Source organism: Astyanax mexicanus, chromosome 21 (genome assembly GCF_023375975.1).
Source record: "Astyanax mexicanus isolate ESR-SI-001 chromosome 21, AstMex3_surface, whole genome shotgun sequence".
NCBI lineage: Eukaryota > Metazoa > Chordata > Actinopteri > Characiformes > Acestrorhamphidae > Astyanax > Astyanax mexicanus.
The window spans coordinates 39,511,410-39,799,767 of NC_064428.1; the positions used below are offsets into that span (position 1 = coordinate 39,511,410).

Consider the following 288,358-nt stretch of genomic DNA (forward strand, 5'->3'; position numbering starts at 1 on the left):
AGGTGTGGCCTGCTTTGCTGCCTCAGGTTCTGGACGGATTGCCGTCATCAACGGAAAAATGAATTCCCAAGTTAACAAAGACATTTTGCAGGAAAACTTAAAACCATCTTTCCTCCAACTGAAGCTCAACAGAGGATGGATGATGCAACAGAACGACCCAAAACATAGAAGCAAATCAACAACCGAACGACTTCAACAGAAAAAAATAAATAAATACTCCTTCTGGAGAGTCCTGATCTCCTGAACCCAACTGTGACCTCAAGAGAGAGATTCACACCAGATATCCCATAATATTATAGCTGAACTAAAACAGTTTAGTGAAGAGGAATGATCCAGAATTCCTCCTGACCGTTCTGCAGGTCTGATCTGCAGCTACAGGAAACGATTGGTTGAGGTTTTTGCTGCTAAAGGAGGATCAACCGGTTATTAAATCCAAAGATTCACATATTTCTTTTCCCCTCGCTGTGAATGTTAACATGTTGTGTTCAATAAAAAACATGGGCACCGAGTGGTCCAGCGGTCTAATGCGCTGCCACTATGAGCAGGAGGTCTCAGGTTCGAACCCCTCCGAGTGGGTAGATGGCACTCTCTTCCCATCACGCTTAAAAAGGTGGCACTGGGCGGCACGAGGCTTCTGTGAGCGGATGAATCGGAACCTAGCCGCTGTTTCCTCCTAGCTCGCTAGCTGCTCAGGCAATGATGCGTCAGCAGCAACTTGAAAAAAGTGCTGATTGACTTCACACTTATCGGAGGAGGCATGTGCTCATCTGCATCCTCCAAGGGTCGCAGGTGCCACCGGTGATGGGGACGCACAAAGGGGTGGGACAATTGGAAAACCAAATAGAGAGAAATCAGAAATAAAAAAAATAATATAAAAAAAACATGCAAACATATCATTTGTTTGTGTGGTTTTAGTTTAAGCAGATTGTGTTTGTCTATTGTTGTGACTTAGATGAAGATCTGAACACATTTAATGATTAATTTATGCAGAAATCCAAGTAATCCCAAAGGCTTCACATACTTTTTCTTGCAACTGTAAATATAAATATGAATGTAGAACTAGATTAAACCGGCTGCACTTTAGCAGCTTTAACCTCAGTTCTGTTTCTTCTGCCTTTACTTGCTGTTCTACCGCTGCAGACGACACTAGAACTAGAATAGAGAAGTTCGGCAAACTTTAAAAAATTTACATTCTCAACAAATTGCAAAAACAAATTACATTAAAGAAATGTATGTGCTATTATATTTCTATTTCCTTTTTAAAACTAATTGAGATGGACTTGGTAATGCTTAAACGATTACTATAATTTTATGTACTGTATATATAGATATTGTGATGTATACACATCACCGTGACCCAGTAGTCAGGAAGCACAGAGATACACAGACACAGGGAGTGAATGAAATCAAAACAAACCTTTATTTTGGCAAAACACCCAAACTCATAAAACCATAACAGTCCAGTGCGGCTCTAATCGCTCAACTTTCAGTATTTCTAGGTCTGTGTCGCCTCAGCTTTCTTCTCAGCATTAGTGTTTCTCTCGAGTTAAGGCTGGGTCTTTATACTAAGACTTCATACTAGTCCCAGCTGGCACAACTCCCTCGCCTCCGCACGTCACAATATACAGTGCTCAATACTCAATTTCTTCCAGAAAATGATTGCAATCACAAATGCTTTGGTATTAATATCTTAATTTATTTTGCTTGCAATTAAAAAACAAAAGAGAATCAAAAAAAGTCAAATCAATTATCATTTTACACAAAACTCCCCCTCAGCCTAATACTTGGTAGCACAACCTTTAGACAAAATAACTGCGGACAACCGCTTCCGGTAACCATCAATGAGTTTCTTTCAATGCTCTGCTGCAATTTTAGACCATTCTTCTTTGGCAAACTGCTCCAGGTCCTTGAGATTTCAAGAGTGCCTTCTCCAAACTGCCATTTTGAGATCTCTCTACAGGTGTCCTATGGGATTCAGGTCTGGACTCATTGCTGGCGGCTTTAGAAGTCTCCAGTGCTTTCTCTCAAACCATTTTCTAGTGCTTTTTGAAGTGTGTTTTGGGTCATTGTCCTGCTGGAAGACCCATGACCTCTGAGGGAGACCCAGCTTTCTCACACTGGGCCCTACATTGTGCTGCAAAATTTGTTGGTAGACTTCATAATACCATGCACATGGTCAAGCAGTCCAGTGCCAGAGGCAGCAAGGCAACCCCAAAATATCAGGGAACCTCCGCCATGTTTGACTGTAGGGACCGTGTTCTTTTCTTTGAAGGCCTCGTTTTTATTCCTGTAAACTCTATGTTGATGCCTTTTCCCAAAAAGCTCTACTTTTGTCTCATCTGACCAGAGAACATTCTTCCAAAACGTTTTTGGCTTTCTCAGGTAAGTTTTGGCTCCAGTCTGGCTTTTTTATGTCTCTGGGTCAGAAGTGGGGTCTTCCTGGGTATCCTTCCATAGAGTCCCTTTTTATTTAGACGCAGACGGATAGTACGGGTTGACACCGTTGTACCTTCGGACTGCAGGGCAGCTTGAACTTGTTTGGATGTTAGTCGAGGTTCTTTATCCACCATCCGCACAATCTTTCGTTGAAATCTCTCTTCAATTTTTCTTTTCCGTCCACATCTAGGGAGGTTAGCCACAGCGCCATGGGCTTTAAACTTCTTAAAGATACTGCACACGGTAGACACAGGAACATTCAGGTCTTTGGAGATGGACTTGTAGCTTTGAGATTGCCCATGCTTCCTCACAATTTTGCTTCACAATTCCTCAGACAGTTCTTTGGTCTCTTAATTTTCTCCATGCTCAATGTGGTACACACAAGGACACAGAAAAGAGGTTGAGTCAACTTTAATCCATTTTAACTGGCTGCAAGCGTCATTTAGTTATTTGCTTCACCTGTTATGTGCCACAGGTAAGTAACAGGTGCTGTTAATTACACAAATTAGAGAAGCATCATATGATTTTTCAAAGGGTGCCAATACGTTTGTCCACCCCCTTTTTATGTTTGGTATGGAATTATATCCAATTTGGCTTTTTGTGGTTTTCCATTAAAGACAAATTAAATTAACATTTTAATAGCAAAGCATTTGTAATTGCAATCATTTTCTGGGAGAAATGGAGCATTATCTGACAGAATTGCAGGGGTGCCAAAACTCTTGGCCAGCACTGTATATACAGTGGTGTGTCTGTATTGTTTTATTTTTTCCCCGCATGTGTAACTAAGTACAGAAACAACAATTATGTATTAAAATGTGAGTAAAATTCTATATTAAGTTATTTATGGATTCTGGATTAATTTAGTGGGCTTATAAAGATATTCTGAAACAGTCTGCTTGTTTGATGTTGTGCAGGCTGGTGATGTCACTCAGCATGGCTCCTCCTCCTCCTCTTCTTCTGGTGTTTTTGCTGGTGGTTGTTGGTGAGTCATAAGATCCTACTGTAACTCCATCACTGAACTTTAACCTGAACTAAATCAAGGTTTAGATCAGGTGATGATATATTTGCAGTTATTTCTCGTCATCAGGAGCTGCAAATCATTCTAATCTAAATAGTAATAGTTGTCCTAGGTCTTAGTTTTTTTCCTTAATAGAAAATTACATTTTTATCTCATATTATTTATATCTCACTATTTATATCTCAAGTTTTTGCACCCACCACTTCCCTCCACCCATCCACTATGTTAATCATATTACTTTATTTTCATAGAGCTGTAATCTACAGAAATCTCCAGCCTCTTTAATCAGATCTTTACTGCATCATTTATTTCAGGAGCTTATGGACCAGCCTGGATTGTGACGTACAATCAGCGGGAAATATGTGCTTTAAAAGGATCTACAGTGTTTATTAAAGGCACTTTTACACTCCCAGAAGATTTAGGCCAACTCGAACTACAAAAAGCATTTTGTATGAAACACCCAGGTCCCGGGGTGGAGCCGACTGATCTGAGATTAGATCCAGATTACTCAGGCAGGGTTGAGTGTTTAACTGATAAGAAAACGTACTACTCTCTCAAACTGAGTAACGTGATGAAGAAGGATGAACAAGAGTACAACTTCAGAATCAAAGCAGATGAGGGGGAAAACAAATGGAGAGGAAAAGATAATTTCATTCTCAAAGTTACTGGTGAGTTACGAAGTAATATGTTTTACTGATTAAATATGTATTAAAGATATACATGTTTCTAGACTTTAAAGATTTCAGTAAAGAGAAAAATAATTTAATGACTTTTAAATTCTCTCCTTGTCTCAGAGCTCCATGTAGAATCTCCTGGAGAAGTAACAGAAGGAGAATCAGCAGTTCTGACGTGTAAAACCACCTGCAGTCTGACTGATCCAACATTCATCTGGTACAAAGATGGACGTCCTTTAACCACAGAGATGATCCAGAAGAATCAGCAGCTCCACCTGCAGACAGTCAGCAGTGAGGATGCAGGCAGTTATAGCTGTGCTGTAAGAGGATCTGAACATCTCCCCTCTACTGCTCAAACTCTCAGAGTCAGACGTGAGTAAAGTTCTCATTCTTCTCTAAACTCTGGGAATGGTTGAACCACACAGTGATATTAGAGATTAGCAAGAAACGCTACAGTCAGATCTGTCTCTAGATCCTCCAAAGAGCGTCTCAGTGTCCATCAGTCCCTCTGGTGGAATAGTGGAGGGAAGTTCAGTGACTCTGACCTGCAGCAGTGATGGATACCCACCTGTGGAGAACTACACCTGGTTTAAAGGATCATCATCAGTAGGAACAGGAGGAACCTACAGCCTTCCCAACATCAGCTCTGAGGACAGTGGAGAATACACATGCCAGAGTCGTAATGAACTCGGAGAGAGAAGATCCACTGCTGTCTCTTTAAATGTTCTGTGTACGTTGATGATGTTTTTAATATATTCTAGTAAATTATTTTCCTCCAAACTCAATTTTCCTCTTACCTGTTTTCTGCAGATCCTCCAAAGAGCGTCTCAGTGTCCTTCAGTTCCTCTGGTGAAATGGTGAATCTGACCTGTAGCGGTGATGCTAACCCACCTGTGGAGATCTACACCTGGTTTAAAGGTGGTGGAGACTCACCTGTAGGATCTGGACACAGTTATGTTCCTCTACAGAGTGGATTCTACTACTGCCAGGCTCAGAACCAACATGGAGCTCAGAGATCAGCTGCTGTACTGGTTAATATCAATGGTGAGAGACTTGATTATATAGATTGACCCTCTTATTTCTGTAATATATTTGTGTGTAATATCTCAGCAGGTCTCTGGGTGGCGCTGTATGCAGTTGGTGGAGTGGTTGGAGTTGGTGGGCTTGCAGCTTTTCTTACTGGACTTTTCTGCATGAGGTGAGAAAATGAATAAGAATGTAAAGATTGGGTTGTTTTTCTATCGGAGATATTCGTCTCCTGTTTTAATATTTATTTTTGTTTTCTACAAGGAGACGGAAGAAGCAGGATGTGAATACGGATGAGGACATCTACCAGGTGAGTTCTCACAAAGTTCTTATATCAGTAGATCAGTCCATCAATGTTCCTCAAGGGATTTGGTTTCTACGTCTTTGCTTTGCTCCCTGATCCTCTGAGAACCCAGAGCTCTTCTCACTGAGACTCTAATTATCTTTTCTCGGTTCTGCAGAATGTTGGAGATACCTCTTGTCCTCCTGATGAAGATTCCTCCAGTACTCCTGTTTATGGGAATGTAGAGGTGAGTTTTCATTACTGGGTTTTTATAGTACAGTTTTAGAGCATCTGCTGATGTTCTCTTTCTCTCGGTTCTGCAGAATGTTGGAGATAAAGCTCATCCTCCTGATGATGATGATGATGATGATGATGACTACTCCAGTATTGCTGATTACGAGAATGTGGATGGCACTGTTTAAAAAGTGGTAATGTAACAAACTTACGTCAAGTTGTAGCTCACATTGAAGCAGCTGAAATTGTTTTATTCAATTTTTTAACATTTATTTGGGTTCTGTATAGGACCATATATATCTGGAAGATCTTTTGAGGGATGTTTTGATAGTTTGCCTGAAAGTTAAAAGTACTCATTGGAGGCAGTTACTCATGCCAGTAAACTGTGTATTTATTTATGATGTAAATATTAACAAAATGTAGATATTTTCATGGAAACATTCCCATGTTTTGATAAAAAAAATAGCAAGGTCCTTAGATTTATTTTCCTTGTAAGACTAGAAACCAGTTCACATATCAGAAAACTTGTTGCAAACCAGACCAAGCCGACCCATCACAAAAAAAAAAAAAACGATTGATGTAAAAGACCCTGTTTTAAATAATTAATCCATGACACTCACAATATGCAGGGCAGTAAATAATATAAAAATCAATCAATAATCACCCCCCCCCCCCCAATGCTCAATCATCTTTTTCTTCCTGTCCTGCCCCTAAACCCATACATCATCCAATGCCCCTCCCATTTTTTTGGCTTTTTCAAATTTGAGGGTGGAGTCAGCAAAAATCATGGCCTAACCTTAACCTAAACATGTTTTATTTTACAAAAGAAAAATAACTCTGAGCGGTACCACTGTTTCCCACTGGCGGAGGCATAGCCCACAAGTTGAAAGGCTTCAGTGTAGGCTCCATGATAGAGAACCTTAACATTAACTTCTCTTTAAATCTTTGAACCCTTAAAAAGGAAGCTTCTAACAAAGAAACATGTTGGGAAGTTGATTTTGTTGTTGCTGAACATGTAAAAGCTTATATCTAAAATACCCTCTTGTTGAATGTTCCCATAGAACGAGAGCAATCAACCCTGACGCCATCGTCACCATCATCATTACCATCACTATCATCATCATCATCATCATCATCATCACCAGAATCGTCAACCAGTAAACTAGAGGAGGAGCAGGATGGTATGAGTGCTTCTCATCTCAGTAAATGAAAGCGTTTTTGTGCAAGCTTTAGATTTTCCTACTAATTTTACATTTACAAAAGTCTGTATGCATTTTTAACCCAAAGATAATTGTACCTGTAGAAGTCTTTGTTGTAAGTTGGGTTGTGTTTATCGCTGTGCTGTTTGTGCCATAGAAAAATAAACAAAGACCAAAAAGTGTATAAAGCTTTTTTTAAGAGGAATTGATGTAATGTATATATGCAATGCTGATCACTTGAATTTTGCATATGTTACAAATAATGTGGAAGATGTTCATAATGTAAAATGTGGAATCCTGTACAATGTTACCCAATTTAGAAATTTTGGCTGAATTTTGAATTTTTTACTGTGAGAAACCCAATATTTATATAGGATATGACGGGCAGTAGATACGATTGAAACCAGAAGTTTACTTAGTTTACTGTATAAAAAGGCACATATGCATGTTTTTTTCTCACTGTTTGAGTGTAATGTAACTGGACCATGTTTGTAGGTCACCTTTCTCGTATCTGCCTTTTCAGCTTTACAAAAATGTTCAATAGGATTAAGATCATGGCTCAAAAAAAGTGTTAAAATGCCATAAAAGTAAACTGCTTGCACTAGTTTACCCCTCACATTGCAGATGGAGGCTGTTAACCAGCTGTAGTGCAGAGTGTTGGCACTCAAAAAAGCAGAAGTACAGTTGCATTATGATGAACTCAATGCAGAAAGGGTTCTAGAAAGAAAAGAAATGACTACTGTTTAAGAAACATGCCTTTCTTTTTTATGCAGTATGTGTTCTTAAAAGTTTTTGTATTATTTCAATAAAAACGTATGCCTTTTTGTGCATTGAAAAGCAATGTATTATATTGTATTGTTTTACATTGCTAGTGTTGAAGTGCATTTGGTTCATGCAGTTTTGCATTTAGGATATTTTTCCAGCATGCTTCAGGCAGAGCTGCCAAACCAAATGCTCATATACACAAGATATGGTCTATATACAACCAAAAAAGCAATTGTCCTTCATTTGCCACATAATTAATTCAAATTCTTACAGCGTTTTTACTGGAAACAAACATTATGAATAATATTACAAGTTTCTTCAGTGGTGCCATTTGATAATCCTTTGATTTTCTCCTTTTATAGGCATCTTAATTCTGTCTATATACAACCAAATATAATATTTTCTAGATTTTAAACCCCATTACTCCAAATTCCTACAGTAATATAATTTGAAATTAAACATGATTAATACTATGGAAAGTGTTTTTCAACACAACAGTGTTTTCATTTGACTGCACTTACTATGATGATTTTTCATGAGCCTGTTTTTTTAAAGACTTAATTTGAATATTCTATCATGTTCTATAGTGGGCCTTATAACTAAATGAAAACTAAAACACTAGTAAACAAGTTTTAAAATAGTGCATAGCTGCAAGAAGTGAGAGGCAGTGCTGTAGTGTTAAAGTGAATGTGGTTAACACAATAAACTGACACTCTTTCTGCAGCGGCATCTTGCAGAAAACCCTCATCTTAAAGTAATGATGTTTCTCTAAAAGAATACACGTTATTTTTAAACTACAGCAGGAGATTTTAACTTTATCTTTTACACATAGAACCTCCACACACACACAAATAATAAAATAATAATGTTAAACTATTATAATCTAAACTCATAATTTAATACATAATTAAATATTAATAATGATTGCTTTATGAACATCTCCACCAATCCTGATGATCATTAAAAGGTCTTATTCCTTCGTTTTTTCCTTTTTTTAATGTCTAGTTGAGGTCTCTAGTATGAATGAATGCCATCTAACAGCACTGCAAGGCAGTGAGACGGGCAACAGTTTAACATGTGTAATAATGTCTTGCTAAATGCAGTTCAGCCAGAGTGTGGGTCAGAGTTGAGTTTTGTGTCCCTACAATAAGAGTCTAAGTTTAGTCTTGTGTCCCTGGAATGTGAGTCTGAGTTGAGTCTCAAGTCTCTAGAATGTGAGTCTGAGTTGAGTCTCAAGTCTCTGGAATGCAAGTTTGAGTTGAGTCTCAGGTCTCTGGGATGTGAGTCTGAGTTGAGTCTCAAGTCTCTGGAATCCGAGTCGGAGTTGAGTCTCAAGTGTCTAGAATGTGAGTCTGAGTTGTGTCTCAAGTCCCTGGGATGCAAGTCTTAGTTGAGTCTCAAGTCTCTGGAATGTGAGTCTGAGTTGAGTCTCAGGTCTCTGGAATGTGAGTCTGAGTTGAGTCTCAGGTCTCTGGAATGTGAGTCTGAGTTGAGTCTCAGGTCTCTGGAATGTGAGTCTGAGTTGAGTTTCAAGTCACTGGTATAAGAGTCTGAGTTAAGTCTCAGGTCGCTGGTACAAAAGTCTGATTTGAGTCTCAAGTCGCTGGTATAAGAGCCTGAATTAAGTCTCAGGTCGCTGGTACAAAAGTCTGAGTTGAGTCTTAAGTTGCTGGTACAAAAGTCTGAGTTGAGTCTCAAGTCGCTGGTACAAAAGTCTGAGTTGAGTCTCAAGTCTCTAAAATGTGAGTCTGAGTTAAGCCTCAAGTCTCTGGTATAAGAGTCTGAGTCGAGTCTCAAGTCGCTGGTATAAGAGTCTGAATTGAGTCTCAAGTCTCTAAAATGTGAGTCTGAGTTGAGTCTCAAGGCGCTGGTATAAGAGTATGAATTGAGTTTCAAGTCACTGGTATAAGAGTATGAATTGAGTCTGAAGTCTCTTGGATGCCAATCTGAATTAAGTCTCAAGTCGCTGGTATAAGAGTGAGTTGAGTTTCAAGTCTCTAAAATGTGAGTTTGAGTTGAGTCTCAAGTCACTGGTATAAGAGTATGAATTGAGTCTCAAGTCGCTGGTATAAGGGATGTAAGTCTGAGTTGAGTCTCAAAACTGTAGAATGTGACTGACTTGAGTCTCAAGTTGCTGGTATAAGAGTCTGAATTGAGTCTCAAGTCGCTGGTATAAGAGTCTGAGTTGAGTCTCAAGTCTCTAAAATGCGAGTCTGAGTTGACTCTCAAGTCTCTAAAATGTGAGTCTGAGTTGAGTCTCAGGTCTCTGGTATGAGTCTGAGTTGAGTCTCAAGTCGCTGGTATAAGAGCCTGAATTGAGTCTCAAGTCGCTGGTATAAGAGTCTGAGTTGAGTCTCAAGTCTCTAAAATGTGAGTCTGAGTTGACTCTCAAGTCTCTAAAATGTGAGTCTGAGTTGAGTCTCAAGTCTCTGGTATGAGTCTGAGTTGAGTCTCAAGTCTCTTAAATGTAAGTCTGAGTTGAGTCTCAAGTCTCTGGTATAAGTCTGAGTTGAGTCTCAAGTCTCTAAAATGTGAGTCTAAGTTGACTCTCAAGTCTCTAAAATGTGAGTCTGAGTTGAGTCTCAAGTCTCTGGTATGGGTGAGTTGAGTCTCAAGTCTCTTAAATGTAAGTCTGAGTTTAGTCTCAAGTTGCTGGTATAAGAGTCTGAATTAAGTCTCAAGTCACTGGTACAAAAGTCTGAGTTGAGTCTCAAGTCTCTAAAATGTGAGTCTGAGTTGAGTCTCAAGTCTCTAAAATGTGAGTCTGAGTTGAGTCTCAAGTCTCTGGTATAAGAGTATGAATTGAGTCTCAAGTTGCTGGTATAAGGGATGTAAGCCTGAGTTGAGTCTCAAAACTGTAGAATGTGAGTCTGAGTTGAGTCTCAAGTGTTTAGAATGTGAGTCTGATTTAACTCTTTAGTTACTAGGGTAAGTCTAAGTTAAATCAAGTATTTAGAGTGCAATTCTGAGTTGAATTTTAGGGCTTTAGATGTCAGTCTGAGTTGAGTCTTGATCAAGTCTTAAGTTTCTTTGTGGGAGTCTGAGTCTTAAATCCACAATCAAATCCATGCTGTTGTTAGCAGTGTTCAGCAACTACTCATAGCAGGGCTGACTGGTTTCCATCACTTTATTTGAAGTCTGGAAGAAGAACAAAAATATTTAAGAGTTTATTTTTTGGGGGGAAAACCCAATGAATTAACATATAGCATATTATTTTACATCAGTTACTACATGTAAATTCAATATAGCAACAAGCTCTGTGTACCTTTCCAGAACTAATGTAGATCATTATTTTTGTAGTGTTATGGATTGGATGGCTTGTACTCACATTTTCAACATTCTCATAGTCAGAAGACTCAGGTTTGTCAGAGTTAACAGAAGAACCAGGATGAACCAGCTGTGTGAAGAAAAAATAAGTCTATAAACTACAGACAACATTTCTCCCCCAAAAAAATTCTCATTTAGAGCATTTATTTACAAAAAATGAGAAATGTCTGAAATAACAAAAAAAGATGCAGAGCTTTCAGACCTCAAATAATGCAAAGAAAACAAATTAACATATTCATAAAGTTTTAATAAACCTGGTTTTTAATCCCAGTTTTTTTCATGCATCTTGGCATCATGTTCTCTTCCACCAGGCTTACACACTGCTTTTGGATAACTTTATGCTGCTTTACTCCTGGTGTAAAAATTCAGCAGTTCAGTTTGGTGGTTTGATGGTTTGTGATCATCCATCTTCCTCTTAATTATATTCCAGAGATTTAAATTTGGTAAAATCAAAGAAATTCATATATCACAACCAATAATTTTTTCACATAATTAAATACTAACCTCAAGGGTCTGGTACAAATCATCATTAGTCTTGGCTCCAAGGTCAAGAGTTGTATAGGTGTCATCTTCAACGTAAGGGTTGGTATTCTACCAAGAGATGGTTCAGAATTAGAGATTTTTAGTAGATTTATAGAAGTTTTTAGTTTACAGTTTTAAATTAAGTCTATATTAAGGGATATTTATGGGTAAATGAAACAAATTATCCTTAGAAAAACATTCACATGCTTAAATAGTGTTTTGCTGGATTAAAACATTCTCCAGAATGTTAAAAATATATTTTGTGGACCTTTTAAAAATGTTTTAATGTGTGTTTTGTTCCTCCATTAAAATAAGCCAAAAACATTATTAATAATAAGTATTACATAGAACCTGTTTGTCTAATTCTAACCATAGTCCAACACTGCCCTCTACAGGTAAGAGCGTGTAAATGCCTTTGCACTGTTGATCAAAGCACACTTTCCTTGCTGTCTGAGCAGTCATGGATGTTATAATGTTACTAGGTGGTTGCTATCGTGTTGCTGTGTGGATGCTAAATAGGTACTATAGTGTTAAAGGTGTGTGCAAAGATGCTGCTTGGTAATTGCTATCGAGTTGCATTGTACTTGCTAAGTTGACGCTTTGTTGTTGTTAGATAAGTGCCAGGATATCTTAGGTGGGGTTGCTTTTGGGTTACTAGGTGGTTGCTGAGGTGTTACTATGTTGTTTGGTTTAGACTGTTATATTTATGCAATCTACAGGAAATATATTGCCATTGACTTTGCACTCTTAATTAAAGCATCATTCAGTCAATAGGTTGTTAAGATTGCTAAACTGTGAGCAGGTGGTTGCTATGGTGTTGCATGGAGGTTTGCCTTAGAATTTAGCTTGTAGACTTGTCCACTATGTTTATTTCTCTTTTACCCTGCACTGCCCTCTTTTGGATTGTTCACTTATGCATGGCTATGTTTGAGGGCTGATCTTTAAAGTGTTGCTATATGGTTACTGTGGTATACCAGGTATTTTATTTAGTGCTTTTAAGGGGTATCTACATGGGAGCTGTAGTGTTGATATGGTAACCCATGTGGCTCTTAGTATTGGTATACCTATACTGCCTTTTATTGACAGGGGGTTGTATTACCCTATGCACTTCTATTATACTTAGTGTTTGCTTGGTTTTTGCTCAGTGGTTGCTACCTAGGGGGTTGCTATGGTGTTCCTTAATGGTTGCTATGGCGTTGCTTAGTGTTTGCTAGGGTGTTGCTTAGTAAATTAAACAACCTGTTTAATTTTACATTATAATAAGATTTCAGAAAATCATTAATTTTCAGATATAATGTTGCTACATTCTTGCTACAACATCCCAGGTGGTTGCTATGGTGTTGCACTCTTAAAGCACCCTTTCCTCGCTGACTGATCTCTGAAGTTCTGAAACATCTCACCTGAAAGTCACGTTTCTCAGGATTGCTGTTCTGCTTCTTACTCCTGCTTTCAGAAATAAAAATCAATGTTTAAGAATAAGGACATGTAGAACACATATCTGTAAACATGCAGTAAAATATACTATATAACCAAAGGTTTGTGAAAGTCTGCTTATTATGGGTTGCTTCTGAAATTAGTATTAAACCATTATTAAAAACAGTATTAAAAATACCTTAAAAGGCTTTTACAAAACAGACTTAGGAACAGTGCTGAGAGGATTTGATTGTCTCCAACCACAAAAACATTAGTGTGGTCAGATGATCAATCTAGTCCAAGTGTTTTGAATGGAGATCTTACACTCCCAACCCAACGTCCCAATTTTGAAGCCCATACTCAACGCTGGACACATCCCAACCATCCCATTCATTTGATAGGGGGTTTTCTATAAAAGTACTACAACCCAAGAGTGTACATTTCACTGTAGTAACTATATTTCAATGCAACTAATATTAATAGGTTTCCATTAACTTATGGACAGGTATTCCATGTAACAGTTTCTGTAACAGACTGTAATAAAAAGCTATACAATACTATAATAAATAAATCATACCTCAAGCAGAAAACTACAGTCCCAAGAACTGCAACTGCAACTGCAGCACAACATCCGACTGCAGGAGCTACATACAGAATCATGGGACGATCTGCTGAGATACGGTAAATACAGACACTCACACAGTGTAAACATTATTACTGTAAATATTGATTATTTTATGATGTAGAAACATTTTCATAGCAAGCAAACACATTGTGGCAATCTGTTATTAATGTATTATGTACATAATGTTCTATAGTCAAAGTCAGTAAATATAAAAGTAATAAAAATCAACCTGTTTAATTAATTAATTTCAGTTTAATAAGAGCTATAATGTTGCTACATGATTGCTACAGCATCCCAGAAGGTTGCTATGTTGTTGCTAAGTAACTTGGAGATATTTGCTGTATTGTTGCTAAGTGGTTGCTAGGGTGCTGTTTAGTGTTTGATAGGGTTTTGATTAGTGGGTGCTACCTAGGTGGTTGCTATGTTGTGACTAAATATCTTTGAGATACTGGCTATAGTGTTGCTTAGTAGTTGCTAGGATTTTGCACGGCATTTGCTACATGGGTGGTTGCTATGGAGTTGCTTAGTGTTTGCTTAATCGTTGCTACCCAGTTGCTAAGTAGCTTTGAGAAATCTGTTTAATAGGTTTTGCTAAGAGGTTGCCATTTAGTTGCTTAGTGTTTGCTTGGGCGTTACTCAATGGTTGCTATGAAGTTACGTATTGGCTGCGCTAAGTAGCTTTGAGATACTTGCTATAATGTTGCTGAGAGGTTGTTATGGACTTGTTTAATGTTTGCTAGGGTGTTACTCAGTGGTTGCTATGGAGTTACATATTGACTACTAAGCAGCTTGCTATAGTGTTGCTATAAGATTAATGTTGTTGCTTAGTGTTTGCTAGGGTGTTGCATAGTGGTTGCTATTTAGGTGGTTGCTGTGATGTTGTTAATTAGGTGCAAATATCTTACCCATTAATACAACAGGCATCAAAGCTGATCTCAGAGATCCGTGGCCGTTCTGGACCTCACAGAAGTACCGTCCACTGGTTGTGTCATTTACGATGAAGCTGAAGTCGGATTCGAACCCTACAGGTGAGGTTTCACCTTCTTTAAACCAGGTGTAGATCTGCACAGGTGGGTTAGCATCACTGCTGCAGGTCAAATTTACCGAACTTCCCTCCACTATTCCACCAGAGGGACTGATAGACACTGAGACGCTCTTTGGAGGAGCTGTTTTATATAATAAAGTATATAATTAAATTTACAGAGAATCATTATTATAGACGACTGTTATTTGAGTTAAATTAAAACCTAGACTTACATTTGACAGTGATATTCACAGCTGAGGAACTAAAGCCTTCATGGCCACTTATAGAGCAGGAGTAGATGCCTTCATCCTCCAGTCTGACGTCAGGTAGGTCCAGCTGGTTGTCTCCCAGTATCTCACTGTGCAGATCTCCATCTTTATGCCAGACGTAATTCGGTACAGTGACGGAAGGGATGCAAGTCCCACAGATCAGCATCACCCACTGTCCTACTGTGACCACGTCCGACTCTGACTCGACGTCCACCTTTAGGTCTGAATCCCAGATTTAAATAATATTAACATTAATAATAATGATAAAATGTGTATCTCTTGAATAAAATTTGGGATGGTTGCACAGCTAAGATACAAGGTTTTAAATTCGGGCAGTTGCTAGGCAGCTCTCCGGCTGCAGAATATAACATGGCAATTGGTCCGAATCACATTGCATAACCCAATTCATAATATCTGGGATGCAACAGGGTTGCAAAGTATTTGCAAGCAGTTACCAGATACTACGTTGTTCTACATGGTTGTTCAGTGGTTGCTAGGAAGTTGCTAGAATATGCCTTGTGGTCTGTAACAGAATTGCTATACATCATGAATGTCTGTAAGTGGTGGCAAAGGTTGCTTTGGTGTAGCTAGGTGGTTGCTGTGGAGTTACTTAGTCATTTCTATGTGGTTGCAAGTAAGTTGATAATCTATCACATAGATTAGGTGTTTTAGAAGGTAGCAAGCAATTTATTATTTAAAGGGTATTAGCTATGGTATACCAGGTGCTTGCCATGATATTGTTGGGTGTCTAGCTATTAGTTATAACATGGTGTTACAGGTGGTTGCTTTGGTGTTGTAAGAAAAATGTTGCTATGGAGTTGCTTAGGCATTGTTAGATGTTGGTAGGTGGTTGACTATATAATATATACTATATAATAAGGAGCACTGTCAAGGGACACTGTGGTTAGCGCTAGTAAATGCTGCCCAACAGCGCTACACTAAGGAACACTAAGTGTTCTGGTAATCCAGGGTACTATCAGCTAGCAGTTCAGCCCACGTAGTTTGTTTTAACACGATAAACATGCAGACTACAGGCTGATAATACTCATCTCTGATTGGCTAAAGATGTAGTGCTGTAGTTAGCAGCTAATGCTAATACTGCTCCAGCCTTGGTGCTGGAGAAACTTCACTGAAACTCCTGTATAGCACTGCACCTTAATACCTGACTGGTAGAATACATACATAAGGCGTACTGATGATTTTAGGGAAAATTAAAGGATTTTAGGTGCGAAAAATATGGTGGTTCTCAGATGTTTATTTATGGTGTTTTAGCAATTTGTCAAGCGGTTGCTGTGGTGTCACATGTGGTGAAAACTGTTCAAACATACAGTAAACATGCACACTAGTCCTCACCAGTGATCTGCAGTGTAACGCCGTGCTGATTGGTCAGGTCCTGGGTGGAGTTGTTGCTGATGCTGAACTTGTAGATTCCAGCGCTGTCCTGAGTCACGTTCTTCAGAGTGAGAGAACAGTCCAGAATCTCCAGTTTATCTGAAGCTCCTGTTAAACGTTCTGCTGAAAATCGCTTTACAGAAACGACCGTAGCCTCGGCTCCTTCCTGATTCTGATGGTACCAGACGTAGGTGCTGATCTCCTGAGATCTGGAGTAGGAGAGTTTACAGGGCAGGACCACTGAGGAGTGCTGAACAGCACAGATCCTGCTGGGAGTGTACGACACGCTCCAGGCTAAAGTCTGGGATCCTGAAACGTGAAGAGGGTTTGGGTTTAATTTACCAGGGAAAAATAACTTAATTTCCACAAGTACATGTACAAGCACATCTTGTAGAAATATTAATGTAATATGTGCCTAATGTTCACACCCAATAAATTAAATCAAACAGAAGAAAAACTTTTTTACATTTTTAAGGCCTTGTAAAACAATGTAATTCCAGTAATTTTGGACTTGAGCTGCACAATACTACAAAACAAATACATTGCAATATTTGGATGTTCTCACCAGAATCAACATTCTAGATTGTCATGATAGTATTAATGCAATGTGTCTCAGTACTGTATTTTTCATATTATAAATTGCAATGGGTTATAAGGTGCACAAACAATAAATGTCTATTTTCTGGTCTATTCTCATACAGAAGGTGCAATAGATTATAAGGCACATTATGCGGCACTAATTAGTAACAGGGGTGTCGCCATGTTTTCCTACTAATTCAGCAGCCCAGCTGCTGGGTGGCAAAACCAGTAAAGCTAAGCTAAGTAAAAAAAAAAAATAATAAAAAAAAACAGAAACTAGAAACTCAAACGAGTGCTGAAAACTGTTTATTTGGCTTCTGCGCTTCCGTTTATTTACAGAAAGCTTAGATTTCCAGATTTACACCAAGGCTGCGTGCAGCAGCATTAGCATTAGCAGCTAACCACTAGCACTAGTTGTGGTTAGCCGCTAATGCTGCTTTACACTGAGGAGCTACACTGATGAACCCTGAGTGTTCTGGTAAGCCAGGGCGATATCAGCTAGCAAGTCATCCCACGTAGCTTGTTTTAATACGTTAAACACACAGACTACAGTCCAATATACTCTGCTCTGAACAGCGACAGAGCTAACACAGTTAATGCTAATGCTAATACTGCTCCAGCAATGCTAGCCAAGGTTAGCTTTACTGCTCTTTGATACCGGACTATTAGAATTCATTTATAAGGAGCAGCGGAATATAAGGAGCTCTGACCATTTTGAAAAAATTAAAGGATTTTAAGTGCATCATATAGTGTGAAAAAATATGGTAATTGAAATACAATTAATGTTTTTTTGTGTCGAGTTACACTGTATTCAGGCAGATATTAATATATCCTATACAGTAGATATTTGCTATAGTGTTGATAGGTGTTGCTGTGGAGTTGCTTAGTGGCTGCTGTATGGTTGCTATGGTGTTCTTAAATGAATGCAAGTGTGATAGGACATTCTAGGAGACCACTCATAACTCGAATAACTCAATTTAACGCTCTTTAGTTTTACTCTAATAAGAACTAATTTGGACGGGTTTAAATTTAAAGTTCAGTTCAGTTCAGACCCAAAAACCAACTGCCCTCCTTAAACAACATCAGTACTGTTTGTTCAAACTACGTTTCCATTTTTTAACAAACATTTAAAGCAGATTTACCCAACAGAACTACTAAATATAATGCTAAATTCATAAACATACTTCTGTAACACAGAACTTCTGCTTAAGGTCAAGGTTAAGGTCAAAAAGAGGAAGTTGCACAATTGAGACAGCTAATGGTATCACAAAGAAGACATCTCCTAGCAGACCAGTGTGGGAAAGTTCAAGTTAAGACTTAAAACCCTTTTTTTTTAAAAAAAAAGTCATTTTTGATCATCTAATCAAAACCCACCTGTTTTTAAAAGAAGGATCATCAAAACTAGGCCTGCATTCACCAACATCTTCATCAGCACTGAAGAAGAGCAGATCTGAAATATATTAGAACTTGTTAAATTATCTATAGAGCATCTAGACATCACTGCAATGTCTAGAAAGCTTAGTTTTAAAGATAAAAGTAGTTTCTAAGAGTGATACCTTACCATGCTTCTGTAGGTTGTAGATGGAAGATCTTGACGATTGAAGACGAAGTGTTTATGCAGCAGTCAGCTCTCAAGTTTACTGGAAACTAAACTTCCCCAACTATAAACACGAACAGCTCTAACCACAGCGTTAATGACACGACATATAAAACCATTCACTATCATCTGATTGGCTGTTCTCTGTGCTAATTTATGCACAGTAGATTGTTTAAGGCAAAGCAAATATTTTGCTAAAATGATGAACAAAATAAATTTGTATATTAAAAATAATTATTGTATAATGTTCAGACCCTGCATCTCCTATATTACAATGAACATCATGCATTTTATACATTTTATTAATTTAAAATGTTTTGTTGCACATAAAACACTATTTGAGAACTGTTGACCATCAGAACAGATCATGAACCAGCCAATGAACAAAGTTTCTAAACCAGTGAAACCATAACTTGTCCCCACGCATTGCATAAACACTGAAAAAACAGTAGTACTAGAGCCACTGAGGCAAAATAACAGCTAATTTTGACTAATTTAATGTGATTTAGTATACTTTTTAATCATGCTGGTTAACTGTTTAAAATGATGTATGAAAGAAAATCAATATGAAATATAAAATATATTTATTTACACACAGGCTTTCAATGCAATAGAAATAATAATTAAAAGATGGTTAAATATTTTTGTTCATTGGATTTATTTTCTATATAGGTTTTATAGTAGAATATTAGAGTCTTCTCTTCAGATTATTCCTAGCACATGGCTTAGTGGTTGCTAGCAGGTTGCTGGGCAGTTCCTATTGTAGCTCATGTGGTTGCTATAGTGGTTAAGATGGTTGCTGGCATGTTGCCAAGTGGTTGATGTGGTACGCCTATGTGGTCCATTCTGTGTAGCAAATGATAAATGGGATACAAATGTTCGTATACCATTTCTTTTGTCACCATGATACAAATGAGTTAACAGTAGTAACAACCAACCAACCATGTGGGGTACAATGACAGGAAACACTTGCAGCGATACTAGAGCAACCACACGGGACACCACAGCAGCCACTTACTGTAGCAATCCCAATGCAGCTGCAAAGAAATGCCATATCACCTATCTTGCAAGTCACCTTATAGAAAATACCTAGCTATACCATTGCAACCACCCAGAGAACCTTAGGGACTATCAACATACTTTCAGAATATAGGAATCAGCCCTTGAGATAAAGCTGTTTGAGTCAGGGATGAGGAATAGTATGAATACAAAAACAAAACAAAAAAATAATAATAATTATTACAAAAATAAGAATACCTTATAAAATTGCATCCAGTGTCCAACTACAGCGTTCATTAATTATTGTCAGTAAAATCTGAATATTTAAGTTTCAAATGTAAAAAAAACCTCAAACATATAAATAAAAGATTGATTTTGTCCCAATCCTGGAGGTGGTTTTAAATTTGCTTTATTAGTTTGTTTGGAAAGAGGATTATTGTTTTACTACATGGTTTTATTGACACTGGTGACAAATGATCACTCTTTTCATAGTCTTGAAGCAACTTTCACCATATATTCTTATTTTAAGGTGCATTAGAACATCTAGTTTAGTGCAAGTCAACACTAGATGGCATACTAGACTGGTGTAAAGATCCAGGCCTTGCATTATTAAACACCATGACATTGTAAACTCACAGTCATGATACCTATATTCCAAAATCAGCATTTTTTTCCTTTATAATAATCTATGTAATGTAATTATTGCAAAGACCTAATACTGTTCTATTCAGTGCAAATAAAAATTGCATATTTATGCTTTGTAGTTCTCTTTTTCGAGTCTGTAATATTTTCTGCTGCGACGCACCCCACTACTTGCGCAATGCTTATTTCTGCACAGTTTCAGTTCAGCAGTTCCTCTTTCCTCAGCGAGAGTTCTTGTTAAGAAGATGTTGAGAAATTGACTGGAAAATAATATATAATTGGAGGTGTGAGCACAAGTGGAGAGTGCTGACTCATGAAGACTGATGACAGTGTTTCTCTAATCAGTCATCTTTACTGTTTGTAGTACTTAATACCAGTAAGTGTTTACACAACTCAAAACAGATGTTTAGGTAGAAAAAAATGTTAAATAAGTCGTATTTCTATCCACTACAGCTGTGTGACAAAAATGTAAATGATGTAGGCTACCATAATTAGGTCCCACAAAAGCCTTTTTACTTTTATCAAAATCATTGTTTCAGATATGTTATAGTATAAGTGTTTTAATGACTTTTTAAAGTTCAGAGATGCTGGACAGGATACGCAGTGCTTGGTTCTTGGAGGGTCACACATGCAAGAACCTAAAAACCATTGTAAAACTTTACTCTGATATCAACAGGCTCTGCTCTCCATCAGTTCCTGAATCAAAGCAACGTTTTTGTCAATACACAGTTTGCAGAGTATACTGTGGAAATCAGCTTTTGCCACTTTTGTCAACTTCCAAGTTGTTCAGTATAATGTGGAAATTGGCCCAAATTCCAAAGTAAATTATGTGAATCTGCCAGTGCCGTTTTTGTCAACACCCCATTTGCAGACTATAATGTGGAAATTGGCCTGTATTGTTTCTGTCAACTCTCAAGTTGGCCAACACCCATTTTTACAACACCCTGTTTGCCGAGTATACTGTAAGAATCGGCCCAGGCCTCTTTTGTCAATTCCTAACTTGTCAATTATAATGTGGGAATCGGCTAGCACCATTTTTAAACAACACAGCGGTTGCCAGAGCCATTTTTGTCAACACCTCATTTACAGAGTATAATGTGGAAATTGACCTGTATCGTTTCTGTCAACTCCCAAGTTGGCCAGGACCATTTTTCTCAACACCCCGGTTGCTGAGTATAATGTGGGAATCGGTCTTTGCCACTTTTGTCAGCTTCCAAGTTCTTAAGTATAATGTGGGAATTGGCTCATGCCAATTTTTCAATTCCCAAATTGTTGAGTATAATGTGGGAATCAACTTCTCAAGTTGGCCAACACCCCTTTTGTTAACACCCCGGTTGCTGAGTATAATGTAGGAAGCGGCCCACAACACTTTTGTCAAATCCAAAGTGGTTAAGAATACTGTGGGAATTAGCCAGCGCTGTTTTTTTCCCAACACCCTGGTTGCAGAGTATTATGTGGAAATCGGCCCATGCCACATTTGTCAACACCCAGTTTGCCGAGTATACTGTAAGAATCGGCCCAGGCCCCTTTTGTCAATTCTCAAGTTGTCAAGTATAATGTGGGAATTGGCTAGCACCGTTTATAACAACACAGCGGTTGCCAGAGCCATTTTTGTCAACACAACATTTGCAGAGTATTATGTGGAAATTGACCTGCATCGTTTCTGTCAACTCCCAAGTTGGCCAGTGCCATTTTTGTCAACACTCGGTTGCCAAGTATAATGTGGGAACCGACCCGTTCCAGGTTTGTTCCCAAATTGCCGGGTATAATGTGGGAATCGGCCTATGTCACTTTTGTCAGCACCCCGGTTGCTGAGTATAATGTGGGGAACTGGCCAGCACTGTTTTTAAACAACACAGCGGTTGGCGAGTATACTGTGGGAATTGGCCAGAGCCATTTTTGTCAACACCCCGGTTGCTGAGTATAATGTGGAAATTGACCTCTATTGTTTCTGTCAACTCTCAAGTTGGCCAACGCCCCTTTTGTCAGCACACCATTTGTTGAGTATACCGTAGGAATCGGCCCATGCCATTTTTGACAACACCGCGTTTGCAGAGCATAATGTGCAAATTGACCAGTGTCGTTTCTGTCAACTCTCAAGTTTCCAAATATAATGTGGGAATCATCCCGTGTCATTTAACTACAAGTCTTTAATTTGAAGATAATCATCATTACAGTTATTTGCAGTCTCTCTGTGCCAACATGATGATGTCCTGGGAGCAGAGACACACCAGACAGTTCTGGGAAAGCAATGAAGAGACATATTTTTAAGATGAGTTTTGGATTCAGAATGTCTAAGGCAACATTATGTCAAAAGTGACATAATTAGGACCATCCATAGAGTCAGTTGTTCATAGTCAAGGCCTGATAAGAGTATCAACATTAATACAAGCAGAAAATTTGTGAGAAATGCAAGGTAGTGCGGAAACAATTGGCGTAATCTTAACAATAGTCCCATTAGTTGTTCAATATGTCAAAACTTTACACAGAGCTTGTAAATCGTCTCCAAACTCCTTGAAAAATCCATGAATCAAATGACGAATAACATATTAAACCAACACAATCAAGTGGAATGATCTAGGAACTTGAAAATTCTTTACACAACCTTCCATAAAGGAATATATATATAAAGGATTATATCCAAGACTGAAGTCTTGCATCGTGCTGCATCTGCCGTGGAGCATTTAGATCATCCAGATGATGAGTTGAAGATTTGAGGTTTAAGTGGTGGGTCATGGTCATTTGACAGTGCTGTAGATGACTGAATCATTCTTCACTGTTTCAGCAGGTCTGCGGAGGAACAAAAAGTCACAAATTGACTTTGTTAATGTTTATGTTTAAAGAGGCATGTGTAGAATTAAGAGTACTGGTGGACTCAGGGGAGGGCAGGGGGGACAACTACCCCTCTGGTGCCCTCATGGTTGAAAAAGCATTGATAAAGTGATGTGATTTTTGCTTATTCAGTAGAAAAGACTGATAATATGAAGTGCTACCCATGCCGCCCTATGTGCTAAAGGATGCTCTTTCCAGTACTGACCGAAAACACTACTGAATTTTACAACATACTGGTTCCCTACCTATTTGACTGGTTGAAAGTGACACAGGCATACTGAATGTCCTCCTCTTGGGTATTCTTCACAGGTTCATCACCACAGTGCTGGACCATGGAATACTGGGCCTCCTCATCATATCTGGAAGAAGAAGCTTCCACTGGAGAGTCCATAGCACTCTGGTGTTCAATGATGGCATACTGGCAATCATCTTGATCATGTGAACTAGTCTTAGACTGAGGAGCATTTCTGGCAGGTGTTTGGACAGATACGTTGCTGTAAATGTTGTCCTAAAATAGGAAAAAAAGCCTTTTAAATGAGAACTGCATGCAGCTTTGACTTAAAAAAATATATAAAAAATGAAATAATTGAAATTAAAACTGACTTGCCTGCTTTAAAGTTTGGTCCTCAGACCAGCAGAACTTTTTCTTCCACCTGTATTTAAAGAAGAAATTGATGTATTGCACTTTTCAATACCTAAATATTCAGTATTTGTATCAGGTGGCATGCGTTTAAATGGTCCAACAAACCCTTGTTATAAATAATATTATTATAATATTAATATTATAATGTTATAAATTTAGGGCCCTTTTACATCTGTTACATCTGTATGGTTTCCTCATGGTCATGATAACACTGCTTCGTGACTGCTGATGATTTCATATTTTGCCAGCTGCAGGAGTGACAGTTTTGGCTCTTGCACATGAATATTCATATATGCAAACATATTGCCTCTGATTGGCTAACAGCTCTCGAGACAGACCAACAACCGTTAGAAACGTTTTTAAAATAAAGATATTTCTACACTAACAACAGTCTTTGCAATGTCATGTTACTTTACAACATGTGTAATAATGTCCTGCTAAGTGCAGTTCAGCAACTGATCTAGTCTTAGAGTCTCTGTAAAACACCAAATCCACCGGAGATCCTATTTAACCCTATAGTTACTTACACACAGAAGTGTGTAGAGTCCAGGTGCCTCATGTACTAAGACTTGCGTGGACTTCCTACTAAAATGTTCCGTACGCTCAGATCGGAAAAGTTCCGTACGCACAAAAAAATCCGGATTTATCAAACCGTGCGTAGGCAGAATTCCACGTACTTTCTCTTAGTACATCACAATCAACTTGAAATCAAGCGCAAATGCACGAAAGCATCACACTTGCCACGACTCCTCCCTCAATTACGCAGAGTATAATGTTATATTATTATTATTATTATTATTATTATTATTATCATTATTATTAATAATAATGATAATAATAATAATAATAATAATAATATTATATATGCATAGCGTATAATTACCCATGTTTTAAGTTGTATTATTCTAAGATAAATGCTTTCATTTAAATGCTTTAAATGAGTTGCCTACCAAAAAGACACGTCACGCACTCAGCTTGTTTTCTTATGCTCTTGGAAATCTAAAACTGCTTATAAGCCAGTCATCATCATGGGCCAAAAAACATAATGGTCACGGAAAATGCGCGCTCAATGAATTCGGCCATTAGCAGTATTTTCCTGTAATGCCAACGCTGCATCTCCAACAACTCCAGCGCAAACCTGATCTAGGCTAAGTGGAAACACGTTAAACGATTATTTCTGTAAGACAATGAAACTGTCTGATTAATTTACTTTATTTTACCCAATAATGCTTACTTCAATGTGTGCATAAAGGATATCTTAATAGTTGTAATTTCAATGCATCGCCTCTAAGTGTCGCCAAAGGACAAAAACACAATACATACGCACAAAAAAAAGGCGTACGCCCAAAACAAAACTTCCGTGGGGGAACGCACTTTCACACGTTCAAGTCAAATTTAGTACATCAGACCGTGAGCGTGAAATATGGCGTACGCAATGTTTTTGTGCGTACGCACCTTTAGTACATGAGGCCCCAGGTCCAGAAAGTAAAATCCACCCCGAGGCACAGCAGAGCAACACAGGCAGTTGGAACAAAACCCTGGTGTGGATTTGTACTTTTATCTAGTGTAAACAGAACTGTTTTAAACATCTAAACACCTACCTATCTCAATTGTACTTGGCTGGTGGTGTTTTTCCTCCATAGACTAATTCTAACCATTTGTTTGTTAGCTCTGAATTACTGGCTAAAGTATATCAACTCTGATGTGTTATTCGCACAAATAACACAGGAATGAACTGCATGCTGTTCCTAGCACTGTTAGTTATCTCCTATTTGACGAGACGGCATCGCCACCCGGCTTCAGCTCCGCCTGTGGGTGGTCCCGAGCCGAGGTGGGCGGAGCCATGAATACTAATTCACGGGTTGATGTAGACACGTGCTTTTCCTGAACGACTCGTTTTTCTGAATATTTTCTTTTACAAGCTGCTGCAGACAATGAGGAAAAGGTTGAGGAAGAGTTTCATCATGTGCAGCATCATAAACAACTCAGAGACCCACTGTATTTCACAAACAACAAGAAAAAAGAGAATTTTAGCGGAACTTTTAGACTTACCATAGAAGGACCAAAACAACAGCAAAAGATAAGAATGCAGAGAAGATAAGAACTCCAATAACAGCTTGGTGGCATTTGCTCAGCCCATCTGTGTGAGAATGTATAGGAAATTAACCTCCCACATTATGCTTAATTAGAAGAATATGAATATATCAAATACGTTTCTCCTTACCCACGACTTTCAGAGTCACAACAGCAGAATACCGAACACCTTCTGCATTGATGCACTTGCACTTGTACTCCCCACTGTCCTCAGGGCTGATCTTGGAGATGGTGAAGGTTGAACCTTGTCCAACCATTGCTTTTACCTTAAACCAGGTGTAGTTCTGTACAGGTGGGTAAGCATCACCTCTGCAGGTCAGAGTCACTGAACTTCCCTCCACTATTCCACCAGAGGGACTGATGGACACTGAGACGTTCTTTGGAGGATCTGTGGATTGATGATGGTGGTGATTATAATTATTATTGAAATATTGTAATTTTTTTATTTCTAAATTTGGTTCCTAAAGTGTTGTTTGGCTTTAGCTAGGTGCTGCTATGGTTTTCATGTTGGTTTCCAACGTGTTGCTACTAGAAGGAATGGTTACTAGGTGTTCATGAAAATGACTGGGAGTGAGTTAGAATTGTGAGTTGAATAAGGAATGAAAAAACAGCAAACGGATGAGTGCAGGACAGTATAACGGTATGTTTAGAGCTCTATTACCAGCCTTGAAGAAATACAGAAAGTACATACAGACTCAAAATGAACCCTGTACGAATAGAGCTATAGTCACATATATGTATGGTTAAGAAAAAATAAGGACAGGATTTTCCTAACATTTTTTGTATGTCTTTGTCTTTTCCAAATATATATATTTTGTTATTACAACGATTGGTTGGCTTGAATCGGTGTCCAATTTTCTCCACAGGGCTTCTTTAAATACATTTAATCATGTACTCACATCTGACATTGAGAAAAACCTCTGGAGAACAACAATGTTCATATTGTTTCACAGCACAGCAGTAGCGTGCAGCATCATCAATTCTGGTCGACTGGATGTAGAGGGTGTTCAGGTTTTGGTTATTCGTTTGTAAAAGCTGTCCGTTTTTAAACCAGGTAAACGTTGCTTTTTCCGTCAGATTGCAGGTGGTTGCACACGTTAGCAGTGTTGCATTTCCCTCAGAAACCCGCTCAGGAACCACCACCCTGAGTTCTGAGGAAAGAAGAAGACATTCTGGAGTAGTCAGATAACACAAAACTACAAGGAAAAAAAACTAAGAGAGTCGTCAGATTTTCTCTATTTTCGGCAATTTTAGTCAAAATTGTGGAAATCTAAGCTTACTGTAAATAAACGGAAGACTTTTACTCACCCAAATAAATGTTTTTTAGGAGATAAATCTGTATAGATTAAAGTCCAACACGCATTTGACTTTTGACTAAAAAAATGCTTTTTTTATTTTTAAGAATTAAAGTTGTTTGTTTGCTTCGGCGCCCCCCAGCGGCAAGACCTGTGGAATTACAACGGTACCCTAGTTTCGACCACCTTACGTTCAGCTTAAAATGCCCTATATTAACTGGAAAATATATACACTCAAGCTCTTATTTCAATAATAACAAGTCTTAACCTGATACTGGTGGCTGATAATGTGTGTATTAATGCTTTTTTTTTATTTTTGAATCACTGGGCTTATTTATATTTGTGTGGACTGCGTCTGTATTTTGTTTAGAAAAGTGGTGTATGATGGCATTGCATTTGTCCTGTGTGGGCATCCATACATGGCGACACCCTTGCTCACTTAATATTAGGCTCCCTAAGTAGAGCACAACATAAAAAATAGAGAAAAATAGCCGCTGCACTACAAAAAATGAGATGCACACTCCACAGTTTTTTGCACGCACAGACTAACAACTTTATTAGTGATATTAAAAAAATATTTTACGACGAGATTTTTTGTAAGAATAAAAAAATCTTTGTCAGGTCAGGTTGCTAAGGTGTTCCTAGGTGGTTGCTCAGTTGTTGCTAATGTGTAGGCTCGATTGGCAGACAGGAAAAGGAAACTGCGCAATAGGCGGAACTGGTTGAAAATAGGGAATCACGCATTAACTGACCTGTAACCCTAAGCATCACTCCAGGATATCCCAGATATCTTTCAGCTTTTTCATTTGTAGTGATTCTGACGCAGTACATGTGCTCATCACTCTTATTCACAGTCTGCAGGTGGAGGTAGAAGGTTTGATTTTCGTTGTCAGAATATTGAACCCGATCTGTATAACCTGGAACTGTAGTCAGGTCAGTCGGTTCTACACCATTAGATGGATTTTTGGCCCAAAACTTCTTTACACCTGTGAGACCAGAGGGATGAGTGTAGTTGCTGTGTATAAACACAGAGGAACCTTTTAAAGCACATATATTACTGTGCTTATATTTCACACTCCAGCCTCGCTCTCCAAAAACCCCTGAAACAAAAAACACAGAAAGTCATTGGCTGTTTAGATCAGTAATTTAAGATAAATATATCATATATCAGATGAACACAGTGATATTTGAGAAGTGAAATGAAGTTTATAGGATTTACAGAAAGTGTGCAATAATTTTTTAAACTAAATTATTGCACCCTTCTTGTTTTATTGATTTTAATCCCTTCAGCACTGATTATCGTAATATCGAAATGTAGCCTGCTGCTAACCCCAGCTAGCACTGCTGGAGCAGTATTAGCATTATCCTCTAACCACACTAAGCGCTAGCTCTTATGCCGTTCAGAGGTAAGTACTGTATATCAGCTTGTAGCCGTGCACATTTGCAGTATTAAAAAAAGCTACGTGGAACAAACCACTAGATAATATCGCCCTGGCTTACCAACATTTACATGCTAATTAGTGAAAATCTGGAAATCTAAGTTTACTGATAAGAAACGGAAGCGCTTTACTAACCCAAATAAACAGTTTCCTAGATTTATATAATATATATATATATATATATATATATATATATATATATATATATATATATATATATATATATATATATATATGTTCTATAAACTACAGACAACATTTCTCCCAAATAAAAATATTTTAGTCATTTAGAGAATTTATTTACAGAAAATGAGAAATGGCTGAAATAACAAAAAAAAAGATGCAGAACTTTCAGACCTCAAATAATGCAAAGAAAACAAGTTCATATTCATAAAGTTTTAAGAGTTTAGAAATCAATATTTGGTGGAATAAACATGGTTGTTTTTTTTATGCATCTTGGCATCATGTTGTCCTCCACCAGTCTTACACACTGCTTTTGGATAACTATATGCTGCTTTACTCCTGGTGCAAAAAATTCAAGCAGTTCAGTTTGGTGGTTTGATGGCTTGTGATCATCCATCTTCCTCTTAATTATATTCTAGAGATTTTCAATTTGGTAAAATCAAAGAAACTCATCATTTTTAAGTGCTCTCTTGTTTTTAAATATATATGGATACAGTTTATAGACTCGTGACGTCTATAGACAGTGTACGTATGTATATAAGCATGACTCACCAAGAACAGTCAGTTGAAGAAACAGCAAATGTCTTACATTGACAACAAGCAGCATCTTCAAATTAAACTGCAAATATAATAAAAACAATGCTGAGATGTTTCCATATATCATCAACATACATCATTCAATCTGTTACTAACGTTACTGTGAAAAACACAAACACTGAAAGGTCAGTTTTTACGTTGCTGTTAAGTTACTTCATTAGCAATGACAAAAAATGTCAAAACAAGTGATAAAACAAGGACTACAACTTTTGTGTTAAATTTAAAACTATTATTATAGTTGATTATTTGATCTGATAAATTTGTCCACACTGGAGATCTAAACACAAATTTAATTCTGATCTTTGATTAATTTACTAAAAAAATGGATTGTATTAGTTTAGATCAACCAGGCCATCAGGCTGTAAATAAGAAATAAAAGTCTTAAGTTAACTTTTAAATGAATCAAAACTCTTTGAAACATTTTGACACATTAAAAACATTTCTAATGTAATATAATGTGGTATAAATAATATCTTACCGTTGCACAGCCGGCTCAATGACTCTTAATGAAAAATGTCCATGTACTCAGAAAGTCGCAGCAAGAAAAAAATAAACTTTTGCCCCATAAAAACTCCAGAAACCCGAGCAGCAGTTTCCTCTTCCTCTTTTTCGTCTCTTTATATTTTTGCATTTATTACTGATCAGCTCTTCCTATATAACCTGCTCCAGGATGAGTGCGGAGGTTTACCTGCTCAGGTAGCGCTAAAGCTAAAGCATAGCTGTAGGAGTCGAGTGTGTTAATATTAAAAAGAGAAGTCTGTTTGGTTCACTGGGTTTACGGTAACGCAGCTGATGCATAAATCAGTCAAGCATTTCAACATTTCCTCCCTTTTCTGCCCCTTTTCTTATGACAGACTCATTAAGCAACGCAACTTCCACTTTTTTCATAACAGAAAAAGTACCAAGTCTCTCGTTCCCCAGGTTCATCAGATAAAACACATTAAAAATACATTTTTTAATTTAACACATAAACATAAACTATCACAGAACCTTCAGGCATCTAGTCACACGACTAACTGACAACAGTAAAAGACAATCCTGTAAAAATACAGTAAAAAAAAACTGAAATTACAGAAAGAAAGTAAAGTTTTTGGTAGCTAAAGTTTTGCTAGGCGGTTTCTCAGTTGCTACTAATGTATGTGCTGGTGGCCATGGTGTTGCTAGGTGGTTGCTAATTGTTGCTAATGTATATTTGTTAATTGCTATATGCCAATGTATAGGTGTTAGTTGCTATGGTGTTACTAAATTGTTGCCCAGTTGTTTCTAATGTATATGTGTTGGTTGGTAAGTTTTGCAAAGTGGTTGCTAATGTTTGTGTGATGTGTTGGTTGCTACACTTTGCTAGGTGGTTGCTCAGCTGTTGCTAATACATATGTGTGAGTTGGTAAGGTTTTTCTAGGTGGTTGCTCAGCTGTTGCCAATATATAGGTGTTGGTTGTTAAGGTTTTTCTAGGTGGTTGCTCAGTTGTTGCTAATGCATATGTGTGAGTTGGTAAGTTTTTCTAGGTGGCTGTTTAGTTGTTGCTAATGTATGGATGTTGGTTGCTACGGTTTTGCTAGGTGGTTGCTTAGTTGTTGATAATATATAGGTGTTGGTTGTTAAGGTTTTGCCAGGTGGTTGCTTAGTTGTTGCTAATGCATATGTGTTAGTTAGTAAGGTTTTTATAAGTGGTTGTTCAGTTGTTGCTAACGTATGGGTTTTGTTTGCTGCGGTTTTACTATGTGGTTGCTCAGTTGTTGCTAATGCAGCTGTGTTGGTAAGGTTTTTCTAGGTGGTTGCTCAGTTGTTGCTAATGTATATGTGCTGTGTTGTTTGCTAAGGTTTTATTAAGTGGTTGCTCAGTTGTTGCCAATGTATGGGTTTTGTTTGCTGCGGTTTACTATGTGGTTGCTCAGTTGTTGCTAATGCATATGTGTTGGTTGCTAAGGTTTTGCCAGGTGGTTGTTTAGTTGTTGCTAATATATAGGTGTTGGTTGTTAAGGTTTTGCCAGGTGGTTGCTCAGTTATTGATAATGCATATGTGTTAGTTGGTAAGGTTTTTCTAGGTGGTTGCTCAGTTATTGATAATGCATATGTGTAAGTTGGTAAGGTTTTTCTAGGTGGTTGCTCAGTTATTGATAATGCATATGTGTAAGTTTGTAAGGTTTTTCTAGGTGGCTGTTCACAGTTGTTGCTAATGTATGGGTGTTGGTTGCTAAGGTTTTGCCAGGTAGTTGCTTAGTTGTTACTAATGTATGGGTGTTGGTTGCTACGGTTTTGCTAGGATGTTTGCTTAGTTGTTACTAATGTATAGGTGTTGGTTGCTAAGGCTTTGCTACATTAAATGATTGTTATGACACTAAGGTGCCAATGATCATGCTCCTTTACCATCAGCAGCCGGAGTCTGAGACAGCACAATGTGATGTTGGCCTTTATGGGCATTTGTTAGCTATTGTATCAGAGATGGAGACGTTGCTAGGTGTTTGCTAAAGTGGTACTATACTTACTAATTGTACTACTTGGCTGCCAAGATGTTGCTTTGGAATAGGTGCTGATAGGAAAGGTTTTTGCTGCACTTAATGCTAGTTTCACGATTTTAGTCAGTTTTTTAATCGCAGATTTTTCGTTGATTGCCGGCAAAAAATCAGCTCGGAGGCAAATCAGGGATCACTTGGAGCTTTATCAGTCCTTTAGTGTGAGCTACTGAAAGACGCTGAATGATCTTCAATTAGTCGGAGATATTTGACATGCTAATATGCAAATATTTGACATGCTAAATATCTGACCCAGTCGGCGACTGGGAGCGGCGGGTACCCACAGCCAATGGGATCACATAGAAAGAGAGCGAGAGCCACAGTTCCTGCTGGTCGCATGCCTTTTTCCATCTTCTCATCCATATACTTTCCTTTTTCTGCTGTCTTTTGTCAGTACAAATCAGTGCATTAACTCGTATTGATGTGTTTTTGATGTCTATTTTGTAAATAACATAGCACCTGCATGGAATCGCTAGTTTTTGTGTGTTTGGTCCTCCCATGCGATGGAGATCAGCCAGGTGAGTCGCTTTTTCCTACAGTACCATTTGTGATCATATGTCGACAACTGAAGGACTCACGATTACAGCACAACCAGTCGTACAGTGTGAACCTTGCTTTGGTTGTTAAGTTGTCGCGAGGTGGTTACTATGGTGTTGACTATTGATTGCTCAGGTTTTTGTTCGGGAATTATTTGAATCGCTTGACAGATTATGAAAACGATGTTCTGAGATGATTTGAGACATTTCTTGAGCCGGTTATCCGGCTTTTCTAAAATCTCTTGCCGTATCTTTTCTGCCTTTTCTGCCTTTACACAACAGCTGATTTGTTTGAGTTGCTATAATTGACTCTATAATTGAGCTGAGAGTGGAGTTTCACCAGATGTTCTATTTAAGATCTTCTGAAAGAGTCACTGCTATTAACATTAGCATTACAGTATGACTCATAAAAGACACCAAAGGATTAAATGTGGATAATGTGGACAGACATTGTTTAAAATTGCATTTTCATTGTTTTGCAAAAAATCATTGGATAATAATGTCAGCTGAGATTCATTGAAAGCTTAACTTGATTATCTAGATTATATTATTATATTGATCGATAGGCATGACATGTTTTAGTGTTTTCTGTGATTTTAAACAAATATACAGAAACACTAAAGAGCTTTGGACATTGTAAACTGAATATAACAACAAAGTATTGGGACACCTTATCATCCATTGTTTTCTTCTGAAATTAAGTGTATTAAAAGAGTGTATCCTGCTTTTGTTTGAGTAGCTGTTTCTACTTTCCAAAGACAAATTGCTCTGACAATTTGATTGCATTTAGCCACAAGATAAGCATTCTTGAGGTCTCATTAATCCAATAGTATTGGCTGGAGCTCCATCTTTTCTGAGAACGCAGTTCCACTGCGCCACAGATCAATGCCTTTCTTACTAACCAATTATTTTGACAGTATTTCTCTTTTACAAGGTCTAAAGAAGCTGTGTGTGAGTGTATTTGCACATGCCAGCAATTGGTGGAATTTCAAGCATCTGAAATCGCACATATACAGCTCTGCAAAAAAATAAGAAGCACTTAAAAATTATGAGTTCTTTTAAATTTTTTACCAAATTGAAAACCTCTGGAATATAATCAAGAGGAAGATGGATGATCACAAGCCATCAAACCACCAAACTGAACTGCTTGAATTTTTACACCAGGAGTAAAGCAGCATAAAGTTATCCAAAAGCAGTGTGTAAGACTGGTGGAGGAGAACATGATGACAAGATGCATGAAAAAAAAACTGTGATTAAAAACCAACCAGGGTTATTCCACCAAATTTTGATTTCTGAACTCTTAAAACTTTATGAATATGAACTTGTTTTCTCTGCATTATTTGAGGTCTGAAAGCTCTGCATCTTTTTTGTTATTTCAGCTATTTCTCATTTTCTGTAAATAAATGCTCTAAATGAGAATATTTTTATTTGGAATTTGGGAGAAATGTTGTCTGTAGTTTATAGAATAAAACAACAATGTTCATTTTACTCAAACATAAACCTATAAATAGCAAAATCAGAGAAATCTTAATTTTTATTTTTTTCCAGAGCTGTCTTTGTGTGTACAGTATAACCTGACGAGGGCAGTGTAAGCTGGTTAACACTGGGTTTATTAGAAAGTGAAAATGGGAAGCAGTACTTTAGGTTTTGCTGATGATGTTTTCAGGTCTACACAGATGTCCAGCAACGTCGTCAACATCAAGCCTGCGGAACAATGCTGGTCTACATCTGCGTCTCGATTCTCCTGCTATCAGGTATGGATCAATCTTACTTAGGCAAAATATGAGCAACAGGATTATATACTGTATAGATTGTCAATAATCAATCAATAACGTGTCGTGTTTGTGTTTTTGTTTATGTTGTTCTGGTATTTTGTGGCAGGAATGTGCTATACTGCAGAATATCAGACGATAGTTGGAGTTGATGGACAGAGGGCACAGATCTACTGTTCTTATCCTCCGGGTAAAGAAGAAAACGACAAGTACTTCTGCCGACTCCACGGCTTCACCTGTGAAGACCTCATTCGCACGAATACCCGGAACACCTGGGTCACACGCGGACGCGTCGCTCTCCTCGACAACACCAGGGCTCGAGTTTTTACCATCAACATCTCCGCCCTGAGCCTGGAGGATTCTGGGAAGTACTGGTGTGGAGTGGACGTCAGCATGCGCCCAGATGAAATCACTGATGTGCGAATCTCTGTGAAAGGCAGTGAGTACTACATTTCAGATTCTCTGATTCGAGGGCTCCTAGAATGAACTGAGCATCAGCAGCCAGAGCCCGAGAGAGTGCAGTTGGTCGTGCTCTCTCTGGGTGTGTGTCCCATCAACACCACAAACCCTAATATTTTGTCAAAATTGGTTGAATTTACATGTAAATTTAATTTACATGAACTTTTTTAAATAATTTATACTACTATACAATGGCTCAGAACTCTAACCTCCAGCAGATGTATATTTCCTGAAGAAAATGCAGTACCGGTTGTCACTCTTGTATACTAGGTGTTTCTATGGTTGTTGCTATGATATTCCAGGTGATTGCTATGGTGTTGCTAGGTGGAGGTTACAGTAATGCTGTTGTATCCCAGATTATTGCTATGGTATTTCAGGTAGCTGCCATAGTGTTGCAGGTGGTTGCTATAGTGTCGCTTATTGGTTGTTAAGATATTGCTAGGTTGTTGTACGGTATTCCAGGTGCTTGCTCTGGTGTTGATAGGTGGTTGTTATGGTATGCCAGGTGGTTGAAATGGTGTTGCTGTGGTATCCCAGGTCGTTGGTATGGTATATTTGCTCTGGTGTTGATAGGTGGTTGTTATGGTTTCCCAGGTTGTTGCTATGGTAACCCAGGTGGCTGCTATGGTGTTGATAGGTTGTTGCTATGGTATCGTTGCTATAGTGTTGCTAATTGGTTGTAAAGGTGTCCCAGGTGGTTGCTACGGCATCCTAGATGTTTGCTAGAGTGTTGCTAAGTGGTTTCTAAAAGTAATTTGGAGCTGGAATGGTGTCAACATTTATAAAACTGCGGAACGAAAAATGTGCATACTAATAATAATAATACAAAGAATATAAATGGACTAATCATATTAACAGACTGAAGACTACTAATTATTATATAAGTAAAATATTGATTCTTTTATATTAAGAACCCAGGAGGCAGATAAATGCAACAGGGTTATCTCCGGTGGTCGAAGGTAAGATCATGTTTTTCTCTGTAATACATTTTCTCACCTCTCTACAATAAAAATGTTAATAATTCAGAATTAATGATTGATTCTTTTTCTATATCACAGTGGAAAACAGTACTAGTCCTGTAACAGTGCAGAAAACAGAGGACGGCAGCGCTCCTGCTGGAGGAGAGAGACGTATGTAAACACTTATAATATGCCAATTTTTTTTCTATTTTGTAAAGTAAAAGAATCAGAAAATGTAATTTAAGATGTGAAGTTGATTAATAAGTAATAAGAAGTTCATTTTCAGTGGGTTAAAGTTGAGTTGCAGAAGTTTGGGAACCCCTGTACTTTATAAAAGTAAATGTGCTACATTTGTAAAAATGTAAATGTTTTGTTAATCGCTGGGATTTTCCAGTAGTACAGAACCGCTGGGGTCAGTGGGTGGATTACTCAGCTGTGGGTCTCGGTTCTGTTTTTCTGCAGAGTCTCACTTCAGGTTCCTGAGTGTGATTTCTATGGTGTGTGTGGGGATGCTGCTGTTCGTCTGTGTGTTCAGCCTCATTCATTTACTCAGACGCATCAACAGCTGCAGCCTGTCGGGTAAAACACCCACAAACACATCTATATACACACATACCCATCTCTACACATATATACACATCTATACACACATATACACCCAAAAAACACATCTATACTCATACATACCAATCTATACACATATATACACATATAAACCCATCTATACAAAACGCATACCCATCTGTACACATATATACCCATCTATACACACTTATACACCCAACAAACACATCTATACTCATACATACCAATCTATACACACTTATACACCCACAAACACATCTATACACACATATATACCAATCTATACACATATATACACATATATATACCAATCTATACACACTTATACACCCACAAACACATCTATACACACATATATACCAATCTATACACATATATACACATCTATACACACATATACCCATCTATACACACTCATACACCCAACAAATCCATCTATACACATATAAACCCATCTATACATACTTATACACCCAACAAACCCATCTATACACATATAAACCCATCTATACACATATAAACCCATCTATACATACTTATACACCCAACAAACCCATCTATACACACATATACCCATCTATACAAATATAAACCCATCTATACAAATATAAACCCATCTATACACATATACCCATCTATACATACTTATACACCCAACAAACCCATCTATACACATATATACCCATCTATACACATATATACCCATCTATACACATATAAACCCATCTATACACATATAAACCCATCTATACATACTTATACACCCAACAAACCCATCTATACACATATATACCCATCTATACACATATAAACCCATCTATACACATATAAACCCATCTATACATACTTATACACCCAACAAACCCATCTATACACACATATACCCATCTATACAAATATAAACCCATCTATACACATATACCCATCTATACATACTTATACACCCAACAAACCCATCTATACACATATATACCCATCTATACACATATAAACCCATCTATACATACTTATACACCCAACAAACCCATCTATACACACATATACCCATCTATACAAATATAAACCCATCTATACACATATACCCATCTATACATACTTATACACCCAACAAACCCATCTATACACATATATACCCATCTATACACATATATACCCATCTATACACGCTTATACACCCAACAGACCCATATATACACACATAAACCCATCTATACACACTTATACACCCAACAGACCCATATATACACACATAAACCCATCTATACACATATATACACATCTATACACACTTATACACCCAACAAACCCATCTATACACATATAAACCCATCTATACAAACTTATACACACCCAGAAACCCATCTATACACATATAAACCCATCTATACATACTTATACACACCCAGAAACCCATCTATACACACATAAACCCATCTATACACACGCATACACCCAACAAACCCATATATACACATATTAACCCATCTATACACACTTATACACACCACAAACACATCTATACACACATACCATCTATAAACACTTATACACCCAACAAACCAATCTATACACATATATACCAATCTATACACACCCATACACCCAACAAACCCATCTATACACACATAAACCCATCTATAAACACATATACACCCAACAAACCCATCTATACACATATAAACCCATCTATACATACTTATACACACCACAAACGCATCAATTCACATATAAACCCATCTATACACGTATAAACCCATCTATATACACCACAAACGCATCTATACACACTTTTACACACCCAGGAACCCATCTATACACATATAAACCCATCTTTACACACTTATACACCCAACAAACCCATCTATACACATCTATACCAATCTATACATACTAACACACCCACAAACCCATCTATACAAACTTTATCCCGTCTATACACAACCATCAATACACCCACAAACCCATCTATACACACATAAACCCATCTATACACATCTATAGCAATCTGTACACACATACACACACACAAATTCATCCATCAACAGATAAACTCACTTATACAATACTCTGTAACTCAAAATAAGTTTGGTCAGTGTTTATCAGTCCAGTTTTCTGACAATTTGGGCTAAATTTGCAAATAAAGAAATTAGGTGTTACACATTCCTAAAATCACTATCTCCAAATCTCCATCTCAGTTCATCAGGTTTAGATCAGGGGATTAATGTGGAGGACTAACACTTTTTTTTACTATTTACTACATAATTCCATATGTGTCCTTATTGGTTTCATGTATTTCATATTAGTCTGCAATGTAAAAAAAAATGAAATAAAAAAATACAGAAAAACAGAATGAGACCAGGTGTGTGCAAACCTTTCACAGGTACTGTTAGTAGGTTGGATGAACTAAAAACTAGAAAAAAATTACAAACCTATTTTTTTAATTGAACTGAAAATGTTAGACTGACCCAGATCTCCTAATATGAACTGATACCAAAATACAACATCTGGTTTTGATTAAACTGTTATTAAGAGCAGTTACATTATCTATAATACAGGGGGCAGCAGAGGGCAACAATTCTATTCTGTTTATTTCATTGATACCTAATTTATGTTTTGCTCTTTTACAGTTTCTGCTTCGTACCACATCAGAGAAAAGCCAAACTCAGGACTTGCAGAGGTAAGAATCTGAAAATAATCCAGATTAGAGTTTAGATCGGGCCCAAAAAAATCCAGCCCGACTCAACTCAACTTAATAAACTGTCATTATAAGTCGGAGCCTGAATTAAACCCAACATTTTTTTAGGAAGTAGAGCGTTAAAACTAAGCTTCAAAAAAACATTTTCAGGCTGTTTGAATGAGGGAAATCTGTTCAGAATTATGTTCATTAACATTGCAACACTGAAGAAGCATAGATTAATAAAAATGTTTAATAAAAATGTTTATTAAGAACAGATCTACGGAAGATTAAAAACTCAAACAATATGAACATGGAAAATGATCCACAGCCATCAGTAAATTAGGAAGAATGATGTCTGAATGACTTTCCTCCAATCTAATATAATTTAACATGGATAAAGAATACAAATTTTTATGCATAATTTTCTTGATCCCAACCCGACCCGAGTTTGGGTCAGGCATCTAATCTAAATATAAATGTATTATAAGATGATAATAACAGTAAGAATGCTGGTGGTGTTGATCATGCTAATGGATGAGATGTAATAAACACTGACAGATAAATCCCCTTTGCTACATTTAATTCCATCCTTTTGTTACTATATTTGAATTTACAGTTTCAAAAACTCATTTGGTATGCATTTTTGTTATTTTCATCCAAACAGAGATTAAAACATTTACATTAGCATGCTAGTCCTGTTCTATCTGTAGTGGTGCCTCTTTGTGATAAAATATATGAACTGTTTCACATAGAATAAGAAATCTCAGCTTAAATGACTGAAATGGGAGCGGCTACTTGATTTACGCACTGCTGGTACCTACAAAAACCCATACTGTATGTAGACTACGGTCTACAATTAGCATGACCTTTTGGCTTAAATGCTCAGAGAATAAAACTCACTTCCTTTTTTTAGGATGACTAAGTGAAAATGAGGCCTGTTGTTATTCAGGTTTCTTCATCTAAAGTTTGATTAAATCTCTTGGTTTTAAAGAACTTTTTAGTCTGAATTTTAGGCCTAGTTCACATATTTGAAGTCGGGGCTTTGCGAAGGTTGTTCTAAAAGCTTACTAACTTGATTTATCAATTGCATGATAATTTCTTAACTGGTCATGTTCGGGATTAGCTCAATTTTTGAGGACAATGGAATCCTTATTTATAAGAGCAGAGCGTTAAGCTACCACCACCATGTTTAATAGTTTGTACAGTTGAGCTGTTGGTGGTTCTGAGCCAAATCTTTTATAGTTCATGAAGATTCTTTCATATTTGAGATTTGTTCAGTTTTTGAGGACAATCAGATCTGTGAACATCCGCAGAATATGTGGCCACCACCACCATGTTTAACAGTTGGTAAAGTCTAAGTTTTTGCAATTTAATGCCTAATAAAGTAAGTACTAATTCAAGGAATGTGTCCCCTCTTTGCAGGATGACTATGTGAGGATGAAGCCTGGTGTTACACAGGTTACCTCACCTGTCGAGGAACATCCTTCAAACCTTCACCCACTCCACACAGGTGCAGCCGTGAACAACATGAACGTCCCTGAAATAGACCCGTACTACTTAGACCCCATTAGAGCAGCGAGTTCAGGTCCAGATCCAGACTACATAGATCTCAGTGCTCCCAGACTCAGCAGGGTCTATCAGAACCTCAGAGAGGAGTCTATGGAGGAGTCAGTCTATCACACTATAGATGTTTGCATCAGTTAATAATATACAGCACCAGTCACACATTTGGGCCCTATTTTCTTTATTTTAACGATTTTCTGCGTTCCACACTGAAAAAAATGACGAGTAAAATTTACTTTAAAAAAAATTCGCAACTTTCTGCATTTGCTTTTTTTAAGTAAATTTAATTTCAGATAAATTACATTATATTACATTTAGATACAACATTACTTAAATCATTTATGATACATAATATATTATAATTCCTGTAATTTAAACTTAACACATGGATGGCATGTAATACATTCTTTCTAGTATACTATAAAGAATGTATTACATGCCATCCATGTGTTAAAACAGTAAGACTTGGTCTGTTCAAAAAATAAATATTTAAAATTGTGTAAATATTAAAATGTATGTTTAAATGAAAAAGATTTAAATTTATATATTATGTATCATAAATTATTTAAGTAATATTGTATAAAGTAAGTAACTGTAGTTAGGTAATATTGTATGAAGAAAATGAAGTATGAAGTAAAGTTTACTAAAAGAAAGGATTGATTCAGTAAAAATAAATGAAGTAAAGTTTACTAAAAGAAAGGATTGATTCAGTAAAAATAAATGAAGTAAAGTTTACTAAAAGAAAGGATTGATTCAGTAAAAATAAATGAAGTAAAGTTTACTAAAAGAAAGGATTGAATCAGTAAAAATAAATGAAGTAAAGTTTACTAAAAGAAAGGATTGATTGAGTAAAAATAAATGAAGTAAAGTTTACTAAAAGAAAGGATTGATTCAGTAAAAATAAATGAAGTAAAGTTTACTAAAAGAAAGGATCGATTCAGTAAAAATAAATGAAGTAAAGTTTAATAAAAGAAAGGATTGATTCAGTAAAAATAAATGTAGTAAAATTTACTAAAAGAAAGGATTGATTCAGTAAAAATAAATGAAGTAAAGTTTAATAAAAGAAAGGATTGATTCAGTAAAAATAAATGAAGTAAAGTTTACTAAAAGAAAGGATTGATTCAGTAAAAATAAATGAAGTAAAGTTTACTAAAAGAAAGGATTGATTCAGTAAAAATAAATGAAGTAAAGTTTAATAAAAGAAAGGATTGATTCAGTAAAAATAAATGAAGTAAAGTTTACTAAAAGAAAGGATTGATTCAGTAAAGAATAAATGAAGTAAAGTTTACTAAAAGAAAGGATTGATTCAGTAAAAATAAATGAAGTAAAGTTTACTAAAAGAAAGGATTGATTCAGTAAAAATAAATGAAGTAAAGTTTACTAAAAGAAAGGATTGATTCAGTAAAAATAAATAAAGTAAAGTTTACTAAAAGAAAGGATTGATTCAGTAAAAATAAATGAAGTAAAGTTTACTAAAAGAAAGGATTGATTCAGTAAAAATAAATAAAGTAAAGTTTACTAAAAGAAAGGATTGATTCAGCAAAAATAAATGAAGTAAAGTTTACTAAAAGAAAGGATTGATTCAGCAAAAATAAATGAAGTAAAGTTTACTAAAAGAAAGGATTGATTCAGTAAAAATAAATGAAGTAAAGTTTACTAAAAGAAAGGATTGACTGAAGTTCAGTTCACTTATTTACTCTGTGTAACATTTAAGTCTTGAAACCGAGTTGAAGTTACTTAAATTTATCTGAAATTAAATTTACTTAAAAAAAGCAAATGCAGAAAGTTTGAGTAAATTATCCTCATCATTTTTCTTCATCTTTACATGATTTTCTACATTTTCTACAACACTGACCTTACTGACTTACTGAATGGTCAAACAGTTTTAAATGTAATATAGAAATTTGTTTTACTTCCTTACACATTCTTGCTCAGTTCTTGCTGGTAAAGGAAAGAGGTCTGTGATAACAATGGGACTAAATTGGTTAAATAAAGAAGAAATATGGAAAAAAGATAAAAAATGTTGCTTTTCTGACATAACACAATCATGACTTTGAGAAAAACAGACTTATACAGCACACTCTTGGCTACTGGAATGAACGTCAAGCAAGATTAAAACACATATTTAACTAAATCCTACTGCATTCAAACTCTGGAGACATCAAGGAACCAACCGGGCGGCTACTGGGTGGAGGTTTTTAGGTCAGGGCGAGAATCACATCATATTCCAGATTAAAGGAAATGATCTACGAATGACACATCTGAGGACAGTAACCGGAACGGCTCATCACCTCTCAGATCCTTCTACTACGTATATTCTCCTCATGTGATGCTTCACTTCTCTAAACGTGGGTCCTCTCCAATTCGTGTGGTTCAGAGTGAAAAAGTTCAGAGTGAAGCAACAAAACAAGGTCAAATGTTATAAACCTACTTGTGCAATCCCTACACGAGTTCCACTCACTCATTTATCTGAAATTCATTGAGTAATATTGAGAAACACATTACACTGTAAACCCTGATGGGTTAAGTAAACTCAACTGACGCCACTGAATCAGTTCAGCTTAAAGACATTGGGGACACATTTTTATTTTATTTGATTTATTTCTATTTTTTTCCCCAATTGTCACACCCATTCTGCTGCTACTCAGCTGTATATCCCCCCATCACTAGTGATGCTCCAACACCAGGAGGGTTAAGAAGACTAGCACACGCCTCCTCCGATACATTTGAAGTCAGACTCCGCCTCTTTTTGAACTGCTGCTGATGCTGTAGCATTTACGAGTATCATCACAGCGCTAACGTTTGGAGGAAAGCAGCGCAGCGACTCGGTTCTGATACATCAGCTCACAGACGCAGTCTTGTGCTGATCCACATCACCCTAGGAGTGATGAGGGGAAAGAGAAAGCGCCATCTACTGTACTGTACCCACCCAGAGAGAGCAAGAACAACTGTCCTCTCTCAGGGCTCCAGCAGCTGATGACAAGCTGCATGACTGGGATTCAATCTATAGCAATCTCCCAATCATAGTGACAGTGCTTTAGACTGCTGGACCATCACTTGGTTGTTATGTGGAGCATTTAGCAGAGTTTAAATATAAAGCTTTTTTTTTTTTTTTAAATATGATAAAACACTTGTCACAAACCACAATAATGCAAAATGCACTCTTCACACCTCTCTGAAAATGTTGTGGTCTATCAGTTTACATTACCATGGCAACATACAGTCTTGAATGCTTGCTTAGCAACAACTCACAGAAAATGTAAAGGCAATCTCAGCAACTTGCTCCTATAGCCTTAAACACTGAGGCAAAGCATCCAAATAATAATAATATAAATAACGATATACGTTACTAGTAAACACACAGATATAGGCCTCGGTTCTTTCTAATGATCAAATCAGAATAACACAATGTGCAGCTAGTGGGAAGTCTTGGTTCCTCCCTTTCACACCTGGATGTATCTATTTTATATGAATCAGTATTATTAAATTAGTGACGCGCATCACAGCCTGTCTGAAAATTCAGTCAATAACAGGAGTTCTTCAGGACCAGAGCTGGGTATGTGAACAGGATTAAGATCTACTCAGCAGACAAGAAATAGAAATTATCAATCACAGGTAAAAAATAGTTAAGAAATAAAAAAGGATTGAAAGGAGGAAACGGACAAAGAACAAAATGAGAAAAGAAAAAGGGAATGGAGTACAGAATGAAGAGGTCAAATAAAGAAAGAGAATTCAGAGAGAATGGACGAAGCAAGAAAGAGAAAAAAGGTGAAGACAAAGGAAGCACCACGGAAGGAGAGAAGGAAAAAAGAAAAGAAGAAGGGATAGAATAAATAAAGGAAGAAAGGCAGGAGGGAATAAAAGGACAAGGGAAGGATAGAGTGGACAGTTGAAATGAAGAAAGAAAAAATAATTCAATGGAACAAAGGAATGAGGGAAAATAAAAAAAAGAATAGATGAAGTGGAAGAAATTAAATTAGGGTGATCAAAAATGATCAAAGAAAGGATAGAAGGAAGGTGTGGGCAGAGGAAGAAAAGAAGGAAAGAAGAAAGGAGGGACTAGACAATGAAAGGATAGAGTGGACTGAGCAAGGAAATAAGGGAGTGTACAAAGAATGGGAGGACGGAAAGAAGAGGGGAATGCACAAAAAGGAAACGGGAGGAAGAAAAAAAGCAAGAAAATTATAGGAAAGGAAAGAATGATAAAAGAAAAGATAGAATAGAGAAAGGAATGAAAGAGGGAGGGTGGCAAAGGAAGGAATAGGATAATTTATGCAGGAGGAAGGGCTGTACATAATTGGGGGAATTGAAGGAAGTGGGAGAAAAAAAAGAAAGAAAGAAAAAAAAAATAAGTAAAAGAACACAACAGACAAAAGAAAAGAGTAAAGAGACAAATAAAGAAAGAATGTAAGAAATTAGATATTCTTTTTTTCATTTTACCTTTTACTCTTTTCCTCTGTTGTATATTCTCTCTGTAAGAACAGACTGAGGATAAATAAAAGTAAAGAAAGGACAATCAAATAATTAAACCAAGACAGAAAGAAAAAAAGAAAGAAAGAAAATTAAGAACTATTGACTTAAATGGCAGTAGGTTGTTGAAGTTGTCTGAAGTCAGTAGTTGTCCTGTAGGGGGCAGTGTTAGAATGTGCTGCTTTTATTTTACCAAATTAAAAACCTCTGGAATATAATCAAGAGGAAGATGGATGATCACAAACCATCAAACCACCAAACTGAACTGCTTGAATTTTTTGCACCAGGAGTAAAGCAGCATAAAGTTATCCAAAAGCAGTGTGTAAGACTGGTGGAGGAGAACATGATGCAGAGATATAAAACCAGGGTTATTCCACCAAATATTGATTATTTCTGAACTCTTAAAACTTTATGAATATGAACTTGTTTTCTCTGCATTATTTGAGGTCTGAAAGTTCTGCATCTTTTTTGTTATTTCAGCCATTTCTCATTTTCTGTAAATAAATGCTCTAAATGAGAATATTTTTATTTGTAATTTGGGAGAAATGTTGTCTGTAGTTTATAGAATAAAACAACAATGTTCATTTTACTCAAACATTAACCTTTAAATAGCAAAATCAGAGAAACTGATTCTGAAACTGAAGTGCGACCTTCATTTTTTTTATCTTAATGGAAGGATAGAGTTCATGGGAGGGAGCTTGAACTTGTGTGTATAAATGTCTCTGAAAGCAAAGGGGAAGTGTGTGTGCGTGTAATAAAGTGAAATGGAGAAACAGTCATGGGGAAAGACTGAAAGTTCAGTAGAGGTAAAGAAGAACATCCTGAAAGCGTCTGAGAGAGTTACGAAACACCGCAACCACTTTCAGACGGTCTCTGAAGTCGGCAGAAGCAGCGGTACGAAGAAAACTACTAGAAACATGACCAGATTTCTGCATGTCATCATCTGTTTCCTCACAGGTAAGACTGAATAAATGATTAGTTTTATAGTATTTATGTAGTTTCTCGTTTTATCTTACACAGTGTTTTTATATCGGTTTTAGGCGGAGCACTGGCAGATGTGATCAGTCTGGAGGCTCGTGTTGGAGGAGATGTTCAGATCAGGTGTTCTCACGGCTTTGCCCACAAAAACGTGAAGTACTTCTGCAACAAGACGTGTTTAAATCGGGACGTTCTCATTAAAAGTGATCGAATGCGTAATCCAAACAGGAAGGGGAGGTATACGTTATTGGATGAAGGTTCAGGAGTCTTCACCGTGACCATCTCTGGTTTGAAAAAGTCAGACTCTGGGACTTACTGGTGTGGAGTTCAAAGAATGGTTAAAGACACGTATCTCCAGGTGATTCTAACAGTACTGGAAGGTAAGACCTGCAGAGCTTAACATGAGTAGAACTGTACTGAGTGTGAACTATTGCTTGTATAAATTAATCAAAATTATGACTACAAATTTAATCAGATTAAAGTAGAACTCCAGTGTAAAATGGACTTTTGTTTGTAGTAAAACATGATAAAAGTTCTTATCTTTGATGAATAGCTCACCTCCACTCAGAGATCCAGAATTTTACAGGTTTATCCAACAAACACCCTTCAGACTGGGAGATACGGGGCATAATTTACCCTGATAAATCACTTTTTACACCGTTATCCAGCTCAAAGTAGCTCCACACCTCCTTACTAGAATCTGGAGAGCCCTGACATTTAAAACGAGGCATTAATAGGGGATCAAAAAAAAATATCTATCTATCTATCTATCTATCTATCTATCTATCTATCTATCTATCTATCTATCTATCTATCTATCTATCTAGCTATCTAGCTATCTATCTATCTAGCTATCTAGCTAGAGCTTCGTGTGCCACCATCACTGAACTTATAATAACATAGACCTATATATACATAGACTCCACATAGCGCAGCAGCCAGTGCCATATGACCGGTTATGTGGAGTCTATAAGAACCCAGATCAATAAGAACCCTCTCTGTTTTGCATGCATTTAATGAATATGCAGATGAGGGCTCTCTTTCACCCGTGATTGGGGGAAAAAGTCGCCTTTTTCACGCCTGAGTACGCATTCTTGATTCCATGAGATTTTATCTAAACTGGTGTTAATGGATGATAATGGTGGAGGGTTCAGGATTCCTACCACATGAAACTATTAGCTCGATTAAAAAAAAAAACGTAAAGTAAATCAAATTTCTGACATTCTAAGACACTTTAAATCATGGCATGTGATCTGTGTGTCATTAATTTATGAAAAAAAAAAACGTTGGAGTCAAGTTTGATTCATGCTGCAACTTCTGTTCTGTTGGTAACATCCTGTTTTGTGATGTTGTTGTAGCTCCAGCAACCACGTCATATACCCAGTACCCAACAGCCAGTCACCCAGGAAACAGCCAATCTGATGCATCAGGTGACGATTAAACATCTACATAAAGTATCAAATTACGGTTTTTAGTCCTTACAGAAGTTAAGCAGATCCTTTAACCTCAAATGCAGCATACTATATTAAAAATGGTGCAAACATAACATATAACCTTCTTGTATTACAGTTTAGTAAATCATTTCCATGTTAAAATATTTCTGGTGTATATAAACACTGAGATTATCTCTGCAGCTTCAACCTGTAAAGATGTACAATCTCCATTATCCTGTGTTGTAAATCGTATCCCGCATTTAAATAGTAATTTCATAAAAAAAATAAATAGATTAACCTTATAACCCTATTTTTTTACTAATTTAATGTGATTTAGAACACTTTTTAATGACATTTTTATGGGTCAGGGATGGTTTATGACATTAAAAGCTCACAGGCCTCCAATGCAATGAAAAAAAAAAACTTAATAGGATTTATTTGCTATATATATTTTATAGTAGAATATTACTAACATTACTTCTTTTTGATACATTACAAACAAAAAAACAGCATTCTTACATTTTTTTTTCATCACTGTAGATAATTCAGGTCTGAAAGGGTTAAGTAAACAACAGAGAAAATAAAAATAAAGTGGTAAAAAAGGGAGGGTTGCAAATAAATAACTGAAGACTAAAAGCTTAAATGTGAACACAGTGTTAATTTACCACTAAAATTGTTAATTGGCAAATTTAACTTGTGGAGGGAAAGAATTAAGGAAAGAAATGAAGGGAAAAAGTACAGAAAAAGGAAGGAAAGAAGAAAGAAAAGCAGGATAGAAAGGAAGGTAAAAAAAGAAAATCATGTATTTAAAATTCTCCAACTTTTTAATGTTGTGTTTTTCAGTAAAAAGTACTGAATCACGGACAGAGTCAGAAACATCTTCCACCATCACGGGGGACTTCTTCACAACCACAGATACAACAAACCCTGAAACACCTGAAAACAGTATGTATAAAATCTTCTGAACTGATCTGACCATGTTTTTATTTCATTTAATCTTAAATATCTCTGTAAAATAAGCAATATTCTCATAGATATGATTAGACATAAATATTCTGATTTTGTTTAAAATAGTAATAATATGGGGAGTAATCCAGCAGACTGATACGCTGACACTATGATCAGGAGATCGCCAGTTCCCTGAGAGAGCACAGTTGACCTTATACTGCTAATATTATGATAAAGATTTATATAATATTAAAGAAAAAATTTAAATGTTAATGTGTACAATAAATTATGCCACACCCCTTCTTAAAATTGTGTCATTTTTATGTTTTACAGGACAGCTTGTTTACATCGGCTCTGGTCTGGCCTGTTTGGTGCTGATTTCTGCCATCTGTCTTTTAATTCTGATAAAACAAACTAAAAAACGCAAATCTGAAAAACACAAAGCTGGGAAGGTAAGATTTATTTTTATATATGCAAGTGAGAAACTCTCTAATGTCCAAAAGTACAAATATAACATTTATTATTATTACATAATAAGAGTGCAAGAGCACATCCATATATCAAATTATTGCAATATTCGATTGATTTTCAAAAATGTTTATTGATTTTTAATTATTAGTTTAGATTAGTAAAGATTGGTGTCAGAAGTGGTTCATTTATAGTGTTGTGTTTAAGCCCCGCCTACTAGATAGCAGACTTGTATTCCTGGTTAGTCTCTAGATCATACTGTTCTGATTGGATAAAAGGTTAATTTGGTAACACACTTGGTAAACATACTTATAACACATTATAAAACATTCATTATGCATTATAAACATGGTTATACATATTTGTACCAATGCTATACACATAACAGCTTTATAATTGTTATGCAATATGAATTGTGATTATAATGCCTCCTCAGTTGTGTTTAAAGTATGCTATGATTATTTTAACAGCTTATATTAATATATATATATATATATATATATATATATATATATATATATATATATATATATATATATATATATATATATATATACGTACATTTTTCTTTTATTTAACTTTTAAAAATTATTATTGTTTTCATACTATTTACATATTTTGTAGAATTTGATGTAAACTACTGCAATATATCGTCTTACTTTACAGTTTTGCAACATATTGCAATACAATGAAATGAAATACTGAATTGTAACCCGTGTTTTTTTTATATGTATCGTATTTACTATTTTCATATTTTTATATTCTTCAGGCTCAGATCGACTGTAATAATAAACACAGCAAACCAGAGAAGGACCTTCAAATCCCCATGAAAACCAATCAGCAGAAAACCCCTGAATCCTTCTCAGCCAATCAGAGCACACCTCCCATTAAGAACCCTCACCCAGACCCCAGTTCTTCTATATACTCCAACATTACTCCACACTCTGAAGTGAACTTCGCCCGTCAGTCTGAGGACATCCATTACTCCAGCGTTATCTTCATCAGAGAGAGCGACGCCCACAATTCCCACCTCGACTCGTCTCCAGGAGAAACAGCAGGACCTTCAGTCTCGCTCTACTCTACTGTGATTCCTGCAGACAGTTCACTCTCCGCTAAAAACACTACTGCAGTTATATATTCCACTATAGGGAAAGAAAGCTAGAGCTAAAAGCTAATCCAGCTGACCCACTGTCACACCTTGCTTACAGGTGAGGGTGGTTGTGCCGCAAAAAGGTAGTGGGGTTGTTGAAAAATAACAAAAATTATGGCAAACCACAGTAGCACATCTAGTGCAAGTGATTTTATTAGGTGAAAGGTGCAACAAAAAATAAGGTAGTCAACAAAGCAAAAGAAAAAGAAAAAGAAAAAAAAGAGGGGTCCCCTTTAGGACGTAGAGCCCTCTCACAACAGCGCAAATCGTTCCGGGACAAACCAAGAAACCGGTAAAAGTTGGATCCATATGTGATTTCTCAAGAAATGTGCAGTTATATTGCAGCGGCTAATTTTTTAAGAGTTTTTGAGCATTCCCGTAATGTCAAATACACATTGAATCCTAGGTTGTGCTATAGAGCCAATGAAATACGTATATATGAAATTTAAATTTAAGATCAAAGAACAGCGTAAGTAAATAAGGCCTGTAAAATTTTGTAAGTTTTTATCCATTGTAACCTCCTCAAACACCTACCAACACCAAAACATATTCACTTCCTGTTTTAATGGGGTATCTCAAGCAATTCAACTGTCCGCCATTTCGTCCTCGTTTAAGATATTGACTATTCCTTCGCAATTTATCATCATTTATGTTAGTAGTTTATTGCTGACAAATATCTAGTGTATTCAACAAGTTCCCTAGGAGGAGTTTGACAAAGTATGCAAAAAATGTGTTTAAAATGCACATATTTCAAAATGGCCGACTTCCTGTTGGGTGGAGTCAATCATACCAATGCTGGAAATGTTCATGTTTCTATTTGGTCTAGTTTTGCGACTCCATTAAATTAAATGCCCACCATTATGCCACCATTTGGGCTCTCAACTATTCCTTTGCAATTTGTCACCGAGTATGTCTGGAGACTATCCAAACCCAATTTAGAGGAAATCTGACAAAGACTCAAGGAGGAGCTCCAATGAGTATGTCAAAAATGTGTAAACATTTCACAGTTTCCAATATGGCTGACTTCCTGTTGGGCAGAGCGAATGCATGCCATGGAAATATGTGCAGGGTCATATTGTCTGCTTCTGCCAAAAATTGAGAATATTGGAGAATTTTTTAGAGAGCTACAGCTAATTTAATGGCCTACACCAATTAGGGGGTGCTGTAGATTCCTCTAGCTACACATGAGAAAAACAACAAAATATTTCTAAATCATTTTAAGGACTTATTGAATCTGCCAATTATCACGAGGCTGGGAGCTTTCAATGAATGCGATATAAAATAGGTGGCTAAAAATAGGAGTTGATGAAACACGAATATACGAAATTCCAATTTAAGGCCAAAGTATGGCCTAAGCCAAATAGGTCTGTGAAGTTTTAGGAGTTTTCAAACATCTTACCTCTTCCGAAACCCAGCGGGAAACTTCTTATTTTGCGACTTCATGTCAAAATGGCCGACTTTCTGTTGAGCGGAGTCAAATAAAACCTAGTGAACCCTGTTCTTTATGAGATGGTCAATGAGCGTACCAAAGTTGGTGCACATTGGACAAACTTCATCCTGGCCACTGCCGATGTTTGAGGGCGCTATGGAGCTCCTGAACCACGCCCAAGCCCATGCTCTATGGAACTTTTACATTTTCGCCAAGTTTGAGGCCTGCGCCAAAATACGCGTTTCTATCGGATAAGTTTCTATCGGAAATGTCAACATTTGACTTCTAAACCTTGGCTCATACACAAATCCCACCACACCCCACCAAAAATGAAGCCTTAAATAGGCCACCACTGGTCTACCAAACCCAGCCAAAACCAGAGTACTTTCCTCTGCAGGGGAATACGCTAACAAATTAACACATAATAAATCAAATAGTCATACAATGGAAAGACAAAATATTCAAAACAGTCATTGTTCACATCATAGGCAACAACCATACAAAATAAACCTTCACAAAACAAAAGAACAGCATACTTAAAATCTTATGAACCTCAAAGAACTCCCCTCTAAATGGTATTACCCAAAATGAGGCCTACTGAGCATGCCTCAATTTGCTCAGGCACTATTTAAGAGCAGCTAAAACTGAGATTGGGCCCTTTGCCAGACCAGGAAGTGAAAATGGAGCATGGGAGAGTGCAATTATTGTACCTGCAGCTATTAAAAAGAAATGTATAGCTTAGTAGCATAATTTAACTATAAAATGTGAGAAATTTTCCAAGATAGCAAAATGTTTAACTTTTAAGGGGGGATTAATATTGACTGAGAAAATAGCTTAAAAATATTTATGCAGTAAGTAAGTAAGTAGAGCAGGGGCTGAAAACTAATTTGTTGGTTTTGTCACACCTGCATTACCCAGTTCACTCCTTCAGACACTGAGCGTTTAGATTATTATAGTATTATTATAACCTAATTTCCAGGATATAAGCCAACACTTTTTTTACACACTTTAAACACTGCGGCTTATTTAACTATGGGAATAATTTGTTCTGTTTTAAGATGTTCAAACCTTGTCACATCTCAGCAGTTCAATCTAAGCTTACTGTAAATAAACTGAAGCACTTTACTCACCCAAATAAACTGTTCAGTTTATTCTGTTTGTGAATTGATTTCTCTGAATCTGCTATTGATACATTTGTTTGAGTAAAATGAACATTGAACATTTATTTTAAGAGTTCAGAAATCAATATTTGGTGGAATAACCCTGGTTTTTAATCACAGTTTTTTTCATGCATCTTGGCATCATGTTCTCCTCCACCAGTCTTACACACTGCTTTTGGATAACTTTATGCTGCTTTACTCCTGGTGTAAAAATTCAAGCAGTTCAGTTTGGTGGTTTGATGGTTTGTGATCATCCATCTTCCTCTTGATTATATTCCAGAGGTTTTTAATTTGGTAAAATCAAATAAACTCATAACTCATACATATTTTTCATGGGGAGAGAGCCAGAAGGTAACAGACAAGGAGGAAGACTGAAACAATGGCATACACAAACCTTAGAATACACTGCATCTCCAAAAAAGTAAATTTACAGGATAAGAAAAAGCTTTTAATGGAAAATAAAATGCCAAATTCAAATTATATCAAAATTGCAAAACATACAAGGTATTTGTATTAAAATAACAATATTCTATCTGCAGTATTTGTATTGAATTAGATTGCATGGGTATAACTGAGCACATAATATGACACATTAAGTGCACTTATATTGAACGAGCTCTTCACACCAGACTAAACACTAAGGCTGTGTCTCAAACTGTGCTCTGGCTCACTTAAGAGTCTGTAAAAATAGTGCACAGCTGTTAGATGTGCCCTTGTTTTGTACTATAGTAGTGTGAAGTCCTGAAGAGTGTGTGGTTTGAGACGAGGCCGGTTTTAAGTGTGATTAAAAGGCAGTTACAAAGTCAGCCACAGGTCAGATGGTCTGAAAACCCACATCCTGCTGCCACACACACACACACAAACACACACACACACACAAACACTCTGTGTGTATATATCTGGGGGGTTTCTCGTAGGCTTTGTGGTTGGTTCAGTGTTCTAATCTAATTTTAATCTACTATTGGTTTCAACAAAACAACACCAGCTTTGGTTTGTCTTAAAATAAAAATGATAAATAAAAATAATAATACAACCATAAAAGCTTAAAAAACGTACTTTCCTCATAAAAACAGCAGAATACTGACCCCACAACCACGTGATGTTGATGATTTCATAACCACTGCTGTTTCTGAGAGTCGGTATGAACTCAAACTCCCACATACGGAAGAATCGCCTCAGCCGTCGCCATTCAGCTTAGATACTGCTTTAAAATTTCACATATTTTAAAGTGAAAACGCATATATTAGAGCTGTCACCACTTCATAAAACAGTAGATAACCAAAAAAAAAACACAACAAAACAACAATTTCCATGAAGTTTTACTGCTGAAACTACATTTAAGGAAGCTGAAGTTCTTAGAAGTGGCATTCAGGACTGCCGGATGATCGCTTTTCCCCAGGATGAAGATCTTTCTCAGCACCTTTTTTACTCTTCTAACTGGTAAGATTTTCTAAGAGTCAATCAGTTTTTGAGCATTTTGAATAACAATCTGATGTTCTAATGAAGAAAATTGAGCAGGCTTCAGTTTTTCAGTCACTCAGTTCCAGTAAAACACCCTAATGATATATAAAAACATAACATGGTGAGTACAAAGTATAACTGGTGTGAAAGGACCTTGTTTTTAATGCACCAAAGAATGAGAAACTTTTTTAAAAGCTTTTTCATTCATAAAAAGCTTGAGTTTGATGCAACAAACACCACTGAAAAAGAGCAAGTTTAGATCAATACATTCGTTATGTGGCGTCAAATAAGGAGAGGTCCCCAAATCCCCCAAAAATTACAGACTGTCGCTTACATGTACAATAACAAAATATGATGATTCCTGTGTGGAAAACAGCTCCAGTTGTGAGTAATTATAAAATCTGTAAATTGCAGTAAACAGAGAATTAAAACACTTTGTTCTCTCTTTGTTCTTGCAGTTGTAAACAGTATGGTGAATGAAGAGATTAAAGTAACAGGAATAGAGCACAACACTGCTGTGATTGTGTGTCCGTACACTAAAGGATATGAAGATTATCCCAAATACTTCTGTAAGGGAATCTATAAAGAGTGTAGATACATTATAAGGACTGATGTTAAGGAGAGGTGGAAATATGAAGGAAGATTCTCTCTGCAAGACGACACTGATAAGAAAAATATTGTGGTGACCATCACCAACCTCAGCATGAACGATGCAGGACCAAATGGATGTGGAATTGAGACAACAGGACAAGACCCATTTACTCTAGTCCATCTGACTGTGATTAAGGGTAAGTCTCTTAGCTTCTTTTTCTTTTATACCACTGACATGCCAAAAGGTCTTGTGTCCCATGACTTTTGGCATGCCCCACTGGAGGCTAAAGGATGCCGCACTGACCTGTGGGACTTCAAGTCTGGTCGAAATAAACATGCTCAACCTCGCTCAAAAGCTAGAACCTCACAACTTTGTGTAACACTTTATGAGCAACATACAAATCACACTGCTGTCCCATGACTTTTGGCATATCGGTGTATTAAGTGCTAAGTGCTGCGTTCCTGTAATGCTTAACTGTTCCATCTCTCTCCATCAGCTCCTAAACCTCCAAAACCTCAAAAACCCCATCAATCAACCTCAACTACTGCCAAAACTTCCACCCAAACTCAACCAAAAGGTAAGTGCTGCAAAAGTTACATGGATTTTATGGATGTTATTTTTATGTTATTCAAATAGAAGATTTCTATTTAGTAGCTAAAACCAGACATTAGCATTGTTGTAGGACTAGCGACTTAAACAATAAGAGCAAAAATGTAGTGATCTTTAGATGCGCAGCTTGATTTAGGGCGTGTCAGTGTGTCTTTGTTATCGTAACGGTGGGAAAAGTACACTTTATTCAGTAAAAAAAAATGCAAAATTCATGTACTACTACTTCTCCTTATTTATCATGGGTGTCTTTCTTTTGGGTGTAAAGTGAAATAAACCAATCAGAGTGTCTCTTGCTCATCGTTCTCTTTAAGAGTAGATCAGGTGAGCTCTGTCTTTGGTGTATTGCTATTTTAACGGTGCAGCTACCTGGACGTGTTCAACAAACTCTTCTCAGCAGAGGAAACTGAGCTGCTGGTTGACGCTGTGAAGGAGCTCCAGCAGCTCATTTACGGGAACAGCAATGTTATTTTATTTACTATTCTGTTTATTGTTGATGTAAAAGTTGCTAAGATAGCGATGAACGTCTCACTGTTGGCGTCTGTCTAGGTTGTATTCAGTCAGTGGAGCTCCTGTGTTTTCTGTTACCAAGATAAACAAGCAAAACTCCAGAAATGTACCTGAACACACCTCATTTCCAGAACACCACGCCCATCAGTGTAGATATATTCAGAAGATCTGCTGCTGTTTAAACCAGACAGGAGGAAGGAGGGAAAATAGACTGTTGTCAGGCTGTAAGATAGCAATGAGCATCATGACTTATCCAACCCCCCATCACGTGCATATAGTTCTTTCTGTATGTATAATTCCATATGTTATTGATTCTAATATTAAATGAACTGTGTTATTCTGTAAGATTAATCTTTATTTCAATTATTTAACGGAAAACTCATCCATCTGCTGTGTTTACAGGCTGTACTTATTCTCCAACAGGTAAGATAGACCATTTTATCACTAAAAGCTAAGCAAATGCCAAAATAATTAGGTGTGTAAATGTTTTGAAACTTTAAAAATTAAATATATGAGTCAGAGCCTGTGTGGGCACACCTATGTATACTGGTCTGGAAAAAAAAGACTTAAAAATGATAAGTTTATTTGATTTTACCAAATTAAAAACCTCACAAACCATCAAACCACCAAACTGAACTGCTTGAATTTTTGCACCAGGAGTAAAGCAGCATAAAGTTATCCAAAAGCAGTGTGTAAGACTGGTGGAGGAGAACATGATGCCAAGATGCATAAAAAAAGCTGTGATAAAAACCAGGGTTATTCCTCCAAATATTGATTATTTCTGAACTCTTAAAACTTTATGAATATGAATTTTGCATTATTTGAGGTCTGAAAGCTCTGCATCTTTTTTGTTGTTTCAGTCATTTTGCATTTTCTGTAAATAAATGCTCTAAATTACTAAATATTTTTATTATGAATTTGGGAGAAATGTTGTCTGTAGTTTATAGAATAAAACAACAATGTTCATTTTACTCAAACAGAGTCCTCCAAAGCAACAGTGACTAACAGAACAGGAAGTGAAACAGGGGTCACAGTAAGCTCCCCTTGGCTGCTGGGCTCAGGTCAGAACTCTTAAAAAAACCCACACACTTTCTCTCCTCTCTCTGTTTTCCGTTTTCTTGTTAAGGATTTCTTAATATTATGGTACAAATAACCCCATTATATCTTTTAGCTGTTCCAGAGGCTCTAAAACACTAAGTAACAACATTTGTCTTGCTTTACTTGGGCTATATCTAGTTTTTAGCTGTTCCAGATGCCCAAAACCCCTAGTTACAGCATTTGCCTTGCTTTAGTTGGGCTAAAACTAGCTTGTAGCTATTTTAAAGGTTGTGCTAATTAGCATTTAGCTGTTCAAGAGGCTCACAAGCTTGCTTTGGTTGGACTAGAGCTGTTCAAGAGGCTCACATTCAACAGCTAACAGCTTGCATTTGCTTGCTTGGTTTGGCTAGAATTAGCTTTAAGCTGTTACAGAGGCTCTTCAGTACAATTTGGCTTGCTTTGGTTAGTTTTAAGCAGGTCTAATGACTTCTACTTGCCAGATAATCACATCAGTGCATGCATTAGCCTAGCCTGACTAGCATTAGCTTACAGAATTTTTAGTCTCTCTTTTACATTCCCCTGACATTGTTGTTATACTTAGCCTTGAAAAACTTTTGATAGAGGCTTGACTTTGGGTACAATTTTGCTACTAACTGAGATTTGAATTTTCTATTTTTATTTTTTGCCCTATAAAATTATGCAGATGTATTCATCTGTGTTGTAGGAGCCATCGGTGGAGTCCTGCTGATGCTGGCAGTAATATCTGCAATGTTTTATGTCTTTAGATGCAAACCAGGGAAGAATGAAACAGGTATACAACATAAAATCATGTAAACCTATAAAATAAAGAATATGTACCACTTTAAGATATGACTACCCATAGAATTGTGTATGAATGATTAAACGATTATATCAGTCAGTCATAGACACAACACAAACCTTATAAAAGTAGTTAAAAACTAGCTTTTAGTTGTTCCAGAGGCTCTAGAACACCAAGTAACAGCACTTGTCTTGCTTTGGTTGGATAGTGGGGTTGACAGTCATACAATACATACCTTTAAAACCAGCTAAAAATAAAAATGTTTAAATTTATGCATCTATATTAAAAAAATATCACTAAGGAATGTATTTTTTTCTGTCCCTGTCTTTAGATCATGTGCACTCAGAGGTGGACAATGAGGTTTGTGCAGATTTATTTTTTAAAGTTAATTTACATTAATTAATGCTTCAAGTTACTTGATTTTGGCCCTAACATAATATCATAATAATTTAGGGTGTGTTTTTGAACGTTTGTGGGGATATGACAAAACATTGCAAATATTTTGTTTATTTAATTAATGTTACTAAACAATATAAATACAAAATAAAATATAAATACAAGATTTTGAGCAGAGACAAAAAGATCTGTTAACTTACAATCTATTTTGTAAATTAAAGTAACTTACTCTGATATTATATAAGGAAATCATGATAAAAATGTATCAATTGTCAGTATTTACTATTTAGTTTTTGAAAAAAGATTTTTATGCATTATTTGTATGAAACTTTGCAATAACTTTTGAAATTGAACATTTTTAGGATGTTCGCTTGTATGAGGAGATACAGCCCTCCAATCCTACACAGGACGCCGACACAATCTCCACCAATCAGAACCCTCGTCCAGCATGTATCACCATATACTCCTCAATAACAAATCCAACCCCTGAATTACACTCTGAATACACACTGGCTACAAATCCTAAACCAATTACAGACTCCAGCCAATCCGACCAAAGCTCAAACGACCCAAACTACAGTAAAATATATTTCATTAACAACAAAACTTTAGATTCTACAGTGAGTTGCAACGATACGACATATTCAACTGTTCAAAAAGTCTTAAAAGACTAAAACTGAAAAACGAAATCTTAGCTGAATGTAGTTCAGATTAATCCACTATTGGATTTTCACAAAATTAATTAACCCTCTATGGCATGAATTTTATATTTCTTAAGAAAAATAATAATAGCCACCACTGCATTAGCTTTATTAGAATTATTTCTCTAACAAATATGGTTTAACTGTATATTGTTGCCCAAATGAAGACAACAAATGGAAAACAACAACACATTAGCAAGTAGATTAATAGTAAATAATAAAATGATATGCCATTGAATAGCACGCATTTAATTGTTACAGGACTCATATTAATAGCATGCATCATTTTTGTTCATGCAAAAATGAAATACAAATCTGCTAATTTAGCAATTAGCTTATTAAATCCCAAGTAAAATGTAAAGTCGACTTCTACCACCTAATTTTATTGGATGATGACATTATAAGAGGTCTTCTGACATTGTACAAATAAAAAAAACACGTTAGCAAGGGAATTAGTAGTAAATAAGAAAAAAATATATATATACGCCATTAAATAGCATGCATTTAATTTATTTTGCATGCATTTTAATAGCATGCTTTATTTTTGTTTATGTAAAAATGCAATATAAATCTGCCAATTTAGCAATTGGCTGCATTATATCCCAAGCGAAATATAAAGTCAACTTCTACCCCCTATTTTATTGGATGGGGACATTATAAGAGTTCTTCTGATATTATATTTAAAAACTAACATCATGAAATTTAAAGGGAAGTTGTGGTAACCAAAAAGTGGTTTGCTGCCTGAGGGCAAGACCAGGCAATAGAAGGTTAATATAAACAAAAAACAAGATTGAGTACTGGTCAGGATGATGGCAAGGTATCATTAATATATATTATAGTATATGGAATTTAAGGAAGTTGCTCAACGGATGGGACATTCCTTCCTCTCTATTTCTGGATTTCTGCCGGTATTTAACTGTCCTTTATCTACAGTGTATACCAGGAATACACCATGAAAGCTATTAAGTACCACCCACAGTGGGCAGTGCTTGGGGTGTAATTATGGTGACCATCTATCATCTTTCTAGAACTGTCCAGGCATAAAATCCTATGTAAATATGTACATATTCCATGTTTACTATTACATATGTACTGTATATTTAAACAACACGTAATATTGTTGTCCTTTTTGTGATTTTTTAGTCAACTGAACAAAAAGATTGAATTGCACTGTAAACTAGATAGATATTTTGTATATTAGACCTTCATTTTGCCTTGCCCTTTCGCCTTGTTGTGGATATCCTGTGTAAGACCACATAGATAGATAGATAGATAGATAGATAGATAGATAGATAGATAGATAGATAGATAGATAGATAGATAGATAGGTCTCTGAGTTGTTTATGATGCTGCGCATGATTAAACTTTTCCTCAACCTCCACTGTATGTAGAAATAAATCCTCAGAAATACGAGTTGATCAGAGAGATGTTAGGTTGTCAATGTCAACCAGTGAATTCATGGCCCCGCCCACAGGTGGCGAAAAACTTGGGCTATAGCATTATGAGCTACAGCTAAGAATAAACTAACAGCTCTGTTTACAGAGCTAGTTAGCGTTAGCTATCTTGTGTAAGTCACTGCAGGTTTAAATCGGATCTCCGGTTGATTCTGTGTTTTACAAAGACCTTAAATAAACACCAGGGAAGCATGGTTTGAAAAGGCAGCAAAACTTGTCAGAACATCGGTCAAAGCGGCGCCATTCACGTCAGATTTTTTTAATATAAAGCGGACTCTGGGGCTTAAACGTGGTGAAACTGCCCAAACACTGAATCACCAAGCCTGAAGTAAGAGTTTAGTAGCGTTAGTTTAGCTAAAAAAGAAACGTTATTAAAGCTGCAGCGCTGAGATTCTGACGTTAAGTAAAGTTTAAAGGTTAACTTTACATAACTAAGGCTGTTTCTGTAAAAACATTTTGTCCTTTTTTCAGTTGTAAAGCTGTAAAGTGGACTGTGGGGTAAAGGCAGGTAGGCATTCTCTGATGCAGTGCTGTTAGCCAATTAGAGGTGATATATTTGCATGTATAAATATTCATGAGCAAGAGCCAAAACCAAAGCCTGTCTTTCTTCAGAGACCACTAATTGAGTGATCTAAAGCAGGGCTAAATAGAAACACCGGAGCACCTTTTTTTTTTTTTTTTTACAAAAAACATAAAGAAGCATGGCATTCATTCATACTAGAGACCACAACAAGACATTACAAAATTAATGAAGAAAAAAAAAAAGATGGAATGAGACCTTTAAAAGCTTTTTGAGTTTGCCTCAAAAATCAAAAACCTAGTGCAATAAGTTGGCATGATTTTTTTTTCTTATTGTTAGTGTGCAATTGCTGCATAATATAATCCTTTATTATTGTATATTATGTTATAAACAATAAAAAAGTACAAAAAAAGCAAACTAAGTCTGTTTTACTTTTTTTGTGCATGCTGTTGTGTATTTGGATTTGTGTATTGGCTGATAACAAGAATGCAACTAAAGCGGTGCGATAAGAAAAGGTCTACAAATGCTAGAAATGAAACGGAAACACAGTTCTGGCAAGGCATCAGGTAGACTTAGACCACTTGGGTGGAGGGGAAATTGTGGTCTCACAGCATCTGCTCCGACATGCATACGCACATTTTGACGAGAGGTGACAGAGACGGTTTTGGTGTCCCTGCAGGTCATTTGGTGCAGAAAAGCAGGGTTGTTATTTTTTGTCAGAGATACTCGATAAAAATTGCAAACACAGAAATTGAGGTAAAAATGTGAAAATTAAGACTTAGTCCTATCTTACACCTTGTGTTTTATGTTTTTGTAATGCTCATTGCTATCTTACACCTGATACACAGTCTATTTTCACAGAATCGTTTAAATATCAACACTGCATGTGAATACTTTGACGCTGATTAAGAACAAAAGCTTAGGCCACAGAGTCCTATAGTGCACTAACCCCTCCCCCTGCCTAAAACACATTTTACTAAAAGCTTTAATAACTATAATGTTAAAATATTAAAATGTTAATGTTGATAATATAATTTGGGATTTTGCGCTAGGCTGTTCTCTAGTGTTTAAGCTGCATATATGCCCCATTGTAAATGAATGTATTTTAGTAGAATGTAAATATATTAAAGGTAAAGTTTAGTTGGACTGGAGTTTGTCTGGAGTTCTCTTGAGTCTCTGCAGGATCATCTTCATACTAGACTACATGCATCTGCTGTGTTCTTGCTGGAGAGATTTATCTGGATAGGGGTTTTATTGAACGATAAGAAGCCGGAATGAAAACCAGCTGAAATTAAACAGGAGTAACGAGGATATTTTTAAAATGTAAGGAGCAGAAAGTTGATTTAATTGTGTGAAAATGTAAAATTATTACTCTAGTAAAGACACCTCTGGATACCTCTGTATGTATCTGCCCAAAATCTAACCGCTCCCATTTAGAGAGACTTCCACTTCCACTCTTACTCACTTCCTATCTCCTCATACAAACAACCCTCTCCTGACCCCCACCTGATCATCTTACTCTCCTCTCGTATTGTCTAGAGAAAAGAAGAACCATAAATGTGTCTGGTTGTGGTTCCATTCTGTGTAAACACATTCTGATTTTAAGCTGTGTAGCACATTTGGTTTGATATCCAGGCGCGAGTATGAACATCACGGCGGTGGCCTTCACACTTCTTGCAGGTGAGGAGGTGTTTTTACTTTCTTCTTTCAGAATTCAACTGCTTGTTGGCATCAGTTCAGCTTTGCTTCTATGTACATTAATATTTACAGGGTTTATACACTTTTTAACCAAAACATCAGTGCAGAGATGGACAACACATCCAAAAATCTACTAAAACTATAATTAAAATTGATTATAGTAGGCCTAAAATGAATCTGATAAAATGTTTACTCACAATCTTTTATATATAAATGTGTCAGATCAGTAAAATTACTGGATTAACTCTGAGCTGATGTATTTTGTTAGCTCAAAAGCACAAAGCACAAAGATTTATAGACCAAATTTCAATGACTTTTCCAAAACTTTCAGGGTATTTTTATTTTTTTAAAACTTATGCAGACCTCGAAATTGTTATTTTTATATTCCATTACCAGGTTTTTCATGACCGTATAAATCCTATATTTAGTAGAAATGTGCCGACTGCAGTTTTTTGGCCAGTTCTGATCACCTGATTTCAATTTTGTTCAAATCTGACTTTTACTATAGTACTGGGGAAATTGGTCCCACTGTATAGTAAGTGTCTCTTATAATAACTATGCCATGTAATAACAGTGTAACTACTTTGGTAAAAGTACACTTTGGTAAAGATTTATTTTAGTTGTACAGCATTTTGTAGTTTGATGTAAATTTAACACCAATTTAGTAGTTTTTACTGGAGAGGTGCAAGAAAAAACTCATTTAATTGTGTAAGGTAACTTGTTTCCTTACTTTGCATACAACACATGTAAACATTAACTTTGTACATGTCAATGTTAATTTTGAATTGTTTGTAAAATATTTTTTTACATGTAATAAAGTGTAATATTGTTTTATTAACTAATTATGAATTAGATATAAACTAAATACTATAAATGTATAAACTTCTGTTCGTCTATAAAATTAGGACTATGGAGTTTTTTTTAATTCTAAACAAAATAATTCTGATTTTATCATTTAAATTTTCTACTACCTCTGACACAAGATATTCATACGCAATTACATATCCTGTACAACTGCAATCAATCTGTAACAATGTGCCCTTCACCAGTAATTACAAACACTTTTATTACATGCATTGTTAATATATAACTACACAGTTATTACAGTAAGTTATAAATACACAGTTTTTACTTAGCAACACCATTGCAACCACCTGGGGTACCATGAAAACACCTTGCAATATACTGGCAACTAACAGTTGTACTATAGCAACCTCTTAGCAGGCACCTAGCAACACCCCAGCAACCACTTAGCAACTCTACAGCCACCACCTTGCAAAAACATAGCAACCACTTAGAAACAATATAACAATCACCTGGGTCATCACAGCAAGCACCCTAGCAACACCTTAGCAGCACCATTACAACCACTTAGCAACACCACAGCAGCCACCTTGTAAAAACAAGAAACAAAAAATTTACAAACAATATGCCGGCAACTTGTGTTTCTACAGCAACCACCTCGCAACAATTTGCAACCCATCTTGGATATGTAAGCAACTTGGCAAAGTCAAAGCAGCTGTCTAGCAACCGCTAGTCTAGCAACAACAAAGCAAACACCTAGTAGAGGCCGGTGTGAACAGCTTCAGCTGCCAAATTATCCTTCGTTTCCTTCAGTAAATGCACTTTTCTAGTTTTCCTCTGATATTTCCCTTCCCTTAGATCACAAACCAACAATAAATAATTTACAGATTGTAAAACAGAACAAGGCCCAAGCAGTAACCCCAGTATGAAGTACCTAGAATCTTTAGTTTTATCAAGATTTAGTTTGATACAAAGTCTAAAAGGTTTAAGAAAACCTTAAAAAGAATATAAAAAATATGTATATTCTAAACTTTTGGCTAATCTCTTTCGTTCCTTAGGTTTGATCTGTGTAACGTCTGCAGGAATCAGAGTGAAAGCACCTCTAGGAGGAAACGCTACTGTCGTCTGTCCGTATCAGAAAGGAAGTGAGAGGTACCCGAAATACTTCAGCAAACAGAGACCCACAGACAGAATTGAGATTGCGAGATCAAACTGGTTCAGAACCAGGTCTACTGACAGTAGACTCTCTCTGCAGGACGACCAAGAGAGATTACAGTTCACTGTGATCATCAGGAACCTCAGTGTAGAAGATGCTGGTCTGTACTGGTGTGGAGTAGACTGGTGGGTGTGGTCAGATAAGCTCACAGAGGTCAACCTGGACGTAGTGCAAGAAATTTCACATACTTCACCAACGTTCGGCCCCCAGAATGGTAAGATTTAGGGCCTTTTCACCTGTAGTTGTAGGTTCTAGTTTCTATAGTGCGGATCATTTGATAAGTTTATTTGTGTTTATTTGGAGCGTTTCTCCCTCTGTTTGGTTTGTTTTCACACCTAAACGCAGCAAAATACGCACCAATAAACCACGAAAGCACATCAGAGTCTCCTCTGATTGGTCAGAGCTGTCTGGTGTGGGAGTTAGAAAGTAGATATAGTGATAAGATTCTTCTAAACATGCTTTAGATATGCTTTTAATCACAGTGTTTTTAAACAGGAAGTGCAGCGCAGGTGTACACGTGGTAAATAGAGTTGCGTGGTTGGGAGCAGTGAACGCAGTAAACTCAGTGTGTAAACAGTATGGAGCAGCAGAGTCAGTGTTTGTTCATAGCTGTGGTAATTAGCTTTATCTGGCTAATACAGAGACTGTAAAAAAAGATGGACGCCGTGTCGCTGTTCCCATTCATTTAATGAAAATGAAGCTAAAATCTTCCTCCATGTTGGCGATCCTGAAACCCGAGTCCGCCTACTCATTTAAATAACCCCGCCCCCTGAGGGCTGACTCGAGGTCACAGGCTGCAGAGCGGAGCGGAGCTGATGGTCTGTTATTGGTCCCGCCCATAACCAGCCCTTTTACAATAACCACACCTTTTTGAATAGAGCTGAGTAACTTTTTAAAAAATGAATTATGTGGGGATATGAAAATTTAACAATATAAGCAGAGGTTACACTAGCTGCTGCATTTAAATAAAGGAGGTAGAATTACAGTATATTAGAAGAAAATGTGATTGAGAGTTGTCTGTTTTGCCTGTTTTAAAACCTATGGGGGTGGGTGGGGTTACACAGCTTTCTGCAACCGAACAGCAGGGGGCGCCCGACCTGTGGTGGCTTCACTTTTGAGAGATGATGCTCTGTCCAGCTATATACAGTCTATGGGCTAATATATCAGATTAAACTGCACATTATCAGCAGTTTAGCTCAAATGAAAGGAGTATATTTGATATCTGGGTCTGATCGAGGCCGGATCACAATATCAACTCCTCTAGCAGGCCTCGGTTCGGTTCTTCTGATTTGCACTCGCTGTGTGATCGCTGTTTTTTCACACCTGCTTAACCAAAACGCACTAATGTTACAAAATCAACCAGAGTCCGTTTTAACCAGACCAAATAGTGCTGTGTGAAAACTCCCTTAATACACACTTTATGGTCCAAGCCTTATGATATTGTTAATATCTGCTAACTCAATATTTCTACTAACATCTTTCATCACCAGTATTCACACTCAGCCCTGTGGTTTCAGACAGAGGCAGCAGCGACGGCCCATGTTTCCATTACACTATTATTTATTCACACTTTGCTACAATGGAACGCTCACTATGATGAATAGGCCTAAGTAGGCCTGACCAATCTTTCTTGAAATTATTCAAAATGAAGATTATCTGGATTCGACTCCAGATAGAAAATGTGTTCATAGTCGTTTATAATTGGATTACAATTACTACAATTATCTGACTATTCAAGTAGTTACACAAAAAGACTGAAAGGTCTAAAATTCTTATTAAGAAATCTGATATTTGATATTAAACTAATAAAATAATCAGACATTGAATTGCAGTATTCTGAGATTTGTCAGTGCATGTGACTACTGACCAAGGTTATTACCGTTAATAAAATAACAAATGAAATAACATATAAATAATAAAATTGTTAACGAAACCATAAAAACAGTGGTGTAAAGAAAAATAACTAAAACTAACTGGAAATATTGTACTCATAAAACTAATTTAAAAATAGAATATCCTTTGTTTTTGTGTTTGTCCATTTTTTAAGTGTTTTTTTCACTCAAGCAGAACTTTAATGTTCTATAGTCATTGCATTTATGAAGTGCATATAAAGGGACTGATTGTAACTTTTGAGTCACTCTTTGTCTTCAGCTTCTCCATCCGAATTAATGCAGACAGAACCACATCCCTTACTGACACAAGACAAGATACCTGTCACAGGTGAGACATCCATCTACAGAGCTTTCACTTTATTCAACTTATATATAAACAAAATCTCTATATAAATACACAACCAAAGTTATTTAGACTGTTCATGCATTATTTCTTCTAAAAATATTATGAATATTAAAAAGAGTATATTCTGCTTTTGTCCAGGGAAAATTTTAATTTTCTACCACATTGATGTTACAATGTTTTTGCATTCAATTTTAAGGGCTGCTCATCTTTACGTCTTATCAATTTACATAATTTTGAGATTTTAATACATTTTTTCTTCATAAGCCTTCACTTTTGTACCATTTGAGACTTATTTAAGCCATATGTTAACATTACTTAATTTCTGTGTAGTGCTTATTTAATGGTATGACACAAGTGATTAAACATTTTTACTTGCTTATATTTTCTCATGCTTTGTTGTTTTTGCCTTTATCTTTTTGTTAAATCACTCAATCAGATCAGTCTATGAATCTGGGGGTGTCCCTGGCTGTAGTTGTGCTGTTGTGTGGAATTATGACCGTCATTTTTATTCTGATTAAGAAGAACAATGCAAAGCGTTCAACAGGTACTTTATAACACACACACACACGTTTACAGATCTGTTGTGATTTTGTCTTATTTGAACCTAATCCAAATCTGACCTCTTCAATTCCAGACTTTTCTCAACCAAGGATTTGCACACAGTCGGACAGGGTGAGTCGAAAAAGCCTAATTTTACACAAACTTATACAGATTTTGAAAAATAAAACACTTAAAAATGATGAATTTCTTAGATTTTACCAAATAAAAAAACTTTTGAATATAATCAAGAGGAAGATGGATGATCACAAACCATCAAACCACCAAACTGAACTGCTTGAATTTTTGCACCAGGAGTAAAGCAGCATAAAGTTACCCAAAAGCAGTGTGTAAGACTGGTGGAGGAGAACATGATGCCAAGATGCATGAAAAAAACTGTGATTAAAAAACAGTTATTGCACCAAATATTGATTTCTAAACTCTTAAAACTTTATGAATATGAACTTGAACTTAATAGTACAATGTTCATTTTACTCAAACATCAAAATCAAAGAAACTGATTCGATTTTTTCCAGAGCTGTATATATACACGACTGCATCTCAAAAAATTTGAATATCATTAAAAAGTTACTTTATTTTAGTAATTAAGTTAAAAATGTGAAATTCATATAATATATAGATGTATTACATACTGAGTGATCTATTTTAAGTGTTTTTTTTTTCTTTTATTGCTGATGATTATGAAGCTTACAGTCAAAGAACACCCAAAAACATTGTTTAAAAAAGACCAATATATAAGACCAATTGGTACTTTTGGTACGCAGTGTGGGCAGTGTGCCAAGTTCTGCTGGAAAATGAAATCCACATCTTCATAAAAGTTGTCAGTAGCAGAGGGAAGCATGAAGTGCTGTAAGATTTTGTGTGAAAACTAAACTGCACTGACTTTAGACTTAGATAATAAAACACAGTGGATCAACACCAGCAGATGACAGACATGACTCTCCAAACAAACCATCACTGATCATCAGTAAAGTTTACATTTCATTTAAAGTAAATCAAGGGATCAGAGTCTGGAGGAAGAGTGGAGAGACACACAGTCCAAACTGCTCGAGGTCTAGTGTGAAGTTTCCACCAATCAGTGATGGTTTGGAGAGCGTTTGCTGATCTAAAAAAAAAAAACAATAAATCCTTAATTTTTTTCTTCAGGATAACTGTATCTATGAGGAAATCAGCCCATCAGACACCTGTTCTTCAGCAAACACCACCCGTAGACCAGGCTTAGCCCTGAGCGACAGCACAGCAACATACTCTACTCAGTCTGTCCTGAAACCTTCGGCACAGAGCCAAGTCCCGCATCCTGAGTCCGTGGTTTACTCCGTTATTACCAGACCCAAGAAGCTCAGAGATGATGCAACACCTCCCCCTTCAGCAGAACCAGCTTCCCTTTACTCAGCTGTGAACACTGTGCAGAGTTCAGTCAGAGAGAGCTCTGCCTGTGCTGGAAACTCGCGTGATGTCTATACCGTCATCCAGTTACACTGTGAATATGAAAGATCTGCTATTGGTCAGTAGATGGCATCAGTGAGCTATGATGAGACAGATCCCCATGATTCAGGGCCTCTGTGACTCACAGTTTAACCCCTAAACAGACCTTGGCCTGTATGGAGAAGCTGAATGTTGACTCTGTAATCTTAATACTCTTAATAATTTTAGATCAGTTTTAAGAAGAATCAACCCCAAATTCTGCATGATTAAAAAAAACTAGTCAATCGTAACAGAATTAAAAGTTTGGAGGACATGAAAATATTGATTTTTAAATGTTAGAAGTTCAGGGAAGTGCCAATGTTATGATTTTTATTCATTATAATTTAATTTTGGGGGAATTAGAAATAGTTGGATTTCCCCCTCCAAAAAATATCACTGAAAAAAAGCAGAAATTGTTTCAGAATAAACCCTTATTTTGCACCCCCATTTAATTTTTAGTTAAAGTTAGCTAAAACAATTTTCTCCGCCGAGAGGTGGTGCTTTTCATAGCCGGGGTGCACTACTATAATTTAGGCACTACTATAGTGCCAAGTACAGCACCCGCCAGGAAAAGCCCCCTCCCCCTGTCGGGAGAGGCTGCAGGTGACATTTCTTTTTTCTTATTTCTTATGATTCAGTGTAGCTTAGAAAAGTATCTTGGGTATTTCCAATTCCTAAGTAAAGTTAAAGCCAAGAAGACGTGGATGCGAGCTTTTGATTAGCTGTAACTTGCAATCGTCGTTCTAAGTCACTATAGGGTGGGCTTTGATTAATATTAGCAAATGTGCCCCCCCAATGTCAAACCCGCTCCTATGCTAATGTTAAGAGGGGGTTAATCAATAATCCTCAATATATCTGCTGTTCTACTTAGATTTGTTATAAACTGATTGTAGCATCTACTGCACTGTTTTACCAAAGTTATCATATACTCTTTTATATGTATCTATTCTCCTGTATTTATTCATCAAATAATGCAATAATCAAATAATTCTAAGCCAATCAAATAAAAATATTAATTTAATATTTCTTAGAATCAAAGAATCATGGCATATATAAAGGTATAGGTAAATAAAATATAAGACTTAACATTCTGATGCTGAATACCATTTAGAAACTGAATTAAAAATACTTTAAAATTTAAAGCCTGCAATTTCTGTATTTACTGTCAAATCAATATTTCAAACATGAATTAAAATAAGCAAAATTGGGTTTATCCACCCATTTTGTAATATATATTTACACTTCCCCATGCCCACATGGAGATGTTCTAATTTCTAAGGCTAAAAGCAAGTAAAAAAATGTACCTGAAAAAATAGCGCCCCCCGAGGCATAAGTAATGCTACTGGATCCACTAAGTTCAATCTGATATTTAATCAGGCATTTTTAAGGACTACAGGAGAAGCATTTAAGACATTTCAAGATAAATTAAGTGCTTTTTTGCATTCCCAATCACAGAAAATATTAGGATGGTATGAAAATGATGACTCTTGTCACTTTAAACACCAATTAAACAGCAATTTATCCACATTCTCTGGATCTTTTAATGATATTACTGGCTATAAATTATGGGGTATTCGAAGTCGCAACATTTCAATTTTATGTTGAACATTTTCTGAAAATATTCCATAATATTTACTGGCATTTTCTGTCAGACTGGTGAAGCTCTGTCCATCTCCGCACTTACTTTTTCATCTTTTTGCTGCACAAACCCAATAAAACAAAGAGTAAATGTAATTGAGCAGAAACAATATGTAAAATCTTGGGTTTATATTGTCTGCAATCGCATACAAGTTAAATTATACTTTAGAAACACTGCATTTTTCTAATTTTAATTACATACCATTCCAACTTTTTCTGATTTGGAGCTGTAGATACACAAGTTGGAACATTTTTAAGACTATTTAAGGATTCACACACCCTGAGAATACAACTGAAACTGAAATTACGATAAAACAATAAAACCGTTACTGAGTAAAAGGAAAAGAGGTTAACCAGAGGAAGAAAAAATCACTTGATGCTGCAGTACTCAGTTTCAGAGGTTATCCACATTTACCCAATGTGATACTTACTGTTTTACATGAGTCTAATCTTAATCTTTACATAAATTGATAACGCATTAACTTATAGAACTGATTTCAGCTCAGAGATGAACGGTAAACTCAGGCAGGGCTTGCAAGAAGCTGCAGTGGGCACAATGCAACAGTTTTGCACTGTTGTTACACAAACAGCAAAAAAAATATAATAATTTCTCTGATTTTACTATTTATAATACATGAAAGTGCACACCTCTGTTTTTTGTTACCAAGATAGCAATACGCCAGACATTTACCAAGGCATGAACATAGACTTAGAGGTCATAGAGGATTGTTTTCTATGCCTATAATGGAAAACGTAACCATGTTTTGGACTTTGGTAACACATCTTTGATGCCAGAGGGGCACCAATATGCTCAATATGCCAACCATGCATAAACGACAGCTGCTACTACTAAAAGAACTATAGGCCTCTACTAGGATGTGCTTTACAGAGTCAATACAGAGAATTCAGAGAATTAAAATAAGGGATAGTTAATATCCCTATATATCCCTTATATCCCTATAATTAAGTGTCAGTCCAAATGATTTAGTTTCTAAACTGAAAGCAGAAGTATTTCTGAGTGGAGAAGAACATGGATAAATTATTGTGTTTAATGGTACCAGTGTTCTGAAACCATCATCCCTGCTAAGCCTGCTAATATATTCATTCTAAAAACTGGGGTGTCGGGTCGCTTTTTGCAGGAGTTCTTCTTCTGGTCACGTCACGCATCGTCTTTACGTACTTACGTCACACGTACAGCCTCTAAAAGAGGATCCGGCTCAGTTTAACTGAACGAGAGTGGCTGGTGGAGCAATGGAGACTTCAGAAGTGGAAACTTAGAGCCAGTAGATCATTTACTCATAGTAAAACCAAAGAAACGAAGGAGTGAAGATTCTGACAGAGCTCTCTCTCTCTCTCTCTCTCTTTGACTGAACATAACCTGGATTCGGATTCATCCGCTCTGAAAGGAGACCGCATCACACCCGCCCATTTTAAAATGATTTTTCTGCATGCTCGTGCAATTACCCATTCTCACCAGAGAGGCACTAAATCCCCTAAATCACAAAACTTACGGACATCAGCTTTTTAGGGATATTTCAGAATATACTAAAGTAAATTTTACTTTGGTACATTGCATTTTGGTACATTGCTCAACTTCTACAATAACTCTCATTAAAAGCTGCAAATGCATGCTAATGATAATATCATGAAATAGTTAAAGAGATAAGATAGAGATAAGAGTGAAATAGAGGGAGATGAGAGAAAAAAAGGAAATGCTAGTGGTTTGAAACCCTCCCCACATCTTGAGCGACGACAGCAGAAAGAGGAAGTGTCCGATGGAGAGAAACGCTGCAGTATTCATCGAGTTTCGAGCTCCATTCAGCATGTGGACCTTTCTCCTCATTCTCCTCGTGTTCGACTTGTTTCCAGGTGAGTTTACATTATTTCATGAGATCAGTAAGATATTTTAATATGTTTATCATTATCAGATAATACGATTAGATAATAAGGCTGTTACAGTGCTGAGAGCAGATCAGATAGACTCGAGTGATCTGACTCTTAAAGGGGACCGCCATGATGTTGCTCAATACACTGCTTTATCTGACAAATTTCTGTGGTCATAACTAGGCTTTTTAGGCTATGATTACTGCATGAATTACAGTTAAATTTACTCTTAAGTTCTTTACTCTGTTAGCTGGAATCATCTGTAATATCTCACGTTAAGTATGACTGACATTATTTTGGTCTTCAAAGGAGAAATCTGGTGTGAAACTGACTTGAGTCGTAGTAAAACATAATAATCAGTACAAACGTTTGTCCCGCCTTTGCCCTCCTTTTAGCTGATGCTCCCAACTAACTGGCTTGCAATGCTAGTGATAGGGGCATAGAGCTTTCCATGCAAAGAAATGGCTATTTGTACACCATTAACAAACTCAAAGGGCCCTGACATTTAAAAGCTCTGGAAAAAATAAAGAAGAGAGCACTTCAGTTTCTGAATCGGTTTCTCTGATTTTGCTATTTATAGGTTTATGTTTGAGTAAAATGAACATTGTTGTTTTATTCTATAAACTACAGACAACATTTCTCCAAATTCCAAATATAAATATTTTAGTCATTTAGAGCATTTATTTAAGAAAATGAGAAATGGCTGAAATAACAAAAAACATGCAGAGCTTTCAGACCTCAAATTATGCAAAAAAAAAAAAAAAAAAAAAAAATCGAAAACTTTGATATTTGGTCTCAGTCCTAAAGCTATCAGTCTGCCTGTCCTGGACTCTATTATTCATTCTAAAGACTCTATTTCCCATGAATAGCCCCTACTTATACATTATTTATATCTCTTTGCCCGGTATTGAATCTATAACAAAAATTTTCTTGGTTACTGGTTACTGGTTATTTAATTTCATGTGGTTTCTTGCTGTCCAGACTTTAAAACATCATTGTGGACACATTTACACATGCTTAAAATCTAATTTAGTATGGCGGAATAATGAATAGAGTATTTGTTGCTTTATATGACATATTCTTGTTACATGCATGTCATTTCTATTCAGTCTAAAGCGCTGCCACTATGATTGGAAGATTGCTGGTTAGAATCCCAGTCATGCAGCTTTACATCAGCTGCCAGAGCCCTGAGAGAGCACAATTGTCCTTGCTCTCTCTGGGTGGATACAGTAGATGGCGCTCTTTCCCCTCATCACTCCTAGGGTGATGTGGATCAGCACAACGCTGCGTCTGTGAGCTGATGTATCAGAAGCACAGAGTCGCCGCGCTTTCCTCTGAGTGTTAGCGCTGTTAGTCTTCACTCTCCTGAGGCATTAAAAATTTAAATGGAATAAAAATAAGAAATAGATAAAAATGAAATAAAAAAATCACACATTCTGCTCTTTTAAAATAATTTAATGCTGATGTAGAGTTTAACTTTTTTTTTTACTTTAATTTTCATACTTTTTTATATTAAGTTTTATTGACTTGCTGATTAAAATAACACATAATAAGCGGACCTTTTCAGCTGGAGTTCAGACTCAGTGTTTATTACTCTGTAATTCTGAGTGTTTTGTTTTACAGCTGGAATCAGTGATGTACCCACTGTAATTGGATACAGAGGACGTTCAGTTGAGATCAGATGTCCCTATGATTCTGGATATGAGACCTACATGAAGTATCTCTGTAGAGGAGAATGTTCTACTTTTGGAAATAAAGACATCCCTGTTGAATCTGGATCTACAGCTAAAGATCAGAGATTCTCTCTGAAAGACGATACAGCAGCCGGAGTCTTCACCGTCACCATCACTGACCTGAGACCAGAGGATGCAGGACAATACTGGTGTGGGATAAAGAGATCTTTACCACTAACTGATGTTTACAAAGAGATTATGTTGCTGGTTAAAAATGGTTAGTCACATATAACTAAGACTAATTTTATTAGATACAGTACCAGTCAAATATTTGGACAAAGCTTTTTTTTTTTCATTTATACAGTGTGTTTTCTTACTTTTCATGATTTTTTACATTGTAAATTTAATATTGAAGACAATATTAAAGCTCTACAGGAACACGTGAAAAACAACATGTTAAACAATCCAAAATATGTTTCATACTTTAGATTCTTCTGAATAAGTATCACATTTATCTTTGAGGAAAGATCTGCAGACTCTTGGTATTTTAATCTCAGTGTCTATATGAGGTAGAGTCACCTGGAATAGTATGGTACAGAAACTGTAAAAACTATGGTTAGAACAGTCTGAACAGTTTACGATTTGTAAATGATGCTTGTGCGCTAAAGAGCAGCGCTTCACATGAAGTTTCACTTTCATCTTCTCCAGACTCTGGCAGTTAAGAGGTTTTTTTTCACTGGATTTTACGCAATTTCAGGTTCTTGTCTGGACTCAAAGTGCCTAAATAATTATAAAAACTGGTAAATTTGTCTTCTTACACTTTTGAAAAGTAGTGTACACAGGTTTTCTTAATTGTTTCAGGAGTTTCTGGAGGTGCTCCAGCTTTTTTCAATTAAATCACCTCAAATCACCATCTTAGTTCATCAGGTTTAGATCAGGGGATTAATGTGGAGGAATAACACTTTTATACTTTTTACTACTTAATTCCATATGTGTCCCTAACTGTTTTCTTGTCTTTAATCTTAATCTACTATGTAAAACATATATTAAATACAGAAACAAAGAAAAACACTTTTGACTGGTACTGTACATTTCCAAACAGAAGAACACATGGAATACACTTCCTGTGAGTCCAGTATTCTGTACAGGTTTAGAAAGTAATACATTTTACAATGTCACCTTTTTTACTATTCAGATGATCCAAAGTCTACTACTGTCACCATCACTGATTCTTCTTCATCAGCTCCATCAACAGACCAGACTACTGAATCTACAGGTATGTGCTCTCTATTAATCTGTATACTTATATGTGTATTCATCACTTCACACACTCATGAACTTCGCTTTTTCACACAGCATTAATAAATCACTAAAATATTATACAACCTTGTGCTTGGTTGCACATTCATTCTAACACAATATGTGGTTTACATTTAACTATTGACCCAACATTGCAGTTATATCCTTACTATGTGTTTAAAGTGTGTACGCATGCTTGTATATTTACTGTAAATATATCTATATTTCTATAACTGTGTTAAAGTTGTTAGCGTATCTCTTTTTTTAAAGGTCTACTCTTCACGTTTTTTAGCTGTTTTTTTGCTAATGAAGTCTGATTTCTTTATATATTGTGTAGTTTTGTTGGTAAACGCAATAGAAATTAAAGCCTTAATTTGAATCCTTAGTGTTTAATATTATATGCACTCCTAACAGTACAGTTAGTAACAAACCTATACAAAAGGCCAGTCATGCAAATTAATAAATAAATAAATAAAATACTGTGATATACTGTGAAACCGTCAGAATCTTGAAAAATTCTAAAATATAAATTTTTGGTAATACCACCCAGCACTAATGCAAAGGTGTTATTGTGCTAAGGTTTACAATCAGTTGCTGTGAGATGTTATGGTCACGGCAAGTGGTTCCTCTGGTACGTACTGTGCTTGGTTGGGTGTTATATTCTAGTAGTGTATTCTACTTGGCCATAGTCTGCTTTTAAAGACATCATAGCAATACTAGAGGCCCTATGTTATTAACTTGTATAGGCAGGCCATCAACTGTCCACAGTGTAGCTTGATTTAAGCATGTCAGTGTGTCTTTGCTATCGTAACAACGGGAAAACTACACCTTACGTGTGCCAAGATAGAAATGAACATCTGAGTGTTGAGGTCTGTCTAGGTTGTATTCAGTCAGTGACTTACCTGTGTTTGCTGTTGCCAAGATATCAATATACCAGAAATGTACCTGAACTCACCTCATTAGCTGGACTCATGTAATCTTCAGGTACCTCTATGTACACTATAGTAGCATGGTGTGATGGAAGAGTTCTATCTAGTGTGGGAACTCCACAGAGCCAAACAAAATAGGCTGGATAAATAAGATCACTTATTTTAGTCTGTCTCTGTCTTTTAATAGTTTCTTCTTCTGTTACACCTACTACGAACTCAATCCCTACCGTGATAGTTTCGACTACTGGGTCCCAAAATAACAATGCTACAGGTACTCTGTTTCCCTCTCACTCTATTTTCCCCTCACATATTTCACTGTGAGGGGAACTCTGCTTTTGGATAACTTTAAGCCTGGTGCAAAAATTCTCAAGCAGTTCAGCTTGGTTTGATGGCTTGTGATCATCCATCTTCTTCTTGATTATAAGCAAATAACAAGTATAAGTGGGTGGAGTTTAATTAAATCTCTGTGGAGTTAAGCAGTATTTATTGAGTTTATTTGGGTTGAATTATTCAACTCTGTCAAATGACTGCAACACTGAACACTCTAAAATAGAGTTTAGAGTTAAAATTACTCCTTTAAGAGTAAAAATAAACTTATATAACTTATTAATAACTTGTTTTACTCTCCAGTTTTTTGATAAATAAAAGATTATTAAGCTGGAAAATATGATTTCCGTGTACTCTGAAGGCTTATAAATATGATGAACAGTCAAACGATTGTCTTAAATTGGAGCCATTAACATAGATCTTGACTTGACCTCTGGTAAGCGTTAATGCACGTGACGTCAGCTAGATTGTAGAAGTCCGTACAAAAAAGAGAATAGCTTCACACTCGCCAAACCACGGTGCATAGCAACGTGGCTAAAGTGTTTATGAAACCATGACAACAGGGGTTTGTGGTGCATCTTACAGACACTCAGAATAGATACCAACACTACATGTACTCTTACACCCTCTCACACTTATTCACTACCCTTTTTATTAGACACAAGTACATTGGGCCTTATGCTTGCACTATATGTCCAAATGTTTGTGGACACCTCTTCTAATGATTTCTTTATTCAGCTACTTTACTGTAAGTTGCAGTCATTGCTGACACAGACAGGGAAATGCACACACACAGCTGGTCTAAACTCTTTAGAGAGGTATTGCCAATAGAATAGGACTCTTGGTACCATGCCTTACACCAGGGGTGGGCTATAGTAGTGCAACTGTATTTTCTGAAAGGTGGAGCTCCATATAATACTTAAGTAATATTATACCACATTTAGTTCTGACCCTGCAATGTGAGAGGCGTTCTACGAGTGCCGTTATCAGCTGGTAATGCACTGTAACCAAGGCTCTCCATGTATTACTTGTTGAACTTGCGAGATGTGACAAGGCTAAATGTTTTGGCAGCATGTAGCTGTTTTGCCCGTAAAAAAAAAGAAAAGAATAAATTAGCCGCATCTTTAAATAAGCTGCAGTGTTCAAAGCGTATAAAAAAAGTAATGGACTATATCCTGGAAATGAATTAGTCACTTTGCTGCTCTGAATTTAAGCTTCTTTTTGCTGATGTGGCTTCAATTTGCTCACTGTAGCTCAGATCTGATTTGTTATCCTGATTTTATCACATCTGATGCAGCAGAAATATAAACAGGCTTTGATTTAAAAAGTTATGCAATGTGAAAGTCAGCTCTAATAAACGTGTTTTTGTTTTTAAAACTTAACTTGCTTTTTATTCACCCAAATAAACAGTTTTCAGCAGAAAAATATTTGTGTAGATTAACATCCAGTGCTCACTGGATATTGTTTTTTTTAAGAATTACAGTTTTGTTTACTTAGGCGCTTCCCCCAGCTTCCCCATTAGAAGGGAAACATGGCGACTCCCTTGATCACTTCAATGTAGGCATCCTTACTAGTGTTGCTTAATGTGCCTTATAATCCAGAGCACTTTGTAGTCCAAAATATATGGATTTTTTCCCACTTATAGTGAGTTAAGTTGCATTACGTTCCAACAATCAACTTGATGCTTGGTCCTTTTTTCATTTTTTGTCAAAAGTGTACTTGTGCAGGCTCACCTCTGCATGACCTAACGAGTGTGTACTCAACATATTGACCCTTGCTTATCCTTTAAACACTCGTGAACCTAACATGTTCATGTTTGTTATTGGAGAGCTCGTTGCACTGTGGAGGAAAGTGCTGTGTTGAAGCTTTTATGACACACTGTAAAAAAGGCCACAATAGCAGCGTCTCCTTCTCTTGGACGAGGGCTTTGGGTTGAAGGCCTGGGCGGATTAGGCAGTAAACTGCGTCTCGTTTATGGAGGATAATGGTGTAAATTGGATAACGCTGCCCTTCTTAACGTCTTAAAAAGAGTAATCAACCAGATGGCGGTCTGCTGGAGTTGTGTTACACTGTCATGTGTATTTATGCTGCTTTCCGTTTACTTCGGAAGTCGGATATCAGAGCTGGGAATGAGGTCACACCCGAGTTGATGACATTCGAGTTGGATAAACATTCACATAAAACATTTCACATAAGACATTTACATTCACAACTGGTTGAACAATCATTTCCAGGTGTTTTATGGCAAATTCAACCAAAGGATTCCCCAGATTTGCATTGCAAAGTCTTTACACTCTTTACACAGAAGTACGGCCACAACAGATTATACTGGGGATTCTGCATCTACTGTAACTTTAGATTAATCTGTACGCAACAGATTATACTGGTGATACTGTATCTACTGTAACTTTAGATTAATCTGTACACAACAGATTATACTGGTGATTCTGTATCTACTGTAACTGTAGATTAATCTGTCCACAACAGATTATACTGGTGATTCTGTATCTACTGTAACTGTAGATTAATCTGTACACAACAGATTATACTGGTGATTCTGTATCTACTGTAACTGTAGATTAATCTGTCTAAAACAGATTATACTGGTGATTCTGTATCCACTGTAACTGTAGATTAATCTGTCCACAACAGATTATACTGATGATTCTGTATCCACTGTAACTGCAGATTAATCTGTCCACAACAGATTATACTGGTGATTATGTATCTACTGTAACTGTAGATTAATCTGTCCACAACAAATCATGCTGGTGATTTTGTATCCACTGTAACTGTATATTAATCTGTCCACAACAGATTATACTAGTGATTCTGTATCTACTGTAACTGTAGATTAATCTGTCCACAACAGATTATACTGGTGATTCTGTATCTACTGTAACTGTAGATTAATCTGTCCACAACAGATTATATGGGTGATTCTGTATCTACTGTAACTGTAGATTAATCTGTCCACAACAGATTATACTGGTGATTCTGTATCTACTGTAACTGTAGATTAATCTGTCCACAACAGATTATACTGGTGATTCTGTATCTACTGTAACTGTAGATTAATCTGTCCACAACAGCTTATACTGGTGATTCTGTATCTACTGTAACTGTAGATGAATCTGTACACAACAGATTATACTGGTGATTCTGTATCTGCTGTAACTGTAGATTAATCTGTCCACAACAGATTATACTGGTGATTCTGTATCTACTGTAACTATAGATTAATCTGTCCACAACAGATTATACTGGTGATTCTGTATCTACTGTAACTGTAGATTGATCTGTACACAACAGATTATACTGGTGATTCTGTATCTACTGTAACTGTAGATGAATCTGTACACAACAGATTATACTGGTGATTCTGTATCTACTGTAACTGTAGATGAATCTGTACACAACAGATTATACTGGTGATTGTAAAGCCGGTGTTGTGCCAAATTCAGCACGCCTGCCAGGAGAAGCACCCCCTCTTCTTGATAAAAGTTGAGGAAATTGCTTTAGCTTTAACTTTAATTAGAAACTCACTTCTGTGCTTTAACAATAAAAGTTTATTTTTGTATAATATGGCTAAGTTTTTCAGGTTTTACAGGTTTAATAATTCTATAATTTAAAGCTAGGCTCTATCATTGTACGGGAAACATAGCCCTGATTTAAGATTTCATGTGGTTTATTGCTGTCCAGACTTTAAAACATCATTGTGGACACATTTACACATGCTTAAAATCTAATTTAGTATGGCGGAATAATGAATAGAGTATTTGTTGCTTTATATGACATATTCTTGTTACATGCATGTCATTTCTATTCGGTCTAAAGCGCTGCCACTATGATTGGAAGAATGCTGGTTAGAATCCCAGTCATGCAGCTTTACATCAGCTGCCAGAGCCCTGAGAGAGCACAATTGTCCTTGCTCTCTCTGGGTGGATACAGTAGATGGCGCTCTTTCCCCTCATCACTCCTAGGGTGATGTGGATCAGCACAACGCTGCGTCTGTGAGCTGATGTATCAGAAGCACAGAGTCGCCGCGCTTTCCTCCTAGTGTTAGCGCTGTTAGTCTTCACTCTCCTGAGGCATGGAATAAAAAAAATTTAAATGGAATAAAAATAAGAAATAGATAAAAATGAAATAAAAAATCACACATTCTGCTCTTTTAAAATAATTTAATGCTGATGTAGAGTTTAACTTTTTTTTTTTCCTTTAATTTTCATATTCTTTTTAATTAAGTTTTATTGACTTGCTGATTAAAATAACACATAATAAGCAGAGCTTTTCAGCTGGAGTTCAGACTCAGTGTTTATTACTCTGTAATTCTGAGTGTTTTGTTTTACAGCTGGAATCAGTGCTTCAACCACTGTTACTGGATACAGAGGAAGTTCAGTTGAGATCAGATGCACCTATGAATCTGGATATGAGACCTACATGAAGTATCTCTGCAGAGGAAAATGTTCTATTCTATTTTGGGAAACTAAAGACATCCCTGTTAAATCTGGATCTACAGCTAAAGATCAGAGATTCTCTCTGAAAGACGATACAGCAGCCAGAGTCTTCACCTTCACCATCACTGACCTGAGACCAGAGGATGCAGGACAATACTGGTGTGGGATAAAGAGATCTTTACCACAACGTGATGTTTACACAGAGATTCTGTTGCTGGTTAAGTTAGGTGAGTAACATACAGCTAAAATTAATTTAATAGCTACAGTACCAGTCAAAAGTTTGGACGCACCTCTTCTCTCTCATTCAATGAGTTTCCTTCTTTTTATGATTTTTACATTTCTAAATTAATTAAATTGTAAATTTAATATTGAAGACTATATTACAGCTCTACAGGAACACATGTGGAAACAAAACATGTTAAACAATCCAAAATATGTTTCATACTTTAGATTCTTCTGAATAAGTATCACATTTATCTTTGAGGAAAGATCTGCAGACTCTTGGTATTTTAATCTCAGTGTCTATATGAGGTAGAGTCACCTGGAATAGTATGGTACAGAAACTGTAAAAACTATGGTTAGAACAGTCTAAACAGTTTACGATTTGTAAATGATGCTTGTGCGCTAAAGAGCAGCGCTTCACATGAAGTTTCACTTTCATCTTCTCCAGACTCTGGCAGTTAAGAGGTTTTTTTCACTGGATTTTACGCAATTTCAGGTTCTTGTCTGGACTCAAAGTGCCTAAATAATTATAAAAACTGGTAAATTTGTCTTCTTACACCTTTGAAAAGTAGTGTACACAGGTTTTCTTAATTGTTCCAGGAGTTTCTGGAGGTGCTCCAGCTTTTTTCAATTAAATCACCTCAAATCACCATCTTAGTTCGTCAGGTTTAGATCAGGGGATTAATGTAGAGGAATAACACTTTTATACTTGTTACTACTTAATTCCATATGTGTCCCTAACTGTTTTCTTGTCTTTAATCTTAATCTACTATGTAAAACATATATTAAATACAGAAACAAAGAAAAACACTTTTGACTGGTACTGTACATTTCCAAACAGAAGAACACATGGAATACACTTCCTGTGAGTCCAGTATTCTGTACAGGTTTAGAAAGTAATACATTTTACAATGTCACCTTTTTTACTATTCAGATGATCCAAAGTCTACTACTGTCACCATCACTGATTCTTCTTCATCAGCTCCATCAACAGACCAGACTACTGAATCTACAGGTATGTGCTCTCTATTAATCTTTATACCTATATGTGTATTCATCACTTCACACACTCATGAACTTCGCTTTTTCACACAGCATTAATAAATCACTAAAATATTATACAACCTTGTGCTTTGTTGCACATTCATTCTAACACAATATGTGGTTTACATTTAACTATTGACCCAACATTGCAGTTATATCCTTACTATGTGTTTAAAGTGTGTACGCATGCTTGTACATTTACTGTAAATATATCTATATTTCTATAACTTTGTTAAACTTGTTGGCATATCTCTTTTTTTAAGGTCTATTCTTCACATTTTTTAGCTGTTTTTATGCTAATGAAGTCTGATTTCTTCATATATTGTGTAGTTTTGTTGGTAAACGCAATAGAAATTAAAGCCTTAATTTGAATCCTTAGTGTTTGATATTATATGTACTCCTAACAGTACAGTTAGTAACAAACCTATACAAAAGCCCAGTCATGCAAATTAATAAATAAATAAATAAAATACTGTGATATACTGTGAAACCGTCAGAATCTTGAAAAATTCTAAAATATAAATTTTTGGTAATACCACCCAGCACTAATGCAAAGGTGTTATTGTGCTAAGGTTTACAATCAGTTGCTGTGAGATGTTATGGTCACGGCAAGTGGTTCCTCTGGTACGTACTGTGCTTGGTTGGGTGTTATATTCTAGTAGTGTATTCTACTTGGCCATAGTCTGCTTTTAAAGACATCATAGCAATACTAGAGGCCCTATGTTATTAACTTGTATAGGCAGGCCATCAACTGTCCACAGTGTAGCTTGATTTAAGCATGTCAGTGTGTCTTTGCTATCGTAACAACGGGAAAACTACACCTTACGTGTGCCGAGATAGAAATGAACATCTGAGTGTTGAGGTCTGTCTAGGTTGTATTCAGTCAGTGACTTACCTGTGTTTGCTGTTGCCAAGATAGCAATATACCAGAAATGTACCTGAACTCACCTCATTAGCTGGACTCATGTAATCTTCAGGTACCTCTATGTACACTATAGTAGCATGGTGTGATGGAAGAGTTCTATCTAGTGTGGGAACTCCACAGAGCCAAACAAAATAGGCTGGATAAATAAGATCACTTATTTTAGTCTGTCTCTGTCTTTTAATAGTTTCTTCTTCTGTTACACCTACTACGAACTCAATCCCTACCGTGACAGTTTCGACTACAGGTACTCTGTTTCCCTCTCACTCTATTTTCCCCTCACATATTTGTAAGGTTAACTATTACAGAGCAAACTACTACCAACAAGCCAATCTAAGCTCAGTCCATTTACATGGTATAATCCCAATAAATGTGTTTCCACGCATTAAAAAAAAAAATCTAATTACTACAGGAAGATCTTTGCTGCATCTGATTTTGTGAACAAATAAAAAGCAAGTTAACTTTAAAAACAAACACACAATTATTAGAGCTGACTTTCACGTTGCATAACTTTTTTAATCAAAGCCTGTTTATATTTCTGCTGCATCAGATGCGATAAAATCAGGATAACAAATCAGATCTGAGCTACAGTGAGCAAATTGAAGCCACATCAGCAAAAAGAAGCTTAAAATTTTATCAGCACAGTGACTACCTAATTTCCAGGCTATAGTCCATTACTTTTTTTATATGCTTTGAACACTGCAGCTTATTTAAAGATGCGGCTAATTTGTTTATATTTTTACGGGCTAACCAGCTATATGCTGCCAAAACATTTAGCCTTGTCACATCTCGCAAGTTCAACAACATTGCAGGGTCAGAACTAACTGTGGTATAATATTACTTAAGTAATATGTGGAGTAATATATACACAGTTGCACTACTATAGCCCACCCCTGGTGTAAGGCATGGTACCAAGAGTCCTATTCTATTGGCAATACCTCTCTACAGAGTTTAGACCAGCTGTGTGTGTGCATTTGCCTGTCTGTGTCAGCAATGTCTGCAACTTACAGTAAAGTAGCTGAATAAAGAAATCATTAGAAGAGGTGTCCACAAACATTTGGACATACTGTGCAAGCATAAGGCCCAATGTACTTGTGTCTAATAAAAAGGGTAGTGAATAAGTGTGAGAGGGTGTAAGAGTACATGTAGTGTTGGTATCTATTCTGAGTGTCTGTAAGATGCACCACAAACCCCTGTTGTCATGGTTTCATAAACACTTCAGCCACGTTGCTATGCACCGTGGTTTGGCGAGTGTGAAGCTATTCCCTTTTTTGTACGGACTTCTACAATCTAGCTGATGTCACGTGCATTAACGCTTACCAGAGGTCAAGTCAAGGTCTATGTTAATGGCTCCAATTTAAGACATTCATTTGACTGTTTATCATATTTATAAGCCTTCAGAGTACACGGAAATCATATTTTCACTTTTAATTTATCAAAAACTGAGTTAAAACAAGTTATTAATAAGTTAAATAAGTTGATTTTCACTCTCAAAAGAGTACTTTTAACTCTAAACTCAAACCTAAGTGTTCAGAGTTGCAGTCATTTGACAGAGTTAAACATTTCAACCCAAATAAACCCAATAAATACTGCTTAACTCCACAGGGATTTAAATGAAACTCCACCCAGTTAAACTTGTTATGTGCTTAATGGGTGTGACCCCCCCCATCCTAACTTACCATCAGTGTGTTGTCTTGCACACCATTGAGTATTCCATTATTTTGGATGTAATGGTTGTTTGCCTAGCCGTTGTGTTGTAGGCTATAAGGGCAAGTTACCACCTTCTGTAGTGTAAATTGTGACAAAGGTTTAGTAATGCTCTGAGGACTAAAGTTCCCATGCAATGGAAAAAAGAAATACACTGGCAGGACGTAAGCAGGGATGTTTTGTCATGTATTAGGAACCAAAAACGTTAAAAACGTCAAAAGTTAACCTCTCCTGAATAATAATTCTATAATAAATAGTTAAATCAATTGACATATTCTTTTAATTCATTTGTAACTCTTGAGTGTTAGCATAACAATTTAAATACAAATTTGAGTTAAAAGGTGTTCAATGTTTAACTAAAAAAAGTGTGGTTTGACAGTGGTTGGTTTAACCGTGTCCATGTGGAAAATGTTGCACTATAGTGGAATATATAAAAATATTTCACGCTTCTACTCAGTGATAAAACTCCTGCATCCGGACTGCAATTGAAAAAACAGGAGGATCAGTGAGTTTTTAGGCTTTCTCAGTCATGACATCACGTTCAGTAGCTCCTCCCTTTCCACTCACTGTTGTGTTTATGTGGATCTCCATAGAAGAGCTCACACAAAGTGTAATTACGGTGCGCGGCAGTGGACAAATAGCTATTTTATTAAAGCCGAGGAGACGAAACTCAGAGATGTGTGTCCGAACGGGACTAAAATTACCGCAGTTCAGAGAAAAACAGTAGATAATTCAGCCTGTAATTTTCTCAGAGGACATCTGAGAAAAACACCTACATGATCGTTCCGGACGGGAATAAAATCACAGAGGAAAAAAAAAACATAACAGAGAAATTACCCCCTGAGAAACTAATCCCGTGCGGATAGGGCTTAATAGAACTAATTAAATCTTGAAAGTTACAGAGTTTTCTAGTACCCAAAGAGCATGCTGGCGATTTTAAGCTGGTTGACATCATTGATTCTGATCCTTTTTTTTATTAAGTTTAAGTTTAAACAGAACCAAGACTTACAAATTTTGCTTTTTTTTTTCTTAGCCTCTTTCATTTACATCGCTGGAGGACTGTTCGTCATGGTAATAGTTCTTCTGTTGGCTTTGACAGTGCTGTACAAGCTCAAAAGGAAGCCCAAGACATTAAAAGGTAGCAAAAAAAATAAACACAGACATGCAGAAAATGGTCTATTAGTGTATTTAATCTGTTTTACTGTAATTTAATATTTATATGGATTATTATTTTTGCAGTAGCAGTTGAGATGACCCCTTTAAATACAGTGCCATCCAGCCCTGAAGAGGTATGAGCCTTATGATAAGTACTACTTCATCTCCCTGTAGTGGACTGCTGTACTGGAAACTTAATACTGTAATCTATGTTTTTTTAATCTATTTTTGCAGAACAAGACCAATGAAGTCCTGACTACAGTGAGTATATATATGATTTACAAATGTATATAATACTCACAGCAGTTAGAAGTTAAAAGCAAATGTCAGAGAAAAGCTTCTATTTCTCACAAATCCCATGAATTGTGATCTATTTTCTCTAAGTAAATATAATGGGAGCAATGTGGAGATCTGAGAAAGCGCAGTAGCCTGTAGAATGCACGTTTTGTGCATTAATGAGTCAAAAGCTACACTATTTCTGAGGTTTTTGACATATTTTATTAGTGATTTTAAATATGTTAAAATAATAATTAGGCCTTTGTTTTTGAGCATTTTGGTCTCTTCCCATTTAATATTGAAAGGAGGTCGGTCTTGCAAGACTGTAAATACCTGCCCCATCAGCACTGCAAAAATCACCGCCATGTGAAAGGACCTGCCTACAAGGCCAGCTTTACTGGTTCTACTCAACTTTAAGCAAATAAGCACTGATGCCTGGTAGGGACAACCAATCAGATATTAGGTTTCCACATTCCCTCAATACACTTGCATTATTTAGGGTGCTTTCACACCAAGGTTCATGTGTTTGCTACATTGTATATATTTGGTCCGCTTATTTTTAAGGATCAGGATAAAATGAATAAACAGATTCATTTCATCTCCATAGTAGAGCTGCTGCTATTGTGTTTTTATATACCAGCATCAGCAGCAGCTTCAGGTACAGAACTCTAGATTAGTTCATATTCGCCAAATGAACGAGCTCGTCCTGAAGCAGCTGTATCCACGCCTCATTTTTACTGCTTTTCCGGTTATTTTGAGAGGGTACTGACTGCAGCCTGCAGGAAGGGAGAGTTGGACGTCCAGTGTGTCTAGTCCCACCCACTTTGTTAGCGTCATGTCTTTGCTCCGCCTCTGAACGGAAGTAAATAATGTACAGGGCAGTTAGCGGACTTTAAAGGGGACATGAAACACTTCAAGTATTTAGTATAATTCACAAGATGTATTTTCACTCTAACAAATTTTATAAGTTTAAAAGTTGTCAGTGAAGCGGAATTAAAATAATGAGCAATCTAAATGTCATTTTTTTAAGTAAGGGCAGCGCCATCTTGTCCCAGCGCTGAAAGTGACGTCACGAGTTTGTTTCCCGAACGCCTCACTACTATAATCTATGAGAATACCGCAATTTAGATCCTCAATAGATAATAAAATCCAAACCAAAACTCAATGCGGAGCGGGGGGGGGGTGCACTTTTGTATTGTCCCTGTGTGTAGTAATACTGGGAGTAGTGAATTTTAATAGGGTGAGGAATGAGAAATATTTACTTTCACTTTCATACCTTCAGCGGGGCTCGCAGCGCTGAAGCGTGAGAATCCTCCGGTTAGCTGCAATGCTAGGGGTTAGTGGCGAGCACTTTCTAGACCAGGACTATGTGGAGGAGAGGGGTTTGAGTCAGGAGCATTAGCGCCGGATAAATAAGCTGCAGTCCGAGGCTTTTTTCCTCCGTTTTTTATTTTTCCTCTGATCAGCTGGGATGTACAGACCGCCCGAATGGGTAACGTTACTATGAGAGCAGCAGCTGTGAGCCGAACGGAACGAGAACACCGCGCTCACCCAGCAGAGCAGCGAGAGGTACCGTTACCGAAAATCTAGATAAAATTACAATTTAAAGAGAACATAGCTAGCGTTAGCTACTTAGCTAGCTATCTTACTATAGCTAGCCAACGCTAGCTAACTAGCTAACACTAACTAGATTAAGCTAAGTACCCAGTAAGCCTTCTAACTTCTAAACTGAACGGTTTATCAACCAAACAGCGCCTTGGTGTTTCAATATCCACTTAAATCATGTTTGTTTTATTCAGTCTTAATGAACTCTGGACTTTACATGTTAAATAGCTAAATGTATATAAAATAGCTGGTTAACTGGATGGTAGTACCTGCTGTGGACGCGCTGCAGGGTTCTGCACGGCTCCACGTAGAGAGAGAATAAACACTCCTAAAACATCTCTCTCTCAGAAAAGCATCTGAAAAGTCCTGCTCAGGTTTATACAGGAAAGATCTCTGAGTAAATGCTCCATGTTAGCCAAGTTCAGCTTCGTCTTCATCCATAATCTCCACAAACAATAAGCGCTTTTCCTCTAGCTATATGCCTGGGATCTTAAACCAACCAACCTCGTGACGTCACCAGCGCTGCACGGGCAACATGGCGGCGCCCTAGCTCAAAGGTAACAAACATAAATATATTATAATTTAGTGTGTAAACATTTTATATAAAAAATCCCCCCCCAAATAAATTCCATTATATTTAATCCATTAGAAAACTTGTACAAACTGAAATGTTTCATGTCCCCTTTAAATATAACGTGCCGCGTCGTCCGGATGAAATACTGTGTTACACTAAAAGCTTGCGAGACTGACGAGGCGTGGAACTCCTCTTTCCCGCAGGCTGCAGTCAGTAGTAGTTGGTTATTTTTCTTCTTCTGCTGGCGTTGTTGAGGAACAGCTGCTCAGCTTCCTGTAATTGGTCTGAAAGTTGAAACCATCCAGAAAAGCGCTTTCACGCTGCAGGAGAACCGGATCATTTTTCAGAAGATCCGGACTGAGACCACCTCTCTTGGTCGGACCAAAATCTGGTCCTTTGGTCCGGACCGTGGTTCGCGGCCCCTTTCACACCTGCTACTTTAGTTCTGACCAAACTGAAAAGTCAGAAAGTCCGGATCAAATGAGGCCCTTACTTTGGTTCCTACCGACGATTTGTACTGTCGCTAACAGTGTTCATCTTTTTCTGTTTAACATGATGCAGCATATTTACTTGAATTTAGAGGAAAATTAAGCATGAATGAAAGTAGTGCATGGTTTGATAGGTAGTTTGCTAGATTAGCATCTGTGCTAACTAGCCATGCCAAGAGTGGCATGTTGTATTAATCTCATGTTGTCTCAATTTCAGGATGACGGCATCTACCAGGAGATTGACGAGCAACAACCGGAGCCTGCTAAAAACTCTGTAGTCAACACCATCTACTCTACAGCTGAGGGACCCACTGATTCACCAATCTACTCCACTATTGATGAACCAACCAACTTAACCGTATACTCCACCGTCACCCTGCCTCAGCAAAATCCAACCAACTCACCTTCTCCACAGGATGAATACTCCACAGTGACCCTGCCTCAGTAGAGCTGAAACCACCAACCAGCCTCAACCAGTATATTATCTGTATTATCAGCAGTGCAGCACATTTTTATTTTTTTATTTGCTACATAGCTTATTCAAGAATTGCACTGTGTAACATCAGTATCTGTCATCAGATATGTTTGGACACATACCCCCATAACTTCTATAACAAAGCTCAGTAACTAGCTAAATTAGATAAAATAGAGAACTTTTTACAACGTTTTCACTTCACCTACAGGCCAGGTCTAGTATCGCAATTGTATCTATTCATACTTTAATACTAATCTTATCTTACATTGCTACCTGCCTCATCCAATACTGAAACTGCAAAAATAAAAAATAAATAGTACAGCAGCTACCTTTCCCCATCCAGCTTTACAACTACGACTTAGCATGCCTACAAGAAACCCAGGAGATTGCTGGTTCGAATCCTATTCATGCAACTTGCCATCAGCTACCGGAGCCCCGAGAGAGCACAATTGGTCTTGCTCTCTCTGGGTTGATACAGTAGATGGCACTCTCCCCCCTCATCACTTCTAGGGTGATGTGGATCAGCACAAGGCTGCATCTGTGAGCTGATGTATCAGAACCGAGCCGCTGCGCTTTCCTCCGAGTGTTAGTGCTGTGATGCTGCTCAAAAAGAGGCGGAGTCTGACTTCACATGTATCGGACTACATATGTATGTTGGGGTATTACTAGTGATAGGGGGAGTCCTACTGAGTGGGTTGGGTAATTGGCCTTGTAAATTGGGGAGAAAATGATGGAAAAAATAGCACATAGCTATGGTGAGCAAGAAGATACTGTCTGAAGCTCTGCTAACACTAGAAAATATAATCATTAATGGACATTTAACCATGTTGAGAAAAACAGGTGGGAATTGATAGCCTACAATTTGACTTATTTATTTGCAAGCTGTTCTACTTTCGTTAGCTTTAAAAAGTCAGTTTTTAGAGTATCTATTTTATTTTATTTTTTTTACTTTATTTATTTTGAAAAATCTCAATGATGTGTAAATACTAAAAAACTCAAATGACCATAAGGCCTGATTGTGTGTAAAGTACTAGTTCCTGTCCCATGACTTTTGGCATATCAGTGTATATATGCCTTTGAGATAAGGTAAATGCAGAACAATGGCTGAGGTTGTGGAGGGAACTGATCAATATCCTTCAATATATTATAACACAAGGAGAAACCAACTGCATTATGGTATAATATTTAGAGCATTACTAAGTTGCTTCAGTTAGGTTAGAGTAAGAGTTAGGTTGTCAACTGAGTTTCTATCAAAATAACATGTATTTTGTTGCTGCAGCATAGTTTAGTGTTTAAATTTAATAAAACACTGTGTAACAACAAATGTATCTCTAAATTAGAACATTATTTAATGTTAAGCTTCACTTTAAATAAATTTTACCACGTCTTTTACTGTTTAAACTATTTAGCCATTGTAATAAAAATTTAAAGCTACTTGAATGTGTCCTCTCTGTCATTTTTGGGATAACCCTGCCCCTTTAAGAAGGTAACCTCTGACATCATTAGTGACATCACAACCTTCACATTGTTTTATTTTCATTCAAGGGACTATAAACACCTCTTTTTTTTGCTAAATTCACTTTATATTTCTTATATAGTCTCCATACTGAGCTTAAAGAGGCGAAGCTTGAACTTTACACCATCCTGTTGAGGTAAAATATCACAGTAATAAAAAATAATTTTAGAAATTTAAAATCTTCAAAATAGCACAAGAACAAGGTCACCATGAACAACACGTTTCCATCAAATGGCATTTTTTACTAACATTGTCCACCTTGTCCTTTTTGGTAACTTCTGACATCATCAGTGAGATAACAACCTGAAGATGCTTTTTTTTTGCTTAAATCACTTTATATTTGTTATCTAGTCTCCATACTAAGCTTAAAGAGGTGAAGTTTGAGCTTTAGTCCATTTAGATACTAGTGGAGCAGCTTGCCGTAAGCAATAAAAAGTACAAATAAAAAGTGATTAAGCTGGAAATGATGATTTCTGTTTATTCTGAAGTCTTTAAAATATATTAGTAAAAAGGGAAAAAAAAAGTAGTTTTTTGAAGGTTATGAGACACCGAATGTTTTCACACACCCTAAATCAAGCTGCACGATCGACGGCTCACCTGAAGATCGCTAAAATATGGCCGATAGTAACCACTGAGGAACACTGAAAGCTCTTTTCCACCAAAAGAACTGTGTTGGTTTTCAGTGAAACAGCTCACGTTTCCACCAGTTTTAATGGAACCATCAAATTGTCACATCATACGTCACCAACAGAGGGCGCTGCACAGCTAACAAGCTAAAGCTAAATCCACCTCCAGTTCACCATTCAGTTTCTCCTTCCTAGCACCTGCTTTAAGTTTCTCCTGAAACTCCAGAGAACACCAAATGGATAATAATTGCTGCGTTTCCTCAGCAGAACACTTTGCACTTTTTCGGGGTCGCCATTTTGCACTAGACACACCCACAGATGTTGTCACGTTTTGCACTGAAGAATCTAGAATTCTTCAGTTCCCACTACAAAAGAACATTCCTGGTTCCAGATCCTACTTTTGTTGGTAGAAACGTAGCGAACTGGTTTAATATTAGGTTCACAAACCAGAACGTCAGTGGAAAAGAGCTCTGATTTGATAAAACATGGAATGAATGAGGAAACAGTTTCTAATAAAATGGCCACTGAACTGTGCATGTAGTGATACTACCCCAGCAGTATAAACTTAAGTCAAGTGCAAATACACAGTGGAGAGAAAAAAACAGCGAACTACACAAGTCTGCATAAAATATGTTTATCAAGCATATGCACAAACATAGACTATTAATAACTCAACTGCTAAAGAACATAAGCCATCACCACCCATGTTCTCATGGTCTGGTAACTGTTTGTCTGGTTGCTATGCAGCTCTGTGGTTTGGTTTCAGTAAAGAACTTCCCTTTTTTTAAGTCCGGAGACACACTCTCAGATGACCTTACAGGAGCGGTGGACTCTCTCATCATTTAAGTGATATGTAAATTGAACTGTTACCATGAACTGTTACTTTAGGAGACTCAGGCTCTGGAACGTCTGCACCTTTATAAGCTGTGAGGTGTTATCTTGTGAGTGAGCTTGAACACTGGTCTTTGCTGAGTAGATCAGAGTGCTGAGCAAGCAGACTGACAGCATCAGGACTCTAGATGGCAGTAGAGATGTTCTCTTCTAGACCAATACCCAAGCGATCCCACAGTACCTCTGTCTGGGTCAATATCTGACAACTTAAAAAAAAAACCTTGAAGTTCTCTATATTTATATTTTTAATCATTTATTGTTCCCATTAAATTGGTTGGGGTAGTTGGTGGGCCCAAGTGCAAAGCAGAGTGGAATATTTTATTCTAATTATATATGTTTATAATGAATATATAAATATGTATATATTAACAATTAATAAAATTAATAAAATAATTAATAAAATGTTTTACTTACTTACAGACATGTTATAATATACCTATTACTTATTTGTCACTTCTATTAAAAGTTCTAAAATAGTGATTTTTCTAAAACGTGAGCTTATCCAACTTGATAAGCTTGATTCTCCAAAAAGGGACTGGAAGATGGGTGGAAAAACATTCACCTCAGAAGAGGTGTGGAAAAAAGAGGCACGAAAAAGGAGATATAAAAAAGCCAGCATAAACAAAAGCCCTATCTGGATGGAATTAGTTTCTCAGGGGGACATCTGTAAAAAAAAAAAAAAAAACTCCTGCAGTTGAAAAAACAGGAGGACCAGTGAGGTTTTTTTTTTTGCTTTCTCGGACATTGAGCTCAATAGCTCCTCCATTTCCACTCACTGTTGTGTTTTAACATGGATCTCTGTGGAAACCATGGCGCATCCAAGTGTAATTACGGTGAGCGGCAGTGGACAAATATCTATTTTATTAAACGCGAGGAGGCGAAACTCAGATGTGCGTCCGGACGGGACTAAAATTACCAGAGGAGCACGGAGTTCAGAGAAAAACAGTAGATAATTCAGCCTGTAATTTTCTCAGAGGACGTCTGAGAAAAACACCTACATGATGGTTCTGGACGGGAATAAAATCACAGAGGATAAAAACCCCCATAAAAGAGAAAATTACCCCCAAACCCCCCTGAGAAATTAATCCTGTCCAGATAGGGCTTAAAACACAACCAAACTCAATAATAAAAGCACTGCTTATACTTTTTGTTTTGGGCTTCTGGTGTTTAATCTTCTTTTCTTTTTCTTTCTTTTCTTTACTTTTACTCTTTTACCAACTGTTACCAGTCACCGCTCTACAAAGGTGCAACAGAGAGGAGTCTGAGAGGTTTGACTGGGGTATATATTGTGTGCGGCACAGATGCAGCTGGTTGGCACTAATCAGCGCTGGGGATTCTGGGAGTTGTAGTTTTGAGATTCAACTCTACTACTGCTTCCTCTATGTCTACCAGCACCCCCTGCTGGCAGTCTGTGGTGCAGCACTGACCATTACATGCCTGAACAACATCACAACCCCACACATAGTGCTGGGTGCAACTACTTGAATATTTTTAAGATTTCTCACAATTTAAAATAGATTATCAGTGAATATTAGGTGACTCAGGACAGGAATCAATGCTTTTATTTAACAAAAGAGCATTAAAAGTAAATAAGCATACCAAACAATTCTGCACTGCTCTGTATGTAATGCTTCAACAAAGTATTTTAAAGGTTACTGCAGTTGATTGTAGTTAATGCTGCTGCTAATAGTTCACACTGAGGTGATAAGAAAAGATAACTCTCTCTCTCATTCTCTCTCTCTCTCACTTGGTGCAAAGGGGAAATAGGCGTGATAATCGTTCTGGTTAGCTGAACCACAAGCAGATGAACAGTCTAAGACTCACCACAGACCGAGAAGTAGAAGAAGAGAAATGAAGATCTAAACTGCTTACGCTCTTTTAATACCGACCCTGAGATAATATGGGTAAAACTAACCTGACTCTGAAGATCCTCCTCATCTTCACCCTCTACCTGATCTCAGGTAAGAAACTGATCCTCTAAATAATCAGAACTATCAGATATCAGTGTTTTATGAAGAGTTTACTTAGATGGATGTTTGGTCTCTTTTATCAGGTGGTGGAGCCTCCAGTGAAGTGAGGGGATATTCAGGAGGAGGAGTTCTCATCAAGTGTAAATATGATAGAAGATACACATCAAACAAAAAGTACTTCTGTAAGGGTTCACGGCCGAACTGTGCTGACCTGATAAAGACAGGTGTTAAGAATAAATGGGTAAATAAAGGAAGATTCTCACTGATTGATAAACCCAGCTCTGCAGAGTTCTGGGTGATGATCAGAGAACTCATTGTAAAAGATTTTGGAACGTACCAGTGTGCAGTTGATATAACTTTATCCACAGACATCTACACACCAGTGGAACTGAAGATACATGAAGGTGAGTAAAATATTAAAAATAATGAATTATGTTATTTTTAGCAGTGTACAAACAGATTCTATTTAGAGACTCTTTTTAAACATGCTTGTTGCCAGTTGCATAAATCCTCATTAAAATCTGCTGTGATAATGAAAGTGCATAGTGACTCATATGTGGAAATGGAGGGCTTATCAACCTGCAGGTGTCAGACCACCAGTAGGCCTTAAAGCACCATGTAGTGGTCTGTAGTGGGCTGGTAATGGCATTTAAAGTCATAAAACATCATTATAACAGAAGTTATAATGTAGTAAAAGTAGTTACAAACCAAGAAATGAATCATATTTGATCTTTAAGCATTATATAAACATTTTATAATGAGCCACATGACTGGATAACAGTATAAGGTGGGCAATATGATAATATTTTATTGAATTGAGATAAATTTTCTCATCGTATTGGCAATATGCTTTAAAAAGCATATTGAAGATATTATCTGTGCTTAAGGGACACTGACCCAACTGAAAGCTGCTTAAATTGATAGAATTCACTTTACTATGCATGCATTTTATTTTAATAACATTTCTTAAAAATCTATTGCTGAAAAATTCTGCCATAAATTATATCACATCAATGTCTTTAAATGTCACGATATAATATTTTTAACTATATCGGCCAACTTTTACAGTGCATGATTACATACACAACAGGCTGTGACTTTTATACTGCTAAAAATCTAAAAAAGCTCAATACTAACAGACACAGACATTAATGCTATTTGAAGGTGTCAATGTTTAAACTGTACTGATGTTTAGTGAGTAAATACAGCTCTGGAAAAATATTAAGAGACCAATCAGTTCTGAATCAGTTTCTCTGATTTTGCTATTTATAGGTTTTTGTTTGAGTAAAATGAACATTGTTGTTTTATTCTATAAACTACAGACAACATTTCTCCCAAAGAAAACAAGTTTATAATCTTCTCCTTTAATCACAGTTTTTTTCATGCATCTTGGCATCATGTTCTCCTCCACCAGTCTTACACACTGCTTTTGGATAACTTTATGCTGCTTTACTCCTGGTGCAAAAATTCAAGCAGTTCAGTTTGGTGGTTTGATGGCTTGTGATCATCCATGTTATCATCTTGATTATATTCCAGAGGTTTTCAATTTGGTAAAATAATAAAAACCCATTGTTTTTAAGCGATCTTTTATTTTTTTCCAGAGCTGTATGTATTCTGTTTGGTTTGGGCACTTTTGAAGACCGACTACGTTGAGTGTTGAGTCTGTATCCCTTCTCCAATCTCTCCTCAGAACAGTTATAAATGAATGTGTACTTGATACCGCAATTTGTAGTAAACTTAATTTTTACATTGACAATTATACTGACCAATAAGTGTACTATACAAGACTATTACCACATATTATATCTTATTAATTCTGTGCCTTGTATTGATTGGCCTAGGCCAGAAACCAGGGGTGTCCAGTCGTATCCACATTAGGCCGGTGTTGCTGCACGTTTTCATTCTAAATAAGCTTAATCATCTATATTGTGTATTACTGACAGATCTATACTATGAGAGGAGCATCAGTGTGAAAGGTCACGTAGGACAAACAGTGAACATCAGCTGCAATTACCCACAATCCCTCAGCAATAAACAAGTTCCTCTGTAGGAGAGAGAGCACTGCTGACTGTTATTATACAGCATCTGTTAAAGAGAGTAAAAGATGGATAAAGGAGGGAAGGAGGGAATTCTCTCCGTATCTCAGATCTGGAGAGCTGGACAGTTACTCAGTGCACGATGCAGTCGTCCAGGTGGACAGTGGTTTCCGGCTGAGTGTTTGCTGTGCACGATTGGCTGATTTTGGCTGAATGTTAATGGTTGTGTGTAAAACGTGATTGTAAAGTTATTTTGGGTTTCTAGAAAGACGGTATGTAAGTGTATCTTCATGCAAAGTTCGTAAGTTGGCCTACTGAAACACAACCGATTCAAACTCATTAGTTAATTACCAAACAAAGTAGGTGTGTTTGAGAAGGACAACTTCCAAACTTTGCTGGAAAACGTCCCTCCAGGACTGGAGTAGTAAAGATATAGAGTTAGTGAGTACAGAGCTGTAAATTAGGATTATATCAGTGAATTAGAGAAAAATCCTATAGTTATTGCACCAATAGATTGATATATTATTGGTTACACGTCACTACGATGTTTAAACTGAAAACTGAATTAGAAGATTAGTACCATTAAACTACAGTGCATCACAAAAGTGAGTACACCCCTCACATTTCTGCAGATATTTAAGTTTATCTTTTCATGAAAAACAGACAAAATGACACTTTGACACTTGAGGCGTGTACTCACTTTTGTGATGCACTGTATCTGCTAAGACTTTCTACTTGTAGTCTACAGCTGTAGGCTATTTACAGAAGTGAGAGTAATGCCTCAGCTTTTTAAAGAACATCTGCATGCAGCTCAGGAAGTGTGCAGTTAATAAGAGAGAGCATGCTTCAGAGTGCAGAGCTGTTTTAATGAGTATAATGTTTTACATGTACTATAGGCCTCGGTGACCAACACTCTCTAAACTGTTGCAACATGATCAGTAGGGTAAAACCGTATTTAAATGTTTGCTATTGTTGCTAGGTGCTTGCTATGGTGTTGCTAGGTGCTTGCTATGGCATTGCTAGGTGGTTGCTATGGCGTTGCTAGGTGGTTGCTATGGTGTTGCTAGGTGGTTGCTGTTATGCTGCCAAATGGTTTATGTCATGTTGCTAGGCTGTTGCAACATGGTCACTAAGGCAAAACTGTATTTGCTAAGTGTTTGCTACAAGTGGTACCTATGATGTTGCTAGGTGATTGCTATGGTGTTGCTAGGTGGTTGCTATGGTGTTGCTAGGTGGTTGCTGTTATGCTGCCAAATGGTTTACGTCATGTTGCTAGGCTGTTGCAACGTGGTCACTAGGGTAAAACTGTATTTGCTAAGTGTTTGCTACAAGTGGTACCTATGAGGTTGCTAGGTGGTTGCTATGGTGTTGCTAGGTGGTTGCTGTTATGCTGCCAAATGGTTTATGTCATGTTGCTAGGTTGTTGCAACGTGGTCACTAGGGTAAACTGTATTTAAGATTTTGCTACAAGTGGTACCTATGGTGTTGCTAGGTGGTTGCTATGGTGTTGCTAGGTAGTAGCTGTTTTGCTGCCAAATGGTTTATGTCATGTTGCTAGGCTGTCACAACATGGTCACTAGGGTAAAACTGTATTTGCTAAGTGTTTGCTACAACTGCTACCTATGGTGTTGCTATGTGGTTGCTATGGTGTTGCTAGGTGGTTATGGTGTTATTAGATGGTTGCTGTTATGCTGCCAAATGGTTTATGTCATGTTGTTAGGCTATTGCAAAAAGGTCACTAGGGTAAAACTGTATTTAAGTGTTTGCTACAAGTGGTACCTATGGTGTTGCTAGGTGGTTGCTATGGTGTTGCTAGGTGGTTATGGTGTTGTAAGGTGGTTGCTGTTATGCTGCTAAATGGTTTATGTCATGTTGCTAGGCTGTCACAACGTGGTCATTAGGGTAAAACTGTATTTGCTTAGTTTTTATTACAGGTGGTATCTATGGTGCTGCTAGGTGGTTGCTATGGTGTTGTTAGGTGGTTGCTGTTATGCTGCCAAATGGTTTCTGTCTTGTTCCTAGGCTGTTGCAACATGGTCACTAGGTTAAAACTTTGTTTGCTACAAGTGGTACCTACAATATTGTTAGGTGATTGCTATGGTGTTGCTAGGTGGTTGTTACAATGTTGCTATGGTGTTGCTTGGTGGTTGCTATTATGCTGCCAAGTGGTTTTGGTCATGTTGCTAGGTGGTTACCTTGGCTTTCATAGGTAGTCGCTACAGCATTTTAGGTGGATTACAGTGTTTTTTTGTGGTTTCTAGGGTTTCTAGGTGGTTGTTATGCAGCTGATGTGAATTGAGCAACTAAAATCATATGAAACTGGGTAACTCAACATATTTTTCTAATAAACTGATAGATCTCAACAGATTTAGACAGGAAAGTATCATGCTTCATCCAGCAAACAAATATAAATTATTCTTCATAATTTTTTTATTATATAAACATGAATATTTGTCATGTGCACATCTTCAGCCAATCATGGACAGTACTTTGAATCTTCGCCACTGAAATTTTAGAATCTCTCTCACCTGATTGCAATCAAGTCTGGGTATAAATACCTGTGTACTTTCCTTTTCACTTTTCAAAGTATTGCCAACCATTCAGTTGCATATTAAGCATTTATTTCCTGTGGTTTATACATAAAATCACTCAAATCATTATTAAACAAAACTCCATGAAACACAAACATCAACATCTACAACCATCATAAATACTTTAGTAATCCAAACCCAGGAGCTCAACCATGACCATTTTATTTAGTTTACTGTCCACGAAATTATAAAATATATTTCATACCATTCATACATTTTAAACAAAATTCAAACAAAAAAGTGACTTTTTGACTCTAAAGTAGAAGCTTTTATGAGTTGTCTTAATGGGTCTGCTATCACTTGATTACAAGGTATCCTCAAATCATCTATGTTAAAATGAGAATTCTGGAGCTGTAAAAGTTGTATTAAAACACACTTGCATTTTTGTTAACAATTCCCTTTAAAGACACACAACTGCTAAACTAATAACTTCTGTAAATTATACATTCATCACAGAACCAACAGTAAAACCATCAGCCTCACCGTCAACAAGCTCAAAGCCAGGGATCACAGAAGCCACCACTTCCTCAACATCTACACCTACAGTAACTTCTGCATATAACACATCACCAGGTACAGTACTCTCCAAACCATGATTACCACTCTTTACCACTCTAAAATGTAAAGTTCTACGAGTTAACCACATTTCCCACAATCCACCTTCCCCAAAGGCCTAGGTCATGTGTCTATGTGCCAATCATGGACAGTCCCTTCAGATGTTTTCACAAATTTAAGAATGAATTTTACATGATATATATTATCATACTTATAATCCGATGCTCCTTATGTACAAAAATAGACCAGAAAATAGACATTCTATGATAGTATGCCTTATAATCTGGTGCACCTTATAGCCCATATATATATATATATATATATATATATATATATATATATATATATATATATATATATATGTAATACTGTGATTTTTAATAGTATGCATAGATAATCTGCTGTTCATTTCCACTACATCCAGGTCTTTCACCAGAAAAAAACGTTTCTCAGTCGTCAACATCCACCAGTTCCCTCACCACACTCCACACTTCTAAAACCACATTGTCCTCCTCTTCTCCAACCCCAGGTGCTTATAGACACTTCTACATACCAGAAAATGTAATTTTCACTGTCAGTCTGAATGCTCAGATTCATATTTGTAACAGATACACTAAATATAATTCTGTATCTTCCTCAGGAGAATTTTCATCCTCCCCCGTGATCTCTGTCGTGGCTGTGATTCTGCTTCTGGTTCTGATTGGACTCTTATTTTTCATAGTGGCTCTTCGAAAGAAAAGGAATCCTCAAGGTACCACCACACATAATAATGTCTACAACCCTTTAAAAAACAATTAGGCAAGGGCTCAGAGTAGGTATGCTAGTCTTCACCCTCCTGGTGTTGGAGCATCACTAGCGATGGGGGGAGTCCTAATGAGTGGGTTGGGTGGATTGGCCATGTACATTGGGGAGAAAATGGAAAATGGATCTTGCTAATGCTGCTTGTGTTGCTAAATGCTATCAACTCCTTAAAGCAATGTTCTGAAATATATTTGTAAGTCTTCTCTAGACAGTAAAGACAGTTATTTAAAAAAAGCAAGATAAAACTATTTTTAATACTTTTGATTTCAGAAGGAGCAACACATCAAATAACACTTTTTACTTGATTAAGACAAATTTAGGTGAAAGTATAAGTAACTATGCTTAGAGGTTTCCCTAGACATTTACTGGTGATACAAGTTTTGTATGCATGCCCATGTGTCCACATCCATTCATTTAGGGATTATGGGCTCTATCTTACACCCAGCACAAAGGACGTCAGAATGCTTATTGTTATCTTACACCCCACCAACAGCTTATTTTAACGCCATTATTTTAACAGCAGCAGAGCTTCTGAATATATCTACACTGATGGGCGTGGTGTTCTGGAAATGAGGTGTGTTCAGGTACATTTCTGGAGTTTTGCTTGTTTATCTTGGTAACAGAAAACACAGGAGCTCCACTGACTGAATACAACCTAGACAGATGCCAACAGTCAGACGTTCATCGCTATCTCGGCAACTTTTACAACAACAATAAACAGAATAGTAAATAAAATAACATTGCTGTTCCCGTAAATGAGCTGCGGGAGCTCCTTCACAGCGTCAGCCAGCAGCTCAGTTTCCTCTGCTGAGAAGAGTTTGTTGAACACGTCCAGGTAGCTGCACCGTTACAATAGCAATCCACCAAAGTCAGAGCTCACCTGATCTACTCTTAAAGAGAATGATGAACAAGAGACACCCAAAATTAACCACACCTATGATTAATTAGGAGAATTAGTACATGACTTTTGCATGTTTCGAGCTGTGAAAGGTGAACTTTTCCCATTGTTACCATATAGATCACTAAAGTAGGGCCCTAAAGTTCACTAGGAATCACTCCTACTATATACTAACAGTGACGTACAGATGCTGCCCTCTGCTGGCTGTATTAACTATGAACACACCTCAGGATGACTTGGTTTTTAGATAAATCTGACCATTCGCTTATTTTATAATTGGTACATGTATTATTTCATATTCACACATTTGTTTCTGAACTATTTATTTTTGACTGATTTTATGTTATGTATTTCTTTCTTTTTTAATCCAGCTACATCCCCAGACCAGACTCTCAGTGACTCTTCTAACAACCGCCGGGTGAGTTATGACTGCATTTAAAAGCCCACACAAGAGCCCATCAGTGGAATATTTAATGATTAATAATCAATAATCAATTGCACCAGTATGTTACTTTTTTAACCACTTTTTAAAACATTTTGACAGCATTGTAATGAATATTCCATTCAATAGCTAAATGGCACAGCCCCGGTTCTAGACAGCTTTGCTTGGGGAGGCAGTTTAACTTAATGGGTGGGCATGTTAATAGTCATATATTTTAACACCAGAGCTAATACTGATTAATGTTACTGGCTAAATTTGATGAATAAAGTAAAGAAATAAAACTGTTGCATGTTTTCCAGCAGAAATTGATGCATTACAAGGTTTCCTACAGTGTATATTTACTAAATGAAACATTCATTAAATACATGCAGAGGGGTATCAGGTTAAATCTGTGTTAGAAGAGATAAGCTGCTATGAACTAAAGTTAGTAGCTTGCTTAAACGCTAGCTGCTAAAACTACAAGTGCTTTTATATGATTCAAAGAGCCAAGCAGAAATTAGCAAGGAAATATCTTCACATTGCACAGCAAAATAGGTTTTCTTGATTGGTTCAGAGATTTTTTTCAGAGATAATTTAAACCATAGTCGTTGCTCGCATTGCGCTCGTTGGGGCAAAAACAAAACTTGCTTGTTCACTCTCTACTCCACTTAATAATTCCAGATCAGTCACAGAAATCAACCCAAATTCTGCAGGTTTTAAAATAGACGTAAAAACTAGACAAACTTAACAAAACTAAAGGTTTGGAGACATTAACTGTTTGATTTGTGTTCAGGAAAATAATGATTTTAAAACGAAGTTCAGGGAAGAGCCAATTTTATGATTTTATTCATTATAGTTTGACAGTTGCAGATTTACTTGACTATATTTCTATACTTTCTTTCACAATTACAATTACGATTTTCAGTAATGTTCCTTATCAAACATTAAAGCTTTTTAAAAAAAAAATGTAATTTATTTAACTTTATAAATTAAAAAAAAGTCAAGTGTTTATTCATTGTTTGTTTTAAATATTGCTTCTTGTCGAAGATATTAGGTAATGTGTATTCATATATTGGGTGAGATAATACACTTGGCAATATAATTTTACACTTTAAATAGCAGAGAATTGATGATTAAATAATGTTTTGTGAACTGTTAAATTGAGCTACTATGTATGTTGCATTTAAACTTTTTTTTTTACTTAAAATAATGCAGTCGGTAAGGCATAATTTGGTGATTGGTGTGTTGAAGTGGATAACACCACTAGCTGCCAGTGAGCTACCACATCATGTGGGGGACTGGGGTTAATTCCCAATCTGGGTGACTGGTTGCTGTGCTACACCAATAGGAGTCCTTGGGCAAGACTCCTAACACTACATTGGCCCGACTCTGTAATATAAATAACCTTGTAATTCGCTGTGGATAAGAGCATCAGATAAAAGCCAAACAAATGTAAATGTAAATGTTGTCAGTGAGCTCTATTCTATATTTAATTATACTGATTTTTAAACATCCGCTTTAAGGTTTCCCATACAGTCTACGACTACGAAGATATTAAAGCCACGGGACGCCATCCTACACCAGATACTGGAGCTTCAACAGTCTACTCTACTGCCCAGCTACCCACAAACCCCTCAGATCCTTCTCACACTCTCTACCATAATGTTCAATTACGCACCTGCCTGGGAGATTTTTCAAATCCTATTTATTCTACGGCTCAGGACCCTCAACTTCCCACAAGCCCCTCTGATTCCTCAGTAAGTGACCTTCAGCGTAAATCTGTACAACCCGCTGAAGATCCAGCTTACGCCACTGTGAAATTCACCAAAAATGATGCTGTTACCATAGCAACCGTCAACAAGGAAGAGGAAGACTCATGTGACTACGCCACTGTCAAGTAACATGATAGCGGAAGTGCTAGTTTAGCATGTAGCATTATATGCTAATCCAATTCCATCAAAATTTAATTTTTCTATTTTTTTTTTTTTAGTTACGGAAGAGTGTAATATTGGTGATGTAGTTAAAAAATGTACTGTCCATACAATTTAGTTGATGAGCACCTTATATCTCCATTTCTTGTTTTTTTTTTTGTTTTTTAATATTCACCTACTGTAAACTCGGCAGGTGTTTTTCACATTATATCAGTATGTCATGTTTAATAGACCAATAGAAATGCCCTAAAAATACTTGTCCAATTACTTGTATGTGTCAGACAAACGCTATGTTATTTTACACTCTGTGCACCTGTGTAGCCAAGATAGCGATGAACGTCTGACTGTTGGCGTCTGTCTAGGTTGTATTCAGTCAGTGGAGCTCCTGTGTTTTCTGTTACCAAGATAATCAAGCAAAACTCCAGAAATGTACCTGAACACACCTCATTTCCAGAACACCACGCCTATAAATGTGCTTTTTTTTTCTTATGTACAACTTTAAATAAAATGTTTTGTCTTAATAACTATGTGACATGTAAAAGCTTACCAAAACAAATTTATTTGTTACATTTTTTCCACTTATCTTTTAAATGTAATACATTATATATGTGTGATGCTATTTGAAGAAAAGGTAATACACAAAATAAAATTATGAAAATACATTTTTAAAAATTGGATGACACCATTTTCTTTAGTTTCTGTATATTTCTATATCAATTATAGATGTGTGTGCAGTATTTTACTTTTTGATATATATTGGGAATATTTCTAATTAAAACTTTATTGCATTAAAAAAAAGATCTTTGCAGAGTATACTGTAAGTCACTTTATCAGTTAAAAGCAGTTAATAGCAGCTCCCCCTCTGTATTCACTCTGTAAATGCAGCCTACATCACCCTCGTACAGGCCTTTAGATCTTCAGACCAGAACAGCTTTAAAACTATAGAGTAATTACAGAGTATATAAATTGAGATAGTATCTGTTAGGTTTATAGTTTTTTCTATTTCATTTTAATGTAAAGCTAATAAGCTGCTTCATCACATTCCACTTTCCACATCTTTGATTAGGTAATACAAAACCCATACAATATGTCACAATATGCGACAATGAGTTATTGTAAAATTTATTATTTTTTTATTATGTACTTAAAAGTATATGTTTATAAACAGTGTTTGCAGACATTAGACATTTTGTAATGATGACATAAGAGATTATATTTTATTCCATAAAGGCAGAGTCCCTTTCTTAACTGTAACAGAATTAATTTTCCTGTAAATCACATTAAGTTGATGGGAAGGATTAAAATACCATCAACTTAAGCATTTTGAGTATTAGATAATATTTTAGTCAGAAATTAGATCATCATATTTAGAATGCATTACAATAACCACTACACTACATTATTTTATTTTGTAAAATAACATATTTTATTACATAATGTTTTTTATTATTATTATTTCATATATTTTCCTATAGAGAGAACTTAGATGTTAAATATGTAAAACAGCCCCCCCTCTGTTTCCACTCTGTAAATGCAGCCTGCATTACCCCACATTACCCTCCCTTAAAGCCTTAAAACCTTCAGATTAATACATCTTTAACAACACAAACATAAATCCAGCACTATATGTGATATGTATTTATGTGAAATTCTGAAAGTATTTGGAGTGTTTGATGTTTACAGCAATAATATTTAATGTGTTATTAATAAGATAAAAGACTGCACTAATGTACAGAAATTAAAAAAAGTTAAGTGAAGAATTTTATGTAAAGATAGTTATAGCTATTAAAAACAGCACAGAAAAACTGCTGTTTACTTCAAGTGATCTTTAAGAAGCTTTTCACACATCATATTAAAGAGGCCTGCAGCTCTGACTTCCTGAGGGCCAAACAGGAAGTGGGCATGACCTCAGTTTATGAGTTAGAAGCAGCAGAAGACACACTGAAGAACACAGTCAGAGAACGAGTGTTTAAGAGCCTCTAATATCAGTCTGAAGTGGACTAGATCTGGTGCAGATCTGTAAAACTGAACTCAGGATGAAGATCCTCCTCATCTTCACCCTCTACCTGATCTCAGGTAAGAAACTGATCTTATAAATAATCAGTACTATCAGATATCAGTGTCTAATGAAGAGTTTAATTAGAGGGACATTTGGTCTCTTTTATCAGGTAGTAGATCCTCCAGTGAAGTGAGGGGATATTCAGGAGGAGGAGTTCTCATCAAGTGTAAATATGATAAGGAATACACTTCAAACAACAAGTACTTCTGTAAGGATTCAAGGCCATTCTGTGTTAAACTAATCATTACACGAGTTAAAGATAAATGGACAAAGAGAAGAAGATTCTCACTGATTGATAAACCCAGCTCTGCAGAGTTTTTGGTGATGATCAGGGAACTCACTGTAGAAGATTCTGGAACGTACCAGTGTGGAGTTGAAACATTCAGGCAAAAAGACATTTTCACACCAGTGAAACTGAAGATAAATGAAGGTGAGTATTAAAACAACTAAAAAGTGTGAATTGTGTTTTTCACCGCACTGCAGGAGGTTGTGCTTAGTCTTATTGCATAAATCCTGATGTAAGCCAAATTAAAATTGACTGTGGGGGGAAGGGCATGTAGGCGTTCTCTGCTGCAGTGCTGTTGGCCACTCAGAGGCGATGTCTTTCTTCAGAGACTACTAATCCAGTGATCTAAATTAGGGCTAAATAGAAACACCTGAGGCTCTTTTTTAAACAAAAAACAGTGCATGACATTCATTCATACATACTAGAGACTAGTGCTGAACGATATGGCGTAAATTTATATCACAATATATTTCTTAATTTCAGTCGATACGATGTATCGATTTTGATATCGATATCAATACACTGAATAGAGCTTAGATTGTCTGCCCGAACCCGACCTGACCCGAGGCGTTCGGGCCGAGATTTCTCACCTCATTACTCGGGCCGGGTCGGGTCGGGCTCCAGAAAATAGTCTGAGATGTAAGCATCTGTTTTTTATTTATATTTTTATTTTTACATAAAGCTCTGGTGTGATAATCACAACGTTGCTAAGTAACCAATTATTATTGTTAACGAAAACAAACCAAAAAACGAAAACTGAAAGTGAAAAAAATAATTTATTTATAATCGCTGCTTATTTGTGCCGATTCTGTCCGCGAAGCAGGAGTCGGATTCAGCAGGGAGTCGGATTTGGCACATCAGCGGCAGCGCGGCGGCACCTCGCGGTCCGCGGTGTTATTTGTTAGTTGTAAGCGCTCGCGCTAGCTGCAAAATACGACAGAAAACACTGAGGAAGCTGCAGAATTCTGTATGGGACTAGAATATGAGCACGAGGAGATAAAAAAGAAACAGGAGATACAGTATGTGAGAACCTTTACCTGTGAGTAGCTCATACACCAGAACACCAAATCTCTCTCTCTCTGTGTCTCTCTTTCCCTTTTTCTCTTTCTCTCTCTGTCTCTCTCTCTCTCTCTCTCTCTCTCACATGTGAACTCCTCTGCGTTTGACTTGCAGCACTGTGTGTAGCTGTTCTTAAAAATAATTTTAATTTAATAATAGTTCTATGCTTCTATGTTAGTGTTAATTAACATAATTCTCATCCAAACAGCCCGAAAACAGCCAGTTTATTGGGCGGGTCGGGTCGGGCTCGGGCAGAACGTGCACGGGCTAGGGCTGGGTCGGATTTTTTGGGCCCAATCTAACCTCTAACACTGAAGGCCTTCGAAAAACTGCTAAGAACCCCTGCAATGGAAATCTATTACTACCACTATCTGAAAATTTTATTTAAGTCTTTGGAGCCTCCTCTCACAAAAACTATATAATTCTTCAAATATACAGTATTGTGCAAATGTTTAGGTACCTGTATGAATTCCAGTAAAGAAAAAGCTACTTATCTATGAATTAAGTGTTTATTAGCTCAGTAAAACACTAACTTAGCATTACAATAAATACAAACAGCATTTTATTCCATTTTAATCAACACCTGTTTTGGTAAATTACTGGTAAATGTGGTAAATCAGGTTTGCTTCTGACGGAACTGAACATAATATACACATGCTGACTGAGGAGCATCCAGGAGAAATCTGGAATCTCTACACTTTGTTCTCCAGCTCGGCTCACAGGATAAATCATACTTGTAGTTAAAAATGAGAATTACTTGTTACGTTTTACTGTATCTATGTTTATTTGCATCTGTTCAAATCATATGTGGTGCTTTTTTTAGTGAAAGTACTTTTTTGTACCCATGTTTTTTTGTGCCAGTAAAGATTATAAAGACTATAAACATTATTATCAACTGAATATGTGTCAAGAACTTGATGATCCCAAATTGTCTGGCTTTTAAATAAAAATGTGCAAATAAAATATATACTCTTTATTAGTGTTTCATACACTTCCGGCGCTGATGCTAGCGGCGCCATCTTCACCCACCCAAGATGGTGACGCTTTAACACGTAGCGGACGCTCCGAGTCCGTTAAATGGTGCTTTTGTGCTACTATTTGTCGTTTTTTCCGTTTATTTCCTGCAAATATGTGCATCGGAACACCCATGCACATGTTCTACCACCGCCAGACCCTGCTACAGTGGAGAAATCAGCCAGAAAACACGCTACCGGACGAGGTTCTGCAGACGCTACTTGAGCTTAGCCTGCTAAGAGACCGAGGCCGCCAGCCCGCGGTGTTTCCTGACGCCGGAGCCCAGCGGAAGTGCCATCGCAAGCGGTGCGAGCGTAAGCGGAAGCACGGAAAGAGAGCCGGGATCCGCGCGAGGCTAAAGGCTAGTCCTAGCCGGCCGGCTATACCATCGCTCTTTCTGGCAAACGTCTGTTCCCTTGACAATAAACTGGACTACATCCGACTCCAGCGAACTACCCAGCGTGAGTTCAGAGACTGCTGTGTTTTGGTTTTTGTGGAATCGTGGCTGAACGACAACAGGCGTGTGGAGGCGTGTGTGTTTACATCAACACGGAATGGTGTAACAACGCTGTGACTGTCGCCAAACACTGCTCTCCGCTGGTGGAGTTCCTGATAGTCAAGTGCAGACCTTTTTATTTAGTACGGGAGTTCTCTGCCGTGCTAATAGCTGCTGTCTACATCCCACCCAGCGCTAGCATTGGTGCTAATGCTAAAGAGGCTCTGTGTGAACTCTATCGGACTATCAGCGATTTGCAGAACAAACACCCAGATGGACTGTTTATCGCCGGAGATTTCAACCACGCAAATCTCAAGTCAGTGCTCCCTAAATTCCATCAACATGTGGACTTTGCAACGAGAGGAGCGAGTGCGCTGGATCTTGTTTACACAAACATCCCCAGCGCGTACCGGGCGGAGCCCCGCCCCCACCTCGCTTTCTCGGATTACATGTGTGTTTGGCTGACTCCAATATACACACCACTTATCAGACGCTCCAGACCAGTTCAGAAGCAGGTGAAAACCTGGCCGGCAGGGTCCATCTCTGCCCTTCATGACTGTTTTGAGTGCACTGCATGGGACATGTTTAGGGAGGCTGCTACTGAAGGCGATTCTGTTGATTTGGAGGAGTATGCAGCATCAGTCACTGGCTACATCAGCGAGTGTATTGATGATGTCACTGTCTCCAAGACCATCACCACACGCCCAAACCAGAAGCCTTGGATGACTGCTGAGGTACGTGCGCTGCTGAGGACCCGCGACTCCGCCTTCAGAGCGGGTGACAAGGTGGCCCTGAGGAAAGCAAGAGCCGACCTGTCACGAGCCATCAGAGAGGCAAAGCGCGCACACGCCCAGAGAATCCACAGCCACTTCAAGGACACGTCCTGAGTCCTCTGCTGTTCACCCTGCTGACTCATGACTGTGCTGCAAAACACAGTTCCAACAGCTTTATCAAGTTCGCCGATGATACAACCGTGCTGGGTCTCATCACCAAAGGCGACGAGTCAGCATACAGAGAGGAGGTGCAGCGGCTGACAGACTGGTGTACAGTCAACAACCTTCACCTGAATGTGGACAAGACAAAGGAAATGGTTGTTGACTTCAGGAGAGCACAACACACCCACTCTCCACTCAACATCGACGGGTCCTCTGTGGAAAGGCCCGTCTCCCTCCACCCATCCTCACACTCTTCTATAGAGGGACCATTGAGAGCATCCTGAGCAGCTGCATCACTGCCTGGTTTGGGACCTGCACCGTCTCTGACCGCAAGACCCTCCAGCGTATTGTGAGGACAGCTGAGAGGATCATCGGCGTCTCTCTCCCCTCCATCACGGACATTTACACCACCCGCAGCATCCGCAAAGCAACCAGCATTGTGAATGACCCCACCCATCCCTCACACGAACTGTTCTCCCTCCTGCCTTCGGGAAGAAGGTACCGCAGCATCCGGTCCAGCACGACCAGATTCTGCAACAGCTTCTACCCCCAAGCCATCAGACTCCTCAACTGCAGAGACTGAACTGATGGTTTTTCTGTACATGCACACACACTCTTACCCCACTTACCCCAGAAAACTAAAAACCCTACTACCTCACTGGACTCTATTGCACACTGTGAAATAGAGGTAATTACTACCTCACTGGTCTTTTTTGCACACTGCATAATTTGCACACTGTCTTGTTATTTATTATTCTTTGTCTGTATGGTGTTGTATTGTCTGTCTGCACTTTTGTACTGTTGCACTTATTGTTCTGTCTACACTGTGTTTATGTGCACCATGGTCCCTGGAGGAACGTTGTTTCGTTTCACTGTGTACTCTGTATATAGCTGAAATGACAATAAAAACCACTTTGACTTTGACTTTGGCTGCCTGTTTCAGTAGCTCCGTCTCCTTTGTGGTTTTTTTTTTAGTTTTTTACGTTTATTTATTGTCTCTGTGCTACTACACACGTCTAGTGTGCATCTTATTTATAACCTACGGAATATCGGCGAGGAATATCGTGTTTATTCCCGTGAAGAACTGCTGGCCCTTCGACCCGCGGGACGTGGGGGCATTGTCCACACGATACTGGGGGAACTGAGGAGGAAATACCGAGGCTGCAGGGCCGGAGCTAAGCTAAAGGCTAAGCTAAATGCTAAGAAGTCGGAGAAGCGGTGGAGGTACAAACCCTCAGTTCCGTTGGTGGTTATGGGGAATGTCAACTCACTGACCAACAAAACCAACGAGCTAGACTGTCTGGTAAAGAATCAGAGGGAGTATAGTGTGCTGTGTTTCACCGAGGCCTGGCTCACCCCCGAAACGCCGGATGCTAACGTGGAGCTACCTGGCTTCTCTACAGTGAGGGCGGACAGGGACCCGGCGGGATCGCGCTTTTCATTAACAAGAGATGGTGCAACCCTGGACATGTAAACGTGAAGGAGGTGATCTGCTGTCGGGATATTGAACTGTTAGCGGTGAGTCTCTGACCTTATTACATGCCGCGGGAGCTTTCTCACGCGATCCTCGTCTGTGTTTACATTCAGCCGAGAGCGGACGTGCAGGCGGCATGTGACGTCATCCACTCCACTGTTGCAGCGCTGCAGACACAGCACCCTGACGCCTTCTATGTGATTACTGGTGATTTTAATCACGTAACGCTGGACTCTACACTGCCTGCCTTTTTCCAGTTTGTGGACTGTCCCACCAGGAAGAACAGAACCATAGACTTGCTGTATGCTAATGTGAGGGATGCATACAGGGCTATTCCACTACCACCGCTGGGGAGATCAGATCACAACCTGGTCTTCCTACAGCCTCAGTACAAACCACTGGTACTGAGGCAGCCCACTACCACACGCTCATTCAGAGTCTGGTCTCCTGAAGCAGAGGAAGCCCTAAGGGACTGCTATGACACCACTGACTGGAGCGTGCTGCTGCACCCACATGGCGAGGACATTGAGGGGGTGACTCACTGTGTTACAGACTACTTGAATTTCTGTATGGATGTTGCTGTTCCCACAAAGACTGTACGCTGCTTTCCAAACAACAAACCTTGGATTACCATCACCGTCAAGGACCTCCTCAACCAAAAGAAGAGGGCGTTCAAAGATGGAAACCTGGTAGAGCTGAAGCGCATACAGGGGGAACTCAAGGTACGTCTTAAAGAGGCCAAGGAGTCTTACAGGAAAAAGGTGGAAAGAAATAACTTTTACAGCAGGTTTGACTGTCCTGCTCCTGCTGCCCCCTCCTCCTACAGCTTCACCATCTCCATCCCCTTCAACTCCAACTCCACCATCTTCATCATCACCACCATTACCCTCACCTCCATCTTCATCACCACCACCACCATCTCCTCCATCATCATCACCCTCACCTCCACCATCTTCATCACCACCACCATCACCCTCACCCCCACCATCTTCATCATCATCATCATCATCACCACCATCAACACTATCAGCTGGCAGACAAATCAGCTCCTCCAGTCCACCAACCTTTACTGCAGAGCGTACAGCACTATTTTTATAGTTCTACCATATTTGAATTTGAATTTGAATTTATTGAAAGGATAGCCCCTTGAGATGTGACATCTCATTTTCAAGGGGGTCCTATAAATACATACACAAAACAAACAAGCAAAAAAAACAACAAAAAACATTTACACACTAAACATACATTGCACATACATATACAGCTCACTTTCCCCCAGAACTCAACTTATCAAATTATATCACTCTATACTTATAATATTCCAATACAGATAACTGAAAACAATTAAGAAACAGAGTTGTTTTAAGATGAAAAAAATATATAACATTGCATATATAACAAATATAACATCAATCGGTACTTTTATTTTAATACCAATACAAACAACAGAAAAATATATATAAATAAATAAATTAAAAACATAAACACGTAGTTTTAAGATAAGAAAATAAACATTTCCTGAAGCAGTGAAGTGAAGTTAATTTTTTTAAAGAAAAAGGAAGATTATTCCAGTCAGAAGGAGCTTTGTAATTAAAAGACCTTCGCCCTACTTCTTTAGAGATTCTAGGAACAAAGAAAAAAGGATATTGCATATGCCGAAGAGAATAAGAAGATTTAAATAGAACAAAAAACTGTTTTAAGTAGGGTGGACAATCCAAATAAATACATTTAAAAATAAACTGTACCCAGTGATATTGTCTTCTAGATTTAGGTTGCAACCAATTAATTGATTCGAACATAAAACAGTGATGAGTTCTATATGGACATCTCAAAACAAACCTACACAAAGAGTTAAACACAACATTAAGAGGTCTTAAGTGAATTTCAGAGGTGTTCATATAAACTATATCAGCATAATCAATAATAGGTAAAATTAATTGAGAAACCAATCTTTTTCTAATATGAAACGTAAAACAATTAATTGCTCGATAAAGTGAACTCAAACAACCATATGTTTTTTTAATAATATAGTCAACATGGGGTTTAAAGGAAAATTCAGAGTCAACCCAAAGACCAAGATATTTAAATGAATCAACTTTTTCAAGAGGTGATCCATCATCAAAATAAATATGTAGATCCCTTAAATTAGGAGAAACATGCTGCATACCAAACAACATGCAACAAGACTTCTTCTTATTCAATATAAGTTTATTATCATAGAGCCAATTTTGGACCAAATTAAACTCAGACTGTAATGAATTCTGAATTTGTAACAAATCCGAATTAGAAACATAAATAACAGTATCATCCGCATATAAGTGAACAAAACATTGTGAGCAAATCTGAGGCAAGTCATTAATAAAAATAGAAAAAAGCAGGGGTCCCAAAATGGAACCTTGAGGAACACCTTTATCAACTATTAAATAGTCAGATTGACTTCCCTGAAAAACCACACACTGACGTCTATTATGAAGATAAGCACTAAACCATAGTAAAGCATTTTGACTTAGACCAATAGAATAAAGCTTATCCAAAAGAAGATAATGATCAACCATATCAAAGGCTTTAGATAGATCGATAAAGATTGCACCTGTATATTGACTTTTATCAAAAGATGAGAACACATCGTTAGAAACTTTTATGAGAGCTGTAATAGTGGAATAATTAGATCTAAAACCAGACTGAGATAAAGATAAAATATTAAACTTATTAATATACTCAGATAATTGATTAAAGATGAGTTTCTCAAAAATTTTAGCTATAACACAAATAATAGAAATTGGCCGATAATTATTTAAGTCAGATTGATCTCCGCTTTTAAAAAGAGGAGTAACTCTAGCGCATTTCCAGATTTGAGGAACTGAACATGATAACAGGGACAAGTTAAATAAGTCAGCAAGGGGATACATTATTATGTGAGCAACTATTTTAATGAACTTGGTTTCCAATCCATCAGGACCAGCACAACAACCTACTTTCAGCTCAGATATCGCTTGAAATACATCAGTGGGCAAAATATTAGTAAACGAAAATGAACTATTTAGAGTATCAGATTTTAAAACATTTGCCAGACAATAAGATTTTGGATATTGGGGACCACAAATAGAAGAAAAGTACTGATTAAAAGCCTGAGCAATTTGTAAAGGATCAGAAATAGTTTTATCATTAAATCTTATCTCGTTTATGAAGCTTTTATCAGTTTTATTTAAAACCTGATTCAACTGTCTCCAAAACTGCTTAGGATGATTAAAATCCTGAGAAAGGCTCTCTTTATAATAGTTAGATTTGGCATTCCTTGTTTTTGTCTTACACAAATTCCTCAAACATCTATACGTTTCCCAATCAGCACAATCTTTAGACAAGCGATATTTGGCCCAGGCTTATCCCTTTGTTTAAAAAGACTAATAAGATGTGAACTAATCCATGGTAGATGTCTACCTTTAACTCTGATTGTTTTCAAAGGAGCATGTTTATCAATCACATTAACAACTTCAGAGTAAAAGAAATCCCATGCTTCATCTACAAAAGGAATTAACTGGAATCGATTCCAATTAACATTAATTATATCTTGAATAAAATTATCAACATTCATATTCTTATTCTGTCTCAATCTAATATACCTAGGAGGAGAGCGTGGAGTTTTAATTTTCCATACACAGAATATGATCGAATGATCACTCAAACAATCTGACATAACACCAGATTTAATTATTCTTTCTGGGTTAGTCACCAGTATCCAGTCAATTAAAGAAGAAGACTGGTTGACCACCCTAGTGGGTTGATTAATTAACTGCGTCAGATTTACACTACCAAATAAATGTCTATCTTTAGAAGATGAACGGTCCAGCCAGTTTCTATTAAAGTCTCCCAAAATGATCATTTCACTGTGCCTCTCAAGAGAATTAATAGTTGACAAAATACACTTAGTAGAGTCAATTGGAGCATGAGGAGGTCTATAGATATTACCAATAATTAAGTGTTTCTTATCATGAAAATTAATATGAATAAACAAACATTCAAAGTGCGCTGGCTCTACTTTAGGAGCAACACGCACAGAAATCAATCTTGAAGAAACATAAGTAGCAACTCCACCTCCTCTAGATGCCCTATCAGCTCTATATAAAACAAAATGATCTATTTTTATATCATTATCAGAAATATTGCTATGCAACCATGTTTCAGAAATAGTGACAATATCTGGTTTATAGAAGTTTATCCAGGCTCTAAGAAGATCAATTTTTGAAACAAGGCTCCTAATATTTAAATGAATAACCTTCAATCCTTTGACTAATTCAATTGTACCTACTTAAATTGCAAAAAATATAAAGTTGAGTTTGAAAGGAAGATGATGGAGGAAAGAAGAGCAGCACACAGACACACACACACAGACACACGCAAACAGACACACGCACACAAACACACACACACAGACACACGCACACAGACACACATGCCTATGAAGTAAAATAATAAGAAAAAAAAAAGAGTGAGCAACAGCAGGTTTAGTCTGCACATAAATAAAAAGAAAAAAGAGAAGGGCCTTTTCATTCATATTATAAATAAATAGATAGAAAAATCAACAAACATATGAATAATATATTAAACATTTAAATGCACTTAAACAAAGCCAGGTAACAATGCAATGTCCATTCATAGGTGACAGACTTTTGTCCAGACAAACAAAATCAAAAGACAAGCAATTTGCCTAATGATTTACTCACTAGATCAGAGGAGATGACGGTAAAGTTTTGACAAAAAGGTCAGCTTCTTCAGGGCAACGGAATAGTTTTGGCTTTCCATCCACTGTGACTCTCAGTGTACAGGGGTACAGCAAAGAGTATTTAATATCAGCAGCACGGAGGATCTTCTTGACAGCATCAAACTCTCGACGTTTCTTGACCAAACCAGCACTGAAATCAGGGTAAATATGAATGCGGGTGCCGCTGTAGGTTAGCACCCCTTTTGCCCTTGCCAGACGTAGGATCTTTACTTTGTCCTGGAAATGCAAGAACTTAACCAAGATGGGTCTAGGAGCAGATTGAGCATTGGTGCCAAAAATAGGAGTGCGGTGAGCCCTTTCAATAACCGGCATAGTGGAAAAGTTTTCACATCCCAGAAGCAATGGAATCATCTTGTTCATGAACACAATCATATCTCTTCCTTCACTTTTCTCTGGAACACCAATAAAGCGAAGGTTGGATGACCGGTTTCTATTCTCTGCATCTTCCACTTTGTCTTTCAAGTAGGCATTTTCTTTTTCAAGAGTTTGTACACGTTTAGTCAAATCATCAACATTGTCTTCATTCGAACTCACCCTTTGTTCAAGCTCAGAAATTTGCTCACACAATGAATTCAAAGATCCTTGAATATTTTGAAGTCCTGTTTGAATGGTCTCAGTCTTTGAGTCAAAGTGAGCAGTCATTTCAGTTTTAAACTGCTTAATTGCATCCAATATTGTTTGGAGGGAAGCCTCAGCCACATGATCCATTGTGTGAACCAAACAATTGTCTGCACAAGGCAAAACAAAGCTTCCACAACAGCAAATATCCAGCAAACGTCAAATATTAAGTTAATAAACTAAAAAATAAACATAAACAGATCAAAAGAACCAATTAATACTGGCCCAAATGGGAAAAGCAGACTAAACCCAGCAGCAAACACTCAAGGTAATCCAGCCATGGCGGCCATTTTGCACTAGTAGTTCTTTCACTAGTTAATTCATCTACTGTTTACGTAGCTTTTGCACTGCTAAATTTAAATAATTATATAACTGTGTATTCTGTTGTGTTTTGGTCCCGGTCTCTGCCCTAGCCATCAGTGTTCTCACCTTGTGTCTTGTTTGTAACCCCGCCCCCTCATTATCCTGGCCCAGGTGTTCCTCACTCTCCTGGTCTATTTAAGCCCCTTTGTTTCAGTGGTCCTTGTGGAGTCTTTTGTGTGCTACCTTGCTGTGTATATGGCAGGTTGGGTTTTGATTCTAATGTTACTGTTTTCTTAGTTTTGATTATTTGTTCATCTCATCTTTATTATTTGAGTTATTTCAGTCTTGTATTCTTGTTTTGTTTTTCCCCGTGTTTGCTTTTTGTTTTATTTGCTGTAGTTTTCTGTTTGATATTAAAGTTATATCTGCATTTACATCCATCCTCTCCACCCTTATTCGTGACACATGCTACTTGCTTCTACATGCAATTCTTAACAAAGCAGAGCTAAACAGTTTTATGAAGTGTTTCCTCCAGAGAACTGGCTTCTTGTTGATGTGTACAAACGTTTGAGTGATCTTTGAATAATGTAAACTTAATCATCTGTACTGTTTATGATTGACAGATACACACTATGAGAAGAGTATCAGTGTGAATGGTCACGTAGGACAAACAGTGAAAATCAGCTGCAATTACCCACAATCCCTCATCAGTAAACCCAAGTTTCTCTGTAGGAGAGCAAGCACTTCTTACTGTGGTTCTACAAAATATGTTAAAGAGAGTAAAAGATGGATAAAGAAGGGAAAATTCTCTCTGTATGACGACAGAAAAACAGAGATCTTCACTGTGAGAATCAGAAATGTAACTGAGGGAGATTCTGGTGAATACTGGTGTGGAGCTGAATCAGACTGGAAATCTGATCACGGATACAAGATATATTTCACACAGGTCAAACTCACAGTTACTGGTGAGTAGATATTTGATTATTTGTATTTTGTCATTATGTACACACAAAACAAACCCCTCATTAAATTGTCCATTTCTCAAGTTAATTCATGTTCTTTAAAAAAGAAAAAAAACGGCAGTCAGATTTTGCTTATAAAACGGATATCCACAGAACACTGAACATAAACTGGAATGAGAGAAATTACATAAACCAATTTAAGTTCACTTTGAGTTGGAATGTATACATACATCCATACATACATGTATACAACCAAATACATATATACTTTATTAATAAAACATCAATTTAAATCTTCATTTTCAGAACCAGAAGTAGAGGCAATGACTCCATCTTCTCCACCATCTTCTTCACCATCCTCTACCCCATCCTCTACACCATCCTTTACACCATCTCCCCCAACATTAAGCTCTACTCCACAGAACACAGAGGAAACCACAACTTCACCTCACGCAACACCTAAACCCACTGGAACATCCTCAACTGAGACAAATAAACAAACAGGTACACCATATACACTCTGATAAAAAATGTTTAATTATAATAAAAATGTCAGATTTAAACTTTTTCTTTGTTTCTTTACCTCTAGATACTACACTCCACATATATAATTACCAATTATATCTAACCCTCAAATATAACTAAATAAAACAACAAATTCCGAATTGCATATATTGATGTACTAATTTATTAATACACTTAATTCTTATCCTCAGCACTAGTGTTTCCTGTTGTGATTCCTGTAGTATCTGTGGTTCTGGTGCTGTTTCTGAGTGCACTCTTATTCTTCATTCTCAGAAAGAGAAGACAAACTTCAGGTACAACTGCCACACCCACACATTCAATACCTACATAGTTTTCATGGCTTAGATGCATCGTCCATATATGTGTGTGTGTGCGAGTGTGTTCACGGCAGCTCGTGCTCTTGCTGTTCATCATTACTGACCTATGGCCAGTTAGCATGGACGCTAATCCTGCTTACTACCTGTTAAGCCATCTGCTACTTTCATTCACGCTTCATTTAAAATTCATCAAAATTAGACTAAGATGTTAAAATACACTTAAAATACATTAAGCTCTATTAATACTTTGCATAACACTTTATAAATACACAGATTAAACACAGTTAAGCTCTGTATAAACATTGCATCACACTGGTGAGCCATAACTTTAGAATCACCTTCTTGTTTCTGCTGGTTTCTTTGTAGCTGGTTTTAATATTGTGGCGGAAGCTTGTGTCATCATTACTCTAACATTAACGTTAATCCTAGAGTTCTGTGTTAGTCATTTAATTAATTGAAATAACTAAATCCAAATAGTAAATAGATTTAGTGTCAAATATTGAATAGTGGGTTTTATTATGGATCATTACAGAAACTTTACTATAATAGTACCAAGTATTCATACAATGAGGAAAAGTAAATCCTGCGTAGAAGAAAAAGATTAATAAGGTTGCTTGATTGATAATCATTTTGTAATAAACGCATCACAGATCATTGAATTATAACTGAATACGATCATAACATGCCGAGATTCCCACGTCTACTACCTTATAATTTATCTTTCTCTGTAAACAAGAGCTCAGGGTTTAAACTAATAGTCAGGTGCTGCCCTCTACTGTTAATGAGTGGATATGCATAAAATAACTAAATCAAGTTTGATGATACACTTTATTGTATTAATATCACCTTTGATACCATATCATCAAATGTTGTTTCTGTTTGTATTTGGGTTACACGGTGAACTGCAGTTACCTCAGATGCTTTACATGCATGTAGAGATACACAAATATAAACTACAAATACATACTAACACCAAAAGAAATGTTCATTTCTCTACAGGGTTAGAAACAGTCACACAATCTTCCAGAAATGTGAGTAAAATATATATAAAAAAGTAAAAAACAATTTGTTGCTTCAATTACTGTTTCACATGTGAGAGTTTTAATGAAGACATTCAATAAACTTTATGAATGCTGCTTCTGTCGTTTCAGGATGATGGGAATTATGACAATGATGTAGATTTGTTCCATCTTCAGACAAGTGCCAACCAATCAGATTCAATCTACCAGAGCCTAAACCCCAACACCAACCAATCAGATTCAGTCTACCGGAGTCTGAAACCGAACACCAACCAATCAGATTCAATCTACCAGAGCCTAAACCCCAACACCAACCAATCAGATTCAGTCTACCAGAGTCTGAAACCCAACACCAACAAATCAGATTCAGTCTGCAAGAGTCTGATGCCCAACACCAACCAATCAGATTCAGTCTGCTAGAGTCTGATGCCCAACACCAACCAATCAGATTCAATTCACTTTTATCTAATCTGAAGTTTTAATGCTATACATTTGGAAATTACTTTTATTGCTACAAGAAGTATATATTGCAAAGTACTTTTATAGTATTAAATGTTAAAATGTGTGTATTGTTGTTCTGTTATGTACATAACTGCTCTTTCCTTGCCATAGTGTACTAAAATTTACAATAATTACTTACTGCTCAGAAACAATACAATAATGCATTGTAAGAAACAATAATGAAATGTACTTTAAATACATAAAGTTACTTATAGTTGTATCAAGAAGCTGATAATTTGTGTTCATTATACGTCTCATAATTAAATTAAAATATATGTTTATAAACAGTGTTTGCTGACTCTAGTTTTTGTACTGATGATATAAGAGATTATAGAGTCCTTTTATTAACTGTAACAGATTTATTTTTCCTGTAATTAACATGAGGTCAGTAGGTGACAGCTGTAACAACAGCGCCCCCTCTGTTTCCACTCTGTAAATGCAGCCTGTATTACCCCCCCTTCAAGCCTTAAAACCTTCAGATTAATACAGCTTTAACAACACAAACACAAATCCAGCACTATTTGAGTGATATACTGTGTTTATATGTATGTATGTGAAATTCTGAAAGTATTTGGAGTGTTTGATGTTTACAGAAATAATATTTAATGTGTTACTAGCAGAATAAAGGAAAGCATTAATGTACAGAAATAAAAAAGTTAAATAAATTAGAATTGTATGTAAAGATAAAATAACAGATATTAAAAACTGCTTTAAAAACAGCACAGAAACACTGCTTTTTACTTCAGGTGATCTTGAAGAAGCTTTTCACACATCATATAAAAAAATGCCTGCAGCTCTGACTTCCTGAGGGCCACACAGGAAGTGGTCATAACCAGTCAGTTTATAAGTAAGAAGCAGCAGAAGACACACTGAAGAAAACAGAGAGCCTCTAATATCAGTCTGAAGAGAACTAGTGTTGGTAAAGGTCTATAAAACTGAACTCAGGATGAAGATCCTCCTCTATCTATTTTATTAAAGGCGAGGAGACGAAAGTCAGAGATGTGCGTCCGGACGGGACTAAAATTACCGGAGGAGCACGGAGTTCAGAGAAAAACAGTAGATAATTCAGCCTGTAATTTTCTCAGAGGACGTCTGAGAAAAACACCTACATGATCGTTCTGGATGGGAATAAAATCACAGAGGATAAAAAAAAAAACATAAGACAAAATTACCCCAGAACCCCCTGAGAAACTAATCCTGTCCAGATAGGGCTTAAAACATAACCAAACTCAATAATAAAAGCACTGCTTATACTTTTTGTTTTGGGCTTCTGGTGTTTAATCTTCTTTTCTTTTTCTTTCTTTTCTTTACTTTTACTCTTTAACCAACTTTTACCAGTCACCGCTCTACAAAGGTGCAACAGAGAGGAGTCTGAGAGGTTTGACTGGGGTATATATTGTGTGCGGCACAGATGCAGCTGGTTGGCACTAATCAGCGCTGGGGATTCTGGGAGTTGTAGTTTTGAGATTCAACTCTCCTACTGCTTCCTCTACATCTACCAGCCCCCCCCCCCTGCTGGCAGTCTGTGGTGCAGCACTGACCATTACATGCCTGAACAACATCACAACCCCACACATAGTGCTGGGTGCAACTACTTGAATATTTTTAAGTTTTCTCACAATTTAAAATAGATTATCAGTGAATATTAGGTGACTCAGGTCGGGTATCATTGCTTTTCTTTAACAAAAGTACATAAAAAGTAAATAAGCATACCATACAATTCTGAACTGCTCTGTATGTATTGCTTCAACAAAGTATTTTAAAGGTTACTGCAGTTGACTGTAGTTAATGTTGCTGCTAATAGTTCACACTGGGGTCATAAGAAAAGAGAACTCTCTCTCTCTCTCGTTCTCTCTCTCTCTCACTTGGTGCAAAGGGGAAATAGGCGTGATAATCGTTCTGGTTAGCTGAACCACAAGCAGATGAACAGTCTAAGACTCACCACAGACCCAGAAGTAGAAGAAGATAAATGAAAATCTAAACTGCTTACGCTCTTTTAACACTGACCCTGAGATAATATGGGTAAAACTAACCTGACTCTGAAGATCCTCCTCATCTTCACCCTCTACCTGATCTCAGGTAAGAAACTGATCTTCTAATTAATCAGAAATATCAGATATCAGTGTCTAATGAAGAGTTTAATTAGAGGGACATTTGGTCTCTTTTAATAGGTGGTGGAGCCTCCAGTGAAGTGAGGGGATATTCAGGAGGAGGAGTTCTCATCAAGTGTAAATATGATAGAAGATACACATCAAACAAAAAGTACTTCTGTAAGGTTTCTAGGATGAAATGTAGTGACCTGATCAAGACAGGAGAAAAGAATAAATGGGTAAATACAGGAAGATTCTCACTGGTTGATAACACCAGCTCTGCAGAGTTCTGGGTGATGATCAGAGAACTCACTGTAGAAGATTCTGGAACGTACCAGTGTGCAGTTGATATATCGTCAAGAAAAGACATCTACACACCAGTGGAACTGAAGATACATGAAGGTGAGTAAAATATTAAAAATAATGAATTATGTTATTTTTAGCAGTGTACGAACAGATTCTCTTTAGAGACTTTCAGAGATGCTTGTCCCCAATGGTGTAAATCCTCATTATAATCTGCTGTGATAATGAAAGTGCATAGTGACTCATATGTGGAAATGGAGGGTTTATAAACCTGCAGGTGTCGGGCCACCAGTAGGCCGTAAAGCACCATGTAGTGTCTGTAGTGGGCTGGTAATGGCACTTAAAGTCATAAAACATCATTATAACAGCAGTTATAATGTAGTAAAAGTAGTTACAAACCAAGAAATGAATCATATTTGATCTTTAAGCATTATATAAACATTTTATAATGAGCCACATAACTGCATAACAGTGTAAGGTGGGCAATATGATAATATTTTATTGAATTGAGATACATTTTCTCATCGTATTGGTAATATGCTTTAAAAAGCATATTGAAGATATTATCTGTGCTTAAAGAACACTGACCCAACTGAAAGCTGATTAAATTGATAGAATTCACTGTACTATGCATGTATTTTATTTTAATAACATTTCTTAAAAATCTATTGCTGAAAAATAGTGCCTTACATCACATCAATGTCTTTAAATGTCATGATATAATATTTTTAACTATATCGGCCAACTTTTACAGTGCATGATTACATACACAACAGGCTGTGACTTTTATACTGCTCATATTCATATGTTTTCTAAAAATCTAAAAAAGCTCAATACTAACAGACACAGACATTAATGCTATTTGAAGGTGCCAGTGTTTAAACTGTATTGATGTTTAGTGAGTAAATACAGCTCTGGAAAAATATTAAGAGACCGATCAGTTTCTGAATCAGTTTCTCTGATTTTGCTATTTATAGGTTTATGTTTGAGTAAAATGAACATTGTTGTTTTATTCTATAAACTACAGACAACATTTATCCCAAATTCCAAATAAAAATATTCTCATTTAGAGCAGTTATTTACAGAAAATAACAAAAGATGCAGAGCTTTTAGCCCTCAAATAATACAAAGAAACCAAGTTTATAATCTTCTTCTTTAATCACAGTTTTCATGCATCTTCTTGGCATGTTCTCCTCCACCAGTCTTACACACTGCTTTTGGATAACTTTATGCTGCTTTACTCCTGGCTCAGAAATCCAAGCAGTTTAGTTTGGTGGTTTGATGGCTTGTGATCATCCATGTGATCATCTTGATTATATTCCAGAGGTTTTCAATTTGGTAAAATAATAAAAACCCATTGTTTTTAGGCGATCTTTTATTATTTTTTTTCCAGAGCTGTATGTATTCTGTTGTGTTTGGGTACTTTTGGAGACAGAGTAAGTTGAGTGTTGAGTCTGTATCCGTTATCCAATCTCTCCTCAGCACAGTTATAAATGAATGTGTATTTGATACCGCAATTTGTAGTAAACTACATTTTTACAATCATCATTGACAATTATATTGACCAGTAAGTGTACTATACAAGACTATTACCACATATTATATCTTATTAATTCTGTGCCTTGTATTGATTGGCCTAGGCCAGAAACCAGGGGTGTCAATCGTATCCACATTAGGCCGGTGTTGCTGCAGGTTTTCATTCTAAACAAGCAGCAGCTAAACCTTATTTCATCTTATTTTACCAGACGTTTGCAAATAAACTTGACTTGTTTAAAAAATGTATTGGTTGTAGAAACTATGAATATGGGCTTCCCAACCTGTTACATATGTTACCTGCTTCTACACGCTTTTTTTTAATGAAGTATGTTTCCTTCAGAGAAGTGACTTTTTGTAGACATGTATAAACCTTTAAATTAACTGTGTGGTGTACTGTAAACTTAATCATTTATATTGTGTTTTACTGACAGATCTACACTTTGAGAAGAGCATCAGTGTGAATGTTCATGTAGGACAAACAGTGAACATCAGCTGCAAATACCCAAAATCCCTCAGCAGTAAACCCAAGTTCCTCTGTAGGAGAAGGAGCACTGTGGACTGTTATTATACAGCATCTGTTAAACAGAGTAAAAGACGGAAAAAGGAGGGAAAAGTCTCTCTGTATGACAACAGAGCAAAGAGGACTTTCACAGTGAGCATCAGCAGTGTGACTGAGGGAGATTCTGGTGAATACTGGTGTGGAGCTGATTCAGACTGGGAATCTGATCGTGGATACAAGATTTACTTCACACAGATCAACCTCAGAGTTACTGGTGAGTAGATACTAACCCTCTACATTAGGGGTAGACAATTCTTAGTTCTGTAGAGCTGGACAGTTACTCAGTGCACGATGCAGTCCTCCAGGTGGAAAGAGGTCTCCGGTTGAGTGTACGCTGTGCACGATTGGCTGATTTTGGCTGAATGTAAATGGTTGTGTGTAAAACGTGATTGTAAAGTTATTTTGTTTTTCTAGAAAGACGGTATATAAGTGTACCTTCATGCAAAGTTCGTAAGTTGGCCAACTCAAACACAACCGATTTAAACTCATTAGTTAATTACCAAACAAAGTAGGTGTGTTTGAGAAGGACAAGTTCCAAACTTTGCTGGAAAACATCCCTCCAGGACTGGAGTAGTAAAGATATAGACTTAATGTGCACAGAGCTGTAAATTAGGATTATATCAGTGAATTAGAGAAAAATCCTATAGTTATTGCAGCAATAGATTGATATATTATTGGTTACACATCACTACGATGTTTAAACTAAAAACTGAATTAGAAGGTTAGTACCATTACCAACTACAGTGCATCATAAAAGTGAGTACACCCCTCACATTTCTGCAGATATTTAAGTTCATCTTGTCATGGGAAAACACTGACAACATGACACTTTGACACTTGAGGCGTGTACTCACTTTTGTGATGCACTGTATCTGCTAAGACTTTCTACTTGTAGTCTACAGCTGAAGGCTATTTACAGAAGTGAGAGTAATGCCTCGGCTTTTTAAAGAACATCTGCATGCAGCTCAGGAAGTGTGCAGTTAATAAGAGAGAGCATGCTTCAGAGTGCAGAGCTGTTTTAATGAGTATGTTTTTACATGTACTATAGGCCTCGGTGACCAACACTCTCTAAACTGTTGCAACATGATCAGTAGGGTAAACCGTATTTAAATGTTTGCTATTGTTGCTAGGTGCTTGCTATGGTGTTGCTAGGTGCTTGCTATGGCGTTGCTAGGTGCTTGCTATGGTGTTATTGGGCTGTTGCTGTTATGCTGTCAAATGGTTTATGTCATGTTGTTAGGCTGTCGCAACATGGTCACTAGGGTAAAACTGTATTTACTAAGTGTTTGCTACAAGTGGTACCTATGGTGTTGCTAGGTGGTTGCTGTGGTGTTGCTAGGTGGTTATGGTGTTGTAAGGTGGTTGCTGTTTTGCTGCCAAATGGTTTATGTCATGTTGCTAGGCTGTTGCAACATGGTCACTAGGGTAAAACTGTATTTACTAAGTGTTTGCTACAAGTGGTACCTATGGTGTTGCTAGGTGGTTGCTGTGGTGTTGCTAGGTGGTTATGGTGTTGTAAGGTGGTTGCTGTTTTGCTGCCAAATGGTTTATGTCATGTTGCTAGGCTGTCGCAACATGGTCAATAGGGTAAAACTGTATTTAAGTGTTTGCTACAAGTGGTACCTATGGTGTTGCTAGGTGGTTGCTATGGTGTTATTAGGTGGTTGCTGTTATGCTGCCAAATGGTTTGTCATGTTGCTAGGCTGTTGCAACATGGTCACTAGGGTAAAACTGTATTTACTAAGTGTTTGCTACAAGTGGTACCTATGGTGTTGCTAGGTGGTTGCTATGGTATTGCTAGGTGGTTATGGTGTTAGGTGGTTGCTGTTTTGCTGCCAAATGGTTTATGTCATGCTGCTAGGCTGTCACAACATGGTCACTAGGGTAAAACTGTATTTGCTAAGTTTTTGTTACAGGTGGTATCTATGGTGCTGCTAGGTGGTTGCTATGGTGTTGTTAGGTGGTTGCTGTTATGCTGCCAAATGGTTTCTGTCTTGTTCCTAGGCTGTTGCAACATGGTCACTAGGTTAAAACTTTGTTTGCTACAAGTGGTACCTACAATATTGTTAGGTGATTGCTATGGTGTTGCTGGGTGGTTGTTACGATGTTGCTATGGTGTTGCTTGGTGGTTGCTATTATGCTGCCAAGTGGTTTTGGTCATGTTGCTAGGTGGTTACCTTGGCTTTCATAGGTAGTCGCTACAGCATTTTAGGTGGATTACAGTGTTTTTAGTGGTTTCTAGGGTTGCTAGGTGGTTGTTATGCAGTTGATGTGAATTGAGCAACTAAAATCATATGAAACTCGGTAACTCAACATATTTTTCTAATAAACTGATAGATCTCAACAGAATCAGACAGGAAAGTATCATGCTTCATCCAGCCAACAAATATAAATTATTCTTCATAATTCTTTTATTATATACACATGAATATTTGTCATGTGCACATCTTCAGCCAATCATGGACAGTCCTTTGAATTTTTGCCACTGAAATTTTAGAATCTCTCTCACCTGATTGCACTCAAGTCTGGGTATAAATACCTGTGTACTTTCCTTCTCACTTTTCAAAGTATTGCCAACCATTCAGTTGCATATTAAGCATTATTTTTCACTCAAATCATTATTAAACAAAACACCATGAAACACAAACATCAACATCTACAACCATCATAAATACTTTAGTAATCCTGTCCACAAAATCAAATATCTCATATATCTTGTTCCTTTTTCGTCATTTTAAACAGAATTCAAACAAAAAGTGACTTTTTGACTCTAAAGTAGGAGCTTTTATGAGCTGTTCCAACTAAACTCAGTCATTACAGTTGTCTTCATGGGTCTGCTATCACTTGATTACAAGGTATCCTCAAATCATCTATGTTAAAATGAGAATTCTAGAGCAGTAAAAGTTGTATTAAAACACACTTGCATTTTTGTTAACAATTCCCTTTAAAGACACACAACTGCTAAGCTAATAACTTCTGTAAATTATACATTCATTACAGAACCAACAGTAAAACCATCAGCCTCACCATCAACAAGCTCAAAGCCAGGGACCACAGAAGCCACCACTTCCTCAACATCTACACCTACAGTAACTTCTGCATATAACACATCACCAGGTACAGTACTCTCCAAACCATGATTACCACTCTTTACCACTCTAAAATGTAAAGTTCTACGAGTTAACCACATTTCCCACAATCCACCTTCCCCAAAGGCCTAGGTCATGTGTCTATGTGCCAATCATGGACAGTTCCTTCAGATGTTTTCACAAATTTAAGAATGAATTTTACATGATATATATTATCATACATATAATCCGATGCTCCTTATGTACAAAAATAGACTAGAAAATAGACATTCTATGATAGTATGCCTTATAATCTGGTGCACCTTATAGCCCATAAATATATATATATATATATACAGTGAGTCCAAGAAGTATTTGATCCCTTGCTGATTTTCTTTGTTTGCCCACTAATAAAGAGACTATCCTTCTGCACTTTTAATGGTACATATATTCTAACATGGAGAGACAGAATATCAAGACAAAAATCCAGAATATAATTTTAAAGAATATATTTTAATTAATTTGTATTTCAATGAGGAAAATAAGTATTTGATCCCTCTTGCCAAACACACTCAATACTTAGTGGCAAAGCCTTTGTTTGCAAGCACAGCGGTGAGACGTTTGTTGTAGTTAACCACAAGTTTAGCACACACACCAGGGGGAATTTTGGCCCACTCTTCTTTGCAGATCCTCTCTAAATCATGAAGGTTGGTGGGGTGTCGCTTGGCAACTCTGACCTTCAGCTCCTTCCATAGATTTTCGATCGGATTGAGGTCTGGCGACTGGCTGGGCCACTCCATGACCTTAATGTGATTTTTCTTGAGCCAATCCTTTGTTGCCTTTGCTGTATGTTTAGGGTCGTTATCATGTTGGAAGACCCAACCACGGCCCATTTTCAGATCCCTGGCAGAGGGGAGGAGGTTGTCCCTCAGGATTGTGCGGTACATGGCTCCATCCATCTTCCCAGTGATGCGGTGAAGTAGCCCTGTACCCTTGGCAGAGAAACACCCCCAAAACATTATGCTTCCACCTCCATGCTTGACGGTGGGCACAGTGTTCTTGGGGTCATAGGCAGCATTTTTCTTCCTCCACACATGGCGGGTGGAGTTGAGGCCAAAAAGTTCAATTTTGGTCTCGTCTGACCACAAAACCTTCTCCCAATAACTTGGTTCATCTTTCAAATGATCATTGGCATACTTGAGGCGCGCCTCCACATGTGCTCTCTTCAGCAGGGGTACCTTTCGGGCACTGCAGGATGTGAATCCATTGTTGCACAAAGTGTTGCCAATTGTTTCCTTGCAAACTGTGGTCCCAGCTGCCTTCAGGTCATTTGCTAACTCCTGCCGAGTGGTTGCAGGACGATTTCTGACCGTTCTCAGCATCATTGCCACCCCACGAGGCGAAATCTTCTTTGGAGCACCGGGCCGAGGTCTGTTGATTGTCATGTTATACTCTTTAAACTTTCTGATAATTGCACCAATAGTTGTTACTTTCACATCCAACACCTTACTAATCTTTTTGTAGCCCATTCCAGCTTTGTGAAGGTCAACAATTCTGACTCTGAGGTCCTGTGACAGCTCTTTGGTTTTACCCATGTTGGAGACTTGAAATCTGTGTGATCTGTCTGATTCTGTGGACAGGTGTTTTTCACACAAGTGATTAGTGAGAACAGGTGGCTTCAGGTCAGGTAACAAGTTGATTGGGAGTGTCTAACTGGTCTGTAAAAGCCAGAACTGCTAATGAATACTAAGGGATCAAATATACTTATTTCACTCCATGAAATACAAATAAATTAATATATATTCCTTAGATTTATTTTCTGGATTTTCTTTTTAATATTCTGTCTCTCCATGTAAGAATACATCTACCATTAAAAGTATAGAATGATCATGTCTTTATTAGTGGGCCAACGAAGAAAATCAGCAAGGGATCAAATACTTCTTGGACTCACTGCATATATGGGTGCTTGACACAAAATCAGTTATTTAGGAAAACATATATATTTATATATATAAAAATTTTAATATTTTATAATTCATCACTCAAATATTTTTTTGAACAATGCATGATTGATTTTTAATAGTATGCATAGATAATCTGCTGTTCATTTCCACCACATCCAGGTCTTTCACCAGAAAAAAACGTTTCACAGTCGTCAACATCTACCAGTTCCCTCACCACACTCCACACTTCTAAAACCACATTGTCCTCCTCTTCTCCAACCACAGGTGCTTATAGACACTTCTACATACCAGGAAATGTAATTTTCACTGTCGGTCTGAATGCTCAGATTCATATTTGTAACAGATACACTAAATATAATTCTGTATCTTCCTCAGGAGGATCTTCATCCTCCCCCGTGATCTCTGTCGTGGCCGTGATTCTGCTTCTGGTTCTGATTGGACTCTTATTTTTCATAGTGGCTCTTCGAAAGAAAAGGAATCCTCAAGGTACCACCACACGTAATAATGTCTACAATGTCTACAACCCTTTAAAAAACAATTATGCAAGGGCTCCTGGTGTTGGAGCATCACTAGCGATGGGGGGAGTCCTAATGAGTGGGTTGGGTGGATTGGCCATGTACATTGGGGAGAAAATGGAAAATGGATCTTGCTAATGCTGCTTGTGTTGCTAAATGCTATCAACTCCTTAAAGCAATGTTCTGAAATATATTAGTAAGTCTTCTCTAGACAGTAAAGACAGTTATTTAAAAAAAGCAAGATAAAACTATTTTTAATACTTTTGATTTCAGAAGGAGCAACACATATCAAATAACACTTTTTACTTGATTAAGACAAATTTAGGTGAAAGTATAAGTAACTATGCTTAGAGGTTTCCCTAGACATTTACTGGTGATACAAGTTTTGTTTGCATGCCCATGTGTCCACATCCATTCATTTAGGGATTATGGGCTCTATCTTACACCCAGCACAAAGGACGTCAGAATGCTTATTGTTATCTTACACCCCACCAACAGCTTATTTTAACGCCATTATTTTAACAGCAGCAGAGCTTCTGAATATATCTACACTGATGGGCGTGGTGTTCTGGAAATGAGGTGTGTTCAGGTACATTTCTGGAGTTTTGCTTGTTTATCTTGGTAACAGAAAACACAGGAGCTCCACTGACTGAATACAACCTAGACAGACGCCAACAGTCAGACGTTCATCGCTATCTCGGCAACTTTTACAACAACAATAAACAGAATAGTAAATAAAATAACATTGCTGTTCCCGTAAATGAGCTGCGGGAGCTCCTTCACAGCGTCAGCCAGCAGCTCAGTTTCCTCTGCTGAGAAGAGTTTGTTGAACACGTCCAGGTAGCTGCACCGTTACAATAGCAATCCACCAAAGTCAGAGCTCACCTGATCTACTCTTAAAGAGAATGATGAACAAGAGACACCCAAAATTAACCACACCTATGATTAATTAGGAGAATTAGTACATGACTTTTGCATGTTTCGAGCTGTGAAAGGTGAACTTTTCCCATTGTTACCATATAGATCACTAAAGTAGGGCCCTAAAGTTCACTAGGAATCACTCCTACTATATACTAACAGTGACGTACAGATGCTGCCCTCTGCTGGCTGTATTAACTATGAACACACCTCAGGATGACTTGGTTTTTAGATAAATCTGACCATTCGCTTATTTTATAATTGGTACATGTATTATTTCATATTCACACATTTGTTTCTGAACTATTTATTTTTGACTGATTTTATGTTATGTATTTCTTTCTTTTTTAATCCAGCTACATCCCCAGACCAGACTCTCAGTGACTCTTCTAACAACCGCCGGGTGAGTTATGACTGCATTTAAAAGCCCACACAAGAGCCCATCAGTGGAATATTTAATGATTAATAATCAATATTCAATTGCACCAGTATGTTACTTTTTTAACCACTTTTTAAAACTTTTTGACAGCATTGTAATGAATATTCCAGTCAATAGCTAAATGGCACAGCCCCGGTTCTAGACAGCTTTCCTTGGGGAGGCAGTTTAACTTAATGGGTGGGCATGTTAATAGTCATATATTTTAACACCAGAGCTAATACTGATTAATGTTACTGGCTAAATTTGATGAATAAAGTAAAGAAATAAAACTGTTGCATGTTTTCCAGCAGAAATTGATGCATTACAAGGTTTCCTACAGTGTATATTTACTAAATGAAACATTCATTAAATACATGCAGAGGGGTATCAGGTTAAATCTGTGTTAGAAGAGATAAGCTGCTATGAACTAAAGTTAGTAGCTTGCTTAAGCGCTAGCTGCTAATACTACAAGTGCTTTTATATGACTCAAAGAGCCAATCAGAAATTAGCAAGGAAATATCTTCACATTGCACAGCAAAATAGGTTTTCGTGATTGGTTCAGAGATTTTTTTCAGAGATAATTTAAACCATAGTCGTTGCTCGCATTGCGCTCGTTGGGGCAAAAACAAAACTTGCTTGTTCACTCTCTACTCCACTTAATAATTCCAGATCAGTCACAGAAATCAACCCAAATTCTGCAGGTTTTAAAATAGACGTAAAAACTAGACAAACATAACAAAACTAAAGGCTTTGGAGGACATTAACTGTTTAATTTGTGTTCAGGAAAATACTGATTTTAAATTTAAGTTCAGGAAAGAGCCCATTTTATGATTTTATTCATTATAGTTTGACAGTTGCAATTTTACTTGACTATATTTCTATACTTTCTTTCACAATTACAGTGACTATTTTCAGTAACGTTCCTTATCAAACATTAAAGCTTTTTATTCACGATTAGTAGTAAAATAGAAAAAAAAATGTAATTTATTTAACTTTATAAATAAAAAAAAAGTCATGTGTTTTATTCATTGTTTGTTTTAAATATTGCTTCTTGTCAAAGATATTAGGTAAAGTGTATTCATATATTGGGGGAGCTAATACATTTGGCAATATAATTTTACACTTTAAATAGCAGAGAATTGATGATTAAATAATGTTTTGTGAACTGTTAAATTGAGCTACTATGTATGTTGCATTTAAACCTTTTTTTTTTTTTACTTAAAATAATGCAGTCGGTAAGGCATAATTTGGTGATTGGTGTGTTGAAGTGGATAACACCACTAGCTGCCAGTGAGCTACCACATCATGTGGGGGACTGGGGTTAATTCCCAATCTGGGTGACTGCTTGCTGTGCTACACCAATAGGAGTCCTTGGGCAAGACTCCTAACACTACATTGGCCCGACTCTGTAATATAAATAACCTTGTAATTCGCTTTGGATAAGAGCATCAGATAAAAGCCAAACAAATGTAAATGTAAATGTTGTCAGTGAGCTCTATTCTATATTTAATTATACTGATTTTTAAACATCCGCTTTCAGGTTTCCCATACAGTCTACGACTACGAAGATATTAAAGCCACGGGACGCCATCCTACACCAGATACTGGAGCTTCAACAGTCTACTCTACTGCCCAGCTACCCACAAACCCCTCAGATCCTTCTCACACTCTCTACGATAATGTTCAATTACGCACCGGCCTGGGAGATTTTTCAAATCCTATTTATTCTACGGCTCAGGACCCTCAACTTCCCACAAGCCCCTCTGATTCCTCAGTAAGTGACCCTCAGCATAAATCTGTACAACCCGCTGAAGATCCAGCTTACGCCATGGTGAAATTCACCAAAAATGATGCTGTTACCATAGCAACCGTCAACAAGGAAGAGGAAGACTCGTGTGACTACACCACTGTCAAGTAACATGATAGCGGAAGTGCTAGTTTAGCATGTAGCATTTGTATGCTAATCCAATTCCATCAAAATTTAATTTTTCTTTTTTTTTTTTTTTTTTTAGTTATGGAAGAGTGTAATATTGGTGATGTAGTTAAAAAATGTACTGTCCATACAATTTACTTGATGAGCACCTTATATCTCCATTTCTTTTTTTTTTTTTTTTTTTTTAATATTCACCTACTGTAAACTCGGCAGGTGTTTTTCACATTATATCAGTACGTCATGTTTAATAGACCAATAGAAATGCCCTAAAAATACTTGTCCAATTACTTGTATGTGTCCAACAAACGCTATGTTATTTTACACTCTGTGCACCTGTGTAGCCAAGACAGCGATGAACGTCTGACTGTTGGCGTCTGTCTAGATTGTATTCAGTCAGTGGAGCTCCTGTGTTTTCTGTTACCAAGATAAACAAGCAAAACTCCAGAAATTTACCTGAACACACCTCATTTCCAGAACACCACGCCTATAAATGTGCTTTTTTTTCTTATGTACAACTTTAAATAAAATGTTTTGTCTTAATAACTATGACATGTAAAAGCTTACCAAAACAAATTTATTTGTTACATTTTTTCCACTTATCTTTTAAATGAAATACATTATATATGTGTGATGCTATTTGAAGAAAAGGTAATACACAAAATAAAATTATGAAAATACATTTTTAAAAATTGGATGACAATGTTTTCTTTAGTTTCTGTATATTTCTATATCAATTATAGATGTGTGTGCAGTATTTTACTTTTTTATATATATTGGGAATATTTCTGATTAAAACTTTATTGCATTAAAAAAAAGATCTGTGCAGAGTATATTGTAAGTCACTTGATCAGTTAAAAGCAGTTGTAATAGCAGCTCCCCCTCTGTATTCACTCTGTAAATGCTGCCTACATCACCCTCGTACAGGCCTTTAGATCTTCAGACCAGAACAGCTTTAAAACTATAGAGTAATTACAGAGTATATAAATTGAGATAGTATATGTGAGGTTTATAGTTTTTTTCTACTGCATTTTAATGTAAAGCTATTAAGCTGCTTCAACACATTCCACTTTCCACATCTTTGATTAGGTAATACAAAAGCCATACAATATGTCACAATATGCGACAATGAGTTATTGTTAAATGTATTATTTTTTTTACATTTTTTAAAGTTCTTAAAGGTATATGTTTATAAACAGTGTTTGCAGACATTTTGTAATGATATAAGAGATTATATTTTTATTTCTTAAAGCCACAGTCCCTTTCTTAACTGTAACAGAATTATTTTTTTCTGTAAGTTACTTGAAGTTGATGGGAAGGAATAAAATAACACCAACTTAAGCATAGTGTATTAGATAATATTTTAGTCAGAAATTAGATCATCATATTTAGAATGCATTACAATAACCACTACACTACATTAATTTCTTTTGTAAAATAACATACTTTATTACATAATGTTTTTTTTTATATATATTTCATATATTTTTCTATAGAGAGATTTTTCAGATGTCCAACATGTTTATATGATATATGGCAGTTGTAAAAACAGCGCCCCCTCTGTTTCCACTCTGCAATTGCAGCCTGCATTACCCATCATTAAAGCCTTAAAACCATCAGATTAATACAGTTTTAAAAACACAAACATTAATCCAGCACTGTGTGAGTGATATACTGTGTGTTTATATGTTTTTATGTGAAATTCTGAAAGTATTTGGAGTGTTTGATGTTTACAGCAATAATATTTAATGTTATTAATAGAATAAAGGAAAGCATTAATGTACAGGAATAAAAAATGTTAAATAAAGTAGAATTTAATGTAAAGGTAAAATAATAGGTATTAAAACAGCACAAACACTGCTTTTTACTTCAGGTGATCTTGAAGAAGATTTTTACACGTCATATTAAATAAGCCTGCAGCTCTGACTTCCTGAGGGCCAAAGAGGAAGTGGGCATAACCTCAGTTTATGAGTTAGAAGCAGCTGAAGAGACATTAAAGAATACAGGCAGACAGAAAACGATTGTGTAAAAGAGCCTCTAATATCAGTCTGAAGTGGATTAGATCTGGTGCAGATCTGTAAAACTGAACTCAGGATGAAGATCCTCCTCATCTTCACCCTCTACCTGATCTCAGGTAAGAAACTGATCTAAATAATCAGAACTATCAGATATCAGTGTCTAATGAAGAGTTTACTTAGATGGATGTTTGGTCTCTTTTATCAGGGGGTGAAGCCTCCAGAGAAGTGAGGGGATATTCAGGAGGAGGAGTTCTCATCAAGTGTAAATATGATAGAGAATACACATCAAACAAAAAGTACTTCTGTAAGGACTCACGGTCAAACTGTGATGACCTGATCAAGACAGATGCTAAAGATAAATGGGTAAATACAGGAAGATTCTCACTGATTGATAAACCCAAATCTGCAGAGTTTTGGGTGATGATCAGAGAACTCACTGTAGAAGATTCTGGAACGTACCAGTGCGGAGTTGATCGAGAAAATCGGCTAGACAAAAGCACAAAAGTGGAACTGAAGATACATGAAGGTGAGTAACACAATAAAAATAATGAATTATGTTATTTTTAGCAGTGAACGAACAGATTCTCTTCAAAGACTCTTTTTAAACATGCTTGTTCCCTAATTGCATAAATCTTCATTATAATCTGCTGTGATAATCCATGTGCATAGTGACTCATATGTGGGAATGCAGGGCTAATCAAAGAAGATGATTAGGGTAGGGTTATTGTTTGCTGTGTGAGCTGTAAGAGGAATAGTTTCTCCTGCATAGTTTTTTATTTTACGCGGGACTAATAATGTAAGAAGTTCCTCTAGATAATGTAAGGGAATGATATAAAGTATTTTATAATAGTTCTTATGTGTATAAACTTTTAAATAAACTGTGTGGTGTCCTGTAAACTTAATCATCTGTACTGTTTATTACTGACAGATCTAGGCTATAAGAGGAGCATCAGTGTGAAAGGTCACGTAGGACAAACAGTGAAAATCACCTGCAATTACCCACAATCCCTCATCAGTAAACCCAAGTTCCTCTGTATGAGATGGAGCACTGCTGACTGTTATTATACAGCATCTGTTAAAGAGAGTAAAAGACGGATAAAGGACGGAAGAGTCTCTCTGTATGACGACAGAGCAAAGAAGATCTTCACAGTGAGCATCAGCAGTGTGACTGAGGGAGATTCTGGTGAATACTGGTGTGGAGCTGAATCAGACTGGGAATCTGATCATGGATACAAGATTTACTTCACACAGATCAACCGCAGAGTTACTGGTGAGTAAATACTTGATTTTTGCTTGTATTTTTTTTTTGTACAGAAATAAACCAAACCCCGAATTAAATTATCTCGCTTGTCTCAAGTTAATCCATGTTCTTTAAAAAACTGCAGTCAGATTTTACTCTGCTTATAAAACTGATATCCACCGAACACTGAATATAAACTGAAATGAGAGAAGTTACATAAACCAATTAAGTTTACTTTATGAGATAGAATGCATTTTAAACCAAATACATACATGATTTATTAATAAAACATCAATTTAAATCTTCATTTTCAGAACCAGAAGGACAAGATATGACTCCACACTCTCCACCATTAAGCTCTACTCCACAGAACACAGAGGAAACCACAACATCCTCAACTGAGACCAATGAACAAACAGGTACACCATATACATTCTGATAAATACATTTTATTCACAGCAAAAATGTCCTTTAACTGTAGATATTGCGTTCCACATATATAATTACCCATTATACTGTATATACCCATTATACCTAAACCTCCAAAACATCTTAAGAAAAAACTAAACAGTTCTAAACTGCATATGTTGATTGTACTGATTTATTAATACTAATAATATTATTTTATCTTCAGCACTAGTGTTTCGTGTTGTGATTCCTGTAGTATCTGTGGTTATGGTGCTGTTTCTGAGTGCACTCTTATTCTTCATATTCGCTCTCAGAAAGAGAAGACAAACTTCAGGTACAACTACCACACCCAAACATTTCACACCTTACTACCTAAATACAGCACATTCATACCTACTGGAGATTGGGAATTTTTTATTCTTAGATGCATCGTCCAAAATGTGAGTGTGTGTGTGTGTGTGTGCGTGTGTGTGTGTGTGTGTGTGTGAATGTGTGGCCACTTGTGCTATCGCGCTGTTAATCATTACTGATTTATGGTCAGTTAGCACGGACGCTAATCCAGCAAGCAATGTATAGAGCCATCTGCTACTTTCATTCACGCTTCATTTTCCTCCAAACTGTCGACACAACGTCACTGTACTGAACACTGACTCTCTCTCACACACTTACACTCTCACACACACACACGCACAAAGAAACACACTCACTCGCATTAACACACACAAATACTCACTAACATGACATGCACACACACATATACTCATACACTTAAAATTTCTATTATATATTTTGCGTAACACTTTATTCAAGTTTGATAACATTTTATTGTATTAATATTACCTCTGATACCATATAATTAAATGTAATTATCTAAGTCACTATACATGCATGTAGAGAAGGTACTATATAATTACAGTAGAGATATACTAAAACAAGTACAGATATATACTAACACCAAAACAAATGTTATTTTTCTTACAGGGTCAGAAAGAGTCACACAATCTTCCAAAAATGTGAGTACAAATATATATAAACCTGATTAAACATAACCTGTTGCTTTAATAAATGTTTCAAATGTAAAAGTTTTAATGAAAGTAAGTACTGCTGCTTCTGTCATTTCAGGACGATTATGAAAATTATGCAGACTTGTTTCGTCTTCAGACAAGAAGTTGTGGCAACCAATCAGATTCAGTCTACCAAAGCCTCAAGCCCAACACCAACCAATCAGATTCAGTTTACCAGAGCCTGAATCCCAACACCAACCAATCAGATTCAGTCTACCAGAGCCTGAATCTCAACACCAACCAATCAGATTCAGTTTACCAGAGCCTAAACCCCAACACCAACCAATCAGATGCAGTCTACCAGAGCCTGAATCCCAACACCAACCAATCAGATTCAGACTACCAAAGCCTCAACCCCAACACCAACCAATCAGATTCAGTTTACCAGACCCTCAACCCCAACACCAATGAATCAGATTCAGTCTACCAGAGCCTGAATCCCAAAACCAATCAGATTCAGTTTACCAGAGCCTAAACCCCAACACCAACCAATCAGATTCAGTCTACCAGAGCCTGAATCCCAACACCAACCAATCAGATTCTGTCTACCAAAGCCTCAACCCCAACACCAACCAATCCGATTCAGTCTACCAGAGCCTAAATCCCAAGACCAACCAATCAGATTCCATCTACCAGAGCCTAAATCCCAAGACCAACCAATCAGATTCCATCTACCAGAGCCTCAACCCCAACAGCAACCAATCAGATTCTGTCTTGTAGAGTCTGGACCCCAAAAACAAGCAATCAGATTTAGTCTACCAGAGCCTGAATCCCAACAACTACCAATCAGATTGTCTACCAAAGTCTGAACTCCAACAACAACCAATCAGATTGTCTACCAAAGCCAAAATGCCAAGGCCAACCAATCAGATTCTGTAATCTAGAGTGTGAACCCCAACAACAACCAAACATATTCAATCTACCAGAGCCTAAACCCCAAAAACTACCAATTAGATTTCATCTACCAGAGCCTCAACCCCAATACCAACCAATCAGATTCAGTCAATCAGAGGCTGAATGCCCAACAGCAACCAATCAGATTCTGTCTTCTAGAGTCTGAACCCCAACACCAACCAAACAGATTCAGTCTACCAGAGCCTGAACCCCAACGTCAACCAATCAGATTCAGTCTACCAGAGCCTCAACCCCAACACCAACCAATCAGATTCCATCTACCAGAGCCTAAATCCTAAGACCAACCAATCAGATTCCATCTATCATGTTCTAAACCCCAACACCAACCAATCAGATTCAGTGTAACAGATTTTGAACCCAACACCAAACAATCAAATGCAATTTACTTTTATCTAATCTAATGCTATACCCTTTAAAATGTATTGCTATAAGAAGTATATATTGCGAAGTACATTTATAGTATTAATTCTAAAATGTGCGTATTGTTATTTTTTTATTATGTGTACATAACTGCTCTTTCCTTTCCATCATGAACTATGATTTACTATAATGACTTACTGCTCAGAAACAATACAATAATGCATTGTAAGAAACAATAATGTAAAGTAGCTTCATCATATAAAAAGTTACTTATAGTTGTATTAAGAAGCTGATAAAGTACGTTTATGTCTGACTGTAGTGTTATATTTAAATTAAAGTATATGTTTATAAACAGTGTTTGCTGACTCTAGTTTTTGTAATGATGATATAAGAGATCATATTTTTATTCCAAAAATAAATTCCATTCAGAGTCCTTTTCTTAACTGTAACATATTTATTTTTACTGTAAATTACATGAGGTTACTAGGTGACAGCTGTAACAACAGCGCCCCCTCTGTTTCCACTCTGTAAATGCAGCCTGTATTACCCCCCCATAAAGCCTTAAAACCTTCAGATTAATACAGCTTTAAAAACACAAACACAAATCCAGCTGTATAGCTAGTGATATACTGTGTATTTAAACTAAATATTGAAAGTATCTGAAGTGTTTATTGTTTACAGCAATAATATTTGTGTTATTAATAAGATAAAAGACTGCATTAATGTACAGAAAAAAAAATTGTGTGTAAAGGTAAAACAATAGGTATTAAAAACTGCTTTAAAAACAGCACAGAAACACTGCTGTTTACTTCAAGTGATCTTTAAGTAGCTTTTCACACATCATATTAAAAGAGGCCTGCAGCTCTGACTTCCTGAGAGCCAAAGAGGAAGGGGGCATGACCTCAGTTTAGAGTTAGAAGCAGCAGAAGACACACTGAAGAACACAGTCAGACAGAGAGAACGAGTGTTTAAGAGCCTCTAATATCAGTCTGAAGTGGACTAGTGTTGGTGCAGATCTGTAAAACTGAACTCAGGATGAAGATCCTCCTCATCTTCACCCTCTACCTGATCTCAGGTAAGAAACTGATCTTATAAATAATCAGAACTATCAGATATCAGTGTTTTATGAAGAGTTTAATTAGATGGATGTTTGGTCTCTTTTATCAGGTGGTGGAGCCTCCAGTAATGTGACAGGATATTCAGGAGGAGGAGTTCTCATCAGGTGTAAATATGATAAGAAATATACATCAAACAACAAGTACTTCTGTAAGGGTTCACGGCCGAACTGTGATGACCTGATCAAGACAGGAGAAAAGAATAAATGGGTAAATACAGGAAGATTCTCACTGATTGATAAGACCAGCTCTGCAGAGTTCTTGGTGATGATCAAAGAACTCACTGTAAAAGATTTTGGAACGTACCAGTGTGCAGTTGATATATCGTCAAGAACAGACATCTACACACCAGTGGAACTGAAGATACATGAAGGTGAGTAACATAATGAAAATAATGAATTATGTTATTTTTAGCAGCGTACGGACAGACTCTCTTCAAAGACTCTTTTTAAACATGCTTGTTCCCAGTTGCATAAATCCTCATTATAATCTGCTGTAAAAATGCATGTGCATAATCTCACATGTGGGAATGCAGGGCTAATCAGGGAATATGATTAGGGCAGGGTTTATATTTGCTGGATGAGCTGTAAGAGGAATAGTTAGAAGCGAAACAGTAAGAGAAAAATTACAGAGATTGTAATGAGACATTATTCAAAAACTTGAGCAAATAGAAATGTTTTGAATTTAGATTTACAGATTTAGAGTGTGTCTGAGTCCCGTATTTTAATAGGGAGGTTAATTCAAAGTTGGGGAGCTTTATAAAAGAACGCTCTTCCTCCTGCATAGTTTTTTCTTCTATGCAGGACTAATAATGTAAGAAGTTCCTCTAGATAATGTAAGGGAATGATATAAAGTATTTTATAATACTTCTTATGACATTCTGGTGAATTCTGGTGTGGAGCTGAATCAGACTGGGAAAAAGATCATGGATACAAGATTTATTTCACACAGGTCACCCTCACAGTTACTGGTGAGTGGATACTTGATTTTTATTTGTATTTTATTTTAATGTACAGAAATAACAAAACCCTGAATTAAATTATCTCGCTTGTCTCAAGTTAATTCATGTTCTTTAAAAAACTGCAGTCAGATTTTACTCTGCTTATAAAACTGATATCCACCGAACACTGAATATGAACTGGAAAGAGAGAAGTTACATAAATATAAAAACATAAAAGTTCACTTCCTGAGATAAAATGCATTCTAAACCAAACACATACATAATTTATCAATAAAACATCAATTTAAATCTTCATTTTCAGAACCAACAGTACAAGCAACGACTCCATCCTCTCCACCCTTAAGCTCTACTCCACAGAACACAGAGGAAACCACAACTTCACCTCACGCAACACCTAAACCCACTGAAACATCCTCAACTGAGACAAATGAACAAACAGGTACACCATATACATTCTGATAAATACATTTTATTCACAGCAAAAATGTCCTTTAACTGTAGATATTGCGTTCCACATATATAATTACCCATTATACTGTATATACCCATTATACCTAAACCTCCAAAACATCTTAAGAAAAAACAAAACAAGTTATAAATTGCATATGGTGATTGTACTGATTTATTAATACTAATAATATTATTTTATCTTCAGCACTAGTGTTTCGTGTTGTGATTCCTGTAGTATCTGTGGTTATGGTGCTGTTTCTGAGTGCACTCTTATTCTTCATATTCGCTCTCAGAAAGAGAAGACAAACTTCAGGTACAACTACCACACCCAAACATTTCACACCTTACTACCTAAATACAGCACATTCATACCTACTGGAGATTGGGAATTTTTTATTCTTAGATGCATCGTCCAAAATGTGAGTGTGTGTGTGTGTGTGTGTGTGTGTGTGAATGTGTGGCCACTTGTGCTATCGCGCTGTTAATCATTACTGATTTATGGTCAGTTAGCACGGACGCTAATCCAGCAAGCAATGTATAGAGCCATCTGCTACTTTCATTCACGCTTCATTTTCCTCCAAACTGTCGACACAACATCACTGTGCTGAAGACTGACTCTCTCTCACACACTTACACTCACACACACACACACACACACACACACAAAGAAACACACTCACTCGCATTAACACACACAAATACTCACTAACATGACATGCACACACACATATACTCATACACTTAAAACTTCTATTATATATTTTGCGTAACACTTTATTCAAGTTTGATAACATTTTATTGTATTAATATTACCTCTGATACCATATAATTAAATGTAATTATCTAAGTCACTATACATGCATGTAGAGAAGGTACTATATAATTACAGTAGAGATATACTAAAACAAGTACAGATATATACTAACACCAAAACAAATGTTATTTTTCTTACAGGGTCAGAAAGAGTCACACAATCTTCCAAAAATGTGAGTACAAATATATATAAACCTGATTAAACATAACCTGTTGCTTTAATAAATGTTTCAAATGTAAAAAGTTTTAATGAAAGTAAGTACTGCTGCTTCTGTCATTTCAGGACGATTATGAAAATGATGCAGACTTGTTTCGTCTTCAGACAAGAAGTTGTGGCAACCAATCAGATTCAGTCTACCAAAGCCTCAACCCCAACACCAACCAATCAGATTCAGTTTACCAGAGCCTCAACCCCAACACCAACCAATCAGATTCAGTCTACCAGAGCCTGAATCCCAACACCAACCAATCAGATTCAGTCCACCAGAGCCTTAACCCCAACACCAACCAATCAGATTCAGTCTAACAGAGCCTCAACCCCAACACCAACCAATCAGATTCCATCTAGCATGGTCTAAACCCCAACACCAACCAATCAGATTCAGTGTAACAGATTTTGAACCCCAACACCAACCAATCAGATTCAGTGTAACAGATTTTGAACCCCAACACCAACCAATCAGATTCAATTTATTTTTATCTAATCTAATGCTTTAACTTTTAAAATTACTTTTATTGCTACAAGAATTATATATTGCAAAGTACTTTTATAGTATTAAATGTTAAAATGTGTGTATTGTTATTCTGTTGTGTACATAACTGCTCTTTCCTTTCCATCATAAACTATAATTTACTATAATAACTTACTGCTCAGAAACAATACAATAATGCATTGTAACAAACAATAATGTAATGTAGCTTTATAATATAAAAAGTTATTTATATTTGTATTAAGAAGCTGATAATGTGTGTTTATGTCTGACTGTAGTGTTTAATAAAGTAATAAAGGCAAACTGTGCACCCTTATATGCCTCATAATTAAATTAAAATATATGTTTATAAACAGTGTTTGCTGACTCTAGTTTTTGTACTGATGATATAAGAGATTATAGAGTCCTTTTCTTAACTGTAACATATTTAATTTTCCTTTAAATCACATAAGGTCAGTAGGTGACAGCTGTAACAACAGCGCCCCCTCTGTTTCCACTCTGTAAATGCAGCCTGTATTACCCCCCCTTAAAACCTTAAAACCTTCAGATTAATACAGCTTTAAAAACACAAACATAAATCCAGCACTATTTGAGTGATATACTGTCTGTTTATATGTATTTATGTGAAATTCTGAAAGTATTTGGAGTGTTTGATGTTTACAGAAATAATATTTAATGTGTTACTAACAGAATAAAGGAAAGCATTAATGTACAGAAATAAAAAAGTTAAATAAATTAGAATTGTATGTAAAGATAAAATAATAGGTATTAAAAACTGCTTTAAAAACAGCACAGAAACACTGCTTTTTACTTCAGGTGATCTTGAAGAAGCTTTTCACACATCATATAAATATGCCTGCAGCTCTGACTTCCTGAGGGCCACAAAGGAAGTGGTCATAACCAGTCAGTTTATGAGTAAGAAGCAGCAGAAGACACACTGAAGAAAACAGAAAGAAAAGGGCAGCGTGTTTACGAGCCTCTAATATCAGTTTAAAGAGGATTAGTGTTGGTAAAGGTCTGTACAACTGAACTCAGGATGAAGATCCTCCTCATCTTCACCCTCTACCTGATCTCAAGTAAGAAACTGATCTTCTAAATAATCAGAACTATCAGATATCAGTGTTTTATGAAGAGTTTACTTAGATGGATGTTTGGTCTCTTTTATCAGGTGGTGGAGCCTCCAGTGAAGTGAGGGGATATTCAGGAGGAGGAGTTCTCATCAAGTGTAAATATGATCAGGAATACACTTCAAACAACAAGCTCTTCTGTAAGGATTCAAGGCCATTCTGTGTCAACCTAATCATTACAAGAGTTAAAGATAAATGGAAAAACAGAAGAAGATTCTCACTGATTGATAAACCCAGCTCTGCAGAGTTCTGGGTGATGATCAGAGAACTCACTGTAGAAGATTCTGGAACGTACCAGTGTGGAGTTGAAACATTCAGACAAAAAGACATTTCTACCCCAGTAAAACTGCAGATAAATGAAGGTGAGTATTAAAACAACTAAAAAGCAAGATTTTGTTTTTCACCACACTGCAGGTATAACGCAGAGGAGGAAGCAAGATGCAAATGCAAGTCTTTATTTTCCATATTTAAAAAAAAACAAAACACTAAAAAACAGGGGACAAACTAAAAGACTGAAAAAACAACCAAAAATAACAAACAAAGAAACAAACTACAAAAAGCAAACCTGAAATACTGAAGACAAAAAAACACAGCTGGTCTGTAGTGATGGGTCTGACGACTCTGAAACCCCGGCACATGAGCCGAGCTGTCAAGGCGAAACCCCGTGTCGGTGCGCGTTTTAAGTTAAAGAAAACCACGTGACCGATACACTTCCTGTATCGTTTGGTAGCGATGGGTCTGACGACACTGAAACCTCGGCGCATGCACCGAGAAAACAAGGCGAACCCCTGTGTTGGACCTCGTATCATTTTAAGGAAAACCACGTGACCGATGCATTTCCTCGCACAGTTGCTTGCAATGACTTTCTCAGTCCAGCAGATGTCGCCATTAAGTGATACAGCAACACAGTTTCAACACAGTGTCGATAGAGTTTAGGAAATGTGCCATACACCCAATGAGGCTTCATCTGCCCATCACTTCTGGTCTGTGGTTAAACAAAACAGATAAACTAGATGTGGACAGAGTAACAAGACAAGATCAGACAAAAAGCACGACAGAGAACAAAGGAGCACATGGGGTATTTATACACAGGTACACACTAGGGACACCTGTGGAGGTAATGAGGGGGGCGGAGTTACAAATGAGACAGGAGAGGTTACAGATCACAAGGCTGGGCTAAGGTGGAGACAGGACCAAAACACAACAGTAGCACATGGCTGGGAAACATGACAGGTAAACAATAGAAAACAGGAACAGAAAGGACCAAAAAAAAGGATAAGACACTGGACAGACACAGGCTAAGGTGTAGGAGGTGCAGGAGGTTTTGCTAGTCTTATTGCATAAATCCTGAGTTAGGCCTTATTAAAATTGACTGGGGGGGATGGGCAGGTAGGTGTTCTCTGCTGCAGTGCTGTTAGCCAATCAGAGGTGATGTGTTTGCATGTATGAATATTCATGATCAAGAGCCGAAATCCTGTTTTTTTTTTAGAGACCTCTAATCCAGTGATCTAAATCAGGGCTAAATAGAAACACCTGAGCACTTTTTTATTCACAAAAACCAGCTCGCACGGCATTCACTCATACATATTAGAGACTAGTGCTGGACGATATGGCGTAAATTTATATCACAATATATTTCTTGATTTCAGTCAAAACGATGTAATTTTGATATCGATATAAATACATTGAAGGCCTTCAAAAAACTGCTAAGAACCCCTGCAATGGAAATCTGTTACTACTACAATCTGAAAATTTTATCTGAAGCCTCTTACAAAAACTATATAATTCTTTAAATATACAGTACTGTGCAAATGTTTAGGTACCTGTGGGAAATCCAGTAAAGAAAATGCTTCTTATCTATGAATTAAGTATTTATTAACTCAGTGAAATACTAGCTTAGCATTACAATAAATACAAACAGCAATTTTACAAAAAGCAGAGCTTTTAGAGCCCTGACATCTCCCAGTCTCTCCTCCTCATCTCAGTTTAATATAGTTATTTCTACTTCTTATCATATTGATCAACACCTGGTTTTGTAATTTGGTAAATGTGGTAAATCAGGTGAGCTGCTGACGGAACACATGCTGACTGAGGAGCATCCAGGAGAAATCTGGAATCTTTACACTTTGTTCTTCAGCTTGACTCACAGAATATATAAACATACTAATAGTTAAAAATAAGAATTCCTTGTTATGTTTTACTGTATTTATGTTTTTTGCGTCTGTTTAAATCATATGTGGTGCTTTTTTCAGGTAAAAGCACTCATATTGCTGAGATAATCGGATTAGAGTAATTTGTTTTGCTGCCTAAAATTTTGCACAGTAACTTTACTGTATATCCAAAACAAATAAGCAAATCTATAGGCTTTATCAACAATACATAACTTATACAACAAAAGGTATAAAAGGCCAGAATAAGGAGAATATTGTATGTAGTGGAACTGCTTGAGTTGGTGGAACAGATTAGATGTATTACCATTGCTAGTCAGCTTCACACTCCGGCACAATTTGCTGCAAGCTTAGAACTGTCTCCCTCAACTACAGTATCTTTTCTGCTTAATGACTTGTGGGAGCTTTAGGGGCACTCATTCTGCATCTAAAATGTCCCATCTTGAAACCTGACGTAGCCCGGCTACTGAGGCTGATTGTGTTCAGCTCTGCAGGAACAGCTGACCCTGTAAAGACCAATATTGTACCTTTAAGGGTACAATTACACTACCGTTCAAAAGTTTGGGGTCACATTGAAACGTCCTTATTTTTGAAGGAAAAGCACTGTACTTTTCAATGAAGATAACTTTAAACTAGTCCTAACTTTAAACAAATACACTCTGTACATTGCTAATGTGGTAAATGACTATTCTAGCTGCAAATGTCTGGTTTTGGTGCAATATCTACATAGGTGTATAGAGGCAGCTATATTTCCAGCAACTATCACTCCAGTGTTCTAATGGTACAATGTGTTTGCTCATTTGCTCAGAAGGCTAATTGATGATTAGAAAACTCTTGTGCAATCATGTTCACACACCTGAAAACAGTCTAGCTCATTACAGAAGCTACAAAACTGACCTTCCTTTGAGCAGATTGAGTTTCTGGAGCATCACATCTGTGGGGTCAATTAAACGCTCAAAATGGCCAGAAAAAGAGAACTTTCATCTGAAACTCGACAGTCTATTCTTGTTCTTAGAAATGAAGGCTATTCCATGCGAGAAATTGCTAAGAAATTGAAGATTTCCTACAACGGTGTGTACTACTCCCTTCAGAGGACAGCACAAACAGGCTCTAACCAGAGTAGAAAAAGAAGTGGGAGGCCGCGTTGCACAACTAAGCAAGAAGATAAGTACATTAGAGTCTCTAGTTTGAGAAACAGACGCCTCACAGGTCCCCAACTGGCATCTTCATTAAATAGTACCCGCAAAACACCAGTGTCAACATCTACAGTGAAGAGGCGGCTGCGGGATTTTGGGCTTCAGGGCAGAGTGGCAAAGAAAAAGCCATATCTGAGACTGGCTAATAAAAGAAAAAGATTAAGATGGGCAAAAGAACACAGACATTGGACAGAGGAAGACTGGAAAAAAGTGTTGTGGACGGATGAATCCAAGTTTGAGGTGTTTGGATCACAAAGAAGAATGTTTGTGAGATGCAGAACAAATGAAAAGATGCTGGAAGAATGCCTGACGCCATCTGTTAAGCATGGTGGAGGTAATGTGATCTGGGGTTGCTTTGGTGCTGGTAAGGTGGGAGATCTGTACAGGGTAAAAGGGATTCTGAATAAGGAAGGCTATCACTCCATTTTGCAACGCCATGCCATACCCAGTGGACAGCGCCTGATTGGAGCCAATTTCGTCCTACAACAGGACAATGACCCTAAACACACCTCCAAATTGTGCAAGAACTATTTACAGCAGAAGCAGACAGCTGGTATTCTATTGGTAATGGAGTGGCCAGCGCAGTCACCAGATCTGAACCCCATTGAGCTGTTGTGGGAGCAGCTTGACCGTATGGTACGCCAGAAGTGCCCATCCAACCAATCCAACTTGTGGGAGCTGCTTCTAGAAGCGTGGGGTGCAATTTCTCCAGCTTACCTCAACAAATTAACAGCTAGAATGCCAAAGGTGTGCAATGCTGTAATTGCTGCAAATGGAGGATTCTTTGATGAAAGCAAAGTTTGATGTAAAAACAATGTTATTTCAAATACAAATCATTATTTCTAACCTTGTCAATGTCTTGACTCTATTTTATATTCATTTCACAACGTATGGTGGTGAATAAGTGTGACTTTTCATGGAAAACACAAAATTGTTTGAGTGACCCCAAACTTTTGAACAGTAGTGTATGAAGAGTGTACCTTTGAGTAAAAAAAGTACTTATATCGTACATCTTTTTCTTAGAGTGTAGACATTTTTAAAATGAATTTAAAAAATGATTAAACAAGATATTTAAAAACAAATATGGGCTTCGCAGTCTTTATAATACTGTACACATGCAACCTGCTTCTACATGCTATTCTTAACAAAGCAGAGCTGAACAGTTTCATGAAGTGTGTTTCCTCCAGAGAACTGGCTGTTTGTAGATGTGTACAAACTTTTGAGTGATCTTTGAATAATGTAAATTTAATCATCTGTATTGTTTATGATTGACAGATATAGACTATGAGAAGAGCATCAGTGTGAAAGGTCACGTAGGACAAACAGTGAACATCAGTTGCAATTACCCACAATCCCTCATCAGTAAACCCAAGTTCCTCTGTAGGAGAGAAAGCACTTCTTACTGTGGTTCTACAAAATATGTTAAAGAGAGTAAAAGATGGATAAAGAAGGGAAAATTCTCTCTGTATGACGACAGAGAAATGAAGACTTTCACAGTGAGCATCAGCAGTGTGACTGAGGAAGATTCTGGTGAATACTGGTGTGGAGCTGAATCAGATTTGAAATTTGATCATGGATACAAGGTTTACTTCACACAGATCAGCCTCGCCGTTACCGGTGAGTAGATATTTGATTTTAATTTGTATTTTATCATTATGTACACGAATAACCAAACCCTTAATTGAATTATGCCACTTTTCTCAAGTTAATTCATGTTCTTTAAAAAACTGCAGTCAGATTTTACTCTGCTTATAAAACTGATATCCAAAGAACACTGAATATGAACTGGAATGAGAGAAATTACATATACCATTATAAGTTCACTTCCTGACATAAAATGCATTTTAAACCAAACACATACATAATTTAATAATAAAACATCAATTTAAAATCTTCATTTTCAGAATCAGAAGTAGAAGCTAAGACTCCATCCTCTCCACCATCCTCTCCACCATCCTCTACCCCATCCTCTACCCCATCCTCTACCCCATCCTCTACCCCATCCTCTACACCATCCTCTACACCATCCACAAATAAACAAACAGGTACACCATATACATTCTGATATACAAAAAAGATTAATTCTCATACAAATGTCAGATTTAAACATATTTTAATTTTTATTCTTTGTTTCTTTACCTCTAGAGACTACATTCCACATATATAATTACCAATTTATCTAACCCTCATATATAACTCAAGAAAATAAAACAACAAATTACAAATTGCATATATTGATGTAATAATTTTTTTATACATTTTATTCTTATCTTCAGCACTAGTGTTTCCTGTTGTGATTCTTGTAGTATCTGTGGTTCTGGTGCTGTTTCTGAGTGCACTCTTATTCTTCATTCTCAGAAAGAGAAGACAAACCTCAGGTACAACTGCCACACCCAAACATTCAATAATGTTATCCTGCTAACTACCTACTGAGCCATCTGCTACTTTCATTCACGCTTCATTTAAAATTCATCAAAACTAGACTAAGATGTTAGAATACAGTAAAAAAAGCTCTATTAATACTTTGCATAATGCTTTATAAATACACAGATTAAACACAGATCAGCTGCATATAAACATTACATCACACTGGTGAGCCATAACTTTAGAATCACCTTCTTGTTTCTTTGTAGCTGGTTTTAATATTGTGGCGGAAGCTTGTGTCATCATTACTCTAACATTAAACTTAATCCTAGAGTTCTGTGTTAGTCATTTAATTAATTGAAATAACTAAATCCAAATAGTAAATAGATGTAGCGTAAAAAATATTAAATAGTGGGTTTTATTATGGATCATTACAGAAACTTTACTATAATAGTACCAAGTATTCATACAATGAGGAAAAGTAAATCCTGCGTAGAAGGAAAAGATTAATAAGGTTGCTTGATTGATAATCATTTTGTAATAAACGCATCACAGATCATTGAATTATAACTGAATACGATCATAACATGCCGAGATTCCCACGTCTACTACCTTATAATTTATCTTTCTCTGTAAACAAGAGCTCAGGGTTTAAACTAATAGTCAGGTGCTGCCCTCTACTGTTAATGAGTGGATATGCATAAAATAACTAAATCAAGTTTGATGATACACTTAATTGTATTAATATTACCTTTGATATCATATAATTAAATGTTGTTTCTGTTTGTATTTGGGTTACATGGTGAACTGCAGTTACCTCAGATGCTTTACATGCATGTAGATATAAACAAATATAAACAACAAATACATACTAACACCAAAAGAAATGTTCATTTCTCTACAGGGTCAGAAACAGTCACACAATCTTCCAGAAATGTGAGTAAAATATATATAAAAAAGTTAAAAATATAATATGTTGCTTCAATTACTGTTTCACATGTGAGAGTTTTAATGAAGACATTCAATAAACTTTATGAATGCTGCTTCTGTCGTTTCAGGATGATGGGAATTATGACATAGATTTGTTCCGTCTTCAGACAAGAGGCAGTGCCAACCAATCAGATTTAGTCTACCAGAGTCTGAAACCAAACACCAACCAATCAGATTCAGTCTACCAGAGTCTGAAACCCAACACCAACCAATCAGATTCAGTCTACCAGAGCCTGAAACCCAACACCAACCAATCAGATTCAGTCCACCAGAGTCTGAACCCCAACACCAACCAATAAGATCTATCTAATCTTATCAAATCTAATACTTTTATTGCTACAAGATTTATATATTGCAAAGTACTTTTATAGAATTAAATGTTAAAATGTGTGTATTATTTTGTTATTATGTGTACATAACTGCTCTTTCCTTTCCATCATGAACTATGAATTGCTATAATAACTTACTGCTCAGAAACAATACAATAATGCATTGTAAGAAACAATAACGTAATGTACTTTTACCATAAAAAGTTACTTATATTTTTATTAAGAAGCTGATAATGTGTGTTTGTCTGACTAATGTTTAATAAATTAATAAAGGCCAACTGTGCACCATTATACGTCTCATTATTAAATTAAAGTATATGTTTATAAACATTTGTTTTTCTAATGATATAAGTTCTTATATTTTATTTCATAAAGTCAGAGTCCCTTTCTTAACTGTAACAGATTTATTTTCCTGTAAATTACATGAGGTCAATAGATGACAGCTGTAACAACAGCGCCCCCTCTGTTTCCACTCTGTAAATGCAGCCTGTATTACCCCCCCTTAAAGCCTTAAAACCTTCAGATTAATACAGCTTTAAAAACACAAACATAAATCCAGCTGTATAGCTAGTGATATACTGTGCATTTAAACTAAATATTGAAAGTATCTGAAGTGTTTATTGTTTACAGCAATAATATTTCATGTGTTATTAATAAGATAAAAGACTGCATTAATGTACAGAAATACAAAATGTTAAATAAATTTGAATTGTGTGTAAAGATAAAGTTACAGGTATTAAAAACTGCTTTAAAAACAGCACAGAAACACTGCTGTTTACTTCAAGTGATCTTTAAGTAGCTTTTCAAACATCATATTAAAGAGGCCTGCAGCTCTGACTTCCTGAGGGCCGAGGAGGAAGTGGGCATAACCTCAGTTTATAAATAAGAAGCAGCAGAAGACACACTGAAGAACACAGTCAGAAAGAGAAAAGAGTGTTCAAGAGCCTCTAATATCAGTCTGAAGTGGACTAGTGTTGGTAAAGATCTGTAAAACTGAGCTCAGGATGAAGATCCTCCTCATCTTCACCCTCTACCTGATCTCAGGTAAGAAACTGATCTTATAAATAATCAGAACTATCAGATATCAGTGTTTTATGAAGAGTTTACTTAAATGGATGTTTGGTCTCTTTTATCAGGTGGTGAAGCCTCCAGTGAAGTGAGGGGATATTCAGGAGGAGGAGTTCTCATCAAGTGTAAATATGATAGAAGATACACATCAAACACCAAGTACTTCTGTAAGGGTTCTGGGGTGAACTGTACCGACCTGATCAGGACAGGAGATAAAGATAAACCAGTAAATACAGGAAGATTCTCACTGATTGATAGCACCAGCTCTGCAGAGTTCTGGGTGATGATGAGAGAACTCACTGTAGAAGATTCTGGAAGGTACCAGTGTGGAGTTAATATATCATCAAATACATATAACCACATACAAGTGGAACTGAAGATAAATAGAGGTAAGTGTACCCAGACACTGCACCTTTTATCATTTTTCATGTTCAGATAAAGCAGTTAAGGGAATGAAAGAAGTGTTATGTTCAATGATTCTGGAATGTACCAGTTTGCAACATTTGCTCTACACAGAAGCTAAAGAACGCTGCACTGATCTATAGGATATGTGGGCGGCGTCTCCTGCACTGAATGTGTGTCTGTTTTAGCCAGACACCGCCAGTCACCATTATTACAACCCACTGCACTGCACTGTCCATTGTGGGTGGTAATATTAGTCTTCTATGGTGTATTCCTGGTACCGATGCCAATATTACACATGTACATACAGTGGCTTGCAAAAGTATTAATACCCCTTGAACTTTTCCATATTTTGTCACATTATAACCACAAATGTAAAAATATATTTAATTGGAATTTAATGTGAAAGACCAACACATAGTGGTTTACAATTGTGAAGTGGAAAGAAAATGATAAATGATTCAAATAAAATTTTATTCAAATAAAAAACTGTGTGGTGTGCAAAAGTATTCAGCCCTGAATACTGAGTGCAACTAATTGCATTCAGAAGTTGCCAGATGACTACTAATGACTAATGACAGTCCATCTGTGAGTAATCTAATCTCAGTACAAATACAGCTGCGCCATGACGGTTGGTTAAGAGAATATTGGGGAGTAAACAGCATCAGGAAGTCCAAAGAACACAGCAGACAGTTCAGGAAGTTGGTGGGGAAGTTTAAAGCAAGCTTAGGCTATAAAAAGATTTTCCCGGTTTGAACATGACGTCAACGGACCACTGTTCAATCTATTATCTGGAAATGGAAAGAGTACGGCACAACTGTAAACCTACCAAGACAAGCCCGTCCACTTAAACTTACAGGCCAAACAAGGAGAGCACTGATCAGAGATGCAGCCAAGAGGCCCATGGCCACTCTGGATGAAATGCAGAGATCCGCAGCTTAAATGTGCACAAATGTGGTCTTTATGGAAGAGTGGCAAGAAGAAAGCCTTTGTTTAAAAAAAAAAAAACAAACATAAAAAGTCCATTTTGCAGTTTGCCAGAAGCCATGTTGGGGACACGGCTAACATGTGGAACAAGGTGCTATGTGGCGGAGAATTAACACAGCACATCACCCTGAACACACTATCCCCACTTGGTAACACATGGTGGTGGGAGCATCATGCTCTTGGGCTGCTTTCTTCAGAAGGGACAGGGAAGCTGCTCTGAGTTGATGGGAAGATTATATTTGTGGTTGTAATGTGACAAAATATGGAAAAGATGGCATGAATACATTCCCAAGCCACTGTATTTGCCAATGCCAACGTCAATATACACATTTATAGAGAAACTACACAGCCCTGTAGAACTTTATAACCCTTTATAACTTTGCAATGAGCACAATGACAAGTAGCTGTGTTCAATCAACCTCACTCTCAAGATAACTCATATAGGTGTGGGTGTTCACAAGTCATCCCCAGACAATCATGTCTGCTACAATGAGAGCAGACTGTTCATACTGATTTAGAAAAGTGCACTTCCTGAAGAAAATGCAGAACTGTTGCACAGCTAAATTGATGATGTTGCCTTGATGTTACCATGGCATCACTAAGACTGGTATCCAAGGTGAATGCTACTGCATTGCTAATTGTTGTTGTCAGTGAGATTCCCTATCATGTGGGAGAATGAGGTTCAATTCCAGGTCTGGGTGACTGAATGCTGATCTACACTAGTAAGAATCCTTGGGCAAGACTCCTAACTCTACATTGGCCCACATCTGTAAAATGAATAATCATGTAAGTCAATCTGGATAAGAGCATCAGATAAATGTTGCAGATGTAATTTCTTCATATGGTATTCCAGGTGTTCCAAGTTTACTAGGTGGTTGCTATGGTGCTGCTGTCATAGCTATTTTGTTGCTAACTGTTGTTAATGTTTTCACAGATGTTGCTAAGTGCTGACAGAGTGGTTGTTATGGTGTTGTTAGGATGTTATTACATTTCTAGATCATTACATAAATACTGATAACATTTTCTCACTGTTTAACTGAAGCTAACTTTACAACACACTGCAAAATAATACCATGCTTTTGATGTGTCTGATCAATGAAGCCTATTTACATAGTCACTAAGTATTTTATTCAGTATAAATCAGTATGACAGCTGAGCTACGATTATTCTGTTACATTATTATTAATAATACTGTGTAATTTTACATTATATATTCTTTTCTTGTAATTATTTAAATTATTTATCACTGACAGATCAACACCATGAGAAATGTATCGATGCAGTTCGTTATAAAGGAGGAAGTCTGAACATCACCTGCAAATACCCACAATCCCTTAAAGATCACCCCAAGTTTTTCTGCTTTAGAGGAGCCAATTATTGTATTTACAAAGCACCGGTTAAAGAGAGTAAAATATGGAGGGTTTTTGGAAAACTTTCTCAGTATGACAACAGAGAAACGGATATCTTCACTGTGAGATTCAATAATTTGACAAAACGAGATTCTGGTGAATTCTGGTGTGGAGCTGAATCAGACTGGGAATCTGATCATGGATACAAGGTTTATTTCACACAGGTCCATCTTTCAGTTACTGGTGAGTAAAATCAGCTTACACAGAGCTTGCGTGTATATGTAATTATTTGTTTTTTTAAACTGTTATGCTAATACAAGCAACATTCTTGGTAGAGCAAACATATTTGTAAGAACAAATACACATTGATATCACAATTTCTGTCCACATCAAATACATTAAAAGATTCCTCGTGATTTAGGGTTCCAATCTCGTTTTTTTAAAACAAGGAACACAAGAAATGACATCCTCTTCTACATCATTAAGCTTTCCAACACAGTGCACAAAGGAAACCACATCTAAACCCACCAGTACCTCCTCAACTGAGGCAAACCCACAGACAGGTAGAATACACATTGTGTTTAAATATTTTATTCACACACTATTTCAGAGTTGAACATATTCTTAGTGTATTTTATTTGAATCCAGATATTTAATTGGCAACAAGATCACCTGTAACTCCTGTAACTTTTACTTTCTAAACATCACCAAAAAGTTTGTAGCTGTTTTAAATTCTTTTTTTTTAAATTAGTTTTTTATTTTTATTTATTTATTTTTACTATTTTATTCTAATGTTTCTTATTTGACTCTTATGTTCTTAGCTCATTACTGACTCAGGGGGGCTGAATACGTTTTCTCACCCCACTGCAGTTTTTTTATTTGTAAAAATTGTTTATATCATGCATCATTCACAACAAGAGAATAAAATATACACTACTATAGGAAGATTCTCTCTGTATGACGACAGAGAAACAGAGATCTTCACTGTGAGATTCTGTGGAGCTGAATCAGACTGGGAATCTCAAGTCAAGTCAAGTCAAGTAGTTTTATTGTCAGTACTGCATATGTACGGGACATACAGAGAATTGAAATTGCGTTACTCTCCTTCCCAATTTTACATCAAGTACAGATAATAGATATAATAAAGGAGAATGGGAGACACTATGTGTACAATACAGCAGGGACACAAATAGACATACATGAGACAAAAACAAGGTGCAGTGGTGTGGGGGAGGAATAGATATATAAATATAAGTAAAAAGAAAAAAAAGAAATAGATATATAATATAAAAGAGTGGGAGACACTATGTTCAATACAGCAAGACACAATAAACATAAATAAGACAATAGTGCAATATTGATGGTGATTGAGATGGAATGACAGTATAAATATTATATAACAGTAGTGCAGATAGGGTATATGGTATATAAATCTGATACAAATCTGATCATGGATACAGGGTTTATTTTACACAGGTCAATCTTTCAATTAATGGTGACTAGAATCATCTTACATAGAGCTTGCTTATTAATTTTTTATCTCTATTTTGTTAATACAAGCAACATTCTTGGTAGATTAAACATATTTGTTAGACCAAATATACTTTAATATCACAATTTCTGTCCACTTCAAATACATGAAAAGACTACTCATCATTTGTTGTTCCAATCTCCTTTTTTTAGAACAAGGAACACAAGAAATGACATCTCCTACACAGAGCACAAAAGAAACCACATCTAATCCCACCAGTACCTCCTCAACTGAGGCAAACCCACAGACAGGTAGAATACACATTGTGTTTGAAATTGTGTGAATAAAATGTTTAGAGTTAAACATATTCTTACTGTATTTCATTTGAATCCAGATATTTATTTGGCAATAAGATCACCTGTAACTTTTACTTTCTAAACAGCATCAGAAAGCCTGTGAGTGTTTTAAATGAGTTTTTTATTATTAGTTTATCTTTTTTCTTATTTAAATTTTACATTTATTTTATTTATTTGTATTTATGTATTACCTTTTATTTGGTATTCTAATGTTTGTTTAATTCTTATGTTCTTAGGTCATTATTATTCATTTGATCATTTTACTTTTACTATTATCTTTTTTTAATTTATTTTATACCTCATAAACTCTTTACTTTTTATGTTTCAATTAGTTTTGTATGGTCTTTTTCTATTTTCTATTTGACATATATACTTTATGCATGTATATGAAATGTTTTAAAATTAGTATTTCTTTTTTTGTTTTGTCACTTTTAATTTCTGACTACTACTGAATGACCCGATTACTGATTTTAGAGACTAATAAAAAATTGTTGTATCCCCAGGACCTCTTTTGATCCCTGTTGTATCTGTGGTCCTGGTGCTGTTTCTGAGTGGACTATTCTGCTTCATACGTGCTCAACGAAAAAGAAGAAACAATCCAGGTACGAAAACCACACCCACTCATTCTCTACCTCCCTGTCTACCTACCTACAGTAACAAAAAAATTATTATCTGATCCCCTGCTGATTTGGTGAGTTTACCCTCTTACAAAGACATAACCATCTATCAACCGTCTATCATTTGTATATCAACAAAATAAAAAGAACAAAAACATTAATTAAAAGTTATAAATTGATTTGCAATTAATTTGGTAAAAGAAATATTTGATCAAGCAAAACGTGAATTTAGTACTTTAGAACTGGTGGAGGTGTGGTTTTCCTGTTGATAAACACAGAATATTGTCAGATGTTTCTTGTAGTTGGTGACCAGGTATGCACATCTCAGGAGGGATTTTGGCCACTCCTCTATACAGAAATCTCTAAATCCTAAAGGTTTCAAGAATACCACTTGGCTACTTAAAGTCTGAGCTCCTTCCATGGATGTTCTAATCAGATCCAGGTCCACAGACTGGCTAGGCCACTCCAGGATCTTAATATGCTTCTTCCGAAGCCACTCCTTTGTTGCCTTGACTGTTTGTTTTGGGTCATTGTCATGTTGTATGATCCATCCATCACTCATCTACCCACAGTTCTGGCTGAGGATAGGAGGTTCTCATTCAAGATTCTATGGTACATGGCCTCGTCCATCAGCTCCTCAATGTGGTGAAGTCTTGCTGCACCCTTAGCAGAGAAATATTTGACCGTTATCTTGATTTTATTCCGTGTTCAGATTATCACACCAACAGTGGTCTTTTTCTCACAAAGCCACAAGCCGCTGATAGTCTTGTTGCCCATTGTTTCCTTATATAGGTCTACAGTCTTGTCCCAGATGTTTGACAGCTCTTTGATCCTGTTCATGGTGGTCGAGAGGTTTGGATGAAAAAGACAATAATATTCTATGACAATATATGATGATGTAAGATTAAGATTACTTTCTTAAAGGGGCAGCACGAGTTTGTGTGGATAATGGCCACACAAAATTCTAGATCAAAATTTTTACTAAATCCAATACAAAATGAATTTAAGTTATTTATTAAATGTTCTTATTCTGGAGTTTTGGTTCATATTCTGTCTCTTTGTTAAAGTAAGCCTACCCTAATTAAATTACAAAGTATAGACTGCTAATGTCTTTGGAATGAGCAGTGTGGGATTAAAATGTGAGATTAAGTTACTTTTGTAAAATAATCTTAATTATCAACTAACACCACCATAAATGGTAATTTCTCTACAGGATCAAAGAAAGTGACACAATCTTCCAGAAATGTGAGTACAAATATATTTAACCAGTTTGAACGTAACCTGTTTTAATTTATCAGGTGTGAGAATTTTAACGAAAACTTGTTAAAGTGATGCTGCTTCTGTCATTTCAGGATAATGCAGATTATGAAAATGATGCAGATTCATTTCATCTTCAGCCAAGAGGCACTCCCAACCAATCAGATTCAGTCTACCAGAGCCTGAACCCCAACACCAACCAATCAGATTCAGTCTACCAGAGCCTGAACCCCAACACCAACCAATCTGATTCAGTCTACCAGAGCCTAAATCCCAACACCAACCAATCAGATTCAGTCTACCAGAGCCTGAACCCCAACACCAACCAATCAGATTCAGTCTACCAGAGCCTAAATCCCAACACCAACCAATCAGATTCAGTCTACCAGAGCCTGAACCCCAACACCAACCAATCAGATTCAGTCTACCGGAGCCTGAACCCCAACACCAACCAATCAGATTCTGTCTACCAGAGCCTAAACCCCAACACCAACCAATCAAATTAAGTCTGCCAGAGCCTGAACCCCAACATAAACCAATCAGATTCTGTCTTGTAGAGTCTGAAATTCAACACCAACCAATCAGATTCAGGCTACCAGAGCCTAAACCCCAAAATCAACCAATCAGATTCAGTATAGTGGATTTTGAATTCTAACACCAGCCAATCAGATTCAGTCAAACAGATTTTGAATTCCAACACCATCCAATCATATTCAGTCTACCAGACCTTAAATCCAACAATCAGATTTAATTTAATTTTATCTAATCTAAAGTTTGAATGTTATAACTTTTAAAATTACTTTTATTGCTACATGAAGTATATATTGCAAGGTATTTTTATAGTATTAAATGTTAAAATGTGCGTATTGTTATTTTGCTATTATGTGTACATAACTGCTCTTTCCTTGCCATTAATTACTCTGATTTGCTATAATAACGTACTGCTCAGAAACAATAATGTACTTTGGTCATAAAAATGTTAATTATACTTGTATTAAGAAGCTTATGTATGTTTACATCTGACTGTAGTGTTTAATAAAGTAATAAAGGCCAGCTGTGCACCATTATATACATTTTGGATCTCTCATTATAAATAAAAAACTAAGTTTTAGTCTCTGACATCGACTGAGAAAGTTTTTCCTACTTCTCCATGCAGAATTCTCTCACCTATTTCATCCTGAGTGCTTGTATGGATGGTTCGTCCACAGTAGGTTCAGGTTCTGATGCTGTATTGTGTTGTATTTGGTTTCAGCATCTAACACCTGATAGTATTGTGTCCAAATAAGTAAAATCTGGATTTATCTGTCCAAAGATTCTCTGGCAATTTTTTTAAATAAATAGTCAGGATTCTCCTTTTCTCCCATGAACACTTTTTTACTTCTTTTTAATAATGCATGCATTAATGCACATCGAAATGCATGGAAAGGACTACTCTACAATATTCTGATTTTTTAATTACTTCTGATTAAATACTTGTGCACTAGATGGCAGTAGAGGCCTTCTAGAAATTAACAGAAATGAATAGAAATTAAAACAAAATCAAAAACACAACCATGGACAATAAAATGTAATACAAGTAATATGTTTTATAGTCTGCTTTTAGCCACAGTGCAACAGCAAGCTAGAATTCACTACATCACTTAAAACCACCAGAGAGCCTGTGACTGTTTTAAATATTTTTTTATTAGTTTATCTATTTCTTTTTATTTTCTTTTTCTATTTCTTTAATATATTTGTATTTATTTATACACTTTATTTTTTAATTCTGTTATATATTTTTATTCTTATGTTCTTAGTTATTTTTTATAATTTCTTATCATTCTTATCATTTTACTCTACTTTCACTATTATCTTTTTATTTTAGATTTTATAAATTTATAAATTCTTTATAAAATAAAATACAATTCTTTTTAACGTGTCAATTTGTTTTTTATGGTCTTTTAGAATTTTCTATTTTACATATTTTATTCATATGTGTTAAATGAGCATTTCTTTTATTTAATATATATATATATATATATATATATATATATATATATATATATATATATATATTTTACCATTTACTTTTACCTGTATTATTATTATTATTATTATTATTATTATTATTATTTCTAATTTCTTATTAAATGTTTTGAATCCCTTTGATGCTGTAAATGCTCTGCAACATTGTAAATGTGGGTCGCACTTAGTTTTTTTTCCAAGTAAAAAGACATGTTGATTGATTTATTATACATATTTAAGGTGAATAATATACTGTATATATAATATAGAGCACAGAAAGTGTTTATTTTTATATGAGGACTTAATTTTTGCACAAAAGTATGTAATACACACACACAAAAAAAAACACTTTTTCTAATGAACTGCAACAAAACAACAACTTATTTAGCACAGTATAAGACCACTATCTCCTAGCTGTTGCATAAAAAAACAGCATGTTATTTAACTCCTCTTTTATACGACATCTTGTGCAGAACATCTTGTGCAGTTCTGTCTTTTCCAGGGTAAAAAAAGGGAAGTGGTCATGACTTCAGCTTTTGGTTAATGCTCAGCTGAAAAAACTGCTAAAGAGAAGAAGAAGTAGTTAAGAACAAGTTTCAAAAACTGCCTAGTATCGGTCTGAAGTGGATTAGGTCTGGTGCAGATCTGTAAAACTGAGCTCAGGATGAAGATCCTCCTCATCTTCACCCTCTACCTGATCTCAGGTAAGAAACTGATCTTCTAAATAATCAGAACTATCAGATATCAGTGTCTTATGAAGAGTTTCTATTCATTTAGGGTCTCTTTTATCAGGTAGTGGAGCCTCCAGTGAAGTGAGGGGATATTCAGGAGGAGGAGTTCTCATCAAGTGTAAATATGATAAAGATCACACTTCAAACCCAAAGTACTTCTGTAAGAGTTCAATAGGATGTACCAAACAGATCAGTACTGAAGTTAAGAATGAATGGGTAAATACAGGAAGATTCTCACTGATTGATAACACCAGCTCTGCAGAGTTCTGGGTGATGATCAGAGAACTCACTGTTAATGATTCTGGAACGTACCAGTGTAGAGTTGATATAGAATGGGGGATAGACGATCGTGCAGAAATGGAACTGAAGATCCATGAAGGTGAGCAGCTCCCATATCTGTACTCATTTACAATAAAAAAGTGTTTCATTCATTTTTAAATGTCTAGTTTTAGTCTCTAGTATGAATGAATGCCATGTGAGCTGTTTTTTTTTTTTGTGAAAAAAGTGCTCCGGTGATCCGGTATTACACTGCTTTAGTCTAGTGGAGAAGTAGGAAGGGAGAAACTATAGGGTTTCGGCTCTTGCTCATAAATATTCATACATGCAACACATCACCTCTTATTGGTGAACAGCACTGCAATGCAGCAAGACAAACAACAGTTAGAAATGTTTTAAATTAAATAATTTTGTAAACTAATAACAGTCTTTTCAATGTCATTTATTACTTTACAACATGTGTAATAATGCCCTGCTAAGTGCAGTTCAACCACTGTCCCAGTCTTAGAGTCTCTGTAAAAACACCAAATCCACCGGAGATCCTATTTAAACCTATAGGTCCAGAAAGGAAAAATCCACCCCGGGATTTAGTTGGCTGAGCCGCGGCAAAGCCGCCCAGGCGGGAGGTGGATTTTTACTTTTAACTAGTGTTAACAGAACTGTTCTATACATACACCTACCTATCTCAATTGTACTTTGCTGGTGGTATTCCATAGGCAAATTATAACCATCCTAACCATTTAACTGGAGTAACTGACCTACGCCCTACTCAGACAGGATTAGTTATATTAAGGTAGACGGGGTAAATAATAATTATTTTGTAATTATTTATCTATTTTTCTGTGCTTGTAATCCCATTTAAATGCACATCAGTCATTTTAACAGACTGTGTGCTCATCTGTGAGTAAAGATTTCATTGCCTTTCAGCTTCTGTAAAAAGAGATGTAAATATGCTGCTAGATTAATCCCATGCAAATCAAAATATGAGTAAATATTCAGTCAAATACTGTAGAAAATTAGATTTTGAAGAAAGTGATTTCTTGATTCTACAGGCATGGCAGTAATCAGGCCTGGTTGTGGTTAGTAGTGAAGTTAAGAGGGCTAGAATGGTTTGAACAGGTTATATTTGTCTGATATTATAGGTTGATTAATAATCTGAAAAATGTATGTAAAGAAATCTGTAGAGGGTCAAACATTTTTTCACACTACTGTTTATACACATTCAAAGTTAAGGATGTTGCTCTCCCTTTGTTAATATTTCCCTCTCTTTATCATCCTGATACTCATGCTGTGGAAACTGATGGCAAAAACGCAGTTTCTGCAGCCAAGAAGTAACGTAATCTATTTCATTGTATTTTCCTTCTGTACCTATACAGTATTTATGGCCTCTTTCTACATAAACAATTAACTAAACAAATAATTTATGAATTACAGCATTACTGAAATTCAGTAAATTTAGGTACTGCATTAGAAAAAGTTAACATTCTAACATAACAGAATAAAATAGGACTGTGAAACATTATAATGTACTAATGAATGTGTACTTTGTCTGTTTGACAGATATCGGCTATATGAGGAGCATCAGTGTGAATGGTCATGTTGGATCTGAAATGAACATCACCTGCAATTACCCACAATCCCTCATCAGTAAACCCAAGTTCCTCTGTAAGAGAAGGAGCACTGTGGACTGTTATTATACAGCATCTGTTAAAGAGAGTAAAAGACGGATAAAGGAGGGAAGATTCTCTCTGTACGACGACAGAGCAAAGAAGATCTTCACAGTGAGCATCAGCAGTGTGACTGAGGGAGATTCTGGTGAATACTGGTGTGGAGCTGAATCAGACTGGGAATCTGATCACGGATACAAGGTTGATTTCACACAGATCAACCTCACAGTCACTGGTGAGAGCTTTTAGAGAAATATCTGTGTGAATCAGTATTACGATTAATATTAAGATTCTTTCAGAGAACTGTAGGATTCTGGATTCAAGACTGAAACAAAATGATTTATTTTAATTTAAATCGGATGTTTGGATCTTCTGCAACTCTAAAACATGATGTACTCTTTAGAATACACCACTGCAATACATTTGGGTCAATGTAACCAAATATACGTAGTTTTGTTTTGCAGATGGCACAATACTTAAAACTAATACAGCTTTTGTAGCAGTGTAACCTCTATAGTTTCTGATAGATTCAAAAAGGCACCTCTTTTTGATGAAGATTTGTGGTGGTTTATTCAGGGAATACATTGGGAATAACACTGGCTATATTATGTTTAACTAAATGTTCTACATTTGCTTTAAATACAAACACTTAAATGTCTCCATCTTTATTAGCAGAACCAGGACCAACCGATACATCAAACCCCTTAAGAAGTTTCACTCGACAGAGCTTGAAAACAACTTTAAAATACAGTGAAGAACCATCAGTGACGACGAACATGCCAACAACGGGTACACAAAACAGACTGAACATTTAGTACACTTAATCAACAAGTAAAGTTCTTAAGTTAATTAATGTTCTTTAAAAAAAACTGCAGTCAGATTTTTCTCTGCTAAACTGATATCCACAGACACTAAATATGAATTGGTATGAGATGGAACAAATTCAAATACAAATACGTACCTAATGCATTATTAATAAAGCAATTCAAATTTAAGAAAGTACAAGAAATTACATCCTCTCCACCATCTTCCCCAGCATTGGAGATTTCCCCACCACTAGTGTTTCCTGTTGTGATTCCTGTAGTATCTGTGGTTCTGGTGCTGTTTCTGAGTGGACTCTTATTCTTCATATTCGCTCTCAGAAAGAGAAGACAAACTTCAGGTACAACTACCACACCCATACATTTAATAACTACTAGCACCAACATACCTACGTAATTACAGTATGTACCTACCTACAGTAACTACCTACGTAATTACAGTATGTACCTACCTACCTACAGTAACTACCTACGTAATTACAGTATGTACCTACCTACCTGCAGTATCTACCTACGTAATTAAAGTATGTACCTACCTACCTACACAATCTACCTACGAAACTACAGTATGTACCTACCTACCTACAGTACCTACCTACCTACAGTACCTACCTACATAATTACAGTATGTACCTACCTACCTACAGTAACTACCTACTTAATTGCAGTACGCACCTACCTAGCTACAGTATCTACCTACTTAATTCCAGTATCTACCTACCTACCTACTTATTTATTTTTCTTTGTCAAAAAAGCTCCCAGGGATCCTAGAACTAATATCAGGCGCTGCTTTTTCTGTTTATAAATCAGAATTTAAAAAAGGCTTGCAAGAAAATAAATGTATATTAAAAACAAAATACATCCAACAAAAATGAAACACGCTCTAATAATTTGTCATGTCTTAGCCCTGTCTCATGTCTCTGTGTGTGTCCCACGTGACTTGTGCCCCTGTGTCTCAGTACTTTTCCATGTGTTTCTCATTTGTAGCTCCGCCCCTGCCCCAGGTGTTTCTAATATTAGTGTTTCCTGTTTCCTTATATAGCCCTGGTCTACCACTTTGTCTCTGTCGGTCTTTGCACCTTCCACTGTTGTCTGTCTCTCTGCGTTTCTGTGTTTCTAAAGCCCTTATTCCGTGTTTCTAAAGCCCTTATTCCGTGTTATTTCCTAGTTTGTTTCCCTTGCCCTGCTTAGTTTAGTTTCACCTTGTCTAGTTTAGCTTCTTGTTTATTTCCTTGTTTATTTATTATTATTATTATCTCTTGTTCGTTTATGTACTCTAGTTTCACTCGTTTGTTTTGATTTATGATTATTCGTTTATCTTTGTTACGTGTTTACTTGTTTCATTGTTTATTTGTTATTTATTTATTAAATCATTCATTTTTCCCTTACCTGCACCTGTGTCCGCCTCCTCGTCTCCCTGCCTGGGTCATTCGTGACAGAAAGACCGACCGAACATGGACACAGCAGGTTCTGCCTGGATGGGCACCAGGATGGCGATTCGCCGTGCTCCTTGCGGGACCCCGGCGCAGGACACCTCGAGGCCTCAAGGACGCCGCAGGCCTCGGGGTAGGCGCTCTAAGGGGTCCCGCCAGCCGGAAGAAGACCCCTTTTCCGGGGAGGATTTTCTTGGGGGGGCGATGAGGGTTGGTGCTTTGAGCCTCGGTACCTCCGTGTACCCGAGGCTCAAGGAGCGGGACCCGTGGGACTTTCTCGGGTGCGCTCCCAGCAGCTCCGAGGACGAAGAGGAGCTCTACGCCGCACCAGCCCGTACTCCAAAACCGTTTCCCCCAGGGGCGGTGCTCTACCCGGCTCTCGGCCGCACAGCTCCAGAGGCCGTCCCGACTCACGTCCGTTCCCCTGCAGCCAAGGTGCGCTCCTCACCGGCGGTTCCAGAGCTAGCTTCCCCGGTGGCTAAGGCGTTAGCTTCCCCGGCGCCTCCAAAGCTAGCTCCTCCCGCGGCCAAGACACTCTCCTCTCCCGCGGCAAAGGCGCAAGCTGTGAAACCGCGCTCCGGGACTTCCGCGATGGCAGTCGAACCGCGCTCCGTGTTCCCCGCGGTTGCTGCCGAATCGCGCTACAGGACCTCCAACCCGGTGAGCCAGCCGCGAGCAGAGACTTTCCACGCGCTGGACTCAGCCGGAGGGAGTAAAAATCCGGTCCGGGTTTTTGCGGCAACCGCAGCCTTGAGCCCCACAGCTGCAGCGCCAGCCCCTCAGGCTGAGGAGCTGGCTTTCATGGCGGCTGCGGGGCTGGATTTCGCCGCTGCAGTCCAGCCTCTCTCTGGGACTATCTCCGCGGCAACCCAGCCGTGCTCCAGGACTGTTATGGAGACTTTTCCCGTGCCGGTCTCTACCGGCGGCCCCGCGCTGCTTGCTGTGGACTCTGCCGGCGAGGCTGCGGATCCAGTCCGGGTTTTTGTTTCGCCCGCGGCTTCAGGCCTCACAGCTGCATTACCTGATCTCCACACGCCCAGCTCCGAAACTCACTCGGCGGACACGCCCACCTACGAGGCATCTTCGGCTGCTGAGCCACGCCCCCGAACTCCTGCCGCTCTAGACTCTGCATATGCTGCTGTGCGTGCTGCTCCAGCCTCCGTGTCTGCTGAAAATGCTCCAGCCTCCATGTCTGCTGAAAATGTTCCAGTCTCCGTGTCTGCTGAAGCTGCTGAAGCCTCCGTGTCTGCAGAAGCTGCTCCAGCCTCCGTCTCTGCAGAAGCTGCTCCAGCCTCAGTCTCTGCTCCAGTCTCCGTGTCTGCTGAAGCTGCTGAAGCCTCCGTGTCTGCAGAAGCTGCTCCAGCCTCCGTCTCTGCAGAAGCTGCTCCAGCCTCAGTCTCTGCTCCAGTCTTCGTGTCTGCTGAAGCTGCTGAAGCCTCCGTGTCTGCAGAAGCTGCTCCAGCCTCCGTCTCTGCTGAAGCTGTTGAAGCCTCCAAGTCTGCTCCAGCTGTTCAAGCCTTCAAGTCTGCTCCAGCTGTTCAAGCCTTCAAGTCTGCTCCAGCTGTTCAAGCCTTCAAGTCTGCTCCAGCTGTTCAAGACTTCAAGTCTGCTCCAGCTGTTCAAGCCTTCAAGTCTGCTCCAGCTGTTCAAGCCTTCAAGTCTGCTCCAGCTGTTCCAGTCTCAGTGTCTGCTACAGCAGTTCAAGTCTCCGTGCCAGAGCCAGCTGCCCAAGTCTCCGTGCCAGAGCCAGCTGCCCAAGTCTCCGTGCCAGAGCCAGCTGCCCAAGTCTCCGTGCCAGAGCCAGCTCCCGCTGCCAGAGTCGCCGCGCCGCCAGCACCAGCTCCCGCTGCCAGAGTCGCCGCGCCGCCAGCACCAGCTCCCGCTGCCAGAGTCGCCGCGCCGCCAGCACCAGCTCCCGCTGCCAGAGTCGCCGCGCCGCCAGCACCAGCTCCCGCTGCCACAGTCGCCGCGCCGCCAGCACCAGCTCCCGCTGCCAGAGTCGCCGCGCCGCCAGCACCAGCTCCCGCTGCCAGAGTCGCCGCGCCGCCAGCACCAGCTCCCGCTGCCAGAGTCGCCGCGCCGCCAGCACCAGCTCCCGCTGCCAGAGTCGCCGCGCCGCCAGCACCAGCTCCCGCTGCCAGAGTCGCCGCGCCGCCAGCACCAGCTCCCGCTGCCAGAGTCGCCGCGCCGCCAGCACCAGCTCCCGCTGCCAGAGTCGCCGCGCCGCCAGCACCAGCTCCCGCTGCCAGAGTCGCCGCGCCGCCAGCACCAGCTCCCGCTGCCAGAGTCGCCGCGCCGCCAGCACCAGCTCCCGCTGCCAGAGTCGCCGCGCCGCCAGCACCAGCTCCCGCTGCCAGAGTCGCCGCGCCGCCAGCACCAGCTCCCGCTGCCAGAGTCGCCGCGCCGCCAGCACCTGCTCCCGGAACTTTGTTTGGTCCCAGGTCCCATGTACCCAGGCAGGCACCGAGGTCCCCTGACTTTGTCCCCAGTACTGTGCCCAGGCTGGTTCCTTGGACTTCCCTTCAGACATTTGCCAGTCCTGGGCACCCACCCGTGTTTCTGGTTCCCATGTCTCTCCCTGTTTTGGTCCCTGTCTCTGTTTACGTCCCTGTACCCGTGTCTGTCTCTGTCTCTGTTCCCGTCCCAGTTACAGTGTTCGTTTCTGTCCCTGTTGATGTTCTCGTCCCTGTACCCTTCGTCCAGTTCCCTGTCCAGTCTCCGTCCCCTGTCCAGTTCTGTCTCCGTCTTCTGTCCAGTCTCCGTCCACCGTCCAGTTCCCTGTCCAGCCTCCGTCCCCTGTTCTGTCTCCGTTCCCCGTCCAGTCTCCGTCTCCTGTCCAGTTCCCCGTCCAGTCTCCGTCTCCTGTTCAGTTCCCCGTTCAGTCTCCCGTCCAGTCTCTGTCCTCTGTCCTGTCTCCGTTTCAGTCCCCGGTTTCGTCTCTTGTTTTCCCCGGCCTCTCCCCGCCGCCAGCCCCCGGGGTTCGTTTTTACGCGCCTCGGGAGCTGCGCGTTTAGGGGGAGGCTTCTGTCATGTCTTAGCCCTGTCTCATGTCTCTGTGTGTGTCCCACGTGACTTGTGCCCCTGTGTCTCAGTACTTTTCCATGTGTTTCTCATTTGTAGCTCCGCCCCTGCCCCAGGTGTTTCTAATATTAGTGTTTCCTGTTTCCTTATATAGCCCTGGTCTACCACTTTGTCTCTGTCGGTCTTTGCACCTTCCACTGTTGTCTGTCTCTCTGCGTTTCTGTGTTTCTAAAGCCCTTATTCCATGTTTCTAAAGCCCTTATTCCGTGTTATTTCCTAGTTTGTTTCCCTTGCCCTGCTTAGTTTAGTTTCACCTTGTCTAGTTTAGCTTCTTGTTTATTTCCTTGTTTATTTATTATTATTATTATCTCTTGTTCGTTTATGTACTCTAGTTTCACTCGTTTGTTTTGATTTATGATTATTCGTTTATCTTTGTTACGTGTTTACTTGTTTCATTGTTTATTTGTTATTTATTTATTAAATCATTCATTTTTCCCTTACCTGCACCTGTGTCCGCCTCCTCGTCTCCCTGCCTGGGTCATTCGTGACATAATTCCATTGTATAAATATTGCCTTTGATACCATATAATTAAACATTGTTTCCATTTTTGATAGTTAAACTGGTGAACTGTTTATTTCCCTACAGGGTCAGAAACAGTCACACAATCTTCCAGACAGGCAAGTAGAACATAGACTACCAGAGTCTAAACCTAACCTGCTGCTTGAGTTACCGTGTCACACATGAGAATTTTAATAAAAGCTTTGTCACTCCTTTTTAGGAGGATGGGAATTACGAAAATGATGTACATTGGCTTCGTCTTCAGACAAGAGGCAGGGCCAACCAATCAGAATTGGTCTGCCAGAGCCTGAACCCCAACACCAACCAATCAGATTCAGTCTACCAGAGCCTAAACCCCAACACCAACCAATCAGATTCAGTCTACCAGAGCCTAAACCCCAACACCAACCAATCAGATTCAGTCTACCAGAGCCTCAACCCCAACACCAACCAATCAGATTCAGTCTACCAGAGCCTGAACCCCAACACCAACCAATCAGATTCAGTCTACCAGAGCCTAAACCCCAACACCAACCAATCAGATTCAGTCTACCAGAGCCTGAACCCCAACACCAACTAATCAGATTCAGTCTACCAGAGCCTAAATCCCAACACCAACCAATCTGATTTCATATAGCAGAATCTGAACCCCAGAGCTTAAACTCCAACACCAACCAATCAGATTCAGTCAACCAGATTTTGAATTCTAAAACCAAGCAATCAGATTCAGTCTACCAGAATCTGAATACCAACCAATCCGATTTAATTCAATTTTATCTAATCTAAAGTTTGAATGTTATAACTTTTAAAATTACTTTTATTGCTACATGAAGTATATATTGCAAGGTATTTTTATAGTATTAAATGTTAAAATGTGTGTATTGTTATTTTGTTATTATGTGTACATAACTGCTCCTTCCTTGCCATTAATTACTCTGATTTGCTGTAATAACGTACTGCTCAGAAACAATACTATAATGCATTGTAAGAAACAATAACATACTTTGGTCAGAAAAATGTTACTTATATTTGTATTAAGAAGCTTATGTATGTTTACATCTGACTGTAGTGTTTAATAAAGTAATAAAAGCCAACTGCACCATTACATACATTTGTTTTCTCTCAATATAAATTTAATAACTTCAATTTTTGTTTTTGACACAGATTAAGAAAGTTTTTCCTATGTCATCTTGAGTGCTTGTATGGATGTTTTCTTAACAGTAGGTTCAGGTTTGACTTTTGCATATAACACCTTTTGTTATTGTTTTGTTATTAGTCAAATCTGGAATAATCTGTCCTGGTTTTAGTCTAGATGTTCTGTGGTGATTTTTTTTTAAATAGTAAGGATTTCCTCCTCCTTTTCTCCTCTGAACATTCTTTTGTACTCTTTTTTTAATAATGCATGCATACTGCACTTTTTCTGGTTTAATACTTGTGCACTAGATGGCAGTAGATGCCTTTTAGAAATAAACCGAAATTAATACAAAATCAAAAACACAACCATGGACAATAAAATGAATATGTAATATGTGTTTTATATTTTTCATATTGCTTCATTATAATTCACTTTATCATTTCTTATCAATCTTATCATTTTACTACACTTTTACTATTATCTTTTTACTTGTGTTATATTTGTCAATTTGTTTTTCATGTTTTTTTTAGTATTTTTAAAAATTAAATGTTGATTTAAAATTACTATTTCTTTTATTTACTTTTTTTTTTACAATTTTCTTCCTTCATTATTACTATTTCTAATTTCTTAATAAATGTTTTGAATCCCTTTGATGCTGTAAATGCTTGGCAATATTGTAAATGAGGGTCACCCTTAATGTTTTCTCGAGTGAAAATAAAGGTTGATTGATTATACATATTAACGGTGAATAATATAGAGCGTGCATAGTGTTTTTTTTTTTATTTGAGAATTTAACAGATTGATTTCTGCACAAAAGTATGTAATACACACAAAAACACTTTTCTAATGAACTGCAACAAAACAACAACTGATTTAGCACAGTATAAGACCTCCTAGCTGTTGCATAAACAATAGCTTTTTATTTAACACCTCTTTTATACGACATCTTGTGCAAAACATATTGTGCAGATCTGTCTTTCCCAGGGTAAAAAAGGGAAGTGGTCATGACCTCAGCTTTTGGTTAATACTCAGCTGAAGAAACTGCTAAAGAGAAGAAGAAGTCTCAAAACCCCCTTATAACAGTCTGAAGTGGATTAGATCAGGTGCAGATCTGTAAAACTGAACTCAGGATGAAGATCCTCCTCATCTTCACCCTCTACCTGATCTCAGGTAAGAAACTGATTTTCTTAATAATCAGAACTATCAGATATCAGTGACTTACGTAGGGTTTCTATTCATTTAGGGTCTCTTTTATCAGGTGGTGGAGCCTCCAGTGAAGTTAGTGGATATTCCGGAGGAGGAGTTCTCATCAAGTGTAAATATCATACAGATTACACATCAAAACCAAAGTACTTCTGTAAGCGTACAACACTGTGTACCAAACAGATCAGTACTGAAGTTAAGAATAAATGGGTAAATACAGGAAGATTCTCACTGATTGATAACACCAGCTCTGCAGAGTTCTGGGTGATGATCAGAGAACTCACTGTAGAGGATTCTGGAACGTACCAGTGTAGAGTTGCTGTAGAATGGTGGCCAGACAATCGTGCAGAAATGGAACTGAAGATAAATGAAGGTGAGCACCTCCCATATCTGTACTCATTTTCTGTATTCAATTTCAAACATCCAGCATCATTAACATCAGCATCAGTAACAACCAAAGTAGAGTAGTAAAAAAAAGTATATTAAATGCTTTTAGCATAGTTTACCTAATTTGAATATACTTTTAATGCTCTTAACTATACTATCTTTGTACAAGGGCACACACACACACACCGGAGAGAAAAGGGAACCAATCACACACAGCATACTCTCAACCGAAAACCACAGTCCACATGAAGGAAAGAGTGCCAACCAATATCTGGGCATTCAGCCATACATACATTAATACACATGCATACAAATATACAGCAGGACAATTAAGAGTATCAAAATTTTCTGATCAATTCAAAGTATGGTAAACCACTCCAGTTTAAGTCTAAACACTAAGTATTCTGTTGTAAAAAAAGAAAAAAAGAAAAAAGAAAACTATAAAAAATAAATGCACTCCAAACTCAATGCAGGGGCAATTTTTGTCCAAGGTGCAATTATTGTACCAAATCTAGTAATTGTATGTTTTTATCAAGCATTTAAACCAATTCAGACCACTTTTTATGCTTTAATTTAAGTGATTACGTGGACACTATTTTACAAAAAATTTGCAGACCCAAACAAACGAACGCAAACGTGAACAAATTGAGCCTATCTGAGCCAAGAAATGTAACATGTATTTTACGCAGGCACATCAAGAGGGTCCTCCGGTGCAGGTCCTCAACCGTATTTGCTATGATGTGACTCATTGTACCATGCCCCTTTCCTTACATGCCACGCCCCCACGCAAGATTGAGGCCTCTGAAAAAAAACTCTGAAACTAGGAGATCTGAAAGTGAAAAAAAAAACCCTGAAAAATAAGATTTAAAATTTTAAATTCACAAGAAAGTGAAAATAAAAAAAGACAATTGTTTAAAAGAATTTCCGAGTAGAATTATAAATAAATAAGCTGAAAAAACATTTGACATACTTATTTTCATTTTGAATATATTTTTGTATATATATTTTCTTAAGTTCAAGCTTAATACTTAAACTTTCAGTTTCCATACTTTTTTTTTTTTTAAATTGACAAAACTTGTCCTAAATTAACAGAATAAAGCAGAATAAGACTGTGATACATAATACTGTACTAATTAATGTAAGTGTTTCATCTTTTTGACAGACATCGACTATAAGAAGAGCATCAGTGTGAAAGGTCACGTAGGACAAACAGTGAACATCAGCTGCAAATACCCACAATCTCTCAGCAGTAAACCCAAGTTCCTCTGTAGGAGAAGGAGCACTGTGGACTGTTATTATACAGCATCTGTTAAAGAGAGTAAAAGATGGATAAAGGAGGGGAAATTCTCTCTGTATGATGAAAAAGCAAGGAAGACTTTCACAGTGAGCATCAGCAGAGTGACGGAGGGAGATTCTGGTGAATACTGGTGTGGAGCTGAATCAGACTGGGAATCTGATCATGGATACAAGATTTATTTCACACAGATCAACCTCAGAGTTACTGGTGAGAAGAGAATTTTTGAAGCCATGTGAGACTTTTTCTGTGAATAAAAAAGTGCTCAGTTGTTTCTATTTAACCCTGCTTTAGATAACTGAATTAGAGGTCGCTGAAGAAAGACAAAATTTTGGCTCTTACTTATGAATATTCATACGTGCAAATATATCACCTCTGACTGGCTAACAGCACTGCAGCAAAGCTCTAAAAATCGAAGGATAAAATGTTTTCAGAGTTTTAGCCCTAGTTATAAAGATACAGCACTGACATCGACATGTGACTCTCAGCGCTGCTCTCGCCGCAGCATTAATAACGTTTCTTTTTTAGCTAAACTAACGCTACTAAACTCTTACCTTAGACTTGATAATTTGGTGCTTGGGCAGTTTCACCTTGTTGAAGCTCCAGAGTCACTTTGTATAATAAAATCAAGCACAAACGGCGCCGCTTTGACTGGTGTTCTGTCGAGCTGAGCTGCCTTGTCAAACTGTGATTCCCTAGTGTTGATTTAAGGTCTTGGTAAAGCACAGAAAATCCACCGGAGATCCAATTTAAACCTATTGTTATTTACACAACATAGCTAACACTAACTAACTGATGTAAACAGATGTGCAAGCTCTTTAGCTGACAAGACAGTGTGGACTCTGCTGCAGCCCGGGTTCAGCTCTGTCAGTGAGCGTTCCCGAGCCGAGGTGGGCGGGGCCATGAATCCTAATTCCCGGGTTGACCTAGACAGTGCTTTTCTTGATCGACTCATTTTTCTGAATATTTTCTTTTACTAGCTGCTGCAGACAATGAGGAAGAGAAGAATTTGAGGAAGAGTTTCATCATGTGCAGCATCATAAACAACTCAGAGAGACCTGCTGTATTTCACTAACAACAAAAACAAGTTCATTTTAGCGGAAAGACACCTTTAAGATCCTTTTAGAGAACTGCAGGTGTCTGGAGTCAAGACTAAAACAAAATGATTTAGTTTACAGGATTTTGGTCAGTTAAAAATGTGTGCGATTCGTATAACTCTAGAACATGGTGTGCTCCCTAGAACTCACCACTGCAATACATTCTGAATCGATGTGAACTTAGATCTGTAGATTTCTTGTTTTGTATGTTGCACAAACTGAAAAGTAATACAGATTTTGAGCAGTGTAACCTCTACAGTTTATGTAAAATATTTATAAATGCATTTTTTTATGCATGTGACATTGCGAATATTTAAAGTGTTTAAATGAGGAAGTGAGAAGTTTTGTAGGGTTTTCTTTAGCTAAACTCTTGTTTTAAAGAACAACTGGTGTTTTTGAGGAACCATGGAAATTACACCGGCTGTAGTGCCTAACTAAATGTTTTAAATTGCTTTAAATATCAACACACAGGGCCCTATTTTAGTGATCTATAGTGATCATTGGTGTCAGTGTGTCAGTTGCTCATCATTCCCTTTAAGAAGCAGGTGAGCTCTGACTTTGTCGCAATCGTATCTTAACGTTGCGGCGCTTTGCATTTCTCAGCAGAGGAAATTCGCTGCTTGTTCTCACTGTGAAGATACACCAGCAGCTCATTTAAGGCAACAGTAATGTTATTTTATTCTTTGTTTTGTTTATTGTTGAGTTAAATGCTTGATTTGTTCTTGTGCATGGCACTTATGCCTGGCTAAGATAGAATTGGATGGCTGACTGTTGACTGTTGTCAGGGTTTTAATCAGTCAGTGACGCACCCCTATTTTCCACTGCCAAGATAAAAGCATACCAGAAATTTACCTGAACACTTCCAGATTCCTAAATTCCAATGCTATTTAAATAGTGTGTGAGCAAGTTGTGAAAATAGACTGTTGACAGGGTGTATGACGGCAATTAGCAATCCTTAAATGTCTTCATCTTAATTAGCAGAACCAGGACAACCAGATACATCAACTCCCTCAAGAAGTTTCACTCAACAGAGCATGAAAACAACTTTAAAAAACAGTGAACAGCCCCAACAACCTCTAGTGACGACGAACACGCCAGCAACAGGTACACCTTTAATATACTTAATCAACTTAATCAGTAAAACCTGCATAAACAAACAATGATTATTACACAATGATTATTTGGCCTTGTATCTACTTTTCTACTTTATTTTTTATTGTATTTTTTTCTGTATTATTACATTTTTCCCTTTTTTTTACCTGTGTTCGTCGTTGTGTGCTATGCATTTCTGCTACTGGATGTCCAGAATTTCCATCCACCCATCCATCCATCCATCTTGTTTACATTACAGAAGTTCAGCACTAAAAGTACAGGTGTAAACAGGATACACTGAGTCTGATTTAGTAATTATGGTTTTTCATCCCCAGAATTTCCAACGTTCTTCGTGATCACTGTTGTGTCTGTGATTCTGGTTCTGCTTCTAATCGGACTTTTAGTCTTCGTCGTCATTCTCCGAAAGAGGGTCAAGGCTCGAGGTACAAACACACTGTCACACATACAAGGCAAAAAACTGAATTTTGTGAAAGTGAAATTATCTAATTTTAAGGCAATAAATCTTATTTTTTTCTTTGATAAGTATTTCGTCTTCTTAAGCACTTTGAAATGCTTGTTGATTGTATTACAAATTTGAGGAATAATGATCTTATTCAGTCTTAATTATAATTTAGTTATAATCTTAATTGTGATTTAACTCAAAACAAGCACAAAAAGTCACCAGTCAAGTTATTCTGATTATTGTGTACAAATTTAAGCCAAAAAATATGGGATTTTGTTTTTACTTGTTTTAAGTCTCTCTTCACTTATTTTAAAACTTGAGCCCTATCCGGATGGGATTAGTTTCCTGGTTTTGGGGTAATATTTTCATTATTCTCATCCAGAACGATCATGTACGTGTTTTTCTCAGACGTCCTCTGATAAATAAATTACAGGCTGAATTATCTACTGTTTTTCTCTGAACTCTGTGCTCCTCCGGTAATTTTAGTCCCGTCCGGACGCACATCTCTGAGTTTCGTCTCCTCGCCTTTAATAAAATAGCTATTTGTCCACTGCTGCGCACCGTAATTACACTTTGGGCGCACGTTTCCATGGAGATCCACGTTAAAAACATAACAGCAAGTGGAAATGGAGGAGCTACTGAATGTGATGTCATGTGATGTCATAAAAACTCACTGATCCTCCTGTCTTTCAATTGCAGTCGGATGGAAGAGTTTAAAATATTATTTACAGACATCCCTCTAAGAAACTAATCCCGTCTGTATTTGATTTACTTAGACTTATTTACTCACCCCATTGGTAGATTTTTTTTGGATTTTGCATTGAATTTACATCTCAATTTACATACATTTTGTCTAGTTTTTCCAATGGATTTTTGCAATGCACACTCAAGTATACACACAACAGTCACATTGCAGGATACACAATTTCACATTTTATCTATTTTTTTTATCACATCAAGCCAATATATGATCATACATTACACAGAAGTGGTAATGATTCTCTAGAAGCTGTTTGTTGTATTGCAAACTGGTGGTTTTGTAACTCTGGCGCAACAGTGACTTATCTTAAGGATTTGCAAATACATCCTGTATTACAACACAGGCTGATGAAACTCAGTGTGTTTTCTGCATGTGTGCACTTCATAATCCAATTATTGCAGAGTTTTCAAGTAATCTGATTAACACATTTACATTAACTTGTGTAATTAGATAAATGAAAAACTCAAGAGTGTACATAAATTAGGTAATAATTTGATTTTTGCTTTGCAAACAGACAATACATTCACAGATTAAGAGGTAAACATCATGTACAACCCCAATCTTTTTTTAACATCAGTTAAAAGATGAAATTTATTATAATCATTATATCTTTTTAAAAAGAAATTCTAAAAGTCATTAGACAGACTCTCAAGGTTGCTACCAGGTCAATGTTGTACAGACTGGGACATTCCAGAATACACTGCATATGAGTATACATGCACTGAGAAATCTGATTAAATTTGAGATAAAATACGGCTCTAATCAGATTTCTTAATCAGATTTTTTTTAACTTACTCAGATCTAATAAATTAAAGTTTGCTGTTTACATGACTACTTAAATAATCAGATAAATGCATTAATCTGATAATAAGCATGCATGTTCACAGGCTATGCAAATGGTTTCTCAAAACCCTATAGTTATTCTTTAGATTCACTTTTTGCCACATACTTATACAGCTTTGGGGAAAAATTTGACCACCTAAAAAAACAATGATTTCATCAAATTGAAAATCTCTGGAACATAATCAAGAGGAATACGAATTATCACAAGCCATCAAACCAAACTGAACTGCTTGAATTTTTACACCAGGAGTAAAGCAGCATAAAGTTATCCAAAAGCAGTGTGTAAGACTGGTGGAGGAGAACATGATACCAAGATGCATGAAAACTGTGTTTAAAAACCAACCAGGGTTATTCCACCAAATATTGATTTCTGAACTCTTAAAACTTAAAATACTATTAATTTATTTATTAATTCTTATTTATAATCATGCTAAATTGTTTATGGATAAATCTGTATATTTGTTTTTAATCTCCATCAGAAGAAAATTAGTTCATTAGACCTCAGTGGAGCACTGGGGATAGACTCATGCTGCCCTCTACTGACTGTAAAGTAGGAGTAGACTGTGAACACTTTCACACTATTCCACTGATTTTACGTAATCTAACATTAATATTCTAAACTTTTTTTTAATGATTTAATGTTTATTTAATTGTCTCTCCTCATATTTAGCCTCAACATCAATCCAGTCCACCAGAGGATCCTCAAACACTAACACGGTGAGGAACAGGTTTATTTCTAAGATAATAGAACTTACCTTAGACGTTCTCTAATTGAACTTTTTCAACAAATAACCATATATCAACAATTTCTCTCTTTAGTGCTTCTCTTCTCTTGTGGAACTTTTTGTTTTACATTTATACATGCAATTAAAAAACAGATAAATGAACTCTACTTAGAAAAATGAAAATACCCAAGATACTTTTCTAAGCTACGCTGACTCGTAAGAAATAAAGAAAAAGAAACATAACCTGCAGTCTCTCCCGAGAGGGGGTGCTTTTCCTGAAGGGGGTGCTGAATTCAGCACCATAGTTGTGCCTAAATCTGCACCCCTGCCATGAAAAGCACCCCCTCTCGGCATACGCACCATCTTCCTAATAAATAAAAGCGGACATTACTGCTTTAGCTCATTTTAATTTGAAATTCGCTCGAGAGAGGGGGTGCTTTTCATGGCGGGGGTGCAGATTTTGGCGCCTTTTCAAAATAAAAGTTAATTTTAAACCAATTTCTGCTTTTTCTGTCAAGATCCCCATATTTCTGATATTGTATCTCCCTTGGTTCCTATGTAAATGCTAACAAGTAACCACATATACTCTTATAATCTATAGTTAAAGACATCTTATGTGATAAAAGTTGGTTAATTCTGCCGTGGTTCCTTCATGTCATGTTCCTCAGGTCTATGAGGAGATAAAAGACACCAAACGCCATCCTTCACCAGATTCTGGAGCTTCCACAGTCCACCAGCTACCCACAAACCCCTCAGATCCTTCTCACACTCTCTACGATAATGTCCAACTCGGTCAATGTCCAAATCCCATCTACTCTACAGCTCCAGAGCAGATCATCAACTCAACACCTCAAATACCCACAAGCTCCTCTGGTTCCTCAGCCAGTACTGCTGAAGATCCAGCTTACGCCACGGTGAAGTTCACCAAGAATTATAATGTTACAGCAAAAGTCAACATGAAGGAGGAGTCATGTGACTACGCTACTGTCAAACATGCTAGCGGAACTGGCTAGGTTATGATAATATATGTAATATTATAATTTGTTTTGACATAGTCTCATAAACTGTTATTTTATCGTTTATCAATTTTTTTGTAGTTGTCTTGTATTTTCTAATAGTTTAGTTTCAGTATGAATGTTTTTCTATATGAAACTTTTAGTGCTTATTTAGTTTTTTCAGCAATATTCCTAAATTGATATAATTTGTTTTTATTACTGAAGTTGTGCATGTAGTATTATCATTATTTCATGATTTGATTAAAATTTGGTTGGATTTACCTTTACAACATTAAAACTTTTACATTTCATTCCTTTCCTATTTCTGATCATTTCTTTACTTGTTTTTTCCACATTAAGAAAAAAATATATATTTTTATATATATCACTGTATATATATATATACACATCATCAAGTTTACATTCTTGTTTTACTCATTTCTATTGGAGCATCCTGCTTTAATCTGCCAGTAGATGTCACACTAGATCAACAGCATTTCAGACCAATTCTGATGTTTAAACATGCAGAACTGTACAGTTTTTGTTTGTTTGATTATTTTCACATTTTGTCATTAGAATTTACAGTATTAATATTATTATATTATTGGAAATGATATGACAAAACATTTGTATATAATCCATGTATTTGTATTAATATTATTATTTTTCTTGTAGCAATTAGATTACATTCAACAGAGGTAAAGGTTTCAAAATCACAATTTTCATATTTTTGACTGTTTCATCATTTAATATTAAACATTAATGAAATTGAAATATGTTGTAATGTAAAATAATAATGACTATTTATAAAAAAAAATCCGTCTCTAAATGTCAGTAGAAGTATCAATAACTCTGTTAAACAGACCCTACAGACACATTTTAGCAGTATTTAACAGAGAGGGATTAAGCCTAATAATCATGGACTATACTAAAGTTTAATGAAAATTTCTCTTATAAAATGCTGTTTAGTAAAAAATACTTTTTTTTCAAAAAAGTATACTATACTATCAATATACTGCCAAGCTCTAGTCACACACTATTTTATTTGCCATCAGTATTAATCTTCTAAAGTGTTAAGTTTAAACAAATGTTTAAAGTGTGCTCTTGTATTGAACATTTCTATGTATTATCTGTATTCTCTGAGCTAAAACGTCAGAATTACAGTTCCATAAGCATCTGAAACTACTTTAAAGCACATTAGGGTTATACTTGTGCACACCCCCACAGTAGCACTTCTACAATCTACTCAAACTTCCCCTCTCTAATTCTCTTTAAGGAGGAGCTAGAAAGAAAAACTGTAATGAGATTTATAATCAGGGGGTTCCCGAGTTCTCCTGTAATTCAACTTGACCTAATGTAAACCTAAAATTGAATAGATGATGCACTTTTGTAAAGGATTTAACTGTTCCCAGTTGCCGGCAGAGAGTGACTGTACCTACACAAGTTATGCTATCACAAAAACAACATTTAAGAGAAAAGAAAGAACACAAAAGCAAGAAAACCAGGGAACGCACTGCTTTTATCTAAAGCAAAGTTCAAATCAAGTTCTTCCAAAGTTGTATATTTCAGTTCCCTCTTGAGTCAGATTCCTGTTTTGTGCAGTTCTTTTACTTTCGATTAATTCTTCCTGTTTTTTTGCTTTTTCAGTTTTTTCTCACCTGTACTTATTTGTCCAGTACTAAGGTTGCAGGTTCAAGTCCAGCTGTGAGTTCTCTAATCAATCACTGTCCCTACCTCATTTAATAAAAATCTACTTATATTGAAAGATTTAGTCAAATGAAATCCTGATTTATGTTGTATTTGGTGTGATACAACATAAGCAAAACAGGGTTTTGGAAATGCAATGGATACAAAAAAAATAAAGGAAAGTGAATCAAAGTGTAACGGAAAAAAAATCCCAATTATTGGTGGGTGATATGGCCCTAAAACAATATCACAATATTTCATGGTATTTTCAAGATAACAAACCTCTTGGAGATTTTTTTTTCAAGAGCACTGCAATAAAATGAAAATTAAGTTGTATTACTGCAAAGTATTTTAATGTTTACTGTTTAATTTTTATTATGTTAAGGATAAGTTCTGAAAAAATAGCCACGATGCAATATGGTTAAAAAAAACTGAAGTCTGTGTTTTTATATTTTAAAGTTAAGTTTTTAAGATTAACAAAAAATTAAATATGAAATGTTACAAAAAGATATGATACAGTAATTATTGTTTTAAATAAAAGTTGTATTTGTTTAAATTGTCATTCCATCTTATCAATACCATAATTTAAACAAACTTTATAGACCATTTGAATTGAAATATTTTTCAGGAATTGAAAATCATTTCTTAATCAAATTGTGAGCCCAAAAATCACATACAAAAATACACACATTTATTCTTATTTTATTTTTATTTCCGATTTATTGTTATTCTTTTACATGTTTTTACTTTCATTTCTCTTTGTTTTAATTATGTTTAAATCATTTATGCTTTATTCTTATTAGATTTTATATTTCCATTTTACCTATAATATCCATCTACTTTGTAATGCACTTTAAATGGTCGTTGTGTATAAAAGATGCTATATAAATAAACTTGCCTTGTCTAGCCTTGCCTATAACCCATCCTCTTCCTCTCTGCTCTTGGGTCAGATTCCTGACAATTGCTCAATTCCTTGTGACTGTTTTGGTGCAGATTTTGCAGACTTCACACTTTATCTCAGTGTTTACAGCTTTCGTTCTGACTTAATTAAGGAAGTGGGCATGTGGTCAGTTTCTGGTTAAGAGGCCAAGGAACAGAGTCATTTAAAGACAGATACAGGGTGTTTTACAGGGTCTGATAACAGTCTGAAGTGGACTAGATCTGGTGCAGATCTGTAAAACTAAACTCAGGATGAAGATCCTCCTCATCTTCACCCTCTACCTGATCTCAGGTAAGAAACTGATCTTCTAAATAATCAGAACTATCAGATATCAGTGTCTAATGAAGAGTTTACTTAGATGGATGTTTGGTCTCTTTTATCAGGTGGTGAAGCCTCCAGTGAAGTGAGGGGATATTCAGGAGGAGAAGTTCTCATCAAGTGTAAATATGATAAGGAATACACATCAAACAACAAGTACTTCTGTAAGGGTTCATGGCTGAACTGTGGTGACCTGATCAAGACAGAAATTAAAGATAAATGGGTAGATACAGGAAGATTCTCACTGATTGATAACACCAGCTCTGCAGAGTTCTGGGTGATGATCAGAGAACTCACTGTAGAGGATTCTGGAACGTACCAGTGTGCAGTTGATATAGCATCAAGTAAAGACATCTACACACCAGTGGAACTGATGATAAAGGAAGGTAAGTAATGTATCTCTGACAGCTTCACCTTTTTTATCATCCCAAACTTCCACCACCATTTGCTCCAGCTGCAGACCTACAATAAAATTGAGGCCCAGTTGAGGTATGCTCAGCTATATCAGCCATAACTATGCCCACCTCAAATGTGTTGGAATTCAAAAAGTTTTGATATTGTGTTTTTTGCAGAACATATCTTAAAGAATATAATATTAATAAAACACATCATATTAGATTGTTTTTCTCAAATAGAATCTAAACCACATTTAAAAAAAGTTTGAAATGTGATTTTACTATAAGATTTGTACATATGTGTCTCAGTGTGGATGCTCAATTTTTCTTTAACGTACCTTTTGCAATTTAATTTGCTTTTCAAATTTAGGAGTAAATTTTATCCCTGTTAATCAAAGTGTACAGCAAATATTTTAGAGATCTTTAGGTGAGCCCTGCACTGTGCAGCTTAATTTATGGTGTGTCAGTGTGTCGTTGCTATCGTAACGACGGGAAACGTAGATCTTGCCTGACTCGACCTTCGCAAAAGGCATGTGTTAATTTTCTTTCTAATTATCATGGGTGTGTTTTGCTCATATTTTGCCAGTCCCTTTAAGAGCCAGGTGTGCTCTGGCTTTGGTGGATTGCCTTTTTAATGGCGTAATGCTTCTACACCTACGCCATGTGCAGGGTGTAAGACAGGGCCCTAGGTTTCATTTATAAAAGACTATTTCTCATTAGGACACAAAAAAATAGTTTGCTCTGTGTATATATACACAATATATACACAGGGTGATTCAAAAGTCACAGTATGCCCCTTTTATTTCAGAAACTAAAGTAAAATCAGGAGATTTTTGCTAGATGGAAGTAGAAGTGATGATACTAATGATATTTATTACTATTTATTACTGATTTTACTAATATGATGCTCTGAGAGGTTATGCAAAGTGAGAACAGTGTTTATTTTCTTTTGTATCTAGGAAGAATAATCTGTATCTAGCATGAAGAATATGGTTTAATTTGCTTTAATTTCTGATAGTGATTATTAAACACTGAATGTTTTAGAAACAGTGACTGCAACCACTACCAGAATTACAACAATCACAGAGACAACTCAGCCGTCTTCTTCTACTGGTGAACACCTACATCTGAACATCTCCACAAGTAAGTTCATTCTGTGAGCAGTTTAATATGAAGCATACAATTGACTTTAAAGATTATTAATAAATTACATCTTGACTTGACAATTTTACTACGTACAATGCATTAGGAACGTCTTCAGGCGTTTTTTTGACCTCCTTTATGTTGCATGCTTGTAAAACAAGTTTTCCTCATTATTCTGTATATACGTACACATAATGACTAATAGATAACAGAATTTTTGACATTGTTGTAAGTTTATTTAAATGGAAGAACTAAGATGTTGCGTGGACACAAGGGTTCAGTTCTAAAGGTTTTTAACCCTTTCATGGGTGAATTATGAAAAGATAAATCTTTTTTTTTTCAAATGTACTTATACTTCTTTCAGTGTGATAAAAAAAACTATTCAACTGTTATTTATATTTTATATATAATAGTTTAAGAGTTATTCAAGTGTCGATCAAAATTTTACAAATGTCCGTACAAAAATTCAATTTAAATTCCAAGTAAATTGGAAACTTTAGCACAATAACTGTACAGAAATCGCAGAAGCACATGGACTTTTTAACCTTCTGTCAGCAATTTTGGCATATGATTTGTTGCACTTGCAGTTTCTGACCACATGGTGGTGCAATGCAGGATCATTTGTTATAATGTCCTTTTAAAAGGCTGCTGTCAGGCATCAATAACAGTAAAACCAAAGCACATAGAAAACAATTACTTAAATAGCTGTGCACTGTAGTGACCACAATGTGTGTAATAATTATTTATTAGTTTAAAAAAGACTTACAAATCTCTAATTATTTTAAAACAAGTCTTCTGCTTTATATCAACATTTACAAATCCAACTTGTTTAAAACACCAGGGCGGCCAAGTCAACCTGCCTCATCCTCATCACCTGCATCTCAACCTACACAGAGTGATGCTCCAACAGGTGAGGTTTACTCAGCCCCTCCTCACTCCACATTTCCATATTAACTCAAAAACACATTTTCAGTTAATAAGTATATGGCTTCAATACATATTTTTTCTCTTGGGGGTTTTCTGTATTACAGGGTTTTCTGATTTGGCAGTGTACTCCTGCATTAGTGCTGGTTTGCTGTTGTTCACAGCTGGTGCTATGACAGTAATCTACTGCAAAATAAAAAACAAAGGTAAATATATGACTGACACAACAACTCTGCTTTATTTCACCCTCAAAAAAAAACTTCTAAAAACATAGCTTCATTCTGTGCTGCCCTTCCCAATTTCCCACAGGTCCAGAAACTATCCTACGACCATCTAGAATGGTGAGCTCATGCAAGCAAACTGATCTCTTAAATGATTTGGTTGATCAATTCCACAAACTTAAATACATTACACAAATGCAAACACGCTAAATGAACTATGTATTCTATATTTGTATTTGTTTCCATTTGTTTGCTTTTCAGACTGAAGAAAATGCCAACATATATTACAACCGAAGTCCCGATCCTGACACCAACCAATCAGATTCAATCTATCAGAGTATGGAGACAAACCCCAACCAATCAAATTCAGTCTATCAAAGTATGACGACAAACCCCAGCCAATCAGATTCAGTCTATCAAAGTATGACGACAAACCCCAACCAATCAGATTCAGTCTATCAAAGTATGACGACAAACCCCAGCCAATCAGATTCAGTCTATCAAAGTATGACGACAAACCCCAACCAATCAGATTCAGTCTATCAAAGTATGACGACAAACCCCAACCAATTAGATTCAATCTCTCAGAGTATGGAGACAAACCCCAACCAATCAGATTCAATCTATCAAAGTATGACGACAAACCCCAACCAATCAGATTCAGTCTATCAAAGTATGACGACAAACCTCAACCAATCAGATTCAGTCTATCAAAGTATGACGACAAACCCCAACCAATCAGATTCAGTCTATCAAAGTATGACGACAAACCCCAACCAATCAGACTCAGTCCATCAAAGTATGACGACAAACCCCAACCAATCAGACTCAGTCTATCAAAGTATGACGACAAACCCCAACCAATCAGACTCAGTCTATCAAAGTATGACGACAAACCTCATCCAATCAAACTCAATCTATCAGTGTATGGAGACAAACCCCAACCAATCAGATTCAGTCTATCAAAGTATGACGACAAACCCCAACCAATCAGACTCAGTCTATCAAAGTATGACGACAAACCCCAGCCAATCAGATACAGTCTATCAAAGTATGACGACAAACTCCAACCAATCAAACTCAATCTATCAGTGTATGGAGACAAACCCCAACCAATCAGATTCAGTCTATCAAAGTATGACGACAAACCCCAACCAATCAGACTCAGTCTATCAAAGTATGACGACAAACCCCAGCCAATCAGATACAGTCTATCAAAGTATGACGACAAACTCCAACCAATCAGACTCAGTCTATCAAAGTATGACGACAAACCCCAACCAATCAGATTCAGTCTATCAAAGTATGACGACAAACCTCAAACAATCAGATTCAGTCTATCAAAGTATGACGACAAACCACAACCAATCAGATTCAGTCTATCAAAGTATGACGACAAACCTCAACCAATCAGATTCAGTCTATCAAAGTATGACGACAAACCCCAACCAATCAGATTCAGTCCATCAAAGTATGATGACAAACCCCAACCAATCAGATTCAGTCTATCAAAGTATGACGACAAACCCCAACCAATTAGATTCGGTCCACCCAAGTCTAGACCCCACCTCAACCAATCAGATATACTCTACCAGAGCCTGGAGACAAACGCCAAATTAGGTTCCGTCTACTTGCGTCTAGACCCCACGAGCAACAAATCAGATTCAGTCTACCCCAATCTGAAACCAACCAACCAATCAATCAGTTTCTAAGCCCCACCAGAGCCTAAACCCCAAAACCAACCAATCAGATTAGGACTCCAGAGTCTACATTTAACAGTTGTATTAATGTATTTTTTAATTATGCACTCTGTCTTTGTTTCTCACTTTTAAATGATGTATAACTTACAAACTAAACACATACATATCTGTAATTACACAACTATAAATGTATACTCTTAAATGATACAATAATAAACAATTCTATTGAGCAATGTATTAAACTGCTATGTTGAATGAAGAAATAAAACTAATCTTGTGTTAAACTTGTGAGTAGCAAAATTCAATACCAAATAGGTACCGGCTGAAATGTCTTAGTATTACTGACTACTGAAAGGCCAAAAAATACTAAGACCACACACGGCGAGTAAAAACAAAAATGCAAGGGTGCACTGGAGCACAAGGTAAACACATCAAAGTGCTCTAAAGTCTGACTCTATTTTTAAACATTCATCCACACTTAATTTTTTCCCCTCAAATTGGCGAAACACCATCGCTGTATGTAGTTTCCATCAGTATTGTGGTTTTATTCTACAAATTCTAAATAAAAATATTCTCATTTAGAGCATTTATTTGTAGAAAATGAGAAATGTCTGAAATAAAAAAGATGCAGAGCTTTCATACCTCAAATAATGCAAAGAAAACAAGTTCATATTCATAAAGTTTTAAGAGTTCAGAAATCAATATTTGGAGGAATAACCCTGGTTGGTTTTAAATCACAGTTTTTTTCATGCATCTTGGCATTATGTTCTCCTCCACCAGTCTTACACACTGCTTTTGGATAACTTTATGCTGCTTTACTCCTGGTACAAAAATTCAAGCAGTTCAGTTTGGTGGTTTGATGGCTTGTGATCATCCATCTTCCTCTTGATTATATTCCAGAGGTTTTCAATTCGGTAAAAATCAAAGAAACTCTTCATTTTTAAGTGCTCTCTTATTTTTTTCCAAACAATCCGCTCTCTGGAGCTGTTTGCTGGGGTTCAGCGCCATGGATTGAACCTCCGGAGAACCTGGTCACTCCAGGCGCTGAACTCGGGTTATTTAGATTTTAGCACAGCTAGCTAATCTTCTTGCTGTCCTTCTTTGCCCTCCTCCAGCTGTAGATTTTAGGCGGTCAGTCACAAACCCTGGAGATATCAGCCAATAGCATTCCCTGAAGGAGGCGACCCTGACCCCGCCCCCAAACTGTCAAAACCACCCCTTTCAATACGCAAGTGCCAAAAACTCACTCGTGCAGCAGCAGCTGCAGATAATTTGCACAGTGCACGAGGAGAACTGTGAATTCGAGAGGGGAAAAAAAAACGAGAGGAGAAAAACGAAGCTCAAGAGAGACATTTGGTTTAGTGAGCACACAATTCCCGTTTTTTTGCTCCCGAGTTTCTTATTTGCACACACAAAACATTAAAAACCCGCTGGTTCATTTCTTTCACCTGGTATTTTCCGCTCCCAACAGTTTTCTTTAACAAACTAACAGCCGTTTCGTACACTGCAACGTCAACAAAAAATGCTGTTCCAGTTTCACAAGTTATCTTGAGAAGTCTGCGTCCCAAGTTAAAAAAGGGAAGTGGGCAAGACACCAGTTTCTGGTTGAGACTCAGTAAAAGCACAGAGGTTAAGAAGAGACAACAGTGTTTTAGAGCTTCTGATATCAGTCTGAACTGGACTAAAGCTGAATTGATCCTATAAAACTGAACTCAGGATGAAGATAATCCTCATCTTCACCTTCTACCTGATCTCAGGTAAGAATAAACTCTTTTAAATAATCATTACTCTCAGCTATCAGTGTCTTATGAAGACAGTAATTAGGCTTTGTTCACACAGCAGGTAAAAGTGGGCCAAATCCAGCCTATATCTGAATCCGACTTGTCTGAACAGTTCGCAATTCTAAACTGATGCTCATATACTAAAGAGCATGCCTTACATGAAGTTTCGGTTTCATCTTTAAGCATTTCCAGTGTCTGCAGCTGTGTTTATAACGGTGAATTTTTGGTTCAGCACGCTGTAAAAAGGGAACATTATTTGACCAAACGCACTTCTTTAATTTCTTTAATTTAACAAAAAAAAAAAAAAAAAAAAGCAGCCGTGCACTGGTCCTAAATTAAACACTTAAGTGCTCTAAAGTCTGGCTCTACTTTTAAACATTTATCTACACTAATTTATTCTTCAAATTGTCGAAACTCCATCACTGTACTGAAGTCTTACTTACTCGCTCTCACTTGCATTGACTCTCTCTGGTATTTTTAATGTTTTATTAGTAAGTAAATTAAAAAATGCCTTAAATATGTCGTTTCTAATAATGTATTCAGCAACCAATTATTCTTTGAATGTAAACTAATACAACAAAGTATTTTCCAATAATTCATTTTTTTTAGCATCGTTATGATCAAAATTATAGAAATTACAATGAATTAATCTCTGTGAATGTTCTTTTGTCACGGTTGGCAGGTAGACTTATATAAACATTCTGACTCTTTTAGCAGGGGGTGGAGCATCCAGTGAAGTGAGGGGATATTCAGGAGGAGGAGTTCTCATCAAGTGTAAATATGATAAGGAATACACATCAAACAACAAGTACTTCTGTAAGGGTTCAGTGCCAAACTGTGACGACCAGATCAAGACGGAAGTTAAGAATAAATGGGTAAATACAGGAAGATTCTCACTGATTGATAACACCAGCTCTGCAGAGTTCTGGGTGATGATCAGAGAGCTCACTGTACAGGATTCTGGAACGTACCAGTGTGCGGTTGATATATATTTGCTCAAAGACATCTACACACCAGTGATACTGAAGATGGAAGAGGGTGAGTACCTCCCACTTCACAGGTCCATGGAAACATGAAAGTGTACTAACATATTTTATGAACTGCCAGACAAGTTTTCTGCAAATAAATGCTCTAAATGAGAATATTTTTATTTGGAATTTGGGAGAAATGTTGTCTGTAGTTTAAAGAATAAAACAACAATGTTCATTTTACTCAAACATGAGCTGTATACATATATCACACATGCACAAAAAAACGCATAAAAAAATGCAAATTAACCAGAATATGTTTTTGTTTCAAATAGTACTGGTGTAAAAATACATACCCTTAGACAACCTCATTAAGTGGCTTAAGCAATCAGATCTGTGTATTGTTTAAATGTGCTTCAGATCACCAGACTGTAGCTACTAGTGCAAAAAATCTAAAAAATTCTACATTGTACATACTAGAATATGATAACAGTATGTTATTGCATGGGAATTGATGTGTTTTATCTTATTGTCAGATCCCAACTATAAGAAGAGCATCAGTGTGAATGGTCATCTAGGCAGAGAAGTGAACATCAGCTGCAATTACCCACAATCCCTCAGCAGTAAACACAAGTTCCTCTGTAGGAGAGAGGGCATTGTTGACTGTAACAACAACCATCCATTAAAAGAGCGTAGAGGATTGATAAAACATGATGACAGAACGCACAACTTCACAGTGAGCATCAGCAATGTAACTGAGGGAGATTCTGGTGAATACTGGTGTGGAGCTGAATCAGACTGGGAAAAAGATCATGGATACAAGATTTATTTTACAAGAATCAATCTGACAGTAGCAACAGGTGAGCAGTTCATCATCATGTTGAATTAAACAATGTTTGATGCCCATTCGAAATAGACTGGTACTGCTTTAAAATAAGGCTCCTTTATAAAGAGATTATAAATGATTATTAATCATATATACAGTGAGTCCAAGAAGTATTTGATCCCTTGCTGATTTTCTTCGTTGGCCCACTAATAAAGACATGATCATTCTATACTTTTAATGGTAGATGTATTCTTACATGGAGAGACAGAATATTAAAAAGAAAATCCAGAAAATAAATCTAAGGAATATATATTAATTGATTTGTATTTCATGGAGTGAAATAAGTATTTGATCCCTTAGTATTCATTAGCAGTTCTGGCTTTTACAGACCAGTTAGACACTCCCAATCAACTTGTTACCTGACCTGAAGCCACCTGTTCTCACTAATTACTTGTGTGAAAAACACCTGTCCACAGAATCAGACAGATCACACAGATTTCAAGTCTCCAACATGGGTAAAACCAAAGAGCTGTCACAGGACCTCAGAGTCAGAATTGTTGACCTTCACAAAGCTGGAATGGGCTACAAAAAGATTAGTAAGGTGTTGGATGTGAAAGTAACAACTATTGGTGCAATTATCAGAAAGTTTAAAGAGTATAACATGACAATCAACAGACCTCGGCCCGGTGCTCCAAAGAAGATTTCGCCTCGTGGGGTGGCAATGATGCTGAGAACGGTCAGAAATCGTCCTGCAACCACTCGGCAGGAGTTAGCAAATGACCTGAAGGCAGCTGGGACCACAGTTTGCAAGGAAACAATTGGCAACACTTTGCGCAACAATGGATTCACATCCTGCAGTGCCCGAAAGGTACCCCTGCTGAAGAGAGCACATGTGGAGGCGCGCCTCAAGTATGCCAATGATCATTTGAAAGATGAACCAAGTTATTGGGAGAAGGTTTTGTGGTCAGACGAGACCAAAATTGAACTTTTTGGCCTCAACTCCACCCGCCATGTGTGGAGGAAGAAAAATGCTGCCTATGACCCCAAGAACACTGTGCCCACCGTCAAGCATGGAGGTGGAAGCATAATGTTTTGGGGGTGTTTCTCTGCCAAGGGTACAGGGCTACTTCACCGCATCACTGGGAAGATGGATGGAGCCATGTACCGCACAATCCTGAGGGACAACCTCCTCCCCTCTGCCAGGGATCTGAAAATGGGCCGTGGTTGGGTCTTCCAACATGATAACGACCCTAAACATACAGCAAAGGCAACAAAGGATTGGCTCAAGAAAAATCACATTAAGGTCATGGAGTGGCCCAGCCAGTCGCCAGACCTCAATCCGATCGAAAATCTATGGAGGGAGCTGAAGGTCAGAGTTGCCAAGCGACAGCCCACCAACCTTCATGATTTAGAGAGGATCTGCAAAGAAGAGTGGGCCAAAATTCCCCCTGGTGTGTGTGCTAAACTTGTGGTTAACTACAACAAACGTCTCACCGCTGTGCTTGCAAACAAAGGCTTTGCCACTAAGTATTGAGTGTGTTTGGCAAGAGGGATCAAATACTTATTTTCCTCATTGAAATACAAATTAATTAAAATATATTCTTTAAAATTATATTCTGGATTTTTGTCTTGATATTCTGTCTCTCCATGTTAGAATATATCTACCATTAAAAGTGCAGAAGGATAGTGTCTTTATTAGTGGGCAAACAAAGAAAATCAGCAAGAGATCAAATACTTCTTGGACTCACTGTATATATATATATAGTTAAAGGGAAACAGCAGACTGTCGTTTGCCAAATAGTGATTTCACATTTATTTTAACTGTGAATCTGTGTGTTTTCCATCAGTCTGTATTAACATACAGCTCTAGAAAAAATAAGTTTATTTGATTTTACCAAATTGAAAACCTCTGGAATATAATCAAGAGGAAGATGGATGATCACAAACCATCAAACCACCAAACTGAACTGCTTAACGGTTTTGCACAAGTAGTGGCATAAACTTATCCAAAAGCAGTGTGTAAGACATGGCAAGATGCATAAAAACTGATTAAAACCAGGGTTATTCCACCAAATATTGATTTCTGAACTCTTAAATTTTTATGAATATGAACTTGTTTTCTTTGCATTATTTGAGGTCTGAAAGTTCTGCATCTTTTTTGTTATTTCAGTCATTTCTCATTTTCTGTAAATAAATGCTCTAAATGAGAATATTTTTATTTGGAATTTGGGAGAAATGTTGTCTGTAGTTTATAGAATAAAACAACAATGTTCATTTTACTCAAACATAAACCTATAAATAGCTAAATCAGAGAAACTGATTCAGAAACTGAAGTGATCTCTTCATTTTTTCCAGAGCTGTATATCTGCCTCTAGTAGAAAAATCATGGATCATTTAGTTAAACTTACCTCATACAACATTGAAATTGCATCATGTAATTCACCTACGGCAACCACCCAACAAAAGTATAATTAAAAACTATTTAATACTTTTTTTATTATTAATTAGTTCAACTAATGTCCTTTTAAGCACTTACAATATCCATGATGTTAAAAAGGGGTTTTAATAGTAGATCAATCTAGATCCACATAGTCAATTAATCCCACAGGTACACAATGTATAGTGCTTATGACCTTTTATAGATATGAACTGTTCCTAAAAGTGGAAGTTAGAACATGTGCAGTGCTTATTTTAGCTATTTTCACTTTCACATTAGAGACAGCACATGTGAAAGTGCATTAAAAGTGAAAATTGTGTCTGTTTGACGTATCTGTTTATTCCAGCACTTTCAGAACATGTGACATCTGTACATCACATGAACCACATGACCATTTATTTTCTGTCATTTTTTTTATTTATCTATTTTTTGCTATCATTACCAGATCTAAGAGAACCAACAAGAACATCACCCTCTTCTTCATCTTCATCAATGTCAAACACAACTGTAGATCACTCAAAGGAACACAAATTTAAATCCACTGGAGCATCCACATTAGAGACAAAAGGTAATATATATAATGTACATCTGACAAATTTATTTGATATAGTTCATAAAAGACTATCTAATATTTTTTTATTAATATGCAGTTATATTTTACTTTCTAATTTTCTCTGACTGTATGTTGCATGAAATGGTTTCAGTTAGTCCAGAAAACATATAATTTTTTTTATTTAATGATTCAATATAATGAAAAAGTTGAAAAATGGCTGTTAGAGCTTAGATTTTCTGCAGAAACCAGAGATTTACCCCCACTTTCCTCGGGTAAGGTCAGGTGTGTGGCAGGTAAATGTGGCCCCAATCTGATCTTTTATATCAAGTTTGGTATAAAAAACTTTAATAAATATCAGATTCATGACAATGATTCATATCGCAAAAAAGAAAAAAGACAGCGAGTATAGCTGAAAGTGAGCATGAATATATGAGACCACAGCGGTGAGTAAGTGCTTCAGTGGCGAAGAAAATTAAATAACAAAACTCAAGTATTTGGTCTCTTTCAATAATATTAGAAGACTCATGTCGAAGCCACACAGTGTTTCTAATAAATTGAAAAAAACGTGGCTACAGATTGAGGCTGCATCATGAAAGGAAAATAAAAAGTAGTAGTTAAATAGCATGTCCTTTTCAGCGAGTTGAAATGAATTCTGGATGATAAGCTCAGCTGCAGTCTGAACTCATTCAAAGCTCTTGATACTTTGGCTTGAGGATTAAAGTGAAAGCGCTGCTTTGTGCTTTGTAAGTGAACCATGGTATTTATATCCCTTATATCACATTTCATAAAAAACACTTCTGAAACTGAGCATAAATATTTTTATGAACATTTAAAGATTTTGATTTCAATTTGATAATTAATTATCATTGTGTTTCTCCACCCCAGCATTTCCAGCTTCCTCTGTGGTCACTGCTGTTTCTGTGATTCTGGTTGTGCTTCTGATTGGACTCTTATTCATCACAGTTTTACTTCTAAAAAAACATCGGAAGAATCAAGGTACTAATAATCATGTTAATATGAGAATGTTATACAGGAATGCAATAATCTATCTATCAGGACAGGCCTATTTACAGCCAGAAGAGGGCAGCATTTGTGCATCGTTTGTACATAAAAATGCATCAGGATAGCAGGCAATATTAATTTACCCACAATCCTCTGTGCTTTTTAAAATACAGTTTATTCTGTACTGATCACGACCTCTACTCCACAGCTCCAGTGTACGCCACTGTGGATTTCAGCAAGACTGAAGATGTTACCTCACTAACCATCAACAAGAAGGAGGAGTCATGTGACTACGCTACTATAAAACAATAGTAGATATAAAGATCTAGTCAAGATGTAGCATGTATTACTTTTTTTCTCCAATTTGTATTAATTTCCACCAAAAAACAGACCATAGTGTGGATTTTTAACACAGAAAGACTTTTATTCTGGTATTTTATTTTGTGTTTTAAGAAATAGGATAAATAACTTGAATGGAGATTAGATTTATAGTGATTTCTGGTTTATAGTTTATATGTTTATAGACACTGCTGTTATTCACTGAGTGCCATAAAATAATTTTCAGTACAGAATCAGTACGGCCGGCTTTTAATGCAGTGCCATCTTAGGGCCAATAGAATGGGATACTTTGGAGCCAATACACAAGAATAAACAATAATAATCTATTGGCTACATGCCTAGTGTCAAGTGTGGGCTATAGAGGGGTATAAACCCCCTAGAATTGAGGTGTTTAGCACCAATACTTTAGTATGGGTGAGGTGGATTAGAGATCATTATCATCCAACATCTTGACCTCACTAATGCTCGTCACTGAAGGCAATCAAATCCTCACAGCAATGCATCAAAATCTAGTAGAACTTTTTTTTTTATAGTAGACAGCAACTCAAAAACTCTTTTTAACAACCATTGATCTCTGAATAAACAATAAATGAAAGCAGGTGAGACTCTAAACTGTGCTTTAAAGACTCAACTTCCCAGCATGCACCCATACCGGACTTCTTTGACTTCACTTTTCACATAAGATTACAGTGTTCCTGCTCTCCAAGTTACTAACTGGCGCCACCTGCCCTACCTAGTTATAAATACCCCTCAAAGCTTTTCATTGTTTGCATACTTTATTATTGACTCTTTTTTTATTACCGTTTATCCTCTTTTGCTTTCCCCATTCTACTGATGTTTAAGTATTTTCAAACCTTTTTTTGCCTTCTCTCTTGTGTTGTTGGATTTACCATGTATGACCTTGTTTTTCCTGACTACTCTCTCTGGTATGTTGTTTATATTTGCTGCCATTCTGTTACTGACATTTGCCTTCCCTCACAATTCTTGTAATCATAGTCCATTTTGTAATAAACTCAGTCATTTTTATCTTTGAGTGTCTGTTCTGAATCTGGTCTCGCAAGAGTGTCCCAATACTTCTGTCCATATATTGTATGTTGAGGTATCATACTTGGAAGATGCTTTAGTCATTTAGTCATACTGTAAACTCCTTCCTGTATTAAGGAGTTTGTACTCTAGATGGCAGTAGAGGCAATGTAGTTCAGAAGAGTATAGTATAAGGGAAATATACTGTATATATGGATATTCATCACTGTTACATCCAATAGTTGTAATAAGCAATATTAGAGCTTGGATCGGGCCCAAAATAACCACCCCAACCCGGCCTGAGCCCATGAATGTTCTGCCTGAGTGCGTAATACAGACAAGTAGAGTGCGCACTGCACACTTGTGGAACTGTTTTTATATAACAGTTTGATTTGTTGCTTTGCTATATTGTGATTATCACACCATTGCTTTATATAAAATAAAAATAACATGAAAAAATAGAGCCTGATCCGACTCGGCCCAAGAAAGGTGGTGGTATATCTCGGCCCAGCCCGACCCGGCTTGAGTAAGTGGGGGTAAATCTCGGCCTGGCTGAGGAAAGCGGTGGTAAATCTCGGCCCGGCTTGGGGAAAGCTGTGGTATATCTCGGCCCAAATCGACTCGTCCCAAGGAAGTGGTGGTAAATCTCTGCCCGGCTTAAGGAAAGTAGTGGTAAATCTAGGCCCAACCCGGCCAAGCCTGAGAAAAGTGGTGGTAAATCTAGGAAAGTGGTGGTAAATCTCGGCCCAAGGAAGTGGTGGTAAATCTCGGCCCGGCGTAAGGAAAGTGGTGGTATATCTCGGCTCGAATCGGCCCAAGGAAGTGGTGGTAAATCTCGGCCCAGCTTGAGGAAAGTGGTGGTAAATCTCGGCCCGGCTTAAGGAAAGTGGTGGTAAATCTTGGCCCGGCTTGAGGAAAGTGGTGGTAAATCTTGGGCCGGCTTGAGGAAAGTGGTGGTAAATCTTGGCCCGGCTTGAGGAAAGTGGTGGTATATCTCGGCCCGACTCGGCCCAAGTAAGTGGTGGTAAATCTCGGCCTGGCTGAGGAAAGCGGTGGTAAATCTCGGCCCGGCTTGAGGAAAGCGGTGGTAAATCTCGGCCCGGCTTGAGGAAAGTGGTGGTATATCTCGGCTTAACTCGACTCGGCCCAAGGAAGTGGTGGTAAATCTCTGCCCGGCTTGAGGAAAGTGGTGGTATATCTCGGCCCGACTCGGCCCAAGTAAGTGGTGGTAAATCTCGGCCTGGCTGAGGAAAGCGGTGGTAAATCTCGGCCCGGCTTGAGGAAAGCGGTGGTAAATCTCGGCCCGGCTTGAGGAAAGTGGTGGTATATCTCGGCTTAACTCGACTCGGCCCAAGGAAGTGGTGGTAAATCTCTGCCCGGCTTGAGGAAAGTAGTGGTAAATCTAGGCCCAACCCGGCCAAGCTCGAGAAAAGTGGTGGTAAATCTCGCCCAGACCCGAGGAATGTGGTGGTAAATCTCAGCCTGACCCGGTCCGAGTCCAGGTCGGGCAAATAATCTAAACTCTAAACAATATTACAGTTATTTTAAGAGCATTTCATACTACTGGTAATACAATATATTTATAAATAATTAATTATAGACTTAATAATGCATTTACACATTACTTTTAAACAGCAATCAGATTTGATTATTAAAAACATCCAAAAATTGAAAATGATGAAAGTCATTTTAGGTTTTTTTTTTGCTTTGGCATTATAAAGCATACTAAAGGCATTTTCATTGCTACTTATCCGGTACAAACTTCACACATCATCTTCCTGAGGCGTGCACAGCATGAAGGACCAAAAAAAGGAAGTGGTCATAAAACCACAGCTTCTGTTTTAGAAGCAGCTGAAGAGACATTAAAGAACACAGTCAGACAGAGAGAATAAGTGTTTAAGAGCCTCTAATATCAGTCTGAAGTGGACTAGTGTTGGTAAAGGACTGTAAAACTGAACTCAGGATGAAGATCCTCCTCATCTTCACCCTCTACCTGATCTCAGGTAAGAAACTGATCTTCTAAATAATCAGAACTATCAGATAGTGTTTTATAAAGGGTTTACTTAGATGGACATTTGGTGTTTTAGTAGATGGTGAAGCCTCCAGTGAAGTGAGGGGATATTCAGGAGGAGGAGTTCTCATCAAGTGTAAATATGATAGAAGATACACATCAAACAACAAGTACTTCTGTAAGGGTTCTGGGGTGAACTGTACCAAACTTATCAGGACAGGAGATAAAGATAAACCAGTAAATACAGGAAGATTCTTACTGATTGATAACACCAGCTCTGCAGAGTTCTGCGTGATGATCAGAGAACTCACTGTAGAAGATTCTGGAAGGTACCAGTGTGGAGTTAATATAGCACCACAGACATATAACCACACACAAGTGGAACTGAAGATAAACAGAGGTAAGTGTACTCAGCCACTGCACTACCCCAGCTTTCTGTGTTAATTACTCCAAACCTCTACACACTGACATGCCAAATATTACAGAGTTTGCACTGTGTCCCGTGACTTTTGCCGTGTCTCACAGAAGCAAAAGAACGCTGCACTAACTTATGGGGTATGGGGTGGGTCTCCTGCATTGAATGTGTGTCTGTTCGCATGGACAGTTCCAGCCAGACAGCGCCAGTCACCATTATTACCACCCACTGCACTGCACTGTCCACTGTGGGTGGTAATAATAGCATTCTATGGTATATTCCGATTAAACGTGATACATTGTTTGAGGAATGCCGATATTACACATGTACTTATCTGCGAATGCTGACGCCGATATACACATTTACAAAGTGGACGCAATATTACGTAATAATTATTAGAAAGTTAAACAAGAATACACAAAAATTAACAAACAAATTAACTAAACTAAATAAACAAAAGAACACAGAGTACATAGGAAAACACAAGCAACCTTAACAGATAAACTATAAAGTACCGGCCAATGAAACAGGAAACACTGGGGTATAAATACAGACAATACGGGAAAGGAAACAAGCAACACCTGCGGAAAGCTAACAAGGGGGCGAAGCTACGAATTATGTCATCGATGAACTTTAAAGTAGCACAACCATTTTTGGCCAATTATTGTAGTGGGCCAGCATTACTTTGCCTTTTCTGACACACAATTAAAACATCATCAGTAGGTATCAGCCAATGCTGATATAATTCCAGTAACAATAGTCAACAGTGCACCGATCAGCTTGATTTAGGGTGTGTCAAGGTGTTTTTGCTATCATAACAACGAGAAAAGAACATTGTGAGCTGCTCGAAAGGCACGTACCATATTTGTTGGACTATAAATAAGGTGCACTATCAATAAACGTCTATTTTCTGGTCTATTTTCATCCATAAGCTGTACCGGACTATAAGGCGCAATACGCGACACTAGTAAGGATGCTTACATCGAAGTTAGCAAGGGTGTTGCCATGTTTCTCTTCCAATGGGGAAGCTGGGGGAAGTGCCTAAGTAAACAAAACTGTAATTCTTAAAAAAAACATTTGCTTTCAATATCAAAGTCTACAGTTTTTTATCCTGAAAACTTGTTTATTTGGATGAGTAAAGTGCTTCTGTTTATTTACAGTAAGCTTAGATTTCCAATATTTTGTCTACAGGTGAGTTTTAAGTAAGTAAGTTTCTCAAGCACTAAGGCTGGGTGCAGCCGCATTAGCATTAGCCGCTAACTGCAGCGTGCAGAGTGTTCTGGTAACCCAAGTCACTATTAGCTATCAGTTTGTCCCACGTAGCTTGTTTTAACACAGTAAAAATGCAGACTACAGTCCAATATACTTACCTCTGAACAGAAAAAGAGCTAGTGCTGCGGTTAGCGGCTAATGCTAATACTGCCCCAGCCTTGGTGCTGGAGAAACTTCACTAAAAACTCACCCTTATAACACTGTACTTCAGCTGCTTTCCTGCTTTTTAATACCTGACTGGTAGAATTCATACATAAGGATCACCGGATTATAAGAAGCACTGATGATTTTTGGGAAAATTAAAGGATTTTAAAAAATACGGTACTAATTATTTTAAACCCAGTTGGTATTAATACACAATGGCAAGTATTGTTATGCTATGACTGATCTACTATACTCGGACTGTGGCCTCGTGCCTTTGACCGCAGCACAGCAGTGCCAATATTACAGGTTACATTATCACTGTTTATTGAAATATTTTGAGTTTTTTTTTTTTGAGGAGAAAATAGAATCAGTTTAGTTGACATTTAAAATAGTTCCATTGCTGCACTGTTTGGTTTGTAAGCGCTGCATCGTTGCTAGGTTACCTGTATGTGGCGGTTACAGTGCATTACCGGCTAATAACGACTTTCATAAAACACCTCTCAGCCAATCACATTGCAAGGTCAGAACTAACTGTGGTATAATGTACATTATTGTCTTGTAATTGTTTATTTTTTTGTCATTGACAGATCAACACCACGAGAAGTGTATCGCACTTAGTTATAAAGGAGGAAGTCTGAACATAAGTTGCAAATACCCACAGTCCCTTAAAGATCACCCCAAGTTTTTCTGCTTTAGAATGGGCAGTGGTTGTGTTTATAAAGCAGCGGTTAAACAGAGTAAAATATGGACGACTATAGGAAAATTTTCTCTGTATGACGACAGAGAAACGGATATCTTCACTGTGAGATTTAATCTGACAAAAGGAGATTCTGCTGAATACTGGTGTGGAGCTGAATCAGACTGGGAATCTGATCATGGATACAAGGTTTATTTCACACAGGTTAATCTTTCAGTTGCTGGTGAGTACTTTTTACTGTTTATCCCTTTCAGACCTGAATTATGATCCAGTGATGATAAAAATATATAATATATGCAACGCACCTAAAGATAAACATTCAATTAATAAATAAATAAAATGAATATGTATTATTTCCCTATTTTATGTCCATAGCAATTCAATTTATCTATTTTATTCTGTATATAAATATTTTTAAACAGTAAAATAAATGTGTTTACCCATTATCTAGGATGCTGCCATGCTTTATTTAGTTTGCAGACCTTTCATTTTCCATTGCAGTGTGCAGGGCTAAACTGCTGTCTGATTGGCTGATAAATGTCTATTCTGATGAATAATACTGTCCCGTTCTCATCCTGTTCTGTGTCTCTCCTGTCTGTTTCTGTGCTTTTCCTGCCCTCCTGTTTGTTTATCTACCTTTCCTAAGCACATGGCCCCTCTGTGTTCTCCTTGTCTCCGCCCATGTGCTAATTTGTAGCTCCGCCCCCTCATTCCCAGTCCCCAGGTGTTTCCTGTTCCCTCCATGTGTATTTAAGCACCAGTGTTTTCAGTGTTAGTTTGTTGGTTCTTGTACGTTGTTATGTCTGTTTGGTTGTAGGTTTTCCTGAATTCTGAGTCTCTTTGAATTCATTGTTTCTATGTTTTGATTATCTTGTTGTATTCTGTTTCGTAATAAACATACTCTCATTTGTGTCTGCTTTTCGCGTCCTCTCCTTGCTGCTACTTCCTGACAAATAGGTTTCAACATGTGTTAAGTGCCAAAATAAATAGTGTTCATTGCAAGCACACATAGGGTTTGAAGGGGTTAATCTTGTATTATGTCGAAATTTTTGGCAGCCAACACTGCATATGCATCGACAGAAATATACCAGAAAATATTTTGCCTTAATTTAAGAACATTAGCACTAAGCAGTAAGACTTTCTGGTGAATTCTATTGCTATGTTATACCAGTGGCCTAGTGTTATAGTACTGTGTTCTTAAGGCAAATAAAAAAGCTTATTTGAGCACATCTCTCCAACACGTGATCATGTGTAAGCATTAATAGAGTTTAAAAGAGGAACTGAGAAAGCCTTAAATGCGGCTCAAGCATTATCAGCCTATTAATAACATATGTCTGTTGATTTCCTCAAACACTGTACATTCACTTGCAATGAACACTAGTTCAAAAACTAAAAGTGAGGTATGTTGGCATGTTCTATTTTCATTTTGGTTTAGAATAAGTGATGTTCATACATTAGACTAAATTACACAGATAAGATAGATAATCAACTAAACCAAATAGATCAAACTCACTAACTGAATGTTAGTCAGTGACAACAATGTATATTAAAATATTAACGAGAACACAATTTTTGAAAAAAAATTCCAGCGTTATGTATATTGACACTGAATTATTGTCCTGCCCGATATATTGACATTATTTTATTGATGTAAATGAAAAGGCCTAAACTTGTGATTCTGGTTTAAAAGATCTTATTCCATCGTTTTTTAATTATTTGTAAAACGATGGAATAAGACCTTTTAAACCAGAGCAGTTTTTTCACAAAAAACAGCTCACATGGCATTCAATCATACTACAGACCACAACTAGACATTTTACAAAGAATTTAAAAACGATGTAAATGAAAAGGCCTAAACTTGTTATTCTGGTTTGCAAGGTCTTATTCCATCGTTTTTAAAGTTCTTTGTAAAATGTCTAGTTGTGTCTCTAGTATGAATGAATGCCATGTGAGCTGTTTTTTGTGAAAAAAACGGCTCTGTTGTTTCTATTGAGCCCTGCTTTAGATCACTGAATTAGTGGCCTCTGAAGAAAGACCTATAGTTACTTACACAAGATAGCTAACGCTAACTAGCTCTGTAAACAGAAGCTGTTAGCTCCTGCTTAGCTATAGCTCCTAATGCTGTAGCCCGGGTTAAGCCCTGTCTGTGGGCGGTCCCGAGCCAAGGAGGGCGGGGCCATGAAGTTACTGGTTGATGCAGACACCCTAACGTCTCTCTGAACAACTCGTATTTCTGAGGATTTTTTTTTTCTTATTTACTGCAGACAAGAGAGGTTGAGGAAGAGTTTCATGTGCAGCATCCATATACAACTCAGAGAGACCTATAGTATTATATATTATTATAGACCTAAATATATATTTATATATATATATATATATATATATTATTCTTATTACCTCAACAAATACCAAAGGTGTGAAAGGTACCTCCATTCATTACTCTGCAGGTAGAAGTACAGATGTATAGATACTAGGGTTTAAAATACTTTACTAATGTCAATAGTTACTTACTAGTTACAAGCCACCCTTAACCAAAAAAAACAAAAACACCAAATACAAAAGTCCTACTATATTATTCCTGGTAAACCTGTAGTCAGACTGCAGTCATACACAAATATATTGTAATAAACTAAATCTAATTCTACAGATTCTCATACTAAACCATCACCAACATCAACATGCAAGGGTTCACTATCCACGCAACCGAATACGCTCTCAACTTCAACTACATCAACTTCATCTCATGCAACAGGTGCATACTATTATTCTGCTCATATAATCTCTCCTCACTTCTGAACAACAATGTATATTAAAATATTAAAGAGAACAGCATAATTGAAAAAAAAATCCAGTGTTATGTATATTAACACTGAATTATTGTCCAGCCCGATATACTGACATTTTATTGATGTAAATGAAAAGGCCTAAACTTGTTATTCTGGTTTACAAGGTCTTATTCCATCGTTTTTAAAGTTCTTTGTAAAATGTCTAGTTGTGGTCTCTAGTATGAATGCATGTCATGTGAGCTGTTTTTTGTGAAAAAAGTGCTCTGTTTCTATTGAGCCCTGCTTTAGATCACCGAATTAGTGGCCTCTGAAGAAAGACCTATAGCTACTTACACAAGACAGCTAATGCTAACTAGCTCTGTAAACAGGAGTGGTTAGCTTCTGCTTAGCTATAGCTCCTAATGCTGCAGCCTGGGTCCTGAGCCAAGGAGGGTGGTACCATGTAGTTACTGGTTGATGTAGACACCCTTACGTCTCTCTGATCAACTCGTATTTCTAAGGACTGATATATATATATATATACATTCATTACTCTGCAGGCAGAAGCATAGATTCTAGGGTTTAAAATACTTTATTAGTGTCAGTAGTTACTTACAAGTTACAAATTACCCTTAACCAAAAAAACAGCAACACCAAGTACAGAATTCCTACTATATTAGTATTATTCCTGGTAAACCTGTAGTCAGACTACAATCATACACAAATATATTCTAATAAACTAAATCTAATTCTACAGATTCTCATCCTACTCCATCACCAACATCAACATGCAGGGGTTCAGTGACCACAAAACCGAATACACTCTCATCCTCATCTCATACTACACCATTACCAACACGCACAGGTTCAGTGACCACACTGTCAACCTCTTCAACTACATCAACTACATCTCATGCAACAGGTGCATATTATAATTCTGCTCATATAACCTCTCCTCACTTCTGAATTCTAACTGTATGTATCTGCTTTAATAACCATTTTCTTCAAGGTTCAACTTTCTCAGAACCAGCTTTCCCTGTGATCCCTGCTGTCTCTGTGATTGTGGTTCTGCTTCTGATCGGACTGATAGTCTTCATTTTCGCTCTCAAAAAGAGACGAAATAATGAAGGTACAACAACACACACACACACACAGACAAGTAAACGTTGTGGGGTCGATGCTGCAGTTGATCTGCAGTAGACCAGGTTATTCCATCAATGGATTTTTTTCTTCCCTGATGGCATATTCCAAGATGACAGTGTCAGGATTGATTGGGCTGGAATTATGAAGTTCAGAGTTCAGGTAGCATGAGATCATCATTTTCACACATGAATTGAGAGAGTTCACCACAGAGTCCAGATCTTAACCTCATTGAGAATCTTTGGGATGTGCTGGATGGAGAAGAGCTGCTTTGTGCAGTGGTCAGACTCTACCATCATCAATGCTGCTGCAAGATCTTGGTGAAAAATTAATCCAGCAACACTGGATTGAAATAAATCTTGTGACGTTGCAGAAGCTTATTGAAACAATGCCACAGTGAATGTGTGCTGCAATAGAAGCTAAAGATGCTCCAACCAAATATTAGAGTGTTTTTGCCAGGCTGTGTATTTATAGTATGATAATAATGGACTTAATAATTCAATGCTAAACCATGTCCAAGAGGAAAAACCCTTGGAAACGATTGCCTTTTTTGCTTAGAACCTTCAGCCCTGAGGTGGAACATAGACCAAAGTGATTTTTTAAAGTACTAAATAGCAGCACATCTTAGGTCATGTTCACACTGCTCTATATTAATATATTGTGTAAGAGTAAGATACATATAGATATATATGATAAATAATGATCTTAACACTGATTTGGGGGATTTAGAGAATGGGTAATTGCACTGGGCGGATGAATCCGATTCCAGGTTATGTTCAATCAGAGAGATTTCAAGATTTTAAAGGATTTAAAAAAAAATAACAATATTAAAGCCTTTTACACTCACTAGGCTTGTCATAATAATAACACGATCAACTTTCTAACAATGCAAGGACAAAACGTAATATTGTTCCCTGTGTTGAGTGAATTTTGCAGAGATGTTTTTTTTTTTTTAGTCTCTATTGTGCAAGTAAAGCCAGTTAATATAAACAAGTGGAATTTTGACTTTGTTTAAGAACAGTGTTTTTAATTAATTTGGAATTGGAACATTTAATAAACGTCACCATTTTCTTAATTTTAAAACATTACTTTATAAAGGGATGTAAATGCATTGATTTTTTTTAATACATGATTAATCTTTTTAATTGGCATAAATTAGTCTTAAAATGACAATGATGTTGTTTATCACAGTTGTTTATGGGACAATATTATATGTATATATTTTTCTCCTCAGACTCACATTCAACATCAGGTAATCCCCACAGAGGCACATCAAACAACCACATGGTAAGTGATAAATATATTTGTTCGTACATCAATGCTAAAAAAAATATGATCCAATGAAATGCATCCAGTACTAAACTAGGTCTATCTAAGTAATTCTCTTTAACCCACCAGGCATCGGTGGCTATATATGAGGAGATTGAAGAATCCACACGCCTTCCTGCCTCAGATAATGGAGATTCTACCATATACTCTACTGCTGAACTACCAACAAACCCTTCAGATCTATCTGGAACTATTTCAAACCCCATTTATTCATCAGCTCAACTTCCAACAAACCCTCCAGATCAGGACATCTACTCAATGGCTGAATTACCCATCACTCTCAACAATGTGGAAGAAAGTGGCTGATTAACAGTGATGTGACTCTCAATCACTGCATTTTATGCATATACTTTGCATATAAATATAAATACAGCTCTGGAAAAAAATAAGAAACCGCTTCAGTTTCTAAATCAGATTCTCTGATTTTGCTATTTATAGGTTTATGTTTGAGTAAAATGAACATTGTTGTTTTATTCTATAAACTACAGACAACATTTCTCCCAAATTCCAAATAAAAATATTCTCATTTAGAGCATTTATTTACAGAAAATGAGAAATGGCTGAAATAATAAAAAAAAGATGCAGAGATTTCAGACCTCAAATAATGCAAAGAAAACCAGTTCATATTCATAAAGTAGTTTTAGGAGTTCAGAAATCAATATTTGGAGCAATAACCCTGTTTTTTAATCACAGTTTTCATGCATCTCGGCATCATGTTCTCCTCCACCAGTCTTACACACTGCTTTTGGGTAACTTTATGCTGCTTTACTCCTGGTGCAAAAAAATCAATCATCAAATCAATCTTCCTCTTTATTAAATTTCATAGGTTTTGAAGAAACTCATCATTTTTAAGCGCTCTCTTATTTTTTCCAGAGCTGTTGGTAGCTATGATGTAATTACCATATTGATGTGTATAGTAAGAAGTGTGTAGGTAGGTCAACATACACTGACATTGCAAGGCTATGGAAGCCCTTTGTGCTCAGCTTGAATGCAGTAACTGCATCCTGTAAGGAATCAGTCAATAACAGACGTTCCAAATTCTGTATCTCATACCACCCTATTATGTTACATTAAAAAGAACTGACAGGATATTGAGGAGATTCAGCTATATATAAGATGCAAATATAGAACAGAATTTAGACATTTAGTAAAACTTTGCTCTATAAAATCCATATAAAATGAAATAAATGCTTTCTGCTTTTACAAATTATTTTCCTCTGGGTCAGTGTTTTTCAACCCTTGGTCCCTGAGGGCCACTACCCTCCCTGCACATTATAGTGTTTTTCCTAAATTAACACACCTAACCAAACTCAATAACAGGCTGTAAATCAGTAAGTCAGGTTTGTTAGGAGCAGTTAAACTGACTCAAATAACAATCAAGACTATTCAGTGCCTTTTTAGAATCCCAAGGACGCTTCACAATTTACACTTTTTACACACAACCATTTATACTCAGCTCTCATCCACACACCGGTGGGCAGCCAATAGCCAATACCGGAAACTACCATCCACCTGGAGGATTGCATCAGGCACTACAGCATTTACACAGTAAGAAATGCCAATTAATATCTGGGCACAGTCATTTATACACACACACTTACATACACAGCAGATCAATTTAGAGTATTCAATTTTGCTGGGTAACATTAGAGTATTCAATTTACCAGATCAATTTAGAATTACATTTTCCTGGGTAACATTAGAGTATTCAATTTACCAGATCAATTTACAATATTCAACTTTCTGGGTAACTTTAGAGTATCCAATTTAACCTGATCTCCATGTTTTTGGACTGTGGGAGGAAACCCACACAGACACTGGAAGAAAATGGAAACTCCACCCAGATAGGGACTTGAACCTAAGAGCCCAGTGCTGGGAGCCTAACATGCTAACCCCTAAGCCACCATGCCACCGTAGATAATGAATACATAGACTAACGGATGGGTAAATATGAAAGTAGGTAAATTAACTGCCACCAAAGGTACTTTAGTTATAAACCAGTCCACTAATTTATTAACATTAGCAGCCAGAATCTATTTTAGCAAACCTTTCTCATGCAACATTTCACACGTCTACCCTCAGTGACTATCACAGCACCTTGTTTCTCAACATTAAAAAGGGAAGTGGGCATTGTGGGTACAGTTGTTTGTCAGACAGAGACATATAATACCAGTCCTGCAAGTTTAACCAGAGTAACAAGAGATGCCATTATATCTTTTACATATCAGTGGAGCATCACAATATTTTTAAAGAGTCTTCTAAGGTCTTTTAGTCTAAAAATGCTGCAAAATATTGAACTAAATGGACACTGTACTAAATGGACAAAACTAAATGGACATCACTGGAGCAATTTATGACTCAAATTACTTTAACACAAATACAGAAAATTCAATACAGATTGTCATACCGAATACTACACAAATCACGAATTTTTCCATTGCTAATCACATTTACAATATTTCTTTCAATGATAACTGCAAAAAGTGTTCAGTTTTGGTGTAACATTCTTTCTTAGTTACACATCTTGTGCTGTAGATGGCAGTATATGTCTTAATAATAAAAATTAATTGAACTTGGAATTACTTATTCCACTACCATCTAACATCAGCTTAATGTCAATACCACTCAATTTCTCTTAATACGCTTAAAACTCTTTATCAAAGCATCACAACATCACATTTATAAATAGTTTTATTCACACCTATATTCTGAATTTTACATTTCATTTTAGGTTACTTGAGTTATTCATGTTTTATGTGTCAGGTTTCATACACTACATGTTTTAGGCTTTAGGTTTAATCACTTTACATACACATTTTATATTTATATTCACTCATGTATTAAATCACCTTCATGTTTAAGATTGTAGGTACACTTACAGGGTTTCAGGTTTACTTACATGACATTTATGTATTTATTTTTTGGGGTTTTAGGTTTACATTTTGAGTTTTAGACTTACTTAGATTTTCTTAGATTCTTTTATGGCACACACTTTTGGTATTTTATATAATGGGTTTTATTTTTTGAAGTTTTACATTAATTTAGACTTCACATTTATGTTTTTGCATAACATTTTCAATTCATGTAAATTGTATTTTTTTGTGTAAGTCCACATTTGTGAGTTCACTTATCTTTTATATTTTGCGTTTACTTACCTTACAATTCGTTTTAGGTTTTAGGTTCACTTACCTTACCTCAACGCTTTAGGTTTAGGTTCACGTAAAGCTGGAATCGGTGGTGAGGTTCAGTGAGATTTTAGGAGGCAGATCCAAGGTTCTTCCTGTTTTAGAAGCTTGAAACAAAGATAGTACATCGTCCTAATCAGGAAAGAAGCAACTGTGATTTAGAATAAAGAGGGAAGAGTCTTCTCATGCTGGTTCTTCTCATAGCGAGAGGAGTGAAAACACATTTCTCGCTGTGTGGGATGAGATGGTTTTTGCAAGTTTCTAGAACACATAGTGGAGATTGTCAAAAAGGATGGAGAACATGACATTTTAGAAGTAGCTTGGAATAAAGCTCCAAAAGAAAGTAAAAGTCACTGTGTGTACCTGAAGATGCCCTTCTGAGTGATCAAGACAATCAGGTTGGGGCTATCTGCCACTGGTGATGCCAAAGTGTTATGACCATGTGAATATCTCAACCAGTGGCGTCAAGCAAGGTAAAGTCCAAACCGCTGAACAGGTCAAGTCCAAAGAGGTTGGTCACATGACATTTGAATATAGAACCATCTTGTCTTCATATCTTACTGGCCGGAGAAGTGATTAGACACCATGCAAACCAGTTCAAAGATATTGGTCTGTCTTTTTATTGGAGGATTTAGTTTATTTATTTTTCATTCATATTTTAGGTCCACTTACAACATATTTATGTTCATGTTTTATGTCCATTTACATCATAGGTTCACTTACCTTTCATTCTTGTTGCACGTTTTAAATTCATGCACAGCTCGATTATGTTTTATACTTATTTACCTTATATTTTATTGTTGGTTTTTATGTAAACTTATGTCATATTTATGTTTCAGATTAATTGAGCCTTTTTAATGAATAACCATACCTCCCAGTTTTTTTTTGTCTCTCTCTGTGAGGACAATTTATTTAATGTAGATTTATTTTTAGTCATTCATGAAGATGCAAAGACTAAACAAACTACCAGAATAGTTCTTAACAATAGTACAGAAAATGACTAAACTCAAAAGTATATACTTTAAATAACAGACATGTGGTTATTCATTGGAAGAGTTTAAATATATTGGTTCTAACTTAACATTTTGTTTAGGTTTTAGGTTCACTTACATTTATGTTATATATTTTACATTGATTTATGTTTTAGGCATCAGGTTTAGATTCATGATTTAGGTCAATTTACCATATTTAGGTTCATTTACATCATATATACATTTTAAGTTTACTTATCTAACATTTAAATTATGTGTTGTATTCAATTACCTTACATTTTATTTTAGATTTTAAGTACACTTTTATGTTTCAGGTTTATTGAGCCCTTTCGATGAATAACCATAAATCAACCATTTTTCCCTTTCAGAAAATAACTTTTTTTGGTCTCTTTGCTTTATTTAGCTGTATTTTATTGTATTATAAAATTAAAAGAACTTTCAATAGAACATAAAATTACTGAACTCTATGATATAGACTATAAATAACTGACATATGGTTATTTATTGGAAGGGGTCAGTTATATTGGTTCACTTAATTCACATTTACTTCACATTACTTCAGGTTTAAGATTAATTTACACTTATGTTTTATATTTTACACTGATTTATGTTTTAGGTATCAGGATTTAATTCATGATTTAGGTTAATTTATCTAACACTCATGTTTCAAATATTATATATTTTTTTACCTCACATTTATTTTAGGGTTCATTTAGAACATACTTACATTTTAGGTTCCCTTACCTACATTTCATGTTATGTTATGTTTCATATTAAAATAGCTTACATGTTATTTTATTATTATATGAATTTTTCTATGTTTCAGCTTAAGCAAGCCCTTCTGATGAGTAAACATTTCTCAACCATTTTCTCTTTCAGGAAATTAGTTATTTTTAGTATTTCAATGTGGACAATATGTAATTTTATTCATGAAGACACTTACATTTAAAGAAGTTTTAAAAGTAAAGAAAATTAGTGCTAAATGACTGACATATGGTTATTAATTGGAAAGGGTCAGGTATTTTGGTTCACATTTTATTTTAGTTTTTTCACTTACCTTTATGATTCCTCACACTCTCATGTTTCAGGTACCATTTTTTCTCATCTCACATTCATTATCTCAGGTTCATTTATCTCACTAATACATTTCAAGTTTTAGGGTTACTAACATCTAACATCACATTTATTCATACTTATTCACATTTATTTATGTTCACTAGATAGATTATCTTACATTTACATGATAAAATAGCATATTATATAAGTTTAACATAACTTACATTAATGCTTTAGTTTTTAGATTAATTTAATTCATTTAATTTAATTCATTTAATTTAATAACGTATAACTACCTAGTTTATCTATAGATTTTGTTGTAAATTCACTTACCCCAGGCTTCTGTTTATGGTTGATGTATCTCGGATTCCAGCAGAAGAACACTGTTAGGACCTGAAAAATAAGTCAAATTGTGCTATGTTAAATTAAGAACAAAATTCAAATCTGGTTTGGATTTTCTATTTTTGTATAATATTCTTAAGGTCGTATTTTCGAAGTGGTGAAATCTACAGGGAAAGAGAGTTAATGGTTGTGTTAATTTATTATATTTTAAATTTTTTAAAAATGTAAAAAATACTTAAATTAAAATAACTTTTAGCAGTAAAGACAAATATGTGATAAATGACTGATATATGGTTGTTAATTTGAAGGTATTTTGCTTAATTTACTTTTTACTTTAGGTTTTAGGATTACATTTATGTTTTTTTTTCTGTTGTATCAGAATCATTTATCTAACAATTACATTTCAGGTTTTAGGTTCACTTACCTCGCATTTATTCTTCATGTTTTAGGTTCATAGAGCCAAGCTAAGCTAGGTTAGCTAGAGTCCCTTATATTTAAGTGATATAAAAGTGTAGTATAATATTAGCTTACATCACGTTTATGCTTTTGGTTTAAGGTTAATTTAAATCCCATTTATCTAGTTATATTTTGTGTTTTGGTAAATTACTTAGCTTACATTTATGATGTATCTTTTACATAACATTCATGCTATGTATTCATGCCAGGTTAGCTAGTTAGCTTGATTACCTCATAATTACATGATATAATAATGTATTACATTCTTAGTTTACCTCATATTCATCCTTTAGGTTTTAGATTAATTTAAGTATTTTTTTGGCGCTATATTTTGTGTTTTAGATTCTGTTTAAGCATTTATCCATGAGATTTTAGGTTAACTTAAAATAGGGTATTAGGTTAACCTAACCATTTATGTTTTAGGTTTTCTAACATCATATTTACTCACATTTATTCTTCATGTTTTAGGTTCACATACATAAACTACAGGGTTTCCGCCACGTTCATTTCAGTGCGGCGGTCCGCCACGCCTTCGTTCTTCCCCGCCACCCTTCGTGAAAATTCGGAGCCCGGCGTTTTTCCCGCGCTTGATCAGCGTTGCCCCTTCGGGGGTGGAAATCGGTAGTTAGTCATGCAGTGCCAACATAACGCGCGCGCGCGAGAGAGAGTGTGAGTATAGGACACAGCGAGAGAGAGAGAGACTGAAACATAACGCGAGAGAGAGAGAGAGAGAGAGAGCGAGAGCGCGCCTGTAAATAGCGAGAGAGAGAGAGACTGAAACATAATGCGAGAGAGAGAGAGAGAGAGAGAGAGAGAGAGACTGAAACATAATGCGCGCGCGCGAGAGAGATGAATTAAAAAGTGATTAAACAGCTTCAACTTACGCAGGTGTCCACTCAGGCTCACTCACCTGGTGGAGTGAAAATCACGCTATGTTTCTGTTTCTGGAGCTGTCATAAAGCAAGGATGTAGGGCCCTAGAATAGAGGCACCCTAGAACAGCTCTGTGATGCATTTGTTTTCACGGTCCAGTAAACATTTTATTGTAATTAAATTAAAGATTAAAGATATTATTTGTCTGTTTTAATAAGCACAATTTTTAATTAAATTCAATAATATTTTTTATTTTATTTACTCATTCTCACATTTAAAATACCTAATACAGATAAGAGCGAATAAATAATACATATATATTCTGTTGTGCCCTTTCTCCTCTGTTATGTATAATTTAACATTTTGTGTTGCACACTTTTACGTTTACCGTATCTGAAAAAAGAACAATAAGGATTTATTTTAAAGAAACCTACTTTTTGCAACTTTTTGTTTTAAGTGGGCATTTTTCAGTGACAGTTGGAAATAAAGAAAATAACTGGAAACATGTGTAATTGTGTTATATCGTGATATCATTAACGTGATATAAATTATCGGTTCCCAACCGGGGGGTCCTGCCACCGCACCTTCAAGGAAATCCTGGGGGAAACCCTGAACTATGTTGGCTAGTTATGTAAATTAACTAGATTCCCTCATATTTAAGAGATATGACCATGTATTATAATCTTAGATTATCTCAAATTCATGATTTAGGCTTTAAGTTAATTTAAATAACATTGTTCTTTTTATATTTTGTGTTTTAGATTCTGCTGATTTACCTCAGATTTTAGCAGATTTTTGGAGCTGAAAAATAAAAAAGGAGGCAAAAAAGAGGGTAAAAACATTAACCTAGTTAGCTAGGAGGCTAGTTAAATTGCTAAATAAAAAATTACATTTATCCATGGGATTTTCACTAGAATTTGGTTACGATTTTATATTTTTGTATAGTATTTCTACAGTCGTATTTTCTGAGTGGTGAAATCTACAGGGTAGGAGTTAATCGCTAATATATATAGTGTTTTAGGCTCACTTACCTCACATTCAGGCTATACATTTTACAGAAAATTCATGCTTTAGATATTAGAGATTATTTTACTTAACATTTATGTTTTAAGTTCTCTAACATCACATTTATTCACAATTATTTTTCATGTTTTAGGTTCACATAGATAAACTACGTTAGCTAGTTAGCTAAATTACCTCACATTTAAGAGATATAATAGTGTATTATAATCATAGCTCACCTCATATTCATTATTTAATTAAGTTTTATGTTAATTTAAATGACATTTTCTCTCTAAACTTTGTGTTTTAGGTATAATTTACCTCAGGTTCCAGCAGACAGGCGCTGTTTGGAGCTGAAAAATTAAAAAAGGAGGGAAACGATAAAAACCTAGTTAGCTAGGATGCTAGTTAATTAACTAACTAAAAAACGGACATTTTTCCGTGATGTTTTCAATAAAATGTACTAAATATTTTCTATTTTCGTTTAATATTCTTACCTTCGTGTTTTCTGAGAGGAGAAATCCGCAAGGTGTGGGTTTATCGTCGTGTTTTATCGTGTTGTTTTCCCAGAATCTTCTCTGTTAGTCGTTAGCTTAGCTTAGCCCGTACTCCGCTCCTCAGAAGAGCAGCGCGAGCCGCGCCGCGCGCGCTCAACTAATTTCTTTAAGATTCGCGCGGCTTGCTTGTGATGGCGCATGCGCGTAGGAAAACTTAATAATTATTATTTTTTTAATAAAAACATTTACTTTAAGTATATTTAAACTAGACGGAAAAATGAGGGAAAATCAAACATTTCTGACAGGAAATAAAAATTAAATACGGTCTCTGCTGCAAATGCCGGGTCACGTGACACTTTTCATATCAAGCCAAAGGCGGGAAAATCCAGACGGGGACTAGACTCTGCGTATTTTAGAGTATTATTATAAATAAAATAATTATTTCTCCATCTATGCGCTTTCTGTGCGGCTCAGTTGGGCACTGACATCGTTATAAACGTTAAATAAAAAAACATATATATTTTTAAATATTTAATTTGAATAATGGGCAGAAAAATATGTATTTATTATAAAATAATTATTAAAATAAGTACAACATACGTATGAAAGCATCTACAGCACTTAAAGTTTGACAGTTTAAAATGCTTTAATAATACACATATAATATTAATATACATATAGAAATACTTATATACAGTATCAGTCAAAAGTTTGGATACAACTCCTCTCCTCGTTCAATAATGTTTTTTTTTTTCTTTTTATGATTTTTCTACATTGTAAATTTTATATTAAAGACAATATTAAAGCTAAACAGGAACACGTGGAAACAAAATGTGTTAAAATAAAACAGAATCTGTTTCCTACTTCTTCTTTAGAAGTTTCACAATTATATTTAAAGGACAGATCTGCAGACTCTCGTTTTTTTAATCTCAGTGTCTTTATGAGGTAGAGTCACCTGGAATATTAACAATGTAGAAAATAAATTAAAGAAAGAAATAAAAAAACATTGAATAAGAAGGGGTGTCCAAACATTTGAACGGTACGTTATGTTAACATACAAGTAGACTCTTACCTTAACTGTATTGTAAATAAATCTCAAAGAGGAAGGAACTGGAGGTGATTGTTGATTTATTCTCAGTATTTCCTGTGGTTTTAGTGCTAAAAAATCTTTTAAAAGCACAGTTTTGTTGCAGTGTTTAGCAGTTATTCTATAACTGCTAGAAGATATTTCATGATTGGACAATTGTGTACATTTGTATGATTATTATTATTATTATTATTATTATTATTATTATTATTATTATTATTATTATTATTATTATTATTAAGGCACATTGTCAGTTTTGTCATGGAAAAGAATGAGCCTGATATTTCCTATAGAGGGCGCTCTTGGTCTGTGATCTGGTGCTGATGGGAGGAGCTGGTGGTTGTTCATCTATCTCTTTTATATGCAAGAGAAAGAGGAAACATATACCAATCGATCTTAGGTCAGTTGGGGACTACTTGTACTACTTGCCAAAAGTTGACGACCCCATGTGGAAATTACAATGAAGATCCTGTTTATTTTCATCATTTACCAGATCAAAGGTCAGATATTCTTTTCTACATTGATATCTGATTTATTGTTTATATGTATTTTTGCTATAAATGTCAGTATCTTAAGCCTAATGAGTAGACAATTAGATGGAAAATTAACTCAAATGAGAAAAATGTGGTATTTTTGGACAGATCTACTGGATTGTGTGGACGTTGTTGGCTATTCAGGAAGAAGTGTCATCATAAACTGCAGTTACTCAGCAGAGTTTCGAGCTCAGGAGAAAGTTCTCTGCAGAAGAGCACAGATCTGTGAGACCATGATAAGAACGAATGCTTCAAATCAGTGGGTTCATAATGATAAATTCCACTTGTATGATGACAAAAATGCATCAGTCATTACAGTGTTTATCAGTAATCTGATTTGGCAGGATGCTGGAACTTACAGGTGTGCAGTTGTAGAAGAGTCTGCATACAGGACTGTCCAAGACTGGGATCTGAAAGTGAAAGAAGGTGAGTGAATTTGGTTGAGAATTAAACTAAATTTTGTTTTGATGGCTTGTGATCATCCATCTTCCTTTTGATTATATTCCAGAGGTTTTCAACTTGGTAAAAGTAAAGAAAGTCATCATTTTTAAGAGCTAGCAATGTTTTAAAATGTAGTTGAATGTTTTTACTGGAGAGTTGAGACAGTTACTTCAACAAAAGCAGAATAAAATCTTTATAATACGCTTGATTTCTGAAGAAACATAATGCAAAATGCATTATGCATTTGCATAATGGCAATTTGCGGTTGATACAGAACAAAAGTAACAAAACACCAAAGTAATCCTTAAAGAGACAGTCTGCAAGTTTTTTGGATTTGGCATTTTAGTGATAGATAGATAGATAGATAGATAGATAGATAGATAGATAGATAGATAGATAGATAGATAGATAGATAGATAGATAGATAGATAGATAGATAGATAGATAGATAGATAGATAGATAGATAGATAGATAGATAGATAGATAGATAGATAGATAGATAGATAGATAGATAGATAGACTATTTATCCCGAAGAAAGTTTAGGCATAATATTGTTCATTCATGAAATAATGTTGAAATGTAGAGAGCAATTGCATCCAACAAACCTACCAGACCATTCTGTATATGGAATGAATATATATTAGACATTACAGGGAGGGTCATGGCAGTACACTGTTACCAATAATTTGAATATTTTGTCCCTTACAAAACGTCAGGAATAGTACTGCCCTCAATTTCAAAGACACAATCTTACACACTGCTGCTTTAATTAAATATTATGACGCAATGAATCTATAAATCTATAAATTGCATACTGAATTCTATCAGTCAGTTATTAAGGAGCAGTAAAGCGACTCTGCTGAAGTACTATGCTAATGCATTAGTGTCACTTAAAATGTGCCTTATAATCCTGTGCACCTTATGTATCAAAATAGACCAGAAAATATATTATATATATTGATAAAGTGCTTTATAATCCGGTGCACCTTATGGTGCAAGAATACAGTAACAAACATGTTCCATAACTGTCTCTTTCAACATTTGCTTTATTTATTTAAAGATGGGGACGGCGGGAAGTTAAAGACAGTCACAGCTCAGCTTGGACACAGCGTCTCCTTCAGTTGTGAATATTCCGAAATAAAGAAAATTACCCCCAAATATTTATTCAAAATGCAAGATCCCTCTGCTGAACTACCGAGGCCTAACTCTGCAACACCGGTGAGAGTGCAAGAGGACTTCAAGAGACTGTTCCTCATCTCTGACCAGAGAGACTTAAACATGTTTAGAGTTAGAATCGAACATGTGACGGTAGAAGATACTGGCCTTTATTTCTGTGGAATTCAAACCAGCGTAAACACAGTCAGCTACGTCTCTGCAATCAGAAATATCCAACTGTTTACTGGTGAGTAGAATTAACCTTTTGGGTTGGTACGGCATGATCTCATGAGTCTACTTCGAAACTTAAAAATTGCATCATTTTTTATGCCAGTTTTTTTCTTTTCTCATTGTAGCCGGCAGAGTTATGATTGGTTATGAAGGTGATGTGGTCCAGATCAGATGTCCTTATGCCTCAAACTATAAACAGCATTTAAAACATTTCTGTAAGGAAAATGAAGAGAAAGAGTGTTTGACAGAACAGAGCAACCTTCAACCTTCAACTCAGCTCCAGAACAGGGAGGAGAGATTCACTCTGAATAACAACATCACCACTGGAGTCTTTACTCTGACCATCAGAGGACTGACTGCAGAGGATGCTGGGAAATACTGGTGTGCTGTGAGGACAGGAGACATCTTGATGAAGTATCTCTCCAATGAACTGAAGGTCATCATGAAACAAGGTGATTTAATATCTATATTGTTCAGTCTGGACTTGTTTGTTCTGGTTTCACACAGATATAAACCTAAACACACCAAAATGTGCACCAATAAACTACAGGAGCAGGTTGTGTCCTCTGATTGGTCAGAGCTGTCTAGCATGGGAGTAAACATAAATATGCGGAAAAAAAAAGAAAAACAAAGTGTTTCAAATGTTTCAGCTTTAATGTCTGTTTTATGAAGGCTGTTGTATTGGCATTAAACATAAGAAATATCAATATTTTACACATATTGCGTGGCAATAATATTGAGGTCATTCAGTTTTGTAATATTTTTTTTTCTAAATGCCCCTTTGATTTAACAAAACATTACTTATAATACTTATATAATACTAATAAAACACTTAGAATAATGCCAGAACAGCTGATAATATTTCAAATAAACATAAAGTAACTGATGAGTAAACTTTGCTAACGTGTTTAATGATCTGTAATTATAATAATTTTCTGAAGGTTTAAATTCCTGGGATCGTATTGACCCAGAGAATAAGGGGTGTTCGTAAATTTGAGGACAGCAGGAGGGTTAAGAGACTTGGCTCAGACTAAAATTTGGTCAGACCAAATAAGATGGTCTTGGTCTGAATCAAATAAATCTTGGTCTGGTTTTGTTTTAGTGTAAAATCATATTTTTAGATGGACCTTTCCATCTTTAGAGTCTTTTGGACCAATTACAAGATTGTGATGTGATGAAGTGTGCTGAAATCCACTCAAAATAAGGGTTTTCTGCTCAAAAAGTAGTAAAGTTCTTGTGTACAATTCAACACACGCATCAACCTCGGTTTGGACTCTTGTTCAGATTTTCAGATTTGAAAACTGAAGTAAGTTTTAAATTTGTATTAATCTAATCGCTTCAACTTTGCTTTCCAGAGCTTCGTGTGATTGGACATCAAGCACTCAATGCATCCATCAACTGCATCTCTTCTAGAACAATCGACTCTGAGAAGAAAAATAATGTAAAGGTCTTCTGCATGGGGAAACATCCCTCCATCTGTGACGAATATGGAGTAAGAGTATCATCAGAGAGAAACAGGAGAGGCAGATTCTCTCTGAGTGATGATGCATCTTCAGGAATCTTCACGGTGAGCATCACTGATCTGAGAGAAGAAGACTCCGGGACGTACTGGTGTGGAGAAGAGAGCTCTGGATCTGCCATCTACACCAAAGTTCATCTGCAAGTTACGAAAGGTACAAAATTCATCACTCAAGAAATATATGAACATAGTAAAGGTAGTTCTCGGTTATGGATACATTGTTGTGTTTAGTTGATAGTGAAATACGTATTTTATTAAAGATTTTACTGTTATTAAAAGTCAAATATAAATTTTTAGTATCCCTAGATATTGAGGCTTTCCATTATCTTCTTTCACTTCTGCTTTCTTCAAGCACACACAGGCTAAACTAAAAAAATCCTCCACATCTGTTGACTTTCCTCTTTCTACATATATATATATATGTATATATATATATATATATTATCTATTTCAGACGCTTTTTTAAGGTCGTTTTCACTTCTCCTTTAGCCCGTTGTTGGGTAACGGAAACTACACTGATCGTTATCTTATTAGGGCATGGTACTTGGTACAGCAGGTCTTGCAAAACTCAAGGCTAATTCTGTCATCAGTGGTTTTGAGCTCTGCTACTGTGCCCACAGAGCACAGCTACATTAAGCAATGTTAACCCTTGTGTGGTGTTCATATTTTTGTAACTCGTTTACTTTGTTACTTGTATTTAATTCAGCAAAATTAAGCAATTCTACATTAAAATGCTTTACACATGCTTGCTTCACCTAAATTGTAAGCCATATAATCAGCTTACATGGTTAATATTTGCCCTTTACCTTTCTTATGTTACATTTCTTTTAAAAAGTGCTACTCTTTTTTTATTAGTTTTTTAATAAAATGTAAAAGAAAATGAATTAAACTCAAGATATGAGTAGAAAATTTGTTTAATTTCAAATCTACAAATGAAGCAATGTTTATTAGCCCTTGGCCAAACATACTGTATGTAATATAAATGGTTTTGGGGGAGGGGGGGTACAGTGTGTGTTTATCGAAAATGTGTTTTGATATATGTTTCTCACAAAAAATGAGCCAATGCCAATGAGTTTGAGTTAGAAAAAATATTTTTTTAGTATCATTTGATGAAAAATTAAAATGGGTCCCACAGACCCGAACACCACACAAGGGTTAAGGTCGTTTTCAGTTCCCCTTTAGCCCGTTGTTGGGTAACGGAAACTACACTGATCGTTATCTTATTAGGGCATGGTACTTGGTACAGCAGGTCTTGCAAAACTCAAGGCTAATTCTGTCATCAGTGGTTTTGAGCTCTGCTACTGTGCCCACAGAGCACAGCTACACTAAACAACGTTAACAGATTGCACAACCCAACCTCAACTTAGCCCAGCTGGCATTTCAACATTGAATCAACTTTAATCTTATGGTTGAATTAATGGTTGGATTTGGTGTTGATTTTGACATTTTTTAAAGTTGCTTCAAAATCGTACATTCAACTTTTAATAAACCATAGCTCACATACAGGATGCTCAAAATTTTGTGGAATGCCATGATGAAAAATTTAAAATTGTATTTTTATTCTCTCTTTCTAAATATAAATCTCTGAGAGGTAGAGGTTCTCAGAGCAATTACTACAACTAGCTAAAAGTAGAAAATCCTATGGTTAACAGAGTGTTAAGAATAAACTTACATCACTGTAGGTAATCTGAGTATAAAAAATGTTACCCACCACCACCACCAATCTGATTCAATATCTCAAAAACGCAACAGTAAAACTAATACACAGTGTTGTGCCAGTTCACAGCTTTTCTGAACTAGTTCAAGTTCAGTTCCTAGATGCTCAAAGTGAACAGTTCACGTTCAAAGTTCACAGTTTTAATTCTGAACCAGTTCAAAGTTCAGTTCATTTTACTTTTTTCGTGAGATATTCAAATAAATACTTTTTTTCACACTACAAGCTAGAAATCACTATACGTTCTTTAAAACTGCTCATTGTAGACATTTGATCATGATACTGTAATTGTTGGTTTCTTACCAGCTGATGAAAATGTTCATAAGGAGAATCTGTGTCTGTCTCCTGCCATCACTTTCACTAGCCATTTTTTTAATTGCAGCGCTTTCTCTCACTCTCATCATTGGTCTCTCTCTCTCTCTCTCTCTCTCTCTCTCTCTCTCTGTATCTATCTCTCTCTCGCCCTCGCGCTCCGTGCTCTCTTACCACCATTCATTTACAGGGATGTCTGCTGTTCAAGACACGTAATGTGAACTAATTCACGTGCAAGTTCTTTATTAAAAAAATGTGTTGCGTTCAGTTCAACGTTCACAAAAAATGAGCGTGTTCAATGAATGTGTTCTTTTTAAACTCGTTCACGCACAACACTGCTAATAGAACATGAACACGAATTGGTGCAATTGGTGCAAAACTAAAAAGCAATAACTGCAAATGGAAGTAAAACACTTTTTCATTCCTCCGTCCAACCGTTTTTAGAAATTGTATGATAATAAAATGTAAAATGCTAATTCAAATGGCTTTAACAGTTTAACATTAAAAATGTTAAACCAACAACATCCAGTATTTTAACCACTTTAAAGGTCCAATGTGTGCCAGCTGGGTTAACTCTTCTCGTCTTTAATTTGATACAGTTTTAAATATCAAAAATTGATTGGCCCTTGGTTTCTGCTGTACAAAACCTTTTTGCTGTTTCTCAGCAGGTTTCCAGTTGGTCAGTATTACATTGTGTGTCTGTGTGGCTCTGCTGCTGATTGGTGGATTGGTAGTGGTACTACTAATGAGGTACAAGAAGAGACAAGGTACTATGGAAACACATATACAAACAGTAGAAGTTAAATATTTGTGCTTGAATGCTGTGAATGCTTAAAGTTTTATAACATTTCATTTACTCTACAGGTTTAATGCTATCCTCATCTTCATCTGGGATGGAATTAAAGGACAGTAAAAGAGTGAGTATTGTGAACTATAGTCCAATCACATTTCACCCTCTTGACCCTACCACCCTACCACAGGTTCAGTAACCCAGCTGCTGCTGCTGGATAACTAGTTTACTTTAGGGCGTATTTTATTGTATGTCTTCAGAAAGGGGGGAGATGGCGCAGAAATGAATGATTACTGTCTATTGTCTATCTGAAATTAGCTTTAATTTTATTTAATTGTTTCATTCCGCCTTAAATTCTGCAGCCTCTGCTGTCTTTTGCACCAATTAAGGTGGAATGGGAAAATTAGATAAGCTAGCTAGCTACTGAAACAAACTACTATCGATCTATTTTATGCTTGTTATGAAGAATTCTGCCATAAAACATTGAAACTACTCATTAAAACTATAGTAATAAAATGCTAATTGTCACTTTTAACAAGGAAAATACTGAAGTTTTTGGGTTTCTCTGGTCGGTTGTTTAGCACCATCTTACCAGTGATTCTCATAGCCCTTTGTTTAAAGTGTTCATCTGAAAAATCTCCGTATTAAGAGTGAACAAGCTTTATCCCTTCCCCTAACCTACCCCTCCAGCCTAACAAGAATCAGGACACCAAACAGAGGGGTGGGGGTAAGGGGTAAGGTCAAATGGTGAAATGGGATTGGGCCTATATGTTTTTGTAATAAATATAAATACTATAAAATACACTGAGATAATAAATACTAGGTCATGCTGCATATTTGCCCATGCTGTTTCTCTTTGGGTGGGTACAGTAGGTGGTGCTCTCTCCTCTCATCAACATTAATTGGGGGGGGGGGGGTCAGAGTTGCCAGGTTTACAGACTAGTAGCTCTTCAGCCCAGAGGGTTGTTGAACCTGCTGCCCTGGCTAGTGAATTGGGACACGGCCGGGGAAAAAAAACGCCCTTATAAGGAGATAGGGAGCCCAAGAACGAGCAGAAAAACCTTAACAGGCAGAAACTAAAGTAATATAAACAAAAGCTCACCAGAGAAACATTTTATCTTATTTTATTTTAGTTAATTATAATTCAAACAACCATACGGGCCAGATGTTTCATGCTTGCGGGCCACAACTGGCCCACGGGGCGAATATTTCCGACCCCTGATTTATAGGTTAGCATGAAAAGTAGAGATACAGAGAAAGAGAGAGAGATAGACAGACACACATATATTTTGGGCTACTTTAAGCTTCTGAATGGTTGAGTTTGGGCTGGGCTGGATATGGACCTGGCAACCCTGGGATGGGGACCTAATGATTGTATTAATGGACAAAGAAGAAAAGAAATTTAGGTATAAAAATGTTCAGGACTTTTTCTTTTCTTTTAGTAATTTAGTTATTCTTCTCCACTCTCAGGTTCTTCTTGGGTTGTGGAAGAAAGAGAAGATAGAAGATAGAACACAGGATGCTCAGAAAGATCTAACGGAGCCCACGTACATCACTGTGAGTTTCCAGAAGAATCCAGATGATCCCACTGATGCAGCCAGTGTCTTCATTAAGGAGGAACCGGATACTGAGTACGCCACCGTCAGGAGAACTGCAGCAACATCCGGGACATGAACTTGTTTTGTGTCCCATGACTTTTGCCATTTCCTTGGAAACTAAGGAACCCTGTACTGAACTGTGGCATATGTGGGTGGGGTCTTCTGCATTTAAAGTGGATGTGTTTTCTTACAGAGTCTTTTTTCAAGAGTCTTTGTTTGCACGGACAATTCTTGCCAGAAGCCGCCGGTCACCATCATTACCACCCACTGCACTGCACTGTCCACTGTGGGTGATAATATTAGCTTCTATAATCTATCACCTGTACACACATGACGTTATGGATGGAGTAATAGAACGTCCCATCCTTGTGTTTAACCTCATTCACTCACAAGATAACACCTCACAAATTATACAGGTGTACGTGTTCCCAGGTTGTCACCAATGGTAACCGTTTGTAATAGATTTACCTGTTTATTACATGTATATACGGTCTGAAAAATGAAACTGCTTATAAAAAGTATTGAAGCTTTTAATATATGGTATATTTGTGCTAAATTCTAGTGCAGGTTTCATACGTTTGTTAAAGTTTAGCTTCCCAAACAGGGATTAAGATAAGTCTTGGACTGCACTGCTTTTAAAATAGATAATTAAAATGAATTAAAAAGAAAATACAGTCTAAAACTTAATCCTTGGGTGTATTATTATTTTTTTACAATTTTATTTAAAAGGTTTTGTAAAAAAAGTACAGACCTGATACACATAAAGTTATATATAAAGTTATATATAGCTATCTATACACTTATCCATATAGTTGTCTGTATATAGTTATCTATTTATTTATCTATTTACGTGATACATTGTACTTATTTTTAACACACATTGTACAAAAATATATTTGGAAATAAGTGTTTTAGAATTTTTAAAAACACTATATTTTTTAAAGTATGATCAAAGTTTGCTTTTAAACATTTGATAAAAGCATAATATTAATGTACTTTTAATATATTTTAAGTAAGTACATAAATCTGCATACTTAGACATTACTCAATATGTTTAAAGTATAACTAAGTATAATTTTAAAGTATGATTAACGATAATTTAAGTATATATAATGAATTATACTTCATTAAGTATAAATAAGTATAATGGATTTCTTTTTTCACCAGGGTAATAATGCTTAGTGTACTTTAATCTACTGTTTTCACTGGGGTTACAATACCTGATAACTACTAATGGACTATTCTGATGTTGTTTTCTGATATATATATTTATTCCTAAATTTCCTTCGGGATAAATCTATCTATCTATCTATCTATCTATCTATCTATCTATCTATCTATCTATCTATCTATCTATCTATCTATCTATCTATCTATCTATCTATCTATCTATCTATCTATCTATCTATCTATCTATCTATCTATCTATCTATCTATCTATCTATCCTGATCTTCTCTTCTGCAATCACAATTCTGTAAAGCTGCTTTAGAAATAAATATGATTTGATTTGATATTTTGTTGCTATTTTTTCTTTCTTCCTTTTTCTTTCTCTCTTTTATTTTCTGGCTTCATTTTTGCTGAAGGTTCATATTTTGCCGGCTGCAGGAATGACGAACCTGGCCTGCTGACTTCCTGCTGTCTGCCACTCGTGGGAGCGCCCCCTTGAGGGGGATTCTGATAACATTGTACTTTTTGACCGTCACAGAATTTAAAGGAGTGTTTACACAGTTTGTCGTTGCATTCAGTTCATAACCAGTCATTGCGTGTTCAGTGGCCGAGGCAATTGATTGGTTTGCTTGCCTTGTTGCAATGGGGCTGTTTGCTTTTTTAGGTTCTACAGTTTTATAAAAGCGATTCAGTTGGTTCTAATCATTGCAATCATTTTTTCTATCAGTTTTTATTTATTTCTTTTTTTACATGCTCTATTCTGAGTAATGTATTCCTGTTCCCAGTCTGTGTTTCTGACACACACAGAAAGATAACCAGATGGGCAGTAATAACCACAGCTGCATATAGGCTAATATACGTCAGTATATCTCCGAATTAAAGCATGCTCATATTTAGATATCCAGTCTCCCATTTCCACCCCCTCAGTCTTACTGTTGTCGTGCGAGACGTGTTGTGGTCTTAAAGACGTAAAGAGTGGTCACCTTTACGTCTCTTCTTCTTTCCAGGGGAGGGAGGATGTGGATACGGGAACGGTGATAAATCTGATGATGCAACAGTTTAAAACACGCACACTCGACCAGAGTGATAAAAAACGTGGCTTAACAGCTCAGAAACAACAGATTTTAGTCTTTAATTAGCGTTTAATTGTTGGTTTTTCTTCTGTAAGCTCATGTAACAACTATTTCCTAGTAAAAAAAAAAAGAGAAATGTCTAAGTATGCTGTAAATATACTAACAGATTTATCGACTTACTTAAAATATATTAAAAGTACATTAATGTCATGCTTTCATCAAATGCTTGAAAGTAAACTTTGATCATACTTTTAAAAAGTACAATATATGTTGTATTTAATAAGACTTAATAGACTACTATGAAATACACTTTTAATTTAATGTAATTGACTATACTTCTAAAATACTTATTATTTACAAATATACTTTTGTACATTTTTAGCAAAGTGTGTTAAAAACAACTGTTAAAGTAATTCACTCAAAGTAAACTTTATTATTATACACCGGGTATATTAGGAATTCACTCAGAATGTATGTTAAATATATTCCCATTAGAGTACAAATATGCTTCTTGTTCCTGTCTTTTGTAAGTAGCACACTTCTGGTATACTTTGTTGGGTATAAACATATTTTTAATATATTGTACTACAGTTTTACTGTGTTGTAGTACTTTCTAAAAAGTTACATGATACATTTTACTTATTTTTAACACACTTTGTACAAATATATATTTGGAAATAAGTATTTTAGACTTTTTAAAAACACTATATTTTTTAAAGTATGATCAAAGTTTACTTTTAAACATTTGATAAAAGCATAATATTAATGTATTTTAATATATTTTAAGTAAGTACATAAATCTGCATACTTAGACATTACTCAATATGTTTAAAGTATAACTTAGTATAATTTTAAAGTATAAGTAAGTATAATTTAAGTATATATAATGAATTATACTTCATTAAGTATAAATAAGTATAATGGATTTCTGTTTTCACCAGGGTAATAATGCTTAGTGTACTTTAATCTACTGTTTTCACTGGGGTTACAATACCTGATAACTACTAATGGACTATTCTGATGTTGTTTTCTGAGATATTTATAATTTTTTTTCCACTAAGTGATGCAAGCCCTCAAACGCAGCGCCTCCATTATTTTTAGATGGTACTTTTTAGAAAACGTCTCCATGTAAACAGACAGTGACGTCACTCTGTACAGCTGGTTTCTGCTGATTTCCTCTGTGAGTAATCCGGTCAGTGATGCTAATGGGAGGGTCCCTGTGGTGAAGCTTCAGTGATAAATATCACTAAAACTCAAATACATTTCAAACCAGAGCGAACTGGACGTAGAGACAGAGAGACAGAGACACAGAGAGAAGACTCCAGCTTCTGTCAACTTCAAGATGAAGATGTTCCTCCTGATCTTCAGCCTCTTCTTCTTCAGCCAGCTGGGTTCGTCATTCCTGCAGTCGGCAAAATATGAACCTTCAGTCATCGTGAAGTCAGAAAATAAAGGAGGGAGAGGAAGAAGAACACAAGACAGCCGTAAGTGATAATTTACCTCAGATAAATCAGGCCTATATATCTATTGTACAAGTGGTGTAATTCAGCAGGAGGTAGGCTAGCAACACAATATGTGGGAAACCCACAAATTTTGGTATTTTCCTTATTAAAAGCTACAATTGGAAATATATTATTATACTTTAATGTGTAGTTTTAATGTTTTATGGCCTAATTCTTCATAACAAGCATAAAAAAGATCACTAGTAGTTTGTCTCAGTAGCTAGCTAGCTTATCTAATTTTCACATTCCACCTTAAATGGTGCAACAGACAGCTCAGTTTCCTCTGCTGAGAAGAGTTTGTTGGACACGTCCAGGTAGCTGCACCGTTACAATAGCAATCCACCAAAGACAGAGCTCACCTGATCTACTCTTAAAGAGAATGATGAGCAACAGAGAGACGCTCTGATTGGTTTATTCCACATTACACCCAAAATTTAATTTTAGAGGATTAGTACATGCCTTTTGCTTTGCGTTTTGATCCGTGTAAGGTGTACGTAACCCGTCGTTACGATAGCAAAGACACTGACACGCCCAAAATCAAGTCGTTGCAAGGCTGACAGCTCGCCTATAGATTCACCTTAATTTGTGTATAGTATATAATGTCCAAATAACTAATGAACGATTGCATCTACTTATCATCTACTTATTAGGACAAAATAATACAGGATATTTTTTGTTTACTGTTTAAATGTTCATACATCACAGCCACAGAGCTGATGAACTGTAATTAATGTGATGATGTGATTATGTGATTGACAGATGCTCTGGGGGAGAAGAGAATAACTGTTTCTTCAGGAGATACGGCCACTTTTAGCTGTATTTATCAAGGGGATTCTATAAAACATCCCAAATTCTTCTGTAAATGGACCGGTAAACACTGTACTGAAGTGATCAGAACCTTAGATTCTCAGAGAGGAAGATTCTCCATCACTGAAGATCACAGGAGGTCTAGAGTCACAGTGAAAATCAGTGATGTGAGAGAAGAAGATGGAGGAGTTTATTACTGTGGAGGATGGAACGAGTCAGGCATGGAATCAGAAGATCGTATCACCGTCAGTATGCTCCATCTCAGTGTTACTGGTGAGACAAGTTCACCTCTTAAACGTTAGCTTTGACTCTTTCCTTTCCCTAGTGAATAAAAGTAGATTAAAGTATACTAAGCATCATTATTCTATAGTGCACTAAAGTGTTCTTGTAGCCACGTTATTATTAATCAGTATATTTAAAGAGTGATAAAATTGAACTTGTTTGTACTTATTATACTTTAACTGTATAAAAATTGTACAAAAGTCTTACTTAAATTGTGATAAGTGTACTTAACTGTACTAAAATTAAACTATTTTAAATATACTTAATAAGTAACATTCAAACATTTAAACTACTTCATGTATATAACCCCATATTTTAAATATGTTTACAGTAAAAATATAATATATTTAATAATGAGTATTACAACTGTATCACTGTTTATTTTACACCAGGTATATTAGATTAGAAATGCAAGAGTTGATGTTAAATATATGTGAAAAATGTATATTTTAATATACTGTACTACAAGTTTTAGTGTGTTACAAATGTACTTAAAATGTTATAAAAAAGTAGTAGTAATTTAATTTACTTTCTTAAAAGTTACATGATACATTGTACTTTAAGTGAACTACTGTAACAGCTGTTTTTAACACACTTTGCTAAAAATGTATATATATATAAAAGTATATTTGGAAATAAGTATTTTAGAAGTATATTGATTTAATTACATTAAACTAAAAGTTTACTTCATAGTAGTCTATTTTTTTTAATACACAATATTGTACTTTTTAAAAAGTATTTTAAGCATTTGGTGAAAGCATTATAATAATGTATATTTTAAATATATTTTAAGTTAATATGTTTTAAGTACAATTAAGTATATATATATATTTTTGTCATCAGGTTTGTTACTTCGTATAAATAATTGATTTAGATAAGATGAACACAGTGAGCAGATCATTTACCCTGCTTATCAGCCTATGATAACATGGTGTGATCTAGGACTAATAGTAAAATATATTTACTTAAATTAGTACTTTTTTATCAATCGTTCTGTTTTAAAGGACCAACTGGAACAACCCCGTCAGCAGGATCAGCAGTGACGTCCACTGAAGAACGTTCCAGTAATACTTTTTTATTATATATTTTACATGTATTTATCATGTATTTTAGTTATATCCACACTACTGTTAATAAGAATGCTTTGTGTATCAATATAAAATAGTTATTAACAAATGGATAATTAAAATAAGAAAGGAGATATTGTATTTTGTTTAGTTACTCTGATTTAGAGAAAATATACAGATATATATTTTCCTTGTGTTCTTTGTGTTTCTCAGCACCTCCGCCACACTCCTCTGCTGCCGCCATCATTACATGTATCTGTGTGTCTCTGCTGCTGATTGGAGGACTAATACTGATCTTCTACACCCTGAGACGCTCCAAGACTCCAGGTACTTTTCTCTATTTTACAATACGAACGTTTACAATACTAATCATAATACACTTAAACTGTGAAGAAACACATACAGATTTAGTATAGCAGGGGTTGCCAATTAGTTTTGGCCGCAGGCCAGATATTTTCCACGCCATTAGGTGGCCACAAAAAAAAAAAAATCTGTTTTGTAAAATGAAGTGTAATTGTAAGGGGTCGGCCAGTGCTGCCAGCTGCCAGCAGGGGGCGAACACAAAATCCTAGAGTTCCAAGAGGTGATCAGTGCAAACGAGGCACACCTGCTGGCTCTGGTATATAAAGCCACGGAAAGCAGCACACTCTTTCTACACCTTTGTAGAGGGGTGACCTGTAACGTAGTGTACTGAAGAAACAAGAGAAAAGAAAAGAAAGGGAAAATAAAATAAAATAAAAAATCTCAGAAGATCTCAAAAGAAAGCAAAGGCTCACAAAAGAAACAGAGATCTAAAAGAAAAAAAAGAAAAGAAAGAAAATATCTAACAAAAAAGAGAGAGAAAAAGAAGAGATCTAAAAAAAAAGCAAAGGATTACATCATAAACAAAGAGATCCAAATAATAATAATAATAATAATAATAAAAGAAATAAATAAAGAAAAGATCTCAAAATAAAAAAGACTTCTTATAGCAAGTCTTTCCTAAGTTTCCTTTTTAGTTTGTTTGCTTTTCCTTTGTTTGAGAAATGCCATGTGGCATCTACTTTGTTTGGTTTTCCCGCCTTTTTTCCTGCTTAGTTAAGAGGGTGTAACTCCCACAGCTGCCTGTCCCTGCCACTGGCGCAGGGGTAGAGTGTTGAACCAGCACTGAAAAGGTTGGGAATTCAAGCCCAGCTCAAAGCGATCCCTCATATCCTCATATAATCACACTACCTCATATCCATATCAACATATAATAAAAATAAATCCTTACCCAGCAATAAAATATTACTTCCCTCTTTGCACGTGGGTCCAGTCCTTCATAGTCCCGTGACAGTAATGGGATGGAGCTACAGGCTAGTAGCTCTCCAGCCCAGAGGGTTATTGAACCCAATTGCAGAACAGTTGATCTCAAACCAGGTTTAAATGGTTCACGCACGGGATTGAATCCGTGTCATCAGGGTCACGGTCCAATACACTACCACTGCACCGGATAGTGAATTGGGACACGTCCGGGAAAAACACCCTTATAAGGAGAAAGAGAGCCTAAGAACAGGCGTAAAAATGAGAACGGTCGTAAACTAAAGTCACACTGAGCACAACAGAAAAAGAGACAGGGGAGTGATGTAAACAAAAGCTCACCAGAGAAACTTTTTATTTTTTTATTTTAATTTTTTGCATTATCGTTCACTATAGTTCAAACAATCACATGGACCCCTGCAGTATAGTAGTTTATAGTAGGGTTAAATAGTTGGACATTGATGTAACACTTTACAAAATAAGGGTTAATTAATCAACAGTACTTATTGACTAATTGACACCAGTTAATCCATTATTAATCATTACAAATTGAAAGTCAAACTAAATTCTCAATTCATTATTTTTGTACAACATTTTTAAGCATTAAAATGTAGTAATGTTTAATAATGTCATAAATAATGCCAATTAATAATATATTTTTTAGACATTAATTAACCATTTAACAATATTTCTTGTAAAGTGTTACCTATAAAATATATTCACATTTAAAACGTTCTGGTTACCACATCATTGCATTTTGCCTTTTCCTAGTTCTGTGTTGTAATAACCAAGAAAGGGAGTGTCCAAAATATTTGACTGTAAATCTATATATTGTTAAGCTGTACTGTAGTTATATTGTGTCTAATATTATTATATTTTACTTTTAATAAACCTAATATTTGTAACATTCATTGTATACGTGTATTTAATTTTGTATTATGTTATTAGTATATTTCTGTTGGTCATTTTCATACATTTCTAAAAGCCCTTCTTTGTGTTCAACAGGAGCTGCAGGAAATAATGATAAGGTGAGTATAATATATTTCTGTAAGCGTGTCTGCAATAACTGTGTGATTTCTAATGCATATTTAGAATAATGTGGTTATATTAATATTCTTACAAAAGTGTGAAATCTGCCTTATTTCAGCACTTTAAATAGAAATTTAAATTTTTACGCCAAGATTCTGCAGTGGCCTAATGATTTCTTATTTACGGTAAGGGATTTTAGGCAGCACTGCATTAAAAACAGGTTAAATTCTGCACTGAAAACACCAAATCAAAATTTTGCACTGAGAAGATGCCAGAGTTCTTGGATGGTATTGAGATATGTCTTGTTCTCTGCATGATCCCGCTTTAGTTAACCTATATTAATTGATTACAGTTGATTACAGGATAACAAAAGTCGTCACAATTTTTACGCTGAGGAACATTTCATTTTTCTGAAATGTTTAGACATAAAATTGTCTTTTTCAGCACATTCGTAAAGTCCTGCCCGTCTTTTTTGAAAGATTCCACCTCTCCACTACATTTTTTCAGCCAGTTGCATCAGGTTCTAAATGAGTAGCTTCATGATGCTCATTTAAACAGCAGCAGATCTTCTGAATATATCTACACTGATGGGCGTGGTGTTCTGGAAATGAGGTGTGTTCAAGTGAGGTTCAATTTCTGGTGTATTGCTATCTTGGCAACAGAAAACACATGAGCTCCAACGTCAACAGTCAGACATTCATTGCGGCAAAACTAAATAGTAAATAAAATAACATTGCTGTTCCCGTAAATGAGCTGCTGGAGCTCCTTCACAGCGTCAACCAGCAGCTCAGTTTCCTCTGCTGAGAAGAGTTTGTTGGACACGTCCAGGTAGCTGCACCGTTACAATAGCAATCCACCAAAGACAGAGCTCACCTGATCTACTCTTAAAGAGAATGATGAGCAACAGACACTCTGATTGGTTTACTTCACGTTACGCCCAAAATTAACCACACCATCATTAATTAAGAGAATTAGTACGCCTATTGAGCATTTTGAGCTGAGCAAGGTGTACTTTTTTATACAAATTTGTGTGGTAATAATGTCATAAACTCATTATGACATACATTTTATTTTATCATTCTCTTAACCTCCCTTTTCTTTCATCAGATTCCCTCAAACCCTCCTGTACCGGATATCTGCAGTACTGCCCCACAGCCCGAATCCTCCACCCAAAGCGTGAAATATATAACCGTGAACTTCAAGAAGAATCCACTGAATCCCACTGATCCTCCATCTGAAACCAGTAAAGAGAAATTTACCACTCAATACGCCACCGTCAAATACCACACCCATTAGGAATAACCAGAACATAAGTACAAAAAAAAAATATATATATATATATATATATATATATATATATATATATATATATATATAAAGTATATGTAAGAGTGGATTGTTGAAAATACGTAAAATATATATATATATATGGCAGAGTGGATTATAGAAAGTAGGTAAAAAAACCTTATGTGAGAGTGGATTGTTAAAGATACGTAAAAAAAAAAAAAAAAAAAAAAAAAAAAAAAAATATATATATATATATATATATATATATATATATATATATGTCAGAGTGGATTATATATATGTCAGAGTGAACTGTTAAAAATACGTAAAAAAATATATATATGGCAGAGTGGATTGTTAAAGATACGTAAAAATATATATATGTCAGAGTGGATTGTTGAAAATATGAAAAAAAGTGCTTATTATTGCTTTTATTGCTTTTTTACTTTTCTTTTCTTAACTTTTATACAAAACATATATTGTTATACATTTATACGTTAATTAATTTGTTTTAGACAATAAAAATCTGTAATTGTGTTTTTGTATTGTATTTTTCTACATTGTTTTCTTCATTGGAAATTTGAAACCTTTTATACAATATCGGTTTATTTTTCTACATTTACACAACAGTGATTTATTGAAATTAGACTGTAAATATATGTATTTATACTAGAGTGAGTTTGTATTTTATTATTTATCTTACTTATTTCCTAAACTTTTAACCAAAACAAGTACATTTTTCTACATTTATACTACAGTATAAACAGTTATTACAGCATTATTACATTGTTTTTTTGTGTTTTACTTATTTACTACACTTGTAATAAAAGAAATACATACTGTATATTGTCACTGTCCTATAATCAATGAGTATCTCCGTTTTTGTTGATGTTCTGTTTATTATATTATTTGAACACACAAATTGTCCCTTATACTGTGTCACAATTTCTTGACATATGAATTTCTTGACAATAGAAATTCTCCAAAATATCCTGAAATAAACTCTATTTACATTGACTTTTATTGAAAGTTAAGAAGGTTTTATCTCTCTCCTGTAAAGTAGCAGTTTTGGAGAGACAGATTCTTTTATTGGACATCCGTAATATACTTCAGTAAATACAGTAAATGCTACAACTGATAACACCTGTACTTGTTTTAGTTTTATGTTTAATAAAATATATATCTATGTATGTATTTTAGTACTGTCTGTAATTGTATGTGAGAGTTTTTATATTATTAAATTCTGTTTAGCACTAAAACTTCAGTTGTAAACAAAATAAGTCTAATTTTCCACTTTTATATTGCAGTAATCAATATGTGCATGTATGCCCAGAATGCCTCAACATATAATATTCATTCATTTATTCATATATTTACCTTTTTATATTAACCTTTTTCATTGTTTATATTGCTGTAATTAATATATCAAATGTGTAAAATATATGAAATATTAAATTTCCATTGAATATTTTGTGGTGCATGTTGCCATGCATTATAGCAGTGCTCCTAAAATATACATATTTTTTTATTTCTAATAAATTCTACTACATTCTAATAGCCATTACCACACAACATGAGTTACAGCATATTATAACAACCGCTCTGATGCATTCAGCTACTTGAGGTTGAAACAATTGCTGACATAAAAAATGTGCAAATGCACACTTAACAGCTTGTCTGGTCCCTGTAGTAGAGGAGTACTGCCAATAGAATAGGACTCTCTGGAGCAGATCAATAAACATGATACTATTTGTTGACGTCACTAATTCTGTTATTGTCACTAAATGCAATCAAATTCTCACAGCAAAGCTTTGAAATCTAGTATCTGCTCTGTATAATAGAAAAGAAGCCTTTTTTTTTAATCTTTCTTGATTTCTAGTGTTTGGGCTCCCCCTACTGTCCTGAAGTGTAATTCACAATTTGAGCCAGTGACTTAGGGTAGAATCATTATCAGTAGTTATTAGTGGAGAAGAAGATGAACATATTTATGAATAAATTAATGAACATTATATATTAAGGCATTCTGGGCATGCACTCTATATCGTCAATTTCCAATAAAAAACAAGTATCTCCATTTTTGTCAGTTTTTAGTTTACTACACAATCCGAACACACAAACTGCCCCTCACACTGTATCAAACTTAGAGGTTAGATCAGGCCCATAAAATCTGACCCGACCCAGCCCGAGCCCGTGCACGTTCTGCCCAAGCCCGACCCGACCCGAACCATAAACTGTCTGTTTTCGGGCTGTTTGAATGAGCGAAATATGATCAGAATTCTGTTAATTAACACGGTAACATAGAATCATAGAACTATTATTTAATTTAAATGATTTTTAAAAACAGCTTCATACAGTTCTGCAAGTCAAACGCGGAGTTCACGTGCGAGAGAGAGAGAGAGACAGAGAGAGAGACAGAGAGAGAAAGAAAGAGAGAGACAGAGAGAGACAGAGAGAGAAAGAAAGAGAGAGACAGATAGAGACTTTTGACTTTTAACGACACTTTATTATAACCAAATTGTGTTATAAAAAACTTAAAAGTCAGTTTTAGGCCATCTCGGCCAATAAAATAATCATTTTAAAAACAGAGGATCATAACAACATATGGGTAAGTAAATAAATAAATAAATACATAAATAAATAACCGTAAATCATTCCTTGCAGTTTAAAACTGAGGTGCAAAGCAGAGCTCATCATCTAAAACTGAGCACACAGCCTCACCACAACACCACACTGCCGTAAAAGTTATAAGATCCGACATACATTTGTAATAATTAAAATCAATTAAAACCCTGGATCTGACAAGTCTAGAGAGGATTGTTACAGCGTCGGTGTCAGCTGCCTGAGCCACTTTGTTCCTGCGACTAATGTAGACCGCCAACTTAGCCTGACCAAGAATAAAATTGATCAGCTGACACCTGAACCTCTCTCTCCGCACATATTTAAAACCCAGGATAAAAATCTGAGGGGTAAAAACCACATTAAGAGCGGTAAAAACAGAGTGTAAAACCTTAAAAAGGGGACGTAGCCTAAAACAGTGCATAAAAGCGTGAAACACCGTTTCTCTCTGAGAACAGAAGGGACAACCTTGAGTGACATCAGGATTTAAAATGGAAATAAAAGAATTCACAGATACAATACCGTGTAAAATCCTCCACTGCAGGTCAGCCACTCTCTTAGTTAACGGTGGTTTATACAGCGCTCTCCATTCTGGGTGAACCTCATCACTGAGACCCAGAGCATCACGCCACGGCGTGTCTGCTCTGGTCTCCAGTCTTTTCCTGTTAAAAACTTTCACACATGTTTTGTACAGTCTTTTACCAGACACCGAGCTGAGGTCCATGTCCGGCTCCTCTGTGTTGTCCAGGAGCGGTCCCTGACAGCCCTGATAATCCGGGGCGATGATGACCCTGGGAAAGGGGTCATCTCCATCAGGGCTGAGTACTCCTGCGCCATAGTCCGTCAGCAGAACCCACTCCTCGGAGGACAACGCAGACCTCCAGCGCTGCAAGATCTGGGCCACGACTCTAAGGGACCTCACCCCCAGACGCACCGCCAGGTTCTCCACTCCGTCCATTCCAGGCCCTGCAACCTCCACCAGCTGACGAAGTGTTATGACGTTCGTGGAGACCAGCTTCCTGACCAGTGTGGGGGAGGTCCGGCTCGTCACATCCAGTCGTGACCCATAGACCAGAGGCTCCTCCAGGAGCCAGTACAAAGAGGTTTCACCCAGTCTGGACGTGTTAAAAAAGTTCCAAATTCTAAAAAGTCCACGGTAAAACAAAGGTAATCCAGTAAAATCCAGTGCTTTAGTGTCCAATAAAAACAGAGTTCTGTCCAATCCCATTCCGCCCACCATTTGTAAAATCCTGCATGCCACTGCTCTCCATACCAAGTCCTGTGGGCCGGTGAGCAGTCTCTGTATAAACTGGAGGCGAAAGGCAGCAGTCCTGCTGGCTAGGTGGACCAGCCCTTGTCCTCCTTCCTCCTTGGGCAGGAAGAGAACTGTCTGTGGTAACCAGTGCAGTCGGTCCCAGAAGAAATCCACCAGTAAAGCCTGAATGCCAGCAAGTAGGTTCAGTGGGGGATCCACACACGCCAGCTTATGCCATAAAAACGAAGCAGCAAGGTTATTTACAATTAAAACCCGACCCCGATAAGACAGCTGAGGGAATATCCAGTTCCATCTATTGAGACGACCCCTCACCTTCTCAATAGTTCCCTCCCAGTTTTGCTTATCATAATCGCTGTCTCCCAAGTACACTCCTAGATATTTAAAACCACCCGTCCTCCATGTCAACCCAGGCAGTGCGGGTCCCCCACCAGGCCATTCGCCCACTAAAACAGCAGTGCTTTTTGTCCAGTTCACTTTAGCAGATGATAAAATCCTAAAATCATTTAAAACATCTACTAAAACATCAATGTCATTCTGTGAGGTTATCAGGACAGTCAGATCATCCGCATAAGCAGAAAGGCGTAAAGGTGTGCTACAGTTCGGGATGATAAATCCGGAGAGCCTCTGCCGCAGCTGGCAGAGCAGAGGCTCGATAGACAGGCTGTATAACATTCCCGAAAGAGCACACCCCTGCCTGATACCTCTATGAACATTAAAAGGAGCGCACAAACCACCGTTAACTTTCAGTACACTTTCTATGTCCTTGTACAGAACCTTGATCATGGCTATAAAACCAGGGTTGAACCCAAAGTTCTCCAGAACTTTCCACAAATACTCGTGTTCAACCCGGTCAAAAGCCTTTTCCTGGTCCAAAAATACGAGACCAGTCTTTAAACCCAATAGTCTGGAGACGGCCAAAACATCCCGAATCAAATGAACATTGTCAAAAATAGACCTGCCAGGCACACAGTACGTCTGGTCAAGGTGAACCACCTGCTCCATCACCTTCCCCAGTCTCGAGGCTAATGCTTTTGAGAGTATCTTGCAGTCTGTGCACAGTAATGACACAGGGCGCCAGTTCTTCAGCCACGTAAGATCCCCTTTTTTTGGCAGTAGGGTCAGGACAGCTCTCCTGCAGCTCAGCGGGAGCTTCCCATCCAGCACACTGGCCTGAAGCACCTCCAGCACATCCTGACCCAACACTGACCAAAACGCCTTATAGAACTCCACCGGGAGGCCATCAATGCCCGGAGCCCGGCCGTTCTCCATGCCCTGGAGGGCTTCATAAAGCTCCCCCATGGTGAGCTCAGCGTCCAGTGCCCTGGCGGACTGTGGCGTGATTTGTGTCTGCAGGGGGAAGAACCTCTCCTCTACACCCTGTGCATTGTCCTGCTCACTCTCATACAGCTTTGAGAAAAAGCCGACTGTCTGCTGCCGAATTTCAGAAGGCTCAGATACGAGATCCCCTGATTCAGTTCGCACAGCATGCATAAACCTTTTCTGTCCATTTTTACGCTCGAGACCAAAGAAGAACTTTGAAGGAGCATCCATTTCCGTTACATTACGAAAACGAGAACGGACCAGCGCCCCCTGTGCTGTAATGCCTAGCAGATCAGCTAACACAGCCTTTTTTCTTTTAAGAGCTGTAATACGCTCTTGATTTCCTGTGGGTTCTGTAAAACCTTGAAGCTCCACAATCTCAATCTCCAGAGCTTTCAGAGATCTGGAAATGTCTCTAGTGACATTGACAGTGTACTGCTGACAAAACACTTTAATGTGTACTTTTGCTACGTCCCACCAACTCTGTAATGAATTAAAAGATGTTTTCCGTGACTTTAAAACATCCCATAAAAAAGTAAAAGACTCTTTAAAATTAGCATCATCTAAAAGTGAGGTATTAAAATGCCAGTACGCACTCTGAGGTTTAATATTACTTTTTCTAAAAGTACACTGAACCATACAGTGATCAGTAAAACCAACAGGAGTAATAAAACAGTGCGTAAAAACAGATAAATGATGCTTAAAACCATAAAATCGATCAAGCCTGGCCAGGGAGAGAGCATTATCTCTAGAATGTGAATATGTATATTGCTTTTGTACACCATGTAAATTCCTCCATATGTCACAAAGATCATGCATCTCTATGAGCTCACACAGCCGCCTGCGGGATGCAGTGTGTGGCTCCAAGTGGTTCCTGTCCAGGCTATCAGCTGTACAGTTAAAATCCCCACCCAAAACTAAAAAATCTGTAAAATCACAGTCAGAGAGTACAGAGCTGAGCCTGTCCAAAAACAACATCCTCTCCACTCCTAGAGTGGGAGCGTACACACAAATAAAAACAAAGGTCTCGTTCTCAAAACAGGCTTTTACTTTTAGCAGCCTCCCAGGTAAAATCTCATCTACTGTGTAAGAGTAGGGGATAAAACTGGACACAAATAAAACACCAACTCCACTGCTGACAGAGGAATAATTACTTAAAATGGCCAGGCCGTCCCACTCTTTAGCCCATTCTATATTAACTTCATCATCACTGTGCGTCTCTTGGATAAAAAAGACATCAGCACGCTTCTGTTTGGCCAACTCATAAAACATTGCTCTTTTTACAGGGTCTCGTGCACCATTCAGGTTTAAAGAAGCAATCTTAATGTCACCCATTAAAATAATAAAAAGAGATAAAACAGTGATGGCAAGGGCCAACCCGAAACAGGGACTAAAAAACTGTAAAAACATCATCATTACAAGCTTTGCAGGCTGGTCAGTATCTTGTTTAATCTGTACACTTCTGTGGAGGTAAAAGCCTTTTCTCTTTTTAAAAGTTTAACGTCATGGATGAGCTGGTCTGTGTCTGTAAAATGATCCTCCACCCGCACACCTCTCTGTCCTTTAGACTCTTTTAAAAACTTCTTAATTTGTACAGCAGTATACACAACAGGGATTCTCTCATCCTGAGAGCACACAGACCACCCAGAGTCAGAAACAGAGCCATCATTATCACCTTCATCATCACCCTCACTCCCCTTCACCTCCTCATCTGTACCACTGACCTCAGTCTTTGCCTGCTTTTTCCCTTTTTCCTTTCCTGACATTTTCCTCTTAGTTGGCACTTTAAAAACAGGTTCATCCACCATCTCCACATCATTTAAAACCACAGCTGCAGCAGAGGCAGGTTTAACGCAGTCACTTACCTCTGCTGTCTGCCCCTCAGTGCCCCCCGCCGCGCTGCACGCCTCCTCCACGGGCGGCTCCTCCACAGCTGGAGGAGGTGATGAAGGTGCCTCCGCGGCGCGTGCAGCTCCCCCGGTCTCCTCCGTTTCAGCCTCGGACCCGCTCACCTCATCCTGTACCGACCCCGGGGCAGTCGGCGCATCTCCCTCGCCCGAGCCCTCAGCCGCCGCAGGGGGAACGGCCACCGCGGGCTCCGCAGCAGCGGGACCCGGCCGCTCGCGCTCAGCACCCGCGGGAACATCTGAGCTTGCGTTAGCCTTCTCCGGGCAGGCTCGCACCAGATGACCCGCTTGTCCGCACCAAAAACACTTGATGTCCGTATCAGTGGACACGTAAACAGTGTAATCGAACTCCTCCACCTTCAGCTTGAGAATCAGATCCAGATCCTCCCCATCCTTCAAAGTCATCAAAACCATCCTTCTGAAAGACACCAGGTGCTTTAAAAGAGGTGATTTGAGTCCGAGACTAAGTCTTTTCACGGATGAGACCACCTTGCCATAGCGGGAAAGCTCACGGACGAGTAGCTCGTCTTTAATGAACGGGGGGACGTTAGACAGTATCACCTTCCTCGCGGGGGTACTGAGGGGCAACACCGGGAAAAGCTGACCGTTAATAATTACTCCCTTACTGATCAGGTCGTTCGCTCTTTCCACGGTGTTTAAAAACATGACCATGGAGTTATTCATGCGGGACGCTGACAGCACGTTTTCATGTCCCACACTTTCTCCAACAGCCAGACAGCAGCTCTCTATACTCGCCTTACAGGCGAACTTTACTCCATTCTGCCTGGAGAGCTGCTCAAACGGCGAACTCCTTGGAGCCGCAGAGCTCCTCCGAGCAGCCGCAGACCAGGCCATACCACGCTCACGCCACACACACACACACTCACACACACACACCCGCGCTCAGCAGCGCGCACACACACCACACCGCTACACCACACACACACGCAGATAAACTCACTCACACACTCAAACAATCCACTCAATCAAAACGAAAACGAAACTTAACAACAACAAAAAGTTCGGCAAAACGCCAAGCGCTCTCACACACACCCTCCGCTTCCTCCAGCACTCACGCTCACGCATGCGCAGAGACAGAGAGAGAGAGAGAGACAGAGAGAGATTTGAGTGTTCTGGTGTGAGCTACTCACAGGTAAAGACAGAATTGGGGTCGGGCCTCGGGTCAGGTCGGGTTCGGGCAGACAATCTAAGCTTACAAATGAATAAAACAATGAACTCTTTTTACATTGACTTCCATTGAAAGTTTAGAAGATTTTATCACTCTCCTGTAAAGTTACTGTTTTGGAGATACTTGTTTTTAATTGAAGAACGATGATATGTATAAAATGTGATGTGAAATGAACTTGGGTTGTAGTGAAACATGATAATGAGTACCGACTTTTGTTGAATATCCCACTTCCATTCATCCCCAGCTTTCCCAAATACAGAGCTTATAGCCGATGCTCCCAACTAACAGGCTGACAATGGTAGTGATAGAGTTACCTGTGTAAATTAATTACTATTTTTACACCATTAGGTTTACACAAAGCACTTAATAAGTAAAGGTGTTTTAAGGGGGGAAAAAGTGCTCTGGCTCACGACATAATGCTCCACATAATGCAGAAAAACAAGAAGCAGATATGATGCCAGCGTTTTCAGGAAGTCTCGTTTTTCCCGTCCACATGGCTCTGGAGTTTCAAAAATCTCCACCTTTAAAAGTGTTTCCAAAAAAGCTCAATTTTCAGTGATCGAAAACATTGTTTTCATGTGGACAGTTTACAAAAGTCAATTTAATTGTGGCATCAATGCAACATACAGTCATGTAATTAAAAAAAAAATACTCAAAAAGAGTGTCACACAATTCCCAGAATGCACGTCTCAGTCCTCATTTCAGTCAGTCATTTGATTGGTAGATCAGCCTCACCTGAGTTTTGATTCCATTCAGCTGTTTACCCATTTATAAATACAGGACCTGTAGAGAAGTATTGCTCCTGTTGATTTAGCCACACTCTGAGTGTTATTTCTTTGCTTATTTGTCTATTTTCCTGTTTTTTTGTCGTTTTATTCTCATTTTCTTTTACCTTGGCTCTGGTGGTTTTAACCCTCATTTTTCGTCTACCATGTATTCCTTTTGGACTGTGTTTTGGCTGTTTTAGATGTTTTGGTTCAGTTTATCTCTGGTGCATGCTCAGAATACCTCAATAAATAATATCCATAAATGTATTTATACATTTACCTTCTTTTCCAATTATTATGGAAGAAACTAGTGCATTTTTTCGCACTATAAGGCTTTTTCCCCAAAAATTCAGTCAGTGCGCCATATAATCCGGTGCTCCTTATGTATGAATTCTATCAGTCAGGTATTAAGGAGCAGTGAAGCCACTCCACTGAAGTACAGAGTTATACAGGAGTTTCAGTTTAGTTCTACAGCACCGAGACTGGAGCAGTATTAGCATTAGATGCTAACCGTGTTCAGAGGCAGGTATATCAGACTCTAGTCTATGTGTTTACCATGTTAAAAAAACTACGTGGAAAGAAGCGCTAGCTGATATCGCCCTTACTGGAACACTCAGGGTTCCTTAGCATAGCACTGTCGGGCAGCATTAGCCACTAACTGCAGCTAGCACTAGCAGTTAGCTGCTAATGCTGCTGCATCCAGCCTTAGTGGAAATCTGGAAATCTAAGCTTACTGTAAATAAACACAAGAGCTTTACTCACCCAAATAAACAGTTTTCAGGAGAGAAAATCTGTGTAGATTAACATCCAGCACTCGTTTAACTTTAGGAGAATTCGTTTTTAAGAAATTACAGTTCTATTCACTTAGCTTAGCTTAGCTTTACAGCTAATTAGCCTGCTGAATTAGAAGGAAAACATGGCCACTCCCCTGTTCCTTACTAGTGCCACATAATGCACCTTATAATTCAGTGCACCTTATAGTGCGCCTCACTATCATACCCACTCTAATTTCCCATTCTTTTATATTTATAATCTTATTTTCTGTACTTGCTGTAATTTTTGGGAAGGAGAGTAACGTAATTTCAATTCACTGTATGTTCTGTACATATGCAGTATTGACAATAAAACTACTTGACTTGACTAGTGCGAAAACTAAGGTGTATATATATATATATATATATATATATATATATATATGTATAATTTTTTAAAGTATAAATATACAAACGTATATAAACTCACTTCTAATTTTATCTGCAAACATCTCACTCCAGACTGCCATCATCGAGGGGACTTCCAACAAAGTTGGGTGTTAAGTGGCTTCCGCCACCCCCAACCACCACCCCTAACTTTTGTGACGTAAATTTTCGTAATTATTAAAAACCGGACGCTGCACTGTGGTCATTTCTTCATTAAGGGTCGTCATACTGCAGAGGCTCTGTGTGTGTGTGTGTGTGTGTGTGTGTGTGTGTGTGTGTGTGTGTGTGTGTGTGTGGTCAGTGATGGCGTTTAAAGAAGCTGTGAGGTCATGACGTGGCGTGTGGTCGGTGATGTCTACTGGAGGCGTTGCGTAAAGCTTGCGTAGCGAGTGGTTATAGAAGCTGATTGGAGGAGTTGTGAGGATGTAATGTTTTGTCTGGTCTGTGATGCTGATGGGAGGAGCTGTCAGCTGCGACTTTTACCAAGAAAAAAGGAAACGACTCAAGCAGAAAGAAGAGGAAGCTCAGACAGAGAGACAGACAGATAGACAGAGAGAGAGAGAGAGAGAGAAGCTAAAACAAGCTAACAAATATTAATTCTGGATTTATCTAAGAAACTCTTGGAAAAGTGGACTGTTTTTCTAGATTTCTTCACTTCAGGATGAAGATTCTCCTCCTCCTCTTCACCTTCTACCTGATCTCAGGTCAGATTTTCTACTATTTTTTAAACTCTGCTTAATTTGACAAATAGAAACTGTAAAGGTTATTATAAAACTTATTGTTTGCCTTATCACTGTCTTGTCTTTACTTGGATTAGTGTATTTTTGAGGTTTGGGTTGGTATGGTAAAACTATGGCTTATGTTCACAATACCAAGTTGTTTTCTTGAAATATTGGTGTATTCCAACGAACATGTTCATGTATGGCTTACAAAAACATGGGATATGTAGGTTCCAGGTGGGTTCTAGGTGGGTTTCTGGTGGGCATGGGCTCTACATTGGCTTAAACATGCATGGATACTAGGACTCTTACCAAAAAATATGGGCCACATCATTATAGCCCACCTTAACTTCATATTGGTTCCCATCTAGGACCTCATGTACAGTGTACTACCCATTGGTGACCCCAATGCTGACCCTGATGGGGCCAATCACTGACATCCGTATGTTGGTCAAGTCACAAAAACGTACTGTTTCCCAATTGGGCTACAGTGCAGAAAAAAGTATTTAGTCAGCCACTGATTATGCAAGTTCTCCAACTTACAAAGATGAGAAATGTCTGTAGTTTTCATCATAGCTACACTACAACTATGAGAGACAAAATGAGAAAAAAAATCCAGGAAATGTGTAGGATTTTTAAAGAATTTATTTTTAAATGTGGAGGAAAATAAGAATTCAGTCAAAAAACAAAAGTTCAACTCAATACTTTGTAACATAAAGCTTTGTTGGAAATGCAGAGGTCAAAAGTTTCCTGTAGGTCTTCACCAGCTCTTCAAACACAACAAGTTGAGTTTTTTAACCAAAAAGTTCTATTTTATTTCCTTCTGAGCACATGTTGTTCTCCCAATTCTCTCCTGGATCATCATTTATCCATATTCTCTTCGGTAATGTTCAGACAGGCCTGGACGAGGTCAAACAGGTACCATTAATACAGGTAATGAGTGGAGGACAGAAGAGTTCCTTAAAGAAGAAGTTACAGGTTTGTGAGAGTCAGACATCTTGCTTGTTTGTGGAAACCAAATACTTATTTTCCCCTATTATTTGCAAAAGAATTCTTTACAAATCCTACAATGAGATTTCCTGGATTTTTTTCTCATTTGTCTCTCATAGTTAAAGTGCAGCTATGATAAAATTTACAGACCTCACTTATCTTTCTAAATAGGAGAACTTGCACAATCAACTTGTGTCTGACTCAATACTTGTTTACCTCACTGTGTTGATGTGGGACCTACACAGGCCTGTTATGGCCTGGGTTATATTTAACATTGGATAAATATTGAGTTTTAAATGATTTAATTATTATTATGATTGTATTTCTCATAATAATGGACACAGCAATCCATGTATTAATCCACCTGTTTTGATTTTATCTTAAATGTTGCTTTAATTTTGTGATTCCAGTCAAAATTACTGGCCTTTCATTTTAGTTGCATGGTCAACTCAAGGACAAATTCAGATTTTGACGTCTATAGGGTATGCTTCTGCTGATTTATTGGCTGTTTTAACAGCATGATCAACCTGACCAAGCTAGACCATGGGGGTTGAATATCATAAGCACCTTGGTAAACATGACCAAGCTGATTGATGGGCTTGACCAGCATGGCCATTAATGACCAAAATCCAGTTAAATCCACATGTGTGTTTTATACACACTAAGAAATGTAAGTACAGATTTGTACTTAAAAGAGTACAAAGATTGTCGCTGGGGCTGTACCTTATATTGAGGTACAAAAAAGTACCTTTCAGTGAAAGTCCTTTTTTGTACCCATATGTTTTTATGCCAGTATAGATTTTAAAGATTATACACATTATCATCAAATAAATATGTGTCAAGAACTTCATGATCCAAAATTGCCTGGCTTTCAAATGGAAAAATGCGCAATTAAAATATATATTCTTTGTTAGTACAATGGTACAGAATACTGAATGTACCTTTTGGCTGGTTGAATGGTACAAATTTGTACTTATTGCTGTTAGGAATGACTTTGTACTTCAGAGGGAACAAATCTGACCCTGTAAAGACCAATATTGTACCTTTGAGGGTACAATTATGAAGAGTGTACCTTTGAGTACAAAAAAGTACTTGTATCGTACCTCTGTTTTTTACAGTGTAGCATATACATATATGATCAGAAAAAGGAATCTGCAAGTGCCTTTATGTTTTATGTCCCGAGTTAAAAAAAAGGTTAGATTAATGTAAATGTTACTTTAATCTTTATGTTGTTACTTTTTGTTGGTTAATATTTAGTGCAGTTTTTGTTTTAGTGCAGAGTCCCAGGGTGGTTGTACTTTATATATTTTAGTTATTTAGGACATTAAAATATTTTTATGTTAGAAGCCCAATGTCTGCTCTAAATAATATAAAGTTAGTTTCACTGTAAAATAGTGTAATAGTATTATGCTAGTATATTATTACTCTGGTACATTGTCTCAAAGCTCCTTTGAGAGCCCAGAAGAAGAAAAAAAGCATTTTCTATAGTGCCCCTTTAAAATGACAATATTATCGTTTATCGCAATCATTTCTGGGACAATATATCGTCCTAAAATGTTGTTATCGTGACAGGCCTATCCACTGTTTGCAGGATGTCATAAACGTAACATTCAGCTATTACAGTTCCTGTAATAAAGACCGAAGGTGATTTGACAAAAAAAAACAAGATGTTTCCGTGAGACTTAATAGTAGAACTTGTAATACATGTGAACAATGAATTATCTGAACTAAGATTTTTTAGAGGTGTGTCCAATTTTTGACTGGTATATTACAACTTAAAAATAACTTAAATATATATAGGAGCCAGTTTTGATAATCTGATTTTTCAATGTTTATTTATTGAGTGGCAGATCTTTACTGAAGGCTCAGTGATGTTTTCTCTTGATTGACAGGTCCAGTGTCCTGCTTTGAGGTGATTGGCTATTCAGGAGGAAGTGTCATTATAATCACAGATCTGAGGTGGTCCTTAACCCGTACTAAATACATTTCTAAGTTGCAACCAAACAAGTGCATCAATAGAAGAGGTCCTGTTACAGTAGATTACTGTGTTTATGATCAGAGATTCACACTGTATGAAAATACAGCAGGACGGATTCTAGTGTTGATCAGAGGACTGAATCTACAGGACGCTGGAGTCTACAGGATTGGAGTGGAGACGCTTTATAGAGATATAGAGTTAAAGATTATAAGCAGTGAGTAATGATCTCTGTTTATCGTTATTTTTTGTATTAAATATATATAATATATAAATGCAGTGTATGAGCACAGCTGCTGTTCTGTAATTGAGATGATTGTTTATATGATTAACAGATTCTTGCTGTGGAGGATCAGAAACACTGAGTGTTTCTCAGGGAGAGACGGTGAAAATCAGCTGCAGATATCCAGATCAGTTTCAGGATCACTATAAATACTTCTTTAAACTGGATGATCACTCTGTTAAAGACATTGTTGACACTGGAACAAAGACTCAGAGAGGCAGATTCTCCATCTCTGATGATAAAGGATCTAGAAATGTGAGTTTGAGAATCAGAGATGTTAAAAAAGACGATGGAGGAGTTTATTCCTGTGGAGTGTGGACTACAGTGAGTTCTACAGTTGGTTCAGTGGGATATTTCTCTTTCTTCTCAGAGATTCAGCTACAGGTTTCAGGTGAGACACTTTGTATTTTGCATTATAACACTCAGATCTGGAAGGCATGATTATTTAATACAGCACATGCATCATTCAGTTACTAATGGCTTCCATTATCATTGTATATTCTTACAGCAAGACCACCATCAACAGCACCACCAACAGCAGCGGTGATCATCACTGATGAAGAATCTTCCAGTAAGAACTCTTTATTTATTCTTTTCTTTTTTCATTCTACAGTTATAGACCCAAACGTCTTGAAAATACAGAGCTTTCAGTGATTACTTTACATTGTTAGATTTCTGGCAAAATGAGTTACAACAAACATTGTTAACAGAAACAAACATTAAGTTAGATCATTAAGTCACTGGCACTAAAAGTTCCTAAATATAATTTAACTTACCAAGATCAATAATGGCCCTATTTTACCTCTGTGCAGCTTAATTTAGAGCACACCAGACTGTCTTTGCTATCGTAACGACGGGAAAAGAACACTTCACATAGCTCAAACTTAATTGATCACGGGTGTGTTTGGGGCATAAGGTGAAATAAACCAGTTACTTGTCACTTGCTCCTATCACGTCCTCGCCCTGTTCCATGTCGTCACCCTTCTGTCTACATGGTTGTTTTTTTGTGTGTTTTTGCGTCGGTTCACGTTGTGTTTGGTTCTTAAGTTCAGTCCCAAGTCTTGTGCCCCTAGGCCTCCTGACCTCAACCCCAGAACTGTGCCCAGCTGGTCCCACAGACTTTTGCCAGTCCTGGGCACCCACCTATGTTTTTGTTCCTATGTTTCTCCCTGTTACAGTCCGTGTCTCAGTCTACGTCCCAGTACCCCTTTCTGTCTCTGTCAATGTGTTTGTGTCTGCCCTGTTAACGTATTGGTCCCTGTCCCCTTGTCCACTCTTGCACGGTCCCAGTCCTTGTTACCTGTCAAATCCCCTGTCCAGCCTAGTGTTCAGCCTTTGTTCCCATCCCCTGTATAGTCCCCTGCCCAATCTTTTGTCCCATCGCCTGTCCAGTCTCCTGTCCAGTCCTTTCTCCCATCCACTGTCCAGTCTCCTGTTCAGTCTTCATCCCTGTTTTCTGTGCACTCCCCTGTCCAGTCCACGTTCACATCCCCTGTCCAGTCTCAGTTCCCTGTCTAGTCCCCGGTCTCGTTCCTTGGGGTTCGTTGTTAACCGCCCCAGGAGTTGCACGTTTAGAGGGTGGGGTGGGAGGTGCCTGTCACATCCTTGCCCAGTGTGTTTTTTTACCTTTTTAAGTTTGCTTAACTAGATGATAGGGATGGGCGATATCAGGAATACAGATGATGATCCAGAATATCATGATACTAATAATAATAATAATGCACTCCATATATCTCCATACATCCAGGATTAAAGTAAAATAAATGATACTGGACAGATATAATCTGTCTCTAGTAGATATATAATGGGAAATGAGAACCCTGATGTAATAATTAGGGGTGGGTGATATGGCACCATATGTCAGGGTATAATATTGTTCACCATAATAAAAAATGTTGGCGATATTATTGTGTACGATACGATATGGCACTCCCCTACGTGGTGGTGCACAAGTCAGTCAGTATCATCTTTACCATACTTTACAAGATGGATTTGGGTTTTAAATATTGGGTTTGTTCTTTCTGTCCCCCAAATCCAGGTTCCTTTATCATCACTATCACTTTGATTATTTGTGGGGTTCTGCTGCTGATTGGAGGACTAACACTGATCTTCTACTGCATGTTACGCAAAAAGAGACAAGGTAGTATTGTTGCATTTTTCGCATCACAAACAAACTTGATGTTCTTTTTTGGTTTTAAGCCTTAGGAAGACACTAATTATCATTTGCCTTAATTTTGTCCAGGTTCCACTGATGAGTCCTCTGGGTTGGAGCTTAAAGACAGTAAACAGGTGAGTAAATCAAGTGAAGGGAGCTTTGGGACTCTCGGGGGAGCTTCCAACAAGATTGGCGACAGCACTTTCTTCGTTCTTATGGTTATTGGGTGGGATTTAGTTTTGTGGCGGTTGCACTGGTAGAACTTCATCCACCTGGCCTGGTGTTGGGTGGTGGTAGGATAAGGGTCTCCGTTTGTGGGGCTCAATTTTCTGCAAGTTTTTATGTGAGAATTACTGATCTTTAGGCAGTAGTTTTATGTTGTCTCCTCTGTTTTCTAAACAAAAATTTTGGGTCTATGTCTTAATCTCAATAATTTGCCTTTATTTTTTTCTTATCTACTCACAGGTTCCTCCTGTGGTCTGTGTTTATGAGGAGATTAAACCTACTAAACATCTTCCTGATCAAGATACTGGAGTTTATGCCAATGCTTCCACCCTAACTCCACCCAAAGACCAAGATCTCACCTACTCCACTGTGAGTTTCCATAAGAACCCAGGTTCTCCCACTGATTCCTCAGTTAGCGTTAATAAGGAGGAAACTGAAACTGAATACGCCACCGTCAAACGTCCAAAAGAACCGGAGTAACTCAATCAATAATCAATATTACCAAAACGGTCATTTATTTAAACATAGGTTATTTTTTGTAACTGTACTCAGGGATTTTTGCAACTGCTTTTGCTTATGTAACTATATATAACATTTTTATTTTGTTCTATCTGTAATTTTACCAAAAGATACTCAACAACACTGTTAGACATGATATGAACCAAGGTTATTATCATTACAGAAACCCAACAAAATAACGAAAACTGAAAGTGAAAAAAACATTTTTTGAAACTAAAACTAATAGAAAAGGTAATTAAAAGAAAAAAAAAACGGTAACTAACTGGAACTGACTTGAGAATTCATAAAACTAACTGAAATTACAGGTAGAATACCCTTCGTTTTTGTGTTTTTCGATTTTGTGTTTCTAATGTATTTAGCTTAGCTCAAATATATATGAAAAATAAGTCTGAAATACTCTATGTATATATGCATTTTATATTTTTTTAACTTTTAACTTAACATTTCTATGAATTAAAGGGTTTTAGTACTGATAATGTCAGGTGTGCACATTTAGAAAGAAGCTTTGAGTAGAGTAAGAGAGAAACAGAAAGAGAGCTTGAAAGTGATGAACTGTACTCTTAATTATAATGTATTTATAATGTAAAATGTAATGCATGTGTAATTAAGACTTGAACTTTCAATTCCAGTAAAAAGACAGCAGCATTTAAACTTTTGACCATTTAACCAAGTTAATAAAGTCTGTTTTTAAAATACAAAATTAATTTGTTGTCATTTTTTTTGTCCAAATTCCTGTCTTTACATGTTTTCCTAAAGGTCTCATTCCATCGTTTTTTAATTATTTTAAAATGTCTAGTTGTGTCTCTAGTATAAATGAATGCCATGTGAGATGGTTTTTGTGGAAACAAACGTGATCCGGTGATCCAGTATAACACTGCTCTAGTCCCATAAAAGAGTGGGCAAGAAAGAACGATAGGATTTCAGCTCTTGCTTATGAATATTCATACATGCAAACATACTGCCTCTGATTGGCTAACAGCACTGCGACACCAGGAGGCAGCGAGACGAACAACAGTTAGAAATGTTTTAAAATAAAGGCATTTTTACACCAACAACAGTCTTTTCAATGTCATATGTTACTTTACAACATGTGTAATAATGCCCTGCTAAGTGCAGTTCAGCCTATACTGACCTAGTCTTAGAGTCTCTGTAAAACACCAAATCCACCGGAGATCCTATTTAAACCTATAGTTACTCACACACAGAGGTGTTTAGTCCAGATCCAGAAAGTAAAAATCCACCCCGGGGTGGATTTTTACTTTTAACTAGTGTAAACAGAACTGTTCTAAAGTTTTGTTTACACTAGTAAACAGTCTACCTACCTATCTATCTCAGTTGTACTTGGCTGGTGGTGTTCCTCCATAGACTAATTCTAACCATTTGTTTCTTAGCTCTGAATTACTGGGTAAAGTATATAAACACTGATGTGTTATTCGCACAAATAACACAGGAATGAATAAATACTAATTAATGGGTTGATGTAGACACAGTGCTTTTCCTGATCGACTCGTTTTTCTGAATATGTTCTTTTACTAGCTGCTGCAGACAATGGAGGTTGAGGAAGAGAGACCTACTGTATTTTACAATACATCCCATAATGCTAGATTTAGCTTTGAGTGCTGCTATTACTGAACTGATATTACTGAACTGATAATGTCATAGACATATATATATATATATATATATACATAGATTCCTCCGGCGGAGTCTATTCATATATATGTCTCTGTTATTATTAGTACAGTGATGGTGGCGCTCTGAGCTGAAGCTAGTAGTGTTATAGGATGTAAACAATGCATTTAAGAAGCTTCTTCTACACTTTTTAAGTTATTAATGCCTCGTTTTAAATATCAGGGTTTACCAGCTTCTAGTAAGGAGGTGTGGAGCTACTTTGAGTTGGATAACGGTGTAAAAAGTGATTTATCAGGGTAAATTATGCCCCGTGTCTCTCAGTCTGAAGGGTGTTTGGATAAACTGTTAAAATGTCTGGATATGGTGTGCTATTCATCAAAGGTAAGTACTTTTTATTACATATTTTATTATGTTTAACTACAACAAAAGTCCATTTACACCAGAGTTCTCCTTTAAAAGCCGTAAAGAAGTAAAATAACTCGACTCTCGAATTGATTTTAAGCTGCTCCAGGTTGATGATGATGCAATTAACCCCAGTTACGTTGGTGTAGGTTATTTTTGAAGTGATCTAAACTTCCCGCCAACACATAGTCTGGTTTACTGTTAGACTTATTTCATCACTTCCACTTGAGATCAGACAGTGACGTATCAGTGGTCAGCTGTTCTTGGACCTGATGTTCATGTTTTCTGAGGGTAGATTGGTCAGGGATGCTGGTGGGAGGATCGGAGAGGTTGAGCAACGTTGAGGCTTTAGAGAAAAAGAGGAATAAAGTAAAGCAGAGAGAAGATCAGACAGAGACAGATCATAACGTCTCTCAGAGAACAGCAGAACATCAGCCATCCATTAACCTCCAAAATTCAGTCCAGGATGAAGAACCTCCTCATCTTCACCCTCTTCCCCATTTCAGGTCAGTTTCCTCTTTTAATAACTGTAACTTTTACTAGTTTGATATATAATAAATAGAATACAAGCTAAAATCAGTTCCGTAGTTCATCTTTGCAGACTGATGTAGATAATGTATGTATATATTTAATAAAGCTGAGAAACACTGTTATGAATGAGTTCAGTAAAAAGCAGATAACAATTTTGCATATTGACACCTTCCTAAAATAAATGTCTAACTCAGTTTTTCAACAAAAAAAAACTAAAAAATAAGACATAATAAGACTAAACAACTATGCAATACTTATAGCAGGCACTAATAAGAAGCCAACATACTATAGTAAAATCTTATCACTGACCAATAGGGCACGAGTCCTGAAGAATAACTAGCCACGTGTCTATAAACTCAATTCGAGTTTAATTTTATTTTTTGCTTATTTTTCTAAATTCCTGTTTTACCCTACTGACCATCTAAACCATATTAGCAACAATGTAGCAACACCAAAAATAGAGCCATAGAGCATCCCATCTGCCAAAACCATAGCAACCACTTATCAACACATAGAAACCTCCCAGGGTAACATAGCAACACCATATCAAACACCTGTGTCATGACAGTGACCAGCTATCAACACCATAACAAATACATAGCAAAGATTAATCAAGACAATATTGACCACCTGGGTCACCATATCAACCACTTTTCAACACCACAGCATTATGGCATTATAATGAATACCTCTGAAAAAATAATTAAACCCTCTGGGATACCATAACGACCACCTGCTGTAACAGTGGAAAACACAGCAAAACAAAATCACCACCTGGCACACCATAGCGACCACCTGGCAAAACCAAGAACAACCCCTTAGCACCAAATTAATTAGTAACACAGTAACAACCACTTCGCAACCACTTAACAACACCATAGCAACTGCCTGAGATAACAATAGGCAACACCATAGAAACCACCAGGGATTTGACATGGATCATCTAGCAAGACCATAGCAACTGCCTAGCAACCACTTAACAACACCACTGCAACCACCTGAGATAATAATGGGAAACATGTAGGAAAACAGCTGCGCTTTATTTCTATATAAACTAAATTAATTAATTAAATAAATTAGACGAGGTTGAGGAGATGTTGCTGAACTGTTATTAATGTGATGATGTGTTCATGTGATTGACAGATGCTGTGGGGGTGAACAAAATAACTGTTTCTCCAGGAGTAACAGTCACTTTCAGCTGTATATTTCAGTATGTTTCTTTAAACATTCTCAAATTCTTCTGTAAATGGGATGGTGAACACTGTTACGAAGTAGTCAGAACCTCAGATTCTCCGAGAGGAAGATTCTCCATCACTGAAGACAGCAGCCGGGGTAAAGTCAAATTGAGCATCAGTGATGTGAAAAAAGAAGATGGAGGAGATTATTCCTGTGGAGGGTGGAGAAATTCAGGCATGAAATCAGAAGACCCTATCACCGTCAGTATGCTCCATCTCTGTGTTACTGGTGAGACGAGTTCACCTACTGTGTGTGAATAATTCACACATTTAAATTATTTATTTCTAGGAATGAATCGTCTCTAAATGTATAATTTATTTATCATCTCCACCAGGAGGAAAAACACCACCAGTAAAACCAACCACCACTAAAATACCAACAGCAGAAACAACACCGACACCAGCTCCCACCACCTCTCAGGAACCACGTTCTAGTGAGTTTTGATTGTAACTATATAAGAATACGCTTGTTGTAAGTTGAACCGGTTGCTGACACAGATGTGCAAATTCTTACACGCAGGGCCTTTTTTATCGATCTATAGTTGAACCATCAACCGTGCACGATGCTGCTTAATTTAGGGCATGTCAGTGTGTCTTTGCTATCGTAACGACGGGAAAAGTACACCTTGTTCGGCTCGAAACTCAAGCGCAAAAGTCTAATTGTACTAATTGTCTTATTTAATCATGGGTGTGGTTCATTTTGGGCGTAATGTGAAATAATAAACCAATCAGAGTGTCTCTTGCTCATCATTCCTTTTAAGAGTCAGATACTTTGGTGGATTGCTATTGTAACGGTGCAGCTACCTGGACGTGTTCAACAAACTCTTCTTAGCAGAGGAAACTGAGCTGCTGGTTGACGCTGTGAAGGAGCTCCAGCAGCTCATTTACGGGAACAGCAATGTTATTTTATTTAGTATTTAGTTGGGTTTTTGCACTGCTGGTGGCTGGTTTACGTACATTGGGAATGCACCAACTAAGGTTGTATTCAGTCAGTGGAGCTCCTGTGTTTTCTGTTACTAAGATAAACAAGATAAAACTCCAGAAATGTACCTGAACACACCTCATTTCCAGAACACCACGCCCATCAGTGTAGATATATTCAGAAGCTCTGCTGCTATTTAAACAACCCATGTGGAGCAGTAAAACTGTGTTCTGTGAAATAATGGAGTACTTATGGATGTAAACGTTGGGGATTTGGGCATAATCCTGACCTTGTTAACGCTGAATCTTTTCTCTTAATGCAATCAAATCCTCACAACAATGCACTAAAATCTAGTTTTAGTTCTAATTCTTATTTTTTTCATCGATGTCCCAATACTTTTGTAGATACAGGACCAACCTACAGAAGCACATCAGCAGCAGTAACATCTACCACACCTACTGAGGAACATTTCAGTAAGTGCCCTTATCATTTATAATTCTTCTTCTACTATATATTGCTAACACCATCCTTTGATCTCCTGCATTGCTGTGTTTGGTGATGGGAGATTTGGATGGAATTCGATGAGTCTCTCTATTCTCTACTGTTGTTGATCTAATCTGAAGCTAAGTAAGCCATGCAAGAACACGGTGTCTAAATCTTGTAGAGCATCAAAACAATAAAGGAAACATGAAAAAGTCCAAACACACTCATCTGGGGAATACTGAGAATAAATACCTGATTAAAGGCTAACAATACCACCCCCAGTGGACAGTGCAGTGGTTGGTAATGATCGTGACCGGCGACGTCTGGCTAGAATTGTCCATGCAAACAGACAAGCCCACATATCCCACCGATTAGTGTGACGTTATCTAGCTTTCATCGGACTTAGTAGTAATTTCAATTCCATTTGTTTTGGTATATCAGTGTATTATAATAACAGTGAGCTGAAAGATTCTTTCTTGGTTCTTGTTTCCATCAGGTTTATCTGTCGTCTTCATCTTCATCATCATCATCATCACTGTCTTCGTAATTCTTCTTCTGATTGGTGGATTTTCCACATTCTTCTACATACTGAGACGCAACAGAGCGCTAAGTACTGTTCACACACACTATAACAGTTTTATTAAATATGGCAGTACTTAAGTTTATCATTGTACAGAGGTCTTCCTCTAGTGGAACCTGGGAGAACAAAATCTACATCTCTGATCTTTTCTCTCTTTCTTCAGACTCCACATTGACCAGCCAAAACCAAGGAACAAACAACACGGTGAGTTAAACTCTTTAAATTAAATTATTAGAATTAGATTTACACTAGAATTTAGCATATTTGAAAAAAACGACTCAACAGGGATGAGATTCCTGGAACAGTATTACTCAATTCAGGTTCCGGAGGCACCATGCCCTTCATAGTTTAGTGTTTGCCTGCTTTAACATAGCATGTGTCACTATTTAAGGACTTATTTTTACCTGATTGATTGAATCAGGTGTAGGAAAGGGGAAAGCAATAGCCAAAGCCTAGGCTGCAGCTGAGGTATCCTTCCTAAATGAATCGTATACAGCAGAGAAATGAAGTCGAAGTTTGAAGCAACTCAGAAGAATGACTCAAGAACATTCCCTCCTGGCCCCGGGTTATCCACAGTTCCCTGCGCACCATGAAAATGGAGTAAAAGCAAAGTTTGTCTAAAGGAAAGTTTAATCTAAATGTTAGTTTTGCATCATAAATCCAATAGGTGTGCAATTTCGGTTGGTGGTGACATTACTATGAAGACTAGACCATATATTGGGTATATATACAGCTATACAGAAGGAGTCTCCTTAGAAAAGTTCTCCTGAGAACCTTTCCCCTACTTCGACTGCAGCCTAAGCTTTGCAATTATTTGAAAATCACAGATTGTGTGTTTTTACTGCTCATTAAACGAACAAATGGTGTTTAAATCTTTAAAAGATTTCATAATTCAGGTTGTAGATTTTATTATCTACAATCTGCTGAGCTGTGTGTTTTACCTTCAGGATGATTATGAAAACGATCCACCTCGAACCAACATCAGAATGGGTCCAGTCTACCACAACCTAAACCCCAACACCAACCAGCCCGATCCACTCTACCAGAGTCTGAACCACAACACCAACCAATCAGATTCAGTCTACCAGAGTCTAAACCCCAACGCCAACCAATTAGATTCAGGCTACCAGAGTCTAAACCCCAACACCAACCAATCAGATTCAGGCTAACAGAGTCTAAACCCCAACACCAACCAATCAGATTCTGGCTACCAGAGTCTAAACCCCAACACCAACCAATCAGATTCAGGCTACCAGAGTCTAAACCCCAACACCAACCAATCAGATTCAGTCTACCAGAGTCTAAACCCCAACACCAACCAATTAGATTCAGGCTACCAGAGTCTAAACCCCAACACCAACCAATCAGATTCTGGCTACCAGAGTCTAAACCCCAACACCAACCAATCAGATTCTGGCTACCAGAGTCTAAACCCCAACACCAACCAATCAGATTCAGTCTACCAGAGTCTAAACCCCAACACCAACCAATTAGATTCAGGCTACCAGAGTCTAAACCCCAACACCAACCAATCAGATTCTGGCTACCAGAGTCTAAACCCCAACACCAACCAATCAGATTCTGGCTACCAGAGTCTAAACCCCAACACCAACCAATCAGATTCAGGCTACCAGAGTCTAAACCCCAACAGCAACCAATCAGATTCAGGCTACCAAACTTTAGGCCCTAGACTCATCCCATTCAGTGAATGGATGAATTGATAGTCCACTTCTTTCTCTTTATACTTTATTATTATTATCCTCATGATAACGAGTACAAATTTTGTAGAATAGCCTACCTTCATTCACACCCAGCATTTCCAAATACAGTCGCTGCTCCCAGCTAACAGGCTACAATGCTAGTGATGGGGGCATAGAGTTACCCGTGAACATAAATGGCTGTTTTTACACCAATAACAAGCTCAAAGTAGCTCCAAACTTAATTTGTTGAATTCTAAGTCCCTGAAATTTAAAATCAGTAAGTCGTCTGACGAGAACAAGCAGGACAAACCAATCTAACAATGTACTAACGAAGGGGTAAGGGTTACAGGGGTAGTAAGAGACAGGCAGGGTCAGTATCAAAATGTTAGCGATTATAAACAATATACCAGAGTGCGCATGCGAAAGTGGCTGACATGAAGAAACAAACAAAAGAAACTCGAGGCAAGGGGACAACAGAGACAGGGGGGTATTTATACGAAACAGACAAGGTGTGAGCAATCAGAAGCTTGGAGAGCTTGAAAGCCTTAGCATCACATGAACAGCAGAGTCTGAGAATTCCTATAGGTGGGATAGGGGATAGGGATAGGGTAATTTGGTGGAAATGCATGAATATTATAAACATATTTTCAGCAACAGCTGGAATTGATGCCTTTTTAAAAATAGTGATATATTTGCCTGGGTAACACTCTATGCCCCCATCACTAGAACTGTAAGCCTGTTAGTTGGGAACAACTAGTTGGGAGCGGTTAAAAACCCTGTATTCGGGGATGTTGAAGGCGAAAAATTTTACTTGTTATCATGTTTTACTACAACCCAAGTCCATTTCACACCAGAATTCTCAGAATTATAAAATATATTAACAAAAGCTAATATATATGGGACTATGGCATGGCATCATTACTCCACACTGATGATGCTACATTGGTGTAAGAAGTGGGAGAAGTGCGATTTCTCCTTTAAAAGTCTAATTTATCTTGAGTAACTTCTTAAGTGTTGCATGAAGTCAATCTACAGTCATGCTTGGAAGTTTGTGAACCCTCTAAATTGTTCTATATTTCTGCATAAATATGATCTAAAGTAAAACCCAGTTAAACAAATAAGACAAAAATCTTATATTTTCTCGCTTATTTATTGAGGGAAATAATCCAATATTACATACAGTATTTACAGTATTTATTATTTGTGAGTGGGGAAAGATATAGATAGATATAGAAATTTCTAAGGGGTTCACAATCTTTAAAGCTCCTCTGTATCCCTTTAGAAGTATTTAAGCTACGTAAAAAAACCTCACTGTACACTTAAAAAGAGGGAATATGGAGTTTATAAAGTTTAACTTAGATTAATAAGTTAAAGAGTTATCTACAACTATCGGTACCGCTTTAAAATAAGATTACCTTTATAAAGGGTTTATTAATGGTTTATAAAGGAGTTTCTTAATGGTTATTAATTAGGTTGCAAATACTTTAAAACTCGTAAATAACATTTAATAAATATATAACAAACAACACATAAGTAGAAATGGCAACAGTGAGTGATTCCACAGTTGTTTACACAGCCAAACCTAGCCAAAGGCATTTACGACCTAATCAATAATAATGAATAGTCTACTTTATAAATAATTTATAAACCCTTTATAAGGGAAGTCTTATTTTAAATTGGTACCCAATTATCAATTTGTCAGGGAAGAGTAGCACAAATATGTTCAGTTTAGAAGCTGATTGGGCAGAGCAGTGTGCCTCTGATGGTTGGACGTTACCGGGGGGAGGCGGGATTATTGATTTATCGATTTGGCTTATTATCATCCTCGCCTGTAGCACAGTTGAACCTGTGGGGGCGCTGCAGAGGTGGAAATTTTATTACCACAATAAAAGCGCTTTTTAAAGGTTAGGTTTATAAATATTTTAAGCAGGACTGGTGGTATGTTTTATTTTTTACTCTTTATGGAGTGATCTAAGCTTCCCGCCAACACACAGTCTGGTTTACTGTTAAACTTAGACTTATTTCATCACTTCCACTTGAGATCAGACAGTGTTCATGTTCTCTGAGGGTAGATTGGTCAGGGATGCTGGTGGGAGGATCGGAGAGGTTGAGCAACGTTGAGGCTTTAGAGAAAAAGAGGAATAAAGTAAAGCAGAGAGAAGATCAGACAGAGACAGATCATAACGTCTCTCAGAGAACAGCAGAACATCAGCCATCCATTACCCTCCAAACTTCAGTCCAGGATGAAGAACCTCCTCATCTTCACCCTCTTCCTCATTTCAGGTCAGTTTCCTCTTTTAATAACTGTAACTGTAACTTGGGGTGGGCAAAAATAGCTATTTTAAAAAATAAAAAGTCAATAAAACTCAACAATAAGACTAAATGCAATATAAACAATATATAAAAACTACGAATATTTATAGTCTCTAGCCTTTTTTAATTAGAAGTAAATTTTATATTATATAAAAAATTGGAGATGAGTCCTGAATGGTGGAGATTAGTTTACTGAAGGTTGCCTAGTCTTTGAAAACTATTAAATTTGCCTAATTCTCATTTTATATCGCTTAGGAATAATAAATTAGCTTAAACACGCTTTTTATATACAGTATGTTATTATGGGATAAGGGGTTTAAGGGGTATAATCAAATTATATAAATAAATTAGGGTGTAAAAGATTTTACAACATATATCAGCATAATGAGGAGATGATTTAGGCTAAAAAAAGCCACATTTTGCCAAATTTTAGATTTTTTTTTAGGAAGGTGACGATATTAAAGAGGTAAAATCAGAAGATAACAGTATCAGATAGGTACTGTAAACAATGTATCTAATACCTGATTTAATCTTCTTATTATAATAAAAGTGTAACTATCACTTCTACATGTCTATAAACCCACTTCTAGCTTAATTTTATTTTTATTTTATTTATTTTTGCTTATTTTTCTAAATTCCTGCTTTACCCTACTGACCATCTAAAGTAGTAACACCAAAAAACACATAGAGCATCCCAACTGCCAAAACCATAGCAACCACTCATCAACACATATAAACCACCCAGGGTATCATAGCAACAGCATATCAAACACTTGGGTTATGACAGTGACCAGCTATCAACTCCATAACAACTACATAAGCAAAGACTAATCAAAACAATATCAACCACCTGGGATACCATAGCAACATAATGGTGTAATAATATAAAACACTGCATGACAAATTCATCTCCCTTTTAACATAGAGACCCAACTAGCAACTTCAAAGGAACTACCTAGAAACCACTTACGTACAGCATAGCAACCATCTGGGATATCATAGCAACATAATGGTGTAATAATAAAAAAACACTGCATAACAAATTTATCCTCCTAGCCTACTAAAGTAACCTAGCGACATCATAGCGACCTGCTGTAACAGTGGAAAACACTGTAAAACAATATCACAACCTGGTGACCCCATAGCGACCACCTGCTGTAACAGTGGAAAACACTGCAAAACAAAATCACCACCTGATGACCCCATAGCGACCACCTGCTGTAACAGTGAAAAACACTGTAAAACAAAATCAGAACCTGGCGATACCATACCGACCACCTGCTTTAACAGTGAAAAACTCTGTAAAACAAAATCAGAACCTGGCGACACCATAGCAACCACCTGTTGTAACAGTGGAAAACACTGCAAAACAAAATCACAACCTGGCGCCATAGCGACCACCTGATGTAACAGTGAAAAACACTGTAAAACAAAATCAGAACCTGGCGACACCATAGCGACCACCTGCTTTAACAGTGGAAGAGACCACAAAACAAAATCAGAACCTGGATAAAACCAAGAGAAACCCAATTAGCATTGAATTAGTAACACAGTAACAACCACTTTGCAACCACTTAACAACACCATAGCAACTGCCTGAGATAACAATAGGCAACAGCATAGCGACCTACTGGGATTTTATAGTGACTGGCTAGTTAACTTAACAGCACCATTGCAACCACCAGGGACAGTATAGCATAGCAACCACCTGAGATAATAATAGAAAAACACATAGGGAAACAGCTGTGATTTATTTCTATATAAACTAAATAAATTAATGAAAGCGGAGGAGATGTTACTGCTGTACAGTCTCAAGACTCATCACAGCCACAGAGCTGATGAACTGTAATTAATGTGATGATGTGATTATGTGATTGACAGATGCTCAGAGGGTGGAGAGAATAACTGTTTCTCCGGGAGATACGGCCACTTTTAGCTGTATTTATCAAGGAGAATCTATACATCATCCCAAATTCTTCTGTAAATGGCATCATCATTCCTGTACTGAAGTGGTCAGAACCTTAGATTCTCCGAGAGGAAGATTCTCCATCACTGAAGATCACAGGAGGTCAAGAATCACAGTGAGAATCAGTGATGTGAGAGAAGAAGATGGAGGAGTTTATTCCTGTGGAGGGTGGAAGGATTCAGGCATGGAATCAGAAGACCCTATCACCGTCAGTATGCTCCATCTCCGTGTTACTGGTGAGACGAGTTCACCTACTGCGTGTGAATAACTCACACATTTAAATTATTTATTTCTAGGAATGAATCGTCTCTAAATGTATAATTTATTTACAATCTCCACCAGGAGAAAGACCACCAGTTAAACCAACCACCACTAAAATACCAACAGCAGAAACGTCCAGGAGATCTTCAACACCGACACCAGCTCCCACCACCTCTCAGGAACCACGTTCAGGTGAGTTCTTATTGTAACTGTATCAGTAGTGTATAGTAATTGAGTCCAGTCACGAAGTTTGGAGGTGTGTAGTGATGAACCCTGAAGCTACATGAAGTTTGGAGGTGTGTAGTGATGAACTAATCTGAAGCTACATTAAGTTTGGAGGTGTGTAGTGATGAACCCTGAAGCTACATGAAGTTTGGAGGTGTGTAGTGATGAAATCTGAAGCTACATGGAGTTTGGAGGTGTGTAGTGATGATGAACTCTGAAGCTACATGGAGTTTGGAGGTGTGTAGTGATGATGAACTCTGAAGCTACATGAAGTTTAGAGGTGTGTAGTGATGATGAACTCTGAAGCTACATGGAGTTTGGAGGTGTGTAGTGATGATGAACTCTGAAGCTACATGAAGTTTAGAGGTGTGTAGTGATGAACTCTGAAGCTACATGAAGTTTGGAGGTGTGTAGTGATGATGAACTCTGAAGCTACATGGAGTTTGGAGGTGTGTAGTGATGATGAACTCTGAAGCTACATGGAGTTTGGAGGTGTGTAGTGATGATGAACTCTGAAGCTACATGAAGTTTAGAGGTGTGTAGTGATGAACTCTGAAGCTACATGAAGTTTGGAGGTGTGTAGTGATGATGAACTCTGAAGCTACATGGAGTTTGGAGGTGTGTAGTGATGAACTCTGAAGCTACATGAAGTTTGGAGGTGTGTAGTGATGAACTCTGAAGCTACATGAAGTTTGGAGGTGTGTAGTGATGAACTCTGAAGCTACATGAAGTTTAGAGGTGTGTAGTGATGAACTCTGAAGCTACATGAAGTTTGGAGGTGTGTAGTGATGATGAACTCTGAAGCTACATGAAGTTTGGAGGTGTGTAGTGATGATGAACTCTGAAGCTACATGAAGTTTGGAGGTGTGTAGTGATGAACTCTGAAACTACATTAAGTTTGGAGGTGTGTAGTGAGTGATGAACCCTGAAGCTACATGAAGTTTGGAGGTGTGTAGTGATGAACCCTGAAGCTACATGAAGTTTGGAGGTGTGTAGTGATGATCTCTGTAGCTACATTATGTTTGGAGGTGAATCGTCTCTAAATGTATAATTTATTTACCATCTCCACCAGGAGGAAAAACACCACCAGTAATACCAACCACCACTAAAATACCAACAGCAGAAACATCCAGGAGATCTTCAACACCGACACCAGCTCCCACCACCTCTCAGGAACCACGTTCAGGTGAGTTCTTATTGTAACTGTATCAGTAGTGTATAGTAATTGAGTCCAGTCACGAAGTTTGGAGGTGTGTAGTGATGAACTCTGAAGCTACATGAAGTTTGGAGGTGTGTAGTGATGAACTCTGAAGCTACATGAAGTTTAGAGGTGTGTAGTGAGTGATGAACTCTGAAGCTACATGGAGTTTGGAGGTGTGTAGTGATGAACTCTGAAGCTACATGAAGTTTGGAGGTGTGTAGTGATGAACTCTGAAGCTACATGAAGTTTGGAGGTGTGTAGTGATGAACTCTGAAGCTACATGAAGTTTGGAGGTGTGTAGTGATGAACTCTGAAGCTACATGAAGTTTGGAGGTGTGTAGTGATGATGAACTCTGAAGCTACATGAAGTTTGGAGGTGTGTAGTGATGATGAACTCTGAAGCTACATGAAGTTTGGAGGTGTGTAGTAGTGATGAACTCTGAAGCTACATGAAGTTTGGAGGTGTGTAGTGATGAACTCTGAAGCTACATGAAGTTTGGAGGTGTGTAGTGATGATCTCTGAGCTACATGAAGTTTGGAGGTGTGTAGTGATGAAATCTGAAGCTACATGAAGTTTGGAGGTGTGTAGTGATGAACTCTGAAGCTACATGAAGTTTGGAGGTGTGTAGTGAGTGATGAACTCTGAAGCTACATGAAGTTTGGAAGTGTGTAGTGATGAAGTCTGAAGCTACATGAAGTTTGGAGGTATGTAGTGATGCAGTTCAGTACTTACTACGTGGAACCAGGTACTGTTTTAGTACCTGCTTACTTGTGGTTCCAAGCAAGGACCATTAAGCATCCATAGGACATAGCAAAAGTCATGAAACATAAATTTAATTTACTTTTGTATGTCAGGGTTATAACAGTTACAGTAAACTGAAAGATTCGTTTACGGTTCTTGTTTCCATCAGGTTTATCTGTCGTCTTCATTCTTATCATCATCATCACTGTCTGTGTGACGCTTCTGCTGATTGGAGGATTTTCCACATTCTTCTACATACTGGGACGCAACAGAGCGCTAAGTACTGTACCCAACACCAACCAATCAGATTTAGTCTACCAGACCCTAAACTCCAAGACCAACCAATCAGATTCTCCCTCTAGTGGAAGCTTAGTGAAGAGTATCTACAGCTCTGATCTTTTCTTTCTTTCTTTAGACTCCGCCCCGACCAGCCGACAGCAAGGAATAAACAACATGGTGAGATAAACTCTTCAAATAAATTCAGTTAAAAGACTATTCTATGTTCTTTTAATCAGGGGTGAGAAATAAATGAATGAATAAAGTTATACACTTTCAGCTCTGGAAAAAAATGTCTTCAGTTTCCCTTAACTGAATTTTTATACCTAAACAAATATGCTGTTTTAGTAGAAGAGAATAGAATTTCATATTTTAGACTGTCTATTTTAGATTAAAATTTATTTAGGTTTGTTTTATTTTGTTGATTCTAAAATCTTACACATAGAAAGTAACTGTTTTGTGTTTAGGCTGATTATGAAAATGATCCACCAAGAAACCGGAACATCAACATGGGTCCAATCTACCACAACTTGAACCCCAACATCAACCAATCAGATCATGTCTACCAAAGCCTGAACCCCAACACCAACCAATCAGATTCAGTCTACCAGACCCTAAACCCCAACACCAACCAATCAGATCATGTCTACCAGAGCCTGAACCCCAACACCAACCAATCAGATTCAGTCTACCAGACCCTAAACCCCAACACCAACCAATCAGATTCAGTCTGTCAGACTGGTGGTCATAGATTCAATACATTCCATCACATGGTCCTCAATCTGATGGAAATGTAAATGGTTTGATACTAAAATACATGAATTACATAGTATTTACTGGGTAAACTGTATATCCAGGATGAAAATTCACTCTGCTTCTGTGGTCTGAGACATGATTGGTCTGGAAAAATGGGCGCGGGTCTACCAAATATCTGCCTCTGGTCTTCATTGCACAGATTTATATTCATCTTTTTACTGTCATAACCTGAAGATGTTTCTCTCTGTATACTGTATATGAATATATCATAAATTGACTCAATAAATATAAATGTTTAATTGTACTTTGAGTTTTTTGCTTTTTTCTATTGGGCACTAAAGTAAGTCTAGAGGAGGGGGGGGGGGGAGGGTTCTTCAGGAGTGGCGTAGTGTTAATCAAAAGCAGTGTGTATGATTGGTGGAGGAGAACATGATGCCAAGATATAAAACCAGGATTATTCCACCAAATATTGATTATTTCTGAACTCTTAAAACTTTATGAATATGAACTTGTTTTCTTTGCATTATTTGAGGTCTGAAAGCTCTGCATCTTTTTTGTTGTTTCAGTCATTTTTCATTTTCTGTAAATAAATGCTCTAAATGAGAATATTTTTATTTGGAATTTGGGAGAAATGTTGTCTGTAGTTTATAGAATAAAACAACAATGTTCATTTTACTCAAACAAAAACCTATAAATAGCCAAATCAGAGAAACTCATTCAGAAAGGCCTATTAACGTTCTAAGTCAAATTGAATGGCCAACTCTCAAAATTTGGCTTTTTTAGAGTATTTTAGGTCAGTCATAGTGCAAGGCCAGTCTCAAAACTCCACTAGATAGAGTTAAATCAGTTTTTGATGCTGGTAAAATATGAAATACAGTATTCCTAAGAAAGAGGATCCGGCCAAAACAAAGGGAAGTGGAACCAGAAACTTAGACATTTAAAGGATACTGGTAACAAAAACATATATCAGTTTAATCCAAGCTGAGCTCAGGATCGTCTGGAAAAGTGAATTAAATCTTGAATTTGTACAGCTTTCTTTAGTTCAGGATGAAGATTCTCCTCATCTTCACTCTCTTCCAGGTCTCAGGTAAGATATTTAACTTAGTAAATCACTACTAATGCTTTGACAAGTTGAGAAAAGAATGCAGAAAAAATGATTTAGAGAGATTCCAGTCATTTTAAAGCATTTAATACTTGACCTACAATTAGGTCAATTAATGACTTGGACCTACATTACCAGAAAAGCACATAAGACCCAGAAATATCCAAGATGGCGGCCACTTTAAATGTGAAATAATGGTTTACAGTGTAGAATTGTAATGGCTAGACATATTGTGATCATTAAGGTATATGTAATGTGGCATGAAAAAATTGATTGGTGCCTAAAACTTTAGCATGGTCAGTTTCTTGTAATTAGTCACACAGCTTTCGACATATCGGCATTGTTTAAACTCCAGATTTATGGTGCAGTAAGATAAGATAAGATTTTTATTGTGATGGCTCAGTGTAAAACAAAATTGGGTACCACATAAGACTACCTCTATAAAGGGTTTATAAATGGTTTACAATTAGTTTATTAATGGGTACTAATTAATTGGCTTAAAAATCATTAATAATCAGTTATAACACATACGTAGAAAGGGCAACAATGATCTGTTGTTTACCAAATAGTGAACCCACAGCCGTCTATAGTGTTGCCCTTTCTACGTATGTGTTATAACTGATTATTAATGATTTGTAATGCATTTACAACCTAATTAATAACCATTAATGAACTGATTGTAAACCATTTAGAAACCCTTTATAAAGGAAGTCTTACTTTAAAGTGGTACCCAAAATTGAGTATCAATCCTTAATGTGCTTAAACATACAATAAATGACATTAATTAAATTAATTAAAGAAAAACTATAATATACATATTTAAGAGATATGGGATGTATGAGCATATATATACAATATAAGTAACATATTATTGCACAGGCTCTGAATAACTTTGAAAAGATTTTACACAATAAATATGAGAAAGTGTGCATTGTGCTGTTTTGCAAGTCCAGTTATCAGTGTTTTTTTATTATTATTATTATTAGCTTGGATGCTTGGATACAGATTTTTTTTATCAGATGGACGGTTTTTCATTAAGAATAAATGGTGAGCATTCACTATTCCACATGTGGCTATTCTATATACATAATACTTTTTTCCAGTCCCACCATTCGTGATTACCCAACAAAACACCTTTCAGTGCCAAAACCCAATATTTATACAATCATTTGCTTATATCTTGGTTTGTATCCAAAATTTAGAATTTCTAAATATAATATTTAGACACCAAGCTAATTAAAAACTGATCCTTAAATCACACTCAGGTAAAATGAACACATAGATAGCTTGTTTTTCTATATGGATAAAGTGCTTATTTGTAAAGTAAGTCTAGAAGATGATTTTGCCAGATTTGATGCTCGTAACACAAAGTGAACAATTTTTTCAGTAATCTGCAGCACTAGACTGTTTGAGTTTAGAAATGCTAAAAATGCAAAGAAATTGGTTTATATTGTCTGCAAAGAGTAGGTCCAGCAGACTAAGGTTTGGAGATGATCAGGAGATCACCGGTTTGAATCCTGTTCATGCAGCTTGCCATCAGCTGCCGGAGCCCCGAGAGAGCACAGTTGGTCTTGCTCTCTTTGGGTGGGTACAGTACAGTAGATGGTGCTCTCTCTTTCCCCTCATCACTCCTATAGGGTGATGTGGATCAGCACAAGGCTGCATCTGTGAGCTGATGTATTGTGACCCGAGTTTATATACCTATAAAAAGCAAAATCAGAGAAACTGATTCAGAAAGTTATGCGGTTTCTTATTTGTTTCCAGAGCTGTATATGTTACTATCTGTTATGAATTACTTTTCTATAATTTCTATAATTTCTATGATTCCAACAGATGCCTGGGGTATGGAGTCAATGACTGTGTTCCTGGGAGATACTGTAACTATCAGCTGTACCTACCCAGAAGAATTCAAGAACAGCGTCAAGTTATTATTTAAAAGACACGACGACAATTTTACTGAAGTGATCCGATCCACGGACTCTCAGAAAGGCAGATTCTCCATCTCTGAGGACAGAAGGTCTGGAGTTTTCACCGTGAACATCAGCGATGTGAGAGAAGATGATGTAGGAGGTTATTCCTGTAGAGTGTTGACGGGAAACCAATTGAACACCTTCAGGAGGATTGATCTCCAAATTGTTGGTAAGATGAATCTAAGTCTGTTTTATATGGTGTTGAAAAAGAGTTTCAAAACATTGTAGAAGAGGGCGGGGGGCCTCTGAAGTCACCGTGCTCCTCATTGGCTCCAGATCTTTACCGCTGGCACCATAACTCATGCTGATTGGTCGTGGAGATGATTGATCATCTCTGGATGACTGGGAGTTCACCAATCCACCGATTGACCTTTTCTAGCTTTTGGCATGGTCCTTCATGTTTGAAAAGAAGTCAAATCCCACTTCTGACACCAATGTAGCATCACTACTGTGGAATAATGAGGCCATGCTATAGTCCCATATATTAGCTTTACAGTAGCTTGCACTGTACTTTTCCATATTTTGTCACCTTTCAACCACAAATTAAATGTTTTTATTAAGATTTTAAGTAATATACCAACACACAGTACTGCATAAGCGTGAAGTGGAACGGAAACTATACGTTTTTCAAGTTTTTATCAAAAAAAAATCTGAAAATGTCATACAATCTAAAAAAAAAATTGACATACAAGTTTGTTTCTGTTACAGAATTGGGTAAATGTAGTGTTAGGAGTCTTGCCCAATGAATCTTAGTGGTGTAACAGTAACAGTATAGTCACCCAGATTGAACCGCGGTCTCTCACATGATGTGGTAGATCACTGGCAGGTAGTGGTGTTATCCACTATGCCACACCAACCATCTTAAATGCAATTTTGCTTTTTTTACCTGAATCAACTGTTTTTCTCATCAGATTATCAACATTTCTGTAGTGACTTCACTAAAGGAGACTTCTCCTTAAACCAGGATAGAAAAGGAAATTATTGCACCAGTAATCAAACATAAAGACAAATAAATGCATGCCTTCCCCAAAGATACACCAAGAACAAAAAGAATCATCATAAAATCATCAAATGTGCAGTTGTTTTATGTTTATGTATTAATAAAAGTAGTAGTAAAATAAAAGTAATGCTACTATCGTTCCATTGCAACTAATAATTTGGTAGGAAAATACTCTATTTTATAGAATGTGTTCGTGTAAGTTTGGGCTATTTTCTTTAAAACTTTTTTCTTATTAATGTTTGTGGCTGGAATTAAATTTTATATTTTATTGACTTGCACTAAAATTACCCCCACCAGCAAGACCAACGTCAACGGAAATACCAACAACAGCACCCTACCAGAACACATCATCAGCAGCACGGCAAATAGGTAAGAAAAACCCATGTTTAAATAGAAACTAGGCAATTACCACAGCAGGCTAATGGCTAATGCTAAAGGACACTGCACTGACCTATTCAGATGTGTTTTATATGTGTTATATAGTGCAAATGATGGAGCTTTATCGTACACCCTACCCTGTACAAAGGCATGTTGTGATCCTCATTGCTATCTTACACCCCACAAACAGTCTATTTTCACTCCTTCCTCCTGCCTGGTTTAAACAGCAGCAGAGCTTCTGAATATATCTACACTGATGGGCGTGGTGTTCTGGAAATGAGGTGTGTTCAGGTACATTTCTGGAGTTTTGCTTGTTTATCTTGGTAGCAGAAAACACAGGAGCTCCACTGACTGAATACAACCTAGACAGACGCCAACAGTCAGACGTTCATTGCTATCTTGGTAACACGGGCGCTGTGCCGAGCGGAGCGTACACCCCCACTTATTACACACACATGAACACACAGCAGCACAAACCCAACTTTTACATCAACAATAAACAGAATAGTAAATAAAATAACATTGCTGTTCCCGTAAATGAGCTGCTGGAGCTCCTTCACAGCGTCAACCAGCAGCTCAGTTTCCTCTGCTGAGAAGAGTTTGTTGGACACGTCCAGGTAGCTGCACCGTTACAATAGCAATCCACCAAAGACAGAGCTCACCTGATCTACTCTTAAAGAGAATGATGAGCAAGAGACGCTCTGATTGGTTTATTTCACGTTACGCCCAAAATTAACCACACCCATGATTATTTAAGAGGGATTAGTACTTCGACTTTCAGTAAATGTGCAAAGATCTCAGTAAAGACAATAGAGACAGTTACTCCAACATATAGCCTTGGTTTCAGAAGAAACGATAAAAAAAACAAATATTTTTGTCCGTAAAGTATATTCTGTCAGATAAACGATAAATTCATTCAAAATATCAACTTTAAAGGAACAATAATAATATTTTAAGCTATTTTTGAGCATTTCTATTGGTCCATTGGCCTGACCGGTTGGCCTAGAGTGTGTACAGTGTTATTATGAATACACATATGAAACTGTGAAGTTTGTTTGATGAAACTGAGAGTTTTGTTCTTTCTGTTCTTCTATTTCTGTTTCATTTCCAGGTTCGCCTGTCGTTGAATCTGTTTCTGTCTCTGTTCCTGTGGTTCTTCTGCTGATTGGAGGATCTGTAGTGGTGCTATACAGACTCAGATACTACAAAACACAAGGTAATACACATGTACACACACCTACTTACACACACCTGCACAGGTAAAATATGTGTTTTGAATTTTAAGACCATCTCTACACTGCTAAGAGTATTATCTATGATAGTACAGACCATTTCTCATTTCTGCTTTTTCTCCAGACTCTTCATCTTCTAGCCAACATCAAGACAAAACTAAAACAGTGAGTACATTATTATCAATTTTTAATTATCCTGTTTACAGAACTAAAGTATCAAATCAATTCCACATCGTATTTAAAGAAGAATTGAAAAGGTTCAACATAAACAAGTAAAACTGTGTTTCTCAAATTTCAGGCTGATGATGATGAAGATTATGATCCACCTGGAGACCAGAGCATCAACATGGATCCAATCTACGAGGAGATAGACCTCAACACCAACCAATCAGAAGCAATATACCAGAGTCTGATCCCCAAAACCAACCAATCAGATTCAGTCTAACAAACCCTAAACCCCAATGCCAACCAATCAGATTTAGTCCAACAGAGCCTAAACCCCAACAACAACCAATCAGATTCAATCGTCAATTATCAATAGAATCCAGAAAGACAGATTCTGAAACACAACAAATTAGACTTAGTCTAATAGAGTCTAGGCCATTACACCAATCAATCAGATTCAGTCCAACATAACCTAACCCCAACACCAACCAGTCAGATTCAATATACTAGAGTCTGGACCTCAACACCAACCAATCAGATCCAGTCTACCAGAGCCAAACTCCAACTCAAACCAATCAGATTCAGTCTACCATAGCCAAACTCCAACTCAAACCAATCAGATTCAGTCTACCAGAGCCAAACTCCAACAGAAACCAATCAGATTCAGTCTACCAGAGCCAAACTCCAACTCAAACCAATCAGATTCAGTCTACCATAACCTAACCTCAACACAAGCCAATCAGCTTCAATATACTAGAGTCTCTGCCTCAACACCAACCAATCAGATTCATTATACCAGAGCTCGAACCCCAACATGAACTAATCAGATTCAGTCTACTAGAGCCTAAATCCCAACAGCAGCCAATCAAAATTAATATTGCAGTGTCTGAACCCCAACTCCAGCCCTTTGTCACCCGGACTCAAATCTACCCTATCTACTAGTTATCTACCAGAATTCACACAAAATTAGAGTCATATTTTGTAAATGTGCTGAGTGGCATGGCTTTTGTTTGTGGTAATAAATCTCGCTTTTAATTTTTATAATTTAGATTGATAATCACTTTAATTATATGATTATTAAAATAAATAATCACAGAAATACTGTGATCTTGTAAATAATTACAAGAAGTTTTATTCTTTATGTAATGTTTTATTGTTGGTATTTTTAATGTAATTTTAATTACATTCTTGTTTTTCTTTAAGTTGTGAAAAATGTATCTTTTTGTAAACTTTAGATACTTGTATTTGTGGCTACAGAAGATGTTTGATTGAAGTAATGCGAATACAAAAGCTGGTGCTACAAGCCGGAAACACTTGGCAGATTTTCGGATGTTTGAGAGATCCGTTACTTTTGTTGAATAAATAATTAAAAAATATATATTTTTTCTGTGATTGAGATGTGGATTTTTAGAAAATAATGAACATGTTTGGGTGGTTTAAGCAGCACTGTTTGTCTAATATTTAAAAAAACAATAGTCCCACTGAAAAAAAAAAAAAAAAAGTTTACTGTCCCACTTCCTCTTTCTATAGAAGTGAGTGGGTAGAGATGATGGTAAGTGATGATATATAAATACATACATACATATTCTATTCTATAAATATTAGCACAACACACACCTCAAAATAAGAGACTGGTTAAAGCTTCACTGATAAATCAACAGCTTTTGGTGCATAATCTAATAAAGAGTACACTCCATCATCAAATAGAATAGTTGCATCCAGAAGGAATCAAGAGATGGATGGATGGTCCAACATGTCCAACTGCAACTCCAGATCTATCCCTGATTAAAAGAGCTGTGGGATGCTATTCTATTAGATGCTCTATCAACATTCTTTTATGGGTCCTTTAATTGGAAACTGTGGAGGAACCTCTAACCGAAGTCCATAAGAAAACTTCATAAAAACTCATGGTGCTTCGTCGAGCATTTTCTTTTAAAAACCCTTTCTTATGGCTAGAGGTGGCCACTATGATCAAGAATCCCGGTCATGCAGCTTGCCATCAGCTGCCGGAGCCCCTAAAGAGCACAGTTGGCCTTGCTCTCTCTGTGTGGGTACAGTAGATGGCGCTCTTTCCCCCTCATCACTCCTAGGGCTGCGTCTGTGAGCTGATGTATCAGCTGTCTCACTGTATCAGAGTGATATCAGAGAGATATTTTCTTTTGCAGACCCTTTGAAATTGGGGAGAGTTAGAAATATAAACTTTGAGGAAGCTGATGGTAATGAATATGATGATCCACCCTGAGACCAGAACATCAACATGGATTCAATCTATGAGGAGATAGACCCCAACACGAACCAATCAGATTCAGTTTACGTTGAATTTCTCTGCTCTTCATGATGAAGATCTTCCTCATCTTCTCCCTCTACCTGATCTCAGGTCAGATATTCTATATCAATTCTACAGAAAATCTACTAGCTCAGTCTAGATAAATCTACAAGCTTAGTGTAGAATGCTAACTGCTAATTCTGCTGGATTATAGAAATTGAATTTATGATCTCTTGATGATAAGAGTGGTTTAAATAGTTCATATGGTTACAGGGTTGCAGCACTTGATTTAGTTGATTTAGTCAAGCTTTTGGCTAAAATGTCTGTATATATGTATGCATGTTATAGTTAAGTGCAACATGTACTCACTGTAAAATATCATATATTTTAGCAACGTCCTAGCAAACACTCATCAACACTGCAAAAACCACCTGAAATGGCAAACTAACCAACCTGTTTATGGGTGTATAGTGTTGGTTTGGTAACGCTTACAGGGATGCTATGGTAGTTGTTGAGGTGCAACCATGGTGACCATGATTATGTATGGTTGCTAAGCATATGTGTGGTGGCTATCACATTGCACAGTGGTTGTTTGGTGTTTTCTATTGGGGTCCTTAAGTGGTTGCTAAGTGGTGCTATGGCTCCTCACATGGTTGCCAAGGTGTTGATATAGCAGTTGCTATGCTGATTCTATGTTTTATTCCAATCATCTTGTGTAAATGTTGGGGTTCAAAACATTTGTGTAAATTATGGGATGCAGATTAATTTAACTATTAGAACTGTATTCAAAAAAATTAGGGTAAAATGTTGAATGCCAAATTTTTTGCCCAAAAGCTGGTAGGTCCAGAAGCTCATCCATCTACAGTAGTTGTAGAGCCAGGGAGAGAAAGTGGGCGGAGCATTCTCTCAGCTGGTGAACGTTCTGCCCTTTATTCTGATAGGGATTAAACGTCCAATAATTTCAAGAAAACCATAAATTGGTTCCACAAATAATGCCTAAAGCGTAAAATGCTGCCATTGGCTGTACAAGTGTGTGCATTGTACGAGGATAAGCCGTCAATACTTATCAGTTTACCTGTTTTGGCCGTAAAACTAGTCTATCAAAGCCCTTGGAGATAATGGGAGTAAAAGCGACAGGGCAAAAGTCATTCATGACAGAGCAGATGATTTTTTCAGGACTAGCAAAATGTTAGCCATTCTAAAGATATAAGTAACTGATTGGGCAAGTGACGGGTTGAACATGTCTCTGAAGACCCCAGCTAGCTGCTCAGCACAAGCTTCAAGCATCCCTTGCTTTAAGCAGGAGGTGAACCTCTCTGTTCATCCAAGGCTTCTGATTCAGGAAGAATTTTACTATCTTGTTAAGAGTTGTCACTGTGCACACAACTGTTAATATGTTACACAGCAGAGTTTATGTTAATATTCGTCAATATTTGTAGTGGGGGCCTGGTCTGCAAATACATTCCTATCAGTGTGCTGGACCTGGACTTGGTGCTGAAGAGAGGAATCAACAGATAGCTCCCTCTGCTGGCCTCAATGAAAATTTGCACATGATCTAGCCAGGTGCTTCAGTGTTCTGTGACTAAGCTCCGCCCCTCACCTGAGACTCATCATATTAGGACACAGCTGCAGCTCTTTAAAGGAGAAGCTCACTGTGTCCTGCTGCTTTGTGAGTTCTGAGCTTTGTTATATTGGTAAGATTTGCTGTGTTTAACCTGTAGTTTTGTTTTTGACCTGATTATTGGATTTACCTGTGTTGTACCTGCTTCTGCTTCTTCACCTCTGTTTAAACTGAATATAAGAACAGAAAATATCTGCACGTGCAACTTCTGGTCTTTCCAAGTCAGTTCAGTATTTCATAGTTCATTAATTAATTAAGCATTAATTAAGTATTTCTTGTAAATATATACAAATTTTCTTTTTCATATTTACATTTGATTAGAGATTCATTGCTGTCTATAGTAAATATATATTTTTTGTTTTTTACTAATGTTTAAAATCTAAAATTATCATATTGGACATAGTGATATGATTGAATACAATACTGTTTGTAGTCTTTTTTACTGTACTAACACAATGTATTATTTTCATCAATAAAAAGTTTACATACTACAGTATAGATTATGTATCTCATTTTTGAAACGTGAAAAGTCAATTCTAAAAGCTGGATTCAAATGCCAGTTCTAAAAGAGAGATTTTGATTTTAAAACAGAAAATTTATAACAGACATGTTAGGCAAATATTATCCCTAATAGACCTGCCAGGGACACTTCTTGGGCAGCAGGGTGATGACAGCTCTCCTGCAGCTCAACGGCAGGGAACCATCAGCCAAACTCTCGTTTAAAACAGCAAGCAGTTCAGCACCCAGCTCAGACCAAAAGGTCTTATAGAACTCTACTGGAAGACCGTCTATACCAGGGGCAGTCCCACCCTCCATGCTCCCCAAAGCAGCATAGAGCTCCTGCACAACTAGCGGCCTCTCCAGTATTGCACTGGAGCGTTCACTGACCCTCGGCAAACCTGCATAGAAACCAGCAGCCAGTTCCTCATTTTCCCTGTACTCACTTCTGTACAATTCAGTATAGAAACGTACAGCCCGCTTAAGGAGCTCTGTTGGCTCTGTCAGTTCCTGCCCATCCTCAGAGCGCAGAGAGTGAATAAAACGGCTCTGACCGTTCCGCTTCTCCAGACTAAAGAAAATTTTGGATGGGGCATCCATCTGGGTCAAAGTCTGAAACCTAGAACGGACCAGAGCTCCCTGTGCCCTGACATCCAAAAGGTCTCTCAAAGCTGAAGTTTTAGAGCTAAGAACTCTGACTTGACTTTGGTCTCCAGTGCATCTGTCTTTGTATTTCTAAAATTTCATTTTCCAAATCTTTCATAGATTGGGTAATGTGCCTTGAGACATTAAATGTGTACTGTTGACAGAGTTGCTTAATTTGTACCTTGCCATAATCCCACCACACCCGTAGGTTACCAAAATATTGCTTTTGCAATTTAAAACCATCCCAAAAAACAGCAAAAACCTTTTTTAACATGAACATCACACAAAAGACTGGTATTTAAATTGCACTGTTAGGTTTAAAATTAGCAATAAAAACAGAACACAAAACCAAACTATGATCTGAAAACCCAACAGGAGTAATTACACCGCTTTTAAATACATTCAGCTGGTACTTAAAACAATAAAACCAATCTAGCCTGGCCATTGACATAAAACCATCCCTCACCTGAGACCATGTATACTGCCCAGTGCTCTGATTTAGAGTCCTCCAAACATCACACAGACTATGAGTTCTCAGGATCTCACGAAGAGCATGTTGGGATGCAGCATGAGGTTCAGAATGATTCCTATCTAAAATGTCATTCTCTGTACAGTTAAAATCACCACTCATAAAAAGAAAATCACCAGAGTTATAATTTTGCAAGGCTGTACTGACAGTGTTAAGACATCTAACCCGCTCAATGCCAGCCGTAGGAGCATAAATGTTAAAAATAACAACCTTAAAATGCTCATACTGAGCTCGAACAACCATGCACCTCCCCTCCATCACTTGTTCAACCTCATAAGAGATTGGCAGAAAGTGCTTAGCAAACAGCACAGCCAGGCCAGCTCTAGAAGAACACATGCTACTTAGAAGAACTTCCCCATCAAATTATTTCTTCCGTTCCACCTCATTTACTATATCACTATGTGTTTCCTGAATAAGCATAATATCTACACCTTTCTGCTTCATGAGCTCATACAGCAGTGCCCTCTTCCGAAAGTCCCGTGCCCCATTCAGATTTAAAGAGCCCACCCTTACCCTACTCATAGAAAGTAGAAAGGATAAACACAGTAGAGAACGAGAAGCAGGACAAGACTAGGAGGTTTCAAAACCATCTTCATTTTTTAATTCCAATTTCAGTCTCAAAACTATTTTCCTTAATCTGTAAATTTCTTGTGGAGTGAACTGATCATCTTAGTCTAGATGGAAAGAGGGGTCCACGAGCACATAGTGGATTTTTTTTCGCCACCTGTTTTTTCTTAATCTTTGAAGTGTCTATTTAAAGGTTCTGACAGGTAACAGGATGAAATAATGTCCCATGATATTTATTTTTAACCCTTTAATGCATCTATGCTAATTCTGAACCGGAAGAAAATATGAATTAATTGGCATAGCTCCTTAAGTTAACAACCTATACAGACAAATGAGCACACTTTTCCATACAATTCCGGGCCAAGGAATTTAATGGAATGGTTATTTTTAAGTTTTTGACACATTTTGACTTAATTCTGGGACAAAGAGGTTTAAAAAAAATAACAGAAAATGTTAAGGTCGCATGTATGTTTTCACATTATACTAAAATCCTGTGCACTGGATAAAACAGCTTGGGATTTTTCTTAATCCTTGAAGTGTCTACTTTAAGATTCTGAGAGGTAACAGGACAAAAAATGTCCTGTGGGGCTTATTTATAACCCTTTACTACACCTATCCCAAATCCAAAGCTAAAAAAATATGAAGAAATTGGCATAGCTCCTTCAGTTAAAACCTATACAGTCAAATGAGCACACTTTTCCATACAATTCTGGGCCAAGGAATTCAACAGAATGGTTATTTTGAAGTTTTTCACACATTTTGACTCAATTCTGGAACAAAAAGATAAAAAATAGCAGAAAATGTTATGGTTGCCTGTATGTTGTCACATTATACATTATATTCACATTATGAAAAGTCTACTTTTAGATCCTGACAGGTAGCAGGATGAAAAATGTAATTAGCTGCAGAACTAATTGATGATAAAATTCAACAATGTACTAAAAATAAAGTATTAGCATAGTGTGGTACTAATAATTTTAATCCTCGTTATCACCATTGAAGAGATCATCAAAGTCTATCTTTTAAATCTCTGTCCCTTCCTCCTGATCATCTGTCCCCTCTCCAATCAATTCTGTCTCTTCTGATCTTGCAAAAATTTCAACAAAAGAAGTAGGGAAGATAGTCTTCTCCCAACCCGTGCCCTGATCGTAAGGGTTTGGCCTTTCAGATTTTGGCTGATCTGTCCTTTTTTAGCAGGAAACCCTGTAGTTTACTCTGTCTACTTTAAAACTTGCATCCAGGGCTCTGTTAACACCCACCATCTTTTACAGCATCTTGGTTCTCACAGCATCAATGGATGTCAGTTGGCCAATGGACATACATAACATTATCTCCTGTTGGAGCTCATTGCTGACCTGCCACAATGTACAAAGCTGCAGCTTCTTCAAGGGAGCAATTTTGCCCTTGAGAGCACTGGTGCAGCGTAGTGTCCCAGAAGAGTGCTGCAGTATTTAGATCCCAGAGGTTCAGCTAGCTCAGAGACATTCACAAGTTTACTATGCAAGCCAGTTCCGTGGTCAAGAAACATGGTAAGGTTGGCACTGCTGACATGGTAAAGGAGGTTGCGTAATGTGTCGGTGTTCGGGGTCCTCATCACACTGGACTTGTACCCTCACTTTACAGCTTGGTGGAGGTACAGGACAACACGGGTGTCTGTCTCCTCCTGGTTTGACTGCAGGGCGTGGATCTCTGAAGCCTAAACCCTTAGAAAAATGTACAATTTTTAACACATACCTGTATATTGAAGACGCTACAATTCTAGCGCTCCATTCAAATGTTTTTATAGCGCTGGATATGTGATGACAGCTACAGTTAAGCACCGATAACTATGGTCTGAGCCTTTTTCAACTTACTTGGACATTTGTTGAAGTTAGGCAATAGGATCTCATATCAACCCATACCACTGCCCTCACTTCTCTAGCCGAGATGCTGCCTCAGTGTTAGTTAGTCAACATATGGAAAAGAGCATTGACATCTAGTATGAAGAGTGCATCCTTTGGGTAGGTGGCCTCATCTCTATATTGAAAGAGACGGTGGCCTTGATTGCTTTGTGTGCACACATTAGTGCTAGAAGACTTCACAAACTTGAAAAATTTTCAGCATCAATGGAGGTCAGTGGACCATGGACATACATAACATTATCTCCTGTGGGAGCTCATTGTTGACCTGCCACAATGTACAAAGCTGTCTTAAAGCCATATCCATACAGATACCTGACATGGTTTGAGGCATTTCTTGCCAACATTGACCTCTCCCACCTACATCAAGCTAGGAGCTATCTCTAATCCCAGGGGCTCTCTCAGTACTGGACCATGGAGATCATGGAGGAAACTTTCATGAAGTTTTCTGAAGTCTTCTGGCACTAATGCAAAGCAATCAAGGCCACCGTCTCCTTTAAGATAGAGATGAGGAGGTCACCTACCCTAAGGATGCACTCTTCATACTAGATGTCAATGTTCTTTTCCATATGATGACTAACCTTCAACCAACCTGTGGAGAGATTTGTATGCAGCTCTTAAACCATTTGATTCTCAAGCAGGACTTTGTCATCTCCACAGATTGCTACCAGACAGACTCTATTAAAGCCCAGGAGAGGGTCAGATGAAGATCCACTGAGAGAGTCATAATTGGTGGCCCATACACCCACAAATCTTGTGACTTTAAATGCCTTATTAGCAATGAGGTAAATAAGAAGCAGCTATGTGATCTGCTTCTCAAGGTCTGGGGGAGCAATGAGGCAGCATCTGGGCTAGAGAAGTGAGGGCAGTGGTATGGGTTGATATGAGATCCTATTGCCTAACTTCAACAAATGTCCAAGTAAGTTGAAAAAGGCTCAGACCATAGTTATCGGTGCTTAACTGTAGCTGTCATCACATATCCAGCGCTATAAAAACATTTGAATGGAGCGCTAGAATTGTAGCGTCTTCAATACAGGTATGTGTTAAAAATTGTACAGTCAAACCAGGAGGAGACAGACACCCGTGTTGTCCTGTACCTCCACCAAGCTGTAAAGTGTCAGCAGTGTCAACCTTACCATGATTCTTGACCACAGAACTGGCTTGCGTAGTAAACTTGTGAATGTCTCTGAGCTAGCTGAACCTCTGGGATCTAAATACTGCAGCACTCTTCTGGGACACTACGCTGCACCAGTGCTCTCAAGGGCAAAATTGCTCCCTTGAAGAAGCTGCAGCTTGGTACATTGTGGCAGGTCAGCAATGAGCTCCAACAGGAGATAATGTTATGTATGTCCATTGGCCAACTGACCTCCATTGATGCTGTGAGAACCAAGATGCTGCAAAAGATGGTGGGTGTTAACAGAGCCCTGGATGCAAGTTTTAAAGTAGACAGAGTAAACTACAGGGTTTCCTGCTAAAAAAGGACAGATCAGCCAAAATCTGAAAGGCCAAACCCTTACAATCAGGGCACGGGTTGGGAGAAGACAATGGAAGAGGGGGTGTTGGAGCCGGTCTGGTCAGTTTGCCCCATCTTCCCTCCTTCTCTTGACATTTTTGCAAGATCAGAAGAGACAGAATTGATTGGAGAGGGGACAGATGATCAGGAGGAAGGGACAGAGATTTAAAAGATAGACTTTGATGATCTCTTCAATGGTGATAATGAGGATTAAAATTATTAGTACCACACTATGCTAATACTTTATTTTTAGTACATTGTTGAATTTTATCATCAATTAGTTCTGCAGCTAATTACATTTTTCATCCTGCTACCTGTCAGGATCTAAAAGTGGACTTTTCATAATGTGAATATAATGTATAATGTATAATAATATAACATACAGGCAACCATAACATTTTCTGCTATTTTTTATCTTTTTGTTCCAGAATTGAGTCAAAATGTGTGAAAAACTTCAAAATAACCATTCTGTTGAATTCCTTGGCCCAGAATTGTATGGAAAAGTGTGCTCATTTGACTGTATAGGTTTTAACTGAAGGAGCTATGCCAATTTCTTCATATTTTTTTAGCTTTGGATTTGGGATAGGTGTAGTAAAGGGTTATAAATAAGCCCCACAGGACATTTTTTGTCCTGTTACTTGTCATAGTCTTAAAGTAGACACTTCAAAGATTAAAAAAAATCCCAGGATGATTTTATTTAATGCATAGGATTTTAGTGTAATTTGAAAACATACATGCAAATTAACATTTTCTGATTTTTTTTATATTTTTGTCCCAGAATTAAGTCAAAATATGTAAAAAAACTTAAAAATAACCATTCCATTAAATTCCTTGGCCCAGAATTGTATAGAAAAGTGTGCTCATTTGTCTGTACAGGTTGTTAACTCAAGGAGATATGGCATTTTCTTCATAATTTTTTTCCGGTTCAGAATTAGCATAGATGCATTAAAGGGTTAAAAATAAATGTCATGGGACATTATTTCATCCTGTTACCTGTCAGAACCTTAAAATAGACACTTCAAAGATTAAGAAAAAACAGGTGGCGAAAAAAAATCCACTATTTGCTCGTGGACCCCTCTTTCCATCTAGACTATCTCCTTCATTTCTCAAGAAAGTTTGGACAGAATCAATAAAAAGTTTACGATCAGGGAAGTGTTCTTCCACCACAACACCCTTCATATTTTTGGTTTTGTGAAGAAAGGACCGTATCTTATCAAAAACATATGCACTCCTTCTACTCCGCTGGCTTTTAACACCTGGAGGATCACTGTCAGAATCATCCAGAGTGCCAGAGCCAGAACCAGGGTTCTCTCTGTGCTTCTCGTTCTGTGCCTTCCCTTTCTTCCCACTAGCCTTTGCCCGTTTCATTTTTCTTTTACCAGATGGCACCCTCAAGACAGACTCATCAGCCACAGAGTCTCCATACCTCCCTTTCCAAAATCAGCTCAGCAGCTGCAACAGCATCCACCACTGTCCCAACTTCAGTACAACTCTGCCTCCCCTGCCCCACAGTAACAGATCTGTCCTCTGTAACAGACTCAGCTGCTTTACCATCTCCCCCAGCCTGAGTATCTGATACTACAACAGTTGCTCCTAACTCATCAGCTCTAAAAACTGTTTCACTATCCCCCACTCCTCTAGGCCCTGCTTCAGCCTCAGTCTCCACTACTACATCAGGCTCAGGCCCAGGCTCAGAATCTGCATCACTACACCACTCACTGGTGCAGAGTCTGAAACCCGCGAGGTGCCCTCACCCAGCTCAGAGGGACAAGAAAGCCTTAGGTGCCCCTCCTGTCCACACCCAAAACACTTCATCGTGTCTGATGTAGCAAACACTACATACTCAAAACCATCAATCTTAAATTTAAAAGTTACGTTCAGTTCCTCAGTTCCATTTTTTAAAACCATTAGGACTTAGCGTCTGAAGCAGACAACATGTTTCAGTAGTGGTGATTTGGTACCATGGTGAATTTTTCTCATTCCAGACATAACCTGACCAAAACGGCTTAATTCTGCAATTAATACTTCATCTCTGATGAAAGGTGGGACATTAGACAGTGTTATTTTCTTGGCAGGTCGTATAAGGGGCACTACAGGTGTCAAAGTTTCCTGAATAACTCCACCTGATTGGACTATAGCATTAGCTTTATTAATGCTGTCCAGGAAGATCACTACAGCACTGTTCATTCTGGAGGCAGACAGGATACTTGAGAATCCTGTTGCCTTTCCAACAGCTAGAGCACATTCTTCTACTGAGCACCGAACCGCAGGAGCGATCTTAATACCGTGCCTGCGGGACAGCTGCTCAAACCGAACTTTCTCCGCCGCCGCCATGGCGACCGGCAAAACACCGGCAGCCGCAGCAACCGGCGGTTCCCACGCTGCTCGCGCTACTCGCGCTAAACCCTCTCCCTACTACTTATACACTTTCACAGTTTACTAACTAAAGAGTAGAATAACAGAAAAAGATAGAAACTCACTCAGCCGGCAACCACTCACTCCTCACCCGTGTACACCTCCTCACTCGCACATGCGCACAGAGAGAGAGAGAGAGAGAGAGAGGGAGTGAGTGATGGGGGAGTGCTAATGAGTGGGTTGGGTAACTGGCCTTCTGAACTGTGTAGAAAATGTGACAAAATTTAGATTTTTTTTTAAACTCTATCTTAAGGTACTTTTTAAAGGTGCATCAAACTGAAAGCTCATGTACAACAAAGTCTCTTATTAACTAAAAGTGGCACTTTGTAGCATCTTCGTTTTAAGGCGTTGGATATTATTATAAATTGTATTTCATAGAACTCAGCAAGCGGCTGCTAGCGTGAACCACAGACACCAGAGAGGAAGTAAAAATGTGACAATCATGTCTGTAAATTACACAATACTCTACCAAGAATTATCAAACCAAGCCAAAAAAAAAACCCGTCAGCCAATGCTAATAGCTAACGCTTGGGCCAGTACATACGAAAATACATATAGAAGTTTAATCAGTGGCATGCATTGTTGAATAATGTGAATATATTGTTCTGTTATCGTGTCATGAATCATGAGTTATTACATAATCTGCTCTCGGCTCACGCAGTTCAGCCCTGCCATCTTCTGCCGTGGTCTGAGGTTAGGGTTACAACAAATTCAGAGAAGAAGGCCGCTGAACATCTCTCTCATTTTTTCTACATAGGTGGTCAGTGATGCTGATGGGAGGAGTTAATTCATCCTCTCTAAAAGGGAATTAGCAAGAACTAAAGCAGAGAGAATAGGAAGTGTAGGCAGACAAGCAGACAGATCGAAGAATCATCTTCCTTTCATTCTGAGGATTTCTGGAGTGATTTTTTAAAAACCTGCACTGAATGTTTCTGCTCTTCAGGATGAAGATCTTCCTCATCTTCACCCTCTACCTGATCTCAGGTCAGATATTCTATATCAATTCTGCAGAAAATCTACTGTTATTATAACATCTCTGGCCAGGCCTACAAGATTGGTGTAGAATGCTAACTGCTAATTCCGATGGATGATAAACATTTAACTTGAAAGAAATAGCATTTCATTAAAGCATATAATTCAACGCTTAAGCATAAATTGAAGAAGGCCTACAAAGAAAAGAACACAGTTCCTACAGTCAAGTATGGTGGAGGTTCAAAGATGTTTTGGGGTTGTTTTGCAGCCTGAAGTTGAGAGATGTAAAAATATGATATGCAAAATATTAAGTTGATGGTGCCAATCATTTACCCTTAGTTTTGTGTAAATTTACTTCAATTTTTGCTTTTTTCCTCTGCCTTTTTGTGTTGTTCCAAAACATGTAATATTGCAATAGTTTTTAGGTGTTTTTCAACGTTGACTGTTTAATCAATTTACAGTATTTTAGATCAGTATGGAAAATTCTATATATCTCACAGCTTGCCCAGAAATGCATGTGTAAAGTTTGCCCTACTTTAGGGGTGGCTTCAAGAATGAATTCCACTTCCTGACTGTAGGAGGAGCAAGACATATGAGTTATCACATAAAGCTGCTTTAACTCTCTCTGATCCCGGAGTGCTGTATCAGAGACAATCTAGTGCTCTGAGATGAAGACTAACTTTACTAATTCTGTACATTTTCTTCTGATTGACAGGTTCAGTGTCCTGCTTTGAGGTGATTGGCTATTCAGGAGGAAGTGTCATTATAATCACAGATCTGAGGTGGTCCTCAACCCGTACTAAATACATTTCTAAGTTGGAACCAAACATGTGCATCAATAGAATCCCTCCTGTTACAGTAGCTAACTGTGTTTATGATCAGAGATTCACACTGTATGAAAATACAGCAGGACAGATTCTAGTGTTGATCAGAGGACTGAATCTACAGGACGCTGGAGTCTACAGGATTGGAGTGGAGACGCTTTATAGAGATATAGAGTTAAAGATTATAAGCAGTGAGTAATGATCTCTGTTTATCGTTATTTTTTGTATTAAATATATATAATATATAAATGCAGTGTATGAGCACAGCTGCTGTTCTGTAATTGAGATGATTGTTTATATGATTAACAGATTCTTGCTGTGGAGGATCAGAAACACTGAGTGTTTCTCAGGGAGAGACGGTGAATATCAGCTGCAGATATCCAGATCAGTTTCAGAATCACTATAAAAACTTCTATAAACTGGAGGATCACTCTGTTAAAGACATTGTTGACACTGGAACAAAGACTCAGAGAGGCAGATTCTCCATCTCTGATGATAAAGGATCTAGAAATGTGAGTTTGAGAATCAGAGATGTTAAAAAAGACGATGGAGGAGTTTATTCCTGTGGAGTGAGTTCTACAGTTGGTTCAGTGGAATATTTCTCTTTCTTCTCAGAGATTCAGCTACAGGTTACAGGTGAGACATAAATATACACACATACATGTTTCCCTCTGCTGACAATTTTTATGGAGATGCAGATTTCATTTTCCAGCAGTACTTGGCAAACTGCCTACACTGCTAAAAGTGCCGATTGGTCTAATATAATATTTACATTTTCTGAGACACTGATTTCATGAGTTTTCATTGGCTCTGAGCCAAAATCATCAACAGTAAATTAAGTAAATTAACTAAAATAGATCACTCTGTGTGTAATATGTCTATATAATATATGAGTTTCTCACTTTGAACTGAATTACTGAAATAAATTTACTTTTCAACGATATTCAAATTTTTTGCTTAAAATGTATCTTTTTTACAGCAAGATCATCAACAGGACCAACAACAGTGAACACCTTTGATGATCATTCCAGTAAGAAATCAAGCCAATCTACATTATAATACATAAACCATATTAGAGAAGAACATTTATGAGCAGACCACTTTTCTCCACAAAGGAAATGTCAAAAATGTTAATTATTTATTTTTATTAGTAGTTTGTATATATCACACCATATGAAAAAATGATGGGACAGTATGGAACATGAAAAAACTCACACTCTTTACTTGATTACAGAAAGTATGACGATATATTTATATATCTAACAATATTAGATGTTTAGGCAGTGAGGAAACCATCATAAGTATAACCACCTTTTATTCCAATTTATTCTGCCACAGTTTGCAGCCCTAAGATGTAGTAACAGGTTTATATTAAGAAAGAAAAAAGAGGCTCAGAAGATTTTGAGTGTGTAATGTCTGAAATTAAAAAGGCAAAGTAAGTGTAAGAAAGACTTTTTTATTTTAAAAGCTGTTTTGTTTTTTTACCAATTTTGGGGTTTGTATCTAAATAATAACATTGTATTTTATTGCACATTCTTACTGCAAAACCATCTACAGCACCAACAACAGAATTGACCAGGTCTGATTCCAGTAATAACACAGTCATTACCCTCTCAGCTTCAGGTTCCTCTGTTATCATCATCATCATCTCTGTGAGTATCTGTGTGGTTCTGCTGCTGATTGGAGGACTAACACTGATGTTGTACAGACATCGACAGAGACAAGGTACTATTACACTCACCAGTTTCAGTGCGGTTTTAGTTTTGGTTTTAAAGTCTGATGTCTCCCTTCATTGAACAGTTTGAAATGAACTTCTACTGCTCTGATCTTTCCTGTGTTTCTACAGGATCGGACTCAACCAGCCGACAAAGAGAAACAACCAACCAAGTAATTGTAAATCATATGAGTGTTTAAATAATCATGTAACAAACTGTCTGTCTACAATAAACAAAACATGATTCAGAACATCTAGTCTACAATCTGCATCATTTAATATATTGTATAAGTAACATATACTTTATTAATAAGTTTCAATTTACTAATTTATATTGCTCTAATTTCAGACTCATCATGATTATGAAAACGATCCTCCAAGAAACCAGAACATCAGCATAACTGCAGTCTCTTACATTGTAAACCCCAACACCAACCAATCAGATTCCATCTACCAGAGTCTGGACCCCAACACCAACCAATCAGATTCCATCTACCAGAGCCTGGACCCCAACACCAACCAATCAGATTCCATCTACCAGAGCCTGGACCCCAACACCAACCAATCAGATTCCATCTACCAGAGCCTGGACCCCAACACCAACCAATCAGATTCCATCTACCAGAGCCTGGACCCCAACACCAACCAATCAGATTCAGTCTACCATACTTTAGGTCCTAAACTAATCAGATTTAAGTGATCAAGTGTTGGCTGATATGGATGCATTGAAAATAACCTTATATGTAGAATGACCTTCTTGTGATATTAGATTAGATTAGATTCAAGTTTATTGTCATTGTGCAGAGTACAAGTACAATCCAATGAAATGCAGAAGTGCAAAAATACAGAATTATTTACATATAAAATGCAGATGTTGAAAGTGGTATAAATATATATAACTGAGGTGATATACGTATATATATATATATATATATACATATATATATATATGTATATATATATATATATATATATATATATATATATATACATATATATATATATATATATATATATATATATATATATATATATATATATATATATGCTGTGAGACAAAGGGAATAACAGTATTGAACGCTGAACTAAAATCAATAAAAAGCGTTCTGGCGTATGAGTTTTTGCAGAAAAATGTGAAGCGTCGAGGAGATGGAATCATTAGTTAACCTGGATGTGGGTCCACATGATTTTACATCGGATGAAACTAGTCTATCAAAGCCTTTGGAGAAAATGGGGTACGAGCAACAGGGAAGAACTCTTTCATGGCAGAAGATATTAGGAACAACCACCTGGAACAGTGAAAGGTGAAACATATCTCTGAAGACCCCTGCTAGCTGTTCAGCACAAGCTTCAAGCATCCCTTGCTTTAAGCAGGAGGTGAACCTCTCTGTTTATCCAAGGCTTCTGATTCAGGAAGAATTTTACTATCTTGTTAAGAGTTGTCACTCTGTCCACACAGCTGTAAATATGTTCCAGAGCAGAGTTTGTGTAAATATTTGTCAATATTTGTAGATGAGCCAATAGTGGCCTGGGCTGCAAATAGAGAGGAATCAGCAGATATCTCCCTCTGCTGGCCTCAGTGAGGATTGCACATGATCTGGCCAGGTGCTCCAGTGTTCTGTGACTAAGCTCCGCCCCTCACCTGAGACTCATCATATTAGGACACAGCTGCAGCTCTTTAAAGGAGAAGTTCACTGTGTCCTGCTGCTTTGTGAGTTCTGAGCTTTGTTATATTAGTATTATTTGCTGTGTTTAACCTGTGGTTTTGTTTTTGATCTGATTATTGGATTTACCTGTGTTGTACCTGCTTCTGCTTCTTCACCTCTGCTTAAACTGAATATAAGAACGGAAAACCCAAAATCAAGTCTCTGTCAACTCTCTATAATTAAATACAATTTATTGTTAGTTATTGTACAATGTAATGTTGTTTTTACTGCACTAACACAAACTATATTTTATCGTAATTAATAAACAGTTTACATACTACTGTGTGTACTGTCTTTCATTTATAAAACACTCTTATCTATACAGTTCTGAAAGTCAGTTAGGAAAGTTGGATCAAAACTCAAGTTCTAAAAGAGAGAGAAAGAAAGAGAAAAAGAAGTTAAGAGTGAAAGAAATAGAAAGAAAGAGAGACAAAACTGGAAAGGGAGAGAGAAAGAGAAAAAGAAGGAAAAAGCAGAAGAGATAGAAAGAAAAAGAGAAAGAGAGTGATGGGAGAGTCCTAATGAGTGGGTTGGGTAAATATCCTTCCAATTTGTGGAGAAAATGAGACAAAATTATAAATTGGAAA

At 37.0% G+C, this 288,358-nt stretch overlaps 14 protein-coding genes and 2 long non-coding RNA genes across 24 annotated transcripts; 14 read left to right on the forward strand and 2 right to left on the reverse strand.

Moving 5' to 3' along the window:
- Nucleotides 1–8,604: 8,604 nt before the first annotated feature.
- Nucleotides 8,605–20,841, reverse strand: si:ch211-286b5.6 (B-cell receptor CD22). Of its 4 annotated transcripts, XM_022686058.2 has the most exons (10): nt 18,348–20,841; nt 18,161–18,236; nt 16,169–16,516; nt 14,780–15,037; nt 14,428–14,688; nt 13,475–13,568; nt 12,885–12,930; nt 11,467–11,553; nt 10,901–11,032; nt 8,605–10,773 (listed from the first exon to the last, which is right to left on the reverse strand). In XM_022686058.2, exons 1-10 carry the CDS (start codon nt 18,348–18,350, stop codon nt 10,729–10,731), a joined length of 1,350 nt encoding a protein of 449 aa, XP_022541779.2. In that variant the 5' UTR covers nt 18,351–20,841; the 3' UTR covers nt 8,605–10,728. The 4 variants fall into 4 exon arrangements, with proteins under 4 accessions (XP_022541779.2, XP_022541777.2, XP_022541780.2 ...); XM_022686056.2 differs by having other exon boundaries at nt 12,885–12,927; nt 18,161–20,841; XM_022686059.2 differs by having other exon boundaries at nt 10,964–11,032; nt 18,161–20,841.
- A 1,315-nt stretch (nt 20,842–22,156) lies between these two features.
- On the reverse strand, nt 22,157–213,636 carry LOC107197313 (B-cell receptor CD22-like). 5 transcript variants are annotated; one of them, XM_049469934.1, is made up of 11 exons: nt 213,517–213,636; nt 213,341–213,372; nt 210,681–210,740; nt 29,063–29,129; nt 27,641–27,988; nt 26,493–26,744; nt 25,724–25,981; nt 25,552–25,639; nt 23,464–23,509; nt 23,102–23,364; nt 22,157–22,814 (listed from the first exon to the last, which is right to left on the reverse strand). In XM_049469934.1, exons 4-11 carry the CDS (start codon nt 29,115–29,117, stop codon nt 22,763–22,765), a joined length of 1,362 nt encoding a protein of 453 aa, XP_049325891.1. In that variant the 5' UTR covers nt 29,118–29,129; nt 210,681–210,740; nt 213,341–213,372; nt 213,517–213,636; the 3' UTR covers nt 22,157–22,762. The 5 variants fall into 5 exon arrangements, with proteins under 5 accessions (XP_049325891.1, XP_049325894.1, XP_049325892.1 ...); XM_049469937.1 differs by lacking the exon at nt 29,063–29,129 and having other exon boundaries at nt 27,641–27,874; XM_049469935.1 differs by lacking the exon at nt 213,341–213,372 and having other exon boundaries at nt 213,517–213,630.
- Nucleotides 33,834–40,313, forward strand: LOC103027463 (CMRF35-like molecule 2). The gene is made up of 7 exons (XM_022686062.2): nt 33,834–33,911; nt 34,039–34,368; nt 35,300–35,347; nt 35,447–35,518; nt 35,810–35,926; nt 38,560–38,609; nt 40,032–40,313. Exons 1-7 carry the CDS (start codon nt 33,872–33,874, stop codon nt 40,311–40,313), a joined length of 939 nt encoding a protein of 312 aa, XP_022541783.2. The 5' UTR covers nt 33,834–33,871.
- Nucleotides 45,455–50,229, forward strand: LOC111196691 (CMRF35-like molecule 3). Its single transcript, XM_022686060.2, has 6 exons — nt 45,455–45,599; nt 45,683–46,000; nt 46,979–47,050; nt 47,897–47,998; nt 48,335–48,453; nt 49,239–50,229. The coding sequence occupies exons 1-6, from the start codon at nt 45,560–45,562 to the stop codon at nt 49,629–49,631; spliced, it is 1,044 nt and encodes a 347-aa protein (XP_022541781.2). The 5' UTR covers nt 45,455–45,559; the 3' UTR covers nt 49,632–50,229.
- On the forward strand, nt 53,363–58,502 carry LOC111196684 (uncharacterized). Its single transcript, XM_049469537.1, has 6 exons — nt 53,363–53,648; nt 54,128–54,457; nt 54,758–54,838; nt 57,140–57,226; nt 57,567–57,595; nt 57,994–58,502. The coding sequence occupies exons 1-6, from the start codon at nt 53,609–53,611 to the stop codon at nt 58,303–58,305; spliced, it is 879 nt and encodes a 292-aa protein (XP_049325494.1). The 5' UTR covers nt 53,363–53,608; the 3' UTR covers nt 58,306–58,502.
- LOC125785621 (CMRF35-like molecule 3) lies at nt 71,507–73,761 on the forward strand. The gene is made up of 2 exons (XM_049469538.1): nt 71,507–71,791; nt 73,430–73,761. Exons 1-2 carry the CDS (start codon nt 71,698–71,700, stop codon nt 73,759–73,761), a joined length of 426 nt encoding a protein of 141 aa, XP_049325495.1. The 5' UTR covers nt 71,507–71,697.
- Nucleotides 76,884–82,978, forward strand: LOC111196685 (CMRF35-like molecule 3). The gene is made up of 4 exons (XM_022686046.2): nt 76,884–76,899; nt 80,386–80,718; nt 81,648–81,728; nt 82,974–82,978. The coding sequence occupies exons 1-4, from the start codon at nt 76,884–76,886 to the stop codon at nt 82,976–82,978; spliced, it is 435 nt and encodes a 144-aa protein (XP_022541767.2).
- On the forward strand, nt 93,734–132,832 carry LOC103035924 (CMRF35-like molecule 8). Its single transcript, XM_049469539.1, has 7 exons — nt 93,734–93,953; nt 94,046–94,366; nt 127,032–127,148; nt 129,223–129,327; nt 129,439–129,549; nt 130,853–130,899; nt 132,455–132,832. Exons 1-7 carry the CDS (start codon nt 93,893–93,895, stop codon nt 132,830–132,832), a joined length of 1,140 nt encoding a protein of 379 aa, XP_049325496.1. The 5' UTR covers nt 93,734–93,892.
- Nucleotides 99,815–103,867, forward strand: LOC125785785 (uncharacterized). Its single transcript, XR_007428134.1, has 3 exons — nt 99,815–99,895; nt 101,215–101,261; nt 102,788–103,867. It is a non-coding gene; the product is annotated as an uncharacterized LOC125785785 (long non-coding RNA).
- On the forward strand, nt 155,319–157,331 carry LOC125785794 (uncharacterized). Its single transcript, XR_007428142.1, has 3 exons — nt 155,319–155,441; nt 156,562–156,660; nt 157,209–157,331. It is a non-coding gene; the product is annotated as an uncharacterized LOC125785794 (long non-coding RNA).
- LOC103028199 (CMRF35-like molecule 1) lies at nt 171,303–179,153 on the forward strand. Of its 2 annotated transcripts, none has more exons than XM_049469939.1 (7): nt 171,303–171,396; nt 171,470–171,802; nt 172,979–173,320; nt 175,186–175,311; nt 175,635–175,742; nt 178,036–178,082; nt 178,759–179,153. In XM_049469939.1, the coding sequence occupies exons 1-7, from the start codon at nt 171,357–171,359 to the stop codon at nt 179,101–179,103; spliced, it is 1,341 nt and encodes a 446-aa protein (XP_049325896.1). In that variant the 5' UTR covers nt 171,303–171,356; the 3' UTR covers nt 179,104–179,153. The 2 variants fall into 2 exon arrangements, with proteins under 2 accessions (XP_049325896.1, XP_049325897.1); XM_049469940.1 differs by having other exon boundaries at nt 175,189–175,311.
- On the forward strand, nt 183,179–186,696 carry LOC103027884 (putative uncharacterized protein DDB_G0282133). The gene is made up of 5 exons (XM_049469933.1): nt 183,179–183,567; nt 184,409–184,477; nt 184,599–184,697; nt 184,801–184,832; nt 184,974–186,696. The coding sequence occupies exons 3-5, from the start codon at nt 184,664–184,666 to the stop codon at nt 186,330–186,332; spliced, it is 1,425 nt and encodes a 474-aa protein (XP_049325890.1). The 5' UTR covers nt 183,179–183,567; nt 184,409–184,477; nt 184,599–184,663; the 3' UTR covers nt 186,333–186,696.
- On the forward strand, nt 188,036–194,432 carry LOC111196692 (polymeric immunoglobulin receptor-like). The gene is made up of 6 exons (XM_022686061.2): nt 188,036–188,169; nt 188,908–189,231; nt 189,698–190,021; nt 192,870–192,992; nt 193,863–193,973; nt 194,188–194,432. The coding sequence occupies exons 1-6, from the start codon at nt 188,130–188,132 to the stop codon at nt 194,289–194,291; spliced, it is 1,026 nt and encodes a 341-aa protein (XP_022541782.1). The 5' UTR covers nt 188,036–188,129; the 3' UTR covers nt 194,292–194,432.
- Nucleotides 213,637–214,988: 1,352 nt separating the features above from the next.
- Nucleotides 214,989–219,130, forward strand: LOC111196689 (polymeric immunoglobulin receptor-like). Its single transcript, XM_049469540.1, has 6 exons — nt 214,989–215,103; nt 215,245–215,562; nt 216,640–216,981; nt 217,091–217,417; nt 218,321–218,638; nt 219,105–219,130. The coding sequence occupies exons 1-6, from the start codon at nt 215,064–215,066 to the stop codon at nt 219,128–219,130; spliced, it is 1,371 nt and encodes a 456-aa protein (XP_049325497.1). The 5' UTR covers nt 214,989–215,063.
- Nucleotides 219,131–246,425: 27,295 nt separating this feature from the next.
- On the forward strand, nt 246,426–250,184 carry LOC103025438 (uncharacterized). The gene is made up of 6 exons (XM_049469541.1): nt 246,426–246,444; nt 246,685–247,023; nt 247,141–247,203; nt 248,671–248,772; nt 248,875–248,921; nt 249,253–250,184. Exons 1-6 carry the CDS (start codon nt 246,426–246,428, stop codon nt 249,490–249,492), a joined length of 810 nt encoding a protein of 269 aa, XP_049325498.1. The 3' UTR covers nt 249,493–250,184.
- A 1,847-nt stretch (nt 250,185–252,031) lies between these two features.
- Nucleotides 252,032–264,977, forward strand: LOC111196690 (glycoprotein gp100-like). Its single transcript, XM_049469542.1, has 9 exons — nt 252,032–252,071; nt 255,233–255,346; nt 255,480–255,520; nt 256,264–256,447; nt 261,638–261,748; nt 262,854–262,967; nt 263,894–264,004; nt 264,140–264,180; nt 264,468–264,977. Exons 1-9 carry the CDS (start codon nt 252,032–252,034, stop codon nt 264,795–264,797), a joined length of 1,086 nt encoding a protein of 361 aa, XP_049325499.1. The 3' UTR covers nt 264,798–264,977.
- Nucleotides 264,978–288,358: the final 23,381 nt, after the last annotated feature.

Bases quoted from the DNA above. Each gene is read 5' to 3' on its own strand.
- LOC107197313 (XM_049469934.1), bottom strand. From the start codon at position 29,117: ATGCTGCTTGTTGTCAATGTAAGACATTTGCTGTTTCTTCAACTGACT. The intron at 25,640-25,723 runs GTAAGGAGAAAC...ATTCTCACACAG, and splicing joins TGTGACTCTGAAAGTCGTGG to ATGGGCTGAGCAAATGCCAC. The intron at 23,365-23,463 runs GCAAGTCAGTTT...TTCCTATTTTAG, and splicing joins AGGACCAAACTTTAAAGCAG to GACAACATTTACAGCAACGT.
- LOC111196689 (XM_049469540.1), top strand. From the start codon at position 215,064: ATGAAGATCCTGTTTATTTTCATCATTTACCAGATCAAAG. The intron at 216,982-217,090 runs GTGAGTAGAATT...TTCTCATTGTAG, and splicing joins AAATATCCAACTGTTTACTG to CCGGCAGAGTTATGATTGGT. The intron at 218,639-219,104 runs GTACAAAATTCA...CTGTGCCCACAG, and splicing joins TCATCTGCAAGTTACGAAAG to AGCACAGCTACATTAAGCAA.
- LOC111196691 (XM_022686060.2), top strand. From the start codon at position 45,560: ATGACCAGATTTCTGCATGTCATCATCTGTTTCCTCACAG. The intron at 46,001-46,978 runs GTAAGACCTGCA...ATGTTGTTGTAG, and splicing joins GATTCTAACAGTACTGGAAG to CTCCAGCAACCACGTCATAT. The intron at 47,999-48,334 runs GTATGTATAAAA...TATGTTTTACAG, and splicing joins CCCTGAAACACCTGAAAACA to GACAGCTTGTTTACATCGGC.
- LOC111196690 (XM_049469542.1), top strand. From the start codon at position 252,032: ATGAAGAACCTCCTCATCTTCACCCTCTTCCCCATTTCAG. The intron at 255,521-256,263 runs GTGAGTTAAACT...TTTTACCTTCAG, and splicing joins ACCAAGGAACAAACAACACG to GATGATTATGAAAACGATCC. The intron at 264,005-264,139 runs GTACTGTACCCA...TTCTTTCTTTAG, and splicing joins GGGACGCAACAGAGCGCTAA to ACTCCGCCCCGACCAGCCGA.
- LOC125785621 (XM_049469538.1), top strand. From the start codon at position 71,698: ATGGAGAGAAACGCTGCAGTATTCATCGAGTTTCGAGCTCCATTCAGC. The intron at 71,792-73,429 runs GTGAGTTTACAT...TTTGTTTTACAG, and splicing joins CGTGTTCGACTTGTTTCCAG to CTGGAATCAGTGATGTACCC.
- LOC103027884 (XM_049469933.1), top strand. From the start codon at position 184,664: ATGACAGTAATCTACTGCAAAATAAAAAACAAAG. The intron at 184,698-184,800 runs GTAAATATATGA...AATTTCCCACAG, and splicing joins CTGCAAAATAAAAAACAAAG to GTCCAGAAACTATCCTACGA. The intron at 184,833-184,973 runs GTGAGCTCATGC...TTTGCTTTTCAG, and splicing joins TCCTACGACCATCTAGAATG to ACTGAAGAAAATGCCAACAT.
- si:ch211-286b5.6 (XM_022686055.2), bottom strand. From the start codon at position 18,284: ATGTCTAGATGCTCTATAGATAATTTAACAAGTTCTAATATATTTCAG. The intron at 16,517-18,160 runs GTGGGTTTTGAT...TTCACGTTTCAG, and splicing joins GATCCTTCTTTTAAAAACAG to GATCCCAGACTTTAGCCTGG. The intron at 10,774-10,900 runs GTACACAGAGCT...TTCTTCTTCCAG, and splicing joins TCTACATTAGTTCTGGAAAG to ACTTCAAATAAAGTGATGGA.
- LOC111196692 (XM_022686061.2), top strand. From the start codon at position 188,130: ATGAAGATAATCCTCATCTTCACCTTCTACCTGATCTCAG. The intron at 190,022-192,869 runs GTGAGCAGTTCA...TATCATTACCAG, and splicing joins CAATCTGACAGTAGCAACAG to ATCTAAGAGAACCAACAAGA. The intron at 192,993-193,862 runs GTAATATATATA...TCTCCACCCCAG, and splicing joins ATCCACATTAGAGACAAAAG to CATTTCCAGCTTCCTCTGTG.
- LOC103028199 (XM_049469939.1), top strand. From the start codon at position 171,357: ATGAAGATCCTCCTCATCTTCACCCTCTACCTGATCTCAG. The intron at 171,397-171,469 runs GTAAGAAACTGA...CTATTCATTTAG, and splicing joins CACCCTCTACCTGATCTCAG to GGTCTCTTTTATCAGGTGGT. The intron at 171,803-172,978 runs GTGAGCACCTCC...TCTTTTTGACAG, and splicing joins GGAACTGAAGATAAATGAAG to ACATCGACTATAAGAAGAGC.
- LOC103035924 (XM_049469539.1), top strand. From the start codon at position 93,893: ATGGGTAAAACTAACCTGACTCTGAAGATCCTCCTCATCTTCACCCTC. The intron at 94,367-127,031 runs GTGAGTAAAATA...CATTCATTACAG, and splicing joins GGAACTGAAGATACATGAAG to AACCAACAGTAAAACCATCA. The intron at 130,900-132,454 runs GTGAGTTATGAC...ATCCGCTTTCAG, and splicing joins ACTCTTCTAACAACCGCCGG to GTTTCCCATACAGTCTACGA.
- LOC103025438 (XM_049469541.1), top strand. The intron at 247,204-248,670 runs GTAAGAACTCTT...CCCCAAATCCAG, and splicing joins CACTGATGAAGAATCTTCCA to GTTCCTTTATCATCACTATC. The intron at 248,773-248,874 runs GTAGTATTGTTG...AATTTTGTCCAG, and splicing joins GTTACGCAAAAAGAGACAAG to GTTCCACTGATGAGTCCTCT.
- LOC111196684 (XM_049469537.1), top strand. From the start codon at position 53,609: ATGAAGATCTTTCTCAGCACCTTTTTTACTCTTCTAACTG. The intron at 53,649-54,127 runs GTAAGATTTTCT...TTGTTCTTGCAG, and splicing joins CTTTTTTACTCTTCTAACTG to TTGTAAACAGTATGGTGAAT. The intron at 57,227-57,566 runs GTATACAACATA...CCCTGTCTTTAG, and splicing joins ACCAGGGAAGAATGAAACAG to ATCATGTGCACTCAGAGGTG.
- LOC111196685 (XM_022686046.2), top strand. The intron at 80,719-81,647 runs GTGAGTAACATA...TTTACTATTCAG, and splicing joins TCTGTTGCTGGTTAAGTTAG to ATGATCCAAAGTCTACTACT.
- LOC103027463 (XM_022686062.2), top strand. From the start codon at position 33,872: ATGCTGGTCTACATCTGCGTCTCGATTCTCCTGCTATCAG. The intron at 34,369-35,299 runs GTGAGTACTACA...TTTTATATTAAG, and splicing joins GCGAATCTCTGTGAAAGGCA to AACCCAGGAGGCAGATAAAT. The intron at 35,927-38,559 runs GTAAAACACCCA...GCTCTTTTACAG, and splicing joins CAACAGCTGCAGCCTGTCGG to TTTCTGCTTCGTACCACATC.